This window comes from Telopea speciosissima, chromosome 1, assembly GCF_018873765.1.
Source record: "Telopea speciosissima isolate NSW1024214 ecotype Mountain lineage chromosome 1, Tspe_v1, whole genome shotgun sequence".
Taxonomy (NCBI): Eukaryota; Viridiplantae; Streptophyta; class Magnoliopsida; order Proteales; family Proteaceae; genus Telopea; species Telopea speciosissima.
The window spans coordinates 81,947,681-82,155,945 of record NC_057916.1 but is presented as its reverse complement, the minus strand read 5'-3'; the positions used below and the strand labels follow the sequence as shown (position 1 = coordinate 82,155,945).

Genomic DNA, 208,265 nt, shown 5'->3' with positions numbered 1-208,265 from the left:
AGCCATGCATCAAATTTTAGAGTCTAACTCAATCAAATTCCCCTTTCAGTATCGACACACATCTCATGCATGTGTATCAATACTCTATACATTATTGTGTACTCAACCAACTCTTAATGGAAACAAACGATTTAGATTAAAAAAAAAAACATCAAAATGATGGCTCAGATTTGTCATGTGATTTTTGGATGCATTTCTAAGTTTGATTAAGGAATGACTTATGTCTCTACTGGAAGTATTAAGTGTTCAAATTTGCTTATGTAACATTACTTGTACAACTTAAGTTTAGAATTTGATTATTGTGATTGTTATAAATTTTATTTTCTATGTGAGCAAGAGACCTTGTGAGATAGCAGGTATTAAATTTTGCTGAAAATCATAGATGCCAGCAGCAAAACTAAGGCTCTGTAGCACTCCAGATGCAATGATGTCTGAGCAGAAGGCAGGGAAATTGGAGGAAGGAGATTATTCCCTTGACAAATTTTTCAGTCACGCAATAGGAAAAGAACCTTTTCTTTCTTTTTCAAGGGCTGGTGACAGCCCAGTTCAGTGGATTCAATTACTACACTCTTTAGACCAGCAAGGTACTAACAAGCTCTCTAAAAGTCCAAAGGTTAACAACTTGATAGAAGGGAAGGAGCATCATTTGGAGCATTGTAATATATAGAATTTTTCAATGGTTTCCCAACCTTGAAACAAGATTGTGATGCAATTCTCATCATATATATGAAATTAAACTTTCTAAATACACACAGAATGCGATCCGATGGTTTATATACATTGAGCATCTCCAGAATGTAAAAATTGTGTACTAAGAGCAAAATATAGTCATAAGTTAAGCATCTCCACATTCTGTGTAGAATCTATTATCATTAATCAATTGAAGATGATGATGACGAAGAAGAGTACTACTCTTCTCCTCACATTCCTTCTGTTATCTTGTAGTAACTTGAGATTCAACCATCAGTTGACTGTGATAATTAAAGAGTCTCCTATGTGCCAAAGACCTACATCAAATCTCAGTTTGGGTATTCTACCCAAGATCTATGAGTTATTCTTAGTTATTATTTCTAAAACAGCAAGTTACTAATTACTTTTGTCACACCCCTATCCCAAGCTTATGCCATAATCACAGTCAAGAGGGTGATTAGGATGACACACATCACCCCAATTCCTATCAGGATCAATGATAGTGTCCCAGAGCATAGTCACCACCCAAGGGCCCACCCAAATAAGTACATTTGAGCAAAAAAGAAATATATATATATTCCAATCATTGTCAGAGTCATAATAAGCGAAAACATTAATTACATAAGCAGTTACAATATGTTCAGTTGACTAGGTGATAAGATAATAGTTAGTATTTACCATCGGCTGAGCAAGACATAACTACTCAAAATACTAGTAAGTTATTACATAAAATGCTTATATCGGACACAAAACCCCAAAAGAATTAAAAGGCGGGGAAAATCCCCAAGTAACATCAGTGCCCATAGGCACAATCATCACAGGGGCAACCATTGCCGTGTTCCTTTGACACGTACTCAGGATCCTCTGCGCCAATACAATCATACTCCGCCGACTGTACATCTACGCCGACCAAGTAATCATCACCTGCATCAAAATCTAAAAGGTTGTGTACACAGGGGGTTAGCTCCACTGAGCCAGTGAGGGGAAAGGGGAGTGCACATACACAAAATCACATATAGTCCATGATGCATGTAATGTTAAATATACATTTTCCACCTAACAAGCAGTCTAAGTCATGGTATATGCTACTGTGATAACTCAGGAGACACTAAGGGTCACTTATCCTATCGCCCCAGTGAAACCTCAATTATCACAAGGGACCTACGCCGGTAGAAGGCATAGACCACCCATTGGTAGACCCCAAATAGTAGTTACTACCCCTGACCTGGCCTCTCCTACCTCCACAGACATCAGATGCTCCGACTATCCAACACGTAAACCCCTGTTGACAAGGGTCGTAGCATAAGGGAGCGTAAATCCTAACCACAGATATACTACATGCAATTCCTGTCGTCCCGAGAGATATTCTGGGTGCATCAACGTCCCATTCCATCTAGTACCTGGGTACCAGCACGGCATGACGCATACAAACCAGGATGACAATCGATATAATAATAAGAATTTTAGGATTCCGGCACCGACATACTCAACACCGTAACCCAATATAACAATGTAAAGCATCATATCCACATTTCATCAATTAATATACAACATGGTTTTATATGCAAAATGCAACATGACAAGAATAAATGCAAGCACATAAACCATTATGTAAGCCCAAACATCACCCAAAACCCACTCACACTTCGTTTTCTTGCCGTTTGGTGAGGTTTACCCTAATGCACGCACTACGGGTGACATTGGTTGCATGGAGTGCCAATTGATGGGGATAAAAGAAAAACATAATGCAATTACTGTCACCAGAAGTTTTAGGGAGGTGGTGCCACTAGACTCGAACAATATCTAGCTGGGAATTCTCCTGAAGTGGTCTCATGTCATATGGTCCCTATTGAGGTATCTAGGGTTATGCTTGAGTACATGAAGGGAGGGAGTAACAGGAAGGCTCAGAAGGAGAAGGCAAGGGTAGACCTTGAGGATGCAGTGAAGAGTACAACAGAAGACTATATGTTGATTATGGTGATGATGACAGTGATGATCATGTCCATGTTCTTGATGATATAGAGACTGAGCGAGAGGCTAGAGATTGGAAACAAGCACAGATGATGAGCAAAGCCACTTATCATGAGGATCAAGAGAGACAAAGAGAAGGTGGTAGTGGAGGAGCTGGTACCTCTAAAGCAGGTGCTAGTGGTAGTGGAGGAGCTGGTACATCTAGAGTAGGTGGTAGGCAGCCTGGGTTGCCTAATCCCTTTAGGAGATCACAGAATATGAGGGTAGCTCCGCCTCCACCATATCCAGTAGTACCACCACGAGTTGACCCCGCACTCTATCAAGCACCTGGTGTTTACAGAAAGAAAGGCAGCAAGCAACGAAAAATTAAAGGAGCATGAAAAAATCTGAAGGGGATGGTGAAGGAATCTATAGCTAAGTAGATGTTATACAATACCATCACAGCAAACACTACACAAGGCCCCTTTTATCAGACTATGATAGATTCCATTGCTAAGGATGCCCCAGAGTATAAAGGGCCCACCCCATATGAGATCATGAATGTTTATTTGCCCCAACAAAAGAGAAAGATTAAAGACTATATTGATGAAATGAGGGGGATGTGGGAGACCTATGGGGTGACTATCATGTATGATGGTTGGACTGGTCCTACAAGAAAGTCCATCATCAACTTTATGTTGTATTATGATAGGAGGACAGTCTTTCTCAAGTCTGTGGATGCATCCAAGGAGAAAAAGGATGCAAAGTTTATCTACAATCTGTTAAAGGACGTGGTAGATGATGTAGGAGTGGAGAACGTTATCCAGACTATAACGGACAACAGAAGCAACTACAAGAAGGCCGGTGAGAAGTTAATGAATAACAATAAGTATCGACTATTTTGGACTCCTTGTGCTGCCCATTGTATAGACCTCATGCTGAAGGATATGTGAAAGATCAAATGGGTATAACACGTTGTGGAAAAGGCAAGACAAATGACCAAGTTTGTCTACAACCATGGGTTTGTATTAAACCTCTTGAGGGAGAAGTGTGGGGGTGACTTAGTGAGGCCGGACATAACTAGATTCTCCACCAACTACATTGCACTTAAGAGTATTGAGACCAAGAAGTCCAGGTGGTAGGAAAACACAGGCTACCATTGCATCAGATGACTTTTAGTCAAAGCTTCGTAAAGTGGTACAAATTTTGGACCTAATGGTCAAGGTTTTACATAAAGTAGATTCTACTCTCCAGAGACCAACCATGCCACATCTATATACTACCATAAACTTGATGAATGAAGGTGTTTACAATGCGAATCCACGAAGTAGCAAACACTTTCTCAAAATTATCAAGGAGAGCTGCGAAAATCAACTTATGCATCTATTACATAGGGCTGGTGAGTATTTTATTTTATTTTTATGGAATTACATCTTTTAAAATTAATTTGAAAGATATATTACTAACTATTAAGGCATTGATAACATGTAATGTCAATTTTCAGCATACTATTTGAACCCCAAGTATCAATACAATCATAGGCTTGGGTTGAATAGTAGTCTTATAGAAGCAGTAAAGTAAGTAGTTGCCAAGTTGGAGCCGAACAGTAAATTACAATCTATATGCAACACTCAGGTTATTATTAATTCATTTAGAATTTCCTCAGTAAATATTAAATAGTAACGAGTCATTACTAATTTTAAATATTTTACAAACGAGTATAGATGAAGACTTTTAGGGATGCATTGGGGAGTTTTGGAACTAATGCTACAGAGCAAGGCCGGACATGCGGCGATGTTGGTACTCATTAGTCATTACTCAATTCAATATCTTATTCTTTAAATTATGTATGTATTGAAATTTTTAAAATGAATATAACATGTCTCTTTTGTTGTAATGCAGTTGAATGGTGGGTGTTGTATGAGGGTTCGACAGAGAACCTAAGTAAAAAAAAAACCTCTCCCATTGATTACCAGCACTAATCCTCCCCCACTTCCCTTTTTTTCTATTTTTCTACAACTTTCTTTGACCCACCCCCTAGCCTTATGTTTCCGCCAGCAACCAAAAAGAAAAAAGAAAAAGAAAGAAATAAAGTGTGAGAGATCTTTGTCCAAGTAACAGCTCGATAATCCTAAGCTCCCACCAACTCTTCAGTCGAAGTCATAGCTCCCTAATCGTCGAAGTTGCAACATCTCCTTGTCCAAGCCTGACTCGCTGGTTTCATGTCCAAGTCGAAGTCTTCATCGTTGTTCTTTCTCCAATGGTTGGAGACAACTTAAACACCTTCCCATTCTTCTCAATTTATCCCTTTTAGTTTTTTATTCTTTTACTTCCTAAAATGCCCTCCTTTTAGTCCAATTCCCTTGCACTTTTGTTATTTATTTATTTTTCTTCCAAAATTGTCCCTCCTTTTTATTTTATTTTGTCTTTCTATTTATTTCTTCCAAGTTTACCCTTCTAACCAATACGTTACAGTCCTTTTCTTCTCTTTAGTTTGAGCAATAAATTATAATTCCCATTATTTTCATAAACCCACTACACATGGAGGTTGAACTATATGAATTACTCCTTTCGATTAGTGATGGGTTCCATAAATTGTAGACAGAACTTTCTAATTTGAAGATAGGTTAATGTAGTCCTAGATAGGAATAGTCCCACTAGGAGCCAGGTAATGGGGTCACACACTAGGGCTGGGCGATTGGGACAGCATAGGCTAAGTTAGGGCAGAACTAGGGTTAAAACTAGGGGTTTGAGTTAGGGCTTTATGTAGTAATGATATGCAGGTTTTTAGGAAGCTAATGGTATATGTTTTGTTAGGTTTAACTAAGAAATTAAAATTCCAGAAATTTAGGTTTACGGTTTTGGGTTTTAGGTTTTAGAATCTAGGCTGAAACTAGGGTTTAGGATGGGATTTCAGGGCTGGACTTCAGGTCGAGTTTTACTGGCAGTGAGGGGGTGGTTCGACTGAAATTTGGTTGGGTTTTGATGGCTGGTTAGGTCTAGACAGGTTTTAGGGTTTTTGGATTTTAATGGTGATGGAGGGATTTAGGGTTTTTTATGGATAGTTGAGGCTGCAACTGAGATCGAGTGGGAGGGTTACTGTGATGGATCTGTGGTTAAAATCTGAGTGTAAACTAATGAGGGAATAGGGCTGTAATGATTATAAATGAAACTAGGGTTATGGGATTGATTAGGGTTTTAAAGCCTATGATTGTAACATTACCATCCCCTTCGGACAGAACCTTGTCCTCAAGGTTCTACTGAGAATCCATGGACAACTGGAGCTGAAACTCCTCAAGGTTCTACGGTAAAGCTTGTACATTGATCCCCGGATCAAACACAAAACGTATCATAATCGGCAGCTGGGTGGTGGCATTCATGGGGTTGTGGTATCCACCTGGATCAAAAGGTTGAAGGAGCTCATTCAGTCCAACATTATCACAAACAAGTGGCGGTTGGGAAAGTTGCTGAAATTTCAAATGGAATGAAGTTGATATATTGGGATCTCTAATTAATGAAGCCATTTCATTTGCAGCCTGTTCCTTAGGATCTTGAGACCTTTCCGCATCCATGATCCTGTGAAGTGCTAGAACATATCTAATAAACATGCAATTGGGATCCAGTGGCACATTTTGAATAAAATCATGTGCTTCTTGTACCCACCCTGCCCTAGTAAGCAAATCAACAATGCCACCATAATGTTCTATCTTAGGCATGATCCCATATACTTCCCTCATCTTCTTGAAGTACTCAAATCCCTGATCCACGCTTCCACCATACCTGCAAGCATACAAGATCCCAACAAAGGTAATCTCAGTGGGAACCAATCCCTCCCTGCACATCAGATAAAAGAGATCTAAAGCAACATTGACACTTCCATTCATCCCACACCCCAATATCAATGCAGCCCACAAAACCACATCTCTTCCTAAATACAATCCTAGCCACAGACGCCTCCCAATATTCCACCTGTGGACATTCTTACCATGTCTCAGCCAGCCTAATTGGCTACAAATAAAAAACAAGCTAATCATAACCACAACATCAAGCTGAATACCTTCACCAACCATCTCCCTAAACACCATCAAACCCAACACCAGTTTTCCCATATAAGCCATCATTATAAGGGAAAAACAAAACCCCTGTAAAGATGGATCCAACATTGCTCATGTGATTGCTCAACATCCAGCCCATAATGCATGCACATAAGAAATATAGACTGATCCCAGTCAAGCACACCCCTAGGAACCGAAGTAGTAGAAGCAACACAAATGGTAGTTCAAATGATAAAATCAACGAATCAAATATACTTACTGCTCCAAATGAGTCACCAACAATAGAAGCAATTACCCCCATCCCATCATTCAGCAACAGGGCAGAACAATCTCTGAATGGGCAGTAAAATATTTGGGGCTCACGAATTAAAGACTCACAGAGAGCAACCTTTCACTTTTCACATTCCTCGGGTGCAAGAATTAAAAGACATGATTCAAGCTCTAACGTTTCTTCACAACTCAACTCTGAGTACTTTATACTAGTTATCTTCTCTTCTAACTTGGATATCACATAACTGCTAATGCACTCACAACAGAATACATGGGTGCAACCAATTACAAAAAATGATTTGAAATCCCACCTGAGTTCAAAGCTGATTTCGCATTGGAAGCTATTGCAGGAGAAGACGGGCTCCAAGCAAATCCTCCATCTCGACACACTTCGATTCTCCTTCCTTGAAGAAAACCATTTTTCCTCTATCGTTACTTCCTTGAGATGGGTACAGACTTGCCGAGTAAAGGATCTTTTCACTCTCGAATAGTCTAGTAAACAATCTTTCCCCAGCAAAATCAGAAGCGGTAAGGCCAAGGTGGCCCATGTCGATAGATAGGTGCTGATCCAGAAGACTCGAGAAGAAGGTCGAAGACAGACCCTCTAGGACCCAAGAAAATACCAGAAGACTTGTCTGCGCAACCGCGAAGCATTGCTGTTTCTTTCTTGCCTGTGCATAAGCAATAATCCTAGATTTCCAAGAAACCACATCCCTATTGAAAGGTTTCACGAACACCTTAAAAGCCTTATCCAATTCCCCGTATGCAGCATAGAAATGAATGAGAGAATTCAGGATGAAAATATCTGAACCCCAATAGGCTATAATGACCATGCCATGAAGCACTCTTCCCTCGCGCAAAGCTGAGAGCTCTGATGCTGCCTTGATTGCAATGGGGTAAGTGTATTTGTTGGGTGGGTGAAGACACTGATGGAGCATTTTGGAGAAGAAAAGGAGGCTATGGTTGGGCATTGGTCTAGGAGCGTATGCACGAATGAGGGTGCTCCAGGTGAAAACATTTGGTTGGGGAATCTGGTCGAACACCTTTCTAGAATAATCGAGACTCGAGAAGAGAGAGAAGGAAAAGAGGAATGCAACCAGCTAAGTAGTGTTGGTGGTTCGCTTGAAATATCATTCCAACGATTCAGGGGTGGTGGGCATGGTGGAGAGAACGGAAAACCCCAGAAGTCTTCACCATTTGCATCCATGGGTGCTCCAAGAAACGGAGAGGGAATGAACAGATGATCCCCTTCAAACTCAACCAAGCCAATGATCTTCTGTTGCAATGATTCCTGCAATAAGACTGCCATCGATCCCCTTTTTCTGAATCTTGCAAATATCGCTGATGCAACTGGAACTTGGTTCGTGAAGACTGGAGCGACCTCCGAATCAACGATCTCTAAAGCGACGATCTTCAAAGCAATTGGTCTCTGAACGATGAAGGCAGGACTGAGCTCTGATGCAACCGGATTCTGGCCCATGACGGCAGGAATTGAAGCCCCATCAAACTCAACCGACATAACGCCAGAATCGTCTTCTTGCTCCACAGATTCAGGGTCTGCCATGCCGTTGGAATTTTCTTCATCCATTGATTCACGTATCAAACGTTGAAGTTCTTTTGATTGCTCATTGATTACCGCAGAACTCAAACACAGATCTGCTATGTTGTTTTGCATCTTGAAACTGTTCTTCTTGCAATCAAACAACAAGGCACGAATGTCCTTCAATTCTTGAGCAAGGGTGAACAATGGGGTGAGGCGGAGTTCGTCGACCATGGTTGGTTGTCGATTTCTCTCAGTGAAAGCACCAATGTTAAGAACCTAGATCTGGGGAGGAAATGATCCAGCAGGTCGGACCAATGTTATGAATCTGATGAAGTGGTGCAATGACGGAAGAGAAGCGGGGATAGAAGAAGAAGAAGACAAAGAAGGAAGAGAAAGCAAAAGAGAAGGAGAGAAGAAGAAATAAGTGGAAACTGAGATTTTACTATTCATGTTTTTTACAATCGATCCATACACTATATAAAGCCATTTCTCAATCAAATTACCCAACTACCCTTAACCACTAATTACCCATCTACCCTTAACCACTAACAGAGTCCCCTAAACCCTATGATTGTAAATTTGTAACATAGTTTCCTTTTCCCCCAATAATTCGAGCATAAGAGGACTTCGTCGCGACTCTCGGTGTTCCTTACTACTTCTTGTTGACTTCAAAGAATCCTCCAGAAAGCCAAGTCTTCTCCTCTTCCTCTACTCTGCTTTTCTTCCTTTCTTATAATCTACTGTTACAGTTGTTCTAGCAAACTACGGCAAAGACGCAAAGCGAATTCTTCCTTTCTTATAATCTACTGTTACAGTTGTTCTAGCAAACTACGGCAAAGACGCAAAGCGAATTCTTCCTTTCTCTGGTCTGGTTTTCTGTTTATCTAACCTTTGTCAATGGCGTCTGATCTTGAGAAGAGGGCTAAGGAGGCCTTCGTGGATGATAATTTCGAGCTTTCTGTTGCTCTTTATACACAGGCCATCGATATCGACCCCAATAATGCATATCTTTATGCAGACCGTGCCCAAGCCAATATCAAGCTTAAGAATTTTACTGGTATTCACTCCTTCCTCTCCCTTCCGCTTCTTCCTGTCTTCCCTGTCTCGTGTAGGGAATTCGAGGGTTTCGAGACATTTTTTTTGTTCTCACCTCTAGCAGTAGCATGATTGTACGCTTGGAAATGAAGCTTTCTTTTGACCTTACTGGGTGCTTTACTTGCGTTTTTGTTGAAATTCGTAAATGTACTGTTGGTGTTTGTTCTGAGATGTAGATATATTAGAAACTTGTGATGTTGTAGGGAAAAAAAGAAGAAGCAATTTGGAGAGAGTTTATGAGTGAAATTGTTTACTATTTGTTAAGATCCACACTAGTATTTATTTTTATTCATCTTCATAATTGTTGACTTTGTCTATCTGTCTAGATGGTGACTAGGGAGACCTTTTTCAAGTTTTTGTACTGGTGATGTTACTTTGTCTGGAAGACTGGAAGTAACATGCTTCCTCGCATATTAAGCAGTTTTAAGTGATATGTATTCCTTCCCAATGAAAAATTAAGAGTTGCAAAAGTTAGAAATAAGGAAGGATGTTAAGTTTAAGAACTTGTTGGGTAAAGAAAGATCGATCATCTGTTGTTGCATTTATGACCTGAAAGAATTTATTTCTCTTTTTTGTGATGGTTTTCGCATAGGTCATATATATATATAAATATATATATAAAACACCTTAGCAAGCTATGTGTATTATCGAAAATATAGTAGATTACTTTTAGGAGGTAACCATGTGCTGTATTGGAGTATTCTAGTTTTGAATTTAGTTTATGAAAGATTCTAAATTTATATGCATTTTCTGAGCAGAGGCCGTTGCTGATGCAAACAGAGCAATTGAATTGGACTCTTCAATGGCTAAGGCATACCTACGCAAAGCGTGAGTCCCCTGTGCTTAATAGTAGACATTTCCAGCCTTTTTTGGGGGTGGGGGCTAATAGACGCTTCCAATTTGATTTGCATTTTGTTCTGTCTTCTAATTTTATTTCTTAATTAATATTGTAAACTTCTTGTAACATTTGTACAATTTCAATTTTACAAGTACAGATTTAAAAATGCCTCTTCTTCATAATGTATGGATTACCAATTTCCACCCACTTGGAGGATATTTAAGTGTATTTGCTGCATTGGGGTTTTAAAGTACTTTGTTTTTATGTAGGCACTAAGAGCTATTCAGCCAAAATGATGATGTTTAATTTTTCATCTAGTGGGTTATAAATTGATTATAAGTTGTCATCTTGAGAATATAAATGAGTTTTTGTTAGCCCGTAAATTGAGTTCAAGGTGTCCCTTGCCATAGTTATTTCGACTCCTCATTCAACTTGTGATCCACTAATGCTGATTATACATCCCTTGTCTCTATACAGACACAAACAAAATGTTGCATTTACATAATCTTGTATCTGGAGAGGCTATAGTGGATGGCCCTCAGTTAGCATGTTTCTTTCTCATATTGAGTTTTTGAACTTATATGTTTTTGTCTACAGTACTGCATGTATCAATCTTGAAGAATATCAGACTGCTAAAGCAGCCCTTGAGGCAGGGGCATCTTTAGCGCCAGACGATTCAAGGTTTACCAGTTTGATTAAGGACTGCAATGACTGTATCGCAGGTGTGTATTTGCTTGTATTGTAAGTTTAGAATAATTTGGTTGGCTAGCTATTCACTATCAGTTTAGATCACAGTATCTTAAGATCTTCTTAGTTTCTTTTTTTTTTGGTCTATAGGGTATGGAATTGTGATCTAGTTGATCAAGGTTTTGATTTTAAGCTTCTCCAACCCTGTGATCTTCAGATCTTTGTAGTGCCTTTTTTTATGTGCAGTATGGAATTGTAATCTAGTTGATCAAGGTTTTGATTTTAAGCTTCTTCACCTATATGGTGTTTCAAGCACCTAGTGATGTAAGGTTGTATTTGACTAAGCAAACCAACCCCAAGACAGGATCTTACAGAGAATAATTTCTCCAGAATTCAAGATACACCTTCAAATGGTCTCAACAGATTAGCAAATCTCAAAATCAACTTCACACACACTCAGAAATCAACCAAAGAAACAGAAAAGAGAGAAGAGAGAAGATAGGAATAGGACAACTGGATTGAGTTTCTCACTCTCTCCTGGGCGTACCCAGTGCACGAGGCTCCCGCCACTGCGGGGTCTTGGAGGGTCATAATGTACGCAGCCTTACCCCTGCTTTCGCAAAGAGGCTGTTTCTAGACTCGAACCCGTTACCTCTTGATCACAATGGAGCAACCTTTACCATTGCATCAGGGCCCACCCTCAATTTAAATCCTAACTAACCTTCTAATTTCAGATTACATATAAGTTTACTAATAAAACCAAAACAGGAACAAATCTCAATAGAAACCTATCTAATGAAACTTGTTATAACAACTGTAGGAGTCCTCTGCATATTGGCCATTGAGTCTTCAATTTGCATTCACTAACTGTCCGTAGGCCCACTTGTTTGCTAAATATCCTCCCAACAGAGCTGATCGATATCTGTTCAATTCTGGAAAATAAGCCCTTCACAACAGGCTGGCCAATAGTCTGCAAATAAAACTAATCAATCGCCTCATAATGTTCTTGAAATAAACTGCTCAATATAATAGGAAATAGGACAGAAACTATCTCCTCCTTAAGTAGGTCGTGGGTTCAACTCAGGAAACAGCTTCTCTGCGAATCAGCGGTAAGGCTGTGTACATATGATACGCCCCTCCCCAGACCCTTCAGTAGTGGGAGCCTCGTGCACTGGGTTCACCCTTTTTGTTTGCTGTTGAAACTGTCACCATAGTGAGGATGAAAGTTAGGTTGGTAGTGGAACACTATTAGAATTGATTATTGGACTGGAACTCTGGAAGAGTAGACTCTGTGGGATTTTCGGGTTTAATTGGAGACAGAAAACAAAAAGTGAAGGAATAGAAGGAAGTAGAAGGGGTTCAGAGTAGGTTCTTTGCATAGGATTACTGTGTAGTAGAATTTAATCCTAGACCACCAATGAAAGAGGTTGGTATGGTTCATCTTGTGCACAACAATCACAATAGGTTTAAATTCTAAAGGAATTGTTGGAGGGCAACATTTAAATACCTTCTAAACTCAGTTACCATGAAATTCTGGGAGCCGCCTTCTTTAGCAACTAATAGAAGAGGGCTAAAGGCCTACTTAGAATGGAAAATAAAATTTAATTTTGCCATGAACTTCTACGTGATCGGTAATTTGATCACCACTTGCTCATATTTTGTAGGCATTTTTTAATCTTGTATCTGACAGAATAATAATTGAAAGTAATGCTATGTTAAAAATTTCTGTCAAATTTGACTCATGAAATCAAGTGGCCTGACATGATTGTGATCCCATACATCATGTGCATGGATACCATTGAACTACATCAATGGTGCTTCATGCAGCCATGCGTGCTTTAGATGCTGTACTGTTTCGAGTTCATGTAGTCTCCGTCAGACTTAAGAGCTGCTTATCGAAAGAATTTCAATTGACTAATTCAATTCAGGGAAGAGATTTTCCAGGCTGCCCTCTTGGAAAGGAGTTTCTGGTGGCTCTTAAATATATGCCACATGGTAGTTTAGTTGGGGTCCAGTTCTGTAGACAGGTAGACCATAGACCCCATGGTCCTATGTTCATATGCAAATTTCGGCCCCAGCTGGAATTTGCCAAGTGACAAAATAGAGTTTTGAAAATCCAGTACTGTGGTACAATAAACAATAGTGGTTGAAGTAACCGTAGACGTGCATAGACATGATGCATGTCAGTACAGTGTCGGGCTCCTCTCCAATGAGTCCCCAATGAGGCATCCGACGGCTGGGCTGGCTGGCACACATCCCGATGTGCGCTCGATAAGTGTCCAATGAGGCATCCAATGGCTGGGTTGGCTGGCACACATCCCAACGTGCACTCGGGGATGCCTCATTGGGCATGCCCTGGGCAGTGGGCTCATTGGAGAAGAGCCGGGTTCGTCAATACATTGGAGGCCAAGGGTATTTGATTAAATTAGGTTTTGAATTTGGAGTGTAGCCTATCCCCAGTCAAAATTGCCATATCACTCTTCCATGTGGCAAAAATAAAGCATTTTCCAAGAGGTTCTTTTTCTTTTGAGCCTCTTGAACAAACTTTGAGTTCAATTTATATGTCCAAGGAAAATATTTAATTCTATTGTTGGCTTGGATTCACTCCATGATTATCATTATGGAATTGCAGCAGTTTTCTGTATTAGAGGTTAACATTTTATTTGTAATGAAGAGGATTGTGAGTGGGGAAGCAGCAAGGAAAATCAATATGTTAGCTAAGGGTCTTCATAGTCTCATTTTATGAAATATATATATTATCTGTCATGATGGATTTTTCTTATGTTCATTAGAGGAAACTGGTGATATAACTAAGCATTCAACACAAAGTACTCTACCAAATGCTGTGACTCCTGCTGAGTCACATTTATCAAATGGAACTGTAAAAGATTCTGTTCTGAGTCAGGAAAGCCCGCAACCATTGGTGACATCAGCCAAACCAAAATACAGGTACTTTTGATTTATGTAATAACCATGCTTGTTCTGTACAAAACATTTTGCCTCCTAATTTTTTACTCCAATTATTCAAACACATGCAAAAAGGATGAAAAAGAAATTTGTGGTTTGAATAAAGAAAGGCTCTTATTCCAGGGGACCACACTGAAATTGTTCCACCTTTTTGTGAAATTGTAATCAGTTGTGCCTCTGCCGTAATAATTTTCCTAACTCAATTTCAATTTGAGTTGGTCTAATGTGGGACTGTTTGAGTTAAAATAAAACCGCAAGCGTACGGGTCAATCGTAGCTACGGGTTGAACACGAGGAAATATATGCCACTCTATTTAACTAATTTAAAAGTAATGCAAAGTGAACCAAGTTAATTAAATTACTAAATTAATGGTAATTAAACTAACGGATCCTAACTCACAAGCATCTAACAAATTACGCCTCTACGGGATTAAGTTGGCGTCCTAATACATGAACATCTAACTTATCAAACTAACGCAAATTGGGAGTAATTAAAAATAAAATCCTATACTAACGCAAGTTGGAAGTAATAAAAATGCAGCCACACATCCACATCCACATAAATAAAATAACCACATAAACAAAGTAACCACAAAAGAAAAATAAAAGAAATAGAGGGAGAAGAAGAAGAAGAAGAAGAAGGAGAAGGAGAGAATGAGATTGAGAATTTAGAGAATGCAAACCTAGATGTGCTTGAACCGGATTAATTGAAGAAGCTTGAATGAATACTTGCATGAACTTACCATGGCTTCCTCTTCTAAATCTCCAAGTCTTGTCATCAACATAGGAGCTTAGACTAGGGAGCTTAAAACTAAAACTATTACAACCATATTGAAGACATTAAAGCATAAACTAAACCTATTACAACCATTAACTAATCTTATGAAAGCAAAATTAAGAACTTGAAAGAGCTAATCTTATGAAATCAAAACTAAGAACTAAAGCCAAAAATAGGAGAAGAAGAGAAAATTTCACTAAGTGAATGAACAATTTACAAAGGAGAGGGTAGGGGAATTTATAGGGGGAAGAGAGGAGAAGAGAGAAGAGGGAAGTGTAGGAGAAATATTCCCTAAGAAAGAGAATATTCTCTTCTCCTTCCTCTTTTACAATGCCTTAAATCTCAAGAAAAAAAGAAAAAATAGAAAGAGGGAGAGAAGAGATATTAGTTACATAGACTTTCTATTTCTAGAAAAGTAAGTTCCTAATTCTAACTTGTGTTTCCTTTTCTTTGTAGATATCTTCTCCAAGCAATAAGATCAAAGCATCTTCAACCTTCCATAGATGAGAAATTATCTTTCAAAATAAATCTTTCCCAAGTGAAATTCTAGAAGTGCCCTTGATAAGTTGGAGGAGAGAGAAAGGGTGATGACTAGGATTCCTTCAAGAATAAATAAAATATCCATTTTGTCCTTCAGAAAACGTGGAGCATGGGGTGCTTATATAGGCCTCACCATTGTGTTCCTTGCGAAAAATGACCCAAATTTCGTCCAATTTGGAGTTGGGGAGCCCAAGATATCTCAAGTTGAAGTTGAACTGTCCAGGGCCCTCCAAATGGAATCTTTCGAGTACAGGAAAGTAATTTCTGATAATTGCGTTAAGGCCCCTGGAATCCGAACTTTCGCTTCACTGTCCCCAGTCGACTGTCAATAATTACAAATAAACCCTTGCAGACCATTTTCGTACGTCGTTACGGAAACGGCCGTAACTTCTTCGTTTCAACTCGGAATCAAGTGCTGTTTGTACCGTTGCGAAGCCGACTCGATGGGCTATGCATCCATACTATTAACACCTCTAAAAAGCTTTAAAAAAATCTCCTTAGCATCATCTCCTCCATTTTCACAAGAATTCACTTAAACCCTGAAAAGCACAAGAAAGCACCGAGTAACTCTGTCCAATGTGGTAAAATGTATGCTTTATGCCCTAAGATTTCACACATAAATGTGCTCATCAAGGACCTTTCCCAGAATAAAGGCATGCAGAATATGCAGTCACCAAGGTTTCTTAAGAGTCTTATGTCAGAATGTTATTTCTACAATTTATTACTAGCATACATCAGGTACATTACTTTGAATAAAATGAGAAATTTAATTCTTTATACTGCTGCTTCAACTTCTTGACTTTATGTCTAAAACACAGGTATGAATACTACCAGAAGACAGACGAAGTAGTTGTGACCATATTTGCTAAGGGAATACCATCCAAAAATGTGGCTGTTGAATTTGGTGAACAGATTGTATGTTTCTTCTTCAATCGTATACTTCATTTTTGTGTAATTGATTTTCATTGGTTTACAGTTGGATCCTCATATCATTAAAAGATGGGGCTAAGAAAAATCTGTTCATTCTTCACTTGCAGCTAAGTGTTACCATTGATGTTGCTGGAGAAGATCAATATATTTTTCAAACTCGCTTGTTTGGGAAGGTACTCCTCATCATGGACTTTAAGTTTTAATACTCTATTTCGCTGCTCTACTGTTACTCCATCAACTATAAGTAAAGTACATTGAGGTGATATTTCATATTTTTTGAAAACTGCGATTGTAAATGTGTCCTGTCTTCAGTTTTGAATGGTATCACTGGGACATGTAATTTCGTACATTTGTAGTGGAGTATGAATTCCCCATTTGCACCACTTAAATAGTTGTTTTGATTGTCAAATCTTTTGTGTGTTTGGCTGTGGAAAAAGAACAGATAATACCTGAGAAATGCAGATATGATGTTCTGTCAACCAAAGTTGAGATTCGACTTGCAAAAACTGAAGCCATCAACTGGACGTCTTTGGAATTCAGTAGGGGAAATACAATTACACAGAAGATCAATGCCCCATCAGGTGAGTGTCTGAACTTGTAAATACATGTCTTTTGTATCTATGCTCTTGTACTTCCAAGGTTGATAAACTTGTGTAGTTCATCCACTTCATTGGCCGTGCTTGCACTTTTGTTGCTAACTCTCTTTCTGCAAGTAATGTGGGTCTCTTTCCTTGCTTGAATCTTGAATGAATATGCTTAGTTAAGGGATCTTCTGAATAAATTGGTTCATTTGAAGAGCTCCACACTGTATTGCTGAAGACTCTATTACCATGTATTTAATATCTATACTTGGTTATTATTTAAGTTGGAGGTACTGGAACTGCTCGACCTACATATCCATCTTCAAGAACGAATGCAGTTGATTGGGATAAGCTAGAAGCCGAAGTCAAGAAGGAGGTTTGTAGTAACCTTGTAGCTTTGACGTGGAAGCATTTTCATTGTATTTGTATTTGTAGTTTACTCTATGTAGGTCAATTAATCCCCTAAACTGAGATCATTTGTTAATTGAATTCTGAAACTGCTTTTGTTTGGGCTTTCAGGAGAAGGAAGAAAAGCTAGATGGAGATGCAGCTTTGAATAAACTGTTCCGGGACATATATCAAGATGCTGATGAGGACACCCGGCGAGCCATGAGGAAATCTTTTGTAAGACTTGCTTTCACTTTTTGTTTCTATGGTTTTGTTTATCTGTCACAGCTAAAATGCAAGTTCCCTTCTATACTGCTCTTGTTATCTTTTCCAGCATTGCAGTTAATGATGAAATTTAAGTCAAAAGATTCCCTAGATTACCTTTTGGCAATTGTTTATTCGCTATTCTAGCAAACCTTCTTAATTGTAGCAATAATATGCTGAATGATCTGGCGAGATTTTGTAACTAAAAAGAAAATTTCCATCTTCATCCAAAAAATTAACATTCTTGTTTCCTTCTTGGTGTTTGACTGCAGGTGGAGTCGCATGGGACAGTTTTGTCCACAAACTGGAAAGAAGTGGGTGCAAAGAAGGTGGAAGGCAGTCCTCCAGACGGCATGGAGCTTAAGAAATGGGAGTATTAGATTGTTCAGTGGCTCGATTCTACTGCAGATTCTGTGATTCCTTCTCTCTCTCTCTCTCTCTCTCTATATTTTTTTTTTGGGTGTCCAGGGTGTTCAGATGCTCTCTTATTGGAAATTTGGGGAGTATGTGTTAGTCTCTGTTTCAACTTGTCAAACTGTCAATTTTAAATGTTTTTTTAGATGGAATCTATAGATCTGTGTTTATTTTTTTTCAGCTTTGGCAACCTTAATTGTTTTAATTTTATTTTGAGGTTTGTTGATACTCTGGTTTTTTTTAGTACATTTGTCTATAGTTTAGTCCTAAAATGTACGTAGGACTGGCTCTGTGGCCAGCTAGCCAACCTCTCGAGACTAAAGTTCGTGTGATCACAATTGAATCGTTTAATCCATTAATAGAGTAGGAATTGAAATTGGATTGGTTGATTTCAGTTGAATTGGAATCATTTTTGGCAATGCATTCTGGATTTCTAGGGTTTTGACTGCTTCTAAATTAATTCTGAGTCAAATCTGGATGAATCTGTGGAGGATGACCGTGTTGTGGATCCCACTTAAGACGTTAAAGAGAATGGTATTATTTGCGTATTGCTGTATGATTACGTAATCACGTTTGTTCATCTAGTCAAATCACTCCCGGTGAAAATAGAATTTAGCTCGGCTCCAGGGAGCCCAGCACGCTTAGGGTGCTGTTAGCCGTTGGGCTGTATCACAAACATCTTTAGGCATGTGCCGAGATGTTTGCGGTACAGCTTGACCGCCGGATGCCTCCTTGCAGCACCTTGGGTGCTGGGTTCTCTGGAGACGATCCTGATCTGTAAAAATAAGCATCCATAAGTGTTTTACGAGAAGGATATCCTCTAATTCCTGAACTATTATAAAATCAAAACTGAAATTTACCTTTTTAAATCATACTAAAGTGAACCAAATAAGAATTGGTATGGTTTCAGTATGAATCTTATTATGTATAGTAATTATAAATTATGTATCTCAATATATATTATGAGAAAAAGATCTCTATTTGATGGGGTTTCCTTCATAATGAAAGCAATCTTATCCCTATTTCACAGAAAAACTGTGTTACCAGAGATTTGAACCCGTGACCATTGTATCATGGTCTAACCTCTCTTCCATCTATCTCATAATAACGTTATTACTTTATTTCAAAGAATTAACCAAAAAAAAAAATTCTTTTTCAAAGAAAAGTTGATAAGAGCTATTATATCTCAGATAAATATCAAGATAAAAACTTAAAATACTTCCAAGGTCACACCATGTCCTCTTCATTAGGAAAATATCGAACATATCGATCCGATAAAGACCACGCCTCTACTGAGTTAAAGTCTATTTGCTGACTTGTTCTTTGGTCGATCTCTCTTGCTTCTACCTGGATCTTGCCTCCTGCTATCAGGGTTTTAGTGAGTGGTATTGTATGAGCATCTGTCTATGCTGATTTCAATTCGATGTTGATCCGAATAAATCATGTTTTTTTTTTACGTACCTCTTCTGAGGTATTACGTAATTACAAAAAAACTCTTTAATTTTGAAAAATTCTATGTGCCCTTATGAGGCTTTTGAAAGTTAATACATGCCCCCATTTTGTTAGTGTGAGACTAACAAATTTAAAAACAAGAGATAAATTGACAAAAATATCCTTTAAAAAAAAAAATAAAAAAAAGAAGAAGCTGTAACACGATCTTCCCCGACTCGTAAAATGAAGATGAGTTGCAGGCTGAAAATAATAAAAATAAAGAAAGAGACCAATAAAATAAACGATGCCCAACGATTCTAGAAGTTTTGGCGGTGGATCGATTTAAGCTTTGGACTCTCCCACCCTCGCTGCCTCTGTAATTCGTCGTTGTTCATGCGTCTTATACAAAGTTGCTGCAGTCTGGAACACAACACCAACAATCTTTTAAGTAACGAAGTGAAATGAGAAGGGCAAAATATCTCGAAGATCCAACTTGTTCTTAGAACCAATTCACTTGTAATTGCGTTTGCAGATCATTCTTTTCCGTATATTTGGACCAAAACCCTATTCAGTTTTTCCTTTTCATGATCCCCTATTTGCATCTTTCTCTCTATTTCTTACAGCTTCATTGTCAATCACTCTTTGACCCTTTTCTTCTTTCTTCGTCTTAAATCCCGCAATTCAGTTAAAACCCGCTTCTCTTTCCCTTTAAACCAAGACCCATTTATGTTCAAAGTAACATGATTGATCGGGTACAGTCTCATTTTTTTTCTCTATTTGTTCTTCTGTAATTTTGTTCGTTTCGATCAGATGATTTCAGAGCTTCCATTTCCCATTTCTTCTTCTCAAATCCGACCTGTAATTCTTTATTAAAACCCATTTGATTGGCCCCGTCTAGAGAAACTCCCTTATTACACAAAGCCCTTTGATGAATACATTTACTAACAACATTGCTGCTTCAAATCCAGCAGACGTTTAAGAAACACTTTCTTCAAGGGGAAAATATCTGAACCCATTAAATTTTCAGCAGTTCTGATTGTTTCCAATCATGAATCCTTCACGCCCAAGAGAAAACTTCAGAAGTCAAATGAATAGGTAAGAGGAAAAAAAAAACAGTAAAGGTACATTCCAAGAGCCATTCACATAAATTCTTGGAATTTATCAACATTGGTCCTAACACAGCTACAAGACAAACATCGATAAACATCTTACCAAGGAAGAATAACACACTGGTTATACTATTCAAGATCCAAGACCAATCGCAGGCAGAGTGGTCATTTCAAATATCCGTGTCAGGGCAAAAGGACGAGGACGATCATGTGCTCAAATAGCGTTCTCTTTCCCAAAGATTTATTATGCCACTACTTACCTCTTAAAACATATGACAAAAGGCTCCTGTTATTGGTTAAAAGCTTCATGCGAGCTTAATCTGAAGTTCTAGAATCAAAATTCAATTATTTATGTAAACGAATATACAGAGAAGGACAACCTTGTTGTAGGCAGAAAACATTGAATGTTTCTGGTTCTGGGTTCAGTTACAGGCTCGTCCCTGACGGCAGATCTGCCATGTCCCTTTTTATCTCATGTTTGCCAAGCAGGTTATGTGTGTTTAAAAACTAGATCTTGAAACGATGCAAGCGGGCATTCAAAGAGCAAACCAATGACGTATGATAAAATAGCATTTACATTAAAGGACGGAGAGGTCACACTCATTTGAGTAGGAGAAAATTAAGACGCAAAGGAGGAAAACACTAGCATACACTGGCCCAGCAAAATAATATCACATCGATGAATTCAATTAAGTCGAAATGTTGAATTGGATGAGAATCCCTGAAACTGATTCTAATTCAGATTCCAGACAGATCAGAATCATTCGATTTCAATTCCTATTTCAAACAATTCGTAATTGATTTCTAGGGTTCATGCCGATTCTAACCAATTCTGAATGGATCAGAATGAGAATCTTTGTTTTACTTAGACAGATTATGCATGCGTTATGTATAAACCCAAGTCAGCAAAAACTGTAATACAGATGAAATAGGCCATAGGCAGTCTCAGTTATACACAACATAATCCATTGAAGAGGAAAATGACTGTTGAAAAGCCTCAACAAAACCAGGCCTTGCAAACATTAAACTTCCTAGCAGAAGAAACTAATCAGAACCCACCATAAACCATTGGAGCTTAGCATGGGAACTGGCCTATACAATGTCACGTCTGTAAAATAAGACTTCTCAAGTTGTCATCCTTTGTGAGCTGAGTTCAGTTGACAGCATATCTCTTCTTCTATGATCTCTGGGAGCATAATTTCTCACCCTCCTAGTGTCTGTGTTTACTACCGAACATAAGATAGTACGAGCCAACTTGCTTCCAATGAGAGAAAACATCCACTGGAAACTTGTTTAAAATGAGAGACAAATCATCCATTGTACAGTAATAATCTAAAGCCATACTAAGGTTTTGATAGTTGCTAAGATTAAGAAAGTTCTACATTGCAGGGCACTCAAAAGGAGTTAAGACATTAAACGATAGAAGAAGGAATTATATAGCTTAGCAGTAAATGAAAAAGGAGCTAACCGATAATTTAAATTAAAAAAAAAGTAACACCTATAGAAAAACAAAAACCCCTTAAACAGGTTCACCGGCAAAAACACTAAGACAGGAGTATAGAAAACCCGTGCACCTAACTATGCACTCCACACGCAACAGCAGCTTTTTTATTTTATTTTTATACTCTAATCAACTTCCTCCATCTTGCTTTCCTCGTTGGCATCTTCCTCCAGTGCGGGCATATCTGTTTCATCACCGACTGTTTCTTCCTCATCAATGCTCAGACCCAACTTCAGCATCCTGTGGATCCTGGTGGCAAAGGTGTTAGGATCATCTAGGCTGAAACCAGAGTTCAGGAGGGCAGTCTCAAAGAGCAGTAAGACCAAGTCCTTGATCGACTTGTCGTTCTTATCAACCTCAGCTCTCTTCCTCAACTCCTCCATAATGCCATTGTCAGGATTGATCTCCATGGTCTTCTTACTGGACATGTAAGATCCCATGCTGTTGTCCCTAAGAGCCTGAGCCTTCATGATCCTCTCCATATTTGCAGTCCAACCGTACTCTCCGGTCACCAAGCAGCAAGGAGAATCAACGATTCTGTCAGAGACAACAACCTTCTCAACTTTGTCACCCAAGATGTCCTTGACAGTCTTGCACAGATTCTCAAAAGACTTGTTCCTCTCTTCCTTCTTCTTCTTTTCTTCCTCAGTCTCATCCTCAAGCTTCAGACCTTCCTTGGTTGCAGAGACAAGCTTCTTCCCATCGTACTCCTTCAGTTGTCCCACGGCATACTCATCGATGGCATCAACCATATACAGAACTTCGTAGCCCTTCTTCTTGAGCCGTTCGAGGAATGGGGAGTTCTCCACAGCCTTCTTGCTCTCACCAGTAATATAGAAGATGTCCTTCTGTCCCTCCTTCATCCTGGTGACATAGTCCTTCAAGCTGGTCGTATCATCACCACTCTTAGTTGAGTGGTAACGAAGCAACTCAGCAAGCTTTGTCCTGTTCTGGCTGTCCTCGTGAATACCCAACTTCAGGTTCTTGGAGAACGCCTCGTAGAATTTGCCGTAGTCCTCCTTGTTTTCAGCAATCTCAGCAAACATCTCCATGCATTTCTTCACAAGGTTCTTCCTGATAACCTTTAGAATCTTATTCTGCTGAAGCATTTCACGGGATATGTTAAGTGGTAGATCATCTGAGTCTACAACACCTTTCACAAATCCGAGGTACTCGGGCATCAACTCCTCGCAGTTGTCCATGATGAAGACCCTCCGTACATAGAGCTTGATGTTATTTGCCTTTTTTCTTGTGTCAAAGAGGTCGAATGGAGCCCTCTTTGGCACAAAGAGGATGGCCTTGAATTCAAGCTGACCTTCAACAGAGAAATGTTTTACAGACAGATGGTCCTCCCAGTCATTGGTCAAGCTCTTGTAGAAAGAAGCATACTCTTCTTTGGTGATCTCCTCCGGCTTCCTCAACCAGATGGGCTTCTGCTTGTTGACGAGTTCCCAGTCATAAGACACCTCCTTGACCTTCTTCTTCTTGGATTTCGTTTCCTTCTCCTCGTCTACATCCTCAACGTCACCCTCCTCTTTCTTGGTATCCTCATCTTCGTCATCACTTACCTCCTTCTCGGTGGTCTTCTCTGTCCAGAGATAGATAGGGTAGCTGATGAATTCAGAATGCTTCTTCACAAGATCCTTTATCCTTCTCTCTTCCAAGTATTCCATCTGCGAAACAAATCAAATAGTTACAATTACAGATTCAACAGCACCAGATGAAATCAGAAAGGCGTACAAAGTTTACATAAAAAAAATCTTAAAATACGAACCTGGTCCTCCTTAAGGTGGAGAGTAATTTTAGTTCCCCTGCCCAGCTGTTCTCCAGTATCCCTGGTAACTGTGAATGAACCACCGGCTTGGGACTCCCAAATATACTGCTCGTCGTCATTGTGCTTGGTCGTCACAATGACTTTTTCCGCAACGAGGTAAGCCGAGTAGAAACCCACACCAAATTGACCGATCATGCTCACATCTGCTCCAGCCTGCAGAGCCTCCATAAACTCTTTGGTGCCAGACCTAGCGATTGTCCCCAAATTGTTTACCAAATCTACAGCAAATACGGAGAGAGTATTATCAGTTCAACTAAGACTGCAACAACAACCCTAGAAGAAAAAGTTCATTCTGTAGAGTGCGCCATTGGAATGAATTGACTATACTAACCAGCTTTGGTCATCCCAATACCGCTGTCGATGATCGACAGGGTCTTGTTGACCTTGTCAGGAACAAGCCTGATGAAAAGTTCCGGCTGTCCATCGAGCTTGCTCTTGTCTGTCAAACTCTCAAATCTGATCTTATCCAGCGCCTGTTCATTCCAGATTCCAAACACATTATCAAAACGGAATCAAAAATACAAAAGTGAAACCCTAAAATTGAGAGAATAAAAAAAAAAAAACACTGCCTGTAGAAAATCGAAGACTAATTATGATGAACAAAAATGATATAAAACTCACATCAGAGGAATTGCTAATAAGCTCACGGAGGAAGATCTCCTTGTTGCTGTAGAAGGTGTTGATAATCAAACTGAGAAGCTGATTAATCTCAGCCTGGAAAGCAAAGGTTTCCGCATCTCCCATCTGAACTTCTGCCATTGTTTGTCAATGACGTACCAACCTTCGAACCAGAAAGAAAGATCTGAGAAAGTGAAAAACGAGAGCGGCTAGGGTTAATACGAAATATAGAACAAAGTATAGAAGGCCTTATTTATAGATTCAGTATTAGGGTTCCAGGTTCCTAGGTTCTTGCGGAAGTGGAGTTCTGGAATGTTCTTCTCACCGTTTATGAGATCAGAGAAATCTGGATCGTTTAAATGCCAATGCTACAGTTATGATAGATCTATATAACCATTCCAACCAATGAGAAGACACTCCCACAACGGACACAACTTACTTTCTTTTTTTTTTTCTTTTCAAAGATTACGAATTGTTTTACATCACTAATTTCGTGATATTTAATTTAAGCACGGGGGAGAAATTTGGCCTCATCGATCCGAATTCGAGACCCAAGGATTTAATTTCGGAATCCAGATCGTATCGCTCAATTCCGATATTTGGTCTGGCTTTGCCCTTATTTTCTGAAAAAAGAATTTGCCCATTTTACCCCCAACTCAGCTGGTACATCGCATCGCTATCGGTATTACGCACGGTATGTATTGACTTAGGGTGTTAAATGGTTCTGTATGGTTTGGTGCAAGTTTTTTTAGGTGAAACCAAAATCGAATAATTTACTAAACGGCTTCATATGTTGAAATCGAAATTATTTATAAACGGTTTTTAACTTTTTTATTCAAACGATTACTTACTATTACTTGTCTTTTAAAACAAAAAATTATTAAAATGAAAGTATGAATTGAATTCATATATGTTTTTTTTTAAATAATTATTTATTTATATCATTACATATTAACTAATTATTTATTATTACCATTAATGCTTAATTATTGTAATTATATATTACTAATATTTGTTTGGTTTAAACGTTCAATTTAAATCATTTAACTAAACAGTCTCAATTTTAAAATCAAAACCGAACTATTTATTAAATAGTTTCACGGTTTCGGTGTAAATGGCTTCGTTCGATATCGATTTGATTTTGACACCCTTGGTATTGCGTATCGACTAATAAATCACCGACATCTTGAATTTTAGTTGAGACTATTTATAATCAAGCTATCTAGAATATTGACAATAGTCAGTTAAAACACATTTTAAACCCTGTTTTTTTTTTGTCGTCACCTATTTTTTACAGTTTTCTGAATTGATCTTAGTTTTTTACTCGTTTAAAACACGTTTGCCATTTTTGAGTGAAAAAACAGCACTTATTTATAAACTTAATTTTTAAGTAATTAATTTAATATTATATAAACTTATAAGGGCAGAGGTTGAGTGCGTAGACCGCTCCAAGTATGCAAACAAACCTAGACCATTGGGCAGGGTGGTCCTTTCAATGGGGGTGGAAGAAAGAAAGATAGAAATAGGGTTTTCCATTAAAAAACTATTAATATTTTTAATAAGACATGAATTGATCACAAAATTTATCGCTTTTTTGTTTCCATGTTTTTTCAGGTCTGAAATGTTTAAAACCCATAACATCCCTTTTTTTTTGTTTTTTGTTTTTTTATCGTTTTCGACCATATTTTTAACCATTCCGTTTGAATTTTGAGCCTTTTAAAACTTGCTATTTCATACAAAAGTTTTATCTTATTCCATTTTTAACTATGGTCTTGAGTCTTGACACTTTCAACCAAACTTTAAATTGAGATGGTTGAATGATGTGTGATTCATTGATCATATGGCAAATATTAAAGTTTAGTTAAAGGATTCGGAATTGGATCAGCTGAACAGCAAACCATGATTCCACTTAATTCGATTCAATGATTTCAAATTTAAGGGAATAAAAAAGGACAAAGCAAGATTGTTTTGAGATCAGAATTAAAGCAAGTCATACTAGATGGTGACAAAGAAAGGAATCTATCTTTTTTATATATGTACACCTTACGCTTTGGGAGCCTTTTTCTTTTTCTCTTTTTTTTTTTTTTTTTTTAAAATTTAAATTCTTCCTATGAAATTGGATATTTTAACTTGGAGTTGGAGAGAGAGAAGGGTGAATTTGGAAATCTTCGCTACAACCACAAGAAGCTCGAGACTACCTTCGCTAACTCTGATTTTGGCCACATTTTCAATAATATATGAGAAATAGTTTTTTGATCGGGTGTGACCTACATCAGCACTCCCATGTGTCTATTTCTCTCCTCCTCAAAACAAAGGAGCAAAGGTGTCTTTTCATATAAAGAGGAGAGAGATGGACTAATGAGAGTACTGACGTAGTCCACACTCCCGGACTGAATTCTTTTTCCCTATTTCTCACCATGGATTGTTAAAAAGGGCTACACTAACTTAATTGCAGAAGTATCTATGCAACCAAATGTCTCCAAACTTTATGTTACAAAGCTTCCAATGAATGTATCCCCATCACCTATCAAATGAACAGAGGCAGACCACAATATAATAGGTTAGGGAAGAAAATATTCATCTTTAACTAAACAAAATTTTCTCATCGTAAGAAGTGAGAAACAGATACAATCAGATAAAAATGAAAACTGGAAGCAAGAACGAAAAAAGTGACAACATTTTTTTCGGCAGATAAAGAAAATGACTTAGAATATAGAGACCCTGTATGAAAATAAGAAACAATATACTCGTAAAGCTAAGCAGTAATCCAATCAAGAATTCCATAAAATAAAAAAAAAAAATAGTCCGATCAAGAATGCATTACCGCTAGACCAATTAATGCAAACATTGAAATAGGACCAAATAAAAAAGAAACGAAACTTGGAAGTGTGGCTATTGCAGTTGTTGGTGAACTTGTTGCTAGGTAGAAGCTTTTGAAGGCATTAAGATCCGATGCTAATTGCCTCTATTCTGTATTCGGCAAGTATCACCGTTCCTCGAGCAACAGCTGTAAACCAACAACTGCTGCCTATCTTGCGAACCCTACCACACTAGCATAGCAGAGACTCAGGGAAAAGGGAAAAGGGAAAAGGAAAAATGTGTGGGTGTGTGAGAGAGAGAGAGAGAGAGAGAGAGAGAGAGAGAGAGCCTAGTTTTCCAAAAATGCTATACAAGTGGGAATGCACCATAATCTATACATAAAATGTCATCCCATGCTTAAGAAACTCAAAAAGCAACTTTACAAGACATTGACTTTGGGGCAAAATTGGCTGTACTATCTAAATTCACAAAATGTACTAAAAATCCACAGTAGATTACCCTAAGTGCCCCATAGATCCAGGCCTGCTGGGTTCTCCTGTCCTCGAGTAAGCTTGCTGCGACAGTCCATGGGCATTGATACCATTGGTAATAAGCACATGCAATTGGGAAGGACCAGAAGGGGACGAACTCTGATTGGGTGGTTGTCCGGAAACTTGTGCTGGATTTGGTTGGCCCATATACTGGCTAAGAGCCGCAGAATAGGCCGGCCCTGTGAGGCTTCCCCTCATTCTCCCTGAGGGACGCCAGTTGTGCTCTGATGATAATTCAACTAATTCATCTGCCCTGGAGACAGGTTGCACCACATTTCCTCCTCCCTGCTCATCCACTGGCATTGCTAAAGAAGATCCTGTTCGGGGTGATTGGAGTTGAACAGACAGTGTTGGTAGTCTTGCCATCTGTGCAGTTCGCAAACCAGCAGACATAGGCAGAAGATGTTGATTGGTTGTGCTTCCTGTTGCCAACCCAACTCCCCGTATCCCTCCTTGCTGAACCTGTGTTCGTGGAAAATGAGTAGACTGCGACAGACTTGAGGGCCGGCTCATATTTTGAGGCAACCTCGAGTTTGGAGGTTGCTGGTGGGTAAGCTGGGAGGAACTTCTTAAAGCACCTGCAACTTGGCTAGTTGCCGGAAGGCCAACCACCTGTGGGAGTGATGGAGTTGGAAAGCATAGTCGTTGATGATCCCAGCTCTGTCACAGAAAACATTGGCATCAAATGGAAACACCTTAAAAAGGTACAGAAGTTTAAATTAATTTTGCTTGTTCTATTGAATTTAATGGGCGGGCCTTGGCACAACAGTTAAGTTGCGCTATTGGAACCTGTTGGTTGCGAGTTCAAAACTTGGAAACAGCCTTTGTTGCGAAGCAGGGGGTAAGGCTGTGTACATTTGCCCCTCCCAGACCCTGAAGTTGCTGGAGCCTCATGGATTGGGACACTTTTTTTTTTGGTTGAATAAGATATCATTGCTCAATAACTCGTAAGTGTGAAAATGGAAATATTGGAAAAAAGATAAACACATTTGAGCGGTACAGTTACTAGATGCACAAATTTTGGGAGAGTGATCGTCTTACACTTACCTTTCCTAGCATCCCTGCTTGACCACAGGGAGTATTAAACCAATAAGGTCAGGCACATTATTTAAATTCCCATTACTTGACACCATTTCCCTTTAAGAAGAGAGATGAATGACAAACTAGACTTGGCCAATAGAAGTAATTGATCCCCAAATCCCCATCAGGTGAGATCAATCATAGCCTAAATTATATGAATCAAATATGGAGCATAAAAAGACCTCTTGATGATGAGCGAAACCTAAGGTTTGTTTCCAGAGACAACAAGATAATGTACCAACCAAACATGCATATGACATGACTTGGAACCCACCATTTTCATAGACCTAGCAGATCTCTGAATCCAAAAATAAACCCTACTGGATGATCAAGATAGTCTATCCAACTATTTCAACAGGACATCGCTAGGTGGGGACTGTGGGGTTGCATAATATCTATTTCTACTGGTTGACTAATAGCATCAGTAGATGAATTCAATCAAACTACAGATGACAATGGATTTTAATTCAGGAAACTTCAAGAGGAAGTCAAACCTGTATCATCGAAGCATGCTGCATTGAAGAAGATGATGCAATGTCTGAAGTCGGCAGAGGATTCATGAGCGATCTAGAGAACTGTTGTTGCCTTTCTGTCTCATCACCAACTGCATTGAAATTTGTATCCCTTACACTCTGAGAAACAGGAGGGGCACCCCTTGTCAGCAAAGTTCGCAACCGTTGATTTGAATTTGTCACTTGAGTCTGAGCAGGAAGAGCCTGAACTGCTATAGGAGTTCTGCTAATATTTCGGGATAGTGCTGGCCTTCCATTTTCGGTACTGACAATTGAGTTACCGAATTGTGATGGTTGTATCTGCAAATTAAAGGGGGCAGAAAATTGAGCTGGATGTACAAAGGTTGTGGATTGAGTGGCCCCCTGGACATCAGCAACTTCTCGATTAGGAGCAGGAGAGATAGCATCAGTTAGCACAGGAGATGGCACAAAATTGGTTGGGGTAGACTCAGAAATGGCACCAGCTGCATGAGCATCCAGCATACTGCTGGAGCCTGCTGGTCCAAAAGTGTTATTAGAAGTGGACAAGAAAATTCCTTCCCAGAAATCATCTTCGATTTGCGGACCAGAACTTAGAACCACCTCAGCTGTAGTGTTGGCTACTGGTGGGATAACCAGACTGGTAGCCACAGAATACCCTTGGAAGTTATCCCGGAAGGGTTTCCTGTCTTCAGTTTCTAACAGATTAGTAGTGTATGTTTCATCATCTTCCCCAGTGAGATCCACGACATTAGCTGGGTCCTTTGAGAACTCATGCTGCTCAGGCCCATTATTTTCACAACTCTGGGTTCCACTATGTGGTTGATGTGCTTGGTCATTACTATCAAAGGCTGACTTCCAGGATCCATCCACTAAGATAATAACATCAGAGATGCCCTCTGCTACCTCTTCCAAGACCTGAACAAGAAATTCCAGGTTTATTCAAATAGGACAAATGCCCAAATGTGAGATCAATAACAATTACCTTAACCATATTGCGGTCGATACGTAAGTCAGTGTAGCAGACAGAATGGTTGCAATCAGGGCAGCGCCAGGATGGTCTTCTACAGTTTATTTCCAGGAAGTTGTCATAGTCGAAACACTGTGAAATACAAAACCTAAGTCAAAAAGACTAACATGGCTCAAAACGTCAGCTTACTATGACCTATCGACCATACAGACAGCATACAATGACAGCAGTCACACCATCAGGTAGTCAGATCCAATATTATATGAACATTAGAGATCTCATATGCTCAAGGTAAACCAAATGGGAGATCCTAGCAGTAATTACTATACCCAGACTCCAAACCACATTATGACAATCTTAAATGAATAAAGCTATTAATAAGAAAACTTTCTTAATGCAAAAGAGTATAAGGCACTAGACTGAAGTAGATTAAATTCAGAAGCAATATAAATTTAAATTTTCGGACAATCCGAAATAGTAAACCAGAGATAACTAGGGTAATTACTTCCCCATTGTGCTCTGCAGGAGGCTGGGCACAGTGGTTCCACTCCTCTCTGCAAGTATGGTGTATGGGCCATTACTGCTGTGGTTGACCATCTTAGTCAAACAGACAGGAAAAAAGAATTACTTCCAAACAATGCAAATTTGTTGATATGTTATGAAACTCACCTGATGATGTTTGCAAAGATGTCCTTTGACAGGAGTTCTAATACGTGTGTGACTGTTAAAAAATGGACATACAATGCAGATCAATTAGTAATGAACCAACAGAATCCAGATGTCATAGCCAGTGCAAATATCATCTAGCTTGAACCACCCCCAACCCCCCCCCCCCCCAAAAAAAAAAAAAAAAAAGAAAAGAAGGAAAAGTATCCAATTATAAATCATTAAAGCCTTTTCGTACCAGCCTCAAATTACCTTTATTGCATACGGTACCAGTATTGTGGACATCTGAATGTCATATTAAATTGTAGAGGGGCTTAATGATATTGAGTTGATCTCAACGGTGAATTGTGCAGTGAATCATGAAATTTCCTTCCCTCGCTATTTTATAAAAAATATAAAATAATTTAACATGATCTCAGAACAAATAAACTATGATCACATACCCTCCTTATCCATATTTGCCATAGAAGTAATAATTACTCTCACAGCTTACCTCCAACATGTTATATTCAGTAGATTATAAGATCATCCAGTATTCCTTCTTTCTTTTTTTTTTTCGTTTCTCTCCTGTTTTTTTATTGAGAAAAGGTTTCAAAATATAAAAACTCTCCTCTCTGCTCTCTCTTGGGATGAGCTTTCTAGAATCCAAAAAAGTATATCAAGTTAGTGAGCAACAACATGGTAGGGGACTTCACAATAAAAATGCCTTGACTTTTCTTCAGTAGATTATAAAAAAATAAAAAAAAAGAGAGAAAAAGGGTTCAAACAAGGAACCATGGCTTTACTTAACATGGCTCAACAGTGTGATTCCTGTGAAATTTCAAGGTTCATGGATCATATAGTTAGACCTAAACATTAAACTCACTAAACAGTTGAGAAAAATTAACAAGAAGTTCAGGGCCCCAAATTAATCCAAGAGATCCTAAAGCCAACACACTTCGATGTTTTAATTGGACACTCTGTTCTTCATACAAAATGCAATATAAGTGTGTGCACACACAAATGGACAGAAGAGTTCTCCTGAAGGATATAAGGAGACATCGTCCACTGTCTAAGATATACATGGAGAGATGCAATATATGATAGTAATTCTTTTTGGCCACTAACCAAAAAGGGGATCCTAATTATCCAAGGTCATCTAGAGATGACAATGTGACCGGTTTGTTAAGGGTCTGTATTAAACTCCAAACTCAATCAACCTCATCCATACTGAACCACAGAAAGAATACGCAACCTCGTCAGAACTGTAGGAGATAATGTTGAACTCAATGAAAAGTAATAACTAGAAGAAAAGAGTAGAGATGATCAGATGACAGACTTGCTGCTCCAGACCCATAAATGCTATATTCACCCAAACCCAAGACACAGGTTCCTCAAGGGAAACTGGAACCTGAATCAAAACCTGTCTGATTAGGTGGCATGAAGAAAACAGACTCATTTAATCCACCCACTAACATCCCTATGTTTATTTAAATGATAGATGTTCAAATTTATGCAGACACAAACACTCAGCTGATTGGAAGCTTTGAATTATCAAAATTCATGAGGTCAAAAGATCTCACATCCGAATGATGTGCCTGAATTGCTGTGGTTTTGATAGGTAGAGCCATTGGGAAACGGGGAAGCTATCATAATTCCATATCCACTTTCCATTGTGCAACTGCAGTGTCATGCAACCTCCCTCTCAACCTGTGAGTGCCTAAAAAGCTTTCCCAAACTCAACTTAGATGGATGCTCATTTGGGAATACCGGCACTTCTTAAACTGAAACCTGGTCTTTTTGATGGGAGGGGAGATTCAGACTAATTGCTATGGAAGGTTATACTTCCAGCATCACTGGATGGAAAAAAAAAGACTTTCATATAGGCAAGCTCAAACCACTGTTTCAACCACGAACATCACACTCCAATGGTACACAAGGACAGGAAACAAGCTAGTAAGATGTCTTTAGTGTTGCCTTAAATTCTGGTCCCTAATTGGACCTTAGCATATACTTTCATTTATTTCTCAATTAATAAATGCTCTTATTCATTAAAACAACCACAACAACAACGCAGCCTTATCCTAACTAAATGGGGTCGGCTACATGGATCATTGCCCTCCAATCAGCTCTATTAGAGCTCATACTTGATACAAGGTCTAAGCTGTGCATGTCTTTCTCACCACTTCTCCAAAGGTCATTTTAGGTCTGCCCCTGGCTCTTTTAGTTCCTTCAATCTGAATCAAATCACTCCTCTGTACTGGAGAATCCAAAGGCCTCCGTTGAACATGGCCATGCCACCTCAAACGACTTTCTCGTAGCTTATCATGTATCGGGGCTACTCCCAAACCAGCTCTAATATGATTATTCCTTACTTTATCCTTCCTAGTTTTGCCACTCATCCATCTCAATATCCTCATCTTCGCTTTTATCAAAATGATGTTTCTTAATTACCCAACATTCCGCACCATACATCATAGCCTGATAGCTGGTCATATGACTGTCCTACAAAATTTTCCTTTAAGTTTTAAAGGAATACACCAATCAGTTCATAGTTGTCAAGGCGACGGCTAGGTGTCCAGGCACTTTGGTCGACTTGGGCGCCTTGGTCGCCTACTTGGTGTCACCTTGGATTTTTACCCTCTTTAGTGCCTTGGGTCGCCTAACCGCCGTGACATCTATGCCAATCACACAACACTCCGGATGCACCTCTCCACTTCATCCATCCTAGTTTAATTATTTTTGAAATATCATCCTCTATATCACCTTCTTTATTTATGATTAAGCCAAGATATCTAAAATAACCACTTTGCAGTATCTCCCTCTCATCAATTATAACCACCTCATTATCCGTCCTAGTGTAACCAAAGTTACACTCCATATACTCCCGTCTTCATTCTACTTATCTTAAAATCTTTTGATTCCAAGGTTAATCTCCATAACTCTAACTTGGCATTAATCCCTACTTTTGTCTCATCCACCAAAACAATATCTTCAGCAAAAAGCATACACAACAAGGGACCTCATCTTGAATGTCTTTGGTTAAATCATCCATGATAAGCGCAAACAAATAAGGGCTTAAAATTGATCCTTCATGTAACCCAATTTTAATTGGGAATTCACTACTTTGGTCCCCCACTGTTTTTAGACTTGTCACAGCACCATCATATATATCTTTAATTATGTCCACATATTTACTTAATTCTCTATGGACTCTATCAAAAGCTTTTTCTAGGTCAATAAAGACCATAGGTAAAATAGCTTCCGTCGTGGATCTTATTGGCATAAAACCAAATTGGTTCTCCGTAATAGTAGTTTATAGTCTCAAGTGGGTTTCAATAACCCTCTCCCATAACTTCATAGTATGTCTCATTAGTTTTATGCCTCTATAGTTATTGCAGCTCCGAATATCACCTTTATTTTGTAAATCGAAACCACGATGATTCTCCTCCATTCATCTGGCATTTTCCTTGTGCTCATAATCTTATTAAACAGCTTTGTTAGCCAAGATAAACCATAGATTCCTAAGCTCTTTCACACTTCTATTGGGATCTAATCTAGGCCTTATGCCTTGCCACTTTCATCCTCCTTAAAACTTCCTGTACTTTAGACACTCCAATTCTTCGTATATATCTACGACATGGGGTGTCTTGATGGATAGTGCAGTCTTCCAAAATACTATTATTTGAACTGTCTTCATTTAGTAGACTACAAAAATAACCTTCCCATCTCTTCTTAATGTCCTCATCCCTTATTAGTACTTTACCATCTTCATTTTTAATACATCTAACACATAGTTGTCAAGGCGGCAAGGCGACCCAAGGTGGTGGAAGGGGTGTCTAAGTGCTTAGGTGACAAGGCGCCCGTCTAGGCGTTCAAGGCGCCCAATTGTTATTTTCTATTTCCCCTCTTTTCTAACATTATTTAGTATGCTACAATATGTACCTTATATTATCAAAAATCAACATTAAGCCACATTAAATCATAAAAAATCATCATTAAATCACATCAAGTCATCAAAAAATCAATATTAAGACACATCAAGTCATCAAAAATCAACATAGAAATAGAAGACAACAGAACTGAAGAAGCAAGCTATTGGAAGTTTGAAACAATCAAAACATACATTTGGTTTATATGTTCTTGGAATTGGTTATTTTTAGGCATACCTAGTCTCACATTTGGTTTATACTGTTCTTAAAAAAATATGATATTATCAATTTTGTTACATGATATTTTTTCTATTAAGTAGAGCACAAAACCAGCTTTCCAATAAATCCAAGATTGCTTAAATCTGATTTATATTGAAGCAGTTATTTTCTAGTCAAACTTTATTTGGTGTGCGCGAATGTTGTCAAAATCGCTCTGAATGAAAATATTTTTTTTTTTATCGCACTTTTGGTTTTTAGCAATGTTTTTCCATATTAATATTTATGAAATTTTTAGATTTGAGAAAAACCCCAGCATTAGAAAGTTGAAAATTCCACCTACCACCAAAAATCGAGTTTTTGTTCTTGAACTGGGGGGTTGATTTGTTTATCCTTTTGGAATTTGATTTTTAACTATTTTTATTGAATTTAAATATGGGGTATTGCTTAGATATAAATAAGATCTTAAGTAAATGAAATAACAAATATAAAAACATTTACTTAAATTATATTGGCGCCTAGGCGACACCTTGACAACTATGATCTAACATGGTCGAGATCTCTACTCTCCCTTTCCCTCACTTTAGCTTATCTTATAATTATCATGTTCCCCTTCCTTTGTGCTCAAATTGTTATAATGATCTTCATATTTTTTCGCCCTTGCCTTTCACACAATCTTCTTAGCTTTATTTTTGACAAATTTATACCTTTGTAGATCCTCTACATCCTTAGTCCTTAGCCATGTCTTAAAACTAGCTTTCTTAGTTTTAATGGCTATTTGAACCTCATCATTCCACCACCAAAAGTCTCTCTAGAGGAATGATGTTTTCCTTTCGATTCGCCTAAGACATCTTTAGCAACCTTCTTAATACAAGTAGTCATTTCATTCCACATCATATTAGTGTCTCCCTCAAAGTCCCACTTTCCTTGTTTGACCACTTCATTAGTAAATGATTAAAAATATCTCCTTTTAAGCTACACCACCTTATCATAGGGCAAATAATCTCACCTTTATTACGGTTCTGTGTAATGAGACACATATCCATGACCACTAATCTATGTTGTGTGGCTAGGCTCTCCCCTGATATAACCTTACAATCCTTACATAACAATCTATCAGACCTTCTAGTTAGGAAGAAGCTCTTATTCATTAAAGTTAAAAATAAAAGCAAATGCCAGATCCCTTTTTAGGCTTGTAAAAAAACATAAACAAAATCATCATTAATTCTCAAGTGATTGAGGTTGTCAGAATTAATCATCTCACTTACTCTTAAAAAGACCATATATTAAGGAAACAATATCTTATCTGCTATGTGACGTAGGAAAAGACAGAGCGACAGACAATTACCATCATGTCTCACTGAGAACTACTAGTCCGTAACTAATATTAATCAAACGGCTTCACCTTCATGAAGTAGATACAATTCTGGCCATAGATGTCGCTTCTCACAGCGGCTCTTTCCACACCTCCAGATATTTGGTGCCAAAGCATCACTTGTTTCCCTATTTTTTCGATTATAGAGTTGGTTATCTTCTCTGTGTGTACTCAGACTGACTTCTTTCAATTGCTTATCCAGCTTCGGTTCGGGCAGATTATATTCCTATAAATAGGATACCAGGGAAACGAGATAACAATGTAGGGGTGTCAATCTTGGGACCGAATAGGGTAAACCGGCATGGACCAAATCAACATGGCCCGTCTTGAACCGAAGTCTTATTGGGCTGGTTTCGGGTTGGGGTATTACGACCCCAAAACTGAACCGAAACACACCAAAAACCGAAAGAGGCCGACACCAAACCAATCTACCCAATAAGAACCGATAACCTGGAACCCTTTAAAAACCATATTTTTTCACAGTTCTATATAAATGTGCACGTTAACCCGACTCAAACCTGGCCAAAATCGAAGCCGACCCGATAACAAACCGATACAAGAACCTGATGTAAACCCGAAACCACACCGAGCTGACTGAACTTTCATTATTTGTTTGGCTTCGGTTTCACCATTCCTACACTGAAATTGATTCAACCCAAACCGAAACCGGCCGAACCGACTGATTGACACCCCTATGCGTGTGTGTCACCGGGCAGGCCCAAACTTCCCAGAGAAGAACCTTTAGTCGAGAAGGAATAGGCAGAAACCTTTGCCTTCTGACTAGCTGCTTTAGAGCAATTGCTTCTCTTTCTTGCTTTTAATTTCTTATCTTGTCTTAAGCTGTCAACAAGAGGTGCTGTCAAGTGTTAACCGCAAAACAGCTCTCTGTGGCACCTACCCCCTGCACTGGCCTCTATTTTTGTATTTCTGAGTACCTTAAGCTTCGATCTAACGCCAGGTCAGGGCCCTGACAAGCAAGAACTCTATCCATGATCTTATTAGACTTCCTTTTTTGATGAGCGTTCATGATACCCCTCCTATTTTAGCAGAGTAGAGCTTGATTCATCGGCTTAATTCTTCCTCTGCTAAGCCCTCCACCTGAGCCCGTAGGACCAAGGACCTTTGGAACTGCCCAAATAAATGCCTTGGGGAAAGGACAGGGAGCTGCCTTTAGTGAAGAAGTAAGGTGTTATAAGTGTATGAAAACAGACATTGTTCTTTCAAGTGTCCTCGCTGGAGATTCAACACACATGCTCATTTCATTGAGCCAGTAGAAGGAGAGAGGGTGATTTGGTTGTGGCCACCAGCTCTGCCTCAATCTATGGGGATTCATCTCCATAGACCTTTTTCTTTAGCAATACAGGCCGATTGGCCGAGGTCGAGCTCCTCCCTTTTTGATAATCTATACAACTTTGTTTGTCTCTATGATTTTCTTTTTCAATAGACAAAAACTTGAGTTTCGGGGTTGAAGTTGGTGATGAAGCCAGTGTTGGTTCTGTCTCAGCAAAGTGCCTACGTGGATGGGATGCCTAGTACAGTGTCCCTTCCTCTTCTTGACCGTAACTAAATGTGGGGTAAGGGTGGTCGAAGATCAGTCATAGATACGCTATCCCTTCCAGCAGGGGAAGGGAAGTGAGAGCTACCAATTGATTTGATATTGGATCATGCAAAAGGATCACATCCGCTTTCAAAGTAGAGGAGTGGTGTTGTTGACCTCAAATGGATGGCGCAAGAGCAGCTGCAGCTAGGAACGAGAAGGGCCTTAGACTGGAGCGTCTCTGCCTGCCAAATCCTTAGTCAAAAGGAAGCTCGGCAACAGATTTTTCCTAACCAAAGTGAGTTGATGCTTATTATCAGAGAAGCTGCCATTAGAAGTGAGGCTCCACGAGGAAGCATAAGTTCAGAAAGCCTGGTAGCAAAAACCTTTCGCCTTTAGCCGCTTCAGTGACAAAGAAAATGAGGAGCCAGGCTCTTGGGTAAGCCTTCCCAGCTTTTATTGCTTGGATTCAACTCCACCATGGACGTGAGCCCCAATGGGTTTGTTGGGCAGGAGAGGAATGATAGTGTCCCATGCGGAGGGAGCTGGCCCAGCAGTCTGGCCATGATTCCAACGAGTCACTGAAACGACAGCAGGAGGGCCCCTGATCCATCAATGGAGGGAGCAAAAAACGTGCTTTGCTCCCCTTTACAGTATGAAGAAAGAAATAAGGGTCAAAGTTTAGACCCCTCACAGTAGTTCTACCTATAGAAAAGATCATGAAAGAGGCAATCAGAATGGTACTCGAAACCATTTACGATACAACAACGTATTGGACCTGAATATGGCGGCCCTTTGGGAACTCTTTAAGCTCTAACAAATGGAACCAAACTACTTTTCAAAGAGGATATTCTTCCATCTAGAGGGGATAATCGTCTATTCAGTATTGGACAATCTATAGTGGTCATATCAATTCTATTAAGTTATTCAGTAATTCCTTTTGGCTATCATCTTGTTCTAGCTGATCTCAATATAGGTATTTTTTTATGATTGCCATTTCAGGTATTGCTCCTATTGGTCTTAGGACAGGTTATGGATCGAATAAGAAATATTTTTTTTTCAGGTGGTCTACGAGCTGCTGCTCAATCAATTAGTTATGAAATGCCATTAACTCTATGTTGCACCAAGGTCCGCCCTCAATTAGTTATGGAACACCATTAACTCTGTGTGATTCGTTGGGACAAACTTCTATTTAATTTACTTTTAACTTTATTTTCACTTTGACTTTGGCTTCTAGTAAAGAAGTTGAATGGGTCACCTAGGCACCGCCTAGGCGTCCAGAATCCAAACTCTTTATTGGGTCCAAGGCAACAGCATGCTTTGTTGACACTTCACGAGTTTACATTAATTTATGTTTATCACTCTGTTTTTTTTTATTTATTTATTAATATGCTTATATTATAATCTATATTTTTTTTATATATGTTGATTTTCTCATATTAGGTCATTACTAGCATCAGTATAGATTCTACATTGCATACAAGCATAATTATATAAAATTATCATTGCTACATTATACATAGAGTCATATACTGCACACCTAGGTGGGCACCTTATCGTCTAGACACCCCTCCAACACCTTAGGTCTCCAAGTCGCCTTGACAATTATGGTTCTAGCTAGTCCAGTTGATTGAGTACTTGTTGCCTACATTGGAGCATCATGCTCAGCCAACTAATGGAACAAATTCTTAGAAGGCAAAAGATTGTGCACATGAAAATCAATATCTGGGAATTCATCAAAATGATCAGTGATTGCACTATCATAATTCAATGCAACCAAAGAAACCACATTTTCTGAAATTAAGGCAGATCAACAAGTGCAAAGAATCTAGGAGATTATAAGTAGAAGGGCACAGAAACATTTTTTGTGATGGATAGGAAGTAATACCTTATCGGACAGTTGAGTGATATCCGTGATGGGCCCACAATTACGTCAGAGTCTATTATTTAATGTAAAAGCAACAAGATGTGTTAGTTTTGCATTCAGGTTTCCAAAAGACACAAACAAATTACGAAATCCAAGTTACAAACATAGCATAATCAGAATTGTGTACAATATGCAGATCACCAATGAGCAAGAGATAATCATGAGATACTTGGTACAATTTTGTTGTGTTCTACTCACAAGACATGATTTTTCTTCCAACAAAACAACAGAACATTTATCAAACATACACTGCTGCAAAAGCTAGCCACAAAGAACTAGTTTGTAGAAAACCCATATTTTAAATTTCAACCTACATGTAAATAATGATGCATAGACGACGAAGGATAAATTTGCAAACTACTAAGAGTGTAGAGGACCTACAAAGGTATAAATTTGCCAGAAACGAAGCTAAGAAGATTGAGGGAAAAACAAGGGCGAAGAAAAATATGAAGATCTTATAACAAGCGGAGCACAAAGGAAGGAGGATAAACTATTTACAAGATAGCTAAAGTGAGGGAAAGGAAGAATAGAGATCTCGACATTGTCAGATGTAAAAGTGAAGATGGTAAAGTACTAATAAGGGATGAGAACATTAAGAAAAGATGGGAAGTTTATTTCTGCAGCCTACTAAATGAAGACACTTCGAGTAATAGTGTTCTGGAAGGCTGTATATGAAGGAGTTATGTACTGGTCAAACTTAATTTGGTGTGCGCAAGTGTTGTCAAAATTGCTCTGAATGAAAATATTTTTTTGGATATCAAAACAAATGAATATTTTACCCCCACTTTTGGGTTTTAACAATGTTTTACCATATTAAGATTTATGGAATTTTTAGATTTGAGAAAAACCCCAACATTAGAAAGTTGAAAATTGCACCTACCACAAGAAATCCAATTTTTGTTCTTGAACTGGGGGGTTGACTTATTATCCTTTTGGAATTTTATTTTTTAACTAATTTTATTGGATTCAAATAGGGGGCGTATTTGCTTATTTATGAATAATATCTTAAGTAAATGATTTACTTAAATGATATTTTGGCATAAATAAGTGTATGCCCTGGTTTCTGGCATAAGAAAGTGTTTGTCCTAGTTTCCCACTAAGTGAAACTCCTATTTGAACTTGATTTTTCAAAATCCGATAGTACCATTGGGTTTAAATAACCTAAATAAGTTGTATACCAACTTTCATGACCAAACTAGGTCTAAAACCCACCGAAACCAACAATCGAGTTCCAAAAAAAAAAAAAAAACCCCCAACTCGACTTGCTTTTTGGCCAGGTCGAACGAGTTCTTGAACTATGGGCGGCTGAATCAAAGAGAGAGAAAGGCCCAAGAGATAGCAATAAGCATGTTCCTTTGGGTGTCAGGACACGGAGAGGAGACCAGAGAGGCCTTGCTTTTGACATGAAAAGCAATCTCAATTCTGCTGGAAAGATCTTGAGTTGGGGGTCCATTTTCAGAGGTTGCGCTCCATCCAAATATGATTGATGGCCGCCCCCAAAGGCAAGCTTGCCTACCATATCACAGATAGTTTTCCCTCCAAAAGTAACGTCCACCCCAATCCATTACCTAGCAAAGGCCAGAATCCTCATTCGCCTAGGCCAACACTTAGCAAGAAGGCCTTTGCAAACAGATGAGAACGAACAAGCGAAGAAGAGATGATCGACATCTTCGATAGGGTTCCATCAAAGGCAGTAGGAAGCGGAGACGGGGATCAACTGATGGATGAGGAAGGACTGCATTGCGAGGCAATTTGAGAAAGCCTGTGATGTAGATCAACTCATGAAGAAGAAGAGGCCAAAACACTGTTCACGTGAACAGTATCACAACCCCTTATTTTGCCTTGGTGAGAATATTATTAGAAGATTTTGTGGGGGCCAAGATCAGGTTGCATGGTGCTTTATTCGTGGGGATTTAGAAGTTTAGTTTGGTTTCTAATTTTAGATTTAGAACTTGGTGTTTATTTTATAGTTCTATTTTGAACCTTGCAACTTAGAGTTTCTATTTTAGTTTCATTACTTGTAACCCAAATCTTAGCCTTATAAGGGAATTCCTAATTTTTAGTTTCTATTTTGGAGCTCAATCCTTGGGCCTTTATCTATTGTAACCTACTCATAGAGGCACCCCATAATTTTATGAATTAATGAAGTTGCTTAGATTGCTTTGTGACAAGTTTTGATTATCCTATTGTGAGGATGAAGGGCAGGGAGACTCGCTAGTGAGAGCCAAAACCCCTAAGACTGAGAGAGCCAAATCTCCTTATCCCCTTTTCTTTTCATCTCCTATCTTCTCTTCTTATCCCAATCAATTTCCAACAGTGATGCTGTGCCTGCGATTGTTTCCAACTGTTGGAGATCCTCTTGAAGACTTGATTCAATCCATCTATTGAGTTAAAGTTCTGCTTCTATTGTTTCAACGTAAGGAAGGCCAGAGACTCTCCTGCGATTCTAATTCTTCCCAGAATTTCCAGCAAACTTCAAGTGTTAATATCTATACAACCGAGACTCATATTCAGCAGAGGTTTGGAAAGCAGAATCACACAATCAAGGGCTACACTCGATCCCAAGTTTGGTGTTCTAAATAAATTCCTCTGGTTTGGGAGATCTCCCACAACCTTCTATTTTGGGATCTTGTTCATGTATCATAACTCATGAACATTCTCACTGGAATTGGCTGAAATATTCAGCAAAGATTCTCACTATTGCCTACTCCACTCGATCAGCCTTCTACTTTGGAATTGGCTGAAATTTTCAGCAAAGATTCTCCTCATTGCCTACTCCACTCGATCAGCCTTAGAGCCCATTCTCACAGCTGGTTTGCCTAGTATTTGCTACCTTCTATTTTTGGTGTTATCTTTCCAAATTCTGATTTGCTTCTATTATTGATGATCTCCTGCAACTATTAACGATCCTACTGTAGAGTGGTTCTTAGCTAAACCCCATCTACATTAGGCTACCAATCAATGAAGTTGTGGCGAGAAATGTGGCCATTTAACCAAACCAATTTGCGCAAAGCTCCAAAGTGCCCCGAGTTCGAGTAAGATCCCACACCAACGTGGAACTGAAGAGGCAAGGAGAAGACCAAATAACATCATATCCAGAACCCATAGGTCTTCTAGGGATGGAAGACAAAGCACTCCAATTAGCAGACAATATGGCGGAGGACGAGGGAGGAGGAGCCCAACCATCTTCCCAATGATATCCGCAACCAAGGACTCCTTACTGGAACCCAGATTTTGTAAATAGCCTTGGCACTGACTGAGTGGAGGAGAACACCCCTAGGGTGCCAATCGTCTAGCCAAAAGAAAGTAAAGGCACCATCATCAATCAAGGAGGTAGGAGCCCCATATACAAGAGGGTCAAGCTTCAATATCTTTCTTCAAACCCAAGAGGCACCGGGAGAAGAGGGGGCAGTCTAGATAGAATCGTCATGAAATAACTTGAATAAATCAAATCCACCCAAATACTTTTCTTCTTATCCATTATCTTCTAGATCAACTTGAGGATACCACCATTATTGACCTCTTTAATTCTTTGCAAATCTAGACCCCCTCATTTTTGAGAAGGCAAACAAATGCACAGTTGATGGAGTGAAGAAATCTAGAGGTGTCAAAGCCTTTCCAAAGAAAGGCACATAAGGAACTCCATTTCCTTAATGGTGGAATGGGACAACCCGAAGATACCAGACCAATAAATGTAAGAGGATTGAAGGATCGATCAAATCAACTCAGGGCGGCCAACATAGGAGAGAAGCTTACCCTCTTCCAGAACTAGAGCTTCTTGAGCAAGAGGTCAAGAATAGGGATCATGGTTCAAAATCTCGCCGAGATCTCGAGAAACTCGAACTTCTCGAGACAAGTTATTATACGAAACAAAAAAATGTAAAAACTCAAAAAACTCGACCAAGATTTCGAACATATCGAGAATCTCGAAGAAATCTCGGTGAAATCTCGAATATTTCAAGAATCTCGACCTCTTCAGTACTCATAGAATCATAGTATTGTATTGTTGGGACTTGGGAGTTAAGACGTGGACGACTAGGGTAGTAAGGTGTCTATGACTTATGTATTATCCATTGTACTTAGGTTGGGTGTCTATGTAATATGCATTGTGAACACTTCATTGTATCTTGTGGTTTGTAGTAGAAACTCTAAGCCTTGAACTATTTCTTAAATAATTATTCAATATTATGTGCATGATATACTTGTTTTACTTTCCAATTATGTCTCATATCATTCAAACAATGTGTAGAATAGGCAATATTACATTAAGGGTTTGACCTTTATTACCAACCAAGGGTGCAAATCCAAAACACCAAATTGGGTGGGTTTTTTTTTTTTGGTTTTTTTTTTTTTTTTTTTTTTTCAATTTGAACCTTTAAATATGTTTATTAAGCCTAAAACAAGCTTATATGCCCACCGAAACATTAAAAAAAACAATACACTGTCTCGCAGTCTTTTTTTTCGAGATCTCGGAAAACTAGACCATGGTCGAGACCAAGTTTTAGAACCTTGATAGGGATGCAGGTGGGCAGATAACCTGGCAGAGATCAAAGGTAAGCCCAGATACTTGATGGGAGGTGGCCAATGGAGAAATAAGTCTTCACTTGCAAGGATGCTTGTCAACATCAAAGACACCCATAAAAAATAGAAGATGCATCAAAAGATTGATCTGAATGCCCGACAACCCTTCAAAGAGGCACAAACAAGACATAATAGATTCAATGAAGTCCCATTTATAAATGATATTAACAAAGACATGAGGGAAGGCCATCTAGAGCATGACATTAACAATGAAGTCCCATCTCAAAGAGTCAGCCTTGTGGATGTCGATCTTCATAAGAGCAGCAGGGGATTGGGATTTTCTACCGAAACCTCTGACAAACTCATTTCAAAGAAGGATGTTATCTGAGATACTTCTACCGGCAATGAAGGTTGATTGATTGTGGCTGACTAGGGAATCAACCACCAGTTGAAGCCTTTTGACAAGCACTTTAGCAATGAATTTATACAAGAGATTGCAAAGAGATATAGGCCTGAAGTCTGACAAGGAGGCGACACCTTCTTTCTTAGGAATGAGAGAGTTCCAAGGACTGAAATTTTAGCTCTTAATATTAGTCAGCTTACCAACGAAAGAGAACACTCAAGTTTAATCATGGGAAGTGAGTGATGTTCAGCAATAGCCTAGGCTGATCACAAAGAGAGAATTCCAAGCGGATTTGCTCATGTCATCAAACACATCCAAGATATAGGATCTCAGCTGAATGTATGATTGCAGTGGAAGCTGAGACCTGCGAATGATTTGGCTCATTTGATGGCAAGACAAGGAGTGGTAAGACCAACATTTCTTTCAGATCTTTCATATGGTCATACCCATTGTAATTTTTTGTGTTGTGTGTGTTGGGGGTGGGGGAGGGGGTGCTGTGGGATGGGGGGGAGGTCTCTTGTTTACTTTTGTAAGGAGGCTTTAAGGCTAATCTGTTTCAGGGCGTATCTGTTATGATGTTATTGTACCACTATCTATTATGTTCCACCAAAAAATACTCTCTTTCTTATAAGAACAAAATATTATTTAACTTTGGACAGAACAGTTTTACTTTTCTATATTTTATCTTCCTTGATTTTTCCCCAGTTAAAATATTACTTGATTAACTTGCAAGGAAATAGCCTGCTGATTACAATCTTATCATTGTCAATAATTATGAGAGCTTCTAACGAGACATCCTTTTGATTGTTTCATACAGTTACAGAAGAAAATTTCCCATCCCATTCATGGTATTGATATTCCATGATATCCATCCTTTCATAAAATTGTAATTTATTATAGGGAAAACAACCTTTAGAATGTAGCATTATAGTCTTGAATTTTCTTTTAGAATCAGCCTCTACTGTCATCAGTTAAGCACTGAGAGTCAGAACTTCAGATCTTTTTTTCCTTTTTTCAGCATTACCTGAATCAACCGCAGCAACAGGTTGAACATAATCTTGTAGCACAGGTGTACCAGGGGATGATATCACACTCATGAAGGCTATGACTATAATATAGTTACCTGTAAAATGAATACAAGCTAGAATCATAAGCAGACAAATTTCAAGAAACAAAGACAGTTAATGCAGACATTAAGCCTTTGTTCAGGCATACCATTAAATTGGCCAACAACTTGTAGGAGATTTGTTCCAAATTTAAGCATAGGATTCACATTTGTTGGAAACTGCGGTCCATTATCCTGAACCAAAAAACAGGAATTACATGAGAAGAGATGTAATGCTTAATTTAAGTGGTTTTATATTAATTGTATGCTTTGATTGCTTTCTATTACTAAATTATGTGTAGAATAGGACCTATTAGTACATCGTAGCCTACCAAACTAGGGTCCGAAGTCAAACTCCTACTTGGACTTCGATTTTGGACAATCCGATAGTGTCATTGTGTTTAAACGGCCCAAAATACGTTGTATACCAAGTTTCATGACCAAACTTGGTCAAAAACCCACTGGAACCAGCTACCGAGTTTTTTAAAAAAATGCACCAACTCGCCGAGATCTCGGCCCAACTCGGTTTTCTGGCTGGACAAAACCAATACCGAAACCGAGTTCTCAAACCATGGGTATGCCGACTTTTGACCATACACCATAATAGACCAGAAGAAGATCTATTTATATGATTATTATCAAGTTCATCCTCATACAACCAACACCCCCCCCCCCCCCCCCGAAAATAAAAGAAGTTGCTAGAACAACACTAACCATTGAAACATTAATCCGTCTGTCCACTCCCTTCCCATTTAACAAGAAGCTGCAGAAATGAGAGGAATAAAAAACTCGTCAGACCGCTACAATGAATTTATTCAATAAAGTAAAAGAGTAAAAGGACACATACTTCACTTGTGGAGGACTTATGATACAGGAGGATGTCTCTATACTATCTGTTTGAGCTACAAACAGTCTCTGTGATGCAATTTTTTTTGGCGAGGGGGAAAGGGAAAGGAAAACAACAAAGTAGAGTAAGTACAAGAAATTCAACAGCTTTAATTATCATCATTACAAGAGATGCTTACCTATTATTTTAAAACTCAGCAATATAGAATACATAAAACCATAGAGAACAGGTGTACGCCCATATCCAACAACGATACCAACCATAAACAAAATTTAAAAAGGAAGTACGGATGTACCTCTGCAATGATAAAAGTTAAGTTGTAAACATAGTTATCAAGGCAGGAAGGCAACCATGGTGTTTTAGAAGGTAAAAAAAGCAAGGGGACGCCTTGATAACTATAGTTGTAAAAACGAACATAAACATCTCCAATACATACATACATACATACATACATACATATATATATATATATATATATATATATATATATATATATATATATATATATATATATATATATATATATATATATATATATATATATAAAAGTATATTTATCATTACATCATTCTCAATAGTTGTTAGTGTCTCGAACACAAAGATTGAGATATTAGTATCGGTATCGACTTGGATCCAAGGAGATGATGTTTAATGCCCATGGGTGCCTCTCCCTAGTCTCAAGAGGGACTATGATATGCATTTAGTGCGCAGAGAACTCTACATTTTTCTGAACCAGATATGAAGATCAATTCTACCAAAAAAAAAAAAAAGATATGAAGATCAAAAACCACCAACATCAATTGTAGATGCAAATCTATAGCCGGTGAATAAATAGACCCAAACCCAATAAAAGTTTGTTGTCGGAGTAACAACTTGATTTGCAAGATGAGCCGCTATAACATTGATTTCACAATAGTAATAGGAAATCTTTATTTTAACCTCGTTGAAAGAAGACGTGTTCTATACTAAGAGGGCAAAAAATTAATATTACAAATTATATATATATATATATATATATATATATAGAGAGAGAGAGAGAGAGAGAGAGGGCGGCCTTGGTGCAACGGTAAGGTTGCTCCATTGTGACAAAGTGGTCATGGGTTCAAGTCTGGAAACAGTCTCTTTGCGACAGCAGGGGTAAGGTTGCATATTTTATGACCCTCCCCAGACCCCACAGTGGCGGGAGCCTCTTGCGCTGGGTACGCCCCTATATATGTAGGGAACAACTTGTCAACAAAGTGGTGAACTGAGAAGTTGTAACCTTCTTTTAATTGCCAAAGGGTTTTCAAAAAGTTGAAAGTCAGTTAATACACCTTTTTATGTGAAATGACAGGATTTACCCTCATTGGGGGAAAAAAAGTGTTATACTAAAAGGGCAAAAAAGTAAGGTTACAATCTAGTTGTAACCAACCTTAGTTACACCAAGATTTTCCTATATATATATATATTGGAAATAAAAGGCATAAACATGTCAAAATCAATGATAATTAGCTTAAATAGAACTGAACTACCATATGACTGTACTCTGGGGTACAGTCAACCCCTTTTTTTTAATTATTTTGGGGGGGGGGGGGGGGGATGAGATTGTGGAAACCAACTTGACATAGTTCGACTTTCTATACATCTGATTGTAGGTATGAAACTTTACATTTGACCTCACTTTTAATACACGAGGCAAAACTTGCAAAATGAGGAACTTAGCTCTCCAAATGTGTCAATTCTTTTTCCCATTAGGGGGGTGTTAAACCATTAAAGGTTCCAAATGTGTTGGGATAAGTGGACCCCATCAACCAATAGATGTGTCTGGTCTAACAAATTAACTAAACAAAAGCAACATGAAAATAATCCAACCATTTTTCTTTTTCCTTTCAACAATTTAAAATATTTTCCTTACAAATCTAACATAGCAAGAATTGTTAAAAAGTTTTAAAAAAATGGAAAATAAAAATTTTTGGCAAGGATGAGTTGTCAACTTTGCTAAGGTCAGCCAATGGGTAGTGAATTGCTATGTGCCGACTCAATTGGAACCTAAGATTTATTGTACAAATTGGCTCCACTCTCCTTACTCGTGTTAAATTTCTTCCCCAAAAATACTTATACATGTGGCAAATTAAAAAAATATATGAACAGTCGATGTTTGAAAAAACAATTGGGCTGTTTAAAATACAAGAAGAGAATTTAATACAAAGCCACACACATATTTGGGTTAACCTATGAAATATTGAATGTGCTCAGTCCAATGGGTGTCTGTCCATTAAACTATTTGAATTGGCTAGATGCACCATGTGGTCCAAAGCAGGCTAACATCTCACTAAAAAACGAAAAGAACTGATCGTTATAAAATTTTTCTTTTAACATACTAGATATCTTGATATATATGATGTTCATAATAGGAAATTAAACATATCAAGCATATCAACTTCTTAGCTCAATATGTTAGCTAAGGGGGCCTTTTTTTTTGGGGGGGGGGGGGGGTGCAATGGAACCACATGACAAGGATCCATATCAAGGATCCATATCATAGGAAATTCACAAAATATTTGAGGTGGCCAAGCACGTCCACAGATGCAAGCAGTTGAGGAGAAAAAGCTATAATTGTTTAACAGATAAAAAAAATCAAATAGATGGTGATCCAACCAAACAAGATATAGGATATAAGCAGCACACTATGTGAAAATTCAGTAGGTATAGAAACAAGGTAAAATCCATTAGGCGATGCAATTGGATATGAAGATTCACCCAAAAAACAGACTGCAAAAACCACACAATCAAGAAACACAAAGAGAAGTGCCATATGGTGTCTTTTATCCTAGTCATTGAACGGCATTCTAATCTAACAGTTGGATGGGTTTAGGGTACTCAAGTCAGTTTTGACTGAAGGATATAAATAACAGTTATGAGGGACGATTTGACATTCTTTGTTCCTTGCGGACTCATAAAAGCGTGAAGGAGAGAGGGTGCACACGAGGTTTAGAGCTGGGTTTGGATCTAGTTTGAAATAGCTAGTTCTGTTCTCTGCTTTCTCACAATGAAAAATGAAGACGGACTCAATGTTGTAGCATCGTCCTTTGTAACGATCAAGGCTGGTAAGTCCATCGGTCCACACAGTTGTCCATGTACCAGTTGAAGATTCGGCAGCTACCGCTGCCCCCGCTTCCTCAGGCGGAACTCCAAGTTGAGGAGTTACCCGGAATGCTGCCAAGATATCCGTATCTTTGGCTTCATAGTCAGGAGTATAATAAGCCAATTTGTAATCTTTAACACCAGCTTTAAATCTGACACTTGCTTTAGTCTCTGTTTGTGGTGACATAAGTCCCACCCTAAATTTATAAATTAAGAATTCTCACAAGAAGAAGGACCACACCCCAGACATGAGGATACCTAGCCGAACCACGTAAAATCTGTATCGTGGGGTTCTGTTTTCTTGTTTTTCATTTCTTTCTTTTTATCTGCAAATCATACAGAATAGGTGCTGTGATCCTCAACAAGAAGCAATGCCAAAAGTGTCAACAAAGCAAACACATAACCCAGCATGCTTATTATGGCTAATACAGTGATGATAAGCAACCATGATGGCACTAGGTAGTAATAAATGCAATTGCCTTGGTATATCAGATAAAAGAGGGGGAAAATAAATGCATAACACAAACTCAATCTTCAACATAATCAAATCTGGTAGCTACCTACTCTTCCCAAAGAGTTCACATAACCACCTACGTTTCTCTTGTGCATTAGAATTTCTATCGTTGGGATACACTTAAAACATGCCATAAACCAAATTATTACTAGAAACTTACAATTTTCTCCTGTGCCATAGAAATTGCATTCTTTGGGATATTGAAGTCAATCACATAAGCCCCATACCCTGGCTATAAAACGAGAAGACTATTAAAACAATAAGCCAAAATTGAAATAGAAAAAGTAGGGTTTAAAAAAGAAAAAGAAAAAAGCCAAACCTTCGCTTCAAGAGAAGCAAGTATATGTCCCATCTTCATTCGTGGATAGAATCTGAAGAGACAAGGAAAGGGTCAACCAAATATCATTCAACAAGCAGAATAGTACATTATGAGTAAAGTTCCAGCAAGAAATTCAACAATATGAAAAGAAAAAAGTTAATAAGCCCACATAATTTATACTAGTCAAACACAAATTCCTTAGAAGCACCACATAATTTCCATTCATCGAAAAAACAAAGAGAGAGAAAGATGTGGCATCTTAACTCAGGGGTAAAACATGTAGAACCACTGAAATAGATGCTGAACATAACTGCATAACATTAGAATGAAAAACTAATATCCCATAAAATTAAAAGTATTATTTATGGAAAAAGGGGCAGCAAGCTATTGTGATTACTGTTTCTAGCAGCCTTAAGGACCATTTGGGGAGAAGGAAAAACTGGCATCCGGGTGGTCAAACAGCTAAGAAAGCCAATTTATGGGGAATTTCCTTGCAGATTCCAGAACAATCCCCTCCACAATTTGTTTGATTGCCTGGAAAAGAGGAACAAAAGGATCTTTGATGGCAAGAATATAGAACCTTCAACCCTATGGAGATCCATTGGTTAGTGTTAGAGTAGGTGGGAGTATTGGAGCAAGGATGGAATTGTAATTAGGGCTGTGACACTGTTCACGTGAACAGTGTTGTAAACAGTGATGGTGAATAGTGTTGTGTCAATTCTGTAATTTTTCTCTCCCCTCTTCTATTATAAATAAAGGGGCTTGCATGTTCATTAACACATCCAAGCATTGAGCTCTATTCTTTCCAGTTAACATGGCATCAGAGCAGGTTTGAGTGTTGGTTCAAATCCCTCTTCTTTTTCTCCCATTTTTTCTCCCATCTTTCTCTTTCTCCTTTTTTTCTCTGGTTTCTTCCATTGTTACAAAGCAGCACTAATGAGGTGATCCATGGATCTAATTGTTGCCCCTCAATACCTCATTCATTGATGACCTATTTCTAGATCGATAGCAACTGTGCCACTTCCTACCTGCGATTTTTGAAGCTTCACCTTGGGGACTGCTTCCTTCTCTATTAGTGAGGATCAATTCTCTTTTTTCTTAGAAGATCAAGAAGAACAGCGATTTCTAGGACAAGCTACTATTTTTCAGCCTCTTCCCTTCATCGATATCAGCCAAATTTTTGGGTTTTTTCAAAACCCTGACAAGATCGATCTAGAGTTTCTGGGCTTCTGTTGCTGCTGATTTTTGGAGGAGTGTTTCACCATCAACTAAGCAGCACTCGATCTGTTTGTTTCTTAGCCACATCAGGTTTTTTTTTTTTTTTTTGGGTTCTCTTCTATTGTGCCCTAATGTTTGACGACACTACTACCATTACTTCTGGCCTTGATGGACAGCCACGACAAGAGTATCTTCTCTTCCCTTTGCTTCCTCCATCAAACTTGATGGAATTAATTACCTGATGTGGTAAAGATCTACATATCTCACTATTGCTGGCTGTGGTCTCACTACCATTGGCACTGCCGAGAAACCATCTACTGCTGGTCCTCTTCATGATCGATGGATCTCCAATGACTCTCAAGTCATGTCTTTTTTACTCAACTCCAAGCAACCAGATCAGCCAATGGTTATTTGCTACTCGAAACTGCTGCTCAGATTTGGCTGGCTGCAAAGGAAACTTATGAATAGGTTGGAAACGATGCCCAAGTTTATGAACTCCACAAGAAGATTCATGACACCACTCAGAAAGACCTCTCCATCTCTAAGTATTATATTGTCCTTCGTAGTCTATGGCAAGATCTGGACCACTACTCAGATTATCAGCCCACTAATGGAATCGATATTACTGCATATCGCAAGCATGTCGACAAGATTCAGGTTTATGACTTCCTAGCTGGTTGAAATGTTGAATATGACCAGATTCGAGTTCAGGTTTTGGGCAGGGTTCAATTCCCTACCTTGGAGCAGTCCTATGCTTTAGTTCTTTCTGAAGAAAATCGTAGGGCAGCCAGTGATCGATCTGCTCTACAGACTGTTGCTGCTGCTGCTCCTACCGCTCCTAGTGATTCTTCCAAAGGGATTGTGAGATGTGAACATTGTAATAAACCCTATCACACCAAAGCCACTTGCTGGAAGCTTCATGGCAAACCAGCTGATTTTGAGGCCAAGCGTGCTGCTCATGGGAAATTGAAAACAAAGCCAATCATACCAAGATTGTTCCCACGGCTCCTTCTATTGACACTGGTCTCTCCTAGGATGAACTTCAGGCATTCCGTCGTATGTCACAGGCTTCTACTGCATCTACTACATCGACTCCTGTCAATCGATCCGCCACTTCAGGTTCTCATTTTGTCCACTCAGGTAGTCCGTTTACTAGTCATTGTGCATCAGTAGTCTCCACCCCTTGGATCATAGACTCTGGTGCCACTGATCACATGACCGGATCCTCTAGCCTCTTTTATCGCTATTCACCCATTTCTAGGAAAGACAAAGTTCGGGTGGCTGATGGTTCTCTCTCCTCTATCTCTGGGAAGAGCTCTATCAGTTGCTCTCCGTCTATCTCTTTATCCTCTGTTTTACATATACCTAATTTTACTACTAACCTTCTGTCCATTAGTAGTCTTACTCGTGACTTGAACTATAAAGTGACTTTTTTTCCTTCCCACTATGTTTTTCAAGATCTGGCAACTGGGGCGACGATTGGATGGGGTAAAGTGCATGGTGGATTGCATCTGCTCAATGATGGTCGTCCTCTTTCACCATCACCACCATCTCCCCTTCATCAAACTTCGTTAGTCTCTTTTGAACTTCAACAATGGCATAATCGATTAGGTCACCCCCCCCCTTTAGGAATTTTATCTCATTTATTTCCAGCATTAGTTAAACAATGTAATAAGGATGACCTTTTTGTGAGCCTTGTGTTCTGGCCAAATAGACTCGTTCAACTTATTCTAGTTCTAATAAAAGAAGTCTTTCCCTTTTTAATCTGGTTCATACTGATGTCTGGGTCCTAGTTGGAAACCTTCTATTTCTGGCCATCGTTGGTTTGTTTCCTATATTGGTTGCCACTCTAGGAATACCTAGGTGTATTTGATACATAATAAAAGTGATGTTTTCTCACGTTTTCAATATTTTCATAAATTGGTTTAGACCCAATACAATGCCACTCTCAAAATTTTGAGTGACAACGGCAAAGAGCATGGAAACAGAATGTGGTAGCAAGGTCCAGTGCTGAAGTAGAATTCCGTGTTATGACAAAAGGCATTTGTGTGCTGTTATCATAGTTGTCACGGCAGTTAGGCGGCCCAATGTTATTTCTTCTCCTGCCCCTTGACATTCTACACTTCGACATCGTTCTTCCACTCTTGGCTAATAAAAGTCAAAGTTACCAGCTTATTTTGAATGGGTCACCAATAGAACCATCGGTTCAAAGAAAGAGAATAGCACGTCGGGACCAACTTTAAAGTTACCGGGTCTGGGATGAGTCACTGCTGTTTATTCAACACTTCAACAACCAGAGCACACATTCATCGCCACCACCCAATATCATGTTGCTGCCAAAATCCCATATTTCTTTTAGAGAATCTCCTAATTGTTCTAGAGCAAGTAGAAAGAGATTCTTTAACCACAAATAATTCAATTCAGATGTGGGCAATTTTAATGAACCCAGTTCACATACCACTTTAATGGGCGAACAGCCCTAGGTGGCGAAGAGATGACATTGAGGTAGTAGTTAGTGAAAGAAGGATTAGAAGGTAGGGCCAAGCCAGGGGGTTGACTTGCTTGAAAAACCATGCCATTCCAGTGAGCCTATATTTCTCTTCAAGAAGAAGAAGTGGACAGAACCACGCCTTATGAGGAAAGGGGAGAATGAAACATCTCCTAAAGTTAGCTGAGTGCTAACCATGCCTAATCTCTTTCTCCTCCTGGATACCTAGATAACCTAAATGAAGCTTCTTTCTTCTTAGGGTTCTCTAGGCTTGTATCCAGTATGGAGCCAACGTCGAAGTATAAGTCATGGCAGCCTCCGACTGTTCCTGTTCGCTGTTGTTTGTAGCAGGGACGCAGCGGACCTCTTACTATAGCCTATCTCTTTAAGGATTAGGTCCGTGTCCACTGCGCCAGGTAACCTAACACGGAATGAATTAGGTCAATCGGTGAACCTCAAACCGGCTTCCAGTTTAGTTTCCGGTCTCAACCTTCGCCCCCTCTGGACGATGTAACAGTCTCGGATGGTTTTCGAGTTCTTTCTTTTCGCGAAAGCAAACATGGAATCATACCCATGTTTGTGTAGGTGCGCTCTACCTGTGTCAGTGCTTGGCTACCCCGTAAAGATTGAACTTCCACCAAGCAAGCCAGGTATCCTTCTTGGGTGTGAACGAACGACGAGCCATAGTCAAACGATCCAAACCAGGTTGAGAACGTCAAAGCAACTCCACCTGAAGCACTCACTTCTACTCCTGTCCTGCAGTGGAAGCAGTGGCCAAAAGCTTCATTGTGGAGGCAGGCGGTCTGATGGAGCTGATAAGATCAACTTTCGGTCAAAACCTGCCGTTTCAACCGGGACAACTCAGTTTCGATATGCTCCGAAACGATACCAAGGTTGAAACTGGTTTGGTCCAAGTTTAGACCCTCTTTCGACAGGTTTCGCAAGTTTTGACCAAAACGTGGTTGAATCGGTCAATAAAAATCACAGGTTTCAATCGAAACCTGTCATATTTCGACAAGTTTCGATCAAGAGCTTATATTACGCAAGTTTTGACACAGCCAAGGGTGATTTTGCCAAAAACTTGCAGTTTTTTTCCAAATCACTTGATTTCTATCCATCTCACTGAGTAGGGTGGGTCACGTACTGGGCAATCTTTCGTCGACAGCATCTGCTCTATCCAGTTCCAATCTCAGTGAGCCATTCCATACGTTGGAATACCTTCGGTATGTTGATGATGCGGATTATAGGAGGGCTATCATGGACTATCAGGACTACTTGGCACAAAAAATGTCATGGGATTGGGATTATGTGCTGCATTCAGAAGAGCGTCAACAACATCTTCAGTGGTATGCAGCTCGTGGCCTCCATGTAGTGAGTAGTGAGTGTTGTATCCTTATATTTCCCTAATCTAATGTATGTTTTGATTGTTTTGATTGCATACTTACATTTCTAGTAGCTAAATTATATGTAGTCAGTGTTTATAATAGGGTTGTACAGCAGCATTCAGTGTACACTAGCAAACTTGGGTTCAAACACGAGTACCATTTTGGGCAGTTTCTTTGTAAAACTGATTCATGGAATAGGTGTATATATAGGCAACACCCAAAAAAAAAAAAAAAGAGAGGTCAAAAAACCATTTCTGGGCCTCAAAACCTAGGTTTCAATTTTGACCTAGAAAAATCCCAGGTTTAAACATGTTTCGGTTTTAGCCAGGGTCGAAACCTGGAACCTCGACGGCATCACAACCTCTAATCACTCCCAGATTTGTTTAAAATGTCAGCAGACAAGGATGCAGTAGTGGCTCATATCATGAAAAGAAGCATAATGGAAGTATCAATTGGGATTCAGTCCTAAGGACAAATCTTAATAACTGGAAACTAGATTGTTTGTTCATCTTTTGAATGTGGTCTCTGGCTACAAGATTCGAAGGGGAAGAGATGATTATTGATAAGAATGCTCAAGAGTATGGGGCGGCTCACAATCATGCGTGACATGACCAAACAATCCCTAATTCATTGCCCTAGTCTACTGGCTATCTTGGTTACAGCAGTCCCTTCTAAGGTCAAAATGTTCAGTCTAAGTAGCTCAACTCGACAATATTTTGAAAAATCACGATCTAGACGGCTTATGATTCTTAATGCCTTGTTACATGCATGTTACCAGTTACTGCTGTATTATCCCTCTGCAATGGAAGCCTGTGGATCTGTCTAAGATTCTTTGGGTTGGTTTAGGAGGTGCCTCCCAGGCTGCTGGAACATCTTAAAGGGTGGCATTTAGAGGCATCATTAGAAGAGGGAAGAAGATACAGTCTTTTATTCTGACAGCTGTTCCTATGAGTCTGTAGCTGGCCCAGAATGGGAGATCTTTCAAGAACAATAACCTTCCAGAAAAAAGAACAGCAGAGAAAGCAAGACAGCTAATCATTTTTTTGGCACCCATTAGTAAAAATATCAGCACTCAGACCATTTCTCATATAAGAGCCAATACTTTTTTTTGGTAAAATATAAGAGCCAATACCCCTTTTTTCCCGTAGTGTCTTTTGCATTGCTGTGTATGGTTTAGTGACAGCTCGAATTTCTTTTGCTGCCTTTCTAGCTTAACAATTGATAAAACCTTTATTCTTAGAAGGGGTAAAAAGGAAAGAAGAAAGCCATACCTGGACATAATTCCTGGAATAGCGGAAAAGGCAGAGGCAGAGCTTGGTTCAATATTTATGTCTCCTGAGCTACAGAAGCCGCTCACTATCTATATATAGAAATAGACTAGATTTAGGCACATATGTATATAAGAGGGTGCGCAACAACGAACCAAATACAAGAAGAATCCAAAATTAAGAAATGTTTGAAACCTCATTCGCCAGGGTAAGAAGCTCCTCATTATCATTACCCAGAAACCATCCATTCTTACAAGCATTCTACCAAAGCAAACAGTATATCAGCACAAGAATTCCATCCAAAGAAAAGTTACGAGCTGAGCAATTTTAAAGACACTTTAAAAAAAAATAAAAGCATTGGAGACTAACAAAATTTGCTAATAAAACAACACATCTCAACAAACAGATATCTGACGAGCCAAAGAAAAATAATATTCAAAAGCAAGTTTCTGTTAAAAGGGAGAAAACTCAGAACTGAAGAAGTAATTTTTTTTTTTTAATTTGACAGTTGACCATCTCAATGCAAAGACAGAGAGGGCTCTCTGATTACAGCTGTTCGGGCAGCAAAGTAGAATTTCCAATAGTAATTTGTACAATGGTCTATTCTGTATTAATTTACAGGTGGGCCAACCAATCCAAAGCTAACAGAATTTTCAGTAAGTCTATCTGTTGTTTGATCTAAATGACCAAATAATGTAAACCACACAAAAAAATTTGTTTTTTTTTTTTTGGTGAATAAAAATGAGTTACCAAAAACGAGACAGAAAAGAAGGGGGGGGGGGGGGAGGAGAATACACATGGAGAAGAGAGGGGGGGGAGCTATACAAAGACCCAAGCCCTAAAGGGGCGGGCTATGAGTCTGAATAAAAGAAACATCTAAGCTCCAAAATGAAGCAATGTGCCTATTTCTAGGAGAGTCAACAAGAGCCAAAATGAAGAATCTGCAGCTTAGAGCTAACATCAAAGAAGATGGCTTTCCAAATCATATCAAAAGATCGGGAATTGGAAGTCCATCCTCTAAGATTTCTTTCCATCCAAATATGAGAATTGACAGCCCCTAGCACAAGTTTACCTGCTGAATCATGAATAGAACTACCTGTAAAAGTCAAATCCATCCAAAGCCACTCACAGGAAAAAGGTAAAGGCCTTCTCGGGCGGGGCCATATGGATTGGAGGGCTTTCTTCCAAATAGGGGAGGTGAAAGGGCAAGAGAAGAAATGGTGATCAATGTCTTCAAAACCGTTCCAACAAAGGATACAAGCAGGGGAAACATGGATGTGGCGGTGCAGAAGAAAAGCTTGGGTGAGAAGGCAGTTGTTCTGGAATGTGACCTTTGAACCAGATGAGTTTATGCAAGAGAACCTCCGGAGCTTAGAGACGAACAAAATTACAAGCCAATCTAGAGCTAAAAAGGCCATTGGGGGAGAGGTTCCATATGGTCTTGTCCGATAGAGAAGAGGGTGGGGGAAGAGGGGGAAGGGAGGCCTAGACCTAGGCAAGACAAAGGGGGAAGGGATAGACCACAAGCCGTAAACGATAATAGACATTTCTGCCTCCCTTTGCTGATTTGATAGTGCAACGTGGTATTATTCATCAGCCCTCTTGTGCGGACACCCCACAACAAAATGGTGTAACCAAAAGGAAGAATAAACATTTACTGGAAGTCACTCGATCTCTTTTATTTTAGATGAAAGTGGCTAAAACTTTTTGGGCGGACGCTGTTTTGACTGCGTGTTACCTCATTAACCGCATGTCATCTTCTATTTTACATGGTGGTACTCCCTTTTCTTTGTTATTTCCTTCTATGCCTTTGTTTTACCACTACGGGTGTTTGGCAGTGTTTGCTTTATTCGTGATCATCGTCCTGGTGTTTCAAAGTTGGATCCCAATGGTAGAAGTCATGTAATAGGGATAGTTTAGGAACTAGTTATATTACTAGTTGCCTTATTATGTAATTCTGTTTTTTCTTCTTTATTTCCCTTTTACCTCCCTAAAGAGGTGGATGTAATTCTCTATTAGTTATGATTGAATGAATATAGGGTGTATGGAGAAGTCTCTCCAACACAATCGATTACAACCAAAACCTGTTCTATTCTTCTCTTCCCTCTTCTCTTGTCTTCCTCTTCTTCCTCTAACTTCTTCTCCTCTTCTACTTACTTCCTTAACCTAAATCTAACTTGGTATCAGAGCCTTACGGTTTGAGAGTCAAATCTAGCTTCTTGTTTCCATTTTTTTCCTTCTCTTTGAAATCCTAGGGCATAAAGGGTTTCAAGGAGAAGCCTCCTATGTAAAGAATCTGTGAGAACACTATGGAATAGGTTCAGAATGTTCTATTCTAGTTATTACTGCTGCTGTTTGAGCCTTAATGCAGCCCATTTGATGATTTGAAGCTTTGCTAGCCTGTGCTAGGATTACCGCCAGCCTTCCATTGCAGTCTCTGTATCTTCTTCTTCTAGCATGGGTTTGAGGATTGGAATAGCTCAGTAGAATTGCCCAAGAGTGTTATTTAAGTGACTTGTGCTTCCTCTTGCTGCTTGAAGACCCAATCTGAGCACAGCCCCTTTTCGCAGGATCAAGTTTCTGCCCAGATTTCCGCTGTTGCAGGTTGCAGACCTTGGTTCCTCCTTATTTGGGGATGGACTTGGTGGTTGGAGTAGCCCATCAGGATCGTAAAAGGATCCTCTCTCTTCCTCTGGTGTCCTTTATTGATGGATGAATCTCCTTATTGAGCACAACTCAGTTTTGTGGTGTTCTTTTTCTGCCCAGGTAAACCCGATAATGTTGTTCTTGCATTTAGGGTACTTTGGACTTCTTGTTTGGTTGAGAGATGATTATGCATATCTGTATTTGCAATCTTGAAGCTTGTGTAAGCTATTTTACTCCGGAGAGAGTGTTAGGGTGAAGCTTCATCCTAGCTGGAATTTCTGTTTTTTTGTATTGGAAATCCCTATTTGGGTTGAGTTTATACTCCCCACTTGCTGTTTTTTATCTGGTTTATGGTCAATTACCATTTCCCTTATATGATGGCTGGTACAGAGTCTTCTAAGCTTGGTTCGGCTAATTCACAGCCTCCTTCAACAGCTCCTCAGTTGGTTTATGAGAATACTCACCAACAGATTTCTTTTATGAAACTCGATGGTACCAATTACTTGGATTGGTTACACTCTGTGAGACTTTCCCTTAGGAGTAGGGGAAAACTTGGAAATATCACAGGCACTATCAAGGCTCCAGAGGCTAGTTCTCCCACTTTTGACAAATGGGAGACCGAAAATTCCACCGTTATGACATGGTTGATCTTCTCCATGAAGCCTGAGATTGGGAGAAGGTTTATAAGGAAGGAAACTACCAAAGCTATCTGGGATAGTGTCTTTGTAGCCTTTGACAGAGTAGGTGACACAGCCAAAGTCTATCAACTCCATCAAAAAATTCACTCATTGAAGCAACGTGACAGCACTATTTCTGAGTACTACAGTGTGTTTCTTAGTCTTGTGGAGGAGTATGATCACTACAGAGACCTTCATTTAACCAACCTAGAGGATGAGGCTAAGGTGTATCAGACTCTTGAAAAGGAGCGTGTCTTCTTTTTACTTGGTGGTCTGAATCCTGACTATGAGCCAGTTAGACTCCAATTGTTAGGCCAATCTCCTCTCCCTTCTCTTAGTGAGGTTTGCAATTACCTACAGAGTGAGGAGACTCGGCGGCTTACTATGGCACCAGCACCTGCATCATCTCATGAGAGGTCTGCCCTCAATTCTACTTCTAGTTCTGTTCGAGACAACCGTGGAGGTGGTAGAGGCCCAAGGCCTAACTGTGAGGAAGCTAGTACTGTGGAGATAGTTGGTGCCAGCGGAGTTGGGCGAGACAAATTTAAATGTGATCATTGTGGACGCACTGGACACACCAAGGATAGGTGTTGGTCTCTCCATGGTTGTCCTCCTGGTATGCGTGGTCGTGGTGGCCGTAGAGGGGGAGCTCGAGCTCATTCCGTGACAACTGAGGCTGATGCCCCACAGGATGACTCCACCTTTATGGATGCAGTGGTTCGTAGGGTTGTGTCACAGTTGAGCACATCTTCTACATCTAGTATGGCTGGATCCTCATCATCCTCAGCTTTACAGGTCTCCACCTCAGCTTCCACTGCTGCCCATTCTTGGGTCATTGACTCAGGTGCCACGGACCACATGACTGGTACGTCTCATTATTATGATTCCTATACCATTTGCTCTAGTAAGGACAAGGTTAGGGTAGCTGATGGCTCCCTTTCCTCTATATCTGGTAAGGGTAATATCCTTGTGACATCATCTATTTCCCTCTCTTCTGTTCTTCATGTCCCTAACCTTACACTGAATCTTTTATCTGTGAGTCATTTGACTAAATCTCTCAACTGTTGTGTCACTTTTTTTCCTTCTCACTGTCTTTTTCAGGATTTGGTGACGAAGAGGATTATTGGTAGTGGACGTGAGGAATAAGGCCTCTACTTTTTTTATCCGCTTTTGCCCACAGCTCATTCCTATGTGTGTGGTCGCAATGATAGTAGTTTTGTGGATTCTGTTATGTTATGGCATCGCCGTCTTGGCCATTCATCTTTTGTAGTAATGAGGAAACAATTGCCTCACTTATTTTCATCTACTGCCTCTTCTCATGTTTTTCAATGTGAACCATGTATGTTTGCCAAACATTGTCGGTCTTCATATCCTTATCATGGTAATAGAACTGTTGCCCCTTTTCATATTGTGCATACTGATGTTTGGGGTCCTTTCCCTACTACTTCTTTATTTGGCTTTCGTTACTTTGTGTCATTTGTTGATGATTTTCCCCGTGCCACATGGACTGTACTTTTGAAGCATAAGAGTGATGTTTGTGATGCCTTTCAGAATTTTTACCAAATGATCCTTACTCAATTTGAGACCTGCATCAAAATTGTGCGATCTGATAAAGGGGAAGAGTACATGTTTGGTGGTCTTCAAACCTTCTTTACTACTCATGGCATTATCCATCAGCTAGCGTGTGTTGACACGCCCCAACAAAATGGGGTTGCTGAGAGGAAAAATCGCCATCTTCTGGAGGTCACCTATAGTCTATTGTTTGGCATGCATGTTCCCAAGACCTTCTGGTCCGCTGCTCTTCTCACTGCCTCCTTTCTCATCAATCGTATGCCTACCAAGCTTCTTAATTTCAAATCTCCCTTGGACATCTTATCTCCCAAGGCCTCTGCTTTTTCTCTTCCTCCTCGAGTTTTTGGTTGTGTTTGTTATGTGCATGTTAACAAATCTACTCACACTAAACTTGACCCCAAAGCTCTCAAGTGTCTCTTCCTTGGGTACTCTTCTACTACCAAGGGGTACAACTGTTATCATCCTTCTTCCCGCCGATGTATCATTTCCAAGGATGTTACTTTTCTTGAATCAGTCCCCTTCTTTGTCCCTTCTCAACATCCTCTTTAGGGGGAGAATTGTGGGAGTGAACAGGCTACTGAGGATTTCTTCCTTTCTCCTCTACTTACATCTCCTTTTATGCTTGACATTGGAAAACACAGGACTGTAGATGTGCTTGAGGTTGATGACCAACCAGGGGGGAATACAGATTTGGTTGTTGAAAGTGGTTCTGATAAGGAGAAGGATTACCACATTACATACAAAAAAGGTGAAAGCTTGCATAATACAAGAAAGAAGACCTACCAAGAGTCCTCTTCAGATCCAGATCCACATCCTGAGATTCATCCTTATCAATTAGGTGACATTTCTTCTCCTCCATCTGATTTGGACCTTCCTATTGCTATTAGGAAAGGGAAAAGAACTTGTACTAATCCTATATCCCAGTTTGTTTCCTATGATGCAATTTCTCCTACAGACCTTGCGTTTAGTACTGCTCTCTCTACTGCTTCCATTCCCAAGAATGTCATTGATGCTATGTCTGACCCAAAGTGGAGACAAGCCATGTCTGAGGAGATGATGGCACTTGAGAAGAATGGTACTTGGCAACTTGTTGACCTTTCCAAGGGACGTGTCCCAGTTGGATGCAAATGGGTCTACACAAGTATAAATCTGATAGCAGTATTGACAGATACAAAGAAGGTTGGTGGCCAAGGGGTACAGTCAAGTCTATGGCATTGACTACCAAGAGACATTTGCCCCTGTGGCCAAGCATAACTCAATAAGAGTTCTTTTATCTTTGGCTGCCAATAAAGATTGGCCTTTATATCAGCTGGATGTGAAGAATGCCTTCCTTCATGGTGACTTGGAAGAGGAAGTGTACATGCAAACTCCACCAGGCTTCAAGATGCCTTCAGCTGAAAGGAAAATGTGCCTCCTTAAGAAGGCTCTATATGGTCTCAAACAGTCACCAAAGGCATGGTTTGAGCGTTTCCAACAGGCTATTCTGAAGATTGGATACTCCCAGAGCCAAGCTGATCATACTCTCTTTACCAAGCGGAGTAATGGTACTATCATAGCTCTCATTGTCGATGTTGATGATATTGTGGTCACAGGAGATGATACAGCTGAGATAGCTAAATTGAAGAGCTACTTGGCACAACAGTTTGAGATCAAAGATCTAGGTCCCTTAAAGTACTTCTTAGGAATAGAAGTATCAAGGACTAAGAAAGGAATCAACATATGTTAGAGGAGGTTTGTTCTTGACCTGTTAACAAAGACAGGGATGTTAGGTTGTAAACCAGCAAACTCTCCTATTAAGCAGAACCACAAACTAGGAGAGGATTGTGGTTCTTCTCTTGTTGATGCGGGGAAGTATCAAAGGCTAGTGGGGAAGCTTATCTATCTCTCTATGACTTGGCCAGATATCTCTTATGCAGTAAGAGTTGTCAGCCAATTCATGCATGCTCCCAAGAGTGGCCATTTGGATGCTGTGTATCACATTCTAACGTATTTGAAGTCCTCTCCAAGGAAAGGACAGTTGTATGCAAGGCACAACCACTTAAGAGTGGAAGGCTTCACAGATGTCGATTGGGCTGGTTCCATTACAGACAAGAGATCTACCTCCGGCTATTGTACCTTTGTGGGAGGTAACTTAGTCACATGGAGGAGCAAGAAACAGCATGTTGTGGTCAAATCTAGTGTCGAGGTAGAATTTAGAGCTATGGCACACGGAGTGTGTAAGCTCATCTGGCTGAAGAGACTTGTTCAAGAACTGGGATTTGACACTGAAGGACCCATGAGACTTTACTGTGATAACAAGGCTGCCATCATTATTGCCCACAACCCAGTGCAACACGACTCGACTAAGCACATTGAGGTTGATAGGCATTTCATCAAGAAGAAGATAGACTCTGGTTGTATTTGTACTCCTTTTGTGAAGACTGGTGATCAGTTGGCAGATATCTTCACCAAAGCTCTTGGCTCTCCTCAGTTTAGCTCTTTCCTAAGCAAGCTGGGAATGCATGATATATAGTCTTCAACTTGAGGGGGAGTATTAGAAGTCATGTAATAGGGATAGTTTAGGAACTAGTTATATTACTAGTTGCCTTATTATGTAATTCTGTTTTTTCTTTATTTCCCTTTTACTTCCCTAGGGAGGTGGATGTAATTCTCTATTAGTTATGATTGAATGAATATAGGGTGTATGGAGAAGTCTCTCCAACACAATCGATTACAACCAAAACTTGTTCTATTCTTCTCTTCCCTCTTCTCTTGTCTTCCTCTTCTTCCTCTAACTTCTTCTCCTCTTCTACTTACTTCCTTAACCTAAATCTAACTCCCAAAGCTCTTAAGTGTATGTTTGTTGGTTATTCTTGCACTCAAAAGGGTTATCGCTGTTTTTCTTTTGAATTGCAAAAATACTTTGTTACTGCTGATGTTTCCCTCTTTGAATCCCCCTATGAGAGTTCTTCTTTTACTGTGTCTGAGTTGGATGATGATTTTCCCGTTTCTGTTGTTCAGTCTATTGTTAACCATGTTCTACAGGCTGCCTCATCACTGGCACCACCTCCTATTATATTTCAACCTCACCAATGAAAAGTATGCCCCCCCTCCACTTTAGCTGCCTCTGCTCTATCTACTTCTTCGCCAGTTGATCCTGCAACAAGTACTTCTTCTTCTTTAGCACCTCCTTCTGAATTCTGGTCTTGATATTCCTATTGCTCATTGTAAGGGTGTTCAAAGTTGTACACTTGTACCCAACACCCCATTTCTAACTTTGTGTCCTATGCTGGTTTGTCTTCCACCTTCCATTCACGTTCTCAGCAGCTTCTAAGCAATTTCTCAGCAACAGATTCTAAGTAGCTTCTCAGCAATAGCTTCTCAACAGGTTCTAAGCAGTTTCTTAGCAACTTCTAGAAGCCCCATATTTTGCAGTACTGTTTTGACCACAGCTACTATTCTCTTGGCTAAGCCCTAACTATATATAGTGGCCTTATTGTAAGTTTTTGGAAGAATAGAATGAATGAAACAAAATGAAGCTTGCTTTTGCAAACCGTTGTCCTGAAAAAGGCTGAGAAATCAACAGAGAGAGTTGAGGGTGAGAGGCCCACGGCTGAGACAGCCCTCTATCCCCATTACCCTTTTATCCCTCCATCTTCTCTTCTATCTTTTGTTTTATTTGCTGATTTGTTCCCTTAATCTGAAGTTTATTGATTGAGATCAAGATCCTGCCTAGGGTTAGATAATTCGTGATTTAACCTTACATTAAATTGGTTTCAAAGCAGACAGACTACCATGGAAGTCGTTGAAATTTTAAAGATGGAAGAGCAACAAAGAGAAGACAGACTCAATAATCACAGCCATTGAATCCATTTCGGAGATGCTGGTGTGTGAACCATAGCATGATGATGATTGGGCTGTTGATGCCGCCCTTGAAGGAGAAGGGTGTGAAGACACCCTGGATGACAACAATGACATCTATGAAGTTAATGTTGAAGTTCCAGCAATTTCTGTCGTCATGAAAGAGTCAGTCCTTGATGTTCCGAATGTCGAGGCTTACATTGAAGAATTTAAAGCAAGCAAAGTTGAGGCAGCGGATGATGTGGAAGTTGAGCACGAGGAATTTGTTATTCCACCAAAGTACTTTGAAGAACGAACTCCACACATTCTGGATTACATCTGTATCTTCGAGGAGCTGCAAGAATATTAGTTTGGACAGAAATTTGACATTCACCACACCAAGCTTACCCCTATCATCTTCAAAATTCGATCGAGGTCAAATTTTTTCTAAGAGGGGGAGAGTTGATGTAGATCCCAGCCCCGTGCATGGGCTGACATACAATCGAAGGAAGAAGATCCAGTACAGCCAAGAACAGTCAGCTCGAGCCTAACCAGTCCCTAACTATGGGACAGAATTGGACAAGCCAATTTGTTTTCATCAAGCCATTCCTTTAGCAGCTTCTAGAAGCCCCATATTTTGCAGTACTGTTTTGACCACAGCTACTATTCTCTTGGCTAAGCCCTCACTATATATAGTGGCCTTATTGTAAGTTTTTGGAAGAATAGAAATGAATGAAACAAAATGAAGCTTGGTTTTACAAAGCATTGTCCTGAGAAAGTTGAGGGTGAGAGGCCCATGACTGAGGCAGCCCTCTATCCCCATTACCCTTTTATCCCTTCATCTTCTCTTCTATCTTTGTTTTATTTGCTGATTTGTTCCCTTAATCTGAAGTTTATTGATTGAGATCAAGATCCTGTCAGGTGTTAGATCATTCGTGATTTAACCTTACATTATCCAAGTTGAGCTAGTGCTCAGGAATAAGCACAACAGATTGCCACAGTGTCCTCATGCTGCTTCTGCACTTCAGGTTTGGTAGGATTGAGCTCCAACCCAGCCAAGTTGCACAACTAAGTGGAATACTCATAGATGGGCTATGCAAATAGTGTCCTGTTGTTAAAAGAAAATAACAATTATCCAAACTGTTATTGATGCAGTCCTTTAAATCTTAATTCTCAAATCAAGACTTCAGGTTTAATAGACTGCATCAATTTGGTATCAGAGCCTACCCTAACCTGGCCATGGATAACTTTGCTTTCCAAACTAGAGTTCGTTTGCCGAATGGACAGATTTTTACTCTATTCATAGGTAAAGGGCTTAGTGAAATTCTAGTTTCTTAATTGGTGGTAGATATGTCATCTACAAGTGGTGAAATAATCATTAATTCTAATGATGACATTCTTGTTGAGTTCACTATTTAATCTTATCTTGATGGGACACAATGTTGCATGTTTCCTTCTTCTAAACATGCCATCATAGTGGGTTAGTTATGGATTGAAGCACGACAAGGTGTTTTCGATCTTGAAGTAAATTTATATACGTTAAAGCCCTCTCCCCTCATCTACAACATACTACTGTCTTGAAAGTGCTGCAGTGTGATAGCTCTTTAAAGCCACATCAACAGTGCAGCCACAAAAGGAGTTGAAAGAGGCTAAACAATATGAAGAACTTGTTTCTACAGAGCCTACTGAGGAAGTCCAGTCACTTCGAGCAGAAAACAAGCTAGCGAAAAGATCCTGGTGCGACGAAAGTTGTTCCATATCATGTGTTCATTCTTCCTCACACGTTCCAAGTCAAAGACATCCAGTCAAAGCTTCATATAGATTTTGTTTGAGTTAAAGACAAAGCTACAAGCACCTTTCAAAGTGTTATTATTCCGACCCTATTTCAAAACTCTAGGACGAGTTGAACCAGGGAGCAGGGGGAATATGCAGTTACAATGCAACATTAGGGCGTATTTTGATAGTACTTGGATATGGACATTAGTTTTAAATTATTTGTAATAAGCTCAATTATAAGGCCAAAAATTTAGATCTATAGGGAGTACACAAATTTAGTCTTTTAGTTTAGACTAGTGGTGGGACCCATTAGCTATCAGTTAGGAAGTTATCCTATTTAGAGTAGCAAGCTCTTTTGTGGGACACATCTTAGCCATAGGATAAGTAAATAAGTCTTTTATTATTTTCAAAAGTTTTTTCATAGGCACCTAGGCGCTACCTAGGAGCCCAGGCACTTCCTTGGGTGCAAGGCAACATCACACCTTGTTGAAACTTCATGAGTTTGTGTTGATTTATGATTATTGCTTTGTTTTTTTTTTTTTTTAATGAATATACCTATATTATATTGTATGCTTTGTTTATTATATGTTGATTTTGTATGCTTTGTTTATTATATGTTGATTTTCAGATATTAGACCCTACTAACAAAATTATATCATATTGTATTGAGATGGCTTCTGCTACGTAAAAACATAATTATGTAAAATTATCATTGCTATATTACATATAGTCAAATGACAACTAGGCGGGTGCCTTGTGATGCAGTTAAATCACCTAAACGGGCTTTTTTTATTAGAAATAAGCTTTGAGTTGGTTTATGTATGTGTTGCACCTTTGATCCCATGTGTTTTCATTGTAATGGGCCACTTCGATTGGCTTATAATATGGGTATAGGCTAGGCATACGGGATTGCTTAGTTAAGTGTCTTTATTTCTTTATTTTAATTGTCATTAAGTGTTTTAGTTAAGGCTGGATTAGGGTTCTATAAGTGCAGTCCTGTTTTGAGTCAGTTTCCTAGTGAGTTTAGGTTACCTTGTAAGTTATGGATTGGATTAGACCTTTCCTTTTTAGTATAGGAGCCTATTTTTGAGTCTTCGATATAAGTTTGTAAGGGGAGAAAATTGATGAGAGGGAGATTCCTCAAAGTGGGTATTTTAGGTACTTTGGCTCAATCATAAATAAAGAAGGTGATATAGAGGATGATGTTTCACAGAGAATTAAAATAGGATGAATGAAATGGAGAGGTGCATCCGGAGTATTGTGTGATCAGCCTATTCCTTTAAAACTTAGAAGGAAAATTTTATAGGACAGTTATATGACCGGCTATGATGTATGGTGCAGAATGTTGGGCAGTTAAAAAGCATCATTTAGATAAACTCAATGTAGTAGAGATGAAGATGTTGAGATGGATGAGTAGCAAAACTAGGAAGCATAAAGTAAGGAATGAACACATTAGAGCTGATTTGGGAGTAGCTCCAATGCATGATAAACTATGAGAAAGTCGTTTGAGGTGGCATGGCCATGTTCAACGGAGGCCTTTGGATGTTCATGCACAGCTTAGGCCTTGTATCAAGTACGACCTCAAATAGAGCCGATTGGAAGGCAAGGTTTCCTGCTTCTTCTTCTTCTTCTTCTTCCTGTAACCAAGTTTCTAAGGGGATCTAACATTGTACACGAATTTTGATTAATGAAAAGCTGTCTTTGCTGCCCTTCTTCTCCATTGGTACAGATCCTTGTGTTCGATCAAGGAAATCTTGTGTTTGATCCTTCCAACCACCTTACGGTGTGAAGCCCGGGTGTTTCTCTTATTGTTATCTTCGTCTTCCTCTATCATTTCTCTGTTAACAAGTACTGTTTCTGAAATTTCATGCACTTTGTACTATAATTCGCATTCATATGCAAGTCTTTTTTTTACATGAATTTGAGTTAGGAGAATCTACCCATTAGAATAGCTCCAGAATTTGGGAATATATTCTTCACTGTTTTAGAGAGATTCGATTAGAATCTCCATCAGATCTGACCTACGGATCTGGAGATATACTGAACTCCCTATTTTACCCATATCTCTTAAATGGAATTCTGACCTAAATAAAAAATGATCTCGATAGAAAATTCAGTCCAATCCATCCATCTGATTTTGTGTAACTTGATTTCACCTTAATTCTGCATTTTTATTCTCTGTGAAAGATTTTGTTTGGGATTGTTTTGATCTTTCAATTGCAGTACAACATTACCTTGTCGCCTAAGCACGGTAAGCACCCCTCCAACACTTTGGGTCACCTTAACAATTATGAGTCTATTAGTCTTATAGGAAGTCCACAATAGGTGGAAATCTATTTCCTTTCTTTATTTAAAGAGATGTAACCTCCCATCCCCACCCCCAAATTGAGGGGAAAGAGAAAAAGAACAGTTTTGTTCGAAAAGTGAGATTGTGATCTCTCTCTCTCTCTTCCCTCTTCTGTCTCCTCTCTCTCCTTCTCTCCCCCACAATTCTGGTTTTTTCTATATTCTCTCTTCTACACTCTCTCCCTCCCATATTTCTTCTTCTTCTCTTTTTCTTTATTCCTATTATCCCTTCCAAGCGATAACCTATTTTCCTTCAACTTCACTCCTGTTACAGGTATTGGTAGCAAGGGTCACAGTAGCTTCTCCACTCTGTCACATATCGGCATTAATATTCTGATATCAGGTTAATTTCAGATCTGATTTCTGTTAAATCTCCTTTAATCTCTGTTTTGTTACACTATTATTCCAGATCTGGTTTCTCTGTTAGTAAGCTACTAAGCTTTGTAGCTACTGTCCTGAGTTGCTGGGTTTGGATCTGAAACCTATCTAAACAGTCGTAGTTCCTTAATTATTCACTCTAAACCTGGGCCTGTATAATCAACCTTAAGTCATGATTTCATGATTTGAGATTTAAGGTTCAAACCTTAAAGTACTGCATCAGTTGGTGCGATGTAAATTTGAGATAACCAAAAAAGATAAAAGTTAAAGTGTTTACTAGAAGTCTCAGGTTAGGGATAAGAATAATAGTAGACAACAATAATAATAGAACTTTAAAAAGAACAGTGGGACGACTTTCTCCATTAAAATACACACACAATAAGCATTGAGAAAAAATGTCATCCTATTTTACTTCTAAAGTGGTATGCACCTAATCTATCATACAAATTAATATCAAAACATGGACCATACCAATTAATCCAAAAAGTCAGAGTACATAGATTCAGTGAAAAATGGATCACTTGCTAATATTCCAATGACCTAAGCATGCTTATAAGCAGTACCTTGACAGAAACCATTAGCACCATGATAACAGCTTGGAAGAAGATGTTGTTTTTACGATGACATACCTACATGGCATGTGAAGGTGAAAATAAGATTGATAACCAGTGGATAATAATACATTGGGCCATATAATGAGCATATAATTCTAAAATTGCTTTTTTTTTAATGAAACAAATTTTTTGGCCATTTTAAACAATTTGAACACTGGTTAATTAAGAACATAAGCCTTTTACGGAAATAGCATATGTAGATCAATTTATCATGGAGAAAGAGATTGTCAACATAATTAGTGCTTACGCACCCCAAGTAGGTTTGGATGAAAGTACAAAGTCACATTTCTGGGAACTCATGGACGGTTTAGTTCAAGGTACTGGCCAGGGAAAGAAGATTATTATAGGAGGTGATCTGATGGACATGTTGGGAGAGACCGTAAAGGCTATGAAGGTGTCCACTGAGGTTATGGTTTTGACAAGAGGAATGAAGAGGGAATCTCAGTTTTAGGATTTGCCGTCCCCTATGATATATCCATTGTAAACACCTATTTTGAAAAGAGAGTGGAGCATATTGTTACCTATAAAGTGGGCATCATAGTAGCCAAATAGATTTCTTCCTAACTATAAGGGCCAATAGAGTACTACTGGTGGAGGGCCGATGGGGAAGAGGAGAAGTCTGCGAAGAAATAGTAGCAAGGGAAGAGGAAGGGATCTCACGCTCAAACTCAACACATAGTTGAACACCAACAACTTCAATATTCACTATTCAATCTGTGTTCTCACGTTGGTTACAATGCAAGTATTTAAAGGGGAAATATCTAAGACACTTATTCCAACTATAAAACAGAAATAACAACTTGCAATTCAAACTCTAATTCCTACGTATTCAACCTAAAACAAATAAAGACATAAATAAATAAACTACTAAGTAAATAATCTAAGATATTAGGGTTGGACCGGTTTTGTCTGGGTTTGGATCTCCAAAGCCTATCATGCTGGTCCAACCAGTCAAGTGATACTACATCAATTATGCAAGGACTATAAGGTGATACCAGGGGAGAGCCCATCCATTCAACATAGATTAGTGGTCCTGGATATCTGCCTCGCTCTACAGGTCCGTGAGGAAGGGGAGCCTATTTGCCCTAGGATAAGGTGGTGGAGCTTAAAGGGGATTACCTTAAATTCATTCACTGAGTAAGTGGTCAAACTTGGAAAGTGGGACCGTGAGGGGGGCACACACTAACACAATGTGAACAAGATGTCGACCTATATTGAGAAGGTTGCCAAAGATGTCCAAGGAGGAAACGAAGGGAAAACATCATCCCACTAGGGAGACATGGTGGTCGGACGATGAGGTTCAAGCAACCATTAAGACTAAGAAAAATAGCTTCAAGACTAGGAAAAGGACTAAGGATGTAGAGGATTTAATAAGGTATAACTCTGCCAGAAATGAAGCAAAGATTGTGGGGAAAGCAAGGGCAAAGAAGTATGAGGATCTCTATCACCATCTAAACACAAAGGAAGGTGAATTAGCAATCTATAAGATAGCTAAAATGAGGGAAAAGAAGAATATAGAGAGACACCGCAAAGTGACTATTTTGGATATCTGGGGCCAACCATAAACAAAGGAGGTGGTATAGAGGATGCTGTTTCACACAGAATTAAAGTATGATGGATGAAGTAGAGGTGCATCCGGAGTGGTGTGTGATTGTCATATCCCTTTAAAAAAAAGGAAATTCTATAAGACAGTTGTACAACCAGCTATGATCTATGATGTACGGGGCGGAACGTTGGGCAATAAAGAAACGTGATATAGATAAACTAAGTGTAGCAGAGACGAGGATGTTGAGATGGATGTACGGTAAAACTAGCAAGGATAAAGAAAGGAATGACCAAATTAGAGCTATAAGTTGGGAGTTGCCCCAATTCTTGATAAGCAGCAAGAAAGTCGTTTGAGGTGGCATGGTCATGTTCAAAGGAGGCCTCAGGATGCCCCAGTACCAATGAGTGACCTGATTCTGATCGAAGGAACCAAAAGAGGTAGGGGCAGGCCGAAAATGACTCTGGGTTAAGTAGTGACGAAAGACTTGCATAGTTTAAGTCTTGTTCCTTTTTTTTTCGGTGCAGAGAATTTAAAGGATTGAATACAGTAACAAGAATGTATTATTGAGCCTTTGAGTTATTTTACAAATCTGATCCTCTCAAGATAGTACCATTTGAAAGCTGCATTAGCACACTCATAATTTTTCAAAAATTTCATAAATTTTTCAGAAAACATACAACACTGAACAATTGAAAGGTAAGGCAATGTCCAACAAAAAAGAGGAAACGAAAACATGAGCCAACACCTAGTAGAATGCTAATTTATATCATACGAACTAACATGTTATTATGTATATTGTATATACTTATTTTATCATACAGAACATACTCATTGTCCCAATTTTTTACATGATAACATATGAAACCAACGAATAATAGGAAACTGTTTACAATACTAGTTACAACATTAGTTCTTTTGATTAATATATATCTAACAAATGACTATTACTGTAGACCACATTTGCCACACCCATAACTGGAAGCTATTATCTCCAAAATGCTATGTCATTTTATGATATCCCTAAATTTCAAATCAGTACCAGAGGAAAATGCTTCCTAATGATGCCGTATCACTTGGCTGGTTAGACCGGCATAATAGGATTTGGAGACCCACACCCAAATAAAACTGGTCCAATGGTTATTGGTCCAACAAGGGTTGGAATTAGTTTATTTATTTAGAATTTAATTACTTCAGTCTTTTATTTTGAGTTGAGTACGTAGAAGTTAAGAGTTTGAGTTTCATATTGCAAGTTGTCATTTCAGTTTCAAAGTCTAACTAGGGGTCGTGTTATTTTCCCTTTATATACTTGCATGTAACCCAACAATAAGCATAGTGAATTGAATAGAAGTTTGAGTTTTACTCTTTGAGAGTGTGTGATTGTGCGATTTCTTTCCCCTAATCCCCTTCCCCTGCAACTGTTCACTTCTTCCCTACAGGCCCTTCACCACCTAAACTATGAGTGCAGAATGGAAGTTGACAATATCAGGTCAGTTACAAATTGATAATGTCAGCTCAGCTTATTGCCCAACCTGGATCTAAATGAAACATAAACCATTGTTGCAGTTACCAAAACCGTGACCCAGATAGAGGATTCTAGGGTCGGTCAGTTCAGCTCCATTAGATCAAAAAGCCCTAACCCTAATACAAACCCAATTTTAGTTATTAACCCAACTTAACTGTGATAAAATGAAATAAAATTATTCGAATTATTATTTACTTAATAATGCTAATAACTAATAAATATACAATAACTTGAATTAAAATTAATTATTTATAAGTACTTTAGTTACTAAGGCTCTCTTTGGTATGCTTTATATTTATGTTTATTTGGCACATAACATAAATAGAAGTATTTGGTATGATTTACAGTACTTGTTTCGATTTAATATAAATTAAAATAAACTAAAATCCATAAAGAAGTGAGGAGGTGTTTATGATTTATTGACATAAAAAGTTTATTGCTGTTTATGCGCTACATGTTAATGAACACCTGCTATATTGATCATTAAGTGAGGATAAATTGATAAAATGGTAAAAGCAATCATTTTTATAACCCAAGACTTCACTTTACAACTCCCCATCTCCTGAACTTCCCCACACCCGCTCCCAACTGCAACTCCAACTGAAGACTCCCATCTTCGCCCTCACCTTCATGTCCAACTATACCACCAACGGTAACCCCTCCCTTCCTCAAATTCAATTTCAATGACACGATTGATGTGTCCAGATCTTCATTGTCACTCAACATCATCACCTTCAGAATGCTCGTATTCTTGGTGGCGGTGAGCAGGACGAGAGTGATGACTTATTTTTTTGATAAAAACGAGAGCGAGGACGAGGGGCGTCATCCAAAGGCAACAGATGCAGCAGCAACTGCAGTGAGGGCCCCTGGGCTTCTGTTGCAGATGATAGGTAGGGCAGTTGTAGGGCTGATCCTTGGTGGCCAGGAAGATGGGTTGGCATTGCCATTTAGTGTTTGGGGAGGGTTTGAAGTGGGTTTCGATGGGTAGCTCTTATCTATCAGCTCTTCTCTTCTTGGGAATTAAGGAGTGAAATTTTAATTTTTAAACGGGAGGAACCTAGATGCTTGATGCAGCAGTAATGTAATTGGGTTCTTATGTAGAATGGTGGGTGTTGTATGGGGGTTCGCTAGAAAATTTAAGGAAAATAAAAATCAAGGCCTTCTCCTAGACATGTTCCACACCCAGCTATTAACGGAATTGGAGTACATTTTGTCTCATCCACTCCAAGAGGAGAAACAGATTGGGTTCCCAACCTCTATCTGACTTGGTTTATGCGCATATTACAATTTGAGGCTCAAGATGCAACACATACGCATGGGACAAGAGGGTATCAAGGAAAATATCATCTCGCCGACATTTTCCAAGTGGATTCAGATGATGAAGATCTTATTGTGGATAGGGTGAGGGATAGAGCTGAGCCACTGTTAGATCAGGCTGGAGGTAGGCCTGACCCCATAATAACCGAACAGATAGGTGCTTATGTGGATGAGTTCATGGCTGAAGAGGGTCAGGTACACGCACAGGAAGCGTCAACCATACCGTTCCAATCTACAGGTGGCAATGCTGATGAGGAGGAAGATGATTGGTCCATGTCATCGGGTGGTGGGACTCAGACTCAAACACGCAGATCTTCACCATCAAAAAATTACTCATACTAGTAGTCATATGATGATGATTATGATGATGGTGGTGGTGGTCGTGGTGATGCATATGAGGGAATTCGAGAGCCGTATATGGTAGAAGAACAGCAAGAGCAGATCTAATTCACCGGAGAAACACAGTTTGATCATACCACATGATACAGACTAAGGGTGTCAATTTGGAACCGAAACCGACCGCATAAAACCATACCAAACCATACCGTTACAAATTCGGTACGATACGGTATGGGAAAATGGTATTGTTCGTAGTACGGTACGGTATCGGTATTATAGTTGAAACCATTCGGTATGTACCGATAACGTACCGTATTACCGAATTGCATACCGAATAGGGTAAAGTAGTAATTTTAAACAAGCAACTATACAAGTGAAAACCCTAAAGTGAATCACCCATTCAGACATTCACCCCACGGCCTCACCCTAAAGTGAATCACCCTTTCGACTTTTTGAGTTTCACCCATCCAGGCATTCACCCTCACAGTCTCACCCTTTCGGCAATCACTTCATCTTCTTCGTTACGACTCTGTGCACTGCGGCGCAACGGCTGGCGGCGGAGAAGAGTTCCGTTGGACTGGAATCGCTCCTTCATTGCAATCACTTCACCCTCATGACTTTGTTGTATGGTTTCACCCACAAATCTATCACCGACCCTAACTAAATCTGATTTGGTTTCTTCTCCCAAAATGGTGGGAAAGCTTGGAAGTATTTTATCTCCACTGCTTATGATATAAGATGATAGAAATGGAACTTTATTAATCAAAGCAGAAAACAAAGTAACATGACTAACATCTAGAGAAAGAGGATCAGAGGGACCATGTCACTGATCTACCCTCCTTATCTTTTAGCCTGTAGTCCAGAGTTGAAGATCATTACAAAAAGCTTCTATCACGAGAGTTCCTAAACTCTTTCTTGTCTTTCTAGATGAGATCGTTTTCTCATAATAGATACCGTTTTCCATACCGTATATATACCGTACCGGATTGGTATAGTATCGGTATTAAAATTGGAAATTTTATACGGTACAATATCAGTATCTGGTCCCTATTTTCTATACCGTACTGATTGACACCCTTAATACAGAGCACAGACCACGGTACACATGCTCCCATACCGGCCACACAAGTCTTACTTGAGAGGGAGTCGTGGCTAGTTCTGTCCTCCTGGTACTAGTAGGCAGGCTGAGCTTATCGACATTGATACCTTATCTAGCTCTGTTGGTGTATTGAGTATTGGCAACAGGGACAGCAGATCGAATGGGCATTTTCGTGCCCCATGGGCAATTTGAATTAGGGGGGGGGGGGGGGAGCATATATCTTCTCCATCCATTCCCAGTTTTGAGTACGACTCTCACTCACAGTCACATGGACGAAGTGGATTGTCTTTTGTGGATGACATCTTCTCCTACCCAACCCACCAGCAGTACCCTTACATGCTCCCAGAGCCGTCATATCACAGTGGATCAGTGGGTAGTTCTTCACACTTTGGTGACCCATATCATAGGATAGGTTACCTTCAGCATGTTGATGATGCAATTTACATGGAAACTGTGGATGACTACACTCGTTTCTTCTCCCAGACTATGACGTGACATTCTTATGTCCTACAATCGGAGAATAATGCACGTCGGCTCCATTGGAGGAGTAATTATTATTAGTAAACATTTGAGTCACTTGATGACTACATAACTTGTATTGGTATATTGCTTGTTATTGACTTATTGTACATTAATATTATGACTTACAAATCCTTGACTTTATGTTTCCAAGTGAATTTACTTGTTTAAATTGCTTATTAATTATTATGTCCTCTAGTACAAAAAGTCTTAAACAATGTGTATGCGTAATTAACTAAGTTATACACTAGGATTCGACCGTATACTACCAATCAATGGTGCAAATCCAAAACACCACTTTGGGTAACTATTTTTGCAATTTGAACATTTACAAGTGTTTATATAGCCTAAAATAGGTTTTCCATGAAGTTTCAGGCCTTATTTTGGCCTAAAACCCACCGAAATGACCTACCAAAATCTTGCAAGAAAAATACAATATTTAGGTCGAAATATCCGAAATTTTGGACATTTCTGACAGTTCGAAACACTGAAATGAAACAAGATTTTAAACATTGTTTGCACCCCAATATCCCAGTATTAGATAAAAGGTCAAGAGTATACTTTCGTTGAGAAAGGAAAATACCTTAATTAGACCTAGCACCCCAATGCAGAACCAAGGGTGTATTCAAGGAAGAAGAAGAAGAAGGCTGTTGCCTACCTTGGCAGCCAGCCACGATTTTGAGTAGGCTACTGTCCAGCAGTAGCCCACGATTTCACTGGGTTGTTTTATGTTTTAATTCTTGAGTCCTGTAATAAACCAGTAACCGGTTGGTTCAGCTGGTCTAATTTAAGTGCTGGTCCCATACGGTAGTTAAGTCCTTTTATTAATTTAAGTTGTTAGTAGAAAAGTCAGTCTCACATCAGCCATGAGTTATTTGGGCTGATAGTGTCTTGTATCTCAAGTAAGGTCCAAAATTGGAAGTTTCTAATTTTGAGACTTTCCAAATTTGAACCCTTTACCTCTTTTCTCAGTTAATAAAAGCAACCCAGGGGGGGCAAGAAGCCCATGATTTTATATTCAACTACTGCTACTATGCAAGTTTACTTCTACTGAAGTTTTCCCTTGGTGTTTGATCCTTGGACAAGAAGCTGGTGTCTGATCTAGCTGACTCCTTACGGTGGGAAGCCCAGAAGGTCTTTTCCAGTTGCTGTACTTCATCCCCTTCAAGATCTCAAGCCACTAGAAGTCTCATCCCATCAACCGAGACTCCCTGCTGCCGCTCAGACCTTCATTCCCAGGTTACCTTCTAATTTTGACTAACCTTCTAATTCCATTCCCTCTCTCTCCTGCCCTATCCAGCCATTAATTTTCTTCAAGCTTTTTAGCAAACCTTCCCCCCCCCCTCTCTAAGACCTCCACTCAATCCCCCTTGTAGCCCCATCTGACCTGCAGATCACTTTCCTCAAGAAATCTCCCAAAATCCATCAAAACCCCACTTTCCCAGCCTGCAGACCAAATCGGCAGAGACAACAGCCCTGCTGCTAATCTGTTTGCCTAAACCCTTGACTTCCCTGCTATCCTAGACCTATTCCCTCTCCTTTACCTTTACCCTCAACCTATCCGTCAATACACCAATCCAACCCAATCTTAACCCCATCGAATTGAACCATTTTTCCCTGAATCAGATCCTGTTTTGGGACTGGTTGAACCTTCAATCGTGTCTTACATTACAACCTCAAACCCAAGGAAGTATTGCAACTTACCCAGGACTTTAATCTCAAGTTCAGTACCCAAAAAGGTCTCCAGTCTAGCTATTTCGGCAACGTCACTCCCTGTAACCACAATTTCTTCGACATATACAATGAGGACAGTAATCAACTCACCAATCTTCTTGATGAACAGAGTATGATTAGCATTACTCTATTTGTAACCCACAGACATCATGGCTTTATGGAAACGCCCAAACCATGCTCGAGGAGATTGCTTCAGCCCATATAACGCTCGTTTCAATTTGCATACCTTACCATGGGTTTTCTGACTAGAGAAGTTACGAGGACCATCCATATACACCTCTCCTCTTCGAGTTCCCCATGAAAAAAGACATTTCTAATGTCTAGTTGTTGCAACTCTCATCCCAAGTTGACTACAGTCACTAAAGAATCACTCGAACAATATTCAACTTGGCCACTGGAGCAAATGTCTCTTGATAGTCTATGCCAAACATTAGAGTAAAGCCCCTGGCAACCAATCTAGCCTTGTATCTGTCAACTGTGCCATCCATTTTTTGTTTCACTGCAACACCCTCTTGCTGGTTGGGCCCCTGAAGCCGTCTCCAAAGAGCCACCAGACCAGAGTTTAATTTTCTTAAAGTGTCTTTTAATATTCCAACATGTCTTTTCATGTTCCTAGGCTTAGTTAATGAATTGATTTCTTTTTTCTAGGTGCTTTAATTAGACTTTTCAGTTTTCAAGTTGGGTCTTTTAAGTTTTCTATGTACGAGTCCAAGAATTTGTGTTAAGTAATTAATTTTACTTGGTATTAGTTTCTAGGTAATTTAATGCTTTATTGGAGTTAGCTTCTAGGCGATTCATGCTCGAGTCCAAGAGTCATTTTTATTTTCTTTATACACTCATGTAATCCAACAATGAAAGGAAGATTTAAAGAATGAATTGAATATTGGATTTCATTGGAAATCATCAGGTGTGTTTGATCACTTTCTATCCCTCCCCTCTCCCTAATCTCGTTTTTCTTTCTCTTCCCCTCTCAATCTCTTCTCTTCTCTCTCACACGATACTCCCTCAAACCGTGGTCTGTTTTGAACTTGACCCTCCAAACAGACTGCAACTTCTCTCTTCATCCAAAATCCGAATCTGATCTTAAAACCTCGTCTTCTCCATTTATCCTATCCCTAACCTACCCATAATCTAGATCTGATCTCTATATTACAGATCTGAACCTTCCGCCTGCGTTAGCAGCCCATAGGTTCCTTCCTTGGAGGAAGAGTGACTACGTCCCATGTCTCATTTTTTCCAAGTGATCTCATCTCTTCCACCATTGCAGCTTTCCATTTAGGATCGGCCAAAGCTTCCTGCTAGTGCTTAGGAATAGGAACAGATGACAAGGAAGAAACAAATGTACAAAAAGAGGGTAAAAGAGAATCATAAGAAACACCGTTAGAAATGGGATGTTGAGTGCAAGTCCTAACGGGTTTACGAATAGCAATAGGCAAATCAAGTGTAGAATCAGAAATAGGAACACTAGGAGAAATAAACTCACCAGATGGAGACAGTGTAGGGGAACTTTAATCAGTAGGTGGCAATTGGAGTGGCATAGTGGTAGTGGTGGCTTCATCTTGCTGTCGTTTAGACTTAGAGCAAACAAAGACCTTTAATGGAACCATGGGCTTTTCTTGGAAAAAAGCCGTGAGATCCCCCCCTGAGCCAGAACCATATCAGTATCTTCCTGAGCCTGAACCAAATCTGTCATTGGATCAATCAGAAACACACCTTCCCGTGAAGAGGACTTCCCCTGAAGAGGTGTGGCAGCAGAAAAATATACTTGTGTCTCATGGAACACCACATCCATAGAGACAAATATACGGCGAGAAGCTCTTTTCTGCCTTTTCGTCTTTTTAGGCTTTAGTTTTTTGCCCTAGAGAAGCTTTGTCCATTTTTCTGTCTTTTCATCTTTTTAGGCTTTAGGTTTTGGCCCTCAAGGGCCCTGTTGAGGACTAAGGCGTGGAAGCCCTGTTAGTGTCTAGTCCATATGGCGTGGAAGCTCTACTGATGTCAAGTCCATATGGAGCGGAAGCCCTACCAGTGTCTAGGAGACCCTGTTGGTTCTAGACCATATAGCGCCGAGGTGCCGAAGTGCGAGCCATATGCTCTTTCATCCCCAATGACGCCACGCTGTTACTCTGCCCAAAATCCAAGTAGTAGGAGTCACACTTACAGTTGTTACTCTGGCCGAAGTCTAAGTGTGAAATACCTAATTTATAGCCATTATTCTGCCCGACAAGAGAGAGTCAGGTAGTATGTCCATCTCTACCTGAGCTGAGTGGTCCCTCATTTTAATTATTTTATGCATTTTATCATCTTACATGTTAGCATAAATGGCATCATCATGGGAGAAGATTCAAAATCAAGCATCTAGCAGAAAGATTGGTTCAGACTGGCAAGATGGGCGCCTAACACCTTCCCACTCTCGTAACCTGACAGCTTACCCAAATTCTTTGAGCAAACTATATGAAGTCATGTAGTCCTTTCCACTTCTGTTGGATAGGGCTACACCCATTGAGTCCTAGGCCCTAACCCTAGGTGGCGTGATTTTATTTTTAAATGATATCCCACCCCCACCTCCATGAGGTTGCGGTACTTATACATCCTACGAGGCGATCAGCCCTAGGACACCCGCAAGGTGTCACGAGATCCGGAGTGGAACCTTACACAAGCAAATATAAGCCATTGACCACTTTACCACTGTCAATCGTTTGCCCCGTCACCAAGTCCTGAAAAATGCAATGGGAAGGAAAAAATGTTACTTTGCAATTTAAATCCCTAGTGAGACTACAAATGGAGATAAGTTTAGTAAAGCAATTGGGAGCATGCAAGACAAAGGGTACACAGAGTAAAGAAGAGCATTTGAGAGATCCCTTCCCAGATATAGAGGAGACAAAACCATTAGTAACTCGAACTTTACCCTTACCTGAACTAGGAAAATACTCAAAAAACGAATAAGAGGAACCAGTCATATGATCGGTGACTTCTAAGTAGATAATCCAAGGATTGGAGGCAACAGAGGCACAATGGCCACCGGTAGAAATACTTGAGTGGCCAAAATTTGAATCAGAAAACACTGGCAGGGAGGTAGCAGTGGAAGCCGATGGTGAGGATGAGTTAGGCAAAGTTAGGAGACGATGGAGATGAGTCATCAAATCCTTTGGGGAGAGAGACGCCCCTATGGGAGCAACATTAACAGTCTCAGTTTGATGTGCCTGAACCGATCCAGTACCACGACCACAACTTTTTCCATTTATAGGTCAACCATGAAGCTTCCAACAATATTATTTGGTGTAACGTTCCTTCCCGCAGTTCTCACATTTAATAAGAGCCCTGTTAGAACTAAATCGATCATTGTGACATGCAGTACCTCAATGGGAAGAAGATCCTAAACCTGGAAAAAAGTGCAGATTAATCCTGTGAAACAGATTGTAACATCGCAGTATGGCGGCTGTCCTCAGATTGAACCATAGTATACATATGCTCTGGAGATAGAAAAGAATCATAACACTCGAAACATGAGCCCGAATCCGATCAAATTCGATATTGAGGCCTGCCAAAAAAAAAAAGTACACACAAAGCTTGTCCTCCTGTTTGGTGAACTTCATGGCATCTGTGGAATAGAAAGTAGAAAAATCTTCATACTAGTCCAACTCCTGCCACATACTTCACACAACTCAGAGTAGTACTGGGATAATGTCATCTCTTTCTATTTTGTGTTGTGGATCTTCTTCTGGAGCTCATATACCTGAGCATCACTGCCAACCTGAGAGTAGGTATCTTTTGCTGATTTCCAAATCTTAGCTGCCGAGTATAGTAAGAGGTAACCTCGTGCAGTATTAGAGTTCATCAAACTGTAGATAGAACATAACCAAAAAGTTGTCTGAATTCCATTTGTCCTAAGAAGGACCAGCATCAACAGGCTTCATAGCATCCCCCATAAGGTAGCCTGAAAAACCACGAGAAGTTATAGAGCGGAAACACGAACGAGACCACATCAGATAATTGTTCCCATCCAATTTAATGGAGCATACAGGGAACACAGGAAAGCTGCGATCACAAGAACCGTCTGGAGAGTTCGATGCAGTAGTAACGTCCGATATAGTTGTTGGTCAAAGAACAAAACATGAACACAAGTGCTCTAGAACCAATAGAGCATAGCCAAACCATAAAATCAACTGATTCTAGATATTAACCAACACACATTAGATCCTTGAAAGAGGGGGGGAAATACTTGAGATCTCTCAAAAACACAAAGAGACACCAAAAAAGGGGCCCTCGATGGAAGAAAGCACCACCGAGGGTGGGAAAGAAGGTGAGCCGATGTGTGTTGTCAATGGTCAATGGTCGCCCGACAGGATACTTTGGAGCTTCAGTGGGAATTTGTCAAGGGTGCCCTCTTTCTCCATATTTATTTACTTTGGCGTTGGAAGTCCTCTCTAGAGAAATCCAAATCAGTACTGATCATCAGCTCATCTCTCCTTTGCCCAAGAGTAAAGCTCTCAAGCTAACTCACTTGGCTTTTGCAGATGACTTGACGATATTTTCTAAGGCTTCCATAGCCTCGCTTGAGTCCACTTTGCTTTGTCTTCAGCATTTCCATGAGCTTTCAAGCCTGCGCATCAATCCATCCAAGTCTCTTCTATTCTTTGCTGGGGTTTCAGAGCTGGACAAAATTGCCTTTTTAGAGAAATCAGGTTTCCATGGGGGCAGTTGCCAATCAAATATTTGGAGCTTCCTTTGATTCCGGCAAATCCTTCTGCTCACCATTGCACCCTGATGTTGGATCTTATTCGGAAGAGGCTCCAATTGTGGAAAGGCAAGCTTCTCTCTTATGCAGGCAGGCTGGTGCTTATCAAAACAGTTTTGAAGTCTTCCTATATCTATTGGTCTGGCATTTATGGTCTTCCACAAACCATTATCAAGTCCTTGGAATCCCTCTTGGCTTCCTTTCTTTGGACAGGCAACGAATCCTCAAGATTTCTTCATCCTCTAAGTTGGGCTGTTGTGTGTCTCCCTAAGAAGGAAGGTGGCTTGGGCATTAAAAGAATCAAAGAAGTGAACTTTGCTGGTATCATTAAGCTTATCTGGAAGATTGCTACAAAGAAGAAAAGCTTCTGGGTCGATTGGATATACTCGGGCCTCATTCGTCAGGATTCCATTTAGATTGCTTCAGCCTTGTCAGATGCTTCTTGGGTTTGGCGCAAGATTCTTGCTAACCGCCTCCTGGAGCTCCAAGCCATTCAATACCAGATTGGTGATGGTCTCTCTTCTTACCTTTGGCTGGACCACTGGCACCTAATGGGGATTCTCCTCCACTCGGTCACCCCGAGAATTATTTATGCATCAGGCCTTCATAGGCTCTCTTTGGTGGCCAACATCCTTGATCAAGCTGGCTGCCCCCCCCCCCCACCTCTTCCCCTATGCTTAATCTTATTTGGAATGATCTTCATTCCATATCTAAAGACCGCAGCGGCTAGAGGCAATTGTGTTTCTTGGTCATTAAACAACTCAAGCTCCTCCTCCTCCAAAGCAGCCTGGGATTTCATTCGTCAAAAAGGCCCATTGGTTTCTTGGCGGAATCTTTTTTGGTTCAAGCATCACATTCCCCGCCACTGTTTCACGACCTGGAGGGTCTTCACCAATTGTCTTCCAAGTTCCAACTCAGGCCTTTCTTCGCAGTCATCAGATCTCAGTCTCCCCTGCGTGTTGCCTCTGCTGGAACAATGTGGAAGACTCGAATCACCTATTCTTTAATTGCCCTACATCGGCTGCCATTTGCAAGGGCATTCTGATCAAATGCTGGCCTGCCCCTAGAACAATTCTCCCTTTCTCTAGAGAGTGAATTTGGATTGATATGACCTATGATGGCTCCTCTATTTGTGACACGGTCGGAAAGATGGCTTTTTGTGCAACTCTCAACCACATTTGGATGGAGCGTAATATCAGGAAATGGACCTCCAACTCTCGATCTTATCAGCAGATTTGAGATTCCATTTCTTTTGAAATTAACGCAAAGTTATCGCTAGCTCCTCCCTCCTGTTGTTATGACACCCCAAGGAATAGGCTCATTGTTGTCTCTTGGGGTCTCTCTAATGTCTCTTTTGTTGCTCCAGCGCCCCTTACCTAAGGCTTGGGTGATGAATCTGCTGGGCTTGCTGGTTTCGGTTGTTATTCCCCTTCGAGGGTCCTAGTAATTCTTTTATTCACCCAAAAAAAAAAGGTGAGCCGAGTGGTGGTGGAAGCGCTAGAAGGCGGTGGTGGCGGTAGGAGAAAACCGAGAGGAGAGAGAGAGAGAGGCGGAACTAAGAAAGGGAGAGGGAGGCGCTGACGCTAAAAGGTTGGCAGCACTAGGGTCTTGGCATTTAATGGCATTAGGGTTTGGATCCCAATGTTGATCGTAGCTCTGATACCATGATGGAATTAGGAATAATGGTTTGTGACATTATGTCCACAGCCCACTTCATTTATAATAGACTAGAGAATGTTCTAGAATAGGTGCAAGTATAAGAATACCCCTAAGGGATAAAATAAGACAAAAATACCCCTGTACCCATATTACAACGATGTTCTATTCACTTGGGAACATCTTAACAATGTAGGTCCATCAACAGTACAGCTTAACCAATGAGAATGGAGGTAACTCCTCCTGGCATAGGAGGTGTCTACTAAACCACCATTATTACAATTGGTGGGGGATGGAATGCACATTTACCAACCATGGCCTGGATAGGATATTTCGACACAATAATCCTTCCAAAGGGTATCTCATCCCAAGAATTGCCAAGTTCAAAGGCTTATCATGAATACTAAATGCAGAGAAAAACCACAACAATTTTACACAATGTACTACCAGTTTATAGTGAGGATTTCAACCAAAGTGTAAAATATAAGCCGCAATATTATGAGCATTTATATACCTTTACCTAAACCGATTCTAATCCACAGTAGTATACCATCACTACAAAACCAGAAACAAGCAGAAAATCTGAGAGACTCCCATCATGCAACCAAAGTTACCTGTTTTACCACTATAGGTAATTCTTGAGCTCGAGCTGGAACCTCATTGTTTGCAACTGCATAATCAATACCTCTGTATTTGTCAAAGGAAATCTTGTCAAGTATGGCAAAGAAAACAAAGTAACATGCAAAACTTGCTCAATTAGTAACTCACTAACTCATCAAGATCAGGATGTATAGGACCGCATAGCGACTGGTAGTAAATATAATTAAGGACAACAGAACAAAGTCAAACAAATTCATGATTAACTAAAAAAATTATGCATAAACATAAATGAGTAGCAAAGTCATTATTACTTGTTAAATCTCTCTCTCTGGTCATACCAGAGTCAAGATTAATCAGTGTTTCCTTGACCCTTTGATTTGATTGTCTCCTACGAGCTTTTTCCCTTGGTTTGCAGCAACCTATGCTGCCCTACCTACTTATGAAATCTTAGTTATTGATTATATAAATATGAACTAGGGTTTCTCTTGTTTACGCTTGCTACATAGAGGAGTAAATCTGCTACATCGAGTTCATGGAGTTATTTCATCTAGATCATGAAAAATAGTAGCGGTTTATCTTCCCTGTAAGACCCTGTTTTGGGAGCAAGCTTTCTTAAATTGATAAACAGCATTGTATATAATATATCTAATGGATGCCCATTGGTTCTGATTTTTCCAGGGGATTGTTAATGCTGTTGCTAAGGTTCTTATACACAAGACTAAGACTGATTCAAGTCTCTGTTTACTGCCATCTATTACTGGAAAACTCTCCCACTGGTACCCTGTTTTTCCAGGTTTTTTGACAGATTTTGAATTTAAAATTAATCTTCATATATCCATCGGATTAAATTGAGATTTTGAGTTTTTATTGGCCAACCCATTAGGTTCTTTGACCTTAATTTCAGACAGTTCTGCTGTCTTATTTTTCTGTGGGAGAAAATCTCCTATTTTCTGGTTTCTATTATCCTGATAGCATTTTTTTCAATTACTTTTAAAAGGACCATTGGAATCAAGTTTTTTTGGGGGAATCATTGGTCCCCATTCTAGGGTTCCGCAATACTAATATCAAGCTGATCCAAGTTCCCGGTTCCTCCTGCGATATTTAATCCTCCTTGAGAACAGTTGAGATATTGATATATTGGTGTTCTTTGTGGCTTGTAATTATCAGTTGATATACTACTGTTCTTTACCCTATCCTACACATCATGGGTGACTCAAAACTTCCAGCGGACACTGTTATTGTTCAGATCACATTTACCAAGCTTAGTGGTGCATCCAACTAGCTTCCCTGGCCCCAGGTAGTTCGGGTTTTTATCACTACCAAGCGGAAAGTAGATTTTTTTACTAAACCACCACCTCCCACGATTGCTCCTGAGTATCTTGAATAAATAGCAGATAATGCCACTGTACTTTGTTGGCAATGGAATAGTATGGGGCCTTCTGCCAATGTCATGTTTCATACCACAGCCAAGGGCGTTAGGGACAAATTGATGCAAGTTCATCATAGATATTGGCTTAATTCTTTAGAAATAGGCCTAGGGTTGGGTTATATACATGTTGGGCCTTTGTTCCCAAGGGTTTTCTATGTATTAAGCCACTTTAATGAGCCTAAACTAGGGGTACATAGGTTGCATACGGGATTAGCCCAATACTCAGTTTATTTTTATGTTTTCAAATTGAACCGGTTCAAATTGGTTGCATCCAATTGGTTCAATTTAAGTGATCATGTGACTTGGTTAAGTGGTCCTGTGATGTAAGTTGGGCTGGATTAGGACTCTATAAGTCCAACCATGTTTTGAGTCTATTTCCTTTAGTATTTTAGTTTCCTAGTCAATTTAAATTACCTAATAGGTTAGGGATAGGATTAGGCCATTCCTTTTTAGTGTCTAAGTCTATTTTTGAGTCTTCTATATAAGTTTGTAAGGGAGGCCAGCATTGTACACGAATTTGATTAATGAAAAAAGCTTTTGCTTGTTGGCTGCCATTGTTGCTGCTCCTGTGCTCCTTGTGAGTGTGCATCCTTGTGGTTCTATCAAGGTGGAAAGGGATTGGTGGAATCCGGTTGACTCCTTACGCCGTGACGGCTGGGAGGATCTTCTTCAATTCGAAGGTGGTTCTATCCTTCACATCTGTTCAAGCTGCTGCCAGTGGAATCTCCAGTAAGTTTGACACCCAATTTCTTCTTCTAACCCTCTAATCCTTTCCCTCAATCGATCCCCTTTATTTTTTTGTTTGAATCCCATAAACCCTAACTCCATTAAACCCTAGATCTTGCTGCCCAGTTTTACAGAATTTTCAAAACACTTAAAACTCTATAATACCTACATTATTAGAGTCCTATAAACCTGCCTAGCCATACCCCCTAAGCCCCCCTTCCATTATCCAAACCTAAGCCCTAGATTTGACCTAAAACTGCAATTCTGTCCTACTGAAACTGCAGAACCAACAGCCCTTTAGTTCCTTGTTATTGGTCCTGGTTTAATTGACTTCTAGTAGGGCTTTACCCTATCTAGAACTACATTAGCGGGTTAGGGTTGAGATATAGCCTGACCTTGGCAGGGTCGGGTCGGGTCGGTTCGGGATAAGACCCCGGGCTTAGCCTGGCCCCGCCCGGCTGGAACCTGTATTAGTTATAAGTATATAATACTATATATATTATAGATAGGAGAAGACAAAAAAGCCCGTATACGGCTAAACCCTATATGGCTAAATCCCTTTTCAGTTTTTCAGTTTTTCACTTTTCAATCCTAACCGCTGGCTTAAGGGAGTAAGGGCGCCACTCGCTGCCTTCCTCTTCCTCCCTCCCTGAGTTCCCTCGGTCTCCTTCCCTCTTACCTCTGCTTCCCCTTCTTTCCCTCTTCACCATATCTCATTCCCTCTTCGGTTCAGCTACAAGTATTTTTTTTTTTTTTGGTTTTTGTGTGACGGTGAAACTTACCATCGGAAACCGACAGGCCAAGGTTTCTGTGGTGCCGTCAGCAGCAGCTTTGGTCATCAAAGCCCTCAAGGAGTCCGAGAGGATGGAAAGAAGACCAAGAAAATCAAACATTCTGGAAACATCTCTCTAGATGATATGATCGAGATTGCCAAAGTAATGACACCCAGATCAATGGCTAAAGAACTGAGTGGTACGGTCAAGGAGATTCTGGGTACCTGCGTCTCCGTCGGATGTACGGTTGATGGAAAGGACCCTAAAGATCTTCAGCAGGAGATTGCCGACGGGGACGTTGAAATTCCTCAAGAATGATGATAGTATCGAGTGAGAAATTATCAGTTTCCTCCATTTTTTCCCTGTTAGTCTAATTTTGTTTCGAGGATAAGGATTTTGTTTAAAACATACTTCCAAGCGTTATTTGGCCTTTTCTTTAGTACTGTTTTTCAATGACCTATTTTGTTCTTTAGTTCTACTTTTTAATTATTGTGTGGCTTATCCTCGAAAACATGGTTCCTTCAGTTATCTAAATGTACTACTTGATGATTGTAGTTTATCATTATTTTCATAAAATAAAAAAGCTGATTGTTTCTTTACTTTTCTGTAATTGAATATATAGTATTCCTATTTTACAGATGGATCCAACCATCGAAGTCCATTAAATCATTCACTGATTTTTATTTTTATTATTTTGGGGGATCTCCAATTTCATTTTCCTTTCTGTACTAGCATCAATGGAAATATCAAACGGTAGAGATTTCCACCTCTCTATCCACCAAACCCAATTAATTGGTTTCATCTTTCATGGGATTGATGCTTTGTATTCCTCTGCTCTCTATCCACCAAACCCACTTAATTGGTTTCATCTTTCATGTGCTTTATGTACTGTATTCCTCTGCTTTCCTCTATTTGGGTGATCTTTCTTCTCCTGAGCTGGCTCACAATTACTCCACCGAAAGAGACCCAGTACCTTACTTGAGTAAATACTAGTAAATACTAAATAGTACTAGTAGTAATAGCTGTTAGTTCTGCAAGCCCCTCTAGTTCTTTCAGCGTCAGGGTCAAGACAGGGTCAATCAGGGTCGGGTCGGGATAGGGAAAACCCTGGTGGGTCGGATTGGGTTGAGGATTTCTTAGGCCCTGCCAGGGTTGGGTTGGGCTTGGGTTTAGTTTAAGGCCCCTAGGGTTGGGTTAGGGTTTAGGGCAGGCCCGGCCCAACCCGACCCATTGACACCCCTATCACACCCTAGTTGGAAACATGCTATGGATGTTAAGATGGATGTCTTGTTGGATCGTTGGACATGGTCTCTTACTGACTTACCCCCCTGGGAAGGAGCTTGTGTGGTGTCGTAGGGTGTAGACAGTTAAGTACTTACCAGATGGTTCTGTTGAACGGCTCAAAGCTTGCCTGGTTGCCAAAATATATACTTAGACATATGATGTTGACTATTTTGAGACCTTCAGTTGACTATTTTGAGACCTTCTCTCCAGTGACACGTCTCAACTCTATTCCTGTTCTTATTTCTGTGGCAGTGAATCTTGATTGACCTCTGTTTTAGCTTGACATTAAAAATGCATTTCTTTATCGTGAGCTTGAGGAAGAGGTATACATGGAGCAACCTATAGGGTATGTTGCTCAAGGGGAGAATTCATCAAAGCCTTCAAAGGTATGTCGTCTCCACAAAGCAAGTTATGGGCTGAAACAGTCTCCTCACGCCTGGTTTGGTAAGTTTAGTGAAGTTGTTGGTGGTTATGGGTTCCTAATCACTCTGTTTTTGTTTGTCATCATGGGGACAAGGTCATCATTCTTGTTATATACGTTAATGATATTATAATTTCTGATGATGATTCTTCTAGCATTGAAAATGGCAAGTCATATTTACACCGGCATTTTCAGATGAAAGACGTGGGATGCCTAGGTACTGTTGGGGAATTGAAGTTGTTCGTCACCTCAAGGGTGTCAGTTTATCTCAAGAGGAAATATGTTTATGATCTTCTATCTGATATTGGTATGTTGGGTTGTAAGCTTGTTGATAATCCTACGTATACTAATTTGCAACTTGGGGCATCTGATGGCAAAGATTTGTTGGATAAACATTAGTACAGAAGACTGGTTGGGAAGCTTATTTATTTGACTGTTACTCGTCCTAATATTTTGTTGGAACCGCTTCCTCTAAAAGGCCGACCATGTAGGAAATTGAAGAAACAATATGTATATCAAACAAGAGCTCTAACACAGCGGACTATCCGAAGGGAGACACAAGTCGATAAATAATTTCACCACTTGCTCTCTCCCAGGGGGACTCAATACCGTGAACCCTGCCTGCTCTAATACCATGTAAACAAAACACAATTGGACTGAATGGCTTGAATGATCAATAAGATCAATCAAGCTCTCTATTTATAATAATAATGAAAGAGATTACAAAGGGAAACACTATTCACATGTTCACGTGAACAGTGTCACAGCTCTATTTATAATTCTACCATTGTTCAAAAGTACATAAATAAAGCATAAATAAAATAACAAAGAGACCAGAATACCCCCACTGTATTCTGGTATACATTATTCAACAGAAACGTGGGAGGCTCCCCCACAATTAGACTTTGAAAATTCCGTTTGTTTTGCTGCTGCTGTTGAGCTCTACATGAGTGTGCCTTGTGAGTAACATCAAGGTGAAGGGCTGGTGGATCTCCAGTGACTCCTTGCAACTTGTAGATCGAGAGGTTCTTCTTCAAAGCTGTCTTCAAGGATGCTGCCATTGAAGAACTTCTTAAACCAGTAAGTTATTTCATTTTCTGCAACTACCTTCTTCTCCTAATCCTCTACAGCCTACCTTAACGTTCCCCCCTTTTATTTTATTTGAATCCATTAACCCTAAACCACCTACAGCTTCATTCCTCCATTAATCCCCATCGATCCATATAAACCCCAAATATTCACTAAGCTGTCCAGCCCAATTTTACCATCAGTTTTCCTTCAAAATTCAACCACAGCAGCCATATCATAGTCCGAAATCTCACGAGATCTCGCCGAGATTCTCAGTTTTTTGATTTTCCGAGTCGAGATGGCCTACGAAACCTCAAACTACACTTTCTCGCCGAGATCTCGGCTCCATCTCGTTTCGATTGAGTCTCTTAAAAATGTGAAAACCAGGAACAAAAAATGCAAGATCTCGCCGAGATCTCGGGTCAGTATAGTGGTTTCGGGTATGGGCTTGGGCCAAAAGACCCATTTAACTTATCTAAAGTCCCCTTCTCGATAGAACTCGACGAGATTCTGTCAAGAGGGGGTCTTTACTCTCATTTGCTCTCTCTTCTCTCTTCTTCTCTCAAAGTCTCAATTCTTCTCTTCCCTTCTTCATTTTTTGCTTGGATTCAAAGCTTTGGAAGCTGATTTTGGTGTCAAACTGAAGATTGAAGCTCACTTTTGCAAAATTGATCAAGTTTTTGAAGGATTTTTTAAAGGAAACCTATTTTCCCTAAATCTATTTTTTTCAAAAAAATTTGATGAAATCTTGGTAAATTGATGTGATTTTGAGTTATGTTACACAACTTTGGCCGATCTATCACTTGATGGAGGCCGATTTTTTTTTGGGTTATTAAATTTTTTATTATAATTTCTGGAAAAAAAATGAATTTTTTCAATAAAGAAATTTAAAAAAATAGGATAAATACTTATTGTTTGGATTTGATTTTCATGTATGTTAGACAAGTTTGCATGCTCTACAGCCTCATGGAATCTTTTTTTTTTTCACCCACTAAAAAAAATATTTTTTTTTCAGATTTAATAATAATATTATTAAAATAATTAAAAAATATACAAAATTAAGGAAAAATACCTGTTTTTGTTGGAAAATTATGCACAACATTTGTACATAATGTCCAACTTCAAATGATGTCAAATACATCATTATGTTATAATATTTTATATTTGAAGGTATAATTATTTTTAATAAAAATTGTAAATATTATTTTTAATTAATAAATAAATACTAGGGTTAGGGAATAAATAAGAGATAGGTATTTGATTGTTCTAGTAGCTTCATATTATGTTTAATAGTTATGAATACAATACTTTAAGTGTTTAATACCTTACTTTAAGTCTGTAATAGTTACTAATACATGTTTTTTTATATAACAGTGTAAAAAATAAGATATTTCTTACACAATGAGGGATATAGCATGGCTACATGGAGTCCCGATGTCTGAGGACAAAAAGAAGTCAAAGTGTAACTACTGTGGAAAGATTCTAAATTCTGGAGAAGCAACTAGGTTAAAGGAACATTTGTCTGGTCTGGGCAAGGATGTTGCCAAATGCCGAAATGTTCCGAGCCAAGTGAAACTGGCAATGTCACAAAACTTGAGAGGAGTACAAACAAAGAAAGCTGAGAGGGAAAGACAACAAATAGCTTTCGATGAGGCAGTTCTAGAGAGGCCTGATGTAGACATCCTTGGAGGACTAGGAGATGATACTGAATATAGGCCTACACCTAGTGAGTTCGAATCAAAGGCTGAATGGAGGATTTACCAGCAGACTTTGGCAGAGAGTAGGCAAAGTTTTCATTTTGACAATATAAGAGCATATGAGCAAGCAAGAGGAGCTGGTGGATCTGGCTCAGCTGCACCAGTGCAACAAGATAAGAGGAGGAGAAGCACTGGCACAAGAGATATCCCACGGCCCCAAGCCCGACCACGAGCACGTTCCCCAGAAACCATTTTTTAGCAGGATCCATCTACCTTTAGGCAACAGATGCCTTCCAACCAACCATCCTGCAAGTGTTTGGTGGTAAACAAGAGGCAGCACGGAAAGCCTTCAGCAAGTTCATGCTATACAATGGCATTCCAGCTAATGTAGCACAAAGAACATATTATAATGCATTCCTTGACGCTGCAGGGAAGGCTGGCCCAGGATGGAAGGGGCCTACACCATATGAGTTGTATAATGTATATTTGCCTAAAGAGGTAGAGGAGCTGAAAGAGTACATAGAGGGTCTGAAGCCAAGGTGGGACACATATGAGGTTACTCTTATGGCTGATGGTTGGACTGCACCTACTAGACAGTCCATTATAAATTTCATGGTGAGTTGTAATGGGAAGACTGTCTTCTTGAAGCCTGTTGATGCATCAAAGCATGTCAAGGATGCATCATAATTGTATAAGCTACTGAAGCAAGTGGTGGAGGAAGATATAGGAGCAAAGAACGTTATCCAAATTGTGACGGATAACGGTTCTAATTTTAAGAAGGCTGGAGAGAAATTGATGAACAAGAAGAGTAAGAGGATCCGCCTCTTTTGGACTCCATGTGTAGCCCATTCTATTGATTTAATGCTGAAGGACATGGGGAAAAAAGCTTTGGTGGCTGGTGTGGTCAATAGGGCAAGGCAAGTGACCACCTTTGTGTATAACCATGGTTATGCTTTAGCCATGATGAGGGAAAAATGCAAGGGGGATTTAATGAGGCCTGGTGTCACTCGATTAACCACCAATTACATTGCATTGAAGAGCATGCAGTCGAAGGTGGTAAGTCTAAGGTCAATGTTTGCAAGTGACCAATGGTTTAGTTGGCCAGGTTCTAGGATAGAAGAAGGGAAGGCAGCACAAGAGACCATTGCAATTGATCAATTTTGGAAGGACTTGTAGAAAGTTGTTGCCATATTAGAGCCAGTGGTAGCAGTATTAAGGATGGTTGACAGGGAGAAGAAGCCTACCTTGCCCCACATATATGCTGCCCTGCCGAAAGATGAAGGAAATGGTCCGAGCTGCAATACCCCGAAATGCTCGCTCATACATTAACATCATTGATGAGCGATGGGAGAAGCACTTGAGTCATCCCTTGCATAAAGCTGGTGAGTTCAACACTTCAACATACTTTACACTTTATATGCGTTTTTACATTTACATATTCAAAACTCGAAAGTATTAAGTCACTAACAACTTATATTTGTGGTTTCCCCTTTACTAGCATACTATTTGAATCCAAAGTACCAATACTCGTATAATCTTGGGCTGGACACGGATTTGTTACTGGAAGTTGAAGCTGTTATTGAGAACTTGGAGGTCAATCCCAAGACACCATCAGACTGCATTGATGAGGTGAGACTATGGGACTTTGGTACATTGGTAGTCAGTAAAGGAATGTAATTACTAAATAGCAAATACTAATGCCTCTAGCACTGTTTAAAATTTAAAATGAAAATAGATCAAATTCTTCAGAGAGGCCTCAGCAAGTTTTAGTCGAAACGCTACAGTGGAGGGTAGACAAAAGTCAGACCCTGGTAGGTGGCAATGTGGCATGACTTTACATTTATGAATTATAATTTTATCCCTTTACAATGCACATATTCTTACTATTCTATGTTTATAATGTAGCTGACTGGTGGGTGCTTTATGGTACAAGTTCACCCAACCTGAGGAAGGTAGCAATCAAAGTGCTCTCACAAACTTGTTCATCCTCTGGGTGCGAGCGCAACTGGAGTACATTTGCATTGATACACTCAAAGAGGCAGAACAGATTGGGTAGTCAATGACTGGAGCAGCTGGTGTATGTGCATTATAATATGAGACTAAGGATGAGGCACATAGGTGAAGAATTTGAGAACAATGACAAAGATCCCATCGAGCTAGCCAACATATTCCAGGAGGACTCTGATGGTGATGAGGATCCCCTATTCCAGTGGGTGAGGGATCGTGGTGCACCAGAGATGGATGAGCCTGGAGGTAGGCTTGACTCCACCATTGCGTTCGTAACCAGTACAGATGTTGACGACTATATGTCGCAAGAGGGGCGTGCACATTCTCAGTCACAGAGACCTTTTGAGGCTGCAACAGGAACTGCTCTTGATGATGATGATGGTAATTGTGGTGATGGTAATGGTGATGGTGATGGTGATGACCCTGCTGGTGGTGATGACCCTCCTGGTGGTGATGCTGGTGGTGATGGTGGTGGTGGTGGTGGTGGTGGAATGCAGAGTGGTGGTTATTATAATGATCATCATGAGGGGATACGCGAGCAATACCAGTATGAAGTGGGAGCACAGGAGGACCCTGTGCGTTTCACAGGTGAGTCTTAGTTTACACATGTCACACAAGATCAAGACCATGGTGGCCACAAAAAACCGTACAAGAGAAGGACTGGTCACAAACACAACCAACCTCAGTATGATGACACGAGTATGAACACCATGCTAGCAAGTTTTGGAAGCATGAGTATGGATACTGGTAGTCAGCATCAGCCGTGGCAATCATCTCAACCTCATTATGACTATGATTATGGCCAGCAAAGCACCGGTTCTGAATATAGTTCCTATGGTCAGTTTGCCAGTCAACACATGCATATGACTATCAAAGTATTGGGTCCAGCATTGGGTCCACATTCCCAGTCCCATACATTCCTCAATATGACAGTAGCATAAGCAGTGGATCTCATCCTTCATGGCAACGGTCTAACGCCACTGTAGAACAGCTATACCCTAGGATAGGGGTCTTGGCATATGTGGATGAGAACTCTTATATGAATGCTGTGGAGGACTATATGCAACAGTGGAGCAACAATATATCATGGCAAGACTATGTGGGACAAATGGGGAATGAATATGTCATTCAATCAAATTTTATGTGAAAATAGTCGTAACTTGTAACATTGTTATTTGTTAAGCTTGAGCAATTTGATGTATCACTTATTCACTTAACATTTGTAATGCTTATTAAGTTGTTTTCCTATTAATTGAATGTTTTGTTTGAGTCCTATATACATAAATTATGTCATTAATGTATATAGTATGCTATTTTAATACGTCGTCGCCTACCAACTAAGGGTCCGATGTAAAAGTCTTATTTAGACTTTGTTTTTGCAAAATCTAATAATGCCATTGTGTTTAAATGGCCTAAAATAGGCTGTATACCGATTTTCAGACCCAAAAGAGGTCTAAAACCCACTGAGATGGGCTTCCGAGTTGGAAAAAAAATGCACAAACGCCGAGATCTCGGCCCAACTCGATTTTTTGCTGGGCCGAGATGGCTCCAAGACCTGAGTTTTCGAACCTTGAGCCATACCTAATTCCCTTCACTCAACCTTAACCCCAAGCTCATCTCAACTCTTAAACCCTAATTCCCCCCTCCACCTCCATTAATCCAAAACCCTAGAATTACTGATCTATCACTTTTAGCCATCAAAATCTACCCATATCACAACCGAATCACCTCCTCACTGTTTCTAACACTCGACCAATAGTCCTAGCCCAAACTCCAACTCAAAACCCTAATTTCATCCCTTCTCTTAATCTCCAAAACCCGAAATCCTAACCCTAAATTTCTGAAATTCAATTTCTTTAATTAGACATCATTCAACCTACATTGTTAGCTTCCCCTAGGCCTGCCTAACTTTACTAAATTAAACCCTGCCCTCATTCACCTAAACCTAACCCTAGTTTTGACCTAAACTGCCAACCGACTAGCAGGTTCCAAGGGTCATATTTTACCTAGCTCCTAGTAGGTCTTCTACCTATCTAAGACTACATTAAGTGGTATTAGAACCATGGATCAACATGGCAATCCAGTGGTAAACACAAATCTGCCACTCCAACCTGATCCCCTTGCTGCAATTATGGAGATGCTTCAAAAACTTTAGGCACATCAAAAATCTATCAATCATGGTTGTCAAGGCGTCGCCTAGTCGCCGCTTAGGCGTCCAGGCAGATTTCTAGGTGCCTAGGCAGCTGCCGCCTTATTGTAGGACGCCTTGCATTGGTTTAATTGGTATTGAACCAGGTTTTGGCACTTATTTATGTCAAAGTAAATGATTTTATATTTGGTATTTCATTTAATTAAGATATTATTCATGAATAAGCAAATATCTCCTATTTGAATCCAATAAAAATAGTTTAAAAATCAAATTCTAGAAGAATAAAAAGTCAACCCCCCCCCCCCCCAGTTCAAGAACAAAAACCGGATTTTTGCGTAGGTGAAATTTTCAACTTTCTAATCCTGCGATTTTTCTCAAATCTAAAAATTCCATAAATCTTAACATTGTAAAACATTGTTAAAAACCAAAAGTGCGTTTAAATATTCATTTGTTTTGATATCTAAAAAATGATTTTCATTTCGAGCGGTTTTGACAGCATTCGCGCACACCAAAAAAGGTTTGGCCGGAACATAACTCCTTCAATACAAATCAAATTTAAGCAATCTTCGATTTGTTGGAAAGCTGGTTTTGTGCTCTACCTAATACAAAAAATTTCGTGTAAAAAAAAATTCATTTGAGTAATCAAATTTCTTAGAGAACAAGAACATTTCTCTAAATCGAGAGCAGGTTAATTACTTATTGATAACATCATATTTTCTAAGAACAGTATAAACCAAATGTGAGACTAGGTATACTTGAAAATGACCAATTTCAAGAACATATAAACCAAATGTGTTTTTTGATTGTTTCACACATATAATAGATACATTAAAAAGATAATATTGTAACGTGATTTAGGCCGCTTAGGCGCCGCCTAAGTGCCTAAGCGCTTAGGGAGGACCTCAAACACCTTAGATCGCCTAGTGCCTTGACAACTATGCTATCAATGATCGATTACAAGTTATGGATCAAAAACAGATTGCACCTCTTAGGGACAGCAATGATCCCTTATTAGAGGACAGATTTCAAGTTCAATCTGAAGTGCATGGAACTCTGGAAAGAGAAAGGCATCACAGAGATCAATCCAGAGATCACTCCAGAAATCACAGAGACCAACTCAGAGATTACAGAGATTACTCCAGAAATCACAAAGATCACAGGGACAGATACAGAGATCACAGAGACAGACGCAGATATGACAGGAATGACAGAGATGGGCCCAAAGAAGATAGGAACAAAAACAGAGAAGAGCCTAGGAGGCATAATTTTGAAAAATACATGAGGTATTATTTTACAGATGAAGTTTCCAATCGAAGGTATGACACTCAGAAGGTGAAGCTCGAGTTAAAGGAGTTCGATGGGAACCATGATCCTCAGGTATTCTATTATTGGCTTGCTGCCCTTGATGATTATTTTGACTGGTATGACTTGCCTGAAGACAGGAAGATGAGATTGGCACATACCAAGTTGGTTGACCCTGCCAGAGAATGGTGGAGAACTGCAGAAAGGGACATGGAACTTGATGGCCATGATATGAGATACAACTTGAGGGAGAAATGTTTGCCCAGGCATTACACAAGTACAAGATCGATTCAACTCCCTACGCCAAGGGACTATGACTGTATCTGAGTAAATGCAAAAGTTTGATGCTCTATCTTCTCGCACTGGCACAAGAGAGACTACTACTCAGATGTTATCTCGGTTTCGACTGGGATTGAGGGTTGATATTGTCAGAGGTATTGGAGCAGCTGATGTCAGGACTGTTTTGAGAAGGCATTGAAGGCTGAAGAGTTATTGGCTGGAAATAGAAGATTTGATTCCTCTACTGAAGACACCAACAAAAATTTTCCAGCATTTAAGTCTACTACCAATGGTCACACTCGAGCTGGAAATTCTGCTGCTGGTTCTACCCGATCAGGCTATTCTGTTGGTAGTTCTTCCTGCCCTACAGCTCCTCCAAGTGTTGATCATAAGGGAAAAGCCCCCATGGACACTAATGATCCTCACAAGTGTTTCCATTGCAATGAGATTGGACCCTATGCCAGGGAGTGCCCACAATGGCATAAATCTTTCAATGTGGCTAAGAAGGAAGATGAAACCCCTGATGATGACAATGAACTTGGTTTACATGCATATCCCCCAGATGATGATGATGACTTAGCTAATTACTTTGAAGATTTGGGCGGTGATGCTCGAGGTGTTCATCTTATTACTCAAGTCTTAATGGATGATGTGGCAGAAGATGGAGAAGTGGTTGTGAACAATCCACAGGAAGACACTCAAGTTGCTACTCTTGAAGAGGTGGAGCCCGATGAGAAAGTTATTAACATTGAAGAACCTATAGAGATTGACCATATAAAGTTTGTGATGCCACTTTGGTTCTTTGAAGAGAAGGCTCCACGACTTGAAGACTTTGTTTCTAATATTTCAGCCTCACCAGAATTCTGTCTGGGAAGTATTAAAGCTGCTAATCACATGTTGTTTCCCCCTCACCACCATAAAGTTAGAGGTCGGATTTCTTCAAGCCAGGACAGCACTTGGAATCTTGCAGATGGTTACAAGAAGTTCACCCATTCATCGGAGATGAATGTTTTCAAGACCGGGAGAGTTGATGCAGATCCAAGCATCCGCAAGGAAGAAAAGCTGCCCTAACCATAGGGCCATAGTTGGAGGCTTAGTTTAGTTTCTACTTAGTTTATTTTAGCTTTAGTTCATTCTATACTTAGTTTTTTTTAGCTCTTAAATTGAACCGGTCCAACCAATGGTCCAATTCAAGTAAATCTTTCCTATTGGCTAGAATTGTTTTATTTCTATTGGTCCTTAGAGAATCTTTTAAGTTATTTGATTTTTTAAGCTAAGTAGCCCCCCTCCATGATTTTTAGAGGGAGAGCTTTTAGATTTATAGTAGGATTGGGCCTTAGGCCATATTATTTATTAATGAAACGTGGGAAGCTCCCCCACAATTAGACTTAGAAAATTTTGTTTGTTTTGCTGCTGCTGTTGAGCTCTATATGAGTGTGCCTTGTGAGTAACATCAAGATAAAGGGCTGGTGGATCTCCAGTGACTCCTTGCGTCCTGTAGATCGGGAGGTTCTTCTTCAAAACTGTCTTCAAGGTTGCTGCCATTGAAGAACTTCATAAACCAGTAAGTTATTAAATTTTCTGTAACTACCTTCTTCTCCTAATCCTCTACAGCCTACCTTAACATTCCCCCCTTTTATTTTATTTGAATCCCTTAACCCTAAACCACCTACAGCTTCATTCCTCCATTAATCCCCACCAATCCATATAAACGCTAAATATTCACTAAGCTATCCAATTTTACCATCAGTTTCCCTCCAAAATTCAACCACAGCATGATGTAGTCCTAGATAGGTAGGAGACCTACTAGGAGCCAGACAACAGGATCAATCTTAAAAGGGGTTGCTGGTTCGAATGGACAGCACTAGGATTTAGGTTAGAGGATGAAGAGGGGAAGGATTTATGCAGGAAATTAAAATTACTTACTGGTTTGATCTCCTTCAAAGGCAGCAGCAGCAGCTTGAAGAAGCTCGATTGAATAAGAAGAAGGACCTCCCGATCTACAAGATGCAAGGAGTCAATCGGAGTCCACCAATCCCTTCACCTTGATATTACTCACAAGGCACACTCACGATGGAGCAAAGGCAGCAAGCATAAAGCTGAGTTTTTATTAATCAAAATTCGTGTTCAATGCTAGCCTCCCTTATAAACTTATATAGAAGACTTAAAAATAGACTTAGACACTAAAAAGGAATGGCCTAACCCAATCCTTAACCTATTAGGCAACTTAAACTAACTAGGAAACTAAAATACTAAATGAAATAGACTCAAAACATGGCTAGACTTATAGAATCCTAATCCAGCCCAACTTACATCACATGACCACTTAACCAAGTCACATAATCACTTAAATTGAACAAATTGGATGCAACCAATTTGAACCGGTTCAATTAAAAAAACATAAAAATAAACTAAGTATTGGGCTAATCCCGTATGCAACCTATATACCCATATTTTAGGCCCATAAAAGTGGCCTATTACATTAGAATCCCATGGGATCAAAGGCCCAACATGTATGTAACCCAACCCTAGACTTATTCCCAATGAAACAAGCCCTATTTGGTGATGAATCTGCATCACAGCAGCCATACCTAATTCCCTTCACTCGACCTTAACCCAAAGCCCATCTCAGCTCTTAAACCCCAATTCCCCCCTCCACCTCCATTAATCCAAAACCCTAGAATTACTGATCTATCAATTTTAGCCATCAAAATCTACCGATATCACAACCGAATCACCTCCTCACTGTTTCTAACACTCGACCAACAGTCCTAGCCCAAACTCCAACTCGAAACCCTAATTTAACCCCTTTTCCTAATTTCCAAAACCCCCAACCCTAACCCTAAATTTCTGAAATTCAATTTCTTCAATTAGACATCATTCAACCTACATTGTTAGCTTCCCCTAGGCCTGCCTAACTTTACTAAATAAAACCCTGCCTCATTCACCTAAACCTAACCCTAGTTTGACCTAAACAACCCCAAAACTACCAATCAACTAGTAGGTTGCAAGGGTCTGATTTTACCTGGCTCCTAGTAGGTCTTCTACCAATCTAGGACTACATTAATCCTAATCAGGCTCACTGGGATGTTGTGTGTCACAAGCTAAGATATTTTAAAGGGGCTCCCAAGAAAGGTCTAGTCTATCAATGTCATGGTCACACAAACATTGTGATTTTTCTGATGCTAATTAGGTTGGTGTTGCAAATGAGCGCCAGTCAACTACTAAATATTGCACGCATGTTGGTGGTAACCTTGTGACTTAGAGTAGTAAGGATCAAACTAATGTTCCTCGGTCTAGTGCAGACGATGAGTATAGAGCTATGACACATACTACACGAGAATTGATGTGGTTAACATCTCTCATTCAAGAATTGGGGTTCTCAATTACAAAACCTATGAAGATGTATTATGATAATCAAGTTGCAATCTATATTGCCAGTAATCCATTTTTTCAAGAGAGGACTAAACGTATTGAGGTCAACTGTCATTTGGTGAGAAATGCGATTATGCAAAAGCTTATTTCGACTCTGTTTGTCAACTCCAGTGACCTAGGTGATATGTTTTCACGAAGGCGCTGTTCCAAACAGGGTGTGGGAGATATATATACTCTAGCTTGAGGGGGAGTGTCAGAGTGTGTATCATGGGGCGGAGCTCCATGGTCATCCATGGAGCAGTGTATCATAAGATTATGTCTATTAGCTCTAATAACACTTAGTATTAGTTGTCTTTATCTTTATCTTTATTATTTCTTATTTCCTTAAGCAGTTAGAGGGAGCGGGCCTTGGTGCAACGGTAAAGGTTGCTCCATTGTGACCAATTGGTCACGGGTTCAAGTCTGGAAACAACCTCTCTACGAGAGAAGGGAGAAGGCTGCGTACATTATGACCCTCTCTAGACCCAGGCCCAGCAGTGGTGGGACCCTTGTGCACTAGGTACGCCTTTTATTTCCTATTGCAATTAGGATTAGGAGTTGTCTATTTCAATGGTAACTACTCTTCCACTCCTAGTAGGATCACTACTAAGAGCGGTTCCTTTGTTATGTTATATATAGTTGGCTGCCTCTCTCTCTCTCTCTCTCCCACTACATCTTCTCCCTTTCTCCTTGCTGGTTCTCTTATCTCTTATATCATTACATTACTCAAATCTACATGCAGAAAGAAGAATCAGCACTGAGAAATTGACCAATACATACGCGAGACAAAAATAGGGATTAGAGAAGAATTTTGTTATTACACAGCTGTGCATATCTTTGTCCATATACAGGCTACTATCTTTGATCAGTAATGGAGTGCTATCAAAGAAAAGTCCCACGCAGTAGAGCCTAGAGGACCCAAGAGGGAAGCACGCAAAAAGAGGACAATACTGATCTGGTAAAAAAACCAAACAACGTCTGAAAACTTAGTCCTTGGCTTATCTAAAGATATCTGCCCACACTTGGGATTCAATTGATGCTCAACATCAAAGCCAAGTCCTGGTCCTCTATTATTAAGAGTCTACAAGTCCAAGGAGACCCAATTTTGAGTAATTCATACAGCCCAAATGTAATAAATCGCTTTCCAAAGCTAATCTCTCCAACAAAGGACACATAAATGTTCAAGTTTTAAACCCTGGAGGAGGCCAAGATGTCTACTCTCATTTTGAGCACCCCCCCCTCCTCTTACACTGAGCTAGAGAAAGCATAAATGGTGACGCCTACTAAGGATGGAGGAATTGGGTTAGGGTTGAAAGAATCATTCAGCTGATTCAGACAGCAGATGAACCACTCCTAAGTCAATCCCTGCCTAAAGTTAGCTAGGTGATAAGATTCTAGAAGCCTACGGTTACAAGGTTCAGAAATCCAATGAAACCAAAATCGCAGTGACAGGTTTAGAAACCAGATTTCAAGAAAAAAATTGATAACTAAGAATCAAAAACTCAGATGGGCTTAAAATTGTAGTTGAAGGTTAACAGTATGTCCCAGAATAACTCCTCAAAAGATGGGTCAGATCTAGAGTCATAAAGTTATCCTTTTACGGATAGGATTCTTTAAAACCGAATTCTAGAATTGACTACAGATGGCAGATCTTATGGGGTTTAAACCAGCAGTTAAAGAGTATTAAAACAATAAAATATTTCAGAAATTATATAAGAATGCTAAGTTGAAACAAAATCAAATCTGATACTAAAATAGAGTAGAACAAGGAATCCAACTTGAAGTAGGACACTAAAAAAACAGCAACAAGATCAAACTTTAAACCGTGGAAGTTTTTAGAATACTATACAATTGTCAAATATGAAATCATATTTGGAAAGAAGATGGAAACAATTTGAGCATCCCATTTGCAATGGAACTTACACACAAAACTGTTGCTAGTTTGAATCTTCTTCCATTGTTATGTAACAATTTACTAAAACCAAAAATTTCGCTCATCCCACGCATCTAGGTAATAGTAATGCATTAGAGAAGCAAAAAAAACTAAAGATATAGTTCCCTTTTTTTTTAAGAAACATATTTCCAACCACTATTATGACGTAAATTCCCCATGGTGATCTCCTCACAACTGTTGATGAGGGGGGGGGGGGAGGGGGATAACACTGCAAATCAACCAAAGAGCCCCCAAAAGAAATAATCAAATGTTAGCATAGGCCAACTGAGGCCTTGGGATGCTACAATTCGAAGGAGTGATTTAATTCAGATTGCAGCCCTGTTCGAAGGAGTGATTTGATTCAGATTGAAGGAACTAAAAGAGCCAAGGGCAGGCTTAAATTAACCCAAGTGAAGTAGTGAGGAAAAACATGCATAGCTTAAGTCTCGTATCTTGTATAACGACAAACAGAACTGACTGGAGAGCAAGAATCCATGAAGCTGACCCCCTTTGGGGTAAAGGCTATGTTGTTGCAGAGAAAAACTTAAACAAAAAATGGGAGCTAACCCCCCACCCTTTTTTCTTGCAAGGGTAAATGTTAATTCTCTAACACTTGTTGCATCTCTTCCTATGGTTTTTCAAGTCTGAGAGTTGTAATCTCTGTAAATCGTACACTATGATAAAGTAGAGAAAGTTTGGACGCACAGGAACAATTACGCAATATCATTTCCCAAAAGCCCTTCTCTGGGGGAACCCAAACACATTAAATCAGCGACGTATGCAGGCAAAAGAACTCTAAATCCAACATACTTACAACACCATGGCAATCAATCCATGCAAGCGACCAGCCTTCCATCGAAGACAAAACTAAAGTAAAACTTCATTATCCAACAATCCTTCGCAACCGCAGGATTAACCGAGAAATCCTCAAATCCCAATACTAATCCAAAATGCAAGTCCTAATGTCCTACGATTCCACAGCTCAGTGCTATAGCCCCAGTCCCATCCTCCGTGTAATTAACATAAATCGCAACGGAACTCAGTTATTAAAAGAGAGTAAACGGAAATTTGCCGCACGGAGAGGTATTATGACGAAAGAAAAACCTGGCTAATGCGAGGCAAAGGTTGACGAACTCCTTGGGATCTGTCCGATGCCCAGCGATGTGCAAGGCTAAACGCGTAGCCACGGCCGCGACGCGAAACGAGTTCGCCACAGACATCTGCGAAGTTTGAGGAACTTGACCTACGCCAGCAACAACTCCGCCGGTGCTCGACCCCGGCTGCCGCTGAGTAATAGCTCCTGCCATTCACGAATCTCTCTCACTCTAAGATTCTACTGATGAGTGACCAGTGGCCACTCAGCCTAGTAACCTTCGCCTTCGCTCTCTTATTCGCTCCCTCGAAATTTGCAGGTTTTGGAGGTGAAAGAGTGAAATACGGTAAAAATGAAACGAGTAACACGGCGTTTGCCGTTTGGTTTGTGCCGCGCGAGCATTTCGGTCGGTATATAAATAGGTTTTTGTTTCGTCTTAATTACGATAATGCTCTCCTGGATTCGGTAGCATTCGTAAATATTGAAACCTTCCGAGGCTAATTTGAGTTGGATGTCAAGAGATTGAATTTGCCTTCGCAGCTCGTGTCCATCACTCCACCGAACGAGGAGCACCCAAAAAAAACCTTTTGTTGTAAACTACCCTTGGGGATCGTTTGGAATGACCGAATGGAGATCATCGGTTAACTCGTTAATCATCACAGTTGGAATTAGTCGAACTCCAGCTAACTCGCTTCCATTTTCTGTTGTGGGCTTGTGGGGATTTTTTTTATAATGTATATTTATCCATTTAACAATGGAAAATGGTGTTTTTGAAAATTACAATGCTTCTTACCAAAAAAGGAAAATCACAATGCTAACCTAAACCATCTCTTCCCACTTAGAGTTGGGAGAGTACACTAATGGCTAGAGTATTAGTACATATTCATCCGTATATGCATTGGTATCTCTTCTCATGGAATGCATTATCTTTGTGTCTTTTAATATTTTGATGAATGGAGCAGATAGAGGAGTCATTGTTCCTATCAAGGGTATTCGACAAAGAGATTCTCTATCATAGTTTATTTTTATCTTATATTCTTAGGGCTCTCAATTAGACCCCATTTAGCTGAGATTAGCATGTATGTTGGGCTATGCTTTTTTCCTCTTGTTACTTTTCATCTGTTTTTTATTTCTCATCTTCCATTTGTCTTTTTCCTTTGTCATTTCTCACATCTTTCCCCATTCCTCTTCTCGTATCTTTTCTTCACTTTTATCTTTTAATATAACTATGGTTTCTCTATTTTGTTTTGCTTGGATCCATGTAGTCGACCCCATTAAGTTGGGATAAGGTTGAGTTTGTTGTTGTTTTGTTCTCAGGACTCTTAGCTCCCTTCTATCCAAGGCCAAAGATTTACATCTCACCCATGGCATCAAGGTTCGCAATAGAACCCCTCATTTATCACATTTATTATTTACTAATGATTGTCTGTTGTTTTCTGAGGTCAACCTACAAGAAATACATCATCTCAAAGCTTGTATTGAATTATATTGTTAAGCGAGTGGCAAATCCATTAATTCTCAAAAATCCAGTCTCACATTCAGTCCCAACACCCCCTCTCAAATCAAGAGGTGGTTTTCTAGAATTATGAAGATTAAGTACAATGATGGCCCCTCCAAATATCTTGGTCTCCCTATAAACTTTGGGGCTTCCAAATCCCAGTAGTTTAAGGAGATTAAAGACAAGTTGTGCAATAGAATATAGGGATGGAAGAATCATCTCCTCTCCCATGCTAGGAAGGAAGTGTTGATTAATACGTGACATGCTCTATTTCTACCTATCCGGGGTCCCATTTTAAACTTTCAATTTCTCACCACAATGACATTAATAAGACAGCATCAAATTTCCTATGGGGTCAAGTAGAAGGGAAACAAAAGAACCACTTGATTTCTTGGCCAAGATTATGTAAATCCAAACAAAAAAGGTGGCTTGGGGCTGAGGGAACCCCTTCTACACAACCAAGCTATCCTTTGTAGAGTGGCATGGAGATTATGGGCAAATCCAAGTTCTCTTTGGGCCAAATTTATAAAGGCAATCTACTTTCCTAGCATTGATTTCCTTCATGCTAGAGAAGGTAACAATCCTTTGTAGGCCTGAAAAAGTATTCTAGAATGGCGAGAAATACTCAAAGAATGTCTGTTTTGGCAAATAGGAAATGGTGAAAATGTGAATATTTGGGAGGACAAATGGGTTCCTTCATTAAAGAATTTCAAGATCTCTCATGCAAAACCAAGAGGATGCTCTTTAAACTATGTTTCTGAGCTTATTGATCACTCAAACCATTGTTGAGACATGGCAACTTTGAACTCTATTTTTTAGCCTTGTGTGGTTGAAGAAGTCAGTAAAATCCCCGATTAGCATTTTTCCAACAACCAACAACCTAATATGGGGTGGTTCTCGAAATTGTGTCTTCTCGATAAAATTAGCGTATCATCTTCTTGACAACCAAAGGGATGATCGAGCTTCCCTCCAAGCCTCAGCTTCCTGTATCCATAAATGGGATCTCATCTCAAAGAATGTTTTGAAGAGGAATTGGGGTTCTAAAACCCTCCGAAAAATTATAAATTTTCTTAGAGGGCTTGTACGCATGGCCTATCAACTAATGCAGGTCTTTGTTCCCGTCATATTGTAGACACTTCAGTTTGTCTTTCCCCCGGGAGGTTTCCCGTAACGATGATGAGTACCCTCTAAGGCCTAAAACTAGTGTATCTGTGGATGAAGAGTCAGTGTGCACTACCTGAATCCGTTCACCGATAGTCGAATCCCCTGTCGGAGCCCAAACTAGAGCCTCCAAGCCCTCCAAGATCCCCTGGAAAGGCTAGCCCTGACCCAGCCCCCTTGGAACCAGCCTGACCCAACACAGAAGGTGGCCCAAGTAATCCATTTCATGCCTATCGACACTGAAACTCAGGTCGACACTTAAAGACTCCAAGTCGACATCGATCCCACCTTCCATCGAAATCGAGCCATGCCCTCTGATTGTCGGGTAAAACTTTCCTATTGTCTAACTTACCTCGACATTCATAATTTAATCATTGATAGTCGAGCATTTTCTCTCGATGTCAAGTGTTGTTCATCGACAGCCACTCGATGTCAACTTTACCCCTCTTCGATGTCGACTCCGGTAATTTTACTGTTGAATCTGTGCAAATCTGAGGAGCCAAAAGTTGTCATGTTTAACTCTGATTTCGATTCCTTTTGCAACCAAGCCTATTTTTTGCACCTTGGATGCGTCTTCTTTAGGCTCTAAGAAACCTTTCCTAAGGCAACTAAACACATGCCCACACCCAGTTGGCTCTTACCTTAACCAAACACTCACCGTCGATGCAAAGACAGACCCTTTCGACGATCTGGATCGAACCTAGAATCCCTACACGAATTTGGGAGTACTCACACCCCTCTACATCTATAAATACACCCCCTATCACATTGAGAAAGGTTACATGAACATACCCATAAGTTCCCAATTGCTCAATTGCCTTCCCCCACTCTCTTGCTTTGAAGCCATAACTTTGGGTCTTACTTGGCCTTAGTCTACTACTTCCCTTTTGCCCTTGAGTGTCACTACCCACTTTAGACTTCGAGATCAAAGCTTAGAGACATCCATCTGGTGATTTTGGTGCTTGGACGACGAAGTGTCGCTTACAAGGAGACAATAGAAGCCCAGCCCCCTACAAGCGGTGAAACTTGTTCCATATACAAATCTCCTGAGTCTCGAAAGAAAACTTCCACAGTCTCTCTTTCGAGTTGTCTTCTAACTAGGTAGGTAACATTCCATTCTCAAGCTTATTTAATTTATGTTGTTCTTGTCGCTTAACTCATTTTGCATCACCAAAGAAGTGTGATCTTATCTCTCTAGATGGTGATCACACCTCTTCTTCCTCTCCTTCCCTGTTTGTTTTTTTTTTTCTCATTTTTCATGATGAGAACTCTTTGCATGCATGCATATCTCCATGATCTTCATCTCCCGTAGTCCAAGACTCCCTCATGCAAACATTTATATTGATCTCTTCACATGCTATGCATATGTTTTAATGTTTTACCTTTTAATTCAAATGTTTCTCCATGCATATGTATCTAATTATCGTCTTCGTTTTCACATGGTTATCATCTTACCCTACTTAATTTAGTGTCGACCATGCTTAGGTTGTCTAGGTTTTAAGTCCTTTCTTTATTTTCCGTATACTAACCCCTACCATGCAACCAAGCTTTTGAGTATGTTTTCTTACCTTTCCTTGTATTTTATTCACTTTACTTGTACTTTACATTTCCTCCCAAAAGCATGTTATGACCCAACCTTACCTAGCAATAGAAAGACCGGCAAGTCCAGGTGGACTAGGGTGCCTAATACCTTCCCCGAACCATAACTTGACCGGTACCCATACCAACAAAACGATCAATCCCCAAAAGGCATAGCATGAGAGTCATTACATTACAATCTTGGGTCCTAGACCCTCCTCTAAGTGGCGACTCCTTTCATATGATTCACCCCTCTCTCTTCTCTCCCCAAAGAAAGATGAGGTGGAGGACATGTGCCGATCCCTCACCATGCCATTGTCCTCACACATATGACCACCGAATCTATTTGCCCGAGGTGTGGTAATGCTAGTGAATCCATTGACTATATCCTTTTGGAATGCTCCTTTGCTCGAGTATCTTGGTTCGATAGCTTTGTTGCCTATGCACTCCCTCCTTCGACCATAGTAGACATGAGTGCTATCTTCAAGGCTTGGATTGTTTCATTATGCAAGATAAGCATAGGGCTTCTGAAGACTTGAGCTTATTCTCTTTCCTTTGCTATTACTTGTGGAATGTTAAGAATTAGCTCATTTTTTTAAAGAGGTCCTTGACTCCTATTGAAGTCTCCCAAGCTGCGCAAAGAGACTTCAATGAATTCAGGTTGGCATCCAAACCTTAGGCCACCAATCAGCCTAATTTCTCCATCAATCCACAGCCTAGATGGATCCCTCCTCCCATCAGCTTCCTTAAGATTAATTGTAATGCTGCTTTATCAACTAAAGCTCAGGGAGAAGGGATAGGCATTATCTATAAAGATCACCTTGGGAACCAAGTATTTGCTATTCCATAACCATTGCTCCTCTACCAACAACTTTGGAGAGACTTTTGCAATCAGGAAAGGACTTCAGCAGGCGTCTTCAGTGGGTTATTCTCATATCTTGATTGAGTCGGATTGTCTTTAGATTGTCCTCTCGATCACGAATTTGAACAGTCATTCCCTGACCCCTCTTGTTCCCATTGTACAATACATTGTTCAGTTATCTTCTTCCTCTGATGGTTGTTCTTTCTCTCATATTCCAAGGGAGGCAAGTTTAGTGCTCACTCCCTTGTCCAGGAGGTCCTATCTTTGACATGTATAACAACTTGGCCATCTTCCACTCTGTGGCTCCATGAACTATGTGTAAATGAAGCCCTGTGGTCCCCATGACATCAATAAAATTCCCCCTTACATATATATATATATATACATATATGACCCATTCATCAACTGATGACACGTGGCATGGGGTATGTGTCGGGTATCCCCCTTGATTCTGGAAATAAGAAAATCCCCCACTATGCTAGGATTCTTCTTCTTCCTCATCGAGCAATTCCACCATATCTGAACTCTCCTTTCAGGATTCTCCATGATAATCTCTTACTATATCAGACTTCAATAAGGATTCTCCTTCCTTGAGGGGGAAGCCTATTATTATTGAATTCCAAGCACCGCTAATTAACACCCATGTGAGGGGGTCGATCAATTTTAATCTCTTACGTTATTGCTTTGCAAATTCTTGTCGTTTATTGGAGAACTGACTTAAGCATCAGAGAGTCCCCCATTGAGTCCACTTTGATGTTCTCTTATGCCCTTTGCTTCCTAGTCTTGCGGGAGTGATTCGTCCATATCAGTCCGATCAATCTTATACGACAATAAAGATATTGATTAAACTAGATTATGAAAATGACACATGGCTACTTTAGACCATGTCCTCTCTATCCAACAGACCGAATGGATATATCATACGTTCATATGGTAGAATATATATTTTGAGACATTTGAAAAATAACATATTTTTTGTAAGAATAATTCGCCGCCCCCACTTTTATTTATTTATTTATATGGTGCAATTATGTTGTGGGTCCTCATGTGATTGTGTTTGTTTTTTAATTTCTTAATGGAAGAATGTTCTTTGAACATGACGCATAAAGGAGCACACCAATGAGGTGTGATAGAATGATTTCATACATAAGAGGGCAACAATGCCATTTCATATGGAGAGAGAGTATCCTTCCCTAGCGGCTTTGAGAATCTTTCCCTTTCTTAATTTAGGAGAAACTTTTCCTCCACCATGGGAGAAGAAAAACCCACGGTCTAATCACCAATATTAATACTCCCCCTATTAGTTGAAGGTTGAAAATATCTTCCACCATTTATGATACTCATCTCACCCCATTGATGCCCACAGTGAAAGAATACCTCCTCTATTGTGGGTGAAGGAAAAAAACTTTAGGCCAAATGTTCTCTATGTTGGGGGCGCAAGTTGCGCCCAGACACATGGAGGTGGGTGAAATGACTACCCTGCCCCACTAAATGCCAATCTTATGTGTGTGGCCGCAGGCTGCGCTGTTGCACAAAGAACATCAGCCCAAAACTTTATTAGTTTATGGACTTCCAATGTTTTCTTTTCCAACCCCCAACCAACCCCTAAATGGATAAATTTTTGTTCTTTCATTTGACAGATCCTATTTGGGCTTAAATTTTATGAGTAGGGGAGATTGGGGTCTACATATTCATGAAATTCTAGTCCCCAACTGATGCAACATTGTAAATATTTTGGCCACCCAGTAAAGCATTCCCATTTGGGGCGTGCTAAAATAAGGCCTAAAAAATAACCAATGAGAAGAGTTATTTGAGCAAGCAATATAGAGGAGTGCACCAATGAGGTGCGACAGAACTGTTTCATTCAATCATACATCTGATTGCAACGAAGTCATTTCATGCAAGAAGAAGAGAGATAGGGAGAGTGTGTGGTAGGGTACCCTCCCTTGGCGGCTCAGATAACCTTTTCCCTAATACTTTACCTAGCTTTTTGGAACTTGCTGAACTCACAAAGAATTTTACTACTCTAACTTTTAAGTGGTATCATACCTCCAAACATCTGTACAAACTGCTTTCCCCCCCTCCACGGGTTTTAATATATGGTTTTATTTTTTATCAATATATATATATATATATAAGGGATAAGGAAAATTGTTCAAAACTTAAGAACTATTGGATTGAATCACAATTGGACTATATTAGTATGTTTAGAATGTCACCCTCAAATTCAACCAGTAATCCTCCTATGTATGAGCACCCCCCCCATTTCACATAATTGAATTTGTAAATGATTAGTTTTGTTACATGTTAATGTGAAACTTGACATGTGAACAAGAGACCTTGAGATCTGTTTTCCACAAATTTCAGAATCATTGGACCTACAATATGGCAAAGCTAGAAGCCCACCCATACTCTTTTAATAATGCGAGGATATTCTACCAAAAAAAATAAAATAATGCGAGGGTATAGATATCCTTGCCCATAAGTCTTGCTTCCATGTTTGTTTCCTTTGATTTTTGGTCAATTGTGCCTCAACATGTGAAAAAGAAAAAAAGAAAATTTTTTTTTTGAAAAAAACTGCTAAGGGTGAGATATTTGTAGGTCCTTTACTACTTCGATCCATCTTTGTCCATCCAAATTTCAAGGGAAAAGGTGGACAACTGACTAGGCTGATTGGTTGTGCCTTTGATTATCGAAGCTTTGGTCGAAGCTTGTACTTGTTTTGAGTCCCCTCCCAGACACCTGGGTGCCCATCCAAGGCACTCCCTTTCTTGCTCCTCTCCCTCTAGGCCCACTGGGTGCCCAATCCTCCTTTGGACCACCATAATGGTGTGCCCACCCTTGGCACAAATTAAAGGGAAAAATGTCTTCTAGATGTTAGCATATACGACACCTTCACATATTTCTTTAGGAAAAGAGTTATCTGAGCAAGCACCATTGTGGAACACACCAACTAAATGGTATCATACATTAAGGGGCAACAAGGTCATTTCATGTGAAGAGAGAGAGATAGACATAGAGGTAATAGTGTCCAGCCTAGAAAATCTTTTTCTCAAATTTTATGATTATTTTTAAAAAACATAGAGAAATAAATAAAATTTTTAATTAGAGAGCGCAGGTTACACCGACAGCTCAGAGACCATTGGCCCAAGATTTAATTTGAAACAGCCAATCCAAATTTGCCACATGGCAAAAGTGTGTTACCTTGTTAGGAAACAAAATTCACAAGTAAGATGCGCTGTTTAGTAGTTGTTGTTGTATTTTAATGGAAACCAGTTCGTCATTTAAGAATCGGATAAAACCCAAATATTTTAGGGTTTTGCTGCCTAGGGAGGACGCTTGAGAGCTGAAGTCGTGACGGTAAGTGCACTCTCCTCCTATCGGAGCCTCACAGCCGAGTGGTCGTTACTCTCAGTTCTTAGATTCTATCTTTTGCAGTATTATTTTATCTTTCAAGTCAAGTCTCAGACTTCAATTTCCTATCATTTGCGGCCTCTCTAAGTCTCTTCTTTTGCCGAAATCGGTTTTGTTTTGAATTCTATTAGTTACAGGGAATACCAATCTATATTTAGGTCTTGATGTTGGATAACATTATTGTCATTGGTTTTATGGAATTAAGTTTTAGTTTTGAACAGCTAGAAAGAAATCAGTTTAATTTTTTTTTGTCGTTTTTATTGATTCATTCTACTTCTGATTCCCACCTGCTATTTATTTTATTTTTCAAGTTTAGATCAGAATATTAGTTGCAAATGATTTTTTTTTTTCGTTTTACTTGCTGAGGTTGGATGGAATCATTCAAATGTGTTAAAATGGTAATTGAGTTCTCAAAATGCAACAGTAGGCAGGGAACTTTTCGCTTTTATTGCCTGCAAGACATTCAAAAATGTCTTTTGATACTTAGCACTTGCTCTTGCAATGCTGCAAGAATTTCTCACCCTGCTATCGAGTGACACCTTTCCTTAGGCAAGATGGCAGTATAAATGTTCCTCTTTTATTCATTTGGAGGATACTGGGCTCTTTCCATGTCATACCGCGTTGTTGTTATAGACGGTTGACTCTTTGTACCTACAAAATGAATGTCCTGAAAACGCTTCAGCTTCATCTTTTAAGTTGCATTTTCTTAAAATGATTGTTTTTTAGTTCATTAGTTGTTCTTCCTTAGTTGTAAGTTATCAAATCGGATATATTCGTGGAAACTGTAATGCTCTTTGACATCGACATAGCTGACTTCTCTGTTTTATAGCACACCACCTCAACGATGCACGGACTTGCTCCAACTCCACAATTACTACCTACTTGATTGTTCTTGTAAATTTCCCATCATTACAACTAAGCTTCCATTATCTATTAGAGTAGTCACAATCTTATTTTATCTCTTACCACTCTCTTACAAAACAAATTTGTCGGAAAATTAAATTGTAGGAAGTACATGTAAAGCTCTAACATGTAGCTTTTGGATTTAAAGCATCTGAGTGCCTGATTATTAATTCTTTTTACGTTGCTGGAGTGTATTGTTATTACTACTATAATACCATCTTATTGTTCTGTTTGGTGCTCACAGAATATTGTAGTTGGATCTCATTAACACTGCTCTCAATTTGTCTCACAGATGTGTTCGTTGAAGAGCTATAGTGCTTGCTTAAGGGAGGCAACCTTACAGCTTCCACATTTTGCAGGCACCAGTAACCGTAAGAGGTCTCTCTTTCTCTCTCTCTTTTCCTGTAGAAGATCTATTTGCCTTATTTATGTTTAGAACTTGAAGACTGTAGTTATTAATTCTTCTCCTGGCAATTTTCAGATTATAATCTGGTTAGTCTAATAAAAAAGATATAAAGGTGCTTCAATTTCATTATTTATCTATTTATTATGATTTAGATTCCTATATCTGAATTAATAAACATCTGTTGCATACTCATTATGCCTCTAAAATTTATTTTACGATGCTGATGTCCCACCTTAAATCGTTGAGTGTCTGGGTTGGGGGAATAGATGGAATATCTGATTAACTTTTCATTGGAGGAAATTTGTTTTTTAACCTCCCCCCCCCTCCCCCTTCTTTTTTTTTTGGGGGGGGGGGGGTTGGTTTCTGAAGTTTGGCTACAAAACTATGCAGTTTATTGAACTAAATTCTTTCTATGTTCAATAAACAGGAGGAATGTAAGATGTTGTTCTCCAGAAGCAGCCATTCTCCAGGATTTCCATCTTCCAATGCGCAGTCTTGAGGTCAAAAACAGGTAATTCATTATAAATTTAACAGAACCCTCTCCTAGATTGTTTTATACTCGACCACCAATTCTCACCAACCACTTTCTATATTGACCTTGTGATTTTATTTAATTTTTACAATTCTTGATTTTTTTCCTATTCTATTGTGTAACTCTTCTCAGCCCATATCTCCTATAAATGGGACTGGGATTGAGCCTTTAGTTAACCAAGACAATACAGTATGTTTCCATCTCAATTCATTAAAAGGAGAGTCCCAGTGCATGAGGCTGCTGCTACTGCAGGGTTTGGGAAGGGCAAATTTATGCAGCCTTACCCCCTGCTTCGTAGGAGAGGCTGTTTCCAAGTTTTAAACCTGCGACCAACAGGTTGCAATAGTGCAACTTAACCGTTGCACCAAGGCTCTCCCACTTTTCATCTCAATTCATTGAAAATTTTGATTACTTATATTTTGAATAAGTGTTATTCTTTTCTCTTAATTGATGGCTTCTTCCTTAATTTGATTGTGTGAATCAAATTGGCTTACACATCCAAACTTTGTTTTCTTGTAGTTGGAGTCTGGTATATTTCTAAGTGGGTCAGTTTATACATTTGAGTTGATTATACTTTGTCCATAATGATTTGTTAAATATGCCCCCTTTTTTATGTTTTTAATTTTTTTTTCTCTTGGATCTAATTCATTAATAGAACACTTGGTCTTGTTGACCATTTGAAGTCTTGAGGTGTAACCAAGTTTTTAAAGACTGGTATCGGAGGCTGGGTCGGTGGTGCCAATCCTGATGTGATCTGGACAATCAGCCCGATATCTTATTGATATCCTCTAGTATTGGCTGGTTTCTAATAGATTGATGATGCGAGGGGGGTTGATAGAATAACCACTCGGTTAAGATCCCAAGCTAACCCAACTCAGAAAATCGACCCAATAGTTAACAGAAAATTCAACTCTCCCAGATGAGAGTCAAATTCTAGGAATCAATCACAAATATAGAGAATAGGGATCATTCAAAAGATGGAATTGAGTTAACGGTCAGATTTAAATTAACTAAAAGATTACTAAAATATGAAACTGAAAACCAGAAATCAATGGAACTCAATTAAATCAGATAAAACCAATAGAACAAATTGAAAATTGGATCGAATCTCCCTTTCAGCAGGCTAAATCATTCCCCAAAATATGAGATCAATCAGATGGCTAGATTGAAAGTAATTTAAAAAAAAAATTCAAATATGAAATAGAGAAGTTTCAGAAATAGGAGATTTTTTAAGTAGCAGCAGTTAAAGTCCTTAGAATCAGTCAAAACTTGGATCGAGTTCTACTCCTATGCAGCCCTTGAAAACCCCAAAAGATGGGCTCAATCTGATCTCCAGATCAGCCTGCGGTTGCAAAGAATTTAGGCTGAAATATCAACTCAAAATATGGGTGCTGCAGGTTAACAAAGTAGGGGTTAAGGGGTTTTAAATTAACAGGATAATATATCCAATGTAACCACAGATCTGAGAATATAAATTGATACAAACCCAATTATTAAAACTAAGATCGGATGTGCTAATCGATAGGAGGAAGAAATCAGTACCTGGGGTGAACTAAAACAGAGTATGAGGACAAATATAAAGAACTCAGGTTTCCCAGCCTACCAGATCAGATTCCCTCTGTCTGAATATCTTTACACCATGCTGATTCTCTCAGGACTTGCAGAGCAAAACTTCAGTCTGTAATTCAATAAATCGCGAGGAGCCTTGGCTCTTACAATGTTTAAATAAAAAAGCGGCAAGTTTACTCCTATTCTGAATAGGAAAACTAAATCCTTGTCTTTTTAAAAGAAAACATACTTTTACCAGGAAACTTGATAAATCAACTTAGACAACTCAATTTAAAACTTAAGTAACTAAACTAATAAGCCTACAGATGGCTGGAATAAGCCCACGAATTGGACTGGACCACCTAGCTGAGAGCTAGACCTTCAGCGGGGGCCTGATGCCCCTTTTCTTTTTGCGGAAATAAATTTTCAGCTCCTTCTCCCCTGCATCATTTGGTGACCATCGATCTCCTTTTGATCCGGTCAATTACACATAATCCTTGAAACCATGGGTATTGCATCTTATTGATACTGATTTCCTTTTGGGCAAACTGGCAAAAAAATCTTTAAGAGAACAGAAAAAATAACAAGATAGAGGTTGTTTGGTCCTGATTGCTATGTAGGGCATGCAGTCTTTAAAAAAAAGGCCAAAATTGCTTTCTATACATGCGGTATCTACAAGAAATTTCTCATTGCTTGGGAAACGACTTTGTTGATTTCTTAGGGAGAAACAGCCCCTTTGGCCTTTGGCATATTGTGATTACATCAGCATGACTTTGGCTGGTGGGATTGCAACCTCCCTCCTAGATTGACCTTTAATGCACCTAGGAAGAATATACATTAGGTGCTTCCTTTTTTCCCCTTCATGTATCAGGTATGATGTAGGGAAGGGGTTATAGGATCTGGTTTTGGGAGGACATTTGATGGGTGAGATCACCCTTATGATAGGTATCCAAAACTTTATTCCATATATAGCTCTAGGAACAAGCCTATTGAGGTTTGTTTTTGTTTGTCAGGTAGTGGCATGAGCTTGAACCTGTTGTTCAAAAGGTTGCTTTGGGGATTTTGAGGTTGACATTGTTCAGTCCCTTGTTGAGTGTCTTCGGGATGTTTTCCTTATTGAGAATGAGCAGGATTCAAGGATTTATATTCTTACTTCTAGTGTTGCTTCACATCAATCTAGATCGTTTTTTGAAAGCCCTGTGGAACCTATTTAATCTTGAGGATCACTATCACCCTTGGGGACCATACCCTTTTAAATCTATATGGAGATTTAATGTCCCATCTAAGTTTAAAGCTTTGGGGCAGGATTGCTCACAGAAAGGTCTTGTTGCTATCTGTTCCTAAAGTGATCCAAGTCGATTTCTCTCTCCTTTATACGTATACATGGACAAGGCCGTGGTGTTATACATGGATACGGGAGTTAGACATTAACTTCAGCAAATTTTAATTACTGAGACATGTTTATGTCTGAACTCTTTACTTGATCTAACTGTTACTCATGATAACATTTTTGGCATATGTTTGGCGCTTGAATGAGACATGGTATTGGTCCATTGGATGTGGCCAAGTTTGAAAGGGAGTGCCCTTGTGCATTTCCTAGTCAATCGTCTAATGGAGTGTGGTCGAACCTTCTAATAAGTTCTGAACCAGTCCAAGATATCAGGATCACAACACCCAAAAGTGATCAGATTCAAGAGAAAATTTCCGAACTCAAAATAGACTAGTTGCTGCTGATTAGAGAAGTCCAAAACAAATTAAAGTTATTGTAAACAGGGGTATCGCAAGTCTGTTTTGACTGCAGTATATCAGTAGTAACTCAGGTTCTGTTATGCCCGAATGATCAGCAATAAGTTGTCCTCAGATAACCCATATGAACAGCAGTAACTAAATTGAAATAAACTGCATATAGTCACTTAAAATTGCAGAGACAAAATAGCGAAAATAAGATAGAAGAGTCTCACCCAAAGCCTAGGCTAGTATCTCACCAACCACCCCGGCATCTCACTACAACTATTTATCCCACAGAAGAATGGTAAAAACCAAATTTCATTCAATTTTTTATTTCAAATGCTTACAGGTAGCTCCTTTTATAGAGAGGCTGGAAGGGTTCTAGATCTTCATTGGAATTTCCTTCTAGACTTAATGGCGTGTACATTTCCAAGGACTTGCATTGAGACATCATTCAAGATGTTTAATGAACTTTACATTTTCAATATCTTTCACAACTAACAATGAAACTAACCTACTGACATCCCAAGGCTTCACAACTTTAGAGGACTAGATACAACTAACTAGTTAAATTCGTATGTGCCACTTATCCCTCATATATGGGCTTTCAAAATAGGCCCATTACAACTGAAAACATAAAAATACGATAAGCCCATGGCCTCGTATAACCCATTAGGCTTCTTATTTAACTCATTAGAGTAGGATTTGGGCTTGCTTCGGCGTGAATACTTGTTCTGGAATCTCTCTTGATCTGCATCATCGTCTCCCTTTAACTTCAGCATGTGATTCCGAAAGTTGTTTTACCTGGGGATACTTGGTAAAATGAAACAGAAGTTAGAAGCTTGGACAGACTTGCCTATATTTTCTAAGACCTGTAACAGCTAGACCATAACATTTTCCGATGTTTGCACCAATATTCTTCATAAATTTTTAAATGGATATTAAAGTTTCTTGATGTTGATGCAATTGATTTGCTCTTATTGAGTCTGCCAAGTTATATTGCTTGATGTTATGTTTGTTTAGATGGTCCATACAAACCTTGAATTTCCTCTTGAAAGTAGAATAAAAAATCTAGTGTGTTCAGCAATGTGAAGTGTGGAGCAGTTGGTTGTCCAGTACATTGACGTCTAAAAAGCATATTGCACATCAATATTCTATATAAAGGAAGATGAAAATATTAAATAGCTTTGCTTAGGAAATAATTACAAATGAGAGGATCAAAGCCATTTAGAATTAACAAGGAAATGAATGAGAGAGAGGAATGATGAAGTTATTATAGAGAAAAATGTAGATAATTGAACAGGATAAAAGTTCATTAAACATTGGAGTGTAAGAATCTTACCAGTCCTGTACACTGCTACTTTTGTGTCTTTGGATGAATTATTATTTCGTGTTTTACTCATTCTTATTTTGTTTCAAGATAATGTTCCTTTTAATTGCAGGACATCGGCAGAGGAGATAAAGTCACTTAGATTAATGACTGCCATTAAGACTCCATATCTACCTGATGGCAGATTTGACCTTGAAGCTTACGATGCGTTGATGCATATGCAGATTTTAAGTGGTGCCGATGGTGTGATAGTGGGTGGCACAACAGGTGAAGGGCATCTGATGAGCTGGGATGAACACATCATGCTCATTGGGCACACAGTTAATTGTTTTGGTGGATTGATTAAGGTGATTGGAAACACTGGAAGCAACTCAACAAGAGAAGCAATCCATGCCACTGAACAGGGTTTTGCTGTTGGGATGCATGCTGCCCTTCACATCAATCCTTATTATGGCAAGTCATCCATGGAAGGTATGGTTGCTCATTTTGAGGCCGTTCTTCCCATGGGGCCTACCATTATCTACAATGTTCCATCCAGGACTGGTCAAGATATTCCTCCTCCTGTTATCCGCACCATTGCACAGGGTGCTAACATGGCTGGTGTCAAGGAGTGTGTGGGCAACAATAGAATCAAAGAGTACACTGATGAGGGAATCGTGGCATGGAGTGGCAATGATGATGAGTGTCATGATGCAAGGTGGGGCCATGGGGCCACTGGAGTGATATCTGTTAGCAGCAACTTGGTTCCGCGATTGATGCGGGAGCTAATGTTTGAGGGAAAGAACCCTTTGCTGAATTCAAAGCTCATACCTTTGATTGAGTGGTTGTTTCGTGAGCCTAACCCAATTGGCCTGAACACAGCTCTAGCCCAGCTTGGTGTGGTCAGGCCCGTGTTTCGGCTGCCTTATTTACCTCTTCCTAGAGCAAGGAGGGTGGAATTTGTGAATATAGTGAAGGAACTTGGACGTGAGAATTTTGTGGGAGATAGAGATGTAAAAGTTCTCGAAGATGATGATTTTGTCCTGGTCCGTCGGTATTAAGTAGTGTATTCTGTTAATGTTGGTTAAATGACCTTTCTGATGTTTACATGGCTATGTTTGCTCCAGAAAATGCCCATTTGTGAGGTACAACAATGACATATTGCACTAGCATCCTCCTTTATGGCATGCGAACTAATTTTATGATCAGAAATGTAGGTTACATATTTGGAAGGAATTTGTGCTGGTTCAGAAAATTTTTTATTCTACTCTTTCCTCATAAATAATGTTCCTGTATTTGGTCACTCTTTCAACAATGGGGATTGCAAATGAGAGGTATGTTCAAGCTGGTTGATTTTGGTTATTTAAATTTTTGTTGCTTGCTTTAGGAGATTTTTATTTTGTGGATTCAACCAATGGTTAATGTAGTCCTAGATAAACAAGAGTGTAATAGGACCAAGTAACCAGGACTTTCCAAACAGCTGGCCGAATGGGGTAGGTTTGAGGAATTAGGTCAAAACTAGGGTTAGGCTAAGGGTAATGGGGTTGGATCTTATTTAGTAGAGCTATGCAGGTTTACAGGAAGCTAACAGGGAAGGTTTAATGATGTTTGAATGAAAATTTAAAAATTAGAAAATTAGGGTTTTAGGTTTTGGGTTTTGAGAAAAATAAGATGGATGAGTTTTAGGGTTTAAGATGGCAATTTAGGGATGAGCTCTTGGTCGGGTGCTAGGAGCTGTAGCAAGGTGGTTTGGTTGTGATTTGAGAGAATTATGATGGTTGGATTGATCTAGGTAGGTTTTAGGGTTTTACCGGAGGTGAGGGGGATTGGGATTTTAATGGAGGAATAGGGCTGCAAGCTAGATCGAGTATAGGGTGTGGTGAGAGGGGGCTGAGATCCAATTTTGAGTGGATTCTGATGGTGGGTTAAGGCTGTGGGAGGTTAAGAGTCTAAATGGATTGATGGGTTTTAAGTAGGGCTTAGGTTGGAGGATTGGAAGGAGAATGTGAGTGTTGAAACGCTAAATTACTTGTAATTGGATATCTTCAATAGCAATAGCTTGAAGAAGATAAGGTCTCCTGATCTACAAGATACAAGGAGATGAGCAGAAGATCCTCCTAGTCTACAAGACGCAAGGAGTCGATTGGAGATCCACCAATCTCTTCACCTTGATAGTACTCACAAGGCAACACTTTCAAAGGAGTAAGGCAGCAACAACAAAGGCAGCAAGCAAAACAAAGATTAATTTCTAAAATCTTAATTGTGGGGGAACCTCCCACGATTTTATTAATTTATAATATGGCCTAAGGCCCAAATCCTATTACAATATGAATCACTCTCTCACATAAATTGTGGAAGGGTTGGGACATTTTAATTAAAAGCTCAACTTAAAAGATTCCCCTATCTATCAATAGGAAATAAGAATCTAACAACCAATAGGAATTAATCACTTAAATTGGACCATGGTCTGATCCGGTTTAATTTAAGTTTACAATTAACCGTAAAATAAACTAAGTATGAAATGTAAAAAATAAACTAAGAGTGAAATAAATTATGTATAACTAAGGCTCTTAACACTTGGCCCTGGGTCTTAGGGCTTCTTCTTCTTCTTGCGGATGCTTGGATTTGCATCAATGGTGCTGGATCCCATCACCAATTTTCAATTGAGAGAAATGTATCTCCACAACTTCCAATGGCTTGTGTGTATAAAACCAGGCATATCATATGATATATTAGTTTTAAGACTTTATGCTTGTCACATTTTTCCCTAGTTAGTGTTCTTGTCAGGTAACCAATTTCAGTTGTTGCCAGAATATGTGTAATAGTTAAACAAGTAATTGCCAGCTGGCTATCGCCATATGGTAAATTTCGGATGCTGTGCTTCCTATGATTGGTTGTAAAGAAATTCGAACAACGACAACAACATAGTCTTATCTCAATTAATGGGGTCGACTATCCTTGCTGTCCAATTATCTCTATTTGAAGTCATATATGATATAAAACCTAAGCCATGCATGTCATACCTCACTATTTTTCTTATGGCTTTTTAACTTCGTTCAATCTGAATCAGATTACTCCCTCGTATTGGAGTATTTCAAGGCTTTTGTTGCACGTAACCCTGTCGCCTCAAATAAATTTCTCGTAGTTTATCATGTATCAGAGTTATTCCTAAACCAGCTTTAATATTATCATGCATTAATTTATCCTTTTTTTTTAACGGAAAAAAAAAAAAAAAGACAACATGGCTGTGCGTCAACGTTTTACTAATTGCAATAGTTGGGACCCATCTTAGTTTGAGCTAATGCTACAGGGTTTGTGGAATTTGTATCGGCCGATCTGTATCGGTCGTTACCAATATGAATGATACGGCATGGATATGGATTTTTCTATTAAAAAAAGATATATTTAAGGATAAAAACCTTCGAAACGGCTCATATGGGTTGATACCTATTCCGGGTCCTGGGTCCTGGGTCCTGGGTCACCCGATCCCTAGTACCTGCGTTTCAGATGTCAAGAATAATGCTAATCAGACGTTTGAGATTATACACAGAGAGGCTAGATCACAATATGATGTCTCCGATTAACTCCCATTGGGTTTGGCGAGCAACGGTCACTTATCTAAACAAGTAAAAACCACTAATCTCTATTTAAATTATCCAAATGTAAAATTCCTAACTGGACTAATCGGACGGTTCAAAATGCTTTGACGGTGAGTAGATAAAGACCAAACAGACCCTCTGTAGTCGGTTGGCGATTCAAACTTCAAAGACACGGACCATTCTCCAAGTGCAACACGTACGATTCCTATCCCACGCGTCTTCCATCCCAGAGGAACTACGAGACCACCTCATCACGCGTTACCTTCTTTTTCTTTTTCTCTTTCTTTATCAGATCACCTCTCTCTCTCTCTCTCTCTCTCTATATATATATATATATATAGAATTTTGATAAGATCAAATCTTTAAACTGAACTGAACTCAAGTATTATTATCGTTTATCATAGTTCATCGATCTTAAAGTAGATAGTCAAGAAGAAGAAAATCTTGCAAAAAAAGAATGGCACAGTTTTTGGATAAGGCGAAGAATTTCGTAGCAGAGAAAATTGGAAATATAAAGAAACCAGAAGCAACAGTCACCGACGTTAGTTTCAAGAGCGTTACCCGTGATTCCGCCATTGTCAATGCGAAGATCTCAGTAAGCAACCCGTACAGTACCTCCATACCAATTTGCGAGATCTCTTACACTCTCAAGAGCGCTAACAGGTCAGTCAGTAGTAGTAGTAGTAGTAGTAGTAGTAGTAGTAGTAGTACTATTTCGATCTACTGCTTAATTGCTTCATTTCTAATGATCACTTCTCTTGTTTGTTTTATTTCCTCTTAATTTCTCAGCTCATTATTTTGTTTTGTTTTCTTGTAAGAGCAGAGAGATAGCGTCGGGGAAGATGCCGGATCCGGGATCGTTGAAGGGGAACGATACGACGTTGCTGGAGGTGCCGGTGAAGGTGCCGTACTCGATACTGTTGAGTTTGGCTAGGGATTTAGCTAAGGATTGGGACATTGATTATGTGCTAGTTTTGGATCTCACCGTCGACTTGCCCATCATTGGTAATTTTACTATCCCTCTTACCGCCAAGGGAGAGCTCAAGCTGCCTAGCTTCTCTGACCTCATCTAAACTTTTTAAACTCCTTTTAATTTCGCTTTCCAAATCCTAACTTCTCTTTCTCTTTCTTTCTATGTAATAATAATGGAATCTGTATCGCACTGTTTTTTTTTTCTTTCTGGGTTTTAACTATGTGTACATTTATGAGAAGAAATGAAACACTAGTCATGGCTGTTGCATCTGGTGTTCATCTTTCTAAACTTTCTTTTTACAAATCGGATACAGGTCTATTTTAAACAGACTTTATCCTCATCAACGGTGAGATGGAGGGTCATAAATCTCTGGAGAAACTTTTACTTGATCCATTTTGAAGGGTTCATCCATCCATAGATCTAATGAAAAAAAAAGGGGAGGGGGTATTTATGGTGGTTAATTAATAGATGGAAATCTTCATGCATTTATCATCTCCTTCGTATGAAAGGATAATTTGATATTTTAATTATTAAAAAAATATGACATAGATTGGGGATCTATATCCTCTCAGGTATCAAAAACTAAACTGAAATCGTTTACCGAAATCAAATCGAACCTGTTTAAACTGAAATCGGTAGGTCGTTTAGTTAAATGGTCCGATTGTGGTTTTAGAAATGATATTATTTATTTAATCGGTTCAGTTCGGTTAAGATCGATTAATCCAACGGTTTCAAATTGTATAATTTAATTAAAACTAATTATAAAACCTTAGTTTCAGGAAAGCCATTGATTCGTATCGTCTAATGGTCTGGTTACGGTTTCTATTCTCAAGCAGTTAAAATCGAATTGAACCGAATCATTTAATCGAAATCGGATCGTTTAACACCCTTACTCTTAAGTTCATGTTGTTACCAATCATTGGGCTGTACCGGACACATCCCTTGGCATGCGTTGAGATGTATGCTGCACAATTCAACCGCTGGATGCCCTTTGGTAGCATTTTGGGCTCGGCTTCTGAGAGACGATCCTGATCCCTTATTAGAGGCATTAGAGAACTGTACCAGGTAAGAACCTGAGAGGATAATTTTTCATAGATTGGTCATATATAGTGTTCCCCATGAACAGTTGATCATATAACTTTCTTTTATCTTCCCTCCTATCTCCCTATCGTATTCTAAGTAGAAGAAAATTCCACGTAATATCCCTAAGACGGATTCGTCTTAGGTTGTGTTTGGAATGCATTCTTAGAATACATTCTAGGTTGATTTCACATTCTTAGATAGATAAAAATAATTGTTTTTATCGTTTAATAATACAAAATCAACTTAAGAATACATGCCAAAGACAGTCTTAGTCTTCCCATGAACTAAAAAGAATGAAAAGTCACTCAGTTCAAGGTGAATCGAGTGTTAGGGGAAGAGGTCACTCCTTTTGTTCTTGTTTAACTCGATTCGAGTCCTCTTCAAGCATACTATTGAGACTGCTCTTTCACAATGTTCCAATCAATGTGTGGTTCCAAGATTGATTAATTATGAGTTCATTAATAGTTTTAAAAGCCAAGTGTGGAGTAACAGATGGAGGCACATTGAAAGAAGGATTGGGTGGTATTCACTTATCTCTCCAAATATTCATACCTTTTTTCCCAACATAAAAATTCACGGAGCTCCGGAAGAATAGTTCTGATTCTATTGTACATCAAAGATCCTCTACTAAAAGAAGGGGTTACACGAGAGCATGTCTTGAGAAGGAAAATATTTAGTTCGTAAAATTTTGGCCCATAACTGATTGTGATCGGTGTTGAGGTGCCATCAATTTAAAGAGAAGGGTATTGTTATGATGGTGGGAAGAATAGAATTCCAAACCACCCGCCCACTTTGGTTGGCGAATTTTGAACCATGACATGGGGCAAAATTTGGAGGTTGAATTAGAAGTTGATTGTCCTTTTCAAAAAGATGAACTAGTGGAAACCAATTGAGCACAAAAAGTTTTTGGAAAATAAAACTAGGCATTGGATAAGTTGTGATTGGTTGAGGATTGATTTGCTGAGAACTAAACAGTGAGTTTGAAACAAGAGATGGTTTTTTCTAGTTAGATAAACAGTGATGAACACGGACTAAAATATGTTGAGACACTGTGTTTTAGATCGTGGTGGAAACAAAGGAGTACCCAAATATTTGGTAATGGAATTCATTTTTGAGACCCCTAGAATAGTCATAATGGACATTCACATCGAAGGAGATGTATTGGAACTAAAGAAAATATCATTCTTGGATAAAGTAATTTGTTGTCCAAAAAGGTGCTCAAACAGAGGAAGAATGACCCTAATGGTGTGGACATCTTTTAGCATGGTTCTACATAAGAGAAGAGTATCATAGGCAAAAAAAAAGATGAGTCAAAATCTTATAGGACACATTACATAGGCTGATAGGCAGGATATTAGTCACAGAATGACATATTTTTTATTAGGTTTGAATGCTAACAAAGTATGGTTAACACCAAAAGGGAGACATAGATGAAAAAAATGGTGACAAAATGAGCTATGACACTTTGAATAGTATCCCAACAATGGTAATAAAAATGCTAAGGGATGGAGTTAGTCCACATTGGGAGATTTATAAGCCCCAATACTAAAGATTGCCTTCTTGATCTCATCAAGAGAGGGTGTGGATATTAGATCTTCAATATTAGTGGGAGAAAGGATAGGTTGGAACGACGATTCACAGAAGAATGGATCAAGAGGTTTGGATGTAGTGAAAATATCACGATAATTATAAGCAAAATCAAGCTATTAAAGTTCGATAAGAAATCTGAACACTATCAATGTCCAAAAGGTAAGAGATACATCGTGTGCGAAGATAATAATTTTCAAGAGAGTAATAGAACTTAGTATTTCGATCCCTATCTTATGTAGAGATGCCTAGATTTTTGCAACCAACTTCCTCCGCTTGGAGGAGCAAATATATTTGATTCTCAACCTCTTGATCGAATTTGAAAAAAGGTTAAAAGAGAAGATTCAATCGAGTTGAGCATAAGGAAAAGTAAGTTGTTATTTAATGGAGTCCAAATGGACAAAGGCATCCTTGTTTCACCGCTTAAGAATGAATTTGTTCCAAAATAGAATGGGGTGGTTTTTGCTTGTAACACCAAGTGAACCAAGAATCAGAAAGCTCCAACTCTTCAAGGTGAAATAAAGTGAAAAATTTCTATCAATTTTTGAGCAGCAGACAGACTGAATACCAACACGCCACCCTCTAACCTTATCTCTAGAATTCAAAATTTCATTAAAATCACCAATAATGAGTTAAGAAAAGGAAACAAAAGCCAAAAATTCAGAGAAAGACACCCAGAACTCAACCCTTGAGGTGGAAAGGTACAGGGTGCGCTAGTCTTTTTGCACCGAATTGTGTTTGGGTACAAATACATTCCCACTCACAACACTTCTTTTTCCGTTAAAAGTAATTATTTTATGGGCATAAGATCTTCGCTTGGTCGCATGGTCTCTATGCCTAACAAAACAAATAGCAAGGAAAACGAAATAGAAATTAGGGCGAATCTCAGAAATATAGAGAAGAAGCATTACCGAAGGTTGAGCTGTCTGGCACCATCTTCACAAATCCGCAGCGTGCGGTGATGTTTTGTGCTTCTTGTGATTGGTTGTAAAGAAATTCCAATTGACCCAAATGCATGAAATGTGGTTGGCTGCAACTAATTTATGTGTTACCTATGGCAGGCAGTGCTGGATAGGCCCATCCATTGCAAGTATGTAGTGCCAGAAAGGGGATTTTATCCGCTGTTGTACGCATCATGTGGTGCAGCAATGGCCATGAGCGCACAGTGGGACATGCTGTGCACATATGACCGCTGCACAATGCGCACAACAGCGCTCCAGTTACAGCAATGGATAAAAATTCACCAGAAAGGGATCCCCTTGTTGGAGTAGAGAATGACCAAATAGACCCAAATTATAGTCGGTAGGCGATTCAAAGACATGGACCATTCTCGAAGTGCAATACGTACGATTCTTATTCCTATTAATCCTATCCCACACGTCTTCCATCCCAGAGGAACTCTATGAGACCACCTCATCACGCGTTACCTTCTTTTTCTTTTTCTTTATCAGGTCACCTCTCTCTCCCTCTATATATATAGAATTTTGATAAGATCAAATCTATAAACTGCACTGAACTCAAGTATTATCGTTTATTATAGTTCATCGATCTTAAAGTAGATAGAGTGAGAAGAAAATCTTGCAAAAAATGGCGCAGTTATTGGATAAGGCGAAGAATTTCATAGCAGAGAATATCGGAAATATAAAGAAACCAGAAGCGACGGTCACCGACGTTAGTTTCAAGAGCGTTACCACTGATTCTGCCATTGTCAATGCGAAGGTCTCCGTAAGCAACCCGTACAGCACCTCCATACCAATTTGCGAGATCTCTTACACCCTCAAGAGTGCTAACAGGTCAGTCACTCAGTAGTACTTCGATCGATCTACTGTTTGCTTCATTTCTGATCATTTCTTCTTCCTCTTCTTTGTTTAATTTCAATTTCTTTGTTTTCTTGTAAGAGCAGAGAGATAGCGTCGGGGAAGATGCCGGATCCGGGATCGTTGAAGGGGAGCGATACGACGTTGCTGGAGGTGCCGGTGAAGGTGCCGTACTCGATACTGCTGAGCTTGGCTAGGGATTTAGCTAGGGATTGGGACATTGATTACGAGCTGGTGTTGGGTTTCACCGTCGACTTGCCCATCATCGGTAATTTTACCATCCCTCTTTCATCCAAGGGAGAGCTCAAGCTGCCTAGCTTTTCTGACCTCATCTAACTTCTTAATTTCGCTTTCCAAATCCCAACTTCTCTCTTTCTTTCTTTCTATGTAATAATAATGGATTCTGTATCGCATCCTTTTTTTTTTTTTTTTTTTTTTTCTTAAACTACGGGTATGAGAAGAAATAATATACTTTGCTATGGCTGATGCATCTGTTGTCATCTTTCTAAATTTTTTTTTTTTTTGACGTTATTACCGACGCTAAGTCGCTAAGGGTTTTACAAATTGGATACAAGTCAATTTTACAGAGAGTTTATCCTCACACAGAGAAACGGTGAGATGGAGGGTCATGGAGAAACTTTTACTTGATCCACTGGGAAGGGTTAATCAATAGATGTAATGAAAAAAAAAAAAAGAAAAAAGAAGAGAGGTACCCCCAACGGGTCAGTTCAGTTGGTAAAAGATCAACTCCTCAAATAAGGGGTCATGAGTTCAAACCACCTTGGACCTATCCCATCCCCTAAATCATCCCCCACCATTAGTATACAAGCTCTGAATCCAAAAAAAAAATAAATAAATAAATAAATAAATAAATAAAAGAAGTAAAAGTGGCAAATAAAATTTTAAAAAATCTAATGGAAAAAAAAAATTCTGAAAAAAGGAAAATTCTTATCCTCTCGATTCACTTCCCTTCTATCTCCATAGAATAGATATCTAAATTAAAAAAATTAAAAATAAACTTAAAACTCATATTTTTATCTGGGAGAGGGTTGGGTATGCTGCCATCTTTCGGTTAGCTAACGACATGTACCAATAATAGGTTAAATACATGAGGGGAGGGGTTTTTTTTTCCCAAAGAGAGAGGAGAGGATGACAAATGCTAAGCACTTTGGCGACGGCATCCAACATTTTCTCTTTTAGTTATTAATTTGTTTTTTTTTAGGATAATTACACTACGTTTGAGTACCCTCTGGTTTTAAAAGGGACAATTAGGTTCCTTTGAGCTTAATCATACTCTAAAATAAACAAACAGGAAAAAGGATGTCATGAAATGACTGCCCCGAGAGTGTGGTGTCTATGTCTAGACATAGGATGTAACTAAATTACTTCCCTGCAGCCATGAAAGGCAGAAACTCCACCCCTATTTCTGCTTCCATGTGAGTTCCCATTGGCCACGCTCCTAGAAAATTACCTCTCATCCCTTATCCATCTTCATCTCCGCCACCGCCACCACTAGCATCACATCCGACTTTTGTGTTGTTTTACCATTTTAAATACGTTTTGCCGTGTAAAAAACCACAAACGATAAGACTTATTTCTCTTAAAAAAAATAAGCCCAAGTTGCAGGCACGCTGCACCTGAAGGGTGCCACAGGGAAACATCACACACAGGCTCCCTGCTCTCACCCAACAACCTGTCCCTGCAGACGTCGATTGGAAAATATCTCCTTCTTTGTTCTCTTCATGATTCTCTCTCCCCACCGGTCAACGTGAATTCGAGGTCATTGTCACCATTTTTTGATATTTTGTTGATCGCCACCGCACCCATCATTGTAACCAACCATTACATCAGTTGCCCCACCACTCCCACGATAGTAACCCAACATCATATCCCCTCGACTCCCCATAGTCCGTCCACCATATTCTCCCCAAAAAAATGAAATAAAAGCAATAAAAAAAATGTTTGCTTTATTGATCCCCTGCGACTTCCTTGCCATGTTTATCTTCTTCTTTGGAGCCTCGGAACCCATGAATATGATGTGCTTGTCACAAGCACGGGTGGATTCTTCCATACGTATCCTGGCGCCTGTCTCTTGCTTGTAGAGCTTGACGATGTTGTCGAATTTACCAATAATGCCCTGATATTGGCAGCATGGCATTGGCATTGGAGGCAAAAGACAGACAACCTGGCCAAGGGGCGGAATGGGAGTTGCGGTTGCAGAGGAGGACGGGTAGGCTTGCAAAAGGAGGGGTTTGTTATCGGATATAATGGGAGATATTCATCTCACACGTCTTCCATATCTTTTTATCTTCAAAGAGGCCATATTTAGTTATCTTAGTTTCCTTTTTATGTAAATCTCTTTATCACATTCCCTAAGTCAATGGGATTGTATTTCTGTAATTTCTATTTATTTGTTATTGTAATCACAATCAATACATCCTTTTTCACTCAAATTACAACTCTTACATGGTATTAGTTTATTGAACGCTTCCAGCCCTCTGCAATTTTTTTTTCTTTGCATTTTTTTATTTTCTCTTTCACAGTTCGTCTCCATCATGCCTAATGACTCGGTTCTCAGTGCTGAATCCTCCGGCGTCTCCAACCCGATTGATCCTTCTTCTTCCTTTTATCTTCACCCGTCTGATAATCCTGGCACCATTCTTGTTTCCACTCCTTTGGATGGTGATAATTATCAGACCTGGCGTCGCGCTATGCGCATGGCATTTATATGCTAAAAACAAGATGATGTTCGTGGATGGTTCGCTCCCCAAACCGACATCGCCTGCCTTCGCTGTCCAAGCCTGGGAACGCTACAACTTTATGGTTCTCTCTTGGATATTGCATGTTCTTTCTCCTACGCTCTCTGATAGAGTTATTTATGTCGACACGGCGTCATCCGTCTGGATTGATCTTGAAGAGCGCTTCTCGCGCAACAATGCTCCACGCATTTTTCACCTCAAGAGATCCATCTCCACCATCCAACAAGGGACGGATTCTCTTGCTGTTTACTTCACCCGCTTGAAAGTTCTATGGGATGAATTAGCTACGTACATCGCTGCTCCTTCTTGCTCTTGTGGCGCTCAAGCCACTCTCCATTCAGCCGGCCAACAGGAGCGCGTGTATCAGTTTTTGATGGGCTTATCCGATGGATACACGGCTATTCGCTCTCACATCCTCTCCATCCACCCTCTCCCTGATGTCAACCGTACCTACCACCTTGTGCTTCAAGAAGAACAGCAGTGTGCGCTTACTATTGCGCCTGTTCTTGACACTGCTGCTATGCTTGTCTCTCCCGATCAGCGCTCCTTGCCTACTACTCCGCGCCGTCGTCCTTGGTGCGATCACTGCAAGGTGCATGGACATGTCCGTGCTACCTGCTATCAACTCCACGGTTATCCCCCTGGTTATCAGCAGCGCCCAAGGCGTTCTTCTTCCTCTCGCAACCGTGATGCATCTGTCGTGCCCGCTACCCAGGCACCCACTGCACCGCCTGCTGCCCAGGCTGCTACAGTAGCACCGAGCACTCCTGCTGCCCATATGCTAACCTCGTCTCAGGTGGAACAACTCCTTGGTCTTCTAGGCACCAATGCCCCTCTTCCCAGCGCAAATCTTGCAAGTACAACGACTGGTTTTTCTATTTCAGGTATGCATTCGTCTTCTTGGATCTTGGACAGTGGGGCATCGGATCATATGACCTCTTCCCTTTCCGGATTGGATAATTACCACCCCATCCCCTCGGCCTCCCCGGTTCGTCTCCCTACCGGCCAAACTTCCCCCATTACCCATCTTGGCGATAAACGCTTCAGTCCCTCTCTTCTCTTAATTGATGTTCATCATGTTCCCGCTTTTCAGTTCAATTTAATTTCCATTAGTAAACTAACTTCTTCTTTGAACTGTGCTGTCATATTTTTTCCTACATTTTGTGTCTTCCAGGACCTGACTACGAGGAGGCTGATTGGGGCAGGAACGTTGCATGATGGTCTCTACTATTTTACCACCCACTTTGTTGTTGGCTCTCCCTGCTGCTCGTGATACTGCTTCCCACTTTTGGCACCAGCGTCTCGGGCACCCGTCATCGGATCATCTTTCCCGTGTGGCTCCTTTGATTTCTTCCCATGTTAGTTCTTTTATTACCCCTACCCCCTGTGATGTTTGTCACTTATCGCGTCAGACTTGTCTTCCTTTTTCTTTAAGTACTAATTGTAGCACTATGCCTTTTGCTTTAGTTCATTGTGATATCTGGGGTGGCTATCGCACCCCCTCATTGACTGGTGCCCATTATTTCTCGACACTGGTAGATGATTTTTCTCGTAGCGTTTGGGTATATCTTATGTACCACAAATACGAAGTATTTCATTTATTTACTGGATTTTATCATATGGTGCACACTCAATTTAATTGTCAAATTAAATCTCTCCGCACGAACAATGGTTTAGAATTTTTTTCCGCACCCATTCGCAATTTTTATACCACTCACGGCATTCTCCATCAACATTCTTGTGTTGGCACTCCACAGCAAAATGGAGTTGCCGAACGCAAGCATCGCCACCTCCTTGAGGTCGCCCATGCCTTTCGGTTTCAGGCCCACCTTCCCCTTCATTTTTGGGGGGGGGATTGCATTTTACATGCTGCCTACCTAATTAATCGCCTACCCACCCCAAATCTTGGGGGGAAGACCCCACATGAGTTGCTTTTCAATCAAGTGCCCTCTTATGCCCATCTGCGCGTCTTTGGCTCCTTGTGTTATGCCCATAACCATGACCCCGACCGTCACAAATTTGATGCCCGGGCTCATCGTTGTATATTTCTTGGTTTCCCATTTGGTCAGAAAGGGTATCGCTTGTATAATCTCCACACTCACCATGTGTTTATCTCCCGCGATGTCACTTTCCACGAGTCCATTTTTTCATTCGCCACCACCTCCGATGACCCTTCGCGCACGGTGCTCCCCCTTCCCAGCCCCGACCTTATTCCTGACCCAATTTCGGTTCCTAACATGGATACCACCCCCCTCTTCCTTCACCGCCCTCCCCTGCATCTGGTGTTCCTTCACCACCAGCTCCACCGCCCCCACCTCCTCCCCTTCGTTGTTCTTCTCGTCCCCATACCATACCCATTCGCCTTTGCAACTATGATTGCACTACGGCCTCTGCGTTAGTTCCACCCCCGTCACGCCTCCTCCGTCAGGTACCACCCCTTACCCTCTTCATCACTCTATTTCTTATGACACGTTATCTCCACCTCATTTTGCTTTTATTTCTGCCTTGTCTACTAACAATGAACCTAGCACTTTTATAGAGGCATCTCTCCATCCCCACTGGCGTAAGGCCATGGAAGCAGAGCTTCATGCTCTGGAACAGAATCAAACTTGGTCCCTTTGCCCCCTCCTTGCCGGGAAGAAGCCCATTGGTTGCAAATGGGTATATAAAATTAAGCGGCATGCTGATGGCAGCATTGAACGTTATAAGGCCCGCTTAGTCGCCAAGGGTTATACTCAACAGGAAGGACTTGATTATACTGACACATTTGCCCTTGTCGCCAAATTGGTCACTGTCTGCAGTCTTCTTGCAGTCGCCGTCGTGTGTGGTTGGCATCTTCATCAATTGGATGTCAACAACGCCTTTCTCCATGGTGCCCTTCACGAGGAGGTCTATATGCGTCTTCCCCCCGGATATGCGAAGAAGGGGAAGACTCGTGTTTGCAGGCTCCAAAAATCATTATATGGTCTTAAACAGGCTTCTTGCAATTGGTTTGCCACCTTGACCAAGTCTCTTCTTGAGGCCGGTTACAAGTAGTCCAAGGCCGATTATTCTCTATTTGTTCGCTCTACTGCGACCTCTTACACGGCCGTTCTGGTATACGTTGATGACATTATTATTGCTGGTTCTAATCCACAGGCTATTCAAGCTATCATCAATTTCTTATAGGATCAGTTTCGCCTCAAGGACCTAGGCTGTCTCAAATATTTCCTTGGCATTGAGGTTGCCCGCAGTAAAATTGGTATATTCCTCAACCAACGGAAATACACACTCGACATTCTTTTTGACTTCGATCTTCTTGGAGCCAAACCGGTCAGCTTTCCTATGGACCCGAGCGTTTGGTTGAGTACTGATATGAGTGATGTGCTTAGTGATCCCTCTCCTTATCGGCGGTTAATTGGTCGCCTTTTTTATTTGACTATCACTAGTCCGGACATTTCATACGCAATCAACACGCTCAGCCAGTTTATGCATGCTCCTTGTCAGCCTCATATGGATGCTGCCTTCCGCATCCTCCGTTACCTGAAGTCCTCTCCAGGTGCTGGTATCCTACTTTCGGCCTCCAGTTCTCTTACCCTTGCGGCTTTTTGCGACTCCGATTGGGCTGCATGCCCCACGACTCGTGGCTCCGTCACAGGTTATATAACATTTTTGGGTGATAGTCCCCTCTCATGGAAATCCAAGAAACAGCCGACCGTTTCCCGCTCGTCGGCCGAGGCTGAATACAGGTCCATGGCTGCCGCCACCTGTGAGTTGGTCTGGCTCGGCGTTTTGTTACTTGATCTTGGCGTTTCGCTTTCCTCTTCCATGCGTCTTTACTGTGACAGTCAGGCTTCTCTTCACATTGCTGCCAACCCCGTGTTTCATGAGAGGACGAAACACGTTGAGATTGGTTGCCATATTGTACGTGAACGCATCCAATCCGGCAGTCTCTCCACTCATCATGTTCCTTCTCGCATGCAGCTTACAGATCTCCTTACCAAGCCACTTGGTCGCGATACATTTCAGTTTTTAAATTCCAAGTTGGGCGTTCATGACATTCACGCTCCAATTTGAGAGGGAGTGTCATCGGATATAATGGGAGATATCCACCTCGCATGTCTCCCATATCTTTTTATCTTCAAAGAGTCCATATTTAGTTATCTTAGTTTCCTTTTTATGTAAATCTCTTTATCACATTCCCTAAGTCAATGGGATTGTATCTCTATAATTTCTATTTATTTGTTACTATAATCACAATCAATACATCCTTTTTCACTCAAATTACAACTTTTACAGGGTTGGGGCAGGAGTTGCATTCGATGGGAGAGGTGGGTGGAGTGGGGGAAAAGAGATGAAATTGGGAAAGAAATAGGGTTGAGATTTATCACATTTTCATGTGGCACAATTATATATAAAAAACATCCCTTTTGATTGCGTATTTTTTGAGAAATTTATTTATCCCTCTCGATTGCATTTTTCAGAATAAACTTATCCTGTTAATTGCACATTCAAGAGGATTTTTTTTTCTCATATTTTGAACCTAAAAAGATGGTTCCTGTGAAATTTAGATCCATCTTAATGAGTGGAACGCCAATCCTATAAGCAGCCGGGCTGGGCTGGGCTGGCTTTGTAATTTTGGAAATTTATTTTTCCTATTTTTGAAAACAAAATCAGTAGAAAGAGCATGGATTTTATTCATCAATATTGATTTCAGATTTAAACAGCTTTTTTCATATAATATATATATATATATATATATATATATATATATCATCTGTGTAATATCGATCGATCCATATTGATTAGGTATTAGTATCAGTTGCAGTTACAAGTTACAGTTACGACAGATGCCAATAAAAATCAACCGATATCAGTATCTGATGGTTCTGTTCTAGTTTTATATGTTTTAAGGGTTTTAAAACATATAAAGGAGAGGGTTCCTCATGAAACCAATGTGGGAGATGAGAAAACTACAAACCACACCAATGACAGTGCGAAGAACAACGATATCAGGATTCAGGACCCAACAACAGCCACTACCAGACAGGCTCATTATCGACCATCAAATTGAGGTAAGTATTCAGCTGCAGAAACAATCAAGCTCTCCAATAAGTGTCTAAATTTTGATGTTGACTGCTAAACTCTTTCTAAAAAACATTAGAATGCTCAACTTATTGGGAGGTTTTAACTCCTAATCCTCTTTATCATAAAACCGTTCACGTATTTATTATCTAATGATTTTGTCGGAAGTTGGGATACCTAGAATGTTACATTCATGACTTATACTTGAAAAATTAGAATAATAATGTTAACAATTGTCTTAGAGGGTTTGGGGGAATTTTTATCCTCTCAATTACACTGCCCATACTTGACGTCAAGTACATCTAATAGAGGGAAGTGGACCCCACGTGGACCCCACTTCGGGCAGTGTGTTTGGGTAGGGGTAGGATAGTTATTTCTGCCTCCTTTGATAGATGTACTCGATGTCAAATACGGGCAGAGATCTGATTTGGGGTCGATTAGAGAACTTTCTCTGCGGCATTTCCTCAAACTGCACACCAAATATTACTTCACCAACCACATTGAGCTAGTGCTCAAGAACAGGGTTCAAGATTTTGGTTTCGACCTTGATAATCGAAATATTTTGGGTTTCGATCGAAACTTTGCATGTTTCAGCTAGCCATTAGTTTGGCCATTTTAGTGGTCAAATTGCCATTTTTTATCCCAAAGCTTCAGGGAAACCTCTAAACATATTGGAATCTCTCGAATGTAAATAAACATACCCAAAAATGGTAGTTGGGTTCTGTACCCTATGTTGGTAGTGGACATTGTACTCTGCTATATACTTTCTCAAATATAACCTAATCTACACAATTTAATAATAGAACACACAAATTCAACAAAAAATAATTAATATATACATTAGAAATGAAGAAAAACCATTTAATATTACACAATGTCAAAGTGTACAACTGTTACAAGTGTACAATCAAGGTTAAAACATCCCTACGAAACCATTCCTCCAACTTCATGTCAATACCACATAGTTCCTGGAAGGGTATACCTCTAAGTTAGAATCTTTCACAAATCTATGTTAAAGGCTGCAAATCGTCATTGTAGATGTATTGTAGCAAACCCCAACACTTTATTCCACCAAAAAATGTAGGTGATTTGGCCAAAAATATCAAATTTGGGGGTTTTTGGAGTTTTTCCTCTAATAGACGATACTACTCGAAACTCACAAAATGGGTCAAAATTTTGACCCATTAGATTGGAACAATGCTTTTATATGCACTATTTGGTATAAACCAAATAGGCAGGGGAGTGTTTGGTGATGAGTTATTGTCCTGCTTTAAGCTATTGAATCAGTCATTGAGTCATTGTTAGTTACTTTAAGTAGTCTATGTCTTTATTTGTCATTAGATTCTTAAGAGTTTTCCTACTCTTGGTAGGTTTCTTAAACATAATATATTGTGGGATTAGATCATAGTAGGCAATGTTTTGAATCCTTGAAGTTCTGCTTCCAGGTGATCAATTCCCACAGAACATCCTTCTCTTCGTTGTATATCACATTTTGGCAACTCATTGCAATCCTCTTTGATCTCAGCATCCAGCCATGGTTCTAAATATCAAAATCAAGATGAAACCTAAGTGCGTATACGACTTAGTACCTGATTTTGACTTATTTCGAACATTTCGCAAGTTTTGACTTGAATATGGTTGGACCACCTATATAAATTCACTTATTCCCATCGAAACTTGATGAAACCTGGGTTCGTAATGGTATTGAACCAGGTTTGGCACACTTATTTATGCCAAATATCATTTAAGTAAATATTTTTATTTTTACTTAAAATATAATTCATAAATAAAAAAGAATTTGGATCATCTACGGCCTGCCTAACCGTAGCAGCCATAGCAACGCCGTAATGAGGCGCGGTGCAATGACCGCCTTACCCCTACCCGAGCAGGGGTAAGGCGATCATTGCGCCTACGGGCAGCAGGCCGTAGACGATCCTGATCCAATAAAAAAATACCCCTATTTGAATCCAATAAAAATAGTTAAAAAAATTAAAATTCCAAAAAGATAAAAATCAACCCCCCATTTAAAGAACAAAAATTGCATTTTCGATTGTAGAGGCCATTATCAACTTTCAAATGCTAGGGTTTTTCTCAATTTAAAAATTTCATAAATCTTATTATTGTAAAACATTGATCACTAAAAACTAAAAAAACAACAAAATAATCTTTGTTTTGATGTTTACAAATTTATTTCCATTCAGGACGATTTTAAATAGCATTCGTGCACACCAAATAGGATTTGATCAGAACATAATACCTTCAATATAAATTATATCTAATTTAAGCAATATTGGATTTGTTCAAAAGTTGATTTTGTGCTCTACCCAAAAATGGTTTGGTACCATTTCCAATAACAGTATATACTAGCAAACTTGGTTCAAAACCACATAAGTATCATTTTGAATATTCCTTTTGTGAAACTAATTCATGGATTGAGTTTCAAATGTAAAAAATAAACAACATATAGAAAAGTAGAGCTGGGCTGGGCTGGGCTGAGCCCGACACGGTTGGGCCTAGGCTGAGATATCTTAGCCTGACCTACGGCCAAGTTGGGCTTAGGTTAAGCTAGGAGGATTCAAGGTTGGGCTAGGGTTTTAAAAAACCCGGCCCTGTTTCAACCCTAGCTGTTAGTCACTTTAATAAAGAAGGAACAAGCACAAAGAGTATTGATCATATTACACCAATGAGAATAAAAACCAAGGAATTCAAATATGGCCCTCAAGAAACCTCCATTCTATCCTATCATAGGCCTTTAACATATCTAATTTCAAAGCAAGGTACCTAATTTTGCCTCATTGTTTCTTCCTTAGAAAATAAAATACCTCTAAGTAATTATCACATTGTCAGAAATTTGTCTACCTTGTACAAAGGCAGATTGGAAGGGAGAAATAAAGTGGGAGAGAAAAGGCTGAAGTTGATGGGCTAAAATCTTTGTCAAACTCTTATAGGACACATTACATAGGCTGACAGGCTGAATATTAGTCATAGAATGACATATTCTTTATTGGGTTTGAAAGTTAACAAAGTATGGTCAACACGAAAAAGGAGATAGGTAGATGAAAAAAATTGTGACAAAATGAGCTATGACTCTTTGAATAGTATCCCAACAATGGCGATAAAAATGCCAAGGGAGATTTATAAGCCCCAATACTAAAGACCGCCTTCTTTGTTTTTTTTGATGAATTAAAGACCACTTTCTTGATCTCGTCAAGAAAGGTTATGGATAATAAATCTTCGATATCATTGGGAGAAAGGATAGGTTGGAATGATGATTCACAGAAGAATGGATCAAGAGGATTGAATGTAGTGAAAATATCGCGATAATTATAAGCAAATAATCAAGTTATTAAAGTTGGATAAGAAATCTGATCACTATCAACGTCCAAAAGGTAAGAGATACGCCGTGTGCAAAGATTATAATTTTCAAGAGAGTGATAGAACTTAGTATTTCGATCCCCATCTTATGTAGAAATGCCTAGATTTTTGCATCCAAAAAACTTCTTCCACTTGGACAAAGACATCCTTGTTCCACCGCTTCAGATTTCAAAAGAATTGTTCCAAAATAGAATGGGGTGGTTTTTGCTTGTAATGCCAAGTGAACCAAGAATCAAAAGGCTCCAACTCCTTGAGGTGAAATAAAGTGAAATTTCTGTCAATTTTTGAGCAGCAGATAGACTGAATACCAACACGCCACCCTCTAACCTTATCTCTAGGATCTAAAATTTTATTAAAATCACCAATAATGAGATAAGGAAGGGAAGCAAAAACCAAAAATTCAGAGAAAGACACCCAGAACTCGGCCCTTGAGGTGGAAAGGTCCAGGGTATGATGGTCTTTTTGCATCGGACTATGTTTGGATGCTGATACATGCCCACATGCAGTACCAATAGGCGTTCAAGCCCATGCTCACCAAGAGGTCTCGAGTTCGAATCTCTTGGCTGGTATCTTATCCCCTCCTTGGTTTGATCCCCCCCCCTCCCCCTTCCTTTCTTTCAAGCTATACATGTAAAGCTCCCAATTAATCAAAAAAAGTAATTATTTTATTGACATAAGATCTTCGCTTGATCGCATGGTCTCTACGTACGCCAAACTAATCAAATAGCAAGGAAAACGAAATAGAAATTAGGGCGAATCTCAGAAAGACAAAAAGGATGCATTACCGAAGGTTGAGCTGTCTGCCGCCATCTTCACAAATTCGCTGCGTGCGGTGAGGATGTGTGCTTCTTGTGATTGGTTGTAATGAAATTCCAATTGACCCAAATGCATGAAATATAAAGAAACCAGAAGCGACGATCACCGACGTTAGTTTCAAGAGCGTTACCACTGATTCTGCCATTGTCGATGCGAAGGTCTCCGTAAGCAACCCGTACAACACCTCCCTACAAATTTGCGAGATCTCTTACACTCTCAACAGTGCTAACAGGTCAGTCAATCAGTCAGTAGTACTTCGATCGATCTATGGTTTGCTTCATTTCTGATCATTTCTTCTTCTTCTTCTTTGTTTAATTTCAATTTCTTTGTTTTCTTGTAAGAGCAGAGAGATAGCGTCGGGGAAGATGCCTGATCCGGGATCGTTGAAGGGGAACGATACGACGATGCTGGAGGTGCCGGTGAAGGTGCCGTACTCGATACTGTTGAGCTTGGCTAAGGACTTAGGAAAGGATTGGGACATTGATTACGAGCTGGTTTTGGGTCTCACCGTCGACTTGCCCATCATCGGTAATTTTACCATCCCTCTTTCATCCATGGGAGAGCTCAAGCTGCTTAGCTTCTCTGACCTCATCTAACTTCTCTAACCCCTTTTAATTTCGCTTTCCAAATCCCAACTTCTCTCTTTCTTTCTATGTAATAAGATTGGATTCTGTATCGAACTCTTTTTTTTTTTTTTTTTTTACGTTATTACCGAACGGTCGAAATTGCGTTCTTTGACGTTCTTCCATTCTTTGAGAACAAAAAAAAATCAAAATCTGTTAGAAAAAACGATAAATTAGGGAAATTATCGAGCAAGACCCGTGAGAAGGTATCCGTTCTGAGAAAGCAACTTGCGCAAAGGAGGGAAAGAGAAGTGGAAGAGAAGGAGCGGCGTTCTTTGTCGTTCTTCCATTCTTTGAGAACAAAAAAAATAAAAATCTGTTAGAAGAAACGACAAATTAATGAAATTATCGGGCAAAACCCGTGAGAAGGTATGGGTTTTGAGAAAGCAACTTGCGCAGAGGAGGGGAAGAGAAGTGGAAGAGAAGGAGCGGCGTTCTTTGTCGTTCTTCCATTTTCTGAGAACAAAAAAAATCAAAATCTATTAAAAGAAACGACAAATTAGTGAAATTATCGAACAAAACCCTTGAGAAGGTATGGGTTTTGAGAAAGCAACTTACGCAGAGGAGGGGAAGAGAAGTGGAAGAGAAGGAGCGGCGTTCTTTGTCGTTCTTCCATTCTTTGAGAACAAAAAATCAAAATCTGTTAGAAGAAACGACAAATTAGTTAAATTATCGAGCAAAACAAGTGAGAAGGGATGGGTCTTAAGAAAGCAACTTACGAAGAGAAGTGGAAGAGAAGGAGCAGAGGACGAGCCGCAAACCTGCAACTGCGCCCTTCAAGGTAAGAATGTTCATGCTTGAATCTCATCTCTCTCCCTCTCTCTCTCTATCTCGCTATCTCATTCTCTTTGTTTTTCTCTGTCTGTGTTTCTCTGTCTCTCTCTCGGTCGTCCTTGTTGTGTAGATTTGACAAGATTTTCATTTTTTCCTTCCTGCTCAGGAATTGGATCAACATCCCTAATATTTGAAGGAGTCAGCCTAAAATGGTAAATGATTTCTCGTTTGTTGCCTGTAAGACATTCAAAAATGTATCTTGATAATTAGCACTTGCTCTTGCAATGCTGCCAGAATATAAAGTTTAATTATAATTTTTTTCTCACTCTGCTATCAAGTATGCGAAGGTGATACCTTTCCTTGGGCAAAAAGGCATTATAAATGTTCCTCTTTTATTCATTTGAAGGGTACTGGGCTCTTTCCATGCCATACCGCGTTGTTGTTGCCCTGTTTATATTTGTGACATGTTGTTGTAGAGGGTTGACTCTTTGTACCTACAAAATGAATATCCTGAAAACACTTCAGCTTCATCTTCTAAGTTGCATTTGCTTAAAATTATAGTTCTGTAGTTGTTCTTCCTTAGTTTAACTTATCAAATCGGATGTACTCGTGGAAACTGTAATGCTATTTCACATGGACATAGTTGACTTCCCTGTTTTACTGCACACCACCTCAACGATGTTCGGACCTGCTCTAACTCCACAACCACTACCTACTTGATTGTTCTTTTCATTTTCCCATCATTACAACTAAGCTTCCATTATCTATTAGAGTAGTCCCAATCTTCTTTTGTCTCTTACCACTCTCTTATAAAACAAATTTGTCGGAAAATTCAATTGTAGGAAGTACATGTAAAGCCCTAACATGTAGCTTTTGGATTTAAAGCATCTGAGGGCCTGATTATTAATTCTTTTTTACTTTGCTGGAGTGTATTGTTATTACTATTATAATACCATCTTAATGTTCTGTTTGGTGTTCACAGAATATTGTAGTTGGATCTCATATACACTGCTCTCAATTACTCTCACAGATGTATTCGTTGAAGAGCTATAGTGCTTGCTTAAGGGAGGCAACCTTACAGCTGCCACATTTTGGAGGCACCAGTAACCGTAATAGGTCTCTCTCTCTCTCTTTTCCTAAAGAAGATCCATTTGCCTTATTTATGTTTAGAACTTGAAGAATGTAGTTATTATTGGGGATGAATGCGCAACCACGAGGAAGAACTCAAGCAAACAATCACACACAACGCAAGGAATTTACCGTGGTTCGGCAAGGTTGCCTATATCCACTCGAGAGAATTAGAGATTTTCACTATTTCCTGAAAAACTCTCTACACCACTCTCCACCTCATAAAGTGTTCCCCTTTGCTTGTTCATAACCCAAAACCCTAATCCCGACATAATTACAATTATATTCCTGTACATGTAATTGACCCAAAACCTGTCCCAATTACAAATACAGATCAATTATAATTATGTGAATCCGCAGAATACAAGACACACCCAACCCCAACAGTTATTAATTTTTCTCCTGGAAAATTTCAGATTATAATCTGGTTAGTCTAATAAAAAAGATAGGAAGGTGGTTCAATTTCATTATTTATCTATTCATTTTGATTAACATTCCTATATCTGAATTAATAAACATCTGTTGTATACTCATTATGCCTCTAAAATTTATTTTATGATGCTTATGGCCCACCTTAAAGCGTTGAGTGTTTGGGTTGGGGGAATAGATGGAATATCTACTTAACTTTTTATTGGAGAAAATTTGCTTTTTAACCCCCCCGCCTCCTTTCTTTTTTTTTTTTTGGGGGGGGGGGGGGGGAGGGGGTTTCTGGTTGTGTCTGATGTTTGGCTACAAAACTATGCCAATTATTGCACTAAATTCTTTCTATGTTCATTAAACAGGAGGAATGTAAGATGGTGTTCTCCAGAAGCAGCCATTCACCAGGATTTTCATCTTCCAATGCGCAATCTTGAGGTCAAAAACAGGTAATTCATTATAAATTTAACAGAAGCCTGTCCTAGATTGGTTTATTCTCGACCACCAATTCTCACCAACCACTTTCTATATTGACCTTGTGATTTTATTTAATTTTTACAGTTCTTGATTTTTTTCATATTCTATTGTATAACTCTTCTCAGCCTATATCTCCTATAAATGGGATTGGAATTGAGCCTTTAGTTTTCCATCTCAATTCATTAAAAGAGAGTCCCAGTGCATGAGGCTCCTGCTACTGCAGGGTTTGGGAGTGGCAAATTTATGCAGCCTTACCCCCTGCTTCGCAGGAGAGTCTATTTCCAAGTTTTGAATCCGCAACCAACAGGTTGCAATAGTGCAACTTAACTGTTGCACCAAGGTTCACCCTCTTTTCATCTCAATTCATTGAAAAAATTGAATATAAATTTATAACCAACATCCAAACTTTGTTTTCTTGTAGTTGGAGTTTGGTATATTTCTAAGTGGGAAAATTTATACATATGAGTTGATTATACTTTTTCCATAGTGCTTTGCTAATATGCCCCCTTTTTTTATGTTTTTAATTTTTTCTCTTGGACTCTAATTCATTAATAGAACACTTGATCTTGTTGTCCATTTGAAGTCTTGAGGTGTAACCAAGGTTTTAAAGACCGGTATCGGAGGCTTGATCGGTGGCTGCCAATCCTGATGTGATCTGGACAATCAGCCTGATATGTTATTGATATCCACTAGTATTGGCTGGTTTCTGATAGATTTGTGATTCGAGGGGGGGTTGATGCAGATTCATCATCAAAATGGGCTTCTTTTATTAGGAATAAGTCTACGGTTGGGTTATATAATTATATACATGTTGGGCCTTTGATCCCATGAGTTTTCTATGTAATAGCCCATTTTTATGGGCCTGAAGTTGGGGTACATGAGTTGCATACGGGATTAGCCCTATACTTAGTTTATTTTCATGTTTTAATGTTTTAAATTGAAACCAGTGGTTCAATTTAAGTGATTTTATTAGGTTTTCTTTTAGTTGTTTTGTTGGGCAGGATTAAGACTCTATTTTGAGTCTATTTCAGTTTCCTAGTTTTTTTAAGTTACCAGGTTAAGGATTGGGTTAGGCCTTTCCTTTTTAGTGTAGGAGTCTATTTTTGAGTCTTTTATAGAAGGTTGTAAGGGGGTAAAGTATTGAAGACGAATTTGATAAAAAAAAAAGGGGAAAATTCTACGGACACCCCCTGTAAGTATACAATATATCACGAACACCCCAAACTTTGGAAAAATATCACAAACACCCCTTAATTTATGTTTTTGTTTCAACTTAGTCCACTTTGTTAGGTCTGTGCAGTTAATTTGCTGTTAGTTTTTTTATAATGACCAAATTGCCCTTATAAAAAGATGAACTTACCATAATACCCTTAAGGGTAAAACCCCAAATTTACCCCAAAACAAACACCACCTTGTTTTCACTGGGCACACCATTCTCTTCCAACGTTTTCGCTGGGCTGAAGGAGGAAGACGCAAGAACAGGGAACTTCTCTAGGCAATCGACGCCATATTTGGAATGGAAGTTTCTGAAATATGGTTTTGTGGATTCAGGCATACAGCTCCATTAGGAATAAAATCCCGCTTGTGTAATCTGAAGGATGAGTAAGTAAACAATTTTTCTCTTTTAGTTATCAGGTGCTGCAACTTCTAATTTTGCAGGAGTTTCTCTCAGTTGGAGTTCAGGGTATTGAGTTTCTGATTTGAGATTTCCAATGATAGAACAGTTTTTTTAAGTGGTTTCTATTCATTTATAGGCAGGGGGATTTTAAACCAGAAACTCGTTATCCTAAGCTCCTCTTCTTATTTGATAGCCTTCTCTCTAATTTTCGTTCATACCTCAATAAAGGGCTCGTAACCTGCTGGCCTTATGGGCTTTAGGGTTTCCTAGACTCACATCAATCAAAGACCAGAATTGCATAATGCAGAACAGTCTAAGGATTTCAGTGACAGAGCATTCATCTTCCTAGCTTCATGACTACTTAACCTTATGGTTGGATACAGAGTAGCTTTTAATTGACAAATCTAAATGGCTGCTCTCTCAAATTAGAACTTGCTACCTTCAGCATCTAATAGCAGTTATACATACGCACATGCTTGGGTAGTAGAGGAACTTGGGGTGTTATGCCTCCAGCTTTTTAGTTCATTGTTACTTCTTGTTTGTAGGATATGAAAGTAGAAAGATGAGATGAGATGAGATGGGGATGGGGCGGCGTGGATGGGGCTGTAGAAATATTGTGCAAATTTATCATTGAAGATCCCCAAAACCCTTGATTCAATTGCAACAAAGTATTTTCAGTTGTATCTTGCCAAAATACCACTTGTTCTACACATTAGAACTTCTTAAACCTGGTGCTGAAGCCCACCATGTCCTCTGCAGCAGTCTTCTAAAAGGAGTCAACAACAGCAACTTAGCAGCCTAGAGTTACTTTGGTTTTGCAATTTAGTTTCTATTTATGTTAGTAAGGTTCTAGAAGTTATATTGCAGGTTTGTTAGACTAATTTCCAGTTGGAAAGTTTGTACTTCCTACCCAATCAACCAATGATATCCCTGCCCTGCGAATAGGGTTGCCGGAGAAGAAATTGCCGCACTTGATTATCGCCGAAGCTGGAGCTGGCGCAGGTGGTGGTAGCCCAAAATGGTTTGCATCGGTTCTCCCTCGGCAAAGATGCTCCAACAAGCTCCAACGGTAAGAATAAGGAAGATGATGCAATAAGAGTTTTAACTTTATTGAAATTACTAAGGGGGGTAAAATGGACATTTTAACTTTGGATGCTAACTGTGCTTAATGTCAGGGGGTAGGTTGATATTTTGCCAAAGTTTGGGGTGTCCGTGATATAATGTATACTTACAAGGGGTGTCCGTGATATATTGTATACTTACAAGGGGTGTCCGTGAAATTTTCCCTAAAAAAAACTCTTGCTTGCTGTCATTGCTGCTGTTGCTGCCCTGCTCTGTTGAGTGTTGCTTTATGAGTCATAACAAGGTGAACGGACTGGTGGATCTCCAGTTGACTCCTTACGTCTTGTAGACCGAGAGGGTCTTTTATGAGGGATTGGTGGATCTCCAATCGACTCCTTGCATCTTGTAGATCTGGAGGACCTGCTTCTAATCTACAAGCTGTTGCCATTGAAGACCTGCAACTCCAAGTAATTGTTTAGCATTATTCATCATTCCCTTCTTCTCCTAATCCTCTAACCTAACCCCCATCGATCCCCATTGCCAATACTCAATCCTTACTACCTTCCTCATCCACCATTAATACCATAGATCCATTAGAACCTTAAAACCTGCAACTATTCTTCTTCCTTTCTAGTAGGTCACATGTAAGGTGATTTTCGCAAGAATTCTGCCCAGCCAAATCTAACCGTTATAACCTACTAAAATTTTGATCGAATCTTCCTCAAACCCTAAGAGAGATTCGATCCAAATTTCAGTACCATCCACCCAGCCGATTGTCTGAAATTACACTTTTATCCCTCTCTCCTATCTCTACTAGGAAACCTCCATAACCCCAGATTTAACCATCTGATTTAGTTGTAACTTTCAGCATATATTCCCCTCAACTCTACCCACACTCGACCTAAATATTAAGCCCATTCAACCACTTGATTTCTTATCCTAGATTCCATCATCTTGCACCTTTTAAAACCCTAATCCTAGTTGCTGCCCAGATCCATCTAACCTACTTCCACCCATCCAAAACCCTTTAAACCTAGTTTAGTTCATTAGACTCCCCTACACCTGCCTAGCTTTACCATATAAGACTTACCCCCGTTACCCTAAACCTAACTCTAAATTTGACCTAAATCCTCAGACCTGTCCAATCAAACCAGCAGTTGTACAGGTCCTGGTTGTCTGGCTCCTAGTAGGTCTCCTACCTATCTAGGACTACATTAGGGGTTGATAGAATAACCACCCGATTAAGATCCCAAGCTAACCCAACTCAGATAACCAACCCAATAGTTAACAGAAAGTTCAACTTTCCCAGATGAGAGTCAAATTCTAGGAATCAATCACAAATATAGAGAATAGGGATCATTCAAAAGATGGAATTGAGTTAACGGTCAGATTTAAAGTAACTAGAAGTTTACTAAAATCTGAAGGTGAAAACCAGAAATCAATGGAACTCAATTAAATCAGATAAAACCAATAGAACAAATTGAAACTTGGATCGAATCTCCCTTTCAGCAGTCTAAATCATTCCCCAAAATATGAGATCAATCAGATGGCTAGATTGAAAGTAATTTAAAAAAAATTCAAATATGAAATAGAGAAGTTGCAGAAATAGAAGATTTTTAAGTAGCAGCAGTTTAAAGACCTTAGAATCAGTCAAAACTTGGGCAGAGTTCTACTCCTAGGCAGCCCTTGAAAACCCAAAAGATGGGCTCAATCTGATCTCCAGATCAGCCTGCGGTTGCAAAGAATTTAGGCTGAAATATCAAATCAAAACAGAAGTGCCGCAGGTTAACAAAGGTGGGGTTAAGGGGTTTTAAATTCACAGGATAATATATCTAATGTAACCACAGATCTGAGAATATAAACTGATAGAAACCCAATTATTAAAACCATGATCAGGTGTGCTAATTGATAAGAAGAAGAAATCAGTAGCTGGAGTGAAATAAGACAGACTATGTGAACAAATATAAAGAACTCAGGTTTCCCAGCCAACCAGATCAGATTCTGTTATGTGCCTAATGGGGGCCACTCTAGTGTATGGGTGCTAGATTGGGCCAGCCTAGTATGGGATAGGTTAAAGGGCTTGATTAAGCGCGTTCCATCAGCTTCAGAGCTTTTGGCGTATTGGTCAAGTACCTAGCAGATTCCCTCTGTCTGAATAGCCTTATGCCATGCTGACTCTCTCAGGACTTGCAGAGCAAAACTTCAGTCTCAATCGCGAGGAGCCTTGGCTCTTACAAAGTTTAAATAGAAAAGCGGCAAGTTTACTCCTATTCTGAATAGGAAAACTAAATCCTTGTCTAAGTAAAAGAAAACATAGTTTAACTAGGAAACTTAACAAATCAACTTAGACAACTCAATTTAAAACTTAAGTAACTAAACTAATAAGCCCACGAATTGGGATGGACCACCTAGCCGAGAGCTAGACCTTCAGTGGGGGCCTGATGCCCCTTTTCTTTTTGCGGAAATAAATTTTCAGCTCCTTCACCCCTGCATCAATTGGTGACCACCGATCTCCTTTTGATCTGGTCAGTTACGCATAATCCTTGAAACCATGGGTAGTGCATCTTATTGGTATTGATTTCCTTTTGGGCTAACTGGCAAAAAAATCTTTAAGAGAACAGAAAAAATAACAAGATAGCGGTCATTTGGTACTGATTGCTATGTAGGGCATGCTGTCTTTAAAAAAATGCCATACTGCGTTGTATACATGCAGTATTTACAAGAAAATTTTCTCATTGCTTGGGAAATGGCTTTGTTGATTTCTTAGGGAGAAATAGGCTCTTTGGCCTTTGGCATATTGTGATTACATCAGCATGACTTTGGCTGGTGGGATTCCAACCTCCCTCCTAGATTGACCATTAATGCTCCTTGGAAGAATATACATTAGGTGCTTCCTTTTTCCCCTTCATGTATCAGATATGACGTAGGGAAGGGGTTATAGGATCTGGTTTTGGAAGGACATTTTATGGGTGAGGACCACCCTTATGATAGGTTTCCTAAAACTTTATTCCATATATAGCTCCAGGAACAATCCTATTGAGGTTTGTTTTTGTTTGTCAGATAGTGGCATGAGCTTGAACCTGGGGTTCAAATGGTTGCTTCGGGGATTTTGAGGTTGACATTGTTCAGTCCCTTGTTGAGTGCCTACGGGATGTTTTCCTTATTGAGAATGAGCAGGATTCAAAGATTTGGATTCTTACTTCTAGTGGTTGCTTCACATCAATCTAGATCTTTTTTTGAAAGTCCTGTGGAACTTATTTTATCTTGAGGATCACTATCACCCTCTGGGACCATACCCTTTTAAATCTATATGGAGATTTCATGTCCCATCTAAGTTTAAAGCTTTGGGGCAGGATTGCTCACAGAAAGGTCTCACTGCTATCTGTTCCTAAAGAGATCCAAGTCGATATCTCTCCTTTGTACATATACATGGACAAGGCCGTGGTGTTATACATGGATACCGGGGGTTAGACATTGACTTCGGCAAAATTTAATTGCTGAGACATGTTTATGTCTGAACTCTTTACTTGATCTAACTGTTACTCATGATAACATTTTTGGCATATGTTTGACGCTTGAATGAGACATGGTATTGGTCCATTGGATGTGGCCAAGTTTGAAAGGGAGTGCCCTTGTGCATTTCCTAGTCGATCGTCTAAGGGAGTGTGGTCGAACCTTCTAATAAGTTCAGAACCAGTCCAAGATAACAGGATCACAACACCCAAAAGTGATCAGATTTAAGAGAAAATTTCAGAACTCAAAATAGACTGGATGCTGCTGATTAGAGAAGTCCAAAACAAATTAAAATTATTGTAAACAGGGGTATCGCTGGTCTGTTTTGACTGCAGTATGTCAGTATTAACTCAGGTTCTGTGATACCCGAATGATCCGCAATAAGTTGTCCTCAGATAACTCATATGAACAGCAGAAACTAAATTGAAATAAACTACATATACTCACTTAAAATTGCAGAGACAAAATAGAGGAAATAAGATAGAAGAAAAAGGATAAAACTTGAAGAGTCTCACCCATAGCCTAGGCTAGTATTTCACCAACCACCCTGGCATCTCACTACAACTATTTCTCCCACAGAAAAATGGTAAAAACCACAATTCATTCAAGTTTTTATTTCAAATGCTTACAGGTAGCTCCTTTTATAGGGAGGCTGAAAGGGTTCTAGATCCTCATTGGAATTTCCTTCTAGACTTGATGGTATGTGCATTTCCAAGGACTTACATTGAGACATCTTTCAAGATAATTAATGAACTTTACATTTTCAAAATCTTTCACAACTAACAATGAAACTAACCTACTGACAGCCGCGAGGCTTCACAACTTTAGAAGACTAGATACAACTAACTAGTTAAATTCGTATGGACCACTTATCCCTCATATATGGGCTTTCAAAATAGGCCATTACAATAGAAACCATAAAAATACTATAAGCCCATGGCCTCGTATAACCCATTAGGCTCCTTATTTTACCCAATAGAGTAGGATTTGGGCTTGCTTCGGCGTGAATGCTTGTGCTGGAACCTCTCTTGATCTGCATCATCATCTCCCTTTAACTTCAGCATGTGGTTCCGATAGGTTTTTTTACCCGGGGATACTTGGTAAAATGAAAAAGAAGTTACAAGATTGGACAGACTTGCCTATATTTTCTAAGACCTGTAACAGCTAGACCATAACATGTTCCGATGTTTGCACCAATATTCTTCATAAATTTTTAAACGGATATTAAAGTTTCTTGATGTTGATGCAATTGAATTGCTCTTATTGAGTCTGCCAAGTTATATTGCTTGATGTTAATGTTTGTTTAGATGGTCCATACAAACCTTGAATTTCCTCCTGAAAGTAGAATAAAAAATCTAGTGCGTTCAGCAATGTGAAGTATGGAGCAGTTGGTTGTCCAGTATGTTGACATCTAAAAAGCATATTGTACATGAATATTCTATATAAAGGAAGATGAAAATATTAAATAGCTTTGCTTACGAAATAATTACAAATGAGAGGACCAAAGCCATTTAAGAATTAACAAGGAAATGAATGAGAGAGAGGAGTGAAGAAGTTATTATAGAGAAAAATGTAGATAATTGAACAGGATAAAAGTTCATTAAACATTGGAGTACCGTAAGAATCTTACCAGTCTTGTACACTGCTAATTTTGTGTCTTTGGATGAATTATTATTGTGTTTTACTCATGCTTATTTTGTTTCAAGATTAATGTTCCTTTTAATTGCAGGACTTTGGTTGAGGAGATACAGTCAAGTAGATTAATGAGTGCCATTAAGACTCCATATCTACCTGATGGCAGAATTGACCTTGAAGCTTACGATGCCTTGGTGCATATGCAAATTTTAGGTGGTGCTGATAGTGTGCTAGTGGGTGGCTCAACAGGTGAAGGGCAACTGATTAGCAGGGAAGATCACATCATGCTCATTGGGCACACGGTTAAATCTTTTGGCGGATTGACTAAGGTGATTGGATACACCGGAAGCAACTCAACAAGTGAAGCAATCAATGCCACTGAACGTGGTTTTGCTGTTGGGATGCTTGCTACCCTTCACATCAATCCTTTTTATTGCAGGACATCCATGGAAGGTATGGTTGCTCATTTTGAGGCCGTTCTTCCCATGGGGCCTACCATTATCTACAATAATCCATCTAGGACTGGTCAAGATATTCCTCCTGCTGTTGTCCGCACCATTGCCCAGAATGCTAACATGGTTGGTATCAAGGAGTGTGTGGGCAACGATAGAATCAAAGAGTACACTGATGAGGGAATCGTGGTATGGACTGGGAATGACATTGAGTGTCATGACGCAAGGTGGGAGTTTGGGGCTGTTGGAGTGGCTTCTATTTCTTGCAACTTGGTTCCTCGATTGATGTGGGAGCTAATGTTTGAGGGCAAGAACCCTTCTCTGAATTCAAAGCTCACACCTTTGTTTAAGTGGTTGTTATATGAGCCTAACCCCATTGGCGTGAACACTGCTCTAGCCCAGCTTGGTGTGGTCAAGCCTGTGTTTCGGTTGCCTTATTTACCTCTTCCTAGAGAAAGGAGGGTGGAATTTGTGAGTATAGTGAAGCAACTTGGACGTGAGAATTTTGTGGGAGATAGAGATGTACAAGTTCTCGAAGATGATGATTTTATCGTGGTCCCTCGGTATTAAGTAGTAGTATTTTAGTTTTCTAGTCAATTTAAGTGATCATGTGACGTCGTTAATGTACCTTTCTACGCGTTGTTGTTTACATGGCTATGTTCTGTTCTGTGGGTTATGGGGGGCTGTAAGTGGTGTTATTGCTTATGAGGTATTAGTTCATGTAATAAGTGGGTCTCATATATGTGATGCTGTGTTATCACATGTAGTTAGGGAATGTTATATGGGCAGTAGGGTGGTTATGGAGAGTGTGGTTAGGAAGCTAGTGACCGTGTGTACGTAACGCATTTATTAACGAGAAGTTAATGGAGGAGTATCGATTATCTTTCCTGAAAACGTCTCTTTTTTTTTTCTTTTTTTTTTTTTTCATTTTTTATGAAAGTGTTCGCACAAATCACACACCAATCTCAAAAGGTTAATCGACATTTAGGATCGGAGAATGGTAGATATACACAACACACACCCGATGTGGGATTAAAGCCACACATCCCTTCTTTTAGATTGAGGCAAAGACTTCCTTAATAGAGCCTAACATTAACCCTTCTTGATTCCGTCCTCTTCGTTATTCTCAGCTCTTTCCGTACCAAGATAGATAATCAGAACATGTACGTAACCATGCTCGCTCTGGAAAAGGCTCATTTGTGAGGTACAACAGTGACGTATTGCATTAGCATTCTTCTTTTGTGGCAATGGGAACTAATTTGATGATCAGAAATGTAGATTAAATTTTTGGAAGGAATTTGTGCGTGGTTCAGTAGATTTTTTATTCTACTCTTGCCTCATAAATAATGTTCTTGTATTTGGCCACTCTTTCAACATTAGGGATTGCAACTGAGAGGTATGTTCAAGCTGTCTGATTTTGGTTATTTGGGTTTTTGTGGATTCAATCAATGGTGCTGATACCATAATCAATTTTCAATTAAGAGAAATCTATCTCAACTTCCAAGTGCCAATGGCTTGTGTGTATAAAACCAGGCACAGAGACGAGTATTTTTACCATACTTAAGTGTGGATATGCATTATTTCAAAAATACCCTTAAAATATTTTTCTACTTACTCTCTTTTATTCTCTATTTTCAAGGAAAAAAAAAAATACATGGCTGTTCGTTCTCTTAATTGCAATAGTTTGGGGCTGTTGGAGTGGCTTCTATTTCTTGCAATTTGGTTCCTCGATTGATGTGGGAGCTAATGTTTGAGGGCAAGAACCCTTCTCTGAATTCAAAGCTCACACCTTTGTTTAAGTGGTTGTTATATGAGCCTAACCCCATTGGCGTGAACACTGCTCTAGCCCAGCTTGGTGTGGTCAAGCCTGTGTGTCGGTTGCCTTATTTACCTCTTCCTAGAGAAAGGAGGGTGGAATTTGTGAGTATAGTGAAGCAACTTGGACGTGAGAATTTTGTGGGAGATAGAGATGTACAAGTTCTCGAAGATGATGATTTTATCGTGGTCCCTCGGTATTAAGTAGTAGTATTTTAGTTTCTTAGTCAATTTAAGTGATCATGTGACTTGGTTAATTAACTTTCTGCGCACTGTTGTTTACATGGCTATGTTCTGTTCTATGGGTTATGGGGGGGGGCCGTAAGTGGTGTTATTGCTTATGAGGTATTATTTCATGTAATAAGTGGGTCTCATATATGTGATGCTCTGTTATCACATGTAGTTAGGGAATGTTATATGGGCAGTAGGGTGGTAATGGAGAGTGTGGTTAGGAAGCTAGTGATCGTGTGTAACACCTTTATTATCGAGAAGTTAATGGAGTATCGATTATCTTTCCTAAAAACATCTCTTTTTTTTTTAATTTTTTTATTTTTTATGAAAGTGTAATCACACAAATCACACACCAATCTCAAAAGGTTAATCTACTTTTAGGACCGGAGAATAGTGGATATACACAACACACACCCGATGTGGGACTAAACCCACACACCCCTTCTTTTAGATTGAGGCAAAGGCTTCCTTAATAGAGCCTAACATTAACCCTTTTTGATTCCATCTTCCTCATCATTCTCAGCTCTTTCCTTACCAAGATAGGTAATCAGAGGACGTACGTAACCATTTTCGCTCTAGAAAAGGCCCATTTGTGAGGTACAACAGTGAAATATTGCATTAGCATCCTTCTTTTGTGGCAATGGGAACTAAATTTTTGGAAGGAATTTGTGCTTGGTTCAGTAGGTTTTTTATTCTACTCTTGCCTCATAAATAATGTTCTTGTATTTGGTCAGTCTTTCAACAATGGGGATTGCAAATGAGAGGTATGTTCAAGGTGTCTGATTTTGGTTATTTGAATTTTTGTTTTGTGGATTCAACCAATGGTGCTGGATCCCATAATCAATTTTCAATTGAGAGAAATCTATCTCAACTTCCATGTTCCAATGGCTTAACTCTTACGTTTTCTGCCCGGTCAGGTTCGTAGGTTCCTCTCATAGGGGATCGGAAATGACGACCTCACCCCCTGCCCTAACACACTACCCGGGTGGGGTGAGGTTGTCATTTTCGCCCTCTCTATGAGAGGAACCTATGAACCTGACCGGGTAGGGAACCTGAGAGGAGAAAAATTCAATAAATAAGCCCATTCCGTCATTTTATGACTAACACCATTAAAAACATGGGATGAAATGGCAAAATTGCCCTTGCAAAGAAAAAAAAACCCTGCATCTCATCTTCCCCAAATAGTTTAGGGTTTGAAAAAAAGGGAAGATGAATTGTAGGACACATCATCTACCAATTCACCAATCGATTGGATCAACTCTAATTGGAGCACCACACTTGTAATCTGGATTCATAACACCATTGATTTTCTATTTTTGGGAGGAAATAGTGCAGTTCTGTTCATATCAAGTGGGATCTTATAAACCTGTAATTGGGAGATAGCTTTACCGATCGAACCCCTGATTCCAATTCCATGGTCTTCAATTCCCCAAGTCTTTCCGACGTCAAGAAGAACTTCAATTCCATCATCGTCTCTTCCCGTGCGTAGCATCTCGATATCCATTTTCACAATGCACTCCTCCAGTCCTCCTCCCAGGCTTCTACTCCTCAAGATTCCCTCTCCTCCTTTCACCACATGACCAAAACCCACCCCTCCTTCATCCCTAATTGCTCACCTGCAATATCCATCTCTCCCATTCTTGCAAGTCCCCCGCCGATTCCGACCTCTCCTTACTCCGCAATACCCTCGATCTCATGGCCCAAAACGGTTTTCCTCCCTAGCAGAGCTCCGTCGACCTCGTCGTTCGTTCTCTCTGGTCTATTAGTCACGAAGACAAAGTTGTCGAATTGGTCAAGGAATTCTCGCTCAAATACTCTCCACCCAATTCCTTCACCCTGAGGACACACTATTTGATGGGCTTCTTACAGGCACTGACATTTCAATCTCTAAATGTCAATTACAAAAGGGAGCATACTTCGCATTCTTTTGAAACGGAAAGATCAAGAAATTCTCCCCAGCAAAGAGTTGCCCGGTTCAAATTCTGGCAAGACTGGTTACATTTCGCAAGGGAAGTATGAAATTCCTCCTAAACTTTGTCAAGAGCAGCTCCATTCTTCCTCTGGAAGGCAGCAACAATGTTCTACCTTTGAAAGGGCCTTCGTTGCAAAGTAGCAGAGTTTGAAACAGGACAATCAAGAAACTCTTCCCAATAAAGAGTTAACTTGTTCAAATTTGTTGAATGCTGATCCTATTTTGCAAGGAAAGATTGGAATTTCTCCAAGATACAGCGAAGTATAGACATGTTCTACATTGGAAAGGGCTACTGTTGTTATGCAAGGGAAGTGTAAAAATGATCCAAAGCCCATCGAAGAACAAACTTGTTCTACATCTAGAAGACTGGGTGTACAAGCCTTAGACATAGTTGAGGGGTTTTAAGTTCCGTTTACTGTGGCTTTAGTATTAACCGTCTTTAATCTTTAATAATGATTAATCGATGCTAAGTTATGCCTGCAATTCATCTTCCCTTTTTTTCAAACCCTACACTATTTGGGGAAGATGAGTTGCAGGGTTTTTTTTTCTTTGCAAGGGCAATTTTGCCATTTCATCCCATGTTTTTAACGGTGTCCGTCATAAAATGACGGAATGGGCTTATTTGTTACCGTTTGCAAACCTCAGGGGGGTATGCAGAATTTTCCAAAAGTGAGGGGTAAAATCATCCTTTCGTCAAACCTCAGGGGTGGTATGTGTAAATTACCCTTCTTTGCCCGAACTCATTGTCCGAATGGGATCCATCTCCGGGCAGGGAACCTGGGAGGATAATTTTTCATAGGTTGGTCATATATATAGTTCTTCACCATGAAGAGTTGATCATATAACTTTTTCATAGAGAATAATTACAGCAGTTGGTAGAAGTGTGCAGTACAAAAGCCTACTCTCCCTTATGTTCCAATACTCATCTTCCCTCTTATCTCCATATCATGGTAGAAGTATGCAGTACAAAAGCCTACTCTCCCCTATGTTCCAGTACTCATCTTCCCTCCTAGCTCCATATCGTATTCTAAGTAGAAGATTCCATGTAATATCCAAAAGGCTGATTCGTCTGAGGTTGTGTTTGGTATGCATTCTTGGAATACATTCTAGTGGATTTCATATTCTCAAATGATAAAAATAGTTGTTTTTATCATTTAAGAATGTGAAATCGACTTAAGAATACATTTCAAGAATACATACCAAACATAGCCTTAGTCTTCCCATAAACTAAAAGAGAATGAAAAATCGTTCAGTTCATGGTGAACCGAGGATTAGAAGTTGATTGTCCTTTCCAAAAAGATGAATTAGTGGAAACCTATTGAGCACAAAAAGTTTTTGGAAAATAAAACAAGGCATTGGATAAGTTGTGATTGGTTGAGGATTGATTTGATGAGAACTAAACGGCCATTTTGAAACAAGAGATGGTTTTTCTAGTTAGATAAACAATGTTGAACACGGACTAAAATATGTTGAGATACTGTGTTTTAGATCGTGGTGGAAACAAAGGAGTACCCAAATATTTAGTAATGGAATCCATTTTCGAGACCCCTAGAATAGTCATAATGGACATTCACATCGAAGGAGATGTATTGGAACTAAAGAAAATATCACTCTTGGATAAAGTAATTTGTTGTCCAAAAAGGTGCTCAAACAGAGGAAAAATGACCCTAATGGTGTGGACATCTTTTAGCATGGTTCTATACAAGAGAAGAGTATCATAGGCAAAAAAAAAGATGAGTCAAAATCTTATAGGACACATTACATAGGCTGATAGGCGGGATATTAGTCACAGAATGACATATTTTTTATTGGGTTTGAATGCTAACAAAGTATGGTTAACACCAAAAGGGAGATAGGTAGATGAAAAAAATTGTGACAAAATGAGCTATGACACTTTGGATAGTATCCCAACAATGGTAATAAAAATGCTAAGGGATGGAGTTAGTCCACATTGGGAGATTTATAAGCCCCAATACTAAAGATTGCCTTCTTGATCTCGTCAAGAGAGGGCCGGTGTGGATATTAGATCTTCGATATCATTGGGAGAAGGGATAGGTTGGAACGATGATTCACAGAAGAATGGATCAAGAGGACTGGATGTAGTGAAAATATCACGATAATTATAAGCAAAATCAAGCTATTAAAGTTCGATAAGAAATCTGAACACTATCAACGTCCAAAAGGTAAGAGATACATCGTGTGCGAAGATTATAATTTTCAAGAGAGTAATAGAACTTAGTATTTCGATCCCCATCTTATGTAGAGATGCCTAGATTTTTGCAACCAGAAAACTTCCTCCGCTTGGAGGAGCAAATATATTTGATTCTCAACCTCTTGATCGAATTTGAAAAAAGGTTAAAGGAGAAGATTCAATCGAGTTGAGCATAAGGAAAAGTAAGTTGTTATTTAATGGAGTCCAAATGGACAAAGACATCCTTGTTTCACCGCTTAAGAATGAATTTGTTCCAAAATAAAATGGGGTGGTTTTTGCTTGTAATGCCAAGTGAACCAAGAATCAGAAGGCTCCAACTCCTCAAGGTGAAATAAAGTGAAAATTTTTTATCAATTTTTGAGCAACAGGCAGACTGAATACCAACACGCCACGCTCTAACCTTATCTCTAGAATCCAAAATTTCATTAAAATCACCAATGATGAGATAAGGAAAGGAAACAAAAGCCAAAAATTCAGAGAAAGACACCCAGAACTCAACCCTTGAGGTGGAAAGGTCTAGGGTGCGCTGATCTTTTTGCACCGGACTCTATTTGGGTACAGATACATTCCCACACATATCACTTCTTTTTCCATTAAAAGCAATTATTTTATGGGCATAAGATCTTCGCTTGGTCGCATGTTCTCTATGCCTAACAAAACAAATAGCAAAGAAAACGAAATAGAAATTAGGATGAATCTCAGAAATACAGAAAGGAAGCATTACCGAAGGTTGAGTTGTCTGCCACCATCTTCACAAATCCGCAGCGTGCGGCGAGGTTGTGTGCTTCTTGTGATTGGGTTGTAAAGAAATTCCAACTGACCCAAATGCATGAAATGTGGTTGGCTGCAACAGATTTTTTACCTTGATGAGTATGGCAGGCAGTGCTGGATAGGCCCATCCATCCAAGTATGCGGTGCCAGAAAGGGATCCCCTTGTTGGAGTAGAGAATGATCAAACAGACCCAAATTATAGTCGGTAGGCGATTCAAAGACGCGGACCATTCTCGAAGTGCAACACGTACGATTCTTATTCCTATTAATCCTATCCCACACGTCTTCCATCCCAGAGGAACTCTATGAGACCACCTCTCATCTCTTATCTTATCGATCTTCATCTCTGCCACCGCCACCACTACCATCACATCCGCCTTATGTGTTTTTTTATGTGTTTTTTACCGTTTTAAATACGTTTTGCCGTACCAAAAATGACACACGATAAGACTTATTTCTCTTAAAAAAAAAATAAGCCCAAGTTGCAGGCAATCTGCACCTGAGAGTGCCACAGGAAACATCACACACAGGCTCCTTGCTCTCACCCAACAACCTGTCCCGGCAGACGTCGGTTGAAAAATATCTCCTTCTTTGTTCTCTTCATGATTCTCTCTCCCCACCGGCCAACGTGAATTCGAGGTCATTGTCACCATTTTTGTCATCTATTGCAGCCGCCGATCGAAGGGAGTGCAAAAGGGGATATTACTGTTTTCGGAGGAAGTATGTGTTTTGTGGATTTTGATATTTTGTCGATCGCCACCGCACCCATCATTGTAATCAACCATTACATCAGCTGCCCCACCACTCCCACGATAGTAACCCAACGTCATATCCCCTCCACCATATTCTCCCCCAAAAAAATGAAATAAAAGCAGTCAAAAAATGTTTGCTTTATTAATCCCCTGCGACTTCCTTGCCATGTTTATCTTCTTCTTTGAAGCCTCGGAACCCACGAGTATGATGCGCATGTTACAAGCACGGGTGGATTCTTCCATACGTATCTTGGCGCCGGTCTCTTGCTTGTAGAGCTTGACGATGCTGTCGGATTTGCCGATGATGCCCTGATCTTGGCGGCATGGCATTGGCATTGGAGGCGAAAGACAGACAACCTGGGCAAGGGGCGGAATGGGAGTTGGGGTTGGGGCAGGAGTTGCATTCGATGGGAGGGGTGGGTGGAGTGGAGGAAAAGAGATGAAATTGAGAAAGAAATAGAATTGAGATTTATCACATTTTCATGTGGCACAATTAAATATTAAAAAACATCCCATTTGATTGCGTTTTTTTTGAGAAATTTATCCCTCTCGATTGCATCTTCCAGAATAAACTTATTCGTGTTAATTGCACATTGCACATTCAAGAGGATTTTTGTTTTTTTCACATATTTTGAACCTAAAAAGATGGTTCTTGTGAAATTTAGATCCATCGTAATGAGTGGAAAGCCAATCCTAGCTGCCGGGCTGGGCTTGCTTTGTAATTTTGGAAATTTATTTTTCCTATTTTCGAAAACAAAATCAGTAGAAAGAACATGGATTTTATTTATCAGTATTGATTTCAGATTTAAACAGCTTTTTTCATATAATATATATAGGGAAAATTTCACAGACACCCCCTAAACGTATCCAATATTTTAGAAATTTATCATACTTGGTCAAAATATCAGACACCTCCAGACGTTAAGCACAGTTAGTACCCAAAGGTGAAACATCCATTTTACCCCTTAGTTATTTAAATAAAAGGACAAAACTGTCATTTCATCTTCTTCCCTCTATGGCTGCGGCTCCGGCGACCATCACCTGCTCCGGCTACGGCGACTTAGCTGTTGCAGTGTGGAGAGAAGCGAAAATAGTTGGTAATGGCTTTCTATACGACGACGCCCACAGCTTGCCTAAGCCGTTGCAGTACTTCAGAAGAGACTCTTCTTCCATCACCAGCTTTCAGAGCACTAAAAGTTCCATGCCTGAGACGTCCAATCTGGCCATGGGAGAAGGTAACTTGTGTCTTGTAGCTCTCGAACTTGTAAAATCGGCTATCAGCTCTTAACTGCGCTCTGTCTCTCTCCTTTTCTTTCAAGTTTGCTCCACTGGTTGCAGGTGAAGATGGGCTCTCTGATGGTTTCTCCGATGGGGTTTGGGACGTGAGCTTGGGGGAATCAGCTACTGTGGGGTTATCAGAAAGAAATGGACAGCGATCTTCAAGCCGTATTCAATCTTGCCGTCGAGAATGGGATCAATCTCTTCGATACAGCAGACTCGTATGGGACCGAGAGATTAAATGGACAAAGCGATAAGCTTCTTGGCAAGTTCATCCGTGAATTTCCAGGTAAGAAGAGTACCCCGCCCTGGTGTTTTTTCCATTCTTAATCTAACTTTGTAAACTAGTTTCTTTTGCAGAATGTGTTCTGAGAATCAATAATGCATTTCCGTTCAATTCAATTATGAGAGCTTGGGGCTTGGGTTTTACCCCTCTTAGTACCCTCTCTTCTTCGGTTCTTCCTTAGCAAACTGAAACCTCTCTCTTCTTCCTCTGGCGAACCTAAAACCTATCTTCTTCCCACCACCATCTGAGAAAGAAATGGGGTATTCAGGCGATGGTTTCTAGATCACAGAGAGGGATGGAGACTTGCAGTGAGGTGGCCAAGGACGCACTGACGGTAAAGGTGATGGCAAAAAAAAAAAAACTTGGACTGAGCTGCACGGTGATGCTTGGAATAGAGGTGCAGCAAGGATGGTGTTGAAGGATGATGATGCGATATCCCTCTTTTTTTAGAAAACAGAAAGTAAGAGGAAATAGCAGCGATATACCTCTTATTTTATTTTTCTAGAAATTGATTTTATTAAACCCTGGCGGCTCAAGTATCCTTCACAACGTTAAGCAGGGTGAAATCACAAACCCTAGTATCATAAAATGTCGATCGAGAGATTCACAATCATGAACAAGGGTCAGAAATCACAAACCCTAGGGTCAGATCTCCGATGCCGAAGAGAACACCATCTACCTCCTCCTCACGGAATAAGCCTTTGGCAGACCGTGGCTCCGGCAAGAAGAAAACACCTGAGAAGCCGAAAATCGACGAATCCTCTCTTGACAATCCTGATCTCGGGTTGCAGGGGAGCAAGAGAAGGAGGGCTGGAGGGGGTGGGGGTGGCGGTAGCGGTGGTGGTGGTGGCGGCGGCTGCGGCGGCGGCGGCGGAAGAAACAGCAGAAGGAGAAGAAGGAGAAAAAAATATTGAATAAAAACAAGGGCAAAATTGTTTTTGTCTAAAAAATTAATTTCTAACATCATTAATTCATCATTAAGGGTATTATAAGGATTTCACTATAGTAAGAGTAATTTCATCATTTAAAAAGAGTTAACAGACACTTAATTACTGAGACTAACGGAGTAAACTAAATTGAAATAAATTCATAAAAATAGGGGGTGTCTGTGACATTTTGATCAAGTATGATAAGTTTCTAAGATATTGGATACTTTTAAGGGGGTGTCCGTAAAATTTTCCCACATATATATACATCATCCATGCAATATCGATTGATCCATATTGATTAGGTATTAGTATCATTTGCAGTTACAAGTTGCAGTTACGACAGATGCCCATAAAAATCAACTGATATCAGTATCTGATGGTTCTTTTCTAGTTTTAAAACATATAAAAGAGAGGGTTCCTCATGAAACCAATGTGGGAGATGAGAAATCTACAAACCACAGTGCGAAGAACAACGATATCAGGATTCAGGGCCCAACAACAGCCACTACCAGACAGGCTCATTATCGACCATCAAATTGAGGTAAGTATTCAGCTGCAGAAAGAATCAAGCTCTCCAATGAGTGTCTAAATTTTGATGTTGACGGCTAAACTCTTTCTAAAAAAATTAGAATGCTCAACTTATTGGGAGGTTTTAAGTCCAAATCCTCTTTATCATAAAACCGTTCACGTATTTATTATCTAATGATTTTGTCGGAAGTTGGGATACCTAGAATGTTACATTCATGATTCATGACGTATACTTGAAAAATTAAAGTAATACTGTTAACGATTGTCTTAGAGGGTTTGAGGGAATTTTTATCTTCTCAATTACACTGTCGGTACTTGACGTTAAGTACATCTAATAGATGGAGGTGTGGATCCCACATAGATCCCACCTCGGACAATGTATTTGGGTAGGGGTAAGATAGTCATTTCTGTCTGGACGTCAAGTACACGGGCAGAGATCCGATTTGAGGTCGATTAGAGAACTTTCTCTGTAGCATTTCCTCAAACTACACATCAAATATTACTTCACCAACCACGTTGAGCTAGTGCTCAAGAACAGGGTTCAAGATTTTGGTTTCGACCTTGATAACCGAAATATTTCGGGTTTCGATTGAAACTTTGCATGTTTCAGCTAGCCATTAGTTTGGCCATTTTAGTGGTCAAATTGCCATTTTTTATCCCAAAGCTTCAGGGAAACCTCTAAACATATTGGAATCTCTCGAATGTAAATAAACATATCCAAAAATGGTAGTTGGGTTTTGTACCCTATGTTGGTAGTGTACATTGTACTCTACTATATACTTTCTCAAAATATAATCTATTCTACACAATTTAATATTAGAACACACAAATTCAATAAAAAAACAACTAATATATACAGTAGAAATGAAGAAAAACCATTTAATATTACACAATGTCAAATTGTACAACTGTTACAAGTGTACAATCAAGGTTAAGACATCCCTACGAAACCATTCCTCCAACTTCATGTCAATACCACATAGTTCCAGGAAAGGTATACCTCTAAGTTAGAATCTTTCACAAATCTATGTTAAAGGCTGCAAATCGTCATTGTCGATGCATTGTAGCAATCCCCAACATGTTATTCTACCAAGAAATGTAAGTGATTTGGTCAAAAATATCAAATTTGGGGGTTTTTGGAGTTTTTCCTCTAATAGACGATACCACTCGAAACTCACAAAATGGGTCAAAATTTTGACCCATTAGATTAGAACAATGCTTTTATATGCACTATTTGGCATAAACCAAATAGGCAGGGGAGTGTTTGGTGATGAGTTATTGTCCTGCTTTAAGCTATTGAATCAGTCATTGAGTCATTGTTAGTTACTTTAAGTAGTCTATGTCTTTATTTGTCATTAGATTCTTAAGAGTTTTCCCACTCTTGGTAGGTTTCTCAAACATAATATATTGTGGGATTAGATCATAGTAGGCAATGTTCTGAATCCTTCAAGGTCTGCTTCCAGGTAATCAATTCCCACTGAACATCCTTCTCTTCGTTGTATATCACATTTTGGCAACTCATTGCAATCCACTATGATCTCAGCCTCCAGCCATGGTTCTAAATCTCAAAATCAAGATGAAACCTAAGTGCGTATACGACTTAGTACCTGATTTTGACTTATTTCGAACATTTCGCAAGTTTTGACTTGAATATGGTTGAACCACCTATATAAATTCAGTTATTCCCATCGAAACTTGATGAAACCTGGGTTCGTAATGGTATTGAACCAGGTTTGGCACACTTATTTATGCGAAATATCATTTAAGTAAATGTTTTTATATTTACTTAAAATATAATTCATAAATAAAAAAGGATTTGGATCGTCTACGGCTTGCCTGACCATAGCAGCCATAGCAGCGTCGTAATGAGGCGTGGTGCAATGACCGCCTTACCCCTGCCCGAGCGCCTTGCCCGAGCAGGGGGAAGGCGGTCATTGCACCGCGCCTCATTAATGCACTGCTATGGCTGCTATGGGCAACAGGCCGTAGACGATCCTGATCCAATAAAAAAAATACCCCATATTTGAATCCAATAAAAATAGTTAAAAAAATTCAAATTCCAAAAGGATAAAAATCAATCCCCCATTTAAAGAACAAAAATTGCATTTTCGATTGTAGAGGCAATTATCAACTTTCAAATGCTAGGGTTTTTCTCAATTTAAAATTTTCGTAAATCTTATTATTATAAAACATCACTAAAAACTAAAAAAGCAACAAAATAATCTTTGTTTTGATGTTTACAAATTTATTTCCATTCAGGACGATTTTAAATAGCATTCATGCACACCAAATAAGATTTGATTAGAACATAATACCTTCAATATAAATTATATCTTATGTAAGCAATCTTGGATTTGTTTGAAAGCTGGTTTTGTGCTCTACCCAAAAATGGTTTGGTACCATTTCCAAAACTTGGTTCAAAACCACACAAGTATCATTTTGAATATTCTTTTTGTGAAACTAATTCATGGATTGAGTCTAAAATGTAAAAAATAAACAACATAGAGAAAAGTAGAGTTGGGCTGGGCTGAGCCCGACACGATTGGGACTGGACTGAGATATCTTAGCCTGACCTAGGGCCAGGTTGGGCTTGGGTTGAGCTAGGACGACTCAAGGTTGGGCTAGGGTTTTAAAAAACCTGGCCCTGTTTCAACCCTTGCTGTTAGTCACTTTAATAAAGAAGGAACAAGCACAAAGAGTATTGATCATATTACACCAATGAGAATAAAAACCAAGGAATTCAAATATGGCCCTCAAGAAACCTCCTTTCTATCCTGCCTTTAACATATCTAATTTCAGAGCAAGGTACCTAGTTTTGCCTCATTGTTTCTTCCTTAGAAAATAAAACACCTCTGAGTAATTATCACATTGTTAGAAATTTGTCTACCTTGTACAAAGGCAGATTGGAAGGGACAAATAAAGTGGGAGAGAAAAGCTGAAGTTGATGGGCTAAAATCTTTGTCAAACTCTTATAGGACACATTACATAGGCTGATAGGCTGGATATTAGTCATAGAATGGCATATTCTTTATTGGGTTTGAAAGTTAACAAAGTATGGTTACCAAGAAAAGGGAGATAGGTAGATGAAAAAAATTGTGACAAAATGAGCTATGACTCTTTGAATAGTATCCCAACAATGGCGATAAAAATGCTAAGGGAAATTTATAAGCCCCAATACTAAAGACCGCCTTCTTTGTTTTTTTTTGATGAACTAAAGACCGCCTTCTTGATCTCGTCAAGAAAGGTTATGGATATTAAATCTTCGATATCATTGGGAGAAAGGATAGGTTGGAATGATGATTCACAGAAGAATGGATCAAGAGGATTGAATGTAGTGAAAATATCGTGATAATTATAAGCAAATAATCAAGCTATTAAAGTTGGATAAGAAATCTGAACACTATCAACACCCAAAAGGTAAGAGATACGCCGTGTGCAAAGATTATAATTTTCAAAAGAGTGATAGAACTTAGTATTTCGATCCCCATCTTATGTAGAAATGCCTAGATTTTTGCATCCAAAAAACTTCCTCCACTTGGACAAAGACATCCTGGTTCTACCGCTTCAGATTTCAGAAGAATTGTTCCAAAATAGAATGGGGTGGTTTTTGCTTGTAACGCCAAGTGAACCAAGAATCAGAAGGCTCCAATTCCTCGAGGTGAAATAAAGTGAAAAATTTCTGTCAATTTTTGAGCAGCAGATAGACTGAATACCAACACGCCACCCTCTAACCTTATCTCTAGAATCCAAAATTTTATTAAAATCACCAATAATGAGATAAGAAAGGGAAACAAAAGTAAAAAATTCAGAGAAAAACACCCAGAACTCGGCCCTTGAGGTGGAAAGCTCCAAGGTATGACGGTCTTTTTGCACCGAACTATGTTTGGATGCTGATACATGCCCACATGCAATACCAATAAGCGTTCATGCTCATGCTCACCAAGAGGTCTCGAGTTCGAGTCTCTTGGCTGGTATCTTATCCCCTCCCTGGTTCCGTCCCCCACCCCTCTATCAAACTATAAATGTAAAGCTCCCAATTAACCAAAGTAATTATTTTATTGACATAAGATCTTTGCTTGATCGCATGGTCTCTACGTACGCCAAACTAAACAAATAGCAAGGAAAACGAAATAGAAATTAGGGCGAATCTCAGAAATACAAAAAGGAAGCATTAGTGCATTACCAAAGCTTGAGCTGTCTACCACCATCTTCACAAATTTGCTGGGTGCAGTGAGGTTGTGTGCTTCTTGTGATTGGTTGTAAAGAAATTCCAATTGACCCAAATGCATGAAATATAAAGAAACCAGAAGTGACGGTCCCCGACGTTAGTTTCAAGAGCGTTACCACTGATTCTACCATTGTCGATGCGAAGGTCTCTGTAAGCAACCCGTACAACACCTCCATACCAATTTGCGAGATCGCTTACACTCTCAACAGTGCTAACAGGTCAGTCAGTCAGTAGGTAGTACTTCGATCGATCTAATGTTTGCTTTATTTCTGATAATTTCTTCTTCTTCTTCCTCTTTGTTTAATTTCAATTTCTTTGTTTTCTTGTAAGAGCAGAGAGATAGCGTCAGGGAAGATGCCTGATCCAGGATCGTTGAAGGGGAACGATACGACGATGCTAAAGGTGCCGGTGATGGTACCGTACTCGATACTGTTGAGCTTGGCTAAGGATTTAGCAAAGGATTGGGACATTGATTACGAGCTGGTTTTGGGTCTCACCGTCGACTTGCCCATCATCGGTAATTTTACCATATCTCTTTTCTCTAAGGGAGAGCTCAAGCTGCCTAGCTTCTTTGACCTCATCTAACTTCTCTAACCCTGTTGCGTCAAGAAATCACCGAGCGGTCCTGCGAGTGTCGTCACCTGCAAGTGAACCAAGGGGTCAACAGAGAGAACCGGTGTGGTTCCGGCCTAGGGCTCTCCAATGCCAAAGTTAGATCTCCTGAGCAAACAGATGAATGTAGAATTCAATATGAGTTCTTTTTCTTCCTCTGAGGGTGGTGTACCTTTTCTTTTATAGTAGAGTATGACGATATGGAGAGTCCCAGTTTGATGGCGAGTATGCCATTGAGTGGATAGAGGCCCTGGGTAGCAGGGCTCTATCCTGATTGGCCATCTCCTTGCGGGAGGGAGTGTCTTGGTGGTATCAAGATCCTTGGCGGATAGATACTTGCGTGTGGTGATAATGTCATTGGTGCTTGAATCCGTCTGGGTGACGTGACTTCTAAGTGGTAGCCCAGAGTCCTAGTGGTGGCATAAGTCTGCAGTGACACGATTGGGTCATAGACGAGCGGCCTCAGTGTCCGTGTACATCACGTCTGTGTCCACGATGCCGTGCCTGGGTGTGAGACCACGCCTGGGTGAGAGGCCGCGCCTGGGTGCAGGCCGGGCCTGAGTGGGACCCTTGGTTGGTTCTCCTTAGTTCTGGAACGGGTCGCTTTGTGACACGTGGCAGCCACTGATTGGTTTGATGAATCTTGGATGTATCATTTGCCCCCCACTCTCTTGAGATAGGATGTCCAAGAGAGTAGATGCCTTTATATAGTGAGGGGTCCGCTGCGAATGAACTTCCTTTGTGGGGCTTGCCTATAAATCTGTTAGTGAGGTACGAGAGGTTGGAGGTTCAAACCTCTCCTACACTTTTCCTTCTTTTTTGCTTTGTTTTTTGTAGATATATGTCCCTCTTCTTCACTTTCTCTTTTTTCACTTCTCATTTTTCCTCATCATTTCTCTTTCTTACTTTTTGCCTCCCACTTTTTGCTTTTTTGAATTTCTCCTTTGCATTGCACTTTTGTCTTTTGCCCTCTTTTTGGTGCCCACCATGTGCTTGTCCTTGGGTCACCTAGACTAGTGTCAACTTTTTGGTTTTCCTTCCTTTGGTTTTGGGTCCCTGTGCATGCCTTGTGCTCACTTAGTGCCTTGCTTACTTGGAGGGCTTGAGTGGTGCTTGGCTTGAGTGCCTTGCATTTGGTGGTCTCTGTCACTTGACCGTGCCCGTGGTGTGGTCGCGTCGTCGTGTGTCTGCTCCCCCCATGCGATCGCCCTCCCCCTAAGGTAAGTTCAACCCCTTTTTTTTTTTTTTTTTACAGGGCCACACCTAGGTAAGGCCACTCCCGCAGGTGTGGCCGCACCTATGGGTGTGAGGCCGCGCCTGCGGGTGTGAGGCCGAGCCTGGGGTGGCCACGCTTGCGGGAGTAAGGCCACACCTGGGGTGGCCACGCCTGCGGGTGTGGCCACGCCTATCGGTGTGAGGCCGCACCCATGGGTGCGATGGACCCTCATGCTTCTCCACTCTCCTTCTTCTTGTCTGTCATGGATCTGCTGTTTATACCTTGCAGGTGGTCTTCATTTCATTTTTCTTGCTAGCTTCTTATCTTTGGGGGAGATCACTTTCTCGAGTAAGTAGTCTATTCTTCTCTTGTCGTTCATGTCGTCTCCTAATGACCCTGGCCCTGCTTCGATCGGGGTTGGATCTTCAGAGGAGCGTTCCCCAAGATCGCCTTCTTTTGTGTGTACTCCATCCTCTGTACCTTCCCCTAGTGCTAGTGATGGGGGTGTGGGACCTTTTAGTGTCTCTGGTCCTGGTAGGGATCGTAGGCCTTCTGGGGCGGCGTCCTCAATCGCCGATCTTGCTGATATGTTGGGTCATGTTGCTAATATCTTGTCCCCTTCGGACTTGGTCTCCCTTCGTGAGGAGTTCCACATTCCCGCTGAGGTCATGTTATGTATTCCCGGACCTGGTGAGTATGCCTTCTCTCACCGTGCGGACGAGATCTGTCTCTACCGTACCTTTTTTCTCCAGGGCCTTCGCCTTCCTATCCCTCGATTTGTCGAGTTGGTGCTAGAGCGTTGGCACCTCACCCCTGGGCAGGTGTTGCCCAATTCTTGGAGGGTGATCTTGGGTTTCTATGTATTTTTTGCCCGCATGGGGCGTGCCGCCACTGTTCTCCTATTCTCCCACTTTTATCTGTTAAAGAAGGGGGATCGTGGATGTTATCACTTTGCTCGCCGCGTGCTCAAGGGGCCCTATGCCTCTTTGGAGCTTCTCACAGGGATCACTAGCAACGTGAAGTATTGGAGGGATTACTTCTTTTTTGCCATGGTCCCCCGATGCCCACTATGGACTATTTGGGAAGTCATTGACCTCAAGAGGATCAACCGGGGGCTTGAGCTGAGTGATTTTGAGGGTGACTCCCTCAAGCAGTGTCTAGGTCGCGATCCATTCCACGTCCAGGAGTTGGACTCGGAGGCCTTCCTATCCCTTTGAAAGATGAGTCCTAGTAAGAGCGTTGTCTTTTGTACTTGATTGGCATGCTTGTATTTTAATATGTATGTCATCTGACTGGTTGGGCGGTCTTGGCTTGATGTTGTCATGCAGTGGATACGCGTCCGAATTTCAGTTTGCTCCGTGGTAATCTGCAGAAGAAGGCCGCTTCTCAGGGTGGTTCATCTGCTGGAGTAACTGATGTTGGTGGTTCTTCCGCGCCTATGGCTGTTGGGGCAAAGCGGAAGGGTGGTCTAGGACATGCACATGTGACGAGCTCTGGTGTGCGTGTCCTCCTTCCCCGTACTTCTCCTGATGATGATGGTGTTTCGGGCTCTGTGCCTCCGCCTCCTACTGTCGCCCCCTCCGGGTCTTCGCATTACCCCCCTCCAAGGGGAAAGGGGTGAATTCCTCCGGTGGTACTGCTACTGATCTTCCCGCTATGGATGAGTTACTGGTGATCACCTTGGGCGTGCCGGAGGGTTTGACCTTGGCTGGGTCCGACGTGTCATGGGAATGGGTGGACAAGGGGAGGCTTCCTACCGCAAGAGTAGCCTTGCAGAGGCTTAGTGATGCGTGTCTGGCTCAGACTCTCTACTATGATATGGCTTCGGTGAGTTATTCCTTTTGGTTTCATCACGTCCACTATTCCTCTTATACTAAGAGTGTTTACCGCTTGTCATGCTGATTGTAGGTCCATCACCATCTTGCTAAGGTGGTGCTTCGACTGGAGGGTCACCCTTCTCGCGAGGTGCAGATACAGCGTACCCTGCGTGATGTGGAGAGGGAGCTCCAAGGACATATCGATGCCCATGAGAGGGCCGAGGCCCGCATGCAGAGGGCATCGGAGGAGCTCACGGTGGCATCCTGGAAGCTCCTGGAGGCATCTAAGGAGCTTCGAGTGACCTCTGCCGGTGTAGTCGAGAGTTCGGCCAGGGTTCTTGCCTTGGAGGAGGAGCTTCATGCGTTGAGGGGGAGTCATGAGGCGGAGCTGGCATCTGCAGGAGAGCGAGCTGTGACTGAGTTCCAGGCGTCCCCGACGTTCTTGGCATTGTATCAGGAGTAGCTTTAGCCGACGTATGAGTGAGGGATCTGGGACTTAGCCGCTTACGTCCTGGAGGTAACCCCCGGTTATGACTTCTTCGTCCTGGGGTTCTCTGAGTTTACTGTGGCACTTCCTGGTGTTGCGGTGGTGGCGAGCATCCCAGTGCCAGAGGTGGAGACTGCCCTGCCTGAGGGGGGTGCTGTTGTGTGCCTTCTCGAGGTGGACCTAATGTCTCCTGCCAGGTCGGAGGTGACCCACCCCTCTGTGGTCCCTTGACCATATGGCCGTATCGAACTTATAGACGTCTTGAACCTTTTCTTTTTGAACTTGAGTTGTAACTATTATAACTTCTCTATGTGATCGATGTTGCTTTTCTTTGATTGCACTGTCTCTTGGTGGTTGATTGCGCATTGGTGCTCTATGAACCTAGACAGTCATGGAACTTTGGTAGTGGCATTGCGCCTTAGTGGTCATCAGACCTTGGTGGCATTGCGCCTGGGTGGTCATCAGACCTTGGTGGCATTGCACCTTGGTGGTCATCGGACCTTGGTATGGTAGAGGTGACCCGATCGAGTAGGAGAAGTAGACAAGTATATCCAAAATCAACTATTTACTTCAAATGAAAATCTTTCGAATTATCCTTGAAAATTGCAAACCTAATGTATATCATGGCTGACAGCCGACTCTGTTACTGCTACTGCTACTATTATTTTTACTGGCAGTGTTGCTTCAATGCTTCCACTGCTACTACTACCCTTACTGATAGTATTTCTTCAGGTGCTCTGAGTTCCAGGTGCGGTCTGCCTTCTTTTCCCCGGAGTCTTCAAGCGGTAGGTCCCTGGACGTATTTGCTTAGAGACTATGTAAGGCCCTTCCAGCTTGGTCGACTTCCCGCTTTCGTGGGTCGTGATGCACTTGCCCTCCTTAGGACTAGATCTCCCTGGTGGAATCGCCTTTCCTTAACCCTGGCATTATAGTACTTGGCAGTACGTTGTTGGTAGGCGACGTTCCTTAGGAGTGCTCTCTCATGGACCTCATCTATAAAGTCTAGGTTCGCCCATAATTCGTCGATATAGGTACGTTCGTTGAAGTGCAGAACCCTATGGGACATGGTGTAGACCTCTACTGGCGCCAATGCTTTAGTGCCATATGCTAGGCGGAATGGGCTCTCTCCTGTGGGTGTCCGTACTGTAGTTCGGTACGCCCACAGAACGCTTGGTAGCTCTTCGACCCATTTCCCTTTGGCTCCCTCTAGCATTTTCTTGACTCCTTCCAGTAGTATTCTGTTGGCGACCTCTACCTGACCATTGGCCTGTGGGTTAGCTTCGACCCACTTGGTGAAGTAATCAATCGTGACGACCAGGTACTTCCTGTTTCCCGGTGCTACGATGAAGTTTTCTAAGATGTCCATCCCCCACATGACAAAGGGTATGGGGTTGAGGATTGATGTCAGCTTAGTGGCAGGTAGATGGGATACTAGGGCGAACAACTAACATTGCTCGCACTTCTTGGCATATTGTATGGCCTCCTCTTGCATTCGTGGCCAGTACAGTCCCTGGAGAAGGATTTTGTAGGCTAGGGCTCGTCCCCCATATGGCTTCCACATATCCCCTCATGGACTTTTGCTAGGGCGTACTCTGCCCCCTTGGATCCTAGCCTCCTAGGCACCGGAGTAGTGGTGTTGTTGCCCCCCGCTTATATAGTACCCCATCTAGGATGGTGTACTTTACAGCTCTCATCCTGAGCTTCCTTGCCTCGGCCTTGTCTTCTAGTAAGACGTCGTTCAGGAGGTAGTTGAGTATGGGGTCCATCCAGCTAGGTCCCTCCTCGATTTCATTAACCTGCTTTTCCTTATATGTTGGTTTATGTAGGATCTCAACATAGACTACACTAGCCAAATTTTGGAGTTCATCATTGGCTAGCCTGGATAGGGCGTCGGCGATGGCGATTTCATCCCTGGGAACTCGAACCATCTCGAACTTTATGAAACTCTCGATCAATGCTTGAGCACGTGCTAGATATGATGCCATCCTATCATCTTTCGCCTCGTACTCTCCATTCACCTGGCTCACCACAAGCTGGGAGTCACTCCGGGTGGATAGGTGTGTGACTTAGATGGCCTTGGCCACCCGAAGTCCAGCTAGTAGTGCTTCGTATTCTGCTTCATTATTGGATGCCTGGAAGGTGAATCGGAGAGCATATTGGATCCAAAATCCTTCGAGGCTGGTTAATATGAAGCCAGCGTCGCTTCCTGCTGTGTTACTCGACCCATCCACAAATATGTCCCACGATCCGTGATCCTTCTCCTCGGGTTCCCCTATCTTCGATCTCAGATAAGGTACACTCTGCAATGAAATCTGCCAGGGCTTAACCTTTGATGGCTGTCCTTGGTTGAACCTGATGTCATGCTCACTTAACTCGACTGTCCATGTTATCAATCGTCCGGAGACGTCTGGCTTATGGAGTACCTTCTTTAAAGGTAGGTCGGTGAGGACTGTGATGGTATGGGCTTAGAAGTATGGTCATAGCTTCCTAGCCGCGATTACCAATGCATAGGCTACCTTCTCGATCCTGGTGTACCTGGTCTCTGCATCGATCAGAACATATTGACATAGTAGATGGGCCTCTGGACTTTGTCCTTTTCCTTCAACAGTATTGTGCTGACCACGACAGGGGTGGCGGCCAGGTAGAGCTGCAATTTTTCGTTAGGTTCTAGTCGCCCAAGCAGTGGTGGACTCTCTAGGTACTCCTTCAATTCTTCAAACGCCTTGTGGCACTCTTCTGTGCATGTGAAGTCTTTAGGGCTTCGGAGGTTCTTCAATATTTTGAAGAATGGTAGGCACTTGTCACCTGTCCGTGACACGAACCTTGAAAGGGTGGCGACCCTTCCATTCAACCTCTACACTTCCCTGACCATTCGAGGAGGTGCCATCTCTTGGATGGCCTTGATCTTGGATGGGTTGGCTTCTATTTCACGTACTGAGACCATGAACCCTACGAATTTTCCTAACGTTACACCGAAGGAGCACTTTGCAGGGTTTAGCTTCATTTGGTTCCTCCTCAGTACTGTGAATGCTTCCTCTAGGTCGGTCAGGTGTTGGTTGACGTTGATGTTTTTCACGAGCATGTCATCCACATATACCTCCATGTTGCGCCCGATCTGTTCCTCGAACATCTTGTTGATCATCCTCTGATATGTGGCCCCTGCATTCTTCAACCCGAACGGCATGACATGGTAGCAGTAGTTCTCCTTGTATGTCCGAAATGCAGTATAGGACTCATCACCCTCATGCATGAGGATCTGGTTGTACCCGGAGTAGGCATCCATGAAACTCAGCATCTCATGGCCGACGGTGGCGTCGATCAATAGGTCGATCCGGGGCAGTGGGTACTCATCTTTTGGGGATGCCTTGTTTTGGTCGATGTAGTCGACACACATCCTCCACTTCCCATTGGGCTTTGGTACTATGACCACGTTTGCGAGCCAGGCTGGGAACTTCTCCTTTCTGATGAACCATGACTGGCTCAACTTCTTGACCTCTTCCTTGATTGCTACTTGTCGATCGAGGGCGAAGTTACGCCACTTCTGTTGGATGGGCTTCCTGGTTGGGTCGACATGTAGTCGGTGCTCTGCTATGGAACGTGGTATTCCAGGCATGTCAGAGGTCGACCATGCAAAGACATCCATGTTCGCTTGGAGGAGGTGTCCAAGTCCTTCTTTCTGTTCCTTGCTTAGTAGCGAGCCAACCTGTACGATCTTAGAGGGGTCGTCCCTGCTGAGGGGCCATGGGATGAGGTCTTCCACTGGTCTTCCTCTTCTCTCTGTCAGTTCATCTCTCTGGTCACTGACCATGTTCTCTAGGCAGAGTGTCATTCCGTTGGTGTTACCATTATTCTTCTTCATGAAGGTGGCGTAGCACTCCCTTGCTTTCTTCTGATCTCCTCGGACTTCGCCTACCCCATTTTCGGTGGGAAACTTCATCTTCAGGTGGAGTAGCGATATGACTCCTCTAAGGGCTATCAGAGATGGTCACCCTAGGAGGCCGTTGAAGGACACCACGGACTTGACAACCATGAAGTTCACCATGATAATCACTTGTCGAGGGTGTACCCTGAAGGTGACGGGTAGTTCTATGGTACCTCTGATGGAGGTGGTGGCACCTGAGAATCCATGGAGGTAAGTGAACTTTGGTTTGAGCTAATCGTCCCTGAACCCGAACTGTCGATAGGCATCTAAGGAATGTATGTCTACAGATGCCCCTGTGTCTATCAGTACCCTGTGTACAGGTCGGTTGGCTACCTCCACCTGTACTACTAGGGCATCCTCATGTGGGAAGCTTAGTCCTTTCAGGTCTTCATTCGAGAGGGAGATCACTGTCTCGGTCTTCGCTATCTTGCTTGGCTTCTCTGCCACTCTCACGAACCTGGCATGGGCTTTAGCCTTTCTGATGGACTCTTGCCCCGATCCTCCAAGTATGGTGAGGATGGGAGGTCCCTTGGTGCCACTAGATTCTGTTGCATCTCTCCGCTCTTCTGGGCGGTCTCTCTCTCGATCTGTTCTTCTTTCTTCCCTTCTCGGTTCTACTCTGTCTCCGTCACGACCTCTGTCTCCTTAGCCTGAGCGGTTATCACGTCTCCCCTTCACATACTTGTTCAAGCTTCCTGCTCTTACAAGTTTTTCTATCTCTTTCTTCAACTGATAGCACTCCTCTGTGTCATGCCCTTTCTCTTTGTGGAAGAGACAGTACTTGTTAGGGTTTCGCTTCTCTGGTCCTGCTAGCATAGGTCGTGGCCAACGGAGTAGGTCACGGTCTTGGATTTGCATGAGGATCTGGGACCTGGTGGTGTTCAGTGGGGTGAACTCAGGGCTGCTTGCCCTCTCACTTCTCTCTGGGAGACGGTCAGTCCTCCCAGATGGGCAGTCGCCCTTCTCTTGTCGACGCTCTATCCTCGACCTCTTACTTTCTTTGCGGTCATCAGGTGCTAACCTCTTGTTGTCCTGCGGCTTGGCCTCGATTATCTTCGTTCTAGCTTGTAGTACCTCGGCTATATTTGTAAACTCGTTGCATTGCTCCAAGAGCTCTTTCATAGTCCTGGTCTCATGACGTGCCAGGTTCTTGATCAGATCCAGGTCCCTGATACCTCCTGCCAAGCTGCATGCTGGGTCTGGTCATCCAAGTCACGAACCTCCAGGGACTCCTTGGTAAACCTGCTAACATACTCCCTGAGAGATTTCCCAGGGTTTTGTACCACGTTCAGTAGGTTGACGGTGGTCTTCTTCTACTTGACACTGCTCTGAAAGTGGGTGACAAACTGTTCGCATAGCTCCGCAAACGAGCCTATAGATCTCGGTCGTAGCCTGGAGAAGCATGCTGTGGCTACTCCTTTGAGGGATGCAGGGAATGCCCAACTGGAGACCACATCCGACCGACTATACAGTGTCATCATGCCATTAAAGTAGTTGATGTGGTCATTAGGGTCCATGGTACCACTGTAGAGTTCAAAGGTAGGTAGTCAAAACCTGGAAGGGAGCGTGGCTGTCTAGGTATGGAATGTGTCTCGCCTTTGGTCTGCTTCTTCAACCCTTCCAGCTTCTCATCCAGGTCGCGGAGTCTTTGATCAAGCTCCTCATCCCGTGTCTGTCCCTCACGCCTGGCAGGACGTTCACTGCGACCTCGTTCACGCTCTCTCCTGGAGGTCCCCTCCTGCCTTGAGTGTTAGTGGGATGGTGAATGGTCACCCCGTGATGAACCCTGTCGCGAAGGTGAGGAGCTTTCCTCTCTGTAGGTCCGCCTTCGTTGTGGTATGTGACCTTCTTCAAGTCGACCGTCGAACACAGACCTCCGGACCGATCTCTCCGGGCTAGGCACCCTCGCCCTGGGTGTTGGTGTCCTCCCACGCTCTGACCGTGGCGGGAGGTCTCTGGTTCTCCTGGGACGCTGGGAAGGCTCCCCCCGCTGCGGAGTGGGGGTTGCCTGTCGCGCAAGCCTCTCTGATCCCACGCCCCTGGGAGATGATCTCCTAGGGTTTGGCTCTTGTCGAGGTACGGACTCTGCCCTTGCTGACGGCGACGTCCTTCGGCGGTGAGACGTCGCATGCTATGTCAAGTAGTCTCGAAAGAGTTGCCGTTCTTCAAGGATATGTCACTACAGGTTGTTGATCTGACCCGCAGTTGCTGGTGCATTGGGGTCAGGTATCACCTCCACCACCACATCGTCTGCCTCATCATTGTTGGGCTCGTCGACCACAAACTGGTCATTAAGGGGGATCTCTTCCTCCAGAGGGACATGGTCCTGGTCATTGGCTTTGCGGCAAGAGCACTTTGGGGGTAGTGATCCATTCCTCGCTACGTTGTTGGTGGAGGTAGTCTTCCTTCGTGCCATTGATTGAATATGGAAGCGAGCTAGTAGATGTAATGGCTAGCGTCGTTCCCACAGACGGCGCCGGTCTGTTGCGTCAAGAAATCGTCGAGCAGTCTTGCGAGTGCCGTCACCTACAAGTGAACCAAGGGGTCAACAAAGAGAACCGGTGTGGTTCCGGCCTGGGGCTCTCCGATGCCAAAGTTAGATCTGCTGAGCAAACAGATGAATGCAGAATTCAATATGAGTTCTTTTTCTTCCTCTCAGGGTGGTGTACCTTTCCTTTTATAATGGAGTATGACAATATGGAGAGTCCCAGTTTGATGGCGAGTGTGCCGTTGAGTGGATAGAGGCCCTGGGTAGCAGGGCTCTATCCTGATTGGCCATCTCCCCGAGGGAGGGAGTGTCCTGGTGGTGTCAAGATCCTTGGTGGATAGATACTCGCGTGTGGTGATAACGTCATTGGCGCTTGAATTCATTTGGGTGACGTGACTTCTAAGCGGGGGCCCAGAGTCCTGGTGGTGGCATAAGTCTGCAGTGATACAATTGGGTCATAGACGAATGGCATCGGTGTCCGTATACATCACGTCTACGTCCACGATGCCGCGACTAGGTGTGACACCATGCCTGGGTGAGAGACCGCTCCTGAGTGAGGCCGCGCCTGGGTGCAGGCCACGCCCAGGTGAGACCCCCGGTTGGTTCTCCTTGGTTCTGAAATCGATCGCTTTGTGATATGTGACAGCCGCTGATTGGTTCGATGAATCTTGGATGTATCAAATCCCTTTTAATTTCACTTTTCAAATACCAACTTCTTTCTTTCTTTTCATATAATAAGAATGGATTCTGTATCGAACTCCTTTTTTTTTTTTTTTACGTTAATACCGAACGGTCGAAACTGCGTTCTTTGTCGTTCTTCCATTCTTTGAGAACCAAAAAAAATCAAAATCTGTTAGAAAAAACGATAAATTAGTGAAATTATCGAGCAAAACCGGTGAGAAGGTATCCGTTCTGAGAAAGCAACTTGCGCAGAGGAGGGGAAGAGAAGTGGAAGAGAAGGAGCGGCGTTTTTTGTCGTTCTTCCATTGTTTCAGAACAAAAAAAATAAATATCTGTTAGAAGAAACGACAAATTAATGAAATTATCGAGCAAAACCCGTGAGAAGGTATGGGTTGCAGAGGAGGGGAAGAGAAGTGGAAGAGAAGGAGCGGCGTTCTTTGTCGTTCTTCCATTTTCTGAGAACAAAAGAAATCAAAATCTATTAAAAGAAACGACAAATTAGTGAAATTATCGAACAAAACCCTTGAGAAGGTATGGGTTTTGAGAAAGCAACTTACGCAGAGGAGGGGAAGAGAAGTGGAAGAGATGGAGCGGCGTTCTTTGTCGTTCTTCCATTCTTTCAGAACAAAAAATCAAAATCTGTTAGAAGAAACGACAAATTAGTGAAATTATCGAGCAAAACCGGTGAGAAGGTATGGGTTTTAAGAAAGCAACTTACGAAGAGGAGGGGAAGAGAAGTGGAAGAGGACGAGCCGCAAACCTGCAACTGCGCCCTTCAAGGTAAGAATGTTCATGCTTGAATCTCATCTCTCTCTCTATCTCGCTATCTCATTCTCTTTGCTTTTCTCTGTCTCGCTCTCTCTCTCTCTCGGTCGTCCTTGTTGTGTAGATTTGACAAGATTTTCATTTTTTCCTTCCTGCTCAGGAATTGGATCAACATCCCTAATATTTGAAGGAGTCAGCCTAAAATGGTAAATGATTTCTCGTTTATTGCCTGTAAGACATTCAAAAATGTATCTTGATAGTTAGCATTTGCTCTTGCAATGCCTGCGAGAATATAAAGTTTAATGATAATTTTTTTCTCACTCTGCTATCAAGTATGCGAAGGTGATACCTTTCCTTAGGCAAAAAGGCATTATAAATGTTCCTCTTTTATTCATTTGAAGGGTACTGGGCTCTTTCCATGCCATACCGCGTTGTTGTTGCCCTGTTTATATTTGTGACATGTTGTAGAGGGTTGACTCTTTGTACCTACAAAATGAATATCCTGAAAACACTTCAGCTTCATCTTCTAAGTTGCATTTGCTTAAAATTATAGTTCTGTAGTTGTTCTTCCTTAGTTTAACTTATCAAATCGGATGTACTCGTGGAAACTGTAATGCTCTTTCACATGGACATAGTTGACTTCTCTGTTTTACTGCACACCACCTCAACGATGTTCGGACCTGCTCTAACTCCACAACCACTACCTACTTGATTGTTCTTTTCATTTTCCCATCATTACAACTAAGCTTCCATTATCTATTAGAGTAGTTCCATTCTTCTTTTGTCTCTTACCACTCTCTTACAAAACAAATTTGTCGGAAAATTCAATTTTAGGAAGTACATGTAAAGCCCTAACATGTAGCTTTTGGATTTAAAGCATCTGAGGGCCTGATTATTAATTCTTTTTACTTTGCTGGAGTGTATTGTTATTACTATTATAATACCATCTTAATGTTCTGTTTGGTGTTCACAGAATATTGTAGTTGGATCTCATATACACTGCTCTCAATTACTCTCACAGATGTATTCATTGAAGAGCTATAGTGCTTGCTTAAGGGAGGCAACCTTACAGCTGCCACATTTTGGAGGCACCAGTAACCATAATAGGTCTCTCTCTCTCTCTCTCTCTTTTCCTGAAGAAGATCCATTTGCCTTATTTATGTTTAGAACTTGATGAATGTAGTTATTATTGGAGATGAATGCGCAACCACGAGGAAGAACTCAAGCAAACAACCACACACAATGCAAGGAATTTACCGTGGTTTGGCAAGGTTGCCTACATCCACTCGAGAGAATTAAAGATTTTCACTATTTCCTGAAAAACTCTCTACACCCCTCTCCACCTCATAAAGTGTTCTCCTTTGCTTGTTCATAGGGTTTTCCACATAGAGACAATATATAGGAAAACCCAAAACCCTAATCCCGACATAAGTACAATTATATTCCCGTACATGTAATTGGTCCAAAACCCATCCCAATTACAAACACAGACCAATTACAATTATGTGAATCCGCTGAATACAAGACACACCCAACCCCAACAGTTATTAATTTTTCTCCTGGCAAATTTCAGATTATAATATGGTTAGTCTAATAAAAAAGATAGGAAGGTGGTTCAATTTCATTATTTATCTATTCATTTTGATTAACATTCCTATATCTGAATTAATAAACATCTGTTGTATACTCATTATGCCTCTAAAATTTATTTTATGATGCTTATGTCCCACCTTAAATTGTTGAGTGTTTGGGCTGGGGGAATAGATGGAATATCTACTTAACTTTTTATTGGAGGAAATTTGCTTTTTAACCCCCCCCCCCCCTTTCTTTTCTTTTTTTTTGGGGGGGGGGGGGGTTTCTGGTTGTGTCTGATGTTTAGCTACAAAACTATGCCAATTATTGCACTAAATTCTTTCTATGTTCATTAAACAGGAGGAATGTAAGATGGTGTTCTCCAGAAGCAGCCATTCAGCAGGATTTCCATCTTCCAATGCGCAATCTTGAGGTCAAAAACAGGTAATTCATTATAAATTTAACAGAAGCCTCTCCTAGATTGTTTTATTCTCGACCACCAATTCTCACCAACCACTTTCTATATTGACCTTGTGATTTTATTTAATTTTTACAGTTCTTGATTTTTTTCATATTCTATTGTATAACTCTTCTCAGCCTATATCTCCTATAAATGGGATTGGAATTGAGCCTTTAGTTTTCCATCTAATTCATTAAAAGAGAGTCCCAGTGCATGAGGCTCCTGCTACTGCAGGGTTTGGGAGTGGCAAATTTATGCAGCCTTACCCCCTGCTTCGCAGGAGAGTCTGTTTCCAAGTTTTGAATCCGCAACCAACAGGTTGCAATAGTGCAACTTAACTGTTGCACCAAGGTTCACCCTCTTTTCATCTCAATTCATTGAAAAAATTGAATATAAATTTATAACCAACATCCAAACTTTGTTTTCTTGTAGTTGGAGTTTGGTATAATTCTAAGTGGGAAAATTTATACATATGAGTTGATTATACTTTTTCCATTGTGCTTTGTTAAATATGCCCCCTTTTTTTATGTTTTTAATTTTTTTCTCTTGGACTCTAATTCATTAATAGAACACTTGATCTTGTTGTCCATTTGAAGTCTTGAGGTGTAACCAAGGTTTTAAAGACCGGTATCGGAGGCTTGATCGGTGGCTGCCAATCCTGATGTGATCTGGACAATCAGCCTGATATCTTATTGATATCCACTAGTATTGGCTGGTTTTTGATAGATTTGTGATTCGAGGGGGGGTTGATGCAGATTCATCACCAAAATGGGCTTCTTTTATTAGGAATAAGTCTAGGGTTGGGTTATATAGTTATATACATGTTGGGCCTTTGATCCCATGAGTTTTCTATGTAATAGACCACTTTTATGGGCTTGAAGTTGGGGTACATGAGTTGCATACGGGATTAGCCCTATACTTAGTTTATTTTCATGTTTTAATGTTTTAAATTGAATAAATTGAAACCAGTGGTTCAATTTAAGTGATTTTATTAGGTTTTCTTTTAGTTGTTTAGTTGGGCAGGATTAAGACTCTATTTTGAGTCTATTTTAGTTTCCTAGTCTTTTTAAGTTACCAGGTTAAGGATTGGGTTAGGCCTTTCCTTTTTAGTGTAGGAGTCTATTTTTGAGTCTTTTATATAAGGTTGTAAGGGGGTAAAGTATTGAAGATGAATTTGATTAATAAAAAAAGGGGAAAATTTCACGGACACCCCCTGTAAGTATACAATATATCACGAACACCCCAAACTTTGGAAAAATATCACAAACACCCCTTAATTTATGTTTTTGTTTCAACTTAGTCCACTTTGTTAGGTCTGTGCAGTTAAGTTGCTGTTAGTTTTTTTATAATGACCAAATTACCCTTATAAAAAGATGAACTTACCATAATACCCTTAAGGGTAAAACCCCAAATTTACCCCAAAATAAACACCACCTTGTTTTCACTGGGCACACCATTCTCTTCCAATGTTTTTGCTGGGCTGAAGGAGGAAGACGCAAGAACAGGGAACTTCTCTAGGCAATCGACGCCATATTTGGAATGGAAGTTTCTGAAATATGGTTTTGTGGATTCAGGCATACAGCTCCATTAGGAATAAAATCCCGCTTGTGTAATCTGAAGGATGAATAAGTAAACAATTTTTCTCTTTTAGTTGTTATCAGGTGCTGCAACTTCTAATTTTGCAGGAGTTTCTCTAAGTTGGAGTTCAGGGTATTGAGTTTCTGATTTGAGATTTCCAATGATAGAACAGTTTTTTTAAGTGGTTGCTATTCATTTATAGGCAGGGGGATTTTAAACCAGAAACCTATTATCCTAAGCTCCTCTTCTTATTCGATAGCCTTCTCTCTAATTTTCGTTCATACCTCAATAAAGGGCTCGTAACCTGCTGGCCTTATGGGCTTTAGGGTTTCCTAGACTCACATCAATCAAAGACCAGAATTGCATAATGCAGAACAGTCTAAGGATTTCAGTGACAGAGCATTCATCTTCCTAGCTTCATGACTACTTAACCTTATGGTTGGATACAGAGTAGCTTTTAATTGACAAATCTAAATGGCTGCTCTCTCAAATTAGAACTTGCTACCTTCAGCATCTAATAGCAGTTATACATACGCACATGCTTGGGTAGTAGAGGAACTTGGGGTGTTATGCCTCCAGCTTTTTAGTTCATTGTTACTTCTTGTTTGTAGGATATGAAAGTAGGAAGATGAGATGAGATGAGATGGGGTGGGGTGGCGTGGATGGGGCTGTAGAAATATTGTGCAAATTTATCATTGAAGATCTCCAAAACCCTTGATTCAATTGCAACAAAGTATTTTCAGTTGTATCTTGCCAAAATACCACTTGTTCTCCACATTATAACTTCTTAAACCTGGTGCTGAAGCCCACCATGTCCTCTGCAGCAGTCTTCTAAAAGGAGTCAACAACAGCAACTTATCAGCCTAGAGTTACTTTGGTTTTGCAATTTAGTTTCTATTTATGTTAGTAAGGTTCTAGAAGTTATATTGCAGGTTTGTTAGACTAATTTCCAGTTGTTTCTAGGCTAGTTTCTAATTCTAGTAAGAGTTGTTTTTGGAAAGTTTGTACTTCCTACCCAATCAACCAATGATATCCCTGCCCTGAGAATAGTGTTGCCGGAGAATAAATTGCCGCACTTGATTGTCGCCGGAGCTGGAGCTGGCGCAGGTGGTGGTAGCCCAAAATGGTTTGCATCAATTCTCCCTTGGCAAAGATGCTCCAACAAGCTCCAACGGTAAGAATAAGGAAGATGATGCGATAAGAGTTTTAACTTTATTGAAATTACTAAGGGGGGTAAAATGGACATTTTAACTTTGGATGCTAACTGTGCTTAATGTCAGGGGGTAGGTTGATATTTTGCCAAAGTTTGGGGTGTCCGTGATATGTTGTATACTTACAAGGGGTGTCCGTGAAATTTTTCCTAAAAAAAACTCTTGCTTGCTGTCATTGCTGCTGCTGCCCTGCTCTGTTGAGTGTTGCCTTGTGAGTCATAACAAAGTGAATGGACTGGTGGATCTCCAGTTGACTCCTTACGTCTTGTAGACCGAGAGGATCTGTTATGAGGGATTGGTGGATCTCCAATCGACTCCTTGCATCTTGTAGATCTGGAGGACCTGCTTCTAGTCTACAAGCTGCTGCCATTGAAGACCTGCAACTCCAAGTAATTGTTTCGCATTATTCATCATTCCCTTCTCCTAATCCTCTAACCTAACCCCCATCGATCCCCCTTGCCAATACTCAATCCTTACTACCTTCCTCATCCACCATTAATACCATAGATCCATTAGAACCCTAAAACCTGCAACTATTATTCTTCCCTTCTAGAAGGTCATATGTAAGGTGATTTTCGCGAGAATTCTGCCCAGCCAAATCTAACCGTTAGAACCTGTTAAAATTTTGATCGAATCTTCCTCAAACCCTAAGAGAGACTCAATCCAAATTTCAGTACCATCCACCCAGCCGATTGTCTGAAATTACACTTTTATCCCTCTCTCCTATCTTTACTAGGAAACCTCCATAACTCCAGATTTAACCATCTGATTTAGCTGTAACTTTCAGCATATATTCCCCTCAACTCTACCCACACTCGACCTAAATATTAAGCCCATTCAACCACCTGATTTCTTATCCTAGATTCCATCATCTTCCAACTTTCAAAACCTTAATCCTAGTTGCTGCCCAGATCCATCTAACCTACTTCCACCCATCCAAAACCCTTAAAACCTAGTTCATTAGACTCCCCTACACCTGCCTAGCTTTACCATATAAGACTTACCCCCATTTCCCTAAACCTAACTCTAAATTTGACCTAAATCCTCAAACCTGTCCAATCAAACCAGCAGTTGTACAGGTCCTGGTTGTCTGGCTCCTAGTAGGTCTCCTACCTATCTAGGACTACATTAGGGGTTGATAGAATAACCACCCAATTAAGATCCCAAGCTAACCCAACTCAGATAACCAACCCAATAGTTAACAGAAAGTTCAACTTTCCCACATGAGAGTCAAATTCTAGGAATCAATCACAAATATAGAGAATAGGGATCATTCAAAAGATGGAATTGAGTTAACGGTCAAATTTAAAGTAACTAGAAGTTTACTAAAATCTGAAGGTGAAAACCAGAAATCAATGGAACTCAATTAAATCAGATAAAACCAATAGAACAAATTGAAACTTGGATCGAATCTCCCTTTCAGCAGTCTAAATCATTCCCCAAAATATGAGATCAATCAGATGGCTAGATTGAAAGTAATTTAAAAAAAAATCAAATATGAAATAGAGAAGTTGCAGAAATAGAAGATTTTTAAGTAACAGCAGTTTAAAGACCTTAGAATCAGTCAAAACTTGGGCCGAGTTCTACTCCTAGGCAGCCCTTGAAAACCCCAAAAGATGGGCTCAATCTGATCTCCAGATCAGCCTGCGGTTGCAAAGAATTTAGGCTGAAATATCAAATGAAAACAGAGGTGCCGCAGGTTAACAAAGGTGGGGTTAAGGGGTTTTAAATTAACAGGATAATATATCTAATGTAACCACAGATCTGAGAATATAAACTGATAGAAACCCAATTATTAAAACTATGATCAGGTGTGCTAATTGATAAGAAGAAGAAATCAGTAGCTGGAGTGAAATAAGACAGACTATGAGAACAACTATGAAGAACTCAGGTTTCCCAGCCAACCAGATCAGATTCTGTTATGTGCCTAATGGGGGCCACTCTAGTGTATGGGCGCTAGATTGGGCCAGCCTAGTATGGGATAGGTTAAAGGGCTTGATTGAACGCGTTCCATCAGCTTCAGAGCTTTTGGCGTATCGGTCAAGTACCTAGCAGATTCCTTCTGTCTGAATAGCCTTACGCCATGCTAACTCTCTCAGGACTTGCAGAGCAAAACTTCAGTCTCAATCACGAGGAGCCTTGGCTCTTACAAAGTTTAAATAGAAAAGCGGCAAGGTTACTCCTATTCTGAATGGGAAAACTAAATCCTTGTCTAAGTAAAAGAAAACATAGTTTAACTAGGAAACTTAACAAATCAACTTAGACAACTCAATTTAAAACTTAAGTAACTAAACTAATAAGCCCACGAATTGGGATGGACCACCTAGCCGAGAGCTAGACCTTCAATGGGGGCCTGATGCCCCTTTTCTTTTTGCAGAAATAAATTTTCAGCTCCTTCACCCCTGCATCAATTGGTGACCACCGATCTCCTTTTGATCCGGTCAGTTACGCATAATCCTTGAAACCATGGGTAGTGCATCTTATTGGTATTGATTTCCTTTTGGGCAAACTGGCAAAAAAATGTTCAAGAGAACAGAAAAAATAACAAGATAGCGGTCATTTGGTACTGATTGCTATGTAGGGCATGCTGTCTTTAAAAAAAATGCCATACTTGCGTTGTATACATGCAGTATTTACAAGAAAATTTTCTCATTGCTTGGGAAATGGCTTTGTTGATTTCTTAGGGAGAAATAGGCTCTTTGGCCTTTGGCATATTGTGATTACATCAGCATGACTTTGGCTGGTGGGATTCCAACCTCCCTCCTAGATTGACCATTAATGCTCCTTGGAAGAATATACATTAGGTGCTTCCTTTTTCCCCTTCATGTATCAGATATCATGTAGGGAAGGGGTTATAGGATCTGGTTTTGGGAGGACATTTTATGGGTCAGACCACCCTTATGATGGGTTTCCTAAAACTTTATTCCGTATATAGCTCCAGGAACAAGCCTATTGAGGTTTGTTTTTGTTTGTCAGATAGTGGCATGAGCTTGAACCTGGGGTTCAAAAGGTTGCTTCGGGGATTTTGAGGTTGACATTGTTCAGTTCCTTGTTGAGTGCCTTCGGGATGTTTTCCTTATTGAGAATGAGCAGGATTCAAAGATTTGGATTCGTACTTCTAGTGGTTGCTTCACATCAATCTAGATCTTTTTTTGAAAGCCCTGTGGAACTTATTTTATCTTGAGGATCACTATCACCCTCTGGGACCATACCCTTTTAAATCTATATGGAGATTTCATGTCCCATCTAAGTTTAAAGCTTTGGGGCAGGATTGCTCACAGAACGGTCTCACTGCTATCTGTTCCTAAAGAGATCCAAGTCGATATCTCTCCTTTGTACATATACATGGACAAGGCCGTGTTATACATGGATACCGGGGGTTAGACATTGACTTCGGCAAAATTTAATTACTGAGACATGTTTATGTCTGAACTCTTTACTTGATCTAACTGTTACTCATGATAACATTTTTGGCATATGTTTGACGCTTGAATGAGACATGGTATTGGTCCATTGGATGTGGCTGAAAGGGAGTGCCCTTGTGCATTTCCTAGTCGATCGTCTAATGGAGTGTGGTCGAACCTTCTAATAAGTTCAGAACCAGTCCAAGATAACAGGATCACAGCACCCAAAAGTGATCAGATTTAAGAGAAAATTTCAGAACTCAAAATAGACTAGATACTGCTGATTAGAGAAGTCCAAAACAAATTAAAGTTATTGTAAACAGGGGTATCACTGGTCTGTTTTGACTACAGTATATGAGTATTAACTCAGGTTCTGTGATGCCCGAATGATCAGCAATAAGTTGTCCTCAGATAACCCATATGAACAGCAGAAACTAAATTGAAATAAACTACATATACTCACTTAAAATTGCAGAGACAAAATAGAGGAAATAAGATAGAAGAAAAGGGATAAAACTTGAAGAGTCTCACCCATAGCCTAGGCTAGTATTTCACCAACCACCCCGGCATCTCACTACAACTATTTCTCCCACAGAAGAATGGTAAAAACCACATTTCATTCAATTTTTTATTTCAAATGCTTACAGGTAGCTCCTTTTATAGAGAGGCTGAAAGGGTTCTAGATCCTCATTGGAATTTCCTTCTAGACTTAATGGTATGTACATTTCCAAGGACTTACATTGAGACATCTTTCAAGATAATTAATGAACTTTACATTTTGAAAATCTTTCACAACTAACAATGAAACTTACCTACTGACATCCGCGAGGCTTCACAACTTTAGAAGACTAGATACAACTAACTAGTTAAATTCGTATGGACCACTTATCCCTCATATATGGGCTTTCAAAATAGGCCATTACAATAGAAACCATAAAAATACTATAAGCCCATGGCCTTGTATGACCCATTAGGCTCCTTATTTAACCCAATAGAGTAGGATTTGGGCTTGCTTCGGCATGAATGCTTGTGCTGGAACCTCTCTTGATCTGCATCATCGTCTCCCTTTAATTTCAGCATGTGGTTCCGATAGTTTTTTTACCCGGGGATACTTGGTAAAATGAAACAGAAGTTACAAGATTGGACAGACTTGCCTATATTTTCTAAGACCTGTAACAGCTAGACCATAACATGTTCCGATGTTTGCACCAATATTCTTCATAAATTTTTAAACGGATATTAAAGTTTCTTGATGTTGATGCAATTGAATTGCTCTTATTGAGTCTGCCAAGTTATATTGCTTGATGTTAATGTTTGTTTAGATGGTCCATACAAACCTTGAATTTCCTCCTGAAAGTAGAATAAAAAATCTAGTGCGTTCAGCAATGTGAAGTATGGAGCAGTTGGTTGTCCAGTATGTTGACATCTAAAAAGCATATTGTACATGAATATTCTATATAAAGGAAGATGAAAATATTAAATAGCTTTGCTTACGAAATAATTACAAATGAGAGGACCAAAGCCATTTAAGAATTAACAAGGAAATGAATGAGAGAGAGGAATGAAGAAGTTATTATAGAGAAAAATGTAGATAATTGAACAGGATAAAAGTTCATTAAACATTGGAGTACCGTAAGAATCTTACCAGTCCTGTACACTGCGAATTTTGTGTCTTTGGATGAATTATTATTTTGTGTTTTACTCATGCTTATTTTGTTTCATGATTAATGTTCCTTTTAATTGCAGGACTTTGGTTGAGGAGATACAGTCAAGTAGATTAATGAGTGCCACTAAGACTCCATATCTACCTGATGGCAGAATTGACCTTGAAGCTTACGATGCCTTGGTGCATATGCAAATTTTAGGTGGTGCTGATAGTGTGCTAGTGGGTGGCTCAACAGGTGAAGGGCAACTGATTAGCAGGGAAGATCAGATCATGCTCATTGGGCACACAGTTAAATCTTTTGGCGGATTGACTAAGGTGATTGGATACACCGGAAGCAACTCAACAAGTGAAGCAATCAATGCCACTGAACGTGGTTTTGCTGTTGGGATGCATGCTACCCTTCACATCAATCCTTTTTATTGCAGGACATCCATGGAAGGTATGGTTGCTCATTTTGAGGCCGTTCTTCCCATGGGGCCTACCATTATCTACAATAATCCATCTAGGACTGGTCAAGATATTCCTCCTGCTGTTGTCCGCACCATTGCCCAGAATGCTAACATGGCTGGTATCAAGGAGTGTGTGGGCAACGATAGAATCAAAGAGTACACTGGTGAGGGAATCGTGGTATGGTGTGGCAATGACGAAGAGTGTCATGACGCAAGGTGGGACTATGGGGCCGTTGGAGTGTCATGTGTTGCCAGCAACTTGGTTCCCCGATTGATGTGGGAGCTAATGTTTGAGGGCAAGAACCCTTCTCTGAATTCAAAGCTCACACCTTTGTTTGATTGGTTGTTATATGAGCCTAACCCCATTGGTGTGAACACAGCTCTAATGCAGCTTGGTGTGGTCAGGCCCGTGTTTCGGCTGCCTTATTTACCTCTTCCTAGAGCAAGGAGGGTTGAATTTGTGAATATAGTGAAGGAACTTGGACGTGAGAATTTTGTGGGAGATAGAGATGTGCAAGTTCTCGAAGATGATGATTTTATCGTGGTCCGTCGGTATTAAGTATGGTATCCTGTTAGTTGACCTTTCTGATGTTTACATGGCTATGTTCGCTCTGGAAAAGGCCCATTTGGGAGGTACAACAGTGACATTGCATTAGCATCCTTCTTTTATGGTTTGGGAACTAGTTTTATGACTCTTGCCTTATAAATAATGTTCTTTTATTTGGTCACTCTTTCAACAATAGGGATTGCAAATGAGAGGTATGTTCAAGCTGTCTGATTTTGGTTATTTGAATTTTTGTTGCTTGGTTTAGGAGATTTTTATTTTGCGGATTCAACCAATGGTGCTGGATCGCATCATCAATTTTCAATTGAGAGAAATCTATCTCAATTCTCAACTTCCAATGGCTTGTGTGTACAAAACCAGGCACATCGTATGATATATTAGGTTTAAGACATTATGCTTTGTCACATTTTTCCCCCTCTGTGGTGTTCTTGTTTGGTAGCCAATTTCAGTCCTTGCCAAAACATGTGTCTATTAGTTAAACAAGTGATTGCCAGCTGGCTATCACCATCAGGTAAATTGTGGATGTTATAAAGAAATTTCACTAATAACATTGCCTTGTCCCCTTATCCCAACTAAACTAAATGGGGTTGGTTACATGGATCTTCACTCTCCAATTAGTTATATTTGAAGTCATATATGATACAAGGCCTAAGCTATGCATGTATTTCCTCATTTCTCCTATAACTCTTTTACTTCCTTCAAGTTGAATCAAATTACTCCTTTGTACTGGAGTATCCCAAGGCCCTATCACCTCAAATGAATATCTCGTAGATTATCATGTATCAGAGTTATTTCTACACCAGCTCTAATATTATCATTCATTAATTTATCCTTTCTAGTTTTGTCATTGATCCATCTCAACATCTTCATCTCCACCACACTAAGTTTATTTGTATGATGTCTCTTAACTCCCCAACATTCTGCACCATACAAGCAAGTTGCTTTAAATATGTTTTACATCCCCTTCGCAGAAAAAAAAAAAAAAAGAAAGAATAGTAATGGGTCAACAGACACGAGTATTTTTACTGTACTTAAGAGTGGGTATGGATTATTTCAAAAATACCCTTACAATATTTTTCTGCCTAATCGTCTGGTTCATCTTTCTTTTGTCCTCTATTTGAAGGAAAAAAAGACACATGGTTGTTCGTTTTCCTAATTGCAATAGTTGGAACCCATCTTAGTAAGAGCTAATGCCACAGGGTTTTAGGAATTGGTATTGGCCGTGCCCAATGTGGATGATACGATATGGATATGAGTTTTTTTTTTTTTATTAAAAAAAAGATATTTTGATTGAGTAACTAATTTTCGTTGGCGATTGATAGTTGTGGACTATATCCCGGTGATATAAGACATCCTGATGATATAAGACACTAATTTCAATCATTTGAGATATGCTTCTTTTTTTTTTTTTTCCCTTCAAATCACAAAACTAGTGTATATTACTTATTGTTTTGTATCAATTAATAAGTAGGAACACCACAACCTTGATAAATTAAGATTATTTTAAGGTATGTTATTATTAAGTTAGCAGCTAAAATTAAAAGAGTTAAAAAATGAAAGGTTTGACCTTAGCTCCTTCATAAATTAAGATTATTTTAAGGTATATTATTATTAAGTTAGCAGGCAAAATTAAAAGAGTAAAAAAATGAAAGGTTTGACCTTAGCTCCTTCATAAATAAATTAAGATTATTTTAAGATATATTATTATTAAGTTAGCAGCCAAAATTAAAAGAGAAAAAATAAAGGGTTTGACCTTAGCTCTCATGACCTTGAATCTTAGAATTATATAATATATAAGTTTTAAGATGTATATTTGTTCTGGTTCCACCGGTTCCTAATTAGTAGATCTAAAATTGGACCAATAACTTATCAGTAGATTCGAAACCAGACCAATAAGTTATTGGGCAGATTGGTTTTGGTTCTTAGTGGGCAAGTTCCCAGTTCAGGTCCGAAATTGACACCCATAACCCAGGGTTTTAGGAATTAATATCAGTCGACACTGATACCAAACTGATTCTGCATCAATGATACAATATGGATAAAAGGTTAAAATGATAAAAATATCGTATCTAATTGATATCTTTTAAGGATAAAAAACATTCGACATGGCTCATATGGATTAATACCTATTCATTTTTTTTTAGTTTTATTTTTTTTTGTGGTGAAGGGATTGATTCCGTCTACCAATAGAATTAAAGTCTTCATGAGTCACCCAAGGAAGTGAGGCAGATACTCAATTAATGGGACTCCCCACAATAAATATAGAGATGTGATATGTGCCATCAAGGAGGTTCTTCTCAAGATGGGGTTTAGTGTGTATTGGTTATCTCTTGTCATGGAATGCATCTTGTTTGTGTCTTTTAATATTTTGGTTAATAGAACGGATAGAGGAGTAATTGTTCCTATCAGGGGGTATTCAATAAGGAGATCCTCTATCTCTGTTTATTTTTATCCTATGTTCTCAGGGCTCTTAGGTTCCTTCTATCCAAGGCCGAGGATGTACATCTCATCCACGGCATCAATGTTTGCAATAGCATCCCTCCTTTATCTCATTTGTTATTTGTTGATGTTAGTCTGTTTTTTCCTGAAGTCAACCTATAGGAAAAACATAATCTCAAAACTTGTCTTGAGTTATATTGTGAAGCAAGTGGCCAATCTATTAATTCTTGGAAATCCAACGTTACATTCAGTCCCAACACTCCCTCTCAGATCAAGAGTGGTTTCCCAGAATTGTTAAGTGCAATGATGGCCCCTCCAAATATCTTGGTCTCCCTACAGACTTTGGGACTTCCAAATCCCAAATGTTTAAGGAGATTAAAAACAAAGCCTGCAATAGAATATAGGGATGGAAGAATCATCTCCTCTCCCATGCTGGGAAGGAGGTGTTGATTACATCTGTGGCTTGCTCTATTTTTACCTATGCGGAGTCCCATTTCAAACTTCTGGTTTCTCACCACAATGACATTAGGAAGGCAAAATCAAGGACTGGTCAAGATATTCCTCTTACCTGCAAGGGAGAGGAGCTCAAGCTGCCTAGCTTCTTCTCTCATCTCATCTAAACCTCTTAAACTCCTTTTAATATCGCTTTCCAAATCCCAACTTCTATCTCTCTTTCTTTGTATGTAATAATAATGAAATCTGTATCGCATTGTTCTGGAGTAATGGTGTTGGATCCCATCATCAATTTTCAATTGATGAGAGTAATATATCTCAGCTTCCAATGGCTTGTGTGTATAAAACCAGGCAAATCGTATGATATATTAGGTTTAAGACATTGTGCTTGTCACATTTTTCCCTCGTTGGTGTTCTTATTAGGTAGCCAATTTCAATCCTTGCCAAAACATGCGTCTACTAGTCAAACAAGTTATTGCCATCTGGCTATCACCATCAGGTAAATTGTGGATGTTGTGCTTCCTATGATTGGTTATAGAGAAATTCCACTAATAACAACATAGCCTTATCCCAATTAAATGGGGTTGGTTGCATGGATTTTCGCTCTTCAATTCATTTTATTTGAAGTCATATATGATACAAGGCTTAAGCTATACATGTATTTCCTCACCACTTCTCTTACAAATTTTTTACTTCCTTCAATTTGAATCAAATTACTCCTCCGTATTGGAGTATCCCGAGGCCCTATCACCTCAAATGAATTTCTCATAGCTTATCATGTATCAAAATTATTCCTACACTAGCTCTAATATTATCATTCATTACTTTATCTTTTCTACTTTTGTCATTGATCCATCTCAACATCTTCATCTCCACCACATTGAGTTTATTTGTATGATGATGTCTCTTAACTCCCCAACATTCTGCACCATATAAGTTGCTTTAAATATGTTTCACATCCCCTTTGCAGAAGAAAAAAGAAAAGAAAAAGAAAAGAGTAATAATGGGTCAACAGACACGAGTGTTTTGACCATACTTAAGAGTGGATATGGCCGTACCCAGTGCACAAGGCTCCGAGTAGATATGCATTATTTCAAAAATACCTTTAAAATATTTTTTTGCTTACTTGTCTAGGTCATCCTCCATTGAGTCCTCTTATACCCTTTGCTTCCTAATATTGCAGGAATGATTTGTCCACATCAGCCCGATCATTTTTATACGGCAACAGAGATATTCGATTGAATTAGATTATGGAAATGACACATGGCTAATTTAGATTATGTCCTCTCTATCCAACAGGCTGAATGGATATATTATACGTCCATATGATAGAATAGATATTTTGAGACATTTGAAAAAATAACATATTTTTTGTAAGAATAATTCGCGTCCCCCACTTTTTTTTATACATTGCAATGTTCTGTTGTGGGTCCTCATGTGGTTGCGTTTGTTTTTAATTTCCTAATGGAAGAATATTTTTTGAACATGTTGTAAAGGAGCACACCAATGAGGTGTGATAGAATGAAATCATACTTAAACAAGCCATTTCATATGGAGCGAGAGTACCTTTCCCTAGTGGCTCTGAGAACCTTTCCCTTTAATTTTAGAGAAAATTTTCCTCCATCATAAGAGAAGGAAAACCCACGGTCTAATTGCTAATATTAATACTCCTTCTATTAATTGAAGATTGAAAATATCTTCCACCATTTATGACGCTCATCTCATGTCATACCCGGCTTTTTTAAAACATTTATGTTATTTTTGTTTGTCAACTAAGTATGTCCCGGGGAAGGCTTCGATGGATATCAGGAATTGGCGTTGCCACCTGAGGATAAGATAAGGAAATTTTGGTTATAGCTGGCTATGTTATGCTTTTATATTTTATTGAGATTAAATGACAAATTCATTTTATTTGGAGCTAAATGACAAATTCATTTAATAGCACACTGGTCATTGGTTTCTTTTTATAGGTCATAGGTCTACAAAGGGAAAGAATAAGAGGGAGAGAGGGAAAATTATCTCCTCCAGTTTGTTGACCGGCCCAGTTTCCCAGTTCTTCTAATAGGGGGATGGTAGATCCCACCTGGGTAGAGTGTTTGGGCATGGGTAGAGAGGTCATTTCAGTTCCCCTTTATTAGAGGAACTGGGGAACTGGGCCGGGCAGCCAACAGGAGGTGATAAAGATCCAGGGAGAGAGGGGGGAACATTCCCATGTGCACGGATAGAGATTTGTTGTGCAAGTCGGTGGAGAAAGATAAGTAGGATTGGAGAGAGAGAGAGAAGTTTTATATTTTTTTGGAGAAGAGGGAAAGAATTATGGGAAGAAGTTTTCTGTATGGGAGTGTGGCTTACGCCAGCACTCCCATGTGTCTATCGCTCTCCTCCTTAAAATAAGGGGGCAGCAGTGTCTTTTCCCATAGGGAGGAGAGAGAGAATTAGGGTTGTAAATGGATCGGATTCGATTCGGATAGTGCTATATCCGCATCCACATCCAATTAGCTATCGGACGGATTCGGATAGTGCTAAACGGATACGAACACGGATACAGATCGGATATTTTATCCGTTTACATGTAAATATAACTTTTCGGATAGATATAACCTATCCATATCTATATCCGTATAACTTTCGGACGGATTCGGATAATGCTAAATGAATACGGAAACAGATTTCAACTATTCATTTACACCCGAGAGAGAATCATGGGACATAGAACTTTTCCCAAGAATTATATAGATAAGTTTTATATTAAAATTTGATAATGATAATAAAATAAGGAAAGCAGGTGGTTTGTCTTGATCGTTAAGGAGGGGAGAGGGATTTTAGGACAAAAAGGGTGAGAGCATTGAGAGAAAAGCTTTATATTAAAATATATTAATGGTAATAAATAGGATTTTCAACAAAAGGGAGGATGGATTACGTTTAGATGAATAGGTAGATTTAATAATGGATCTGGTTCAAGAGTCAAGGCTGTCAACTTCAACATTCAAATCTAAATTCATTTTTAATCTACACCGCTAGTTATTGATGGATGTGTTCCTTGACGTGGTCCTTCATTCATTATTGAGCACTCATTGTTTTCTTCTTCTTTATTTCAACATTGTTTGTATTAAGAGAAACGAGACAGAAAGGGTGATGTGGACGAATTCATAAAAAACGAGAAAGAAAAGGTTTTCATAGATCCAACAAATACAATGCAAGGTGAGTGGAATATCACCATATTTTGAGTGTTACCGTATTTTATGATTATGTTTCATTGCATCATGATTTATGTTTAAATGAAATATATTATATAATATATCTTAGAATATATTAAATGATATTTAATCACATTATTTTATATATGATGAGATTTTAAGGTTAATATAAATTACTTGAAAGAAAGATAGAAATAAATGATACGTACTCATGGAAATAAAATTATATGAAATGAAAGGAATAGTAAAGAATTCATGTGACTACCACCCCTCTCCAATAAGGGGTTAGGTATTAGATGAGGTATATAGATACTAGAGTGTGATTCTTTCTAGAGTTACGATGCCTGAAATCAAGAGTAGATCACAGACGTCCTCCCCGGGGTTATGATGCCCGGAATAAAGAGTAGACATAGTATATTCTAATTAGGGGTTTCAACAAAGGGGGAGGATGGATTACGAGGTTAGATGAATAGGTAGATTTAATAATGGATCTGGTTCAAGAGTCAAGGCTGTCAACTTCAACATTCAAATCTAAATTCATTTTTAATCTATACCTTTGGTTATTGATGGGTGTGTCCCTTCATTAATAATTGAGCCCTCATTCTTTTCTCCTTCTTTACATCAACATTATTTGTATCAAGAGAAACAAGACAGAGAGGGTGATGTGGATGAATTCACAAGAAACGAGATAGAAAGGGCGATGGGGACAAATTCACAAGAAACGGGACAAAAAGGGTTTTCATAGATCCAACGAATATAGTGCAAGGTGAGTGGAATATGGTCATATTATTGAGTGTTACCGTATTTTATGATTAAATATGTTTCATTGTATCATGATTTATATTTAAATGAAATATATTATATTATATGTCTTAGAATGTTTTAAATGATATATAAACACATGATTTTATTTATGATGAGATTTTAAGATTAATATGAAATACTTGAAAGAAAGATAGAAATAAATGTTATGTACTCATGGAAATGAAATGTTATGAAACGAAAGGAATGGAATGGTAAAGAACCCATGTGACTACCACCTCTTTCCAGTAGGGGATTTAGGTATTGGATGAGGTGAACAGATACTAGAGTGTGATCCTTCTCGGGATTAAGATGTCTGAAATCAGGAGTAGATCACAGACGTCCTCCCCGAGGTTACGATGCTCGGAACTACGAGTAGACATAGTATATTCTGAGATAGCCCTTCCTAAGGTTACAATGCCTGGAATCAAGAGTAGAGTATTCCATATATACCAATGAGACTAGTCCCTCCCAAGGTTTCGATGCCTAGAATTAGAGATGGACTATCCATTGTTCATTTATATCAAGGTCTTTCCCAAAGTTACGATGCATGGAATAAGGAGTAGACCTTACAGTCATGGCAGTTATGATGACCTCACTTTCTACGTATGAGTGGTAATTCACAATGATGACCAGACCCAATTAATTAAATGATTTGTTTTAAAAAATTACAAGATGAATGATATTTTCATTGAGCATGTCTTCAGTGTTATTTTCAAACGCTATGTATGATTTCATACCTATAATCAAATGTATACTATATTCAGATTCTATCATCCATGTTTCTTGTATCATGATATGACTGTATTCTTCTCACGGGCTTCTTGAGTTCATCCCTCAATATTTTACAACTACAAAATAGGTTCATATGGAGTGTCATTGTACAGAGTGCGTTAAGAAAGTCGGGGAAAATGCATGATACTTCCCAAGTAATGGATCTTTGATTTAGATAATGCTTAGTTGTTTCCTTCTTTTCATAATTAGAGACATTTAGTGAATTTTCAATGTGGTGGTAGATGGACGGTAACTTTGATGTAATTTGAAGGATAGAACATGATGTAATACTTTATGATGATATAGGCTGTATGATGACTTAGGTGAGAGGTTTTGAGACTATGGTACTATGAATGAGGTTTTCTTAGATTTCAGTCTTTGTCAAAATTACTTTGAAGTGTTACACAATTAGCTTCCGCTGCAATTGTTGATATTTGAGTGATTAAATATCCGTTGCGAATGATGTAAGTGTAAGTGAGATGGAAGACTTGTCGTTATCACACGGCGGCCCGCGAGGGCCAACACCCATATCTCACTCAGATTTCGGGGCACTACATCTCACCCCATTGATGCCCACGATAAAAGAATACCTCCTCCGCTGTGAGTGAAGGAAAAAAAAATTATTAATTTATGGACTTCCAATGTTTTATTTTCCATTCCCCACTAACCCCCTACCCCCAACCAACCCTCAAATGGCGAATCTTTTGTTTTTTCATTTGATAAACCCTATTTGAGCATAAATTTAATAAGTGAGTTGGGGATCTTAGGGTGTATATATTCACGAAATTCTAGTCCCCAACTGAATTGCAACATTATAAATATTTTGGTCACCCAGTAATGCATTTCCCATTTTGGGTGTGTTAAAATAAGGCCTATAAAAATAAATAAGAGAAGATTTATATGAGCAAGTGACATAGAGGAGTGCACCTATGAGGTGCGACAGAATTGTTTCATTCAATCATACATTTCGTGCATGAAGAAGAGAGATAGAAAGAGTATATGCTAGGATATCCTTCCTGGCGGTGGCTCAGATAACCTTTTCCCTAATAAATGAATATAAAAAATAAAAAAATTTGTTCAAAATTGAAGAATTATTGGATTGAATCATGATTGACCTATATCGGAATGTGTCAAATGTCACCCTCAAATTCAACCAATAATCCTCCAATATCCGAGCACCCCAATTCATAGAATTGAATTTATAAATGATTTGTTCTGTTACAAAGAGAAACACTGAAAAGATAAAAGTGCTAGGACAAAAACGGTTAGTGGGAGATGAACTGGTATGAGAAAGGGGTTGAACAGTAAAACATCAGATTTGTTGGATATTCAAGATAAAGGTAATAGGACAAAAATGCTTGTGTTTTTTGGGTAGTAGGACAAAAACGCTTGTTGTTTTTTAATGGAAAGTTGGAAACCCGTTCGTCATTTAAACTTTTTTGACTGTGACACTCAATGGTCTAAGAATCGGATAAAACCCAAATATTTTACATCAAACAGAGGTGTAATTTTTTGGATACAAGAATCTAATTTTAAAAAACCATTTGTTTGAAAAAGCGAATTACATTCATAAGATTTACAAAATCTAGAGAGATTCAACCTAAAAAGTGAGATCTTTGAAATTCAAATCGATACAAAACTTGGTATAAAATGTCGTGAATATTCATATAATCAAAACCCTATCTCAAGAGATCTTCGAGGCTTCTTCATCTTCATGAGAACGGCAAAGAACGGCTCCTTGCAGCCAAGTACCTCGTTCTTCTCTCTCTTTTTTGCTCTCTTTCTATCTCTCTGCTCCTTGTCTCTCTCTATCTCTATGCTTTCGCTTTCGCTTTCGCTCTGTCTCAAATTTACATTATGCTCTCTCTTTCTCTCGCTCTGCTCTCGCTGTCTCTCTCTAGCTCTTTGCTGTGGCTTTCGCTCTCTCTCACTCTGTCTCAAGTTTGTACTATGCTCTTTCTCTCTCTCTCTCTCTCTATATATATATATATTTATATATAAAAGGTGTCAATTTGAGACTAGAATCGGGAATCGTTCCAAAATCGTCCCGCTAAAACCTGATATCGGATCGGCTCATATTAATGGAACAACATTGGGATATGATTTTGGTATCGAATAATAAATGAGATGGGAAGGTTCTGGGACGGGATTCTCAATGGTATTAATACCGAATTATCGGTAAAGTACCGAAATAATTAATACTCTTTCAAAGGGTATATTTCTGGTTCTTGTGTTGAAGTTTTATGACTATAGTTTGATGTATTTGAGTGATATTTTTTCTATTATAGAGGTTTCAGCTAATGGATATTCAGTTCTATTTCTATAATATCATTTTGTGATGACAATAAAACCATATAATGAGCTTGTTTATTTCGTCATCAGTAATTCTTAGACGTTGTTTAGATACGCTTACATATGATCTTAGGTAGTATGAAGAAGTAAAACCATAAGATTCATTTTGATTTCGTATTCTAAGTTGCTTTCTAGTAATCGAACCATCTCAGAACCATTAAAGTTCTTCTCCCTTTTTTACCGGGCCTAGAACCGTTAGGAACTGATACCATCCCATCCCATTAATAATCGGGACCGGGACCTAGGTTTTGTCCCGTTTACTAAATGGGACGGTACTAGGATTGGCACCTTTGGTATCGGTACCGGTACGGATCTGTGCCAAATACTGAGAACCGTCCCAATTAACACCCGGATATATATATGTTTGTCTCTCTCTATCTGTCTGTTTCTCTATCTCTCTGCTCTCTGTCCCTCTCTATCTCTCTCAGATTTGTGTTCCAACCTTTGGCAATCTTAGATCTAAGCTTTCACTTTGAAGACTTATTTGACTAAATAAAAAAAAAATGTAATTTTCAAGTTCATTTTTGCAGGGAAAATAGAAAGAAAAGTTGGATCTTCGTCCAGTAACTAGGGTTTTTAGGGGTTGCAATTCGGATCTGAGGTATCGAGGGTAAGATTTCCCAAAGCCTAACTTTAATTTCATTTTTTTTGAGTAAATTACATGTCACCCCTAGTTTGCAAACGAAACTCAGATCACCCCCTGGTTTTTGAGAAAAACTTAAATCACCCCCTCTTTTGTAGAGTGTTGTGCTGTTTGGCTGGATGTCCATTCTTGTTCGCGTTCCCTCTTATAATTGCTCCATCGGCGATTGTGGTAGTACTTCCACTTCTCTCATAACCAACACCTCCATACCCTTCCTTGTATCAGGACCATGTTCCTTCCAAAGTACTAATTGCCTGCGCCACGTGTCCTTGTGGGTTTGCAACTTCCTACAATCTACATATATGGTGGGTCCCACCTTTCCACTTTGTTATTCACACTCAAAAGAGTAACTCTTCGATGGCAACATGCAATGCATGCCTTTAAGTAGGCATAACCGAATCCCAATTTGTAAAAGTGGAGTGTAACAAATTCAATTGCAGGAAGTACATGTAAAGCCCTAACATTTAGCTTTTGTATTTGAAGTGTCTGAGTGCCTGATTATTATTTAAAGTGAGTTGTTTGGTGTTCAAAGAATATTGTAGTTGGATCTAATTAACACTGCTCTCAATTAGTCTCACAGATGTGTTCGTTGAAGAGCTATAGTGCTTGCTTAAGGGAGGCAACCTTACAGCTTCCGCATTTTGCAGGCACCAGTAACCGTAAGAGGTCTCTCTCTCTCTTTTCCTGAAGAAGATCCATTTGCCTTGTTTATGTTTAGAACTTGAAGAACTGCACTAAATTCTTTCTTTGTTCAATAAACAGGAGGAATGTAAGACGGTGTTCTCCAAAAGCAGCCATTCACCAGGATATCCATCTTCCGATGCACAGTCTTGAGCTCAAAAACAGGTAATTAATTATAAATTTAACAGAATCCTCTCCTAGATTGTTTTATACTCGACCACCAATTCTCACTAACCACTTTCTATATTGAACTTGAGATTTTATTTAATTTTTACAGTTCTTGATTTTTTTTTTATATTCTATTGTATAACTCTTCTCAGCCCATATCTCCTATAAATGGGATTGGGATTGAGCCTTTAGTTTTCCAGTATGTTTTCCATCTCAATTCATTAAAAGAGAGTGAGTCCCAGTGCCTTACCCCCTGCTTCGCAGCAGGGTCTGTTTCCAAGTTTTGAATTCGCAATCAACAGGTTGCAATAGTGCAACTTAACCGTTGCACCAAGACTCGCCCTTTTTTCATCTCAATTCATTGAAAAAACTGATTGCTTATATTTTGAATAAGTGTTATTCTTTTATGTTAGTTGATGGCTTCTTCTTTAATTTGATTGTGTGAATCAAATTGGCTTACACATCCAAACTTTGTTTTCTTGTAGTTGGATTTTTGGTATATTTCTAAGAGGGACAATTTATACATTTGAGTTGATTATACTTTTTCCATAGTACTTTGTTAAATATGTCCCCTTTTTTTTTATGTTTTTAATTTTTTCTCTTGGACTCTAATTCATTAATAGAACACTTGGGTCTTGTTGCCCATTTGAAGTCTTGAGGTGTAACCATAGTTTTAAAGACCGGTATCGGAGGCTGGATCGATGACTGCCAATCCTGATGTGATCTGGACAATCAGCCCGATATCTTATTGATATCCACTAGTATTGGCTGGTTTCTGATAGATCGGTGATGCGAGAGGGGGAGGGTTGATGCAGATTCATCACCAAAATGGGCTTTTTTTAGGGAAAATTACATGATTAGCTACTTTTGGGTTTTCATTTACAAAACTGTCCACCCTATGTTTGAGTTAACAAAAATAGACAAAAACAAGTTAAAGTTTACAAAACTGGACAAAATAGTGTTCTCTCCCTCCCAAATTGACTTTTTTAGACATTTTTATCCTTGTGATTGCCTTCTCACCCAGGTATCCTCAGTTCCCTGCAACGCTACTCTTTTCTCAGCCACCGCCATTCTCTGCTACCCCAAATAACAGAGGGAAAAAAAAAAAAAATTTCAGAGGGGAACTGTCGAGGAAGGAAGGAGAGTCACTGTTTTGTCTAGTTTTGTAAAACTAAACTTGTTTTTGTCTAGTTTTGTTAATTCAAACATAGGGTGGACAGTTTTGTAAATAAAAACCCAAAAGTAGCTAATCATGTAATTTTTTCCTTTTTTTAATTATTAAAAATAAGTCTAGGATTGGATTATACACCGCTACTTTTGTGTCGTCTTTGGATGAATTATTATTTTGTGTTTTCCTGATATGCTTATTTTGTTTCAAGCTAAAAATGTTCCGATCCTTTTAATTGCAGCAGGAGTTCGGTAGAGGAGATAAGGTCAATTAGATTAATGGCTGCCATTAAGACTCCATATCTACCTGATGGCAGAATTGACCTTGAAGCTTACGATGCCATGTTGCATATGCAAATTTTAGGTGGTGCTGATGGTGTGCTAGTGGGTGGCTCAACGGGTGAAGGGGAACTGTTGAGTTGGGATGAACACATCACGCTCATTGGGCACACAGTTGATTGTTGTGGCGGATTGATTAAGGTGGTTGGACACACCGGAAGCAACTCAACAAGTAAAGCAATCAATGACACTGAACATGGTTTTGCTGTTGGAATGGATGCTGCCCTTCAGGTCAATCCTTTTTATTGCAAGACATCCTTGGAAGCTTTGGTTGCTCATTTTGAGGCCGTTCTTCCCATGGGACCTACCATTATCTACAATGTTCCAGTTAGAACTGGTCAAGATATTCCTCCTTCTGTTATCCACACCATTGCCTTGAATGCTAACATGGCTGGTGTCAAGGAGACTGTGGGCAACAATAGAGTGAAAGAATACACTGATGAGGGAATCGTGGTATGGACTGGGAATGACATTGAGTGTCATGACGCAAGGTGGGAGTTTGGGGCTGTTGGAGTGGCTTCTATTTCTTCCAACTTGGTTCCTCGATTGATGTGGGAGCTAATGTTTGAGGGCAAGAACCCTTCTCTGAATTCAAAGCTTACACCTTTGTTTAAGTGGTTGTTACATGAGCCTAACCCCATTGGCGTGAACACAGCTCTAGCCCAGCTTGGTGTGATCAAGCCCGTGTTTCGGTTGCCTTATTTACCTCTTCCTAGAGAAAGGAGGGTGGAATTTGTGAGTATAGTGAACCAACTTGGACGTGAGAATTTTGTGGGAGATAGAGATGTACAAGTTCTCGAAGATGATGATTTTATCGTGGTCTCTCGGTATTAAGTAGTAGTATTTTAGTTTTCTAGTCAATTTAAGTGATCATGTGACTTGGTTAATTTATCTTTCTGCGCGCTGTTGTTTACATGGTTATGTTCTATGCTGTGGGTTATGAGGGGGGGCTGTAAGTGGTGTTATTGCTTATGAGGTATTATTTCATGTAATAAGTGGGTCTCATATATGTGATGCTCTGTTATCACATGTAGTTAGGGAATGTTATATGGGCAGTAGGGTGGTTATGGAGAGTATGGTTAGGAAGCTAGTGACCGTGTGTACGATTATCTCTCCTAAAAACATCTCTTTTTTTTTTATTTTTATGAAAGTGTACTCATACAAATCACACACCAATCTCAAAAGGTTAATCGACATTTAGGACCGGAGAAGGCAGATATACACAACACACACCCGATGTGGGACTAAACCCACACACCCCTTCTTTTAGATTGAGGCAAAGGCTTCCTTAAAAGAGCCTAACATTAACCCTTTTTGATTCCGTCTTCTTCATCATTCTCAGCTCTTTCCTTACCAAGATAGATAATCAGAAGACGTACGTAACCATGTTCGCTCTGGAAAAGGCCCATTTGTGAGGTACAACAGTGACATATTGCATTAGCATTCTTCTTTTGTGGCAATGGGAACTAATTTTATGATTAGAAATGTAGGTTAAATTTTTGGAAGGAATTTGTGCTTGGTTCAGTAGATTTTTTATTCTACTCTTGCCTCATAAATAATGTTCTTGTATTGGGTCACTCTTTCAACAATAGGGATTGCAAATGAGAGGTATGTTCAAGCTGTATGATTTTGGTTGTTTGGGTTTTTGTGGATTCAATCAATGGTGCTGATCCCATAATCAATTTTCAATTAAGAGAAATCTATCTCGACTTCCAAGTTCCAATGGCTTGTGTGTATAAAACCAGGCACAGAGACGAGTATTTTTACCATACTTAAGAGTGGATATGCATTATTTCAAAATTACCTTTAAAATATTTTTCTACTTATTCGTCTGGGTCATCTTTCTTTTATTCTCTATTTTCAAGGAAAAAAAAAAATACATGACTGTTCGTTCTCCTAATTGCAATAGTTTTTTAGTGTTTTTCAAATTTATCTGTTACCTAGCATTAAAAAACTAACGGACTTGGGTTAAATGAAACCAAGTTTGAAAAGTAGGGGAGGTTTGAGTAGTTGTCCGAAGTTCAGGGGAGGTTCCTAAATTATCAAAAAGGTCAGGGGAAGTCTGAGTAATTTGCTCTAATTAATAAATAAGAACACCACATCCTTCATAAACTAGGATTATTTTAGGGTATGTTATTATTAAGTTAACAGCCAAAATTAGAAGAGAACAAAAATAAAGGGTTTGACCTTAGCTCTCATGACCTTGAGTCTTAAGAATTATATAATATATCAGGTTTAAGATATATATTTGTTCCGACTCCACCGGTTCCTAATTGGTAGATCTAAAATCAGACCACTAACTTATCAGTAGATTTGGAACCGGACCAATAAACTATTGGATGGATTGTCCGGTTCTTAGTGGACAAGTTCCCGGTTCAGGTCCGAAATTGACATCCCTAAACCAGGATTTTAGGAATTGATATAAGTTGACACCGATATCAAACTGATACTGGATCAATGATACTTTTTTTTTTTGGGGGGGGGGGGGTAAGAATACTGGATCAATGATACAATATGGATAAAAGGGTAAAATGATAAAAATATGGGTTTTTTACAATTACCATCCCAAAATCTTTACTATCTACTATTATCCCCCCAAAAACTTTCAAACAACTGTTACCCCCCTCTGATGCATACTAACCACTAACTGACCCCCACCGTTACATTTCCATAACGGTGGGGGTTAGTCGTGATAGTATGCTGTTGTCACGAATTTTCTAAGACCAAAATGCCCTTCTGGAGTGGTAATTGTAAAAAAAATAAAAAAACCCATCACCATCCTTCTCCTCCTTCTCCTTCTTCTTCTTCTTCCTCCTCTACAAGCAACCCCAAAATGTGACTGCCATCAAATCAAAATCAAAAACCTTGGATGGAATGAAACCACGCCGCGAGGAGGAACTGAAGAGAATTCTAGAGAATGAAACCTAACATGAGTACCACTAACATAATTATTACTCCCACCAGCACCACCGCAACACAACACGGATGATCGACCGCAAAGCCGCAATGGGAGCAAAGCTACCGCGATCGATCGAGAACAAAGGGAAGAACAAATCGAACAAAGGGGATGGGGGATTTAATTACAAACCATTACATAAAGAATAAATGAAAAGAATAATAAAATAAAAATAAATCCAGATACAAGTTCTCCAACGAAATCTGCAGCAACACCAACATTGATTTTTCTGACTGTGCAAGGTGTGATCGAAGATGGAGCATCTGCAGAATCCTTCACCAAAAATCACAATCGAGCGTGATGAACCAAGACTAGGATTCGGTTATAGACGATGGGAGCTGGGATTTCGGTGGGGGAAAAGAAGAAAAGAAATAGAAGAGGAATAAGGAAATAGTTTATTCCGAAGAAGAAGTTTACAAATGGGGTAGGAACGGTGGTCACAGATGGGTTTTGGAAGATGGTTTTTTGAAGAGGAAGTGGGTTGTGGTGAATGGGTTTCAGGTGATTGAAAGGAGAATCAAAAAAATAAAAACGAAATGGAAGAAAGAGGGGTTTCAGGGTTTGATGGGAAATGGAAAGAAGAAATGGAGCTCGCAATAGGAACGGTGGTTTCGGTTGGGGAAAAGAAGAAAAGAAATAGAAGAGGAATAAGGAAATAGGTTATTCCGAAGAAGAAGTTTACAAATGGGGTAGGAACGGTGGTTTCAGATGGGTTTTGGAAGATGGTTTTTTGAAGAGGAAGTGGGTTGTGATGAATGGGTTTCAGGTGATTGAAAGGAGAATCAAAAAAATAAAAACGAAATGGAAGAAAGAGGGGTTTCAGGGATTGATGGGAAAGGGAAAGAAGAAATGGAGCTCGCAATAGGGAAGAACCAGAGAAAGAAAACAATAGGGGATGGTATGATGCTGCTGCTGGTTAGTCATGGGGAAAACAAGAAGAAGAAGACGAAGGAAGAAGCTGGTTATCTCCCAAGGGAATATAATCAGGTTTGGGGTTGCAGAGGAGGAAGAAGAAGTAGTAGAA

General features: G+C 39.8%; 10 protein-coding genes and 1 long non-coding RNA gene across 20 annotated transcripts; 8 read left to right on the top strand and 3 right to left on the bottom strand.

The window, feature by feature from the left end:
* Positions 1-5,942: 5,942 nt before the first annotated feature.
* On the bottom strand, positions 5,943-6,758 carry LOC122655620 (pentatricopeptide repeat-containing protein At4g14170-like). The gene has a single exon (XM_043849869.1). The coding sequence runs from the start codon at positions 6,756-6,758 to the stop codon at positions 5,943-5,945; it is 816 nt and encodes a 271-aa protein (XP_043705804.1).
* Positions 6,759-9,341: 2,583 nt separating this feature from the next.
* LOC122665047 (protein SGT1 homolog B-like) lies at positions 9,342-18,017 on the top strand. Of its 2 annotated transcripts, none has more exons than XM_043861113.1 (10): positions 9,342-9,565; positions 10,362-10,431; positions 11,039-11,163; positions 13,921-14,077; positions 16,231-16,327; positions 16,450-16,515; positions 16,785-16,923; positions 17,214-17,299; positions 17,443-17,547; positions 17,847-18,017. In XM_043861113.1, the coding sequence occupies exons 1-10, from the start codon at positions 9,406-9,408 to the stop codon at positions 17,952-17,954; spliced, it is 1,113 nt and encodes a 370-aa protein (XP_043717048.1). In that variant the 5' UTR covers positions 9,342-9,405; the 3' UTR covers positions 17,955-18,017. The 2 variants fall into 2 exon arrangements, with proteins under 2 accessions (XP_043717048.1, XP_043717041.1); XM_043861106.1 differs by having other exon boundaries at positions 9,343-9,565; positions 17,208-17,299.
* Positions 18,018-22,152: 4,135 nt separating this feature from the next.
* LOC122665037 (heat shock protein 83-like) lies at positions 22,153-24,721 on the bottom strand. The gene is made up of 4 exons (XM_043861095.1): positions 24,485-24,721; positions 24,195-24,336; positions 23,804-24,081; positions 22,153-23,702 (listed from the first exon to the last, which is right to left on the bottom strand). The coding sequence occupies exons 1-4, from the start codon at positions 24,620-24,622 to the stop codon at positions 22,155-22,157; spliced, it is 2,106 nt and encodes a 701-aa protein (XP_043717030.1). The 5' UTR covers positions 24,623-24,721; the 3' UTR covers positions 22,153-22,154.
* A 2,917-nt stretch (positions 24,722-27,638) lies between these two features.
* On the bottom strand, positions 27,639-124,530 carry LOC122646676 (E4 SUMO-protein ligase PIAL1-like). Of its 5 annotated transcripts, none has more exons than XM_043840283.1 (17): positions 124,501-124,530; positions 105,677-105,891; positions 86,105-86,177; positions 70,973-71,038; positions 57,391-57,456; positions 57,199-57,287; positions 50,837-50,888; positions 50,678-50,749; positions 46,881-46,948; positions 46,748-46,796; positions 46,144-46,228; positions 45,953-46,051; positions 39,966-40,017; positions 31,042-31,093; positions 30,388-30,504; positions 29,406-30,320; positions 27,639-28,491 (listed from the first exon to the last, which is right to left on the bottom strand). In XM_043840283.1, the coding sequence occupies exons 2-17, from the start codon at positions 105,877-105,879 to the stop codon at positions 27,796-27,798; spliced, it is 2,754 nt and encodes a 917-aa protein (XP_043696218.1). In that variant the 5' UTR covers positions 105,880-105,891; positions 124,501-124,530; the 3' UTR covers positions 27,639-27,795. The 5 variants fall into 5 exon arrangements, with proteins under 5 accessions (XP_043696218.1, XP_043696212.1, XP_043696227.1 ...); XM_043840277.1 differs by having other exon boundaries at positions 105,677-105,897; positions 124,501-124,517; XM_043840292.1 differs by lacking the exon at positions 124,501-124,530 and having other exon boundaries at positions 27,639-28,309; positions 28,349-28,491; positions 105,677-106,016.
* Positions 68,480-87,949, top strand: LOC122646763. Its single transcript, XR_006330693.1, has 3 exons — positions 68,480-68,702; positions 73,940-73,942; positions 87,904-87,949. It is a non-coding gene; the product is annotated as an uncharacterized LOC122646763 (long non-coding RNA).
* LOC122646734 (desiccation protectant protein Lea14 homolog) lies at positions 98,992-134,408 on the top strand. 2 transcript variants are annotated; one of them, XM_043840341.1, is made up of 5 exons: positions 98,992-98,996; positions 112,684-112,688; positions 124,636-124,866; positions 125,027-125,282; positions 134,389-134,408. In XM_043840341.1, the coding sequence occupies exons 3-4, from the start codon at positions 124,661-124,663 to the stop codon at positions 125,274-125,276; spliced, it is 456 nt and encodes a 151-aa protein (XP_043696276.1). In that variant the 5' UTR covers positions 98,992-98,996; positions 112,684-112,688; positions 124,636-124,660; the 3' UTR covers positions 125,277-125,282; positions 134,389-134,408. The 2 variants fall into 2 exon arrangements, with proteins under 2 accessions (XP_043696276.1, XP_043696281.1); XM_043840346.1 differs by lacking the exon at positions 134,389-134,408 and having other exon boundaries at positions 125,027-125,297.
* LOC122646707 (4-hydroxy-tetrahydrodipicolinate synthase, chloroplastic-like) lies at positions 114,074-153,946 on the top strand. 4 transcript variants are annotated; one of them, XM_043840311.1, is made up of 4 exons: positions 114,074-114,124; positions 115,326-115,459; positions 115,915-115,998; positions 120,738-121,836. In XM_043840311.1, the coding sequence occupies exons 2-4, from the start codon at positions 115,374-115,376 to the stop codon at positions 121,663-121,665; spliced, it is 1,098 nt and encodes a 365-aa protein (XP_043696246.1). In that variant the 5' UTR covers positions 114,074-114,124; positions 115,326-115,373; the 3' UTR covers positions 121,666-121,836. The 4 variants fall into 4 exon arrangements, with proteins under 4 accessions (XP_043696246.1, XP_043696258.1, XP_043696251.1 ...); XM_043840323.1 differs by having other exon boundaries at positions 114,077-114,124; positions 115,374-115,459; XM_043840316.1 differs by having other exon boundaries at positions 114,108-114,124; positions 115,366-115,459.
* On the top strand, positions 129,404-130,005 carry LOC122646751 (desiccation protectant protein Lea14 homolog). The gene is made up of 2 exons (XM_043840355.1): positions 129,404-129,639; positions 129,750-130,005. Exons 1-2 carry the CDS (start codon positions 129,434-129,436, stop codon positions 129,997-129,999), a joined length of 456 nt encoding a protein of 151 aa, XP_043696290.1. The 5' UTR covers positions 129,404-129,433; the 3' UTR covers positions 130,000-130,005.
* Positions 141,758-142,274, top strand: LOC122671236 (desiccation protectant protein Lea14 homolog; the record flags this gene model as incomplete). The annotated part of the gene is made up of 2 exons (XM_043868355.1): positions 141,758-141,909; positions 142,024-142,274. Coding segments are annotated over 2 exons (402 nt in total), but the record flags the coding sequence as incomplete, so codon positions are not given.
* A 27,374-nt stretch (positions 153,947-181,320) lies between the features above and the next one.
* Positions 181,321-191,270, top strand: LOC122661472 (4-hydroxy-tetrahydrodipicolinate synthase, chloroplastic-like). Its single transcript, XM_043856873.1, has 3 exons — positions 181,321-181,473; positions 182,299-182,382; positions 190,338-191,270. The coding sequence occupies exons 1-3, from the start codon at positions 181,388-181,390 to the stop codon at positions 191,263-191,265; spliced, it is 1,098 nt and encodes a 365-aa protein (XP_043712808.1). The 5' UTR covers positions 181,321-181,387; the 3' UTR covers positions 191,266-191,270.
* An 11,181-nt stretch (positions 191,271-202,451) lies between these two features.
* LOC122660281 (4-hydroxy-tetrahydrodipicolinate synthase, chloroplastic-like) lies at positions 202,452-205,119 on the top strand. Its single transcript, XM_043855520.1, has 3 exons — positions 202,452-202,596; positions 202,693-202,776; positions 204,192-205,119. Exons 1-3 carry the CDS (start codon positions 202,511-202,513, stop codon positions 205,117-205,119), a joined length of 1,098 nt encoding a protein of 365 aa, XP_043711455.1. The 5' UTR covers positions 202,452-202,510.
* The last annotated feature ends 3,146 nt before the right edge of the window (positions 205,120-208,265 follow it).

Coding starts and splice junctions, on each gene's coding strand:
- LOC122655620 (XM_043849869.1), bottom strand. CDS start 6,758: ATGGCTTATATGGGAAAACTGGTGTTGGGTTTGATGGTGTTTAGGGAG.
- LOC122665047 (XM_043861106.1), top strand. CDS start 9,406: ATGGCGTCTGATCTTGAGAAGAGGGCTAAGGAGGCCTTCGTGGATGAT. Junction 10,432..11,038: donor AAGGCATACCTACGCAAAGC/GTGAGTCCCCTG, acceptor TTTTGTCTACAG/TACTGCATGTATCAATCTTG. Junction 16,328..16,449: donor TTGAATTTGGTGAACAGATT/GTATGTTTCTTC, acceptor CTTCACTTGCAG/CTAAGTGTTACCATTGATGT.
- LOC122665037 (XM_043861095.1), bottom strand. CDS start 24,622: ATGGCAGAAGTTCAGATGGGAGATGCGGAAACCTTTGCTTTCCAGGCT. Junction 24,082..24,194: donor TATTGGGATGACCAAAGCTG/GTTAGTATAGTC, acceptor TATTTGCTGTAG/ATTTGGTAAACAATTTGGGG. Junction 23,703..23,803: donor TCCACCTTAAGGAGGACCAG/GTTCGTATTTTA, acceptor TTTGTTTCGCAG/ATGGAATACTTGGAAGAGAG.
- LOC122646676 (XM_043840283.1), bottom strand. CDS start 105,879: ATGGCAGGAGCTATTACTCAGCGGCAGCCGGGGTCGAGCACCGGCGGA. Junction 86,178..105,676: donor CTTTGCCTCGCATTAGCCAG/GTTTTTCTTTCG, acceptor TGACAAATACAG/AGGTATTGATTATGCAGTTG. Junction 50,889..57,198: donor ATTCCAGGAATTATGTCCAG/GTATGGCTTTCT, acceptor TTGTCTCTTCAG/ATTCTATCCACGAATGAAGA.
- LOC122646734 (XM_043840341.1), top strand. CDS start 124,661: ATGGCACAGTTTTTGGATAAGGCGAAGAATTTCGTAGCAGAGAAAATT. Junction 124,867..125,026: donor ACTCTCAAGAGCGCTAACAG/GTCAGTCAGTAG, acceptor TTGTAAGAGCAG/AGAGATAGCGTCGGGGAAGA.
- LOC122646751 (XM_043840355.1), top strand. CDS start 129,434: ATGGCGCAGTTATTGGATAAGGCGAAGAATTTCATAGCAGAGAATATC. Junction 129,640..129,749: donor ACCCTCAAGAGTGCTAACAG/GTCAGTCACTCA, acceptor TTGTAAGAGCAG/AGAGATAGCGTCGGGGAAGA.
- LOC122646707 (XM_043840332.1), top strand. CDS start 144,105: ATGTATTCGTTGAAGAGCTATAGTGCTTGCTTAAGGGAGGCAACCTTA. Junction 144,191..144,984: donor GGCACCAGTAACCGTAATAG/GTCTCTCTCTCT, acceptor TTCATTAAACAG/GAGGAATGTAAGATGGTGTT. Junction 145,069..153,018: donor AATCTTGAGGTCAAAAACAG/GTAATTCATTAT, acceptor TTTTAATTGCAG/GACTTTGGTTGAGGAGATAC.
- LOC122661472 (XM_043856873.1), top strand. CDS start 181,388: ATGTATTCATTGAAGAGCTATAGTGCTTGCTTAAGGGAGGCAACCTTA. Junction 181,474..182,298: donor GGCACCAGTAACCATAATAG/GTCTCTCTCTCT, acceptor TTCATTAAACAG/GAGGAATGTAAGATGGTGTT. Junction 182,383..190,337: donor AATCTTGAGGTCAAAAACAG/GTAATTCATTAT, acceptor TTTTAATTGCAG/GACTTTGGTTGAGGAGATAC.
- LOC122660281 (XM_043855520.1), top strand. CDS start 202,511: ATGTGTTCGTTGAAGAGCTATAGTGCTTGCTTAAGGGAGGCAACCTTA. Junction 202,597..202,692: donor GGCACCAGTAACCGTAAGAG/GTCTCTCTCTCT, acceptor TTCAATAAACAG/GAGGAATGTAAGACGGTGTT. Junction 202,777..204,191: donor AGTCTTGAGCTCAAAAACAG/GTAATTAATTAT, acceptor TAATTGCAGCAG/GAGTTCGGTAGAGGAGATAA.